The sequence below is a fragment of the Apostichopus japonicus genome, chromosome 15 (assembly GCF_037975245.1).
Source record: "Apostichopus japonicus isolate 1M-3 chromosome 15, ASM3797524v1, whole genome shotgun sequence".
Taxonomy (NCBI): domain Eukaryota; kingdom Metazoa; phylum Echinodermata; class Holothuroidea; order Aspidochirotida; family Stichopodidae; genus Apostichopus; species Apostichopus japonicus.
In genome coordinates this window covers 28,172,738-28,461,095 of record NC_092575.1, presented here as the reverse complement: position 1 = coordinate 28,461,095, position 288,358 = coordinate 28,172,738, and the positions used below count along the sequence as shown (strand labels likewise).

The following is a 288,358-nucleotide window of genomic DNA, read 5'->3' as shown; positions in this document are numbered from 1 at the left end:
AGGTCAAGCACAGTATTCTTAGTTGAGTTCAAAGGTTATATCAGATCAACAGAGGTCAAACATATTATTCTTGGTTGAGTTCAAAGGTTATATCAGATCAACAGAGTTCAAACATATTATTCTTAGTTGAGTTCAAAGGTTATATCAGATCAACAGAGGTCAAGCACATTATTCTTAGTGGAGTTTTAAGGTTATATCAGATCAACAGAAGTCAAACATATTTTCTTATGTTAGGTTTGTTATCAAGAAGTCCAACATTAAGTTAGTGTCATTCAATCTTTCAGTGAATCCAACCCATGAATAGGTAGAAACAGCTGAATTGTAAATTTTGTGTTATCTTTCTTATAATTCCTTTCAATTTTAACATTTTGATGTGTATTTTGAATATTTGTTGTGAATTAGAAACTATGTGCTTTGCTCAGCATTGAGACAACTTTATGTTAATCATTTAATGTTATTTAAATATCTGTCCTTAAATGTTCACCCTGGCCTATAAACTGACTGATTAGATAGTGCAAGTGTTTTTGTCTTTTACAGTAATTTAACTCTCAAAGGGAAACCTTTTGTACTTAAGCTGACCAAGATAATTTTAGTATAGTTGTAAGCTCTGTACACAATTAACACCATACACAGCATTAATTTTATAATAGTTGTAAGCTACACAAACTCAATACACAGCAGTAATATTAGAATAATTTCAAATTTCAAATTGTTTTAGGCATTGTGATTTAAGATCTTAGAATTCTGAACCTTTACCTATTCTACTGCACTTTTGTAAGATGAGAGTTAAAGTGTTCTAAATTAAGAAAGAATTGTTACATTTATATAAATATATTCAAATATCTGACATTGTCTTTATCCACAACTGGTCAGTGGATTTACATACAATGTATTCTCACAGAAAAGCATCTTATTAAAATAATTATTAATTTAATAATAGTGTTCTCTACCCATTAGTAATTTCATTCCTACACCTACTATAATGTTAGAAAATCAGCCTTGTTGGAAGTAGAATTACTTTGTGACTTCGTACAGTAGTATGTATTGAGTCTTTCATGTTGGAGTTTTAGAAATTTATATACATTTGCCATAAGGAAACCTTGAATGAGTGTGCATTAGCTTGATGTATCATATTTCAAATCTGTATTAATCATTGTGGATCATTCAGGTCCATCTGGCTTTAGTTAACTTTTCCATCACTAAACATCGCACCTTGTTGTGTAAGAATGTAAGGGATATTGTGAGGGTTTGTTTAGCTCGAAAGATGCCATTGTGGTGCCCAAATTGATGCCTTTGAAACCTGAATCTATATAGCAAGGATGCTGTTAGGATCTGTGGTGGAGTAATTTGGAAATTGCTTATTAAATGCATTGAAGACTCGCCCTAAACAGCGTGCCGCCATCTTTAAAAAGTTAACTTTCCGTTGCTTGCAAGTGAAGTTTTTTTCTTGTGGCTACAAAATACAGACAGTAATGAAAAGGGATAATGATAACTGGACCAGAGATGTCCATCGCTGTAATTGTCTGTACACTGTGCTTTGGGTATTGACTGCAGCTGTATGTACTGACTGTACACTAGTGTCTAATTACCAACGGCAGCAAGCTGTGTGTGTTTTTTCTGGGATCGATGGTGGTGTACGTCCAACACTTCTGTTACACCTCATTCGAAACTAGGTCAGATTACCGGCAGTAGATGTTTCTTTTTGTGCGAGTCTTCACACCTTTTAAGCTTGAGTTTCTTAGACACGCATCTGGCTATAAGTTATTTGGGTCGCTTAATAGCTCAGTGATTTTTATGCACAGATAAGTTAAAGAGATATTAAGGTTTCAGTTGGACTTGACCTAGTTCCACATTTATTTATGAGTTTACTTGGTTTGCGGGTCCAAACATGCCTATCTCGCAGAGTTGTTAAATTTCACTCAACTCTGATTATCGTAACAGGGTATCCTCCTTGCATTAATCCTCTGTAAGTGTAATAATTTGAGTGACCTCACTGTAGTTTTCGTGCAGCTCTTAATCAAGTTTTTCTTTGAAAGTCTTAAATCATGTTCTGCATATCTCTGCTGTATAATATTTGCAATATAATTTCATCTGCATTTGTACTCGATTGAGAAAAAAATAAATCATATTTTACAATTCAAAGTTTGAAGCTGTTGTCTATACGTGTCATCTTTAAGATATGGTCAATTTTGTGTGAATGAAGACAAAACCCAACATATATATCATGAAAAATATGATTTGAAATGCCGATGGAATGTAGGAAATAGGCATCGGCTTATTAAATTAAGATCGTTAATACTGTAACTGCGGCAAAGTGACAAAACTCTGAAAATAGACGATTTGTCAAGATGCATGAATTCGCCAAAATGAAGAATATCTAGGCTAAATATTGACGATTTGATGACTATAGTTTTTTTTCCAGATTTGGAAGAGTACAAGTCGGTAATTTTCAGGTGTTTGGCATTTTGACGAGTTGAAACCCCACCCCCCCCCCCGAACCTCAAATTTCAGTTTCTTGTCACTTAAGCACTATTACATTAGTTCTAGTAGGTTATAACAATCCTATCTGAACTGGTAGGTGGTGTATAATGGGATAAACTGCTGATAGTTGTTATACTGGGGCTATATTTCTTCAATGTCATTCTTGTTTCTGTATGAGATTCATAGAAACTCATTAGCTATAAACTTTCGTCACGTAATTAATTACATAGGAAACTGAGTCATCCACTTCAGCAAATCGAAAACTAGTGGTGGAAAATATGTTGTTGTTTTTTAGCCCTAACTGCAGTTATTTGGAATTGTTCGGTTTGTAAATCGGTGTGTATCATTTTAACTGTTTAAGGAGGCCAGCTGCAATTTTGGAATCATAAGCCAAGTGTCCACTGGATTTAAACGACAAAGTGTCACTTTGTTTTCATCTCAATTCAAATACATTTAACAACTACGTAACCCATGCTTCAAGGCCGCTTGCGCATTGTTATATGTGTAACATATAATTGTGATACTTTTTCCGTAGGTACTGTCACAGCCTCAAACAGCTATATCCTTTTCTTAGTTGTGGTAATTGAAACTGCTGATTTGGTAGTAAGCCTGCAGTTCAAAAGATGCACAACATGCTTTCGTATGACTATGGTTCAACATTCAAAACATTTGTCGCTTGTCTATACTAATCGTCACATCGTTCTGACTTGACACATGCGAATCTGCAACAATAATTCCGTTAGCATGTTTGCAGCGGCTTGCAAAGTCGGAAATGACCGTAACACGGTTCGCGAAGTCTATAATTACTATTACGGTTAGATTCGTCCAACACGGAAGCATACAGAAAACGTACTCAAAGCCGAAGCCAAAGTGAATTAATCAGGGCACACATCCGGAGTCTATACATGCTTAGTTCTTCAATTCCGCCCTCATTACCTTTCAAGGCAATATTCCATACTGTAGTTTTGATTTACACCTGTAACATATAGCGAAGATACACATAAATGGCTAGGTATATTATTGGTTAGATCGTACGAATGTTGCGAGGTTTTCTACTTACTTTGTGAGGCACGTCTGGACATTATACGACAAAACACATATACAATCGAGTAGAAGAGGTGTTGGAGAATCAAAACTCCCTGGTATAATTTTCTGGATGACACCTCAACCACGTCGTTCGATTTGATGATCTAGTGACCCCCCCCCCCCCCCAGAGGACCAGTTAGAGATTTTTTTTTTTTTTTTAGTATGGTACGTACAACAACAGAGACGTCTTACCGTTTTAGAAGCTTGGGGAGGGGTATAGTTTAGTTTAGTTTAGTAGAAAAAAGGATCAGGAGGGACACTTAAGTCCCCAACAAGGACCCTATAAAGAGAGGGAAAAACTGAAGACACAAACACTCAGACCCGATTACAATGCTTAAAGTGCTTGTCCAAAGCATGCTTAAACCCATTGACACTACTTGCAAGTACAACTTTCTCAGGCAAACCATTCCACTCATTCACAACCCTATTAGAAAAAAAAGTTATGCCGAATATTAATCCTACTATGCGACTTTTGAAGTGTAAGACAATGACCTCTAGTACAACTACTGTTTGCAAACATGAAAAAGTCGGTAAAAGATAAATTGTCGAAACCATACACAATCTTGAAAACCTGGATCAAGTCCCCACGTAACCTCCTAAGCTCCAGTGTGGTGAGATTCAACAGTTGTAACCGCCTATAATAAGGAACCCTCTTTAAGGAACTAATCATCCTAGTAGCCCTCCTCTGGACCTTTTCAAGTACTTCCTTATCCTTAGCAAAATAAGGGTTCCAAGCCTGCACAGCATACTCCAGATGAGGCCTAACCAACTGCTTATAAAGCCTAACTACGATGTCCTCTTTCAGAAAACTGAAGTTCCTCTTGATCATACCTAAACCCTATTACCTCTTTTAGCAGCTTCAAGACAATGTTTGGAAGGTTGCAGAGACGAGTCAATGTAGATACCTAGGTCTCTTTCAACAGAGACCTCCTGTAACTCCACACCATTTAGATTGTATGTAAACTTTTGGTTACTACTACCAATGTGCATTACCTTACATTTATCAATATTAAAAAGCATTTGCCACCCCTGAGACCAGGAAAAAATCATATCTAAATCCGTTTGAAATTTCTCAGAATCGCTTTTGGAAGAGACCTCAGAATACAATTTGGTGTCATCAGCAAACTTCTTAGCTGTACACAAAATATCTCCGTCGATGTCATTTATATAGGCAACAAACAACAGGGGACCTAATACAGACCCTTGTGGAACCCCACTAGTAACGTTCTGCCAAGAAGAAGCACAGCCATTAATTACCACCCTCTGTTCCCTATTACCAAGCCAATTCCCGATCCAAGACAGTAAATTCCCTATGACACCCATGCTCTTCAGCCTAAGTAAAAGACGCTGGTGGGGAACTTTATCAAAGGCCTTCTGGAAATCCAGGAACACAACATCTACAGACCTCTGCCTATTTAGTGAGCTTGTTACATCTTCCATAAACTCAAGGATATTAGTGAGACAAGACCTTTTTTGACAAAAGCCATATTGAGACTCTCTGATCAAAGACTGACTGCTGAAGTGACGGAGACACATGGAGGTGTAATAATCAATGGTGCAGTAGTCGGAAAACATGATTCAGAAAAAAGTAACTAACCAATTTGACCCGAAAACATTAGTTGAGCATATATTCGGCGAACAAATTAACCGGAGATTGGACAACCGTTACTAAGTTCAGTGTGAAATTGCGAATACGGCTAATTGATAATATACGCGTCCATTGAATAACCATTGACTGCATGCAATAAGAATGATCCTTGGAAAGATCGTTATATAAACGATAAAAATACTAAATACTCAAAATACTCAAAACTTAAAATAAAAGTTTTTCATCCGAAGAATGAGTAATAAAAGGGGCGGACTTGTTTGATGATTCTAAAACTAGACTGCTTAATCAACTCCTGCACTTGCGCTACTAATTTCCACAGCGTTAAGCGCTATTTGAAATAACATAAGAGTGTGATAATACAAGTATCCTGGGATGAATATTTAAAGCATCATGGTTGTGTGTTTGTTTGTTGTTATTGCTGTTTGTTACGTTGTTCACGCACGTCATGCACCGGAAGTTTGGAAAGAGTGAAGGTACCTAAAGGACCTTCCGTCGTCTCGGACTACAGGATTCACGAAGGACGCGTTTAAATGCAAATTGAATTTGCGCTGCACTGTTTACTAGAGCGAAGTTTTGGAAAGAGTGACGGTACAACAATGCAAGATTGTAGCTAGCTCTGACCAAGAATCACGAAGGTCGCATTTATGGTGTGTTAGCTGGAGCGAAAGTTTAGGAAACAGTGATGGTAGGTAAATTAGAAACGGACCGATGGTAACCGGACGCGTTTCGAAAGTAAGATAATCTGTTCAGCTTCATGCTAATAGCCTTATATCGTTACGTAATTTGGCTGTGAATGTTACTGTACGTGTACAGAAGCGGGTTGTTACAGTAAATATCAGCCTGTTTATGGTAAAAGGCATGGGCGGCGATCATGGGGGGGGGGGGGGACGGGGGGGACATGTCCCCCCCCAATATTTTAGGTGGGGGGATATAGTATCAAATATCCCCCCCCCCCCCAATATTTGGTGGCATAGTATTTTTTTAGCATATGTTTTGTAATTTTTAATGATATCGCTAGTAATCATTTCACAATAGAAAAGGCTTAGATGTAACTTACAAGTCCTGGGAAGTGCCATTTCCAGCGATCTGGGAGGCATTTTCGGCCAAAATTTTCTTTTGCGCTTCGCGCCAACTTATGGTGGCGCTACGCTTAGAAAGTCTGGGTACAAGCTTTGCCCCTCCCTTGGCAAATTCCTCGCAAGGAGCCTGTCTAACCGTGTCACAATTTGTTACTATATATGACCGAAAGTAGCTTTTACTTTTTTTTTCGAAATGAATAGCTCTAGACGGACCGCATCCGTAATGAAATTTGGTTTGCCTCTTGTACGTGTAAGTACGTACAATCATATGTATGATCCACATCCATATGGGTTCACTGGGTTTCCATTTAGCCTGTTTCCTACAAGATTTCTAACCGCAGGTGCGTAGCCAAGGGAGGGGGGGTGAAGGGTGGAGACCGCCCTCCCCCTCGAGCATTTTTTGGGGGGTATTTTCTATGATATCGAAGTTTTATAGTTGCCGTTATAAGAGGTTTTAATATTTTTACACCAATAATTTAACTGTGTCTGAATTTTCGAAAATTCCTTGACCAACATTCTTCATCATACTTCCCTCTATACTCGTGCAATTTTGACCGGTCTGTTAGGGGTTGAGGTTTTTTTTTCTATATTGGTTGTCCATAGATGAAATTTTGTGCAACATTATGGGTATGTTTTGAAGTGAATTTATTATTCAAATTCTGAACAAATAATGGGCTTAAAACCTTGAAAAGTGGCCTTACGGGTATTGTGGGGCGTTATTACCTACAAAAGCAATGATCCACAGGACATGCAATGAGGTCGAACATGATGTGTGACTGGTGACAATCTTGAAAAAAGGTTATGAATGAAAAAAAAAAACTATTAGGAAAAACTTGGTTCTCATGCAAAAGTGTACATCTGGTTTCAAGCCCGAGAAGTGCCATTTCCGGTGATCTGGGGGCTATCAAAACCAGAAATTTTCTTGTACGCTGCGCTCCAACCAATGGTGGCGCTCCGCTTTGATAGTAATTCGCCTGCATCCAAGCAAATGTCCCCCCCAATATTTGAAACAGATCGCCACCCATGGTAAAAGGAATCCCAACCAAAGCCAAATCTGTCGATTTCTGCATGCCTTAACTAAAAGTAACATTTGCCCTCGAGGATCGGAAAATGTATAGTTCGAAATAATCAGACAAGTTGACATTGGACTTTATTGGTGGGAGGAAAAATTTACCTCAAACTCCATGGACGTGTTGGTAGGTCGAATGATTTGATACACCTAGAAGAATAAAACACAAACTGGCTAGATGTATACTCTAAAGATGAAAACTTGAAAAGTACTTTCCTAGCAATAGTGTCCTCAATCTTTAGAGATGGTGAGTCATATGTGTGTCTTGTTATTGTTTATCCCGTACCATAATAACTCGTACACCCCCCCCCCTTTTAGAGAATGTTATGGACTTGCAGTATGGCGTCATTACAACATACACATCCAGACATGTTGCCAAATTCGACATGTTTCTATAAATATAATGTTCTTTGGTTAATAACGTGACGTCATATTATGGCTATATATTTCGAGCCTGTTAAATTGCCAAATCAGACGTTCGTGTACTAAGTTGGACTTGGGAGTATCTTTACTCAAAAAATGTATGTTTGCTCCGCGCCAACCTCTGGTGGCGCTCCGCTTAGATAGTGTCAAAAGCGACCCTACAGACCATTCTCGCCCTGACCAATACCCCTAGCTCCGCCACTGCATACACACATACATACATACATATAGGCCTACAGCACATATGTGATGCACCCTGTACGAAACTTTCACTGTGCGATGTTATCGATTAATGCCTTCACGGAAAACTTTGATCAAACATCGATAGTAGATCATACAATCATAACAAACTAGTGTGCTAAATATGTCAATTCCAAAGATACGAGAAGCTGCGGGTAATTTTGAACTGGTATATCTTCGTTGCAACGAATGGATGCAGACATTTTGATAACCTCGAAGTGAAGGTTTCTATGGTGATGACGTAACTTTTCCGACCAATCATGAGCTACTATTTTCACACAATTGCACACCTGTTTGGGGAAAAAATTCCCGGCCCGTGCGTCCACCAAAGAGACCTCTACCAACTTTGCTTTACCACCATCTTCATGAAGTACATGCAACTGGACACCCTCTTGATATTCTCAAGAGACTGAAACTTGACAATGGTAGGTCCATTTCTACCCACCACACCCCTCTCTGTATACCAGCTACCCCTCTATCCCCACCCCTCCTCTCTATCCCCACCCCTCCTCTCTTCTATCCACCTCAAAAAGAAAGTATTCCAAGCGGAAGCTAAATACTTCAATCTTAAAGTTAATTCTTTGACTTGAGATGTATGCAAAGTTTTCTATACCAGAGTCAGTTGCACAGAAGAAAAGTTACATTCCAAGCAATTGCCAAACTTACATTATGCAAGCTAGATGGCTTTCTTTACAGGTCATTACTGTCTCAGTAGTTCATATTTATTCCAAGTAAGTTCATTTTTCTACGTTCAGGTTTGGTCCAGTCAACGTTTCGACCAACTTTCAGTGATCTATATAACTAACAGTCTACAGATGTCAAACGCAATTGCCAATATGTCACTCCCCAAATCCTAAACTTTTGGCATTTTAAAACTAGAAGGGTTTTATACTTTATTATCCAAGGCTCTACTCTTACAAGAGATCTAGGCAAACTTCCTCCAACCTAAAGAAGAAATTGTTCACATTTATTCCTGAATGATGGTTGTTAAGAAAAAGAAAAAAAGTAGTTTTCACAGCACAAGTGGCAGTCAAATGAAAAATGCTACTATCTCCTATTTCTCTGAGCTGTTTGAAATTGTCAGTTACTGTATGACATGTTCATAACATTCTTTTTTTTCATTTCTGTGAATCGGCGTAATATTTTATAGCGTTCAAAAACATCTTTCTGGTGTTCGTAAAAGTCGACTGTGGAATTGATAAAATGTTTGCCCTCCAGTCTAAATTGAATGTTTTTTACAAGTTTAGATAAACATATACCCACAGATCAAATCATTTTCGGGGGCTCTACTACCAAGAAAATAATTCCTCATAAAAGTTTAGTGACATTTAAATTTTTTATTTGAGTTTTCCAATTCATAGCAGAAAATGTTGATTCAACAAATGTTAAGTATAGATGTTTGCTTTACATTTAGTGAGATTGTTTTGTATCACAGACGGAGAAAATGGCTAAGGTAAGTTAATCTTTTCCCCCTTCTATAAATAAGTGTTTGGGGAGCTGGGGAGAAGTGTGATGATAAACATGTTGATGTTGAGTGGCTGATATGGTTTAGAATGGTAGTAGGATGATAGTAGGATGATGGTGGGATGATGGTTGTAGGATTGTGAAGTGTTAGCTCAGTGGTTAACGCCGGTGCCTTTCAATCATAAGGTCCCGAGTTCGATTTACTCCAAGATTAATATATGTCGTCCAACTGACAATTCATAATCATGGACGTTAAACATGAATCTAAGAGACTGACTTCGGTCAATTTGCGGCTTTGATAAGCCAATGATGGGAATCCCTCAGGGGTTTCTGTTATAACGTCCCAGCATAAACGGTGTAAAAAAGTGAACCAGGTGTGTATATATATATATATATATATATATATATATATATATATATATATATATATATAGTACGGAAGTTACTCCATGACGACATACTAAAATACTGAATTTGTGTAATCCGAACGGTTTTCAATGAAGTTAATTTCAATCTACCCGCTTAGTTCGGGAATGCTTGGAGATAAATGGAGGGGATCCCCATGGAAACAACAACCTCTATTCACGTGTGCAGAATGTGTGACCTGTTCCATTGGCTGCCTTACATTCCGGTCAGTTCTTCTAGCAGACTGCCCGACTCAGTCACGAGTACCAGTAAGGTCTCATGCTTATCTCGAAGAAGAAATTGGATTGATATTTAATTTCACAGTTTATAAATATTTATATATATATAAAACTTGACTTTGCAACAACAAAACACATCTTTTCCTCTTTTCTCAGATGGGGATATTTAAGATACATGAAAAATGGATCGCTTGTGGTGCTATGTTTGTGCTATACGCCTTTGGATACGGGCCGATGTTTTGTTATAACTTGATGTTCCCATACATTCAAAATGGAATGAATGCTACTGTGGTTGATATAGGTAAGAAGTTGGTGATGGGATGGACTTCGGAAACCCTAGCACTAACCCTAATTAATATCTTAATTTATAACAGCATAAGCAAACGGAAGTCAAGGTTCTGTAGCCTGCTTGTGCGTCATATTTCATGAAAATAATATTCTACTTTTTTAAACACATAAAGCTTTTCAAAGTGTAAGATATATAAATTTCGTGAACTGTTCGGAAGGCAAAGAAAATGATACCTTCATGCCAAATTATTAGCTTAATCTGCAAAATGTTTTGCAAAATAACTTCATATGAGAATGACATATGTTCGACAGCAGGAAACACAATGCAGCCTTGTTTGACATCGTAAATGCCTCAAATTGTGTACTTCCATATGAGTTTTGTGTTGCATCTGGATGGTGTGTTCGTAGTGTTGGTAAATTCTGCCAAATAAAAAAGCTTCAAGTTGTGTACTTCCATATGAGTTTTGTGTTGCATCTGGATGGCGTGTTCATGGTGTTGGTAAATTCTGCCAAATAAAAAAGCCTCAAGTTGTGTACTTCCATATGAGTTTTGTGTTGCATCTGGATGGTGTGTTCATGGTGTTGGTAAATTCTGCCAAATAAAAAAGCCTCAAGTTGTGTACTTCCATATGAGTTTTGTGTTGCATCTGGATGGTGTGTTCATGGTGTTGGTAAATTCTGCCAAATAAAAAAGCCTCAAGTTGTGTACTTCCATATGAGTTTTGTGTTGCATCTGGATGGTGTGTTCATGGTGTTGGTAAATTCTGCCAAATAAAAAAGCCTCAAGTTGTGTACTTCCATATGAGTTTTGTGTTGCATCTGGATGGTGTGCTCGTAGTGTTGGTAAATTCTGCCAAATGTAAATGCCTCAAGTTGTGTACTTCCATATGAGTTTTGTATTGCATATGGATGGTGTTTTCATGGTGTTGGTAAATTCTGCCAAATGTAAATTCCTCAAGTTATGTGCTTCCATATGAGTTTTGTGTTGAATATGGATGGTGCTTTCATGGTGTTGGTAAATTCTGCCAAATGTTAATGCCTCAAGTTATGTGCTTCCATATGAGTTTTGTGTTGCATTTGGATGGTGTGTTCATGGTGTGGTAAATGATGCTAGATTTGTCATGCCTTTGATTGTATTGTACATGTCTTGATGACCATACACGGTACGAACCACGGTACTGTCTCAAACACTACAATGACATGCCTTTATAGTACCTAAACTAATAATATCAGTTGTATATAATTAACATTGCATCCATGTCTCGTCACTGTAAACATGTCTTCGAGAGCTCGGTGTACCTGAAGAGAGTTTGCATAAAGTTATTACTTTACGGAGATGGTAACCAAGTGTCAGTAGCAAAGCTCCTCGTACAATGATACGACATTTTAAAATATATACAAATGGACCTTAGTAGCCCAGTAATATATACATAATTGATTCTTACAAAAGATTATTAGGAGTGTAGCAACTCGGGTGCAGCCTGCGCGCCGTGTAGCGGAACGCCCTGTGATATCATCGACACAGTGACAATTAATACACAGGGATAACTTTACAGTGTCAACAACGCAGTGAATTGATGTAAGATACAACACATCTTAGTCTGACTGCAGTTGTGTATAGGGCTATTTAACGTAGTGTAACTGTGTAAAGTCGTACATAAATAGATATAAATCAAAATAAATTAAACCTGTTAGCAAACTGCTTATCCACTAGAGAGCCTGTGTAATAGAATGTGTAAAAGTAAGTTGGCCTGACGTTTCGATCCTAGCAGGATCTTCTTCAGAGGCTAAATGACAAGTGACACTGTCACACTGTGACAGTTGTTCTAGTTTTGGCTTAGTTTTAGACAGTGAAATACGTGTATGCTGAGTGGACTAGGATAAAACACCGCCCAGGTCGCGGTCCCCCATTTCCTCACCATGTCTCAGTACAATAGGATAAGTCTAGTAAATTGTCTCGATTCACAGCTTTCGTAAAATAATGTTATGAGCACATACGTGCAGTATTAAGAACATGTATAAACAAGGGCGTAGGAACCGGGGGGCGGGGGGCGCCAGCCCCCAGTGAAAAATATGGAGGGGCGGAAGTATCATTCCGCCCCCCCCCCCCGCTTCACAGGTTAGAAAACCCCTTTTTCATTTCCAAATGAGAAAAAAATCTCATTTGGAGTACCAAATTGCATCTAAGGCCAGGTGAAAATGCAAAATTATTTACAAAATGGAGTGGGTGTTGAAGTGTGCTATATTGCACCAAATTGCATCTGAGGCCACCTGGAAATGCAAAAAAAATCCAAAGGGGAGGGGGACACCCCCTCCCCTTAGACCCCTGCCCCAGGCCGGCCATCAGTCTTCAGCCCCCCCCCCCCCACCCAAAAGTACCTTCCAACGCCACTGTGTATAAAGTAAGAGGGTCTTCTACAGGCTGAGGCCGAATAAAACAAACACAAATGAGAACATGTTAAATAGACTGACGAGTCATTCTGGAACATTGAACCTCTAATAGAGTCACATCATAGACAGAAAGATACGACGTGAAATTGAAAGGAGGTAATGGAAGTGAATGTAACACCATCTGTAAGAAACCCTTGTGGACTTGACAAGTTGATCACTCAGCCCAGAACTAGAAAATGTACCAGACTATCACACAATAATAATAAACGTTTTATTAAGATAATAGTATATTGTGATGATGCATATGTGCTTTAAACCATATATAGATAAAAAAATCTGGCCGCATTCTGAAAGTACTGGACTTTTATATTATTCTTCGTCCTTAACTGCAGGTATGGTTGGTTCATTGGCCATGGCATCAGCCAAGCTATCTTGCCCTATTGCCACCATTGTAGCCCTACTATTTGGTTATCAAACAACCATCCTCTCTGGGGTATTAATCACAGCCGCTTGCCTCCTCTTATCCTCCTTTGCGACACACGTCATCCACCTGTATGTGCTGTTTGGTATTCTGTATGGAGTTGGCGTTAACCTTATCTTCTATGCTGGCACTTGTGTGATACTTCTACACTTTCCAGCGCAGGTCAGTTATCGAACTCTAATAGCTGGGAGCGGAACATCATTTGGTAAGTTAGTCTCTCTCTTCAGTCGTTTGAAGGTATGACAGAAGAGACCACCACACACACAGACACACGCACACAACCCCCCCCCCCCCCCACACACACACATACACACACGCACACACATATATATATATATATATACATATATATATATATATATATATATATATATAGCAGATTTACCTAGCGTATATCATGCATATGAGTTAAATTGTTCAATTGGAAGCCACCCAACGTGTGAGTTTGTAACCCATAAGCCCTTGCGGATTTCTCCCACATTTGTGGTCGCTTAAGCGTCGAAAAGTAAACTGCTGGTTATATTTATGATTATTATCATAATATGAATAATACGGGAATTGTTACTGTGATTGTTGTTAACTTGTGAAGCTTCTGCACATATCTGGACGGAATAAATACCTCATGGTGTTAGTATCTAGTGGGAGTGGAAAATAATTACGTCATTTCCGAATGAAAAGAACGCAACTATTTGTTTTATAATTACATGCTGTCTTTCTGTTTCAGGTCAACTATTACTAAGTACGTTCGTCCAGTTTTGTCTAACGACTATTGGCTGGCAGGAAACTTTCCAGGTTTTATCAGGTATTGTTGTGTTTTTTTGTCTACCGGCTGCCTACTTGATAAAACCACCCGAGCATCTATCTACCAATGGAAATGTCGAAAAAGACTGCCTTCTGAGAGCTGACGGCCAGGAAAATCTGAAAAATCCTCAAAGAACGATTTCTGGCGAAGTTGATACAGAATCAAGAAAATACGATTATTGCGAATTGACTAAACATAAATCATCTGAAGACGGACAAACCATTGCACAGAAACTTTCAAGCAGCGGGAAAAAGGTGAAACGAAAGAATGAGGAGGGAACTCCGTTATATGAGCACGAGGGTAGAACGAAGAAATGGTCAGATGTTTGGGTGTTTGTTCTCAAGAATCCCAGGGCGTGGTTTTATTTCTTTGGATGTTGCTTAATCGAAATGGCATGGACAGGATATTACATTAATGTTGTAAGTAACTCAGGGCATAGCTAGACTTTTATTTCTCGGAGCTGAGGGATTCCAACATATGCCTTGGGGTTTCAGGTTACAATGGCGCATAAGGGGCCGCAGAAGCGCGGGCCGCGCTCCCCCAGAAGGCGTGGGGACCAGACGGCGCTTTAGGGTCGGGTGGAGTTCAGGGGCAACGCCTCGCTAGGGAACACAGTTGCCTGTCTTCGTCCTTCTTATTCCCTACCCCCCCCCCCCCTAATCTTCTCTTTTCCCTTTTCAGTTTATCTCCTACATCTATCTAACTCGTTTTACTTTCCATTCATAAGCTTCTTGTTGATTTATCCTGGAATTGCGACACATAATTATGAATAGTTATCGAAGTTATATCTATGAAAAATTTCATAAAAAATGCAAGCTTTTTTTTTATTGAAGTTATTTTTTAAATATTTATAAACAAACTCTTTTTGCAGCTCAAATGCCATGATGACATCAGTCATTCTCTCTGTAAAAAAAATGTGGTTTGGGTTTTAAGGTACAAGAAAGAAAATTTAAGGAATTAACGAATCCAACCAGCAAACTAATCCTTTGAATACACGACCGGTTCATGTAATAGAGATATCATATCCAAAACTTGAGAAATGAACTTCATCAAAGAATAGGGTGTATGGAAGAAGTATGGTCCAACTTTCCACTTAGAAAGACCTTGCCAACCATGCCTTGTCACGCCATCCCCCCCCCCCTCTCCGCACTCTTTCACACACACACTCGTCTTGGTCTCGGGTGTGTCCATTAACGACTCGGTAATGGTTCAATGTTTTACAGTTAGAGACAAGCCCATTTTATGCCAGCATAACGAAATCGTGTTAAATTATGGCATTGTTAATATAAATTAGCTTCATGGAACTTTTTTTTTTATTATCTGATACCACTATCGTCCCGTGTTTTAATACGGGTATAAGTTTGCTACTGTTGTTACAAAATAAGAAATCCGTCAACATACACCTATATATGCATCATTGCTCTTTATCCTGTGTTTCATGGGTGATTGGATTGGTAACGCATAACCTACACGTTCATCTGAGAATGCTATAAAGCACACATGCAAACAAGGCACATATGTACATCACTGTGATTCACACCTTGCCAGTCTCTGAAACTGATTCCGGCGCATGATAATCTCTGAGCTGAGACCTGATGTACAGGTGATGGGTCCAGAGCACACCGATCGATCGTGTCATCACACTGTGATTCTGGACCACAACCCTGGCCTCCTGACCACAACCCTGGCCACCCTGGCCTTCTGACCACAACCCTGGCCTCCTGACCACAGCCCTGGCCTCCTGACCACAACTCTGGCCACCCTGGCCTTCTTCTATATTAGGTCAGCAGCGGGTGGTGATGTCTGACCATCGCATCACTGAACGCTCCTACACTAGCTAGCTCTGTTTATATAGTCGGCACCCCTACATATAGAGGTCGAAGGACTAGTTCTCCGAATTTTGCCCTTCTTTATATAGACATTTACCGTACTAGCCCTATAGGCACCTCTGCTTCCTCCTAATCGAGCAAATGCCCTCCACCCGTGCCATGCGGCAAGGCAGAAAACAGCAGTTCGAATCACACCATATTATATAGTCTTGTTCAAGACCCTACAGTAGTAGCGTAACAAATCTGCATTAGGCTGTTTCGGAATTCGCTTCTGCTGTAAAATATGTTGAGTGCGCCCCCGTACCCTACAACATTTACCAAGGATATTATGGACCGACGATCTCACCAACGTGGTAGGTGCGGTACCGTCCGGAACGTATACCAACGGGAGAGGTTGGGGTGGGGGGGGTGGAGGTTGAACGTCTCCTCGACTGCTGGAAAGAAGATCCCACAACTGCAGCGTAAAAGTTAGTTGGCCCTGTTAGCTTAAGCATGATCGTGGAGAGAATCGAAGGAGCCCAAAATGCCATATTAAGGGTTGTGTGCGTGTGTGTGTGGGGGGGGGGGGGGTGACTTGCTTCCTTCCCCAAGATATAATCGAAGAAACAGGACAGAAAAGACTGCGAGGAAAAGATTGAGGGGAAAATAAAAAGCATATTTAAAACAATTTCAAGTACGGATAGTCACATCAGGGAAACCTTGAAGTCCGGTGGAATTCTTCAGCATTGCTCCGATAAAAGGGATTAAAGGAGCTTAACACCTTAAATAAATATATAACATGATTACGTTTCCATGTCAAGTTATATAATCCCGAACAAATGAACTGTGAAATGGATTAGATTATTCAGGGATCAAGCTTGATTCATTTTCTCAGTGTAATTTGAAGTAGATCATTTCCTGATCTTCCTTTTCGAAACCTGAAATGTGAAGCAACTGGGTTAATGTGTATTCTTTTTTACCTTCCAGGGAAGCTTTTACGAGACGGACAATATCTCTCCTTACCGAGTAGCAATCCTTGTAACTATGATAGCAGTCGGGGACTTAATAATGAAGCTCATACTGGGGTGTTTTGGGGAGAGGCTTCCTTTCCAGAAAGTTCACTTGGTTCTGCTACACAATGCAGTAATGATCGCCATTTCTCTAACGTTTCCTTTCGTGAAGATTTACTCAGAGATTTTCCTGCTGACCTTTGGTAAGTTTAAATCTCATGCAGAATTATTGCCTTAAAAAAATAAAATGAGCAACGAAAAAACTTAAAGATAAAAAAAAATGTCAACAAATTTGAACAGAGCAAAAACAAAATGCTTGGCTAGAATACTGGTTGAACACTTTTTTTTCTGTCTGTTTGATTGCCCCACCCCTCTCTCTTCTTCTTTTTTTCTTCAATTTTTGAATTATTCCTTGTAAGAAAAAAGGCAGCCGTGAGCATTGTTGGGATATTATTTTAAACAGCTGCAGTACGTAGTTTATTGGTTCCATGATTTAGCCAGGTAATGTAATATAGATAACACTTACAAACATGCTGTACTGTTTTCATTTTAGTTCTCGGCTTGATGAGGCCTTTAGGTAACAATATCCCATACTTACTGGGAGAGGAGCTGCTCGGAACACAATTGGTTGACGAGGCGGTAACCATTACTTGCGTAGCGTGTGGACTGGGGTTGGTCCTTGGGGCATTACCAATGGGTAAGTTGGTTTATTTGGAATCATGTCTTCATCTTTTGATCACCATAATATATCATATTTTCAATTCATCTATTTCATTTTTCCCTTTGCTATTCAGTTAATCATTGGTTCATTTCTACAATCCATCTAGCCAACGGCTTTTCTTCTTTCCTTTGCAGGTTTCTTGTTTGAGGTGACAGGAACTTACAAAGCTTCATTCTTCGCATTGGCGATAGAATTCCTGCTTTCGTCCATGCTAATGGCTACTCTACCATGGTTCCCATCACCCTGTCTGACATAGTAGTGGTATATTCATATCGGTGGCGCTGTATGCTAAACATGAGTTGCAGCCTTTTGCATAAACTGGTGTAAAAAAAAACAATAAAAGGTACAAAGTATTTCATAACGTTGCCCTCGGCTCTGTTCATTCCGGCGAACTCAACCTACTGGATTCGAAACTATAGCATATCACCGTGGAGTGGAAGTATATATATATATATGTGTGTGGGGGGGGGGGTACCCCACCAACGGGAGGACGCATGTTGGTGCCCAATTCTACTCAATAAACATGAATGTTTCATAAGACTTTAACAAATAATGTGGAAATAAATATATTAGTGGTGAAAATGTATTACCCCACATTGACGCATTTCCTAGTGAATCTCTCGAACTACGCCAAGTCGAGATGTAGTTCGACCATCAACCTCTTCAAAAAGATATTAGAAGGCTAAAGGAGGAGGAAGAGCAGAGATATCACCTGATAAAGAGGTTTCCATCTCATCACATGAGTTTGAAACCATGACCCCTTGAGGGCTGAAAACAAGGAATTATTACAAACCCCAACTTCCTTTATCTTCAGGGGTAGAGAGGAGGGTTGGTGTGAGGGCGCTTCAGGCACAGAGGAGGAAAAGGTGGACAGGGCAAACTTCAAGGGTAGGGAGGATGAGGTGGAAACTGGAAAGGGGACACTTCAATTGCAGAGGAGGAAAGGGACAGCAGAGGCAGAGGGGGAAAGGGATGACAAGGTGGCACTTTAGGGGCAGAGGAAACTGGAATGGGGACACGTCAGACACACAGGAGGAAAAGCTGTAAAGAGAACACTTCAGGGGGGGGGGAGGAGGAAAGTGGACACTTCAGGCACACAGTAGGAACCGTTGGAAACGGGACACTTCGGAGGCAGAAAGGGTGGAAGGGGAACAATTCAGGCACACAGGAGGAAAGATTGGAAGGGGACACTTCAGGGGTAGAGGAATGGGTGGAAATGGGTTACTTCAGGGGTTGGGGAAAGGGGATACTTCAGGCACAGAGGAGGAAGGGGGAAATTCAGGGGTAGAGGAGGAAGGGGTGGACATGTAATACTCCAGGGGTTGAGGAAAGGCAACACTTCAGGCATTTAGGAGGAAGGGTACACTTCAGGGGTTGAAGTAACTGAGGGGACAATTCAGGAGTTGAGGAAAGGGGAAACTTCATAGGCTGAAGAGGAAGGGGTTATGAGCTCTCATTTGGGGGGGGGGGGAGGGGGACAATTGTACATCAGAAAGAGATAGGAGGCATTTGTTTACTTTGAATTGAAATGTATTCCCATTAAGAACCAGCCACTGCATTGGTTTAGAAACATCAGTTGTATACTATGTTTATTTAACAATGAAAGGGATTATCTCTTTAACTTTATGAAAGATGTAGAAAAGAACTTTACTTTCCGTTTAAACCAAAGAAATTCTGTTTATCTTACCGGTTTAATTTCACCTTGGCTAATATTAACATTTAATGGCAGTGATGTGACAATACTCATTCTTTGCAATATGTTGTGTATTACACATATTACATCTTCCAATAGTTCCATTAAGGGATGGAGGGGTGTAAACAATTAATAAAAATATCAACAATAATAACAAAGCTAACCAATAGAGTAATATATAAACCAAACACACATATTTGTTGATAGAGATAGCCATAGCTTGTAGTCTACTGTTAATAAATTGCATTTTATAGCTTGAAGCATATTACAATATGTATTACCATCTCTTACAGAGATTCATTGACAAGTTTTGCCCGCATGAAATCTGATACTTCTGTCACAAGAAACCTTCGTCACCTTGTCTCTACCTGAATTATAAAGCAAGCAAGTTTTTACCTTCAAGCTTTTACAGAAACTAACCAATTAATTTTCAGCGAGGAGGTACAATGACAGAATACATTGGCACAGGATTTTTTTTAAACCTGTACTGGAGTGTTAGTCTGACATTACTTAGTGGAGGGGTGGGAGGGGGGGGGGACAGAGGTCTCAGGTATCCTCAAGCATCGCAGCTGATCAGGTTGCCAGGGCAACAGTGATATGCCTAACAGTTGTTACAACGATAGCTTTGTGTACAAGACAATTATCGGTACACTGTCATTTGCACTTTACCAGTCAAAATAAATACATAGCAATATAGCTGTGCCAGGAAACTTTTAAGCCCCCGTTAATTTGCAAGCTAAAATATTCATCAAAATTAAGATTTCTGCTCCTTTTTCTTTTAATTTTATTATTGTGGCCAAGATAGAATTTACTTTCTGAGTTCTGCAAAACAACTTATATATATATTTATGATCTTGTCATGTTACTTTCATTTAGCTTGACCCTGTAACCACACCAAACATTTCATCAAGCTAAATTTTCCCTGTATTTTTGCTTAGTTATGCAACCAAAACATGAGATCCCAACTCTCACAGGAGCTAATGACAATTTAATTGATAAATTAACTTGATTCCTTACATTATCCTTTTGTGGGGCCTAAAAACATCACCCTTCCAATTGTCCCTTTTGCCAAGGGCCCATGGTCTTTACCCTTCCATTGCCCTTTATTTGCTTCTGCAGTTACCTTGGGCTTCAGCCTTGAGAGATGCCCTCAAGCCACCCTACTACTGCCCCATAACATCCAACAGTTGCCCAATTTATACTTATATCATACATCGTTTTGAAACTCAAACACATATAATTTCTCCTAGATTGGCAATACAAAAAATAATTTCAGATATAAAATCAAAAACAATGAACAAACATATAACTATATTTTTATATTAAATAACAAAATTTTCCGGATTTTTGTGCAACAGCCGCATAGGTTACCTCAACACGCCTTGTTTTAAGGAACACTTTGTGAGACTAAGCTCATACCTTGATTGTACTATAACCAAGAAGAGGGAACAGTGATTGGTTACAGAACGAAGAAGAAGAAAGAGGCAGAGCATTATCATCTGTAATCTTTGAGGAACCACAAACTATGTTGATCTGAGCAAACCAAATCTTTGAATATAAACCAAAACAAAACAGGATGGAAAGTGTTCATAAACAATATTTTATGTTCAGATAGCCACAGAGTCATCCTTTATTTCGATTTGTTAACTTGCAAATTGCACTTGAATTACATAAACCTTTTTGAAAGGTAGTAAAATTTAAACAACACTTCCTGTTTGATTTAAGATTGACAGGATACTTGAGGAAAGATATTTGAATATGGAAAACAAAACTCTTGCAGTCATGAACGAAGGAATCAGCATTACAAGCATAACTAGTCAACAATCTTTAAACTCACTTTTGTGTAAAGTAAAAATTCATCCATCAATATCATGGCACACTTTAATGCTTGGGATTAGTGATAAGAGTCTAAGATTAGGCTGACAAAGTAACGAGAACTCGGTCAAGGCTTCCTCTGACCTTTTCCTAACAATATGCTAGAATATCTCAATGAAGTCATGTTTTAATTTTTTGTAAATTGTATTCTGCTATTATCAAAATCTTATTCATCTTTACCCAGGCAAGGGGTATGAGCTTCACCCCTGGCCAATGACAGTTACCGCTTTCATAAAGTTTCCGTCCTTATCCAGGGATGTTTGACTAGAACACAATCTGCTAGATTGCGGCTGTTGCTCTTCGAGAGATGAGTGACATTGCGAACAGACCCGCTGCGGATGGAAAAGTTGCTCCCTCGGAATGGCTATGAAAAAATTGCTACAAGTGCCACAGAAGATTCGTCCACAGTTTCTGCAGGAGAACAGAATAATCAAACATATCATTAAGTTACAAAATATGCATGCTTGCCAAAAATTAGAAATGAACTTCTAGTCTAGGGATGAAAACTATAGGACAATTATCATGTCATCCCAGGACATTTCGGCTCGAGTTTGATGTGGGACATGGGGTGATTCTACAAGGTGTATCCAATCTACCTGCAATGGTGTCTTCTGGTTATCAGGTTGAACTTATGACCACACGGACAGTGTGTGACCGCATGGTCAGGTACCCACAGGGTCTGGCTTTGATCTCTATCGTCCAGTTGTTCCCAGGAGGCATCAGAGTGTAAGGAGTTTGGTACAGAGGAAGGCGTCAACTCATCATCTTCTACAGTCAAGTTAGTAGCAACCTGGAATTACAGAGGAGAAAAACTTACATAGCATTTCCAAGTCACCTGTTTTACATACCCATTATTCCATTTTGATATATGCCTAAAATGTTAATTTCAGTTGACTGCTTTGAGTGGGATAATGCAGATGTCAGACATACCTTATTAGTAATATCTTCTATCAGTCCTATCAGACTGGTCAGATGTCCTCTACCAGTCTGACACTAATATCTCCCCACAACTCTATCAGACCAGTCATGTCTCTACCAGTCTGGCAGACATACCACATGTCCTATAGGATGTGTACCAAGCCAGTCAGATGTCTCTACTAGTCTGGCAGACATATCACATTTCCTATGTGGTGTGTTCCAAGCCAGTCAGATGTCTCTACCAGTCTGGCAGACATACTACATGTCCTATAGGATGTGTACCAAGCCAGTCAGATGTCCTTTACCAGTCATGCAACCATTCACAATAATGACCATACCCCTGTTCTCATGATTCTCTATTGATAAAGTTGTTGATCATCTCCTATAATTATTATGCTTACCTCATAGCTTGCAGGCTTGTCTGATAGGCCATGGTAGTCATGCCAACAATCCACCTGACATCGCTTGAGCTGTTCTCTTAGCTCAAAAATCTCCTCTCTCAACGTCTCCTTCTCATTCTCTGAAATGATCATTATTTCTACCAGTCGTCTGTGATTAGCTGATGAAATATTGGTCAAACCATCTTCATCTAGATGTTTCCCTATCCTGAGTGGACAGTTTCTGTCTGATGGGCTTCTGGGACCAGAGAAGCACCTGGACCTAAACAAACTGGTCGGAGAAGTGGACAAACCATTCCTGTCCTTCACCCTTACGTGATTATGTGATTCACTGGATTTAATTCTTAAGTTTCTTAGAGACGATTCAGCATCTCGAGTGACTTCTTTAGGATCTGAGCTCCTATTCCTGAGTCTCCGACTACGACATTCGATATGAGAATTACTAATATCACTAGTGCTAGTACTAATGTTTGAACTCTTCTTGAGTACTAAATGATTCTCAGAATTATTATGATTTCTATCTCCATCTTCAATTCCTGTTAATTCCTCGCTGTGATAACCATTACACATCGCCAGGGTTGGAGGAGGTGGGGCATCCCGGGGGGTCTCCTCGGTTACTGTATCCGTAGAGCTCTGCATGTGTATTTCCTGTATTACTTCCTCTCTTCTCAAAGACTGGAGAAGCGTAGAATCTTCTCGCATCATAATTTTACTGTTATCTTCAGCTCTATCTTGTATTCCTTGTTCATCTGTCTTGTATTCTATCTTCTCATTCTTGTCACTGTGAGCAGTTTCCACTTGATCATTTGACCAATCAGATTCCTGGGTGCCTCCCTTTGATTCCACCTCAGTAGATGATATCATGTACGTCCCTTTAGGAGGAGTGCCAACAAATTCTTCTAACCTCAAATCGCTAAGATTTGGATCGCTGGATGTCCTTGCTAATGAAGTCGTTTCCACAAAACTTGCTCTTCTTTCTCCATCTTCACAAACCGTTTTGTGAATGTCATCAAATGACCGGGTTCTGGGTAATTTTGGGCTACCAATCCCTGACGTTTCACTGTGTGCCCATGTTGAGCCATCCTCAACCTCCGACCGAGAACTTTCTGACATAAACAGCTTCGACCAGAAATGGAGATCACAAATATTCCAGGAGGGGTGCAGTACCTGTCATGAAAACCAAAGGAGAAGGAACCCTCCAGTCAACAAGTTTATAAATTTATTCATAAACTGAGGCACAATTTGTACAACAAACAGCTCCGTATCAGCATTTCGTTGCTATAATATCACACACTCAAGAAATAATGCACAATAACCATGCATACAAAAACTAACAGTGCTTCCCTGTTCTAACAGAGACTGTCCACTTAAAAGTATTAAACACTTGAGTTATAACTTCTTGGAGCAAAGGTTGACTTACGTGATCAGTTTTGGGATCAAACAGAAAGTTCTTATTAGTGAGGGCTTCCACTTGTAAGATGGCCCAGACGGAACAAGTGTTTTCTTGAACCACACAATCCAACCTTTCTTTCTTTGTATTGCAGAGGAATGTTCCAAACAGACAAGAGTAGACATGTTCCGCCAATTTAATCTGAAAAATGGGAGGAAGAATTATCGACGTAACAAACCATGATCCAATCTAAAACATGTAAAATAACACTTACAGGAGGAATCCTTGTTGTCATAGCAACAATGAGAAGTTATCAAAAATTGATTATTTCCCTTGAACAAATGACAAAACTTTCTCATAAAGTATGGTATCATCTTCTCATTTTGAAGGCCAATGTTAAATTGTTCAGGAATAAGACTACCCATACAAGGATTTCCAAGAACATATTTTTGAGGAAAAAAATATTCTACCAAATTCTTGTCCCTGCTTGAGCAAAAAACAAAACAGTGGTTTGATTATTTGCACAAAAACACTGTTAATCTGTTAGATAGAACAGGAACAATTGTAACAAGTGTACCGCTGTCCAGGAGGGACTTACCAGAAATGTTTCGTTGAATTCAAAGGCAGTAGGGAACTGTTTAATGAGTTGATGCAGGCAATCCAGCCACTGGAGGAATACTGGGGATCTGCCATTGAGATCATTGTCATTTGTATCATTACCGCATCTAGTAGCAAACTGGTGACCAAAATCAAGCCATTCTCTCTCGATCAAAACTTGGATACCCTTCAAAAACAAAAATAGAGGAGAAGGTTAGCATAGTTGTACAATCTGTGAACATCCTTCCATTATGCAGCTGCTATTTATGATATAATAATAATAATAATCATAAAATTATAATATTTCATATTTATGATATGTTGGTTTAGTAAGAATGAGGGCTGGTTATGGTTGAAATATATCAGAGTCAACAGGACAACAAGTTAACTTTAGTCAAATAGAATTAACAAGAATGCTTCAAATGTTGCCTTTCTCCACTGTATTCTTATATTGAAAACAATTCTTTGTAAGGTGATTAGACTGCCATTCTACTGAGCTTTTAGAAAGCAGCAAATCTAACAACTCCCCCAAAATGGGTGAACAATAATCAAATGATCATATCTGGATTACACATTTCAAATAAGATTCACAGAAGTGGGATAAATGGTCTCAAAATGGGTGAATATTAATCAAATTATCATATCTGGATTACACATTTCAATTAAGATTCACAAAAGTGGGATAAATGGGCTAACCTCCAGGGTCCTGTAGTAAGGGTCCAACATGATCTCAGCCAGCCCCACCACCTGAGTGGTACGATCCCACCCATCAGTACAATGGATCACGATTGGCCGGCCTTCTTTGTGGACACCGTTAACTACCACATGAGCAGACTTGAGCAGGAGAGCAAGGTGGTTTAGCCATTCCGTGGATTCTAACTTTGACAGCCAGTTACTGTAAACATATCAATAACACAGACTTTAATAAGAGATACACACCAAAGTCAGTCACGATTAGGCATGAATAACAGTTGAAGCTCATTCAAAGTAGTGGTTGCTTAGCAACAGTTTCCAAGAAACCAAGAAATGAACTTTCCTATCTATCCTCATTTTGCAAGTCTTGTTGACAGTGGAACTATTACACACCGAGGTTACTAACAGCATTAGAAGGTTGCACAACAATTTTACACTTAATGTAAATGTCAATGAGATTATCCATCACAGCAAGTTAATGCTTCACATGGCATTATTAACATATTAAAGGGTAAGAATGTTCAGAAGGAAGATGGAGAAAATACTTAGGAACAGATTTTACTAGGACAGCATGAGGGGTTCCCCACAAAGTGCATAATAACATCAGGTGAGGCTAGGTGAGTGGTGCGAACGTAGGGGTGGGGGGTGTAGACTACATCTCTTTGTATTTGTCCATAGAATGTGAAAACTTCACATGAAAGACTTGATTTCCTGTCTTCTTTGATCTTACCTGGAAGATTCTGTAGCTGAGCTACAGAGTGTCCGGAGGCTCTGAAAGCTCTTCCTTATGGAATGTATGTTCACCAAACCCATGAAGAGAGTTTCGCTTGTCTCGTAGTAATCTACAAACATAGTAATAAAACTATCACATAATGAAAGGATTCCATCAAGATCTTTATATGAAATTAAAACATTAAATATAAACTGTATAACTATCCACTCAGGAAAATATATCTGTCATGACTACTCGAGGCATATGTAATTAAATAACTTGTCATGTGTAATAATCTGCATTGAATATGATTATGACAAACAAGGAACAAGCAGCTAGAACACAGCCATCTTAAAGATATGGACTCAACTCCACTGGTCGGGTAGCCAATGAATGGTGAGTTATCTCCACATCTCATTAATGTCAAGACTTCTTGTTATTAATAAACTGAACACATTCAAACAGTCTAGGTCTAGAATGTCCATTTCAAGATTAAGATAATCTAACGATTCCTAATCCTTGGATAGTCTTAGACTATTGATTCTGACTCTTCTCTAATATTTATTTTCTCCAACTGTACCTCTGACATAAACACTATATAAAGAGATAATCCCATCTTACCTTCATATTCATAGCCGCCTCCTTTCAGCTTATTTGCATAAGCAGATGCGTATGACCTCAAATCCAGAATTAAAACTCTCTTTGAAGGAGACAGACTAGCCTTGGATAACTGCAAGTTGCTTTCTGTTTGTCAAACAAGGAAATAAATGATGTATTCAGATTTTGTTTTCACAAAAGGAAAGTTGCTTCATAAATGAAGTCATTTGGCATAAGAATTATAATATAATCACAGGAAATTGGGGCTCATTGTGCTTATAGTTAAACCTAAACTAACACTACAGTAAGAATCTTTCTTTTCTTTCTTAGAGTGCACACCAATCTCCAGGAAACAAAATATCAGTAGAGATGTTCAAATATATCTAGTCCAACTCACTGAGTTCACAATGGAGAATTGGCAAAGTATACAACAGAACATTGCCCTCGGGAGAAAATGTGTTGAGGACGTCCAAAAACAAAATAATATTTATAGTAACATGAATAGCATGTATAATTAATCCAATAATGAACATTCATTAGCACATCTAACCGGCTTTTGTGTCTAAATATCCATAAATGATTTAACTTTGATGAAACATTGCACTAAATATTTGCTAGGCATTTCAGCTTTGCCAAATGTTGAATATTCATAAATCAATGAATATGTATGTCCAAACAATTGTTAGGTGGCGTACCTTTGTCTGATGACACAGCGTGTCCATTCATGATACTGGGTCCACATCTCTGGAATCCGTCCGTACTACAAGCCTGCAGAAAGCTATCAATCAGCCTTTCGTCTTCTTTACACCTCCAGTTAAACACGCTGACCTCTGGCTGCCCACACCGTACAATCACAGCACCATTCCGGGGATGCCTAGTAGAGAGACAGTGGCACCATGGAGAAGTCAACCATCTTGTGTACTTGCTTTAGTTGGTTTTTTCACATACAAATATATTGTAGTAATCTAGTATTAAAATGTAACTGACACTCTCCTGTATGTTCAATTATAACCTTTAACAGTATTGCCTGTCACCCCCCTCCCCTCCCCCCACCTAAAGATGGAGCTGTTACGGGCAGCATACAGATCTACTGAATAAATCACTGACAACAGTACCTGCTGGTTCTCTAGCATTCAGTAAATTACTTACTTCTGATAACTTTAGTAACAGTTTGCTGACTTATACTACTTATATTTGACTATCTAGTTGGCTTTAAACAGCATGAGAGAGATACAAATATTATTCCCTCTTCAAATAATCACCACACTTACCGCCAAACCACAGAGGGAAATCTTCCTTTCGACCTAAACTTGCAAATCTTACGAATGTCTTCGTCCTTAATCTTGGCAGGGACAATGTGTTGTTCCGGGTAGGTGGTGCTATGTCTGTACCAGGAAAGAAGAGAGAGAGGGTTGGAAATGTATGACCTGAAAACAATGAAGCTTACAGGAATCAATGGCAGTATAAAATTAATTTAACTACATCATAAACATTTCCAAGAGAAAGTTCCAAAGTCACACATGTATGTATACAAATAAACATTTCCATGAAAAGGTTCCAAAGTCATAAATCTACGATGTATACAAATAAACATTTTGAAGAAGTGATGACTGCAAGATGAGGTTTGTGTTGAGGACAGCTCTGGTCCCAGAAACGAGGAATTCAAGAAATTCACAGAAGGATCAGACCTCTCTATCAGAGAATATTCATCACTGACAAGGCTTAGACGGTCAACAGAGCTTCCTTGAAATTTCTCTACTTCACTATCCTATTAATGCAGGAGAGATTAGTTCACATTTTGGTACCATATCAAACTTACAGTAATGGACATTCGCAAAAAATGTTAACCACTGCGGAAAAGTGTGACAATAAGTTACGTTTGTATTTTTGCAGTTATCATGGTCTTTTTTAATGCTTGCTATGTGAAGAAAATATTAATGACATAAATGCCAGGATTGTAGATGATTTAAGGCAATTTAGAACTGCATTGGTGAAGTGGTGAGATTCCACAACAAGAGTCAGGGACATAAATTTGTGAAAGCACTTTGTTTATCTTTATCTTCTTCAAAATCTAAATTTCCTTTTAAATCTAGCACCATCGCTCAAAGTATATCAGAAACTATAAAGTTTACAATGGTCACTCCCGCCCCCCCACCCCCCCCCCCCAACTACAGACATTCTACAACAAACCCCTTTGATTTATTACCTATCAATCACACACAATACCAGCAATTGGTCTACAAAGACAGTTATTTCCCCCACTGACTTATATCATAGTATAACTGTACATATCACAACAGGAGAGTAGGACGATTCAAGCACACACACGCTCTACACACAATGTACACACAGATATCTGAGTCTATACCAACCTTGATAATATGACCTTTGTACTTACTTTGTTGTTAATAATTAGCCACTACTCAATCAGACATCATTCATATGAATCACTTGGCTCAATACAGAGTAACTCAAATCACAGCTCTGTTTGTCAGTATCACCAAAAAGAGATTATATCTGCGCTCTAATGACTGCTATGAACAGTGTGAGAGAGGCTTACAGTCTCAGCGAAACAAAACTGATTTAATTAGCTATTTGCCAAGTAGCAGATGAGTACTGATAACAGTATCTAAGAGAAAATGAGGCATGGGAAAGGGTGAGAGGGGGTGCGGGATGGGAACAAGAGGGAGGGGTGAGGTGAGGTGAAGTATGGAAGCATGACTATGATGAGGATCAACAACTTTAAATTAAACTGATTCATTGGTGAAGATGGACAACAAAAATATTACATGAAATATCTGGCCAATTGCTTTGTGTAGATAATCTAATGCAATATTAGAACTATCCCTCGTCCCTAACCTCAACCACACCATCAGAAGAATGAAAGAAAAATAGGAATAAAATAAGATTGCCTTCCTCTAATTACCAGCATAACTTTGTAACAGACAGAGGTAATTCAAGATACTCACTTGAAATCTGTGTTTTTGTAAACTCTCCATCCGTCTCCAATATTGAAACCCAGTCTGTCCCGTTCCTTTGAGAAATCATACTCGAAGGCATTACCTGTTGGCAAGAAAGGTACACTGAAGATATGAAACATATATATGAAATATTACAGTACAATACAACACCAAAGAATGGTACACTGAAGATTTGAAACATATATATATGAAACATCATACAGTAACACAATACAACACCAAAGAGATGCTAAATAATGATGGATATAACTTACATGATCAAGACAGATCAAATCATAATTTGAGAGATCAGAAATCTCAAATATCAATTCATGTGCAAAATAAAACTGCAATATCTCTAACATGTCCAAAAGTATATATCATAGAACCAGTAGTGTTTTATCTCTGGAGAGAGAATGTGCTGTTCATAGTATTTGTTGAAATCTTTCCTTACAATGAGATCGGTGAAAACAGGTTTCCACTTTCAGCATGAAAATATCAAATACACGATCACCGAATCAAGTCTTGGTTTGGGCTGCACCATTCTTTGCTCTTTTTGAGATTATCTCTGTGCAGTTTAATATCCCACCATGAACCAAACAGAAGTAGCAATACCAAGATGTATTCTATGGTCCATACAGTCCATGCAACTACCTCAGTAGAAATAGAATCCTAAACTGATGAATTCCCAAACGACCTGTTGTACAGCAAATCCACAACTATGAAGGAGGGGAGAAATTGACCCTTAAGTTCACGTGGATAAAATCCATTATACTGTACCTAATGGATACTAAATCAAGTTAAGAGTATCAGATATCTAAAGCCATTCTTACAAAAAGGACTAACATATTGATCCACCATGATACTGTGTCATGAAACAGAGATTATACAGCCCCAATCTAATAAATGCAAGGAAAGGGGTATAAAACTTGGGCCAATGTAAATGATACAATAATACTCTGAAGTTAATCTCTATCAAATGGGTCTAACAGCAACAAATATGGTGAGATAATAGTGCAATTAGCACATGAATATGAGACAGGTGGGGCTGATGTAATTGATACAATAATACTCTGAAGCTACTCTGTAAAGAATGGGTCTAACAGCAACAAATTTTAAGCAACAGTTTACATTCTCACATAAGTCCTTCTTTGGCAAGACAAACATTTGACTAAGTATGCTAGAGTACCACATTATATCGGATCAAGTCTCAAGCCTAACTACCAAACTATATCACATAGAATAGAACTGAAAGTAACAATGTAAGAAGATTCACCTGGCTTCAAGAAATCCATCCCTGGGGCCTGCTTGCCATCGCCCTTCTCACTGAAGCACCAGGCATGGAAACAGAAGGCAAAGAAATCTGTCAAGAGTTTGGGAGGATGAGATGAATCCTGCAGGAGACCAGACCACTCCAAGCAGTGAGCATCACTCGAAAACTTGACCCTGTATAGAAAGGAAGGAAAGTCAATGAAAGACATACTCAAACACTCAATATTAACTAGTCCTCTACAACCATTGAAATATATACTCAAACACTCACTGAGATATTAACTAGTCCTCTACAACCGTTGAGATATATACTCAAACACTCACTGAGATATTAACTAGTCCTCTACAACCATTGAAATATATACTCAAACACTCACTGAGATATTAACTAGTCCTCTACAACCATTGAGATATATACTCAAACACTCAATATTAAGTAGTCCTCTACAACCGTTGAGATATATACTCAAACACTCAATATTAAGTAGTCCTCAATAACCATTGTAGAGTAGTTTAAAATCCGCACTGTAGTTTATGTGACTGCATTCTTCATTTAGCAACATTGATTACATTTGTTAGAAAACATTTCACACAAGGTCTTAGAAATACATAAAGTTAAAGTTGAAGGTTTACAGTCTTGTATGAGGCTAATGCCTCCTCACATGACTTTACAACTTAACCCCTGGTCATTGGTAACTTGTCACACCCACACACCAAAGTGTGCACAATTCAATCAGTCTCTCCTGGGGCACCACAGTGCACCACAACCACGTGTCCCCCGGGGGACTTCCAATAGGGTGCAGCCACAAACCGGCGCACGCAACTATATTTACAAGTTACCTCGCAGGTCCCCATTTATACACCTGGGTGAAGAGAGGCAATGGAGATAAAGCGCCTTGCCCAAGGACACAACGTAATGATCTGGCCAGGGCTCGAACCTGTAATCCTTAGATCACAAGTCCACTGCCTTAACCACTTGACCACAACGCCCTCCATAAAAACAACAAACAGAGATAACATAATATCATATATCAATTTATGTTGAATGAATCTAACTATTTGTTTGTCACTATAATTTGCCAACTCTCAAGAAGTAAAAGTGGTTAAACTACATAGCTAGAGTCTCTGAAATAAATAATTTTGTATTTCTGTCGTTTTAGGTAATTAAATTCAAATTATAACATGATATGTCAGCATCTCGTGCCTCACATTTCAGATCAAGATCAGCTCTAGTCTCAGAAACGAGGAATTCAAGTAATCAACAGGAACATTATATGCTCTCTGTGAAAGAATCTTCATCACAGACAAGGCTTAGACCAACTGATCGTCCATAATGTATCTCTTACTGTAGTCTATAGATCTTGTAATAAATACTCTGTTAAAAGCAGTTGGACATGTATCTTTAATCAATACAGCTACAGTATGTTACGCTCCAAACAAACCCAACTTGTTCTGCTATAGAAGGAATTCTTGCAATTGTTTAATGTAGGTAGAGGCTGTTTGTCTTGAGGAAGTACTACAGTATGTACACCATTGGGAAGGATGTTTAGTTAAGTAGAGCATATTATCAATACTGTGCATTTTGCACATGTCTTCATGTGGTAGGTCTTGATGAAGAAGACATAATAAATACAATTTGTGTACAGTACTTGACTGAGTAGTCTTTATATACATTTCTACATTGTGCAAATGTTCCCAAACATAGCCTGATAAGCATTTTAGAATTGTGTCACCTTGCATAATTAGTTCAACTGCCAAAACACAGTTTATATCAAATTTCATAAAATGCTTTCCCTAACCTTTGCTAAATGATGTAAATATACACCTCACAATACACACTTCCTGTGCATTCATCCTTCTGGACGTGTTTCCTTCACACATAACCTACTAAATCTAGCATTCATATGTATCAGACAATCACCGCTAACGTCACATCCATAACTACAAACAAATGACACAATGGTAAACAGTATGTGGGTGTACTTTGCTATTAAACTTCCTCTTTCATATCTATTTTTATCCAACAATAAGTAGAATAGTCGATTATGTATATAACAATTCATTACCTCTGTTAACAACTGTCTGTGACACACTGTACAGGTACAATGATATGAAACTTTACATGAAACCATGAAGTACACTACCCATTCCTGGCTCCAGTAATGGAAACCATCCATGGATATCACACAAATGAACAGAAAACAATTTGGTCAATTTATGAACAAGAGCCTTGTGAGACATCACAACCATGAAATTGAAATGCATTGAAAGTTGTTCTACAAAGTCTTCACCCTGTCTTCACCACATGGTGTTTATAAGCTGTGCTAGGTGGTGCTAACTGTGCATACTATAAACTAAAGAGAAAGTGAGTTTGACTGATATTAGAAAATATGCAACATTATCTCATTTCTGTTTGGATTTGATTCATTATACATTCTCTTTAAGTTTATGAATATTGATCTATCAAATCAAAACAAACTGATCGTTTACCAACGAGGAAATAAAACACGTTTTTCAAAACTGCTGACCAAATGAAAATACTTTTGTCATACTCAACTTCCTTTGACGAAATTATGGCTGGATTTCCACCCACTTAAAAAAAAAATAACAACAATAATAATTAAATGCAAATTTGGCTCAATAACTGATGATGCAGTTGATTATGACTTACTGATATTAATTAGGTTATGTCTGGCTAAATTTAGGCTTTAGGGACTTTAAACACAAGGTAAATATATAACCAGTATCAATAGACTGAAAGAGTTCATAGTTATGTATGTGAATGTCTCTGAGGAAGTTCAGGAAATACAGTTATATTGTTAGCATCATTGGTACACAACCAAATGCTTTTATATAGTTTCCTTCTTTACAGCATTTTCACAGATGGTCAAACCATTTCATGCCATGCATATCTAGGTCATTAAACATATTTTTAAAATATACAGTTTGCTATAGGTCATTTAGCACCCACAGACTGCATAAAGATCAGACACTACACTGAGGGGGGAGGGGGGAGGGGGTTAGCAAGGGGGTTATTTTCTTCAACTAGCTAAATTGTTAGTCACACTCAATTTCAGAACATTGTTAGGTCAAGTTTTATAAGAAGAAACATGTTTGTTTGTATACTGTCCTCGCTCTGTATCTACTACAGGGAGATCATACTACAGGGAGATCATACTACACACGGAGATCATACTACAGGGAGATCATACTACTGGGAGATCATACTACAGAGAGATACTACTACACAGGGAGATCATACTACTGGGAGATCATTCCACACAGGGAGATCATGCTAAGTACTGGGAGATCACACTACAGGGATATCATACTAACCAGGGAGACCATACTAGACAGGGAGATCATACTACAAGGATATCATACTATACAGGGAGATCATACTATACAGGGATATCATACTATACAGGGAGATCATACTATACAGGGAGATCATACTACAGGGATATCATACTATACAGGGATATCATACTATACAGGGAGAACATACTATACAGGGAGATCATACTACTGGGAGATCATACTACAGAGAGATACTACTACACAGGGAGATCATACTACTGGGAGATCATTCCACACAGGGAGATCATGCTAAGTACTGGGAGATCACACTACAGGGATATCATACTAACCAGGGAGACCATACTAGACAGGGAGATCATACTACAAGGATATCATACTATACAGGGAGATCATACTATAAAGGGAGATCATACTATAAAGGGAGATCATACTACAGGGATATCATACTACAAAGGGAGATCATACTACACAGGGATATCATACTTCAGAGGGATAAGGAGATCATACTCCAGATCATACTATTGTGTAGGGAGGGATCACTAATGTAACAAACAACTTTATTAGATGCCTATCTTGTGCTTGTTATTAATAGCTGTAGTTGTTAGTTAATTGCTACAGTACTGTAGGTGAAAGACCTTCAACATTTGAGATAACAACAGTACACACAGTCACATGCGAACTACAAACAAGGGCGACTCTTATCCTTGTTCTTCTCCATTCTGTTTATACATTACTTGATTATGTAGTGCACAAGCTATTACAACAGGCCTCATTGTTCTACTTCCCCTTTGATATGTGTGTTGTGGTACTTTCACAATCAAGTCAAAGCAGTAAATAACTGCATCAGTCTGATCAATCACAATCATATTTTCCCCATTCATGATACGTCTAGTAAAATTGCTGTCTGCTTAGCAATCTTTACTTCTTGTAATTTATTCACAATAAACTCACTTGTAAGTTTTTCCATCTTTGCACTGGATGATCAAGAAATGTTCTCTGACTTCCAGCTGTTCAATCAGTCTGACAGGAATCTGAGAGTAGGAAAGAGGAGAACAGATGGCCGATATGTCAACACATTAACCACTCATGGATGTGGCAATGCTAAATATTGTCAAAGTTGAACCAAACATAAAACTTTGTTTAATAATTCCATCTTACCAGTTCTGCTCTAGCTCTGCTTAGATACCATGTGATTATTCTCAGTAAAACATCTTAACTCAGCCATATCTGATTTATAAGGATTGTTCAGCAGTTGTCTGATTCAATAAAATCCTTGTTGGAATAGTGACTTAAAAATGGAAAATCAGTTTTGGAAGCACTCATTGATAACTTCCCATATGTGTGATAGGCTTGCATGAGTCACTCCACTCCTAATTGTAGATTTTGCAATAATTTTGTCTATTTGTACAGCAGGGAATTTCCATGTGTTGACAAAAAGTAGGCTTTCTCTACTGAAAGCTCTAAACAATAAAATGTCATATAAACAACACTGGTTTATTCTTTTGCTACTGGTGCTGGGGGCATGTATAAGCCTACTTATAAACAATCTTGTTAATGTTAGCGATTGTTAGTTCTACGATATTTCATAAATGGCCAAGAAAATATAGGAATATTTATTATGCATGTAAATTGGGAGCAAGGTATGATGTATTTAAATCCCAACATTTGGCAAGAGCTATTGTGTTTTACAGCAACTAGGCCCAGTGTACTACTGTACATGCCTCGTTGTCATTACTGTTAGATCAACTGATCGTGTGTACAGATAGGTCTACTTTAAAATTCTTTTTATAGCCATCGTGTTGAGGAGTCACAGGGCTACTTCGAGTCGCTGACTCCTATGGTAGTGAGTACTCAACTCCAAAATTATAGGAGCCACCCAATCCAAATGTGTATATTCTTGTTAGAATATAATTCTACAGCTAAGGGATGTTGTTCTTCTTCAAAGCATTCAAGGTTATCCAATGGACAACAGACAGACTACAGTACTAGCAGACTTCCTAAACTTCATCCATGTTGGCTGGCTACTTCTACCTGCACCAAACCCACCTGAATTATTTACCAATGTTCAACTTACATTTGTAAAGGAGTTCTTGTACTTCACAAAGAAACGATACTTGCTGAGGATGAAGATGGCCTCTGTAGTTTTACCGATGCGTAGGACATGCTCCCCACACAGTAACGGATATGGTACTTCCAAGTCAGGGTCCTCCTTGTAGATGGGGGGTTTCTCGTAACTATCCCTGGGGTCCAATTTGGTATGATCCTGTTCTTCTGCATCGTCCTGCAGAAGTAAAATGTCAGAGTAAAGGGATTGAACAAAAACAAAGGGTTCTACAGGACCCATCATCAATGAGTATGTACCTGTGTCAGGTAGCACTGCACAGATTAAAGAGCTTTAATACTGGATGCATTCATAGCTTAGAAGGCAGAAGATCCTGTCGACATCAGTCACAAGTACAGAAGAAATGTCATCAACGCTTCCTTCAGCATACCATGGACGACTCCATCGAGGAGATAACACGAAACATGCCAATATTACAGAAACTCTACTGTACACCGTGTATAGTCAAATATTGCTTCTGAATAATTAGAATATTCCTTCAAGAGTTTCTAGTCTAAGAAACTCTACAGAACGTATTTCTCAGACCATCTCTTGCAACAGCAAACAACAGTACAATTGTCCATACATGTGTTATAATGACTGCTTCCAGACATCAGAGCGGGTGAAAAAAAATAATAAGCTGTTCCTTCCAGTGAAACTTGTCGAAGAATCAAACACATTATACAGAAATCCAATGATCCTGATCCATTGACTGCACTAGCAAGCAGTGACTGTCACTTCAGAATGAATACAAACTATATCAGATGTGTTCAGAGAAAATAACAAACATCACATGTATCAACTATGACATCATGAGCTCCATTATATCTGTACAAAGATACAGTTCTGAAGGAAAAACCGCTGTTTTGATTGTTGCAATACCTGGCACCGTTAAAAACGAAAGTACAGAGTTTACAGACTTTTAGCACTGTGTAAACAGATGTCAAACTTTGAACTGTTCAGGCAGTATGCAACTATAACTCTAAAGCACTGATAATCTATACTATAAGATAAACTCACAGACGATGTGATTGTTTACAGTACTACCATATCTACATGACTGTAAACTGAACTGATATCACCCACGCAGACAAGTCTAAACATTAGACTTAAATCCACTTCCTACTGTAAGTGTTGAATTTTGGCCACATTTAATATCACAGAACTCTACATTGCAATTAGTTGCATGTCTTACCATTTCTTGTGACAAATTAGTGAATGACTGTGTATTGGTACACATATTCAACCAGTCTGACTGCTTCCGAAACTGTTTAAGTTAATGGGAAATCCCCAAAGATGAAGTATAGGTTTATTAATAGCACACACCATATTAGAATCAATGACATAATTTTACTGAGTGCAGTTGATTTCAATACCGGCAATTGCAAATTTAAGGACAAAACTTTCTCATTGGACAAGAATATAAAGTTCTGTAAATTTATGATTCATTGAACATGCCTTTGTCTATCATCTCAAAGTCAACGTACAGTAAACATGTCCTCTTTGTATTGTAAACACACATTAATTCCTTCTCAGCCTGTAGACCTTTTATGTTAAGTAATGTGACCCAAGCACACATCAAAGCTGTTGATGGCCTTTAATCTTAATATGGGATTATCCTCTAGCATGATTGTTGACATGTCCCCTGGTAGCATGACATGGTTGACAGACATGATTAGACTGTACAGTAGGTATGAATTCTTATAGGTAAATGGTTAACATGATTAGACTGTTGGTGTTCCTATCATTACCAGGTAAATGATTAACATGATTTGACTGTAGGTGTTCCTATCATTACCAGGTATATGAATAATATGATTCGACTGTATGTGTTCATACCATCACCAGGTACATGATTAACATGATTTGACTGTAGGTGTTCCTATCATCACTTGGTACATGAATAATATGATTCGACTGTAGGTATTCCTATCATTACCAGGTAAATGGTTAACATGAGTAGACTGTAGGTATTCCTATCATTACCAGGTAAATGGTTAACATGATTAGACTGTAGGTGTTCCTATCATCACTTGGTACATGAATAACATGATTTGACTATAGGTATTCCTATCATTACCAGGTAAATGGTTAACATGATTAGACTGTAGGTGTTCCTATCATCACTTGGTACATGAATAATATGATTAGACTGTAGGTGTTCCTATCATCACTTGGTACATGAATAACATGATTTGACTGTAGGTGTTCCTATCATCACTTGGTACATGAATAATATGATTAGACTGTAGGTGTTCCTATCATCACTTGGTACATGAATAACATGATTTGACTGTAGGTGTTCCTATCATCACTTGGTACATGAATAATATGATTCGACTGTAGGTGTTCCTATCATCACTTGGTACATGAATAACATGATTTGACTGTAGGTGTTCCTATCATCACTTGGTACATGAATAACATGATTTGACTGTAGGTGTTCCTATCATCACTTGGTACATGAATAATATGATTAGACTGTAGGTGTTCCTATCATCACTTGGTACATGAATAATATGATTAGACTGTAGGTGTTCCTATCATCACTTGGTACATGAATAACATAATTTGACTGTAGGTGTTCCTATCATCACTTGGTACATGATTAACATGATTAGACTGTAGGTGTTCCTATCATCACTTGGTACATGAATAATATGATTAGACTGTAGGTGTTCCTATCATCACTTGGTACATGAATAACATGATTTGACTGTAGGTGTTCCTATCATCACTTGGTACATGATTAACATGATTAGACTGTAGGTGTTCCTATCATCACTTGGTACATGATTAACATGATTAGACTGTAGGTGTTCCTATCATCACCAGGTACATGATTACAGTAACATGATTTGACTGTAGGTGTTCATATCATCACTTGGTACATGATTAACATGATTAGACTGTAGGTATTGCTATCATCACTTGGTACATGATTAACATGATTAGACTGTAGGTATTGCTATCATCACTTGGTACATGAATAATATGATTAGACTGTAGGTGTTCCTATCAATGTACAAGTAGGGGTACAATTACATCAAGGTGAATCTAAATACATAGGTAGAGAAGCTGTAAGTATGAGTACAGACTCAGTATAAACTGTCTATTCTTGCCTATTATTAAGTACAGCACCCTGTATTGTATAACCTTTGATATTATTCAGGATTATCAGGCCTAAGGAAGTATTTGTCATTCCAACAAATACTTAACGTAAGATAAAAAAGAATATATACTGCTTGACATTTTGAGCACTGAACATGTCAGTAGTTCAAACTTGTTGATTTTTAACAGTATTATGTGGAAACAGGAATCGGCCTTGTTTGATTTGTAAACATACAAGAAGGAATACAAGCTCATGTGACACAGTTAACTATACTCTTATTTCCTTGTCTATCAATGGTTACATTCCACAGCATATTACAAACACGTCAGGCATACAGTTTGACATCTGAAACTCCATGATCTCACACACAGTAATGTGTGTGAACTAAACATTAAATTCACACTAGGGCATTGATATTCAGGGAGTCCTGTTATATTAGTCTAGTCTGGCAACCAACTGGTAGTAACATGTACTGACTACCAAGTTAGATGTATCAATTACTACTTAATTAAGGTGAGTTTCTTACATTATGTACAACTTAATTGAGGGTCTTTATTTTGACTTGTGCTGTACTGTACAAGACTACAGTATCTGCATAATAGATTCACTATCCTGGCTGGGACCACAGTACAGTACAATAAGAGACATTTCCTGATCTACAACTGTTCCTGTTGTGGGCTAATGATTAACTGTACAGTGTACAATTGGTACCTGTTCAAAGTTCTGTACACACAATATAAAAAGAACAAGTTATTTCACAAACCGAAAGTAAATTGTGACAAGGATTTCAAACAGTACTGCTTCAGTATATTGATGGTTTCAGTCTAGTAAGTGTCACAACTGAATTGTGTAAGTTCTTCATAATCCCTCCCCCCCTCCCCCTCTCCTTCCTTTTCACTCCCTCCCTCCCTCCCAATCCTGTCCGCGGCGCCACAAAACTACTACATTTGTAACACCAGTTTGTACAGTATATGATGCAACAACTTTCTTGTAACAGTAACTGGATTGGAATTTTCTAAATGAGTTGTACTGTAAAGAAAAAATGTGCCTGGACAGGAACAGAGACAACAAAAGCTACATGCATGAGGGCACCCTTGTAGTTATAACTTCTTGGCACTGAATCTTACCATCACACGAAAGATATGAAGCCTTCTTCTTTACTGAAATAATCCAATGTTGTTGTTATTAACTTTGTAAGTTGACCACATGCTTGTACATCACATGACATTGTTGTATGATTAAATTGTTTCCTCATCAAAGATGGAAAAATAGAAACTCAACTCTCTGATTGTTTACTTAAACAGCACCAGAGTATAGTAAGGATACAAACGTTGAGGAGTGCCTGTAAATCTAACACTGAGATTAGCATGATGTGACGCTTACCTACCAGCAGATGTCGCTGTAACAGAATATGTACATGGATATCCACAGACTAATAACAAGGCTTCTCTGTCTATCCAATCCAGGTCTATAGCCACTAATTCTAAGTAGGATGGGCACCAACCATTTAAAGGATAACACCAAGCCTGTTAAACATGCAAACTTTTTTATACACATGATGGCGACACAGAATAGGAGCAAATTAATCTACAGAGGATATCTCCCCCTTCCCCTCCCTCCTCCTCCCACTCCCTCACCTGGCTTTATGCCTGATTCAATCACCGGAACAAAAGGATCTGATATTTCCTTTTACTGTGAAATGAGAATATTTATGGTACAGTTTATAATGCCAATTAATATGTGGCATGATACCGATATTCTCCCCTAGTTTCAATGGCCTTCATAGCCTGATGTTACACCAATATTCTCCCAGTTTGATATACATGCAGCTACGGTCTTTAGTTGGACATAATAGGGTCATCTCTGCTGTCAACTAATAAGCAAACACTGATTCTCATCCTCACCCATGTTACACAGATCTTAGAGTTGAATAGTCCATACTTGTGCTGCCATGTATGTTTTGTGTGCTGCATTGTGCTCCTCAGGTTGTTTCATTTTTGCTCTCCCGAGGCACTTCACAAACATAAATCAAACATTTGCAACGGCACTAGACCTACTACACTGAGGTATATTCAGTTAAGTGCACAGATATTGTGTGGCTTGATGAGAGTATTGCCAAAAGGCAGCCCAACACAATAAACAGAAGTTTCAAAATTCAAGAAATGACCACCGATGTGAATCTTGAACAATCACATCACTTCTATGAGACATTTTAACATGTAATTTAGCATTTTGAAAAGTCTGGGAACAATTTGTAGAATATGAACCTACGTGTACATACAAGATTATCACTTTGGAAAAATGATAAAGCCGTGTTGTAATTAACTCTTTCCAATCTTTACAAAAAAGCCAGTTGACTTAGTGATTCTTTGCAACACTTTGCATAAGAACATTAAGCAGTAAAACTGAAAACAAGATTTTAAAAGTGTTGACGAATACTGACTTCAAGTAACCAGCAAGCTTCTTGCAAAAATGCAAACTTACCTTTCAAGTATGAAGTGCATACAAGCTTTACTTTTTAAGTTATCATGTTTAAAGTGTTTTCAGGCTTCGAACGCATGTTGATCTCAAATGACCTTTGACCTATCACAATTTCAATTAGGTATTGGCATTCATGAAGGGGAATCTGCATACCAAGTATGAACTGCTCTCAAACTTTAATTTGTAAGGTATCATGCTTGAAATTGTTTCAGACTTTAACCCTGTTGATCTCAAATGACCTTTGACCTCTAAAAATTTCAGTAGGGTACTGGTATGCACAAAGGGGAAGCTACATACCAAGTAAGAACTTCTATCAAACTTCACTTTTTAAGACCTTTGACCTCCACCAATTTCAATTGGGTACTTGTACTAACCGAAGGGGGATCAACATACCAACTATGACTATCAACCATGATGCACCTTTTGAGTTACAATCATGTTAACAAGGTTTTCAGGCTGCTTTCTCTGTTGACCCTAAAAGACCTTTGACCTCCACCAATTTCTAAATGGTTCTTGTACTCACCTAGAAGGATCTACATACCAAGCATGAAGCTCAACCAGACTTACTATTTGACTTATCATGTTTACAAGGTGTCACATACACATACAGGCCACCATCCCAAAGATTCCTTTTGCCTCAGGCAAGGAATACAAAATAGCAAGAAAATTCTTTGCTTACCATTTCACTTCAAAGCTCAATATGAAATCTAGGCAGAGAAAAGCTCTTTACAGAACCTGTCAATAAAAGGAAAATAACAATCAAACATATGTAGAAGATGCAAGTGTTACTATCATAAGAAGTGCATACATTTAGAGATGAGAGTAGGGGTAAGGGAGGAGCAAAAAGAAATGAACAAATCACGGGAGAGATAACAGCAAACTTGTCTCAAAGCTCCTTGAATTGTTGCTAATTTTGCGAATTATTACTAATGGCATGCCTCAGAATTAATTTAAGAGGTGTTGGTTTACGAACCAAACATTATGCTACCATTATTAGTGTATGGCACAGGGAAGCCTGTCGGCAGTTCTATGCTCTATCATCGAATACGTTTCACCAAAATGACAGATAATTGTGTATTTGATTTTCTGAATATCAACTCTTAATGTGTCATGTGTCATAAACTTATGAATTTTAATAAAGCAAAACTCAGAACAAACTTGTTAAAATTGTGTTTATTGCAGTAATTTAATGTTCAAATATTTTAACTTCAGAAGGGGGTCGTACTAATTAGCATCAACAGGCTCATTTCATGACAACTCAAGACAACAAGTTTAAAATTCCATCAAATACAATGGTTGTAATCAGAGTGTATCTGGAAACACGTTAAAAACTGACTGAGACCATTGTGCATACATATTTTTCACGGGAAAAAATGTTTTTGTCGTAAAAATTGTCAACTTTCTCCATCCGTAGAATTAGACTACGTGATACTATTGCGCTTGCGCAATGACATTGGACCGCACCATTACACTACAGGTAAGTGCAATTTTTAAGTCGAGAATGGTGCCCACACACTTGTGTCAATGTAAGAAACTCTTCATATTATAGTTTTAATTACATGTATTTTTTTTCTAAAAACATATATGTAAAATACAATGTAAAAACAATAAGAAAAATTCATTTTTTTAAAAACGTTCAATGATTTGATTTGCAGTTCATACTATTCATACCCACCTTACCGACACTGTACACAATGGTAGTTCCCAAACCTTAACACAAACCCATCCATATCATAATGGTGCGGTCCAGAGTCATTGCGCAAGCGCAATAGCATTACGTCGTCCAATTCCATTGTATTTGATGGAATTTTAAACTTGTTGTCTTGAGTTGTATTGAGTTGTCGTGAAATGGGCCTGTTGACGCTAATTAGTATGACCGTCAGAAGGTGTTATACACATTTACTGTCAGTAGTCTACTTGGGCTGATAGTACTCTACTGTGTAGGTGTTTGCCTGCACATACCAAAGCTGCCATGATATCAATGTTCAATAAAGTTTTATAATTGTTGAGAAACTAATATATGAACACAACATTTATGAATGCCTTCCAAACACATTACATACTCGTAATCTCACTCCATTCTCTATAATAATTTGTTATACTGTATACTTTAAATGTTATTGTTGTATGTTTATAAATGCTTTGTGAAGTCTGTGAACAACCACCGAATATTAAAACTCTCATACATGCTTAAACTACAACTTTGTATGATTTTATACGGTCTTGTATACGATTTTCTACATGAGGTAAACACTGACAGTACTTATACTATAGAACTTAAGCACATAGCCTACCGTAGTTAGGCCTAGGCTAGTGCCAGTGTGGCAATTTTCTATCTGGGACTGAAGCTAGTTCCCTAATTCCCTCAGTGTGCAGTACAATTAATTTGTAACAAAAAGTATTACTCTTGTACTACAACTTCGATAGCTAGGCCTAGATAATCTTACTTCAACACTAGTTATGTGCTGAAATAACATAAGCCTACATGTCAATACAGACAATAGTTACTGCAGAAGGCAGGCTATGCATAGCCTAACAGTAACAATAACATTAGGCCAGCAGAGGCAGTAGCATAGGCTCTCCCGTAATGATAATCTCGTAACGTAATTCCTAGCATGATGTTGTTTACCAGCCAGTACCAGAACAACAATTTAACACAGAAAGACAGCCACCAATAATATAGGAAGCGTCTTTGAATGTTTTGCGATACCCTTTGTAGCTCATACCCGAATTGGGTTGGTAAAATCGCGTAATTTCAGCAGCGTTTGGTGTTGCGTTGCGCTTTACTTTCCCACACATTGAAGACGTAGGCTAGGTAGGAAGGGCACTGTTGATTATCGATGACGTCAGTCACGTGACAGAATAGTCGCTGCAGTACCATCCCCAACTTGCCGTATAGCAGTATACCTTTGTATTTGGGATTTAAAGTACCAGTTTCTCAATTTCGTTGAGTTCGAATACAAAACTTTAATCAAAATCTTTGGTTTCAACATTGTCAACTCAATTATATACGGAAAACGTGTTCTGTTATCTTGACGCTATCATCACCTGCTTATGTTTCCTTTCAAAAATGAAAAGATTAGAAAGCCCAAGTTTGACAATAGTCAACTACGCCACTTGACGGGATATTGAAACCACCGGAGATTATGGAGATACTCAACAACCGTCCCCAACAGCTAAGATAAGTCCTCTTCCACTGGGAAGATCAGGTGTCGGTTGCCCCCCCCCCCCTTCCTCGATCCCCTCTTGAATCTCCACACACAAAATTAAAAGTAATTAGTTAATTATTACTAGTTGCAGACCCAATTAATAGCCTCAATATGCAGAATCCACCACTTCACGTTTACTTTGTTTTTTTGTTTTGTTTTTTTACATGGGAGCTGACTCCAACGACCCCAGGGCCACACCCTACTTAAATAGCAGTTTTTAATGTTTCTTCATATGTGAAAAGACTGGCAAGTAATATATATGATATTACTCAAACTACATATGTTAGTGAATTTTTAGAATTAATTGCAATATTTTATTTGTTATTTCTGCAATAGAGATGGATCTTGCAAATGCTGAATATAAAATAAGAAACTTCTTATAACATACGCTAATATTGGCGTTGGATTCAGTATCATCACTGGACATTTACCTTACATGATAAAACGAGGAAGGTGGGTGGGGGTGGGATGGGATGGGAATAAAATGTTTCACTCCTCATTGACAATATGATATCACACATTATAGTGATGGTAGCCCAAGACACTTGGCAATTAGTTCGGTTATCTATGGGGTCCTTTTTTGCATCAGGAGAACAAAAAAAGATCATTTTGTTTGTGATATTCATGTGTGACATCGAAAATTATTGATACTAAAAATCCAAATATAATGAAGAAATTCACAAATTTAGTGTCAACAACGAGCATTCCGTATGAAGTATGAGGTTGAATGATGTAGTTTTGTTTCACACGTCCTGTACTAAGATTTCGTTATAACTATAAATAAAAGATGACTTTCATTAAATAGAATTTTTGACATGTAGGATGTAGGCCTATGGATATGTACGATAGTCAATCAAGAAAAAACTGACTGTCTGCAGGTATAGTGGGTTTGCCTGGGATTCCAATCTTTATTTAATAGATCGATTTCAGTAATAAACACTAAACCTCTGCCAGGGAATGTTCCTATGAGGTTAATCACAAGACCACGTTGTTCATTTTAATTAGTCTCAACAATATGATGATTACTCGATCTAAAGATGTTCTTTAGTTTAAACTCAATAACGACCGAATCAATAGTTCTCGTGCGTGGATGACATCATTTGATTCTTATACTGTCCTTATCGTGATGAATTACGAAAAAACTGAATATTGTAATGCATTTGCATATGTATGTAATTTCTGTTTGCCTGTATTGAGATTTGTGTGGAATTGATCTCATATAGTATGCATGCAAAAAAAAACTAGACTGAAAATATCAGACACTTCGATCTATTGACGAAACCCAACGGTCATTTCTCAAGCAAACAAAAAAGTTGACTGATGGCAAAGGTTTAACCGTCATTTAATTTGTGCCCTCGTCGCTTTCACCCACGCTGCCTGTATGGAATGCCATGTCGATATTTATTCAATAATTAGAGATATCTTCAATTAATTCCAAATTTCTGCAATTTATTTCAGATACCTCATATTAAATTAAATTGAATTCAATTTTGGATATCACTAACTCGAATTCTTGATATCTCGAATTCAATTGTTGATACCTCTATGATTGTAGGCCTATTCTTGTTATCTCTAATTCAAGTTTGGGTATCTCTAAATCGAAGTTTTGGTATCTCGCGTTCAATTTCTGATATCTCAAATAAGTTTTAATTATTGATATCTGGAAATGAATAAGAGATATCTGAAAATTAATTAGAGGTATCCGAAAATTAATTAGAGATATCTGTAATTATTGAATAAATGTTAAAATGGCGTTCCATAGGCCCGGGTTCGATTCCCCGGTATGGGGTTGTAAAAAAGAAACCTTGTTACATATATTCTTTGCTGGAGTTTGCTGATCACATCAGTTTAATTGTATTCAGAAAATGTTCCTCTAAAATAAGAACTGATTTATTGTAGAATGGTTTCAATTAAGTTTTTTCTTGGTCTCAGGAGTAATAAACTCATATAAATTTTGTAAATACGAGGGGATTCATTTTGGTGCGAATTGTATATACTAGCTATATTTTCATAGTCTGGATGAAGAGAAGCTCCGGGATGTTTTAAATTTCTGAAAAAGGATCTATGTATTTATATTGACTGCATATTGCAGCCTTCTAGGCAATGTATACTATGGGGTGGGGAAAAGGGCAATGTGTACAGTAGTTATCGGTATGATATTCAGGCTTGGAATAGTAACTTCTCTAAAGACAATGATGTTTTGAGATTGCTTTTAAACGTACTTCTAGGTTTTTCACTCAATGAAGAGTGTGTTTCTCATATCATGAGAAGCTTCGAATTCTCAATCTCACTTCTCTGCCGGATATTAGAAGGTGGCGAGGTAATATTAAATTCATGGTTTGATCATTTTTAGCAGGAGGCTAAATTGTTTAGTTTTTCCAAGGGTATGAACATATAATTGCCAGAAGATTGTGTAACATTATGTAGAAGATGAAATGCATATCAGATCTTCTAATTCTCAATGGGATGTGAATTAATGGATTGATATGCCTGTCTGTTATCCGTTCTAAAAGAGTCATTTATGGTTTTAAGATTGCTTTCGACGACTTTTTATTATTATTTTTTTCTACATATGGTACCAGGATCCGTATCCCCCAGTAAACTAATTATACCTATTCTTTATTAACAGAGGTGTATTTAGATATACGGTTCTCTTAACTGTATATTGTATATACCTCTCCCGTTATTTCTTACTCTGTATTCTAAACGTGGACAAGCACACAGCCGTACAATAGTATCGAGTCAAAAACACTGGCATGTATAATATCAGGTTATAACTTATTCACTGGGAGGGGAAATAGTAACTTCGGGAGAAACGTTGCTAGGAGTATTACCAATGGTGAAGACTATAGTGAATTTTGCAGGAAGTTTGTAGTTGATCAAATTTCGTCAGAAATGCTTTTCTAAAGCAGTTGACGGTGAACGAATGGAATGATTTGATCGAGCTGTTTTTATTCTATACTTTTCTTAAATTTCACCGGTTAATTGGTGATTATAATTAAGGTCAAGGGTGAATCTCTCTAACAGTCCTCTACTCAGGTTGTCGCCTTCCTTTCTCCTACTACCCTCTCCCTCTACCGGCTCTCGGCTGCTAGTACATGATCATTAAGAAATTATACCATCCTCATTTTTTTATTTTTTTATCTATTGAACAGGGTTTCTTATTAGACTGAGGCTGATGATCACTGGAGAAAGGTCTGGTCATGTGACTGGGAGGGGAGGGGGGGGGCGAGGATTCATATAAACTGTGCATTATATGGGGCACTTCTACATAATGTCCATCATTATTTCTTATTTGCATAGCTTTCGTCGTATTTCAGTCATTTGTTACCAAAAAAGCGGCTTGTTGGGGTTTAATATAGGTATAGTACAACACTTTTTGTACATGAGATCAGACATAACGTCACATATATGCTTGTGAAATATATATATTAAGGATAATCGGTTTTGGAAGGGGCGACCGTCCTCGCGAGAAAGTGTATCGAGCATAATGATGAAAAAGACGAAGACAGCTACGTTCAATCCTATTTACGCTATATGTGTCTCTATACACTCAACAACGATGAACAACCATTCTCATTACAGAGAAGAAAACAGCTTCTGAAAAAAGTGAATAAAATTAAAATGTAAACAATCATGATGATAAAATACACACGCAACTCACATGAAACCTGTTCTAAGCTAACATTATATAGACACACCTGCCCGAGAACAACCATATACAAATAATCTATATCATCCAAACAAATGACTCATAGTTCCCAAGATGCAATGGATCTAACTCCCATGGTGCCATGGAAACACAACTTGGAACCTGAACTACGTTATCTCACCATTACTAAGAAAGAATAGTAGTCTGCTGAATAACCCACAATACTGCAAATTACAATAAAGGACAGGATAAAAGCACATAATGAATGAAATGAAACAACAAAGTTACAATATAATATATGTTCATTAACACTTAAAGCAACGTATCGAACTAATATAGTGAATCATGTAAATTAGGACGAAAAATCAATAATACACTTAAATCTGGTCCAAATACCAACCACTCTCAGAAATAACTTGCATCACTTAAATTATAACAGCAAACGATAACTCCTGTCTGCCCCTGCATTGTTAACATACTGCTTTAATGATATGCAACTCACATACACATATACACACAATGCAACCATGACTTGTATACAGGACACATACTAAATGATGTGTAGAAAACACTTGAAATAATTAATTACGGTAACCTTTAAAGAACACATGAATGATCATGGTTTAAAGAAATAGCTTACTCCTCTCTCAACCAAAAGGGAGATTAAACTTGAAAGAGATACCCTTGATACAATCTACACATATGGACTCACCGCACCGTTCCGTGTAACCTTGCAACTCTGTCCGTAGAACCTCAACAATCGGCACCCCCATACACTGTACACAAAAATATTGAGTAGTATGAGAAACTAAACAACATAAATTAAATATCACCTACCACACGAAACACGAAGTGACTTTATATATGCAAATAAACCCTGTAGCAATTACAAACTAATTAACTCAGAATGTGTTAATTAGTGAAATTAATCCATAACTGAATTACAATGACTAAAATAATCTAAACTCAGCAAGAGGTTGTTCCAGCAGCTTCTCAACAGTATGGGAGCGCCAACTGCTAACTCTCTATGGGAGGCCAAATAGGTTAGTAAATCACTATAGGCGTAGCACACATTAATGTACACGAAAATCCCATTTCAAACACTCGTTTCCCATTATTTGTTCTTGGCAAACCCTTAATTTTGTTTTGGCCAATTAATTAATTAATTTATTTCAACTTCCAAGTGTAAAACTCATATAGCGATACGAGCAAAACATGCTAATCTTACATGAGACCCTCAAACATAATTTACAATTAAAGAAATCAGAAATTAAAACATATAAAAATTTAAATAACAGTAAGTAAAATAAGAATAAAACACAAAATAAAGTCAAAAGGAACAATGAAATAGAAGTACAACGAGTAGATAAACATATCAAGGTCTGTTAAGTACACCTTTACAAAACATTAGAAGTCATTTCTTTAAAACTTCAAAGAGTGTTGGCATGTTTTATCTTAGGATTTAGGTCATTCCATTATTTTGCCGCTAACTATTTCAATCTATTTCTATGGTATTCAGTATGTATATATATATATATATATATTCAACTTATCTATCAATATTTTGTGGTCTACCAATAGCAAGGTATCGTGCATCAATTAGAAAGATGTATAACGGTATATACACAACAAAGTTAAATATATTTTTTTTATATTCCAATATATAGTTACGTGCGTGAGACACGTATAGGCCTACACTTTGTAAACACAATCAAGCAGCTAAAACTAAAGAACACACGCTTGGTGTTGATAATTTCAATTCTCTGCGTTTAAAATTAGGATATAGTACACACACTATATGCATAGGTGCACCGAACCAAACTGTTCTCCTGTCAATAGCTGACGTTAATTTACAGAGTGTCTCGGTCTGGGTCTGAAGAAAATCTGTTTTATAGCTTGCCTGAAATCTATATTGAATATAGTATAAACAAATGGGTTGATCAATGAATTAAACGCAGCTAACCATTCTGCCGTCTTGTAAACACTTGAAGTAACTCTAAGCCAACAGGTCTCACATATCGCAGTTGTCGTATGACAAATATAAAATGGCGACCAACATATAATAAAGACGACTGTAATCAGTCCTAGAACTAACACAGCTTTTCTTTCTCTCGTCTCATTCCTTGTAGAGCGCCGTTCCGAAGCAACTGCAATCTGCCGAGCATGACTGTTGTTAATACTTGCTGAGTTTCCAGGTCGCAAATCCTTCGATTCTCTCCATAGTTCAGTTGGTAATTGTCCTGCTGCAGCTTGGTGTGTCCGCTGGTTGTCAAACTGGATATTATCCATCCTCCTCCATGGTTGACAGATGAGTCTGTTTGAAACGCTAGGAACAGTCAGGTATTGCCCCTTATAACCCGACTTATCGATCTTTAATCGGCCGTCCTGCAGTGATGAATCTTGAACGCTGGCCTTCTGCCTCTCTGAACATCCCAAAGACCCTCCTCTTGGAAACGATGCAGCCCTCATCTCATTTGTTGCTTCAGCATTTTCCAATGTAGAAATTGTTCGACTTGTCTCGCCCGTTCTGTTAGGATTAGGTCTAAGCATATTTTGATTTTGTGGCTCTGTCGTAACCCGTCTCTGCAATCCAAGCACGGATTTACCGGTTAATCCGTTAAGAATTAATGTGATTAGTGTAGGGATTAAGAAAGCAAACAAATCAACAAAAGCAACAAACAAAACGTCAGTGTTAAGGAAGCAGTATCCGCTTGAGTCTCTCTCACTTAACCCACCGAAGAATAAAACGGGAATGATTGTTATAAGAAAAGAGATAATCCACGCCATCAAAGTCAGTTTTAGAGCAAAGTTAAACTTTGGTTGTTTTTTATACCACAAATGATAAGTTATTGATATGTACCTATCAATTGCAACAAAACAAATATGCCAAATTGATACAACACAGGCAAAGCTGCTTAACCCTATCCATATCTTGCATAGCAGATTACCAAATCGAAATTGGTCATCTAACTCTTGATATGCCGCTAATGTTAAGACCAAGCTGCAAACGATTAAGTCGGCCACTGCTAAGGAAACTATCAAGTAATTCGTCGGGGTTTTCAATTTTCGAGAACGTTTGAATGCTATAAGTAACATACAGTTGTAAACGGTACCAATAATGAAGATAAGCATTGTCAGAAAGCAACAAAATAAAATAGTCAAAAATTGAAAAGCCGCGGGTTCCCCTAACTCTCCGTCTTTAGGTAATGGCGGGAAAGATGCCGAAATATTCTTTAAATCCATTAAAGCGACGGTTTAATTGTAGCCTTGGTTTGCGGATAAATCTGTAATGTACAAAAGACAAAAGAAAACAGTGTTTACTATTAATATATGCTACGAGCGATTAGTTTATAGTGTGGATGAATATATTTAAATAAGGAAGTATGCTTTCCAGTTCAAGTTAGTGTGGATGAATATATTTAAATAAGGAAGTATGCTTTCCAGTTCAAGTGACTTTACTTGGATGATTTGTTTTTGGTAAGCGAATATCTCAAAACGAGAAAAAAAAACGAGAACGAGGCCGGCTATATATGGCGCGGTTGGAACATACGACCTGTTTATGTATGGACACCAAAGAACGATTTTTGGTATATTTACTAGGATATATCAAATAAGATCTTAAAGGCATTGAAGACTCGCCCCAAACAGCGTGCCGCCATCTTTATAAAGTTAACTTTCCGTTGCTTGCAAGTGAAGTTTTTCCCTTGTCGCTACAAAATACAGACAGTAATAAAACGTGATACCTTGTTATCTTTAGGTGGACCTGAGATGTCCATCGCTGTATCGTATGTACACTAGCTGTATAGTGCACTGTACAGCTAGTGTACATACGATACAGCGATGGACATCTCAGGTCCAGCTAAAGATAATATTTAAAGGGTGTGAACACTTGCGCAAAAAAGAAACGTCTAATGCCGGTAATCTGACCTAGTTTCGAATGAGGTGTAACAGAAGTGTTAGACACTACCATCGATCCCAGAAAATTCGCACACAGCTTGCTACCTTCGCCGTTAGACACCTTTGTACAGTCAGTACATACAGCTGCGGTCAATACCCATGGGTATTGACCGCAGCTGTATGTACTGACTGTACAAAGGTGTCTAATTACCGCGATTACGATCATCCAAGATGGCTGAAGGAAGAAATGTTGGAAATCCAAATGAAACCGTTCATCTTCAGTTTATGAAAAATCAGTGATAGTTTTGAGCAATACTTATGTCAAATGGCTATGAAAACTTGCTTTAACGACGCCAACTTTTTTATAAGTTTGTTAAGTATGATACATGACCCTTTAAGTTTATGATGAATTCAGTTCTGCAACCAAATTTCTAATTTTAATTATTGATCTATTGTCTTTAAAACGGTAAAAAAAAGCCTCAGTCTGCCCAAAAATATTCATATATATAACGTGATATATAATAAAACAGAGCGCTTTACCATGGCAATGAAGCTCGGACTCTTTCATTCTTGCAAAAAATATGTGAATTCTTGGTAAAAGAAAAACGTTATTTGTGACCAAACAAAAATTGTTGTAGTTATCCACCCGTGAAGTTAATTTGTCTGTGTTATCTTATGAGCATCACATGTCTCAAATAATTAATGAGCTGCAGTTAGAACTCTAATCACTTACAGACAAATCAGCTTTCCATGATTACAGGTCATACAGGTTATTAATAGTCTTAACTTTTTATGCAACGTATAAACTTGGACTAGTCGTAATTACACATATATGACTATGACAATTCCGTATAGTTAGTCACCGAGGCGGCAAAAGTATTAATATAGATGTCTTGAAACCAATAAGTATAGCTACTTAACAGCATGCTGATGAAAACAGGTTCTGCTATTATTGTGTCTACCAGTCTAAGTTAAGCTCATCCTTTTAGCTCTTAAGTATCACATCATGTAAACGAAAGGTATTTGAAAATTGTCATTTTAAGCCTATAGCTTATTTATGATATCGTCCTGGTCAATATAGTGGACCATCAATGTAAGGATGGAGCGCCAAATGTAATTTTAAGCCTATAGCTCAAAAAAGAAAGAATTTAATGAATGGCTCGTGATACAACAAACGTGATATTCTTTGTACTTAAGTATTCATACTGTACGTCTGAAAGCTCACGATAAAAACACGAGTTAAGATGATCACTATAATTAACTATAGTGTATCTTGATGATGTTATTTCTGCAGGCGCATATTTTTATTTGTATAGAACAGTTACTGGCGGCGATCATGGGGGGCGCGGGGGGGGGGGACATGTCCCCCCAGTATTTTAGGAGGGGGATATAGTATCTAATATCCCCCCCCCCCAATATTTGGTGGCATAGTTTGTTTTTCAAACTAGAAAATGCTTAGATGCAACTTACAAGGCCTGGGAAGTGCCATTTCCAGCGATCTGGGAGGCATTGTCGGCCAAAATTGTCTTTTATGCTTCGCGCCAACTGATGGTGGCGCTACGCTTAGATAGTTTGCCTACAAGCTTCGCCCCTCCCTAGGCAAATTTCTCGCCACGCGCCTCTCTAACCGTGTCACAATTTGTTACTAATATCACCAAACACGTCACAGACTTTCACCGAAAGTAGTTTTTACTTTTTTTTCGAAATGAATAATAGCTAGACGGACCGCATCCGTAATGAAATTTGGTTTGCCGATAAAAAGGAAAATAGGGCTGTAGCAACAAGTAACCATATATATATATATATATATATATATATATATATATATATATATATATATATATATATATATATATATATCAATGGCAATAACACGCAAATTCTGAATTGAATGATTTTGGAGATTGAAGATATATATATATACATATACATATATATATATATATATATATATATATATATATTTATATATATATATATATTTAAATATATATATATATATATGTATTTATATATATATATATATAAATATATATATATATATAAATATATATATATATATATATATGTATATGTAAATATATATCTTAAAACATACCTATAACACCTCGATCGCTGGTTTTGAGAAGTATGTACAGAAAGAGGTTTGGGTGCGGGTCCAAGGAACCTGCTTCCTATTGAATCTTAATTGACCACGGGGCTGTATATCACTCTATGACCACGGACTACCCCCCCCCCCCAACACAACAGACTGAAATAAACTTGCCATTCGCAAAACTCACGTCTGAGTCTACATGCTTCTTATGTGCATACATGTACATAATGTGTGTTTTCACAACATTTGCTTTACTCGATGTATGCAAGTGCATCACACATTTCCTTTATCACATCATCAAAACGTGGTTTTGATCTTTGGAAGATACATAGCAGATTTGCTTGACCAATATTGTTCATAGCGTAAGGGTCAGGACGAGTTTTACAGTTGTCATTAATTAATACGAACTATTTAACCCATTACTTTGCTGCAGTATGGTTTCCAACTTGTTAACAAGAATTACCTCATGATCCTGATAACATGTGTTGCATTTCGTCCAGTTCGTGTGGAACGATGCACTTAATTGATGTGATATAATCACATTCAGAAGCATTAAAAGAGATAATAACTTGATAATAAGAATTAAAGATAGGCTACTATTAAAACTGACTTACCAACTGTGAAAGAAATATAGCCAGGACCACACATGCACGTCTTCTCACTTGCAAAACAACTGTGTTGTATAATAACATCCTCTGCGGCGAACACAAATGCATCCGTTATCAATTACGGATTAACGTCAACCGCGAACTGGTTTAACTGAGTCTTTAAATGTATTTTGTAATTTTCGTCCAATATTTTTTGTTGTGCCCACCAACGTCAGAAGGGGGAGGCAGGCAGGCGAGGGGTGGCAAGACAGATATTTGACTGGGGGCTCCTGCCCCTGCCACCCCCCCCCCCCGCCCTCCTCCGCGTATTTCACCACTAGTACGAGCACGACAGCATGAGCTATGAATACGAGATTTCAAACTTGCCCCGAGTACAATACCATCAGGTGGACGACTACTCATTTACAGGTACCATATACTGTGGAATTCGATAACGGACTCCCAAGTCTGATATTTAGCCTTCCAAAGTGATAAAAACAGTCAGAAAAAATGAGTAAGACATGCATATCTTAAATGAACCCTTCGATATATACTGCATGTCATTAGAATCACTGCATACGTGCTCAATATTTCCCCTCAAAGGTTGGGAAACTAAACACATTCGAGGTAATGTAGGCCTATCGCCAAGAAATAGAGAAGAGTTTCTAGCAACTGTTGCGTATTTTTTGTATTGTGACATATCTTTCTAAATGTGACAATGTCCATTGAAACATGCTCAAATGCTCACCCATATACGAATACCGAAAATATCCGATATATACAGGAGTTGAAAGATAAAGGGCACAAATCGAAGAATATATTTGCCTCATTTAACTTTTATAATATTACGTCGTCTGAATATCAATTGTTTTGATTTATTGCCATATTAAGAGAAAGTTAGTCTTAATCCTTGATGATTTCTACCGCTATTTAGCTTTAATAGCTTGCATCTGGCTTCAATGGGCGGAAAGACTATACTCACTAGGGATTATACAAGCAATACTAATTTGTATTTTTAAAAGCCGTCATTTCAGAAGATTAGTGAGAAGAAGGTTACTTAAATCATTTTTGGGAAGGAATGTTAGGAAAGTGGATTTCCAAACACTTTAAAAATGTTTGTAATTGTTGTCATATTTTGTTATCACCACTAACAATTATAAATATGTTTTATTTTTATTCAACAACGAAAACTGCAAAACAAAGAATTTATCACCAATGGTAACCTTTGTCCTTTCGATTACATTCACTAAAATGACTCTGCTCTAAGGTAGGCTATATTTTCCAGGAATTCCAGCCCCAAATATTATAAGGTAGGCCGTGTTAATCTATTGTTACATGAAAGTTGGTAAGGTTACAGACTAAGTCATATAAGAGTGCTACGGTACCAGCGCCGATTAAACCAGAATTTCTCAAACTTAAAGTCAGGTTGCTGTGACAACAGTGAAACGAACTAAATACATATAACTCTATTAAAACTCTTCATTAAATCCAAAATCTCCATATCAATTCCTTAGCGCCATTCCTTGTGCGGCACGCGAACTGAGTTCGACCGCCGCAGTTTTAGGCCTATGACTTTACCATATAGACCATTTTCCTACAGCCATAGCGTGAAAAGTTAATACCGAAAAAACTTAGTTCAAACGGCACTAAACAGAGAAATGTGTTGTCTCTCAAGTTCTGTTATTTTCTTAACAATACAGTTCAAAATTCCACCGGACTTTGGTGATTTACGATGCAAGGTTAATAAATATCGAACTCAAAACCCTCATTGAAAACACACAGTAAATACTGAAGAAAATCACCATTTCATAGCCGTACTTTGTTTGCGTAACCATCCTTTTGAATATTCATTGACAAATTTAGTTCAAACGGTTTTGGAAAGGATTTTTTCTTAACTTTACATTGATGTTAAATTCATTTTCATTGGCCACTATCTTCAATCGGACCAAGTACAATCCAATCGAATGTCTTCTAAGAAAAATACAAGTTTCGCTTTCTTCGGTGGGCACGCCGTTACGTAATATGTGTATCCTGTACTCTGCAATAGGGTACAGCTACGCAATGCACAGTGTTCACCTACATCGCCACAGCCGAGTTTCGCTTTCAAAACGTCATATTTTATTGAACTTAATATTATTTTAAAGAAAATGACCGAGGAATAAAATGTAAAAGCAAGTAAGTACCAATTAATTTATCTAATGCAATCCTATAATTATAGAAACACCGTTTAAGACCCCCCTAATGAATGGAATAGTCCAAACAACTTGTCCGCACAGAGCCACAGGATTTTCGGTCAAGGTGATGAGTCATACGCGTTGGTCAGTAAGAAGGCTATTTTGAAGGATGTTTAGTGTGCATTTTAGAAAGAAAGGAATTGATATGTTTGTCTAGAAGATAACCCGTTTGGCTTATATTTAAAAGTTCGAAATAATATAGGCCTAGAGGAATGGAAATGGAAACAACAGATAATTAACACATTAACGCACATGAGACACAGACGAACAGTTTGTCTAATGTCGTAGAACATCTGAATCGACTAAGGATCAAAAAGAATGTTTCCAAAAGAATGAATGGAGGCAATTTTCACAAACATTAGTTTGAAATTTGAACGCTTAATTCATTATTTCTTTCCGAAGAATCAAACATCATCGGATACCTACGGACAATTACTTTCCGGCACATGACTAGTGACCACCCTCCCCCCCCCCCCACCTACATAATCCTACTTCCCACGTGATTTATGTTTTTGTCTAGTCTTGTTTGTGTACAACTTAGTTTAGCTCAAGTAATTGTTAATTGGAAGAATGACACGCCCATGTGCAAAAGAATGGTGAGTGTTAACATGCAGAAAAGGGGAAATAATAAGTATGTACATAACGTCATGAATCTTGTGCTGAATGTCGTATTGATTGGGGATTTAGCTTCAACTTAGGCTCTATGCATGGTTCGCATTGACATCAATTTGGGTTCGTATTTACATCCGTATTGTAATACTTGAGCACAAATATTCTATGTACATCACACAGACAATCAACGTGGTAACTGGTATATCACCGATCACAACAAACGTAACGTTCGTATTATTCCTACTAACCGAAAAAAATGCCTTCTCGGAGATCTCCTAGATCATTAGCTTCATTCGTACAGGTGTATTCTGGATTCCTCCTTTGCATCATTGGAATCGTGCTCTCTCTTTATGCGTTTCACGTCGAAACCAAAAAGGAGACAGACCAGGAATACACAGCTTTGTGTGACATAAGCGATCGAATCAGCTGTTCGAAAGTTTTTACGTCAAAGTAAGTTGTTTTGATTTACGTCGCGATAACCGGTTGTAATCAACCGAAACAAAATGGGATATCCAATCCTTCCTCATGATTCTCTTTTGAAGGAGAAAATTGTAACCCAGCTGGCTGTGTATATAGTCCTACCCAATAAACTTGGGCTATATTGAGTTGTACACTTCCAAAACATATTGTCACCTTTCGCGGAACTAGGCCTAGTCCCACAGTAGCATACGCAAGTTGTAAATTGAAGGTCTCGCCATCATTATGGTGTGTTATTTGTCATTTTAATCATTACCTCCGTATTGGTTATCAGAACTTGAGCATTACACTTTCCTGAAAGAAGTATGCCAAGCTGGCCTGTTCCCTAGATACTCCCAGGGTATACCACACAGTATTTCAAATATGAACACAATATACTGCTTGGCCAATCGTTAGGCCTACCTTTAGAGCTCCTGGGGTTGATGTAGCATCCTTCGCGCATACTGTATATTCAGCAGTGTGGAAGAACGGAAATATATTTGAAAAGGTCATAAGTGTTGGCTGCAAAATTTAGCATGCTGAACTTATAGTTGGGAAGACTAGAGGTATTTGAGTAGGAATGGTGTGGGTGGGGATGGTGTGTATAATGTTTGGATTTTATACAACGCCTAATTATATTCCGGCCATTTGATTGGTCAATTGCTCGTCAATTGCATGCAAAATCTGCTCGCTATGATGATAGAACCATGCGTTATACTTTTTTGATAGCACTTTTTTCAATGGCAAGAGAGCAGAGAAACCTGTCTGTTCAAAACAAGCTGTTGCATGAGTGCATTTTACATCCAATTATATCCAAATTTTAAGGTGTATAAAAAAAATAATGAATAGTTTCCATTCGTGCAATAGTGCAAATATTTCATGAGTTGAAAGATGTAATTTGTTCCATTCAACATTCCATCTTTCAACTCATGAAATATTTGCACTATTGCACTCATAACCATTCATTATTTGTATACTAATGGATGTTGATTGTTTGACTTTGTAGCCTTGATTGTGGCAATACAGATGATATCCAGGTACAGTGGTAAGGAGTTTGTCCTACAGACTTGACTTCCTGGATCATTCTCTTAGATGTAATTTAAAGCAATATCTTTTTTCTCTCCCTGTGGTTAGATACGGCAGAGGATTTGGACTTGTAACACCAATATTGGGCGAACAGAGCTTTCTAAATGTACCAAATAGTATCTATGGCCTTATCTTTTACAGCTTGCAAATGTACTTATGTAAGTTGAACTACCATCCACATTGTTTTGTTTTCGAATTTCAGAAAAGTTTCTTAACATGCGATGTTATATTTATGTTTATCTCCCCATGAAGTGCTGTCATAAATGGATAACTGATTTCTTTCCCAGCAGCAATAAGCTGAAACATGAGAACAACTTCAGCTTTCTGTGGCTTTATCATAGAGACCCAAATTCAACTTGCCGTTTCCCTACTAAGACTTATTTCTTTTCATAGCTTGAAACAGAAAATGATTATTTCATATTCAATGACTGTTTACAACCAGACTTGGAAGGGGGGGGGGGGGGAGAGGAGTTAGAGTGTAAAACTCATCCTATCCATTTAAAGTAGACTTCCCTATTCAATTTGCACAACAAACTATGATCTTTCAGATAAGCTGTTTGTATGCTCTGCTGTGTCCTTTGATCACACACAAAAAATGTTCCCTCCCATATCCTAATACTGGCTTTAATTTATGAAATAGCAATTTATTTACAAAGCCTTCATTTTGTATTGCAAAGTGCTGAATATCCAGTTGACAGGGTCAAGTTATGTATCTCCATGAACCATATCTCCTATTAAATAACACATATCATCATTAAGTCAGTTTAAGTTCTATGTTATATTTAAGCAAATTGCTCAAACTAACTACATGTATATTGCATGTGATCCATTTATCTCCTTAGCAACTGCCACAATAATGTGTTTCTGTGTCTGAATGACTGAAGCCATCGATGCTAGAAATGATTTTAATGGAATGTTAGTTGTCTTTTATCAATTAGAATTCTTTAAGCAAAGCCATGATTACATGGTCATGCAATAATACCTACAGTTTGTTGCCACAGAGCAGTTGTGATACCAGAGGGCAGTGATACAGTACAGCTGATTCTTAAAGAAACGTCTAATGCCGGTAATTCGACCTAGTTTCGAATTAGGTGTAACAGAAGTGTTAAACACCACCATCGATCCCAGAAAATACACACACAGAGCTTGCAAATACACACTACAGTAGTGTACAGTCACTAAATACAGCTGCGGTCAATACCCACAGCACAGTGTATAAACGATACAGTGATGGACATCTCAGGTCCAGCTAAAGATAACAAGGTATCCTGTTTCATTACTGTACTGTCTGCATTTTGTATCGACACGAACAAAACGTCACTTGTAAGCAACAGAAAGTTAACCTTTTCAGATGGCCGCACGGGCGAGTCTTCAATGCCTTTGATTGTGATCTGTAAAAGAATCAAGTGATTTCTCAACTGTTGCAAACTGTACTAGAAAACTGAAGAAGTTTTTTTTTTTGTATTCAATCTGTTTTTGTACTCTGTCGACAGGTACCGTCCACTCCAAGAATGGTGCTTTGTTCCAGCTGTTGACCAGCGTTATCTCTCTGGGTGGCTGTGCTTATCTTGCTTTCATCCTGTATTTTGTCTTAGAAGATGCCTGCATAGTGTGCATATCAACATACATTGTCAACAGCCTCTTGTTTCTCATAAATGTTTGGAAGTGGAGTCTAGTCAGTGGAGCTAAAAGGAAATCGGATTGAACTGTGATCACATTCCACTATCAAAATCTCAATCGTTGATCATTCCCAGTTACAGCTTTAGCTTAAATTCAAGCAACTCCTTCACTCTTTATTCAATGCAAACAAATTTTCCCTACCCCCTCAAACCCCCTCCCCCTTAACCCCCAACCAACAAGCAGAAACCACATATTGCTGTTGACATTATTGAAAATTAAGTAATTTGTAGTTTGAATTGTGCATAAGTCAAGATTACTCTGTGATGGTAAGGGAGACCTACTGCCTTCAATATGTGACTGGATAGTATCCTGGTACACCCAATAGTTAAACACCTATTCAGACTTAAAATTGTCACGCATTCATGAATATTTTATCATTTATCTTCAATAAAAATGCAATTTAATGACCTTGAACATCAGTTATTTCAATTTTAATATGTACAAAAAACATGGATTATACAACAACCCCCATATTTATGTTTTCATGCTGATATTAAGTAGGAAGATACAAACTTACTACAAAGTGGAAAGTTGATCTGTTATTAAAACATTAGTTATAATGTTTCAAAATATTTTAAATAGACGGTTGTTTGTGAAAGTTTGCAAGCATTGAAATGTAGTATGTGGATGAAGATGTGTTTCTCGGGGATTAACTTAATGGGGGATTTAACTTAATGGGGGATTAACTTAATGGGGGATTAATATAATGGGGGATTAACTTAATAGGGGATTAATATAACGGGGATTAAATTAATAGGGGATTAATGTAATGGGGGATTAACATTATTCATTAGTATGCAAGCACAGAACTTAATCTTAATGTTTATTTTCTTTCGGATGATTCCATATTAAAATATTTTCTGATGTGTGTTGATCTTTTATGTAACCGCTGGTGATGTGGTCGAGAAAGAGAGAGAAAGAGTGATTTATTCGTAAAATCTTATTTTCCTGCATGGATATTTTGTTCTCTTTTTCTTTGTATATTTATGAAACTCGTTCTTGCACTGATTAATGAAAAAAACTTTCACAAATTTTTCTAAATAATTAGGAGTGTTAAATTAGGAGGATTAATGTCTCCATGAATGAAAATGCTGATATAGAGTGGGAACCAAATGCTTGTTGAAGATTGCGCCCAAGTGTACATTATGTGAGTTTGTAGCAGATTCATAGTCAATAATGGTAGCCATTGACCACCCATCTAGCTATTTGTCAGCTACAACAGGGCCCATATCCGTGTTTTGAACTCTTCCTAAGGGTTTCTTAGGGGCCGCCTAGCACGTCCATGGTGGAGCCACCTGTTACGCCCATGATGGGACGCCCCTCCTCTGTTCATGGGGCAGCCATCTCTTATACGCCCACCATGCATCTAGAGCAACGGTTAATCTATTATGTGAAATTCTAATAATTTATACGCGATGTTTTATTCTCTTAAAATTCAGTCACCCGTATTTATAAAGTGAAATGGTTTGTCAAAGCGGATGTTCGCTCGGTATAGATTTACAGTTTCAGATGACGTACCCAGCAGACTGGTAGTAAGTATGTGCTTGTGTTCAATCTTATCCTTACATAATTGTGCGGACTCGTACTCTCCTGCAGCGTGGATTTATTACTCGTACTCGATGTACTGTTTAAGAAGAGTCCCCCCAGAAAGAACCTGGGCACAAAAACCAGAACGACTGATCTGCTCTCAACCCCAATCCCCTTACATTGTGACTGTGTCAGGTGTTACCATCGTCAGGTGTGTATCACGGTTCCCCTACAAGGGGAACATAATGCTGCACATGATTTTGGTATCGAGGTGTTCTACAGTACAATATAGTGCTTAATGATGTTGTACTCGTACTAGATGTCTGGTAAACTGATAATTTGGTTAAAAATTCATCATCGGATCTAAGAAGTATTGAAAATGCACGGATCATTGAATAAGAGAGCACCTTTAACTTCTATTTCTACAGCTATTGTGGTGTTTTTTTTTCGAAGCATAAACCTTGTCTTGTGACACAGACTCGACACGTATATGGTATGTTACCGTGGTGTTCATGTATTCGTGTGTGGTTGAACATAGTATTCAATGACCCATGATATGAAAATGATGCAGATCCGAAGACGTTGCACAAACTCCATGCATCTAATTATACACTATTAACTGATACAAGGCGTTTCCTCTCGATTCAAGCTGGCATGTCCATTCAGTTTTAACGTGCAATATTTCTATAAAGCTGTACTCTTGTAGGTTATTGATTCATTTCAAATTAATTGAGATCAATAACAGCATTATGAATATTAATAAAAGAACAAATATTTACATGTCTCGTTTGTGTTCAGTTAAGGTTACGTGTTATTTCACTAGAAGACCGGCGTGGTTGGTCAGGTGGAAAATGTAGGATTAAAAAGACGATCATGATGTTCTGGCAAACTGACCTTTATAAAGTAGCCCCTCCTCTGCCAATCCGTCATCTTCAGGTGCGTATCCAGGGGGGGGGGCGTTGGGGGCGCGCGCCCCCCGGGTAAGAAAAAGAGAAGAGAATAAAAGAGAGGAAAAAAGGAAAAAGAGGGGAAAAAAGAGGAGAAGGAGAGGAAGGAAGGGAAAAGAAAAAGAAGAAAGAGAGAAAAAGGAGAAAAAGAGGGAGTAAAAGCAAAACGCGAAGACACCGGGAAGAGAAAGAGGAACAGTGACATCATTACAGCGTTGAAGGGTGGCCAGTGACGGATCAATGATTTCGTAAAAGTGTGACTCACCTTACCCCTTACACCGACAACTCCATTTTTTGACGTTTCCATTTTCCTCTCTCACTAATGATCTATATATATACTTTATATGGTCTATCATAATGCGTGTGTAGAATTGTGCTATGAAACCAACTGTGGCTGGTCTCGAACTCGACCGTGTCGTCGGGGAACATGACGCATTTTGGGATGGGGGCGACCGCCCGCCCCCCCCCCATTCAGCATTTTTAAATGATATCGCTAAGTAATTTCAAAATAGAAAGTGCTTAGAGGCAACTTACAAGGCCTGGGAAGTGTCATTTCCAGCGATCTGGGAGACATTTTCGGCCAAAAATTGCTTGTACGCTTCGCGCTAACAAATGGTCCTGAGTAGTGCCATTTCCAGCGATCTGGGAGGCATTTTCGGCCAAAAATTTCTTGTACGCTTCGCGCCAACCTATGGTGGCGCTACGCTTAGATAATTTGCCTACAGGCTTCGCCCCTCCCTTGGCAAATTCCTCGCTACGCGCCTGTTCGAATTTGTAACGCAAACAGCAGATATCACATTATATCAGTGAGCATGAAAATGGCGTTCCAGGATGAAAAGCCTCAAAACTGTCCGACTTGCCTGAAAAAATAACCTAAAATTTTCGCGCGCAAAGCGCGCGTTCAACGTGTTCATGTCAATATCATATAAGCAGGCATCGGTTATTACATCGCATGCCATCATGTACCGTACGGTCCGTTCAAATTGCGCAGTATACCGCGGGATGCTAATGTAAACAACGACATGTCTCATGTAGATGTATAAAAAGCATGGAGGTCCGATTATGTCAAAACTCTCTTTTACATTAGTAATGGCGAATTAGGGGCTGCACCCCCGCCGCGCAGTGGCGGAGCGTCCATATGGTCAGGGGGCGGATGCCCCCCCCCCCCTGACGGACTCAAATGGACTGCTGGCGCCTTTTTCAGCTCTTTACCACTTTTTAATTATTCTAGATTATTGACTTTTTTATTGCGCTCTCATCTACTTATTGACATTTCTCACATTTTCTTGGTGTAATTTGGCGATGACACCTTATTCTTCGTTTATCTGCAAATTAGCCAGGCCCGGAAAGGGTCATTTCCTGCGATCTAGGAGTATCTTTACTCAAAAATTTTCTGTACGCTACGCGCCAACCAGTGGTGGCGCTCCGCTTAGATAGTGTCGAAAGCGCCCCTTCAGACCATTCTCTCCACTCCTGACCAATACCCCTAGCTCCGCCACTGCCGCCGCGCCTCCTACGCCTATGTGTGTAGTGTTCGCTTTCGGAAATATCTGCTATTTTTTCATTTCCTTCAACCAAGTTTTATAATAGCCGTTATAACAGGTTTTAATATTTGTACACCAATATATTAACTGTGTCTGAATTTTCGAAAATTTCTCACCAACATTCTACATCACACTTCCCTCTACTCGTGCAATTTTGACCGGTCTGTTAGGGGTTGAAGGAAGTTTTATCTATATTGGTTGTCCATAGATGAAATTTGGTACAACATTATGGGTATGTTTTGAAGTGAGTTTATTCACGAGAAATGTGAATTTTCAAATTCTGAACAAATATGGGGCTTAAAACCTTGAAAAGTGGGGCTCACGGGTATTGTGGGCTGCGACGTAGAATCACCTACAAAAGCAAAGACCCACAGGAGATGCGATCAGGTCGAACATGATGTGTGCCGGGTTGACAATCTTCAAAAAGGATATGGATGGAAAAAAAAACTATTAGGAAATACTTGGTTCTCAGGCAAAAAGTGTACATCTGGTTGGTCATTTCAAGCCCGAGAAGTGCCGTTTCCGGTGATCTGGGGGGTTTCAAAACAAGAAATTTTCTTGTACGCTGCGCGCCAACTGATGGTGGCGCTCCGCTTAGATAGTAATTCGCGCCCCCCGGGTTTGAAAATCCTGGATACGCGCCTGATCTTACTGTTGTGTTCATTCTGGCTGGTTCTCTCTAATATTTTGCTGTACAATCCAATGAAGGGATGTATAATGGAGGGGTGCTATCCTGGTGTCAAATAATGCATTAGTTAAGGGGCATACTTAGACTAATTAGATCTATATGAGTAGCCCTAAACTCAATGTTTTGCCAATAAATACTTTGTGTGAGGCTAATAATTGGGTGGGGTGGGGGGTACATCCGTCAGTAATAGTCCAATTCGTCCTCGGCTAAATGCAGAATCCCCAACTGAACCATTTCCCCGACTGCCCTCCTTGAGCACGCCACTAAGTCAATCCAACTGGGTTTTGCATGTTTTCATTCAGTTCTTAAAACTCCCAAAAGGAGCCTTTATGACAGGCACAAGTTGCACAACGATCTGTATATTCCAGTGGTAAGGTAAAAATCTCGCTAAGAAAAGAGGAAATTCAAACGAAATGCATGCAGCACTCAAACACATTCTGTTACAGTACAGATAAGAAGTGAACAAAAAAGAGACAACTACCAAATATTATGAACTTTTTTATTTTATTTAAAGCAAAAATACAGAAAACTTTTGTAGACATTCTGTATGCATCATGTGCAGTTGTATATAGTTTTTTCATTTGAGGTGAAGTGAACGACATACGCACATTCAACGTTGTCGGATCAAGTTGTCAGTTTGGTAGTTTACAACATAAACCCCGAATTAAATGATTTAAATGATTAGGCAGGCCTACATCTGATACGGATATATTTTCTTTTATACCTCGCTAAATGGATATATTCTTCATGTATAGCATTATTTCATGGTACTACCTTGAAGTAGTTTTACTACATAGATATATGTTTGAATATAGTTCTACTACTTGGATATTATGCTTGTAGTATAGCTCGACTATATGGATATACCCTTCATGTATACCTCTACTACATGGACATATCCTTCAGATGTAGCTCTTCTATTGGATATATTTTAATCTCAGTCAACAAATTGATACAAGTCTAGATTAAGTTATTCCGAACATGCCCGCATCGAATTTCATTTGGAAACACTATTATTCATAGTATTATATAGAAACTAACGGGGAGTGGTGGATTGTTGTGAAAGAGTACTTGGGAATGGTTGAAGGACACCACGGAAAGAACCGAAACCGTGAAACCGAAACCGCGAAGCCTTTCAAAGAAGTGACCTACATACCCTTATGAGTCATAACACGGCATCACCATCCATTTATATATAATTATATAATGCCTAGTATAGTCTAAGGCGGGGGGGGGGGGCATAGGTCTTACCAGTCTGTGATTCAGTGACTGGGATACTAGCATGGGGCTGAGGTCAATCTACTGGCAAGAGTAACACCTTGTTCCTTTCTTATAATATCTCGAATTTTCTCGATATGGTTACGCTCTTTCTTTGCTGAATCATTCAATGACCGAGCTGTTGAATTGTGTACAAGTATACTTTAATTCCTAATTGCCAGTTTTAAATATAGGCTAAGCCTATATTTTTATTCCTATATGCCAATATTAGGCCTGTACTTGTATTCCTTATTGCCAATGTTACATATAAGCCTATCACTTTATTCATATTTGCCAATATTTTATATAAGCCTATACCTTTATTCATATTTGCCAGTATTATATGTAGGACTATTTCCACATCGTGTTAGTTCTTTAAATTATTCACTTTAACCGCAGACAATAGTTTTTGCCATAGTAAAATTTTAGAAACGAATAATTAATCATGCATAATCTCTGACAGATATATTTAAACAATTCTGTTTGTCAAGTCTGATAGTCGGTGCAACTGTATAACCACGATGACTTTTGCGTATCTTAGTTAACACTTCTATAGTAAACGTTACCATGGAAACTCCGGATGTGAATCCATTCTGTTGGAGAAATTTTAAAAAGTACTTTAATGATAGAATATGCAGAATTCTAATCAACTAGTAGTTAATTTTATTGAGCACTTTCATTATTGAAGAGTAGCTCTGTATTGTTCGTGACTTAGTGAGCAGGAGGTCATTGCGGTTACAGAATCAAGGCTTGTGCCACAGCTTATTTTATGTAAAGATAAGTTTCTCGATTTGGCGGTATATATGATTGATCCATGCAATGAATGTGCCTTACTGCAGTTCAAACTTTGGGCAACGACGTATTGCTTATAATGCCGCGTTCATTGAAGGTAACCATAGTTGAGCAAGCAATCCTTGTATCACCGTTACCAGGCTCACTGCTATATAACTGGATGAGAAGTCCCTCTAAATCTCACTAAATCCAACTTCCCAGCTCTCACTCGACAAAATAGAAATAGGACAGTCTGAATTTGAAAGTTTGATTTGTTAGCTTTCTATCAGTATAAGTTTAGCACTATAAAAATGATAAATAGGATCATAATTTTCCTCCATGCATCAATAACTTTCTACAGTAGATTTACCATAGCTTCAACATCGAAACCAGAAATAGAATATGTCTTCGTGTCATATGTCATATGTCTTTACTCTACCACAGAATGACGAAATTTAAATCGACTAGTAGTGGTACTATTCGTGTGGTATTATCTATAGTTGGTTACCTATGGTTACATTGTCACACCGAAACCAGAAATGGATTAGTATACGTACGACCTTGTAATTAGCTAGGCTATATTCACTTACCCCATTGCAGCGAAATCAGAATAAACTATAGTATATTAGTATGACATGATGTTGATTATATTGGTAGGCATATTTGTCTTCAACACCGAAACAAGAAATGGATTAGTATGCTTACGGCCTTTAGGCCTGACGAGAGGGGTGGGTGAAGGAGTCTATACAGTCCCAACACCCAACGTTAATGTGGGGACTCGGGAAATATGATGGAAGCAGGGCAATGTAGATATATGAAGGGAGCAAACGGTGGTAGCGGTGACGTCTTTGTCCCCTGGATTCCCCCTGGAACCGACATGACTCTTGGCGCATCTCGACCTTGCGATAACTAAATACAGTCACTTACCCCAATACACCAAAATCAGAAATAAACTAGGTTTCTTATGTCATTATGTTGCCATATTTACTTACCCTTCGAATGCAAAACCACCAATCGATCGATGATCCTTGTTAAACCCATGAAGTGCTTTCATATCTTCGTCTTTGAGTTTAAAGTCAAATATCTTTAATAAGATGTATGAGAATGAACAGATGCTAACATAAGGCAAAATATATATCTAACGTATACATCCAGCAAGTCTAATACCGTAAAGTTGAAGTTAAAATAACATGCACAACAAACCCACTAATCACAGAGTGCGATTCCGGTATATTTAGAATAATTAAAATAAATCTCAAGATAGAAATCAATTTAAATATTGATATGATATCATTCCGTGACGTAAATAAGTTCTGAATTCCTTAATAATCTGTACAGAAAGAAGTCTCCAAATGTTCCATTCCATTTCACAAAACATCAAGGTATTGCATGGGAATAAACCCATCTGCAAATTCCATGCCACCCTCCATCCACCTCTGACAGCCTCCTAAACCAATCATCTCTCCAGCACCACTCCCTCAATGTCACCCGACTCCGTCACAACTGTTTCGACGGCCACTTCCTCCATCACCCGTATCGCCAACACTCCTCTCGCCAACACCCCTCTTCAACACCTTCCTTTCCAAACACCTTCCTTTCCAAACACCCCTCTCTCCAACACCCCCTCTCTAAGACCTCCCTCTCCAACACCTCCCTCTCCAACACCTCCCTCTCCAACACCCCTCTCTCCAACACCTCCCTCTCCAACACCTCCCTCTCCAACACCCTCTCTCGAACACTCCCCTCTCCAACACCCCTCTCTCCAACACCATCTCTCTGCATCACCCTCTTCCCTTATCTACCCTCTCGAACACCCTCTCTCAAACACTCCTCTCTCCAACACCTCCCTCTCGAACACCCTCTCTCCAACACTCATCTCTCCAACACCTCCCTCTCCAACACCTCCCTCTCCAACACCTCCCTCTCCAACACCTCCCTCTCCAACACCTCCCTCTCCAACACCTTCCTCTCCAACACCTCCCTCTCCAACACCCCTCTCTCCAACACCTCCCTCTCCAACACCTCCCTCTCCAACACCCTCTCTCCAACACTCCCCTCTCCAACACCCCTCTCTCCAACACCATCTCTCTGCATCACCCTCTTCCCTTATCTACCCGGCCGTGTGGCGACTGGCGATCGTATACTGGAAGTATTGGAAATAGTCGCGCGATATATTGTTTGTCTTACGTCTATATTGGCCTTGATTCTCGATGGTGTAAAACTCTTTGGTACTATGGCAATCCCTCTCTGTGCTTGAAAGCGAAGCATCACCTGTGCAGGGGATTTCCCGTACTTCTTGCCGATAGCAATAATTGTCTCGTTGTCAAGAAGAGGTGGGGGATCCCCCTCCTTTTGCCTGAGAAGGAATAAGAGTTTTATTTAAAGTTAAATCGAAAAAATGCACATACCCATGACAACCTCCAAAATGTTACCAATATCTTGCAGTATTTTCTAAACGATGTATTGATTCCGCAATAATTGAGGGGACGGTAAGAACCCCCCCCCCTACGTCCCTACCCTCTACACTACAACGATTAAGACAACTTCAACATACCAGATACGTCGTGGTGCATAGAGCGGAGAGTAAGCCGTCATGGTGATATTGTTTTTGGTACAATACTGCAGCATTTCGACTTGAGAGAGATAGAGCTGTACTTCCACCTGTTGAAAAAATGAAAAATGAAACACCACATAATGGCGTATCAAGCATAGGTATCTATACTGATTGGAACCAACCCCAGGTCCATTCCTCCCACAACATGTCGAATTATTGGAACCATTCAGTCTTACATTTGCTAAGGCTTGTCGTCGTCTAGAAAATCGCCTTACATCGAAATGCAACCCCCCCCCCCATCCCCTCCCTTCCGTATTAGTTGGATCCGATAGAGGGAAGAAAGTGAGATGTTTTATTTGAGATTGGATGTATAACATTTAATTCTTGGTTATTCGAGATGGATATGTAACATTCAATACCTGGTATTTGAGATTGAATTTGTAACATGAAATAACTAGTTTTTGAGATTGGATGTGTATAACAATAAATACCTGGTTTTTCGAGATTGAATTTGTAACATAGAATACCTGGTTATTCGAGATTGGGTGTGTAACATTAAATACCTGGTTTTTCGAGAATGTGCATGTAACATTAAATACCTGGTTATTCGAGATTGGATGTGTAACATTAAATATACCTGGTTATTCGAGATTGGATGTTTTGCAATGGCTCTGATTCTCTCCATTTGATTGATGTTAAAGTTTGACAATCCGATAGCCTTACACAGACCAGCGTCAACCAGAGTCTCCATCGCCTGTGTAAGGTAATTAAAATATTTGTTAGCTGATTTACAGCTCACCCTGTTCATTAAATGGTACGGTAGGTATAACGAAGAAAGTCATGAAAACTGAAGAGGTGGTGGGTGATCAGAGACGCATCATACTTCAATAGAAAGACCTTTAATCACCCTTCCTTAGACACAAAACACAAACACTGTTTCACTAGTGACTTCACCCTGCAAACGATCTGGCTGGCGACATCAGCGTGATGACGTCATTAGTTACAATGCACGATGTTATCAACTTATCCTAAGAATGTGTACCGATCTTCAGACGTTTTTTTTTCAAACCAAGCTCAACCATAGATCAAACAAGATATTACTCAGACTTTTGAAACAATAAACGTAAAACATTGCGACAAGAAATGATATGTCACGTGATAAACATCTTAATAACATTGGCTTCCTTATCAAAACCTACACGAAACTAACTATATTTGTCTGTTAATAATAACGATGTCTACCTTCCACGTATCCACAATGGGAACGTTCTCCATGATTTTCTTTCCTTCATCATCAAGCTTGAAGAATTGGTTTGGATCATCCGGTTTCTGCGTTGATGATAAACAAGCAAATTCATAATATCGGATATAACGTAAAAATAACCCATGCGTGGCAATAATTCATATCGAAAAGCTAGTGTATCATCGGTTAAATTCAGTGACCATGAACGTGGTATAATGGTTCTGTCATAGGCATAAATGTTCTCTGAAACAAAATTTTAAAGTTGAAGCTAAAATGAAATATTTTAAAGTTCTCTTTGGCTAGCAATATGTGTCACATCTCCAGGTAGATTCCTTTGATACAATATATTAAAATCAATTTCAGTGTAGACTACATAACAAATAATGTCTGACCTACCGCCAAAGCGAAAGGCCAGTGTATAATATACAAATCAAAGTAATCGAGGCCCATAGTCTTCAACGACCTTTCACATGCTGGTCTAACGTCTTCAGGACGGTGCATAGTATTCCATAGCTATAAAGAAATACAACGAAGAAGGAAAAAAAGTGGAAGAGGAGTCCGTTTATTATTTGAGAAACACTTATTATTACCTTATTATTACACTATTATTACCATAAATGGTTATTCAAATCAACCAGCATCGCGATGTTCCCATCCTAGTGATCATAATTTAAAGTATTCATACAAAGATATTCAAAGATTTCTGTCCATTTAAATTTATCTGTTTTCACCTTATTGGTTATGAATAGATCCACTCTTTTAATGGTTCCATCTTTGATACAGTCCTTCACGGCTCTCCCTATTTCTTCCTCGTTTCCATATGCGTATGCACAGTCTAAGAGTTTGTAGCCTGACTTCAAGGCAGCTACGCAGGCATTGTACACCTGGTCCGCATGATCACCCTAAGGAGAAAGAAAAACGTGTTGTAAGTGGTCGACGTACCATTCGATTATAGCATTCATACCGCGGTGTTGTACCGTACAACACGATGTTTGAAGTTGCGACTTCGTGCGTAGTATAAACGGTTACATCTCTATCTTCCGAAGTCTCTATGTTCCGACGTCTCTATATGTTCCGACAAAAAGGAATAATTCGGGACAATTTTTTTTCCAAAAAATCGTTTGTACCAAGAAAACAAGTTTTCAGGCCCCAATATTTTTGTGACCAAATTTTGTTTGGACATTTTTTTCGGACCAAATTATTTGGGACCAAAATCCCGCCCCCCCCCCAAAAAAAAAAAAATTGTGACCCAAATTTCGTTGTGACGCAAACAGTGTTTGTGACCAAAAATTGGGATCACAAAAATAATGGTCTTGGTACAAACAAAGTTTTGGATAAAAAACTTGCTCCGAATTTTTTCTTTTTTGTCGAAACATAGAGACGTCGAAATATAGAGACGTCGGAACATAGAGACGTCGGAGCATAGTGATGTCACCGTATAAACATCTACCGTGTGTAGCTATACTAATATTTTGGCACTGTGTAACGGTCTGCATGAGCCAGGTATAGGCCTTTGTACATAAGTAGCTTAGGTGCTGCAGGGATGATCCCCGTTCGGTCGTTTACCCAGTTACAGTCTCACTCGCTTTTAAGATTAATCTCAAAGTTGAATTCATTTGGCAATTAGACGAGGAGGTGGAGGGGAGGGGGTAGATAACTACCCGATTATACAAGATGTTATCCGCAAACATAATCTGGTAGTCCTATAAATCCCTTTTGTAACCCCTCCCCCATCACGACAACACAAAACACGCTAGACTTTCTATTTAATGTCTTACATGATACATGCGTAGTTCACTACAAATACGTGGATGAGTCTTACAGCGATGCATATCAAATGGACGAGTCTGTTTATTAAAGCTACTGCATGTATGGCTTTACAGCGATACATTGCTGTTTATAATAGCTATACTGTTGTGTTTAGCTTTACAGCGATACATTGCTGTTTATAAAAGCCAATGCTATGTATATCCTTATACAGCGACACATTGCTGTTTATAAAAGCTACTGGTATATATAGCCTTACAGCTACTGGTATGTAAAGCTTTACAGATATACATTGTTGTTTATAAAAGCCAATGCTATGTAGGCCTATTCCCTTACAGCGATACATTGCTGTCTATAAAAGCTATACTGCTGTGTAAAGCTTTACAGCAATACGTTGTTGTTTATAAAAGCCAATGCTATGTATAGACTTACCGCGATACATTGCTGTTTATAAAAGCTACTGGTACGTATGGCCGTACAGCTACTGGTATGTATAGCCTTACAGCGATACATTACCGTGTATAAAGGCTACGCTGTGTATAGACTTACAGCGATACATTGTTGTTTATAAAAGCTACTGGTTTGTATAGCCTTACAGCTACTGATATGTATAGCCTTACAGCGATACATTACCGTGTATAAAGGCTACGCTGTGTACAGACTTACAGCGATACATTGTTGTTTATAAAAGCTACTGGTTTGTATAGCCATTACAGCTACTGGTATGAATAGCCTTACAGCTACCGATATGTATAGCCTTACAGCGATACATTGCTGTTTATGAAAGCTACTGGTATGTAAAGCCTTACAGCCATACAGTGCTGTATAATAGCTACTGGTGTGTAAAGTCTTAAATTGAAACATTGCTGTTTATAAAAGCTATCGGTATGTATAGCCTTACATCGATATATTGTTGTTTATAAAAGCTACTGGTATGTATAGCCTTACAGCTACTGGTATGTATAGCCTTATAGCGAGAAATATCAAATGGGCGAATCTGTTTAGCTACTGGTATGTATCGCCAGCGATACATTGCTCTTTATAAAAGCTACTGGTATAGGCAACGTATAGCCTTTCAGAGGTACATTCAAGCGATAAGAAAACTAATGGAAACAATTACCTTCTCTCAATTAATAATTTATTGTTAACAATAAATTAATGTTTGACACATCCCACCATATATCATAATCGAACGTAAGCATTTAAGCATGGAAAACGTATTTGGAAGTAAATGAATAACACGATGAAAGTAACATCCCTGCAGCGGGTGTAACCCACTGCAGGGAATAGCACATCACCCTGTGATCACGTATCCTTCACATGAGACAAGTACGATTGGTTACACAAAGTTCTTATATAGGCGATATTATATATATACGAAATAGGTCTACTACGCATGCGTTAATTCTGCGGGTGTTAACCAACCTACAGACCGAATACATCTTTTATCGAGTCAGTTTCAGTAAAAGGGCAAAGTTCACCACGAGGTTCTGGAATGATTCAGCAAAAATTTCAAACAATGGATCACGACATAAAAGTATGTGAAGATTACTTTACAAGATTTGATAACACCCTAGATGGTATCTGCAAATATAATTTTTCGAAAAAATTTCAAGTTGGCATTTTTAAGTTTCTCCTCATAGAAAAGACATTAAGGGTCAATTAGCCCGTTCGGAATTTACTGCCTAACCCTTTGAGATGAATCTTCCTGAGCCCCTCCAACACCCACTCCTCCCCGCAGCCATCCCTCCTACACAATCCCTTCTCAGCATGCGTCGCCAAAGGGACTTCCCTCTCCCCTTGGTGCATCACTGGAGCCTCATTACCATGAAAAATGCCATGCCCCCCCCCCCACCCAAAAAAACCTTCGCTTGTATCACTCGCATTGTACTCCCAACTTTGCTCTCATTTGGCAGTGACACCTCCCCATATATACAAAATTAATGTCGGGCATCGCCATTTCTCTTCCCCAACTTGCCCAAAACGTGTCACTGTTTTATTGGCCGTCCCTGGTTCTTACCTTTCATACCACATTCTGGCAAAGCATGCGTATATATAGGCTAGTTCTTTAGATTGGTCAGTTCTATATATAATATGAAGCTTTTAAATTAGAGCGGTCAATTCGATTCGTCAAATCGGTTTGAGATTAACCTATCACAGCACTGGACGAAACTATCCTCATGCAACATAATTCATTCGTGCTACCTTCCTCTTCAGAGCGTATTTATAGAAACATTAACATTTCCGAACTAACAGTTATAATACATAGCAAGGTTATTAGAGCATACATACAGTGTACGTTCCTAAGCCAAGAACGGGCATGAGCTTCCCGGTAGGCAACCGAACATTCCTGCCGTCGTCTGAGAGTAGGTTCGGCATGATCTATGGAATGAGAATATGAGTTGACTCTGCACGGATGAAGGGAAGAGGTCTTTAGCGATCCGTGACATCTATGTGTACAGGCAGTTGAATGGCTCAGGATTATGCATTATAAATATTATGTGCACGCAAACAGTTTCAGTTCCAAAGGTTTTCGTCCAAGTACGGAAGCCCATAGATGCCATAATAGTTTCAAACTACGTACCACTACAAATGTTGTTTTTGCTGATCAGGTCTGACCCAACACCCTCCCATCCGTATTAACACTACCTATATGTGAAGCTGGCCTCTGTTGTCTACCCGTGGCCACATGGGGGAGGGCCGGGGGGGGGGTAATGACAAGCCGTTTTAACATTTATCTCGCAATTCCATTTAAGTGAAATATATTCACACAAGTGGAATGCATTTCACTTAAGTGGAATTCAATTCACTTAAGTGGAATAAATTTCACTTAAGTGAAGGAATACCTATTGCTTGAGCGAAATGCACTTCACGCTGGTCAATATATTTCATTTAAGCTCAATTCTAAATTTACTTAAAACTTCTAAATTCTTAACTTCTAAATTCATTTAACTAATTCAAAACTTCTATACAAATTTCAAGAATTCTTAAATTCACTAGAGTGAAATTCGATTTCACTTAAAATTGCACTTGCAAATAGTGTAAATGGGTTTAATTATGCTTTGGACAAGTATTTTATGGTAATCGGGTCTGATATTTTGTGTTTTCTGTATTTTTGGTTTCGATGATAATCGTAACCTATGCATTCATGCAGGCGGAGAGTGTGTGTGTATGCGCGCGCGTGTGTGTGTGACGCCTCGCTTGTAAACACGATATCTCAAGTAGGGAAGCTTGGACCAATCTAATATTTGGTGTATATTAGTACCACATTAAGTAGATGTGCCCTATTGTTTTTGGTGCATGTGAAGGTCACCAAAGGTCAGTTAGAGGCCAAAAAACCAAAATATTAAAACAAACAATAACTCCCATTGACAGGGTCCGACATGATTGATATTTTGGGAGTAGTTTTGAATGGGGTAAGGGATCGTTTCCAAACATAACGGTCATGTGATCCAAGGTCAACAAAGGTCAATCAGGGGTCAAAAACTAGTATTTTTTGCAATAACTTGAGAACAAAATGTCCATCAAGGTTGGGAGTTACGCTATTGTGATCCAATAATCGACCGCATCTAGGTGACATTTGACCTCAGGTTGACCTCCCGTGACCTTTATTGGTTTCTTTGGTTATTTGAATTTTCGTGGTCATAATCGGATCTCAAAGGTACCTTCCGATCAAAATGGTCCATGGTTGACCCCTGTGCGACCTTCGTGTGCGAAGTTATCAGAGGTCATTTTTTTTTGTTTTTTTAATAAGCACATGCAGTTAGGATGGTCGCACAGCCTTGTCATGTTGCTTTTTTGAATCAGCGTGTCAAACTACATCTGAACGCGAGGTCAAAAGGTCAAAGGTCAAATCTTGAAAAATATGCTCATTTTAGGAGATCGGGCAAAACAGAGAAAGTTTGTAAATATTTTGATATATGATAAAGCTCTTTGTGCTATATATAGGAAACCAACTCCCGCTTCAATCGGACACCCAGTTCTCAAGTTGTGATCGCGATCGCCCCTCGAGGGGCCAAAAGTTGGTTTTGACACTTTTCTAGCAATAACATTTTGTGTGTACATTGTAGGCAAAACAAGTTTAGGACAGAGTGCACATCATCAAGAGAAACATTTTTGATAAAAACCATCAGGTCATTCAAGGTTGATTATGTGCAAAAAACTGCCAACAGTATGCCAATTTTTGTAACAATCACGAAGTCTGACATGGCTGGTATATTAGGACAAGTTGGGAATGAGGTAGGGGCGCATTTTCCAAAATAACCGTGATGTGATCCAAGGTCACCAAAGGTCATTTCTTTTTCTCAATAACTTGTGAAACTACCACTGGCAGGGTCCGACATGGTTGATATTTTTGGGACTTGTGTGTGGGGTAAGGGATCGTTTCCAGACATAACGGTATGATTCAAAGTCAACAAGGTCAATTAGGGGTCAAAAACTAGTATTTTTGCAATAACTTGAGAATCAAATGTCTATCAAGGTTGGGATTGTGTAAATCATCAAGAGAAACATTTTTGATAAAAACCATTAGGTCATCCAAGGTCATTCAAGGTTGCTTAAGTGCAAAAATAAGCCAAATTATGCTACGTTTTGCAACAACTTCTAGTCACAAAGTCTGTCATGGCTGATATATTGGGACAAGTTGTGAATTAAGAAGGAGCACGTTTTCATAATGTGACCGTGATGTGATCCAAGGTCCAAGGTATGTGTGGATTCATAACATTGAGTACAAGACCCCTCAGTATTGTTTTTGATGGAGGTGTGTATAGCCACGTACAGTAGACTGACCTGTGTTATCATGCCATAGTGTTATTGTAACTGTAACTAATATAGAGTGGGTTTTGAAGTGTGCTATATTGCACCAAATTGCATCTGAGGTCACCTGGAAATGCAACAAATTTCCAAAGGGGAGGGGGACACCCCTCCCCTTAAACCCCTCCCCAGGCCGGCCATCAGTCTTCAGCCCCCCCCCCCCTCCGCTCAAAAGTACCTTCCTACGTCACTGGTGTCATAGATTTGGCGTTCCGTTTGTACCATATTTATGTTACCGCGCAGGTTTAGGTTACCGTCTCGGAAACTTAGATTGGCGTCGCGGAAACTTAGGTTGGCGTCGCGGAAACTTAGGTTGGCGTCGCGGAAACTTAGGTTGGCGTCGCGGAAACTTAGGTTGGCGTCGCGGAAACTTAGGTTGGCGTCGCGGAAACTTAGGTTGGCGTCGCGGAAACTTAGGTTGGCGTCGCTGAAACTTAGGTTGGCGTCGCGGAAACTTCCGTTGTCCAATTATATTCCATCGTCTAATTTCATTCTATTTCCGCGAGAAATTCCGTTGCATTATGCGAGAAGAGACTTTTGAAGGTGTGCGCTCTCTCACTTCAACCGGTGACATTTCAACATTGGCTGTACCTGGCATGTATAGCGAGAATTACAAGCCCACGCCAGCCTACCACATTAATTTATGTGACGCCTACCCCGTATCATGATACCGTACCGAATTGTTGCGCATCATGTACGGTATAGAACGTACACATAATATGCCACCTTGCTATAGTATGTTACACTACTAATTTAGTCTGTGTTTTTATCGAACTGAGAAGATCATCGTATTGTTGCTGCCCAAATCGACACCAGAAAAACTTGTCCACCTAGATTGGACGGGGGGTAAATTGGGTTACGGAATTAGTTGCGAAGGCAACATATTAGTTACGAGGGCAATTTAAGTTTTCGCAACGGCAACCTCAGGTTCTGCGACGGCAACCTCAGTTTCAGCGACGACGGCAACCTCAGTTTCCGCGACGGCAACACAACTTCTCGAGACAGCAACATAACCGTGACGAAGTTACCAACGGCGCGTCTTACACGGGTACCATAATACCGCGGGCGCTGTCCCCGATAACAATTACATTCGTTACACCAAAATATCCTGTGTCCTTTCTTCCCGAAGGTGAATAGTCTTTGGTGAAAATACTCGGAACAGCTGATCTGATCAAAAGTGCGAAACGGCAATAAACAGTATTACAGACAGTTTTGTAGTCTGATAGTGATACAAGGCTTCGACTACGAGAACGAGGTAAGAGAAAAAAGACACGGTTTGCTTAATTTGCGCTCAACTTCTAAGGCTTTAATTTTTGACAACTAGAAAATAGTAATATTGTGATACATCCATTTTAGTTGTCAGCTTGTCACATAGAATGTTCTGTCAGAATCACAAAGCCTATTGTAGACATCTTGGAATTGGATTGTAGTACTGACAGACGTGGTATCAATGTATGTGTTGTGTTATCTTATTCTTTAGGTCGTGTCTATTGGCACGTGCACGTGCCAATAACAACCGTTATTGTTACGTTGACGTACCAATAAACATCGATATTCGCACGAACATGCTCGTGCTTATAGACAGTGACTTTACACACGAAAGCGTGCCAATAAGGATTGCTATTCGCACGAACGTGTATGTGGGTATAAGTAGGCATGTTAGAATGTAGTGATTAGAAAAGCACTTAGTCGGCGGGGAAGGTAAACCATGGCCCCAACCACAGTGTTGGGTGTGCACGGTCGATTTGCCCCCCCCCCCCCACTAGCCCCCCTGAAGATTTTGGTCGATGAAAATTTGCTGATTCTCAAAAAAAAGGTTATCTTTTTCAAAATCAATAGCCAAATCTGTAAAATATGAGAGAAATCAAAGATGTGATCAATTCTGGGAAAATTCAGAGAAATAATTAAAGATTTTGTTGGAATATTTCAGAAAAGATTTGTTGCAAAACTTTCTTAAAATGCATAAGGAATATGATGAACTTAATTCATCTAGTAGCTTGTTTGCTGCTTCGACGGTTTTGGAATCCTTTATTACAAAAATAGAAAAAGTATCCATATCCTTTGAACATAACCCTGAAAATCCCCATAGTTATCAAATTCCTGTTCCATTGTCATGCACTGCTGTGTTATTGTCCATCGATGTCCTGTTCATCCCTCCCGGCCAGCACATATCAGGACAGTTCATTGGTTACATCAACCACGAGCGCCCATTGGTCAAGTTACATGCGTGCTAATAGTCAATGTTATTCGCACGATTACGTTCGTGCGAATAGCCACAACGTATTCTTTAAGTTTTAAATGTCCAGTCAAAACATATGCACTGTGCCTAGCTTTGTGCGTACTTAATGGATTGATAATCCAGAACCGGACCAGAGGTGAAAGAATTGTTTTAAGGATCGTGGACCAAGTTTCTGTGACAGTTGCCCCATGTTCACTTGGTATTGTGTAGAACCTTGGGCCACTTGAGTGTGTATAACTAGGTCATTCCCTGATATATTATTTAAGTTTATTTTATTTGGAGGGGAATTGTGACTTGTGAGCTTTAACATTGTACATGAAAGTGGTGTTACATGGGGGTGGGGGTAGGAGGGGGAGGGAGGGAGAGGATAGAGCTATATTGCCCCAAGTGTCCCCAGTACATCTTCTGTCTCTCCACTTACCTTTCTCTGTATTCCTCTTCCCCTTTACTACTGTATATTAACCTTTCAAAACCATGGTTATTTCACTACAGGTGGGCAAAGTGTAGCATTGGCTGTGTGGAAATTGCCCATGGCCTGCAAGGTTTTGAAAACCCTATTAATAATGCAGCTTGCAGGTATATATCTTACAAGACATGAAATATGTATACTTTGGAGGGAATTTAGTTTCCATGTTCAATTTTTGATATGTTTCTTAATTATGTTATATTTCCCATGTAAAGTAGTAACATGTTTACATACAGTACAATTTAAAAAAAAAAGTGGTACTGAGCTTTGTGTACGAAGCACCCAGACGAAACTTTGTAGACAACTAGTTGCAGACTAAAAGCCAATCAATATCCTAGTTAGTTTTGGTTGGTTAGTTTTGAGTAACTGATTATTTTCACCCTTGACTCTATGAGCATTCATTCCTAAATGCTACTTCTCTATGCTTAAAATCTTACTAGCCCTGTTGGTGAGTCATTCCTTGTATAAACATGCTACAGAGTTTATGCTGAAGTGAAGTTATTATTACTGCAAAGCAGGAAGTAGCTGGTTATTGGAGTCAATTTGGATGGTTGGAACTAATTGCCAAATAAGTTTAGCCTTGAACAAAGATTACAAGTGATATCAGTGATGGTACTGCATTGGAGGGCAACATATTTGCATCACTTTTACTAATGAAATATTGAAAGACCAATTTCCTGTAATCCTGGGAGAGTAAAAGGTCTGTTAACTTATCGGCCTATTTTTCTTGATCTCAGGGTCAGTAACTCATCAGACGGGGTACGTCACACAGTCCTAACAATGGAAGACAACTGCACTGCCAGTACAACCATCAAGAGTGTGTACAATTTTCGTTGTGTCGTAAAGAGTGGAAGGCTGTTTCGCTCAGCGAGACAAGATAACATCACTGAAGAAGATTGTGCGATTTTAGAGGAGCTCAATTTGAAAACTGTGTTAGATTTAAGATCTGTCCAAGAATACCAAAAAGCACGGGGTGACAAGCTACTGGACCAAGACAGGGAAGTTCATCGTGTAATATTCAGCAACAAAGAATTAGGTGATACAAAATCACAGTGGCCATTGGAAACGGAACTAATTCATAAACCCAAGTGTGGTGACACTCCAAGAAGGAGATATATAATTAATTATATTGGCTATCATTTAATAATACCAATGTTGAAGAGATTATCAATCTTACAAGGGTTTAAACTATTTCTGTTTCTAGCAGTGGATGCCATCTTCGGTAGTAAATACGCGACGCAATACTTTTCAAAGACTTTGATCAACCCTGGTGGACTCGCTTCTTCCTACAAAGATATGTTAGATCTGAGCGGAAAGCAGATATCCACCAGTAAGTTCATTGACATCCATTACTTCCAGCAAATAAAGTATGCAAATATGATTAAAATTGAAAACATTTCCTGAGAGTTGTTATGCCTGTAGTTAATGGATGTTTCTTCAGGGGGCATTACTGCAATTTAATGTTAGTGATGTCGGTTAATTATAGCCCTGCTGTAGACAGAGCCTCCCTAATAACAAAGTACTATACCTTCACATTAACTGATATAGTCATGTAAATGGGCAGGGAACCTTACAATAAACTACATTGTGGAATTGCAGTAATTGGAGTATGAAGTACTGTACCAACCCAGACAAGTTTTCTCTCAACAGGTCTTCGACTACTGACTCAGCCAGAGGTTTTACCAGCCTTAGTCAACTGTGCGATTGGAAAGGACAGGACTGGGATACTGATAGCTTTGGTTCAATCGGTGTTAGGTCATTCTGATGATTACATTGCGGATGATTATGCCTTGTCTGAGGTCAGTAGATCAATTTCAAAAAATTACAGTATGCTTACTTTCAAGATGAAGGACATCAGAGACCTGCTACATCTACTTTTAACCACTCCCCTTAACATGTTCTCTACATGGCTACCCCTCTTATTCCCCTTTATTCCACTCAACCCCTCCCTTCCCCTAGACCTCTTCACAGCAATACAAACAAAGTTTATTTTCCGATTATACAAATGGGCAGGACTACAATAAATTGCTCTAGAATTTTTTTTTCCATCATTGCACGATCTTTACATGTATATGTACATGCCTGGCAAGCTGTAACAACTTTTAAACTAATTAGCTTTGCTGGTAGGAAAATCTATCCCAGTGTTGCTTACATTGATTTGTGAGTTTGTGAAGTACATTTCAAGTGTATTAATTGTTCAAATTGCTGGTGTCTGCAGAAATATAGACTTTGTACATGTACTGCGCTACTTGCAGAAAGATGGTACAGAATTAGGCTTAGCTCAAGAGAGTTTCACTTTTAACAGAGTCTGGCTGTTTGATGAATTGAATTTACCATTGTTTTTCATTAGTCCTAATTCCATCCCCTCCCTCCCTCACCCCCCCCCCCCAAACTAGTTCACTGTATGTCCTGCTACTAGTAATTTATCTTCATGTGTGTATTGTTATGGGAATAGGAACAGTGAATGATTTTTTAAGAAGTAGTTTGACATTGTTTTCTAATAATCATCTCTGATTAATTTTTTTTAAACCCTTCACTTCCTCTTTTAATTGTTAATCTCTAATCGGTTAATCTTGACAAAGTTAATACAGATGTATATATGCCTATATCATATGTGCCATTTTACTCTCCTTGTTAACAGGCAGGTCTAAAGGAGGTTAAAGGGAAGGTAATGCAGAATATTTCAGCTGGATATAATTGGTCGATGGATGAATCTTTTGCTGAGGCCAAAAAAGAAACCATGATAGAAATCTTAAGCTACTTGAGGACTAAGTAAGTTGTTTGAAAGACATGTAGGAATTACGAACAAATTCAGATATGGAACTGATCTGTATTAGAGGATAAAATTGGGAAAATAGTGCTTGTAAACTGAAAGATTGTAACCTAGATGAGTTGCTTGTATTCCTTATTTTAATATTGGTATCAAGCTCATGGAAACAACAAATACATTTTTGGTGGTGGAGAGGGGAGAAGAGGGACCAGGAAGAGAGGGGGAATCCAAAATTAAACTGACATTGAAAAACTGTCTGTCGTTGAAACGTTTTTATTCTTTCTTTTGCTATGGAATCCCAGAAAATGTCCTTACTAAAGTGCTTCAATTGTTGTTGAGATAGTCAATATCATGTCTGTAACATTTCACACAGGATAAATTTAATCCACATATCTTCAACTGATGTAAGTTTTAGTTGCTCCGGTGTTCACACTAAAAATAAAATTGAACTTTGTATCACCCCCCTAATTTGGCTGTACATTTATCGATGCCAGCCAGGGCCGTCTTAAGAGATCACTGGGCCCGGCAATGGAGCGGGGCCCCTCAATCAAGTGAGTTTGAAAAAATTTGCTATATCGTTTAAAAAAAATGTAAAAAATACACACCAGCGTAGAAAACCATAAGGAATCGAATGATATATATAATTAGATATGGTATCTGGGGGGGAGAGTCTTGAAATTTTTTGTTCAAAGTCTTGGACCAAAAATGACACAAATTTTTGGGAAAACAGGGTTTCTGTGATGTATTTTAGCAATTACTCCCTAATCCGAAACTTAATGCAGCTGTAGGTCTCTGTACAGAATCAGTACATATTGGGAGGTCTTAGAAAGCAAATATTTTTTTTGTGTTTTTTTTTGTGGGAGTTAGATTTTTTTTGACCTGGGGTCAAAATCGGGGTCAAATGAAATGTAAACAAAGTTTCGAGAAAAATAATGAACAATTTCTCCCCCAAACCCCTCCCCCCCATAAAAACTAATTTAAATTGAAAGCCATGACTGTTCTCTTTCAAATAAGCCATGCTTCCCTTCAGAGGGGTGTTGGGTTATGGAATTAAAAACAAATTGAACAATTTTTCTCCAATGTATGACACACTCATACATTGGGACGTAAAGGGTTATCTAGACATCGGACATAGCATAGGAGCAGTTCACTTCTTCTACTAGGACATCATGGACATGCCTATAAAGAGCTCACAAAGTAATTACAGTAGATAAGATTTAGGATCAATTCCACCTGATCATTGATGTGCCGAAAGGCTCTTTTATTTATGACCTTATACAGTATGACGGTAATCGATTTTAAGTGATGGAAAATGAATATCAACTTACCGGATATATTCTCCTGGGTGAGAATTGCACTGAAAAAATGACCGGTGCTTGGACCGCGGACCCGAGTTGTCTGGTGTTGTAAGCCCTCGGCGCATTGTATATTCCAGGGTTGCCAACTCAGATTCGAATATTTAATGTCAAACTCTCATACGTGTGTTTCACCAACTCTCGTCACAAGTTGTCAAGTATCGAATTCAATCAGGCATAATGACCTATTAAATAAGTTTTCCTCCCAGATTAAGACATGGGGTTACTACGATTGCGGGGCCCCTGACATCGCGGGGCCCTGGGCCAGGGCCCAATGGGCCCATGCGTTAAGACGGCCCTGATGCCAGCACTGCCAATATTAGTTCTTTGAGATCATGTTAGGATGAATATACTTTTTAAATGGATCTGTGTGACCACGAGGTCATAATTATCTTGTTTTGACATCTTTTATCTCGGCTATTTATACTGATAACAGAGGCTGGTCCTTGATGCTGGATCAAGGATTAATAGTTCTCTCCTCTATCACCTACACATGTACACAACACAGCTCAGGCTATCGATATTGATAAAAACTGCATACTGTGTATTGTGTACTGCATACATGTGCTATGTAAAATAGAAACCCTGTTGATGTCAACACTGTAAAACAATGTCCTTGTAAAACAATGTCCCTATGTACAGATCCCTATCAACTGTCTCTGTTTACATGTAGGTCTTATAATTGTTTGCTCTTCACCAGTTGATGTAAGGCTTGGGTATACCGGAGGTTGGGGCTAAAGGCTAGAGGGTAGGTGGGGGGGGGGGGGTTAGGTGCAACACACCTGACCTTACATTTTACTAGATTCTCAGTGATCTGAGTTGCCATAGAAACATTGGCATCTGGCCAATAAGCCATAGACGCATATAAGAGTTGAGAAAATGGTGCAAAGATGTTGTACAGTATGGAGTGAGTGTTGCCAATCGGTTGTGTTCTTTAGCCCTGATTTATTTGTTTAGGACTAGTGTGTCATTGTTTCTTACTGTGTGAAGAAAGCATTAATGTTTATTTTTAACAGATATTAACATGTGTGTACATTGTGTATGATAGGATTGACATCGAACAATAGAGAGGATTGTTAATGTAAATAATGACCTTGATAATAAAAGTAGCTACCATTGGTGTCAACCAATGGTCGCCAAGCAACAATTCATCTCGACAGATTCTTTCCAAGGGAGGTCAGGAGGGTGAATATTAATTAATGGTTAAAATGACCAGGTTAATGAGTACAGCACATATCATCATGATTTGTTGTGTATAGTACTTCTTTGGTCTAAGAGAAATTGGGAGTTTGGGGGGGGGGGCATGAGAAATGTCATCATCAAATATTTAGTCCTGCCACTTAACACAAGTTGGAAATATCTGACCAAATACACAGAATTTTGCCTTTTTGGTTATGGTAATATGGTAGAAATTTCCAGTTTTTGTAATTAACTGCAGCTATACATTAAACAATAGACTTCAGAATACCCAGATCTATAAATTGAAATTTAAGTAGTTTAATTAGTGTCCCTCAAGTTATATTGATTTATCTCTTCTCTTTCATTGATAATGGGTTAATAATTATCTGGTATATATATCACAAACTTGACACAAATTTAGGGCTCTTAAAATGCAACCTGGATTTCGTTGCTAGGCATGGCCGTATCCTAGCAACTAAAAAGTTTTCAAAAGTCTTTTTGCCCAATTTCATCCTTTGAGACATGTGGCAAGACACCATATCAATTTCAGGCGATTCTGAGGGGGTCGAGGTGGAATCAATACAAAAATCTGTTGATTTGGCATGGATTGACCCATATCACATTGCAATCTGCAATTGGTAAATACTTCTATAGAACTGCAAAAATGCATATATAGCAGTTTTTGGACGCAGGAATCATTGCAAAGTATTTTATAACAGGAAGTCGAGTGACCTTCAAAACTACTGTGCAAAATTTGAACTGTAAATTATTCCCTGTAACGTCTGAGTATGTGCAGGCTTATCTCTGATCATCACCTAGCAACTGAAAGAAGACTATAATTAACTAATGGACAAACTGAACTTGTCATGATGTTTATTCATGATCAAAGTCAATTGATTAATGCATTGTGTATGTAGCTATGTGTATGTGTATACATAACAGTGCTGATACCACCCAGACAGCATCTCTATTAATCATTTCTGTGATTACCATCTTTGTTAATATTAAACATTGTTACAAAGAGGCTTACACAATGCAATATATGAATTTGCCATAATCAATTAAATACAAATACTGGCCTTAGCAAAAATAAATTCATACCATTGTCTCTGTGATACCTAATCATAAACACATATTTCTGTCGGAAGGTTTGCTTGCTTTGCATCTTCTAGCAGATATTTGTGTTTAAGAAGAATTATCACCAAAATAATATGACTTGCATTTTGCTTATATACTTGTATGAAGCCACATTAAAGGCATTGAAGACTCGCCCCAAACCGCATGCGGCCATATGAAAAAGTTAACTTTCCGTTGCTTGCGAGTGACGTTTTGTTCGTGTTGCTACAAAATGCAGACAGTACAGTAATAAAACATGATACCTTGATATCTTTAGCTGGACCTGAGATGTCCATCGCTGTATTGATTGTACACTGTGCTGTGGGTATTGGCCACAGCTGTATGTACTGACTGTACACGAGTGTCTATAATTACAGATGGTAGCAAACTGTGTGTGTATATTTTCTAGGATCAATGGTGGTGTCTAACACTTCTGTTACACCTCAGTCGAAACTAGGTCAGATTACCGGCATTAGACGATTCTTTTTGCGCGAGTCTTCACACCCTTTAAAACACAATATCAAGTTATCGACCAGATGATGATATGGCTTTTTTCTGTTTATGCTTCTTCATTTTTTCGTTTGGTTTTCAGGTACGGATCTATCCCCAACTACTTAGAGAGCATTGGATTTGGCTCCAGTGATCAGGAACAATTAAAGAAAAATTTAACAGAAGTGTGAAAGCAACTGTAGCATGGAACCTACAGGATAGATTTTAAATTAATCATAAAATAATTATCTGCCAATTTTTTTATGCAAGACTAGTGCTGGTATTGAGAGTCATAATATGCTTATTTTTGTTTCGATTTTTTATTCCCCTTTTAAATTTGGTTTACATTTAGGAAAAACACAACAGACTAATGAAGAATTAGTGCTTGGTCACTCTTCACTCTTACAAGCAGGGTTTTTATCAGAATTCTTAAATTCAAGCAGTGGCTTGAAAAGTTAAAGGATAACATCATAGATTGAGTTATGGTTTGACCTTTGACCTGACACTTCCATTGTTTGTTCACAACATGACTGTAATTGGTTACATTAAGAAAGCTTTGAAGTATCTTTGTTTTAAAGGAATGCCACTTAGGGGTGTAATTGTTGAATACATGACCCTCCAAGCCCTCATAACATCGTTATCAATGACATTTATGAATTCACTTGATCACTGTAGGCACAAGGTTAGTCTTACAGAAGTCCAAAAAACTAAAAAAAATATTTGAGTGCTCGGATAATGTTTATACAGATATTGTGGTTTTCAAGATATTAAGATATGCTATATTGTATCTCTGGAGTGCTCTTTTAAGACTACATTGATGATGAGGTTGCCTCCTCAGTTTAGCATATCATGTTAATGTTATTCTATTGTTTCATAAATTCTATAAACTCCACCAAAAATTGGTCTCTTAGCATCAAATGTAAGGGTACATTGAACATCATTGGTCCTTGACAAGTTGCTACTACATTATAAACATGTCATATCAGGCCATAATTAAATAGTTTCCCATTGAGGTTTGTTAAAACTGTCCATGACAGTATCAAGTTACAGGGTACATATTAGTAAAACTGTTCCATGACAGTATCAATTTACAGGGTACATATTAGTAAAATCACTCCATGACAGTATCAAGTTACAGGATATATATTAGTAAAACCACTCCATGACAGTATCAAGTTACAGGGTATATAAATAGTAAAAACACTCCATGACAGTATCAAGTTACAGGGTATATAAATAGTAAAAACACTCCATGACAGTATCAAGTTACAGGGTATATAAATAGTAAAACCACTCCATGACAGTATCAAGTTACAGGGTACATATTAGTAAAACCAATCCATGACAGTATCAAGTTACAGGGTATATAAATAGTAAAAACACTCCATGACAGTATCAAGTTACAGGGTACATATCAGTAAAACTAATTTTGCTCCATTCATTGCGTGTTTGTCTAATTTAATTGTCTGTCCATCTTTGTCTTTTAATTTGTTCTTAGTTTGTTTTTATTTCAATCGCCTTCATCAGGCCTTCTAATATTTACACACAGAACTAGATGTTTGCTTTAGTAATTTGACCAGATCAAACAAAGGTTTGGTTCCAAAGGTTGCTAATTTAGATTACAAATTTCAAGATGGTTATTTTTGTACTATCTTGTATTGAAATCATCAAATTTCTAAACTTTAAACTCATTCAATTTGGGTAACATATTCATGAACTGAGATGTTTGAGGTATGAACAACTCAGTTACTACTGATTTAGTGGTGGGCTGCTTCTGGAAATCAAGAGAAATGTTTGTTAAAATATATCAAAAATATCCTGAAAATTATTACTTTAGTACAGCAAGTTTGATAAGATGTAAAGTCATAGGTTCGAGGTGCTTTCAATGTACATCCCCACCTACCTGTCTCCTACTTATGCACTTTCACAATCCAGCTTCTCTACAGATTTGTTCATATTTAGTATGCGCATAATTAAGAAGACTAGAACCAGGTAAGAATCATCACTTATGAATTCCCCAAATCATTAAATATTTGCTATTAAATTTGGATTTTACTTTCTTAAAATGTACATGTTGATACAGAGAATTTAGTTTTATAGACAGTATTGACAAATATTTTATCTACACGGTGATCAGGAGAACTATATAGTAAACTGATGTTTATAAACTCTAGTATGTAGTAACTGTAGAGTATTGTAAAACAGCTCTCAAACTGTTCTCCATGTCGTGAGGCACTTTTCACCGGAATACAGGAACCTCAATGTTCATTTACATGTGAGAGACAGTTTAGGCCTCTCTCATTTTACCGTTATAGATTGCAGGTCTGTGAATGGCATAACCAGCTAGCCCAACCACATACCCCACCCCCCCCCCCACTGTCATGCATCCCAATCCCCCTCTCTTTGCTTGAGGGGTACATGAATGTTTGCTTAAAATGAATGTTTCACATAATTCAGTAAGACAGACTGACAAGCCAAAGGACATTTTCACTTTTGAAAGATTGCCACTCATCAGGGTCACCATGAAATTTGTTTTTTATTTATTATAGCAACACGAAGATCTATGTTATGTAGCATGATCAAATTGCTACACAGATCCAATGGTAACAGCTTTGATTCACGAAATGCTAGCAACTCGCACCTTTCTTTGCAAATTAAGAATATTAAATTATGTTAAATAGGCCGCTTGGTATGAAAACAAAAATTACTAGAAAAGTGGTATTAATTCTAATTAAAAAGGAAATTATGTGTAAAATAAGTAGGCCTTCTCCTACACAAGCTCTCTAGTGGATAAGCAGTTTGCTAACAGTTTTATTTTATATTAAAAAGAAATTAACATGGAACTCTTAAATTAAGTTTTTTATAATGGGATAATTTATGATTACAAATAATTACTTCTGAAAATTTGTCAAAATGGTAATAATGTTTGGCAAAGAATTTTTGAATTAAAGACATGTTTGAAAGTAAATCAAGAGATCAAATTTTGAAATTCTGAAATTTTTGTAAGTTGTTGATATAGAATTAATATATATTTATATTTTTTAGAGAATTCTATTTAAAATTTCTTTGTTTTAGGAGTTACTAATGAAGCAAATTTTGTGTTGTCGTATTTCTATAGTGTCGATTAAAAGTAAAGAACAGAAATGAAAGATTTAACTGATCCTTACCATTGTGCATTTAGGCATTATTGACAGTTCTCACACTTCCTTACTGGAATAGCTTTCCAACACAATAACAATGATAAATATAACTTTTATATGACACCTATTTTGTAGAAAATGTTAACCAGGATCGGCAGATATTTTACTATTCCAGATAGAACAAAACGTCCATTATTTTGTGATACTGTTTATTTTCAGTAAATTGGTGCAATGATTCTTTGTTTTTAATGTTAGCAATAACTTCACATTATTCAAATGTTCTTCCTTTTCGTTTGATTTCTTTCTATTTCATGAAGATTTGAAACTTGTTTCGTACATGACATTGTAAACCAAGAATATGGACTATGCCAGGAAATTTAAGAATTCATGGAAATTAAAGAATTAAATTAACTTTGTAAAAACATGATATTCTGTCACCTTCAGAGGACCAAAGATAGACATCAATGGCCTTTGTTATGTCTATAAATTTCCATCCATGTTTTATTTGCATGATGTATTCAACATAGTTAATAGCGAAAAAGTATTTGCCCCCAAATGAAAATGCTGAAAAGACCGCAAATATGTAAATTTATCAAATGTTGGATTTTCCTAGATATGTCTTTATAAATATAGAAATTGTTAGTTCTAAGGAAGTTGTAATAAGTACAGCGGATAAACACTCTCCACTCAGCGCTGAGCTGGCCATCCAAATACTCTCAACTTGAGCACAGATAGGGAACTTTTTAATAGTAACAGCTCTTGAACCGTTCTGGATGTACATGTGCTTGTATGCTTTAAAACTCACCATGAAATTGCGAGCAACGCTTGAGATCCCTCCCCCAGGCCGTAACAAGTTGTTCTACCTTCAGATAAACTATGGTAACCAAACACATGACTAATGCAACATATAGGAGTAACAGAAACTATTCTGCTTTCATTGCCAAGATATTTATCTGGTGACTCTTCTCAAGTAGTTGTTGGTATTTTAGCAATGCATAAATTTGGGGGCAATACAAATGATCGTTAGCCTTTTTTTATTACGATAATGAAAGCCACTTTCTTATCAGATCTGTATGAAACTTTTCTTGAATCTTAATATTTCAAGTGTTAGGTTGAAAGACATTGTTTGCTAACATATGTGCAATTGATTTAAGTATATCTACAATAATTTTAATATGTTTATGGCTTGAATTTCTTCTTTCCTAAATAAGGTGCAACTTGATATTTGTGTTCAATAATTACTTTTATGCAAGTCTTTTAATTAGGATTATATTATGTTAACATTATATTAATTCATATTTTAATAACAATATATTATACAATTATGTTAACATGAAACTTGCAATTTTAAAATGTCTTCTTTTTTTGTTTTGTTAATGTGGCCTCCAACATGGCAATAGGGTTGTTTAATGGTTGCCTTCACATGACCTTAAACCTCACAAAAAACTGTCTTCCACTATGCCCTTTTTTTGAGGTGTTGCCTTACTACATCTAAGAGTTTAATAAATACTCCATCTCACCCACATGGTTGCATTTAACCTTGGTCCTTGGACAAGGAATGAAAAACGAGTAAAAGTATGTGATCACGAGAGCATGTTGGCCTACAAGGTATATGACGAAGAGAGGAAGAAGGCAGAGAGGAATAATTCAGTGCTTATTAATAAATTTATTTTGATGGCAATGTACAAATAAAGTAACAATGACAATTTCCTGTTATCTCTTCCACAATCAAGAACCTCACAGACATACAGGAAAAAATAAAATAGCATTGAAGAATAACTTTTCATTTGTACTTCATATTATTAACCTTTACAGAATTATATCACAAAATGTAAACCGAGCCATGCATTCTTATGAAATGTGCAATGGCATGAGCAAAAGGGATATGATCATAACAGACTATGTGAGTTATCCTGGACTTATCTTTGTAAATATTAAATATATACTTTGTCTTGCCTGTTTAGTGTCATGAGCATAAGGTATATGATCATAACAGACTCTGTGAGTTATCCTGGACTTCACTTTGTAAATATATACTTTGCCTTGCCTGTTTAGTTGGGGGAGGGGGGGGGGTGGGGATTAGGACTACCCTTTCTCTACTGGTTTACTTTAATCCAAGCATGACATGCAAGTTAACCATTATTTGACCATTCTCTCTAATTTATCTTTCACAATTTACATTTTGCTACAATATTCCATTACTGCAACTAGTTACATAAATACTGTACAATGAGTAAACTGCATGCTTCACACATTAATGGAGTGATATTACCCTGTTGTGTCTCTGCACCGTGTCACAATCAACTTACGAATAATAGTAACCTGAGTTACCAAGGATACCAGTACCACTGAGGGCCAGCTGTCTCAAAATATTGGTGAAGAATGAAAATTATGAATATTGCTATGCAACACATAGCAAAGTCCATTAATAATTAACCCAATGAAAATGCTGCATTTGTCTGTCTGAATGTCATGACAGTAGACAGGTCATGAACCATACACTGATTCATGTCTAATTAATGGTGATAACTAATCATGCTGATATTACTCATAACATACCTCCAAATCAAAATTCTCAGAAATAGGAAGATCACAGAACACTTGGCAATAGCTTCCAAAGATTTAAAAAAAAAATCTTTTTATCTCTTTTAAAGGACTTTAGACCGAATTTCAGTCTTGAATGCAATAATCCAAGAAAAATGAATTCTTGAGTGCCAGTGATATTTTTATAAATAACCCTGTTTTTAAGATATTCACCTTAAAATATGCTAAAATCTCTTTTGAGACTTTATTGATGATGTCGGCTCCACAGTGTTGGCATTTTGTTAGTAACATCATTTTAAAAGTTCTACTATTTCAACCAAAACATGTTCATTTAAACATTCATTTAAACAACAGGCTGAACAGAGCAACCTTGAGTATGTACATGAGATTAAACATAATTTGTCCTTTACAAGTTTATAAAACATTGCAAACATGTCATTTTAGGCCCACAAAATTCTTATCTTTTCCCCCCAAGTTTTATGTTGCATCTGAGGAACTGATCTAATACATCAAAATCTGTAGTCTATGTTTTAGACAATATAGTTTGGGACTTTCATTTTTTAAACTTTAAAGTGGCATCTCTCAAAACTTGAAGTTGATACAAAAATGCAATCTGCACTGATACTGTAGCATTGGTTTTCAATGTCAGTCTAAAACCTATCAAACTTATTTTCGTGCCCAATATTGTCCTTTAATACTAGATTGGGATTAGGCACACAAGTCTATTGTGCAGAACCACTTAAGTTCAGGGTCAGCCCTATAAACCATTCCTTCTTTGTGTGCTATCAGAAATTCAGAAGTACTGTTGATGCTAATTGCTCCATTTTAAGACTTATGTTTGAATTAAGAGAACTATGGCTTTATGCCATATATGTCAATGAAAGCTACACAGTCCAAATGCAAATCTTGAAGCTACTGCGGCCTATTCATCAGCTGGTAGCACAATTGAAGGTTTACTACATGTAATGGTTACAACCCACCTTAGCTTCTCGTTCTATGTAACAGCTATGTGGTTAGTATCTGTGTGGAATTGCTGTGGAACTGTTGAACCCTGTAGACTGTCAAAATCAACAAGATGACGACAGTACACTCGCTAATGTTAACCACAGCAACAACCTCTTTCATGAACATGCATAAAGCAACTTTTACTATATCTAAATAAACTATTTCTTAACTTTTATATAAAATTATTTCTGTTTGCCAAAATCTTGCTCTTATAAAATATTCTTAAATGTTTCCTATAAACAGAAAACCAACGTCCATACTTGGGCTTCTTCCCTGCCAACTCTCTGCTCATCAGATGAGCCATCAACGGGCCATGATTATCAACCGCTAGTGAGTCTCTGCAGTATATCCCAGCTCTACTCCTCCTTCTTTCCTGGCTGGCTTCTCATGGTTTCACTTTAGCACCATGGTCATCTTCGTCATCGCTGTACAAACAACCTCTGTCCCTCACACGAGCAAAGTCAAAATCAAAGTCGTCGCTTTCACTTTCCACTTCTTCATAGAGCAAGACATTCAATGTCTCTTCCAGTATCCTTGCCTCTGGAAACTCAACCTACAGAGAGACAAACAGATAGGTCTTAATATAAAGTACTAAAGGTTCCACTTCTTCATAGAGCAAGACATTCAATGTCTCTTCCAGTATCCTTGCCTCTGGAAACTCAACCTACAGAGAGACAAACAGATAGGTCTTAATATAAAGTACTAAAGGTTCCACTTCTTCATAGAGCAAGACATTCAATGTCTCTTCCAGTATCCTTGCCTCTGGAAACTCAACCTACAGAGAGACAAACAGATAGGTCTTAATATAAAGTACTAAAGGTTCCACTTCTTCATAGAGCAAGACATTCAATGTCTCTTCCAGTATCCTTGCCTCTGGAAACTCAACCTACAGAGAGATAAACAGATAGGTCTCAATATAAAGTACTAAACCTCAGTGAGTGTGAACATTTCATCAAGTGGGTCGCAATTCTGATCCAAGTGGGTGTCAACATTTTGTACTGTGTACTCAATGCTAAAACAATGAAGTGATTAAGATGGCACAACAGAATAAGGAAAGTAGTAGTACCAAAGCTTGGACTTAAAGATTCATCATATCTACATCTACTCAGTTGTACTACACTTAAAACAGCCATAAAAACAGTGCAACAGTGTAAAAATATACTGTTTACCCTTGACTTCTCAGGTGCTGAGAGCTCTACAACAACAAACAAAATCAAAACTCACTTTGGTCTGTTTTTTCTCACTGGTATAGACAATGGATGTACAGCTGATCTCTGCTACCTGCACACCTCTTCCATAATACGTCCAGCAGCATATCTCATCGTTACCACTGCTGACATCTTTCACAAAGTTGACCCTTCCATGAAATCTTAACGAGAGCTTGTCAAACATCTCAATGTTTTTCAAAATGTTGTCATCTGAGGCACTGAAGCATGAAAGAGCAGGTACAAACTGATCGATGTCTTGGATGTTAGCAACAACCATTGATAGAGACCAAAGAACACATGAAGTAGAACTCAATTGGTAGAGCTCAATATAGTTTACACCTACTGTACTGTAGAGCACATGCAATGTCTGCAACTCAAACAACATACAAATTCAGAGCAGTTTGACTTGATTTGGATAAAACCTCCTCATTCAAAGTATGTTGAAGACATTTATTGAATTTCATCTAACTTTGGTAAACTCTCGATTTGCAATCGCAATAGACAATTCTACAGGCAAAGGCTTTCTTACAGTATTCCATTCTGCTCTGACAACAGCCAAATATTCAAATTTTTGCAAATTAATTCTTAAAAGCTGACTACTGTACTACTTGATCAGGTCTAAAAGGTAATGTAACCAGATAGATAAAGGAACTTTCTCAACTCTCGCTCAATACTTTGCTGTGATAAATTGAATCTTTTTGCTGAGCAGACTGAGGCTTAGGTTCACAATTTTAAGTCTTTGGTTCAGCGACCCTCCATCACTCCTCCAGCACCATTCCTGCATAAAGATGAACACTGGTCATTTAGTTTCACCATAGACAGCATACAGTATAATCTTCATTAAAATTCTTCCATTATGCTTACCTTGTGTATGAATACTTGTTGTTTGCCCTGTTGAACAAGAGTCTCACCAAAGGCTGTAGAAAATAAAACAAATTGAGGAAGTTGACCATGTGTCTTACACTGCACATTATTCAAGTTCATCACAAGGTACAGTACACCCACAATCACCGAATGCCACAGACTAGAGTTTCCTTAACTAAAGATTTTGCATAACTGAAGAGCAGTCAATGCGTTCACTCTTGACTTTCAACTATTTGTTACCAAAACTGTTTATTTTATAATTATATCTGCCACATCGAGGTGAAAAGAAAGACTTGTAATGATTTATATTACAACCATTTCTTGTTTATTTCTTAAAACTATGCAATTTGAACCAATAAGATAAAGATGCATTGTTATTAACTTTTGGCAACTCCTAAGTCCAAAGTCTAAATGCCATTTATTCCATATATTGAGTATTAATTATTGTAGCACATCATGCCTACTACGTACAAATATAAAGCTATTAATCACAGAGGATTGCCTATCACTTTCACTGCCATATAATTAATGACCCCTACCTTTCTCGTTTTGGCAACTAAAAGCTTTGCTTCTCTGGGTGATGTAATGACTGGAATTCGACAAACAGGGAAAAATTCATCTTTCTTCAGTTTGAGAGCTTTTTGACATTTTTCAAGCAGCTCTGAGACCAGGTAATACTTTGCTTCTGCTTGCAGCTCTTCCAGATCTTGGCGGGAACGAGGTAAAATCGACTTGCCATCTCTCAGGAAATTTAAAATTGTTCCAAAGTGTTTTCCATTCCGGTCAATTAGGATCCAACCTACAAAAGATTATGAGATTGAATGAAAAACCATGCTGGCAATCAACCAAACATACTCAAGACAGAACTTCATTACAATTAAAATGCAAATTTTTAGACTTTCATGAAGCTAGAGATTGTCGATTAAAGTAGTTTCCAAAAAGAAGAGGCAGGGCTAATTGAACTCACGAGAAATGAAACAATTGCCATCTGTTAGTAGACCTAAGATGCCGTCGCTAAATTGGGGCCGTAATTAACTGTCAGCATAAGGTTCATCTCTGGTACTGTATTGTAGTTCGCACAAAGAGTATTCATTAATGTCTCCTCATTCTTTACAATTCTTACAAGAGAAAACAGTTAAGAAATCCCCCTAACACCAACTCCATGGGAATGTCAATTAATGCCTCATGAGGGTGAAAATTAATATACTGTGAAAAATAGAAAACGACACAATTTCATCAAATTGAAAGTACAGTACAGTATTCGTGTAAAAGTTACTAGTGTTTACTGTGTTCAACTTGTGAAGCTATGCTTCAATTCAGTCTAACAAATGACTTATTTCTGCTCAAACAATAATATCCTGTTGTAGAGTTCGGTGTTTACATACAGTTAATTTGTATTAATGTACCCAGATGACCATAACATTTGGTCTTACTATAGTGTATCAGAAGGATACTATGGGTACACTTATATAAAAAATAAATGGTTTATAGATTTACTCCGTCACTTTCTTTTATTTTGAGATATCTTTTGCTTTCATTATCAGGTTATGATGGTGAACAGAAACTTCTTCAATGAGAAATATGAGCAATGATAGGCTTGGTACTAAGCAGAAGAAATGATAAACACAAATTTGAATAAAACTGAAGAGCTTTGGGGTCAATTGTCAACAGGACGAATTTACATAGTGCATTGTTGAGTTCCCAAAGCCAAAGTTCTATTTAACAATAGCAGGATGGCGAGAACATTTTGATTGATGGTCAATGGATAGTTACTGAACTGATCGAACCATGTTGATTTACAGTACTGTAGGTACTCTCTATGATACAATTGCAGTTTCCACAGTTACTTTACACAAGAAATTGTCTGATTTGCATTACTATCAGTTTAGACTAAATCTGAGATTTTCACATACTGTATATGCAAACAATGTAAATGTTTCCATGTTACTGTACATATTTCTATTGAAGGATTATACGGACATCATATTTTGTAACTGATCATGTTGGAATATGAACAATTGTTTGGAGGACTTACTTTACCTTCCGAGTACATGTACAGTATATATGTTGGAATATGCACAATTGTTTTGAGGACACACTTTACCTTCAGAGAACATGTTGGAATATGAACAATTGTTTTGAGGACAAACTTTACCTTCAGAATACATGTTGATGTTGGAATATGAACAATTGTTTTGAGGGCACACTTTACCTTCAGAGTCTGTCAGAACCTCCATCCTTCCACTGAACATTGCTCTCAACATATTGTCCAGTTTGGTCAAAGTTCCAATAGTAGTGTAGAACAAGGTTCCTCCAACATTGAGTTTGACATATTTACTAGGGGCACCTTTTATCTTCACAGAAGCTGCTTGACCTGTATTTGTTGATGTGGGTGGAGTACGGAGACTCATAGCATTTTCTCTCCCGGCTTCTGCTGACATATTTGCTTCCTCCAGTTGATGAATCTGTTTAACATGCCAAACAGAAAATCACATATCAGGATGTGACTTCTCTCAGATGATTTATGGCCGTGGCTATTCTTACGACGAGTCGTAACAATTATTTATAAACTATTCTTACGACAAAGGCAAATTCAAGTGCAGTAAAGTAAATAAAGCAACTGCACATGTAGTAGGGGTAACCCTAACCCTAAACATAACCCTAAACCTCAATCCTAACCCTTACCCTAACCGCAAATTATTGTTACTCCTCGTCGTAAAAATAGTACTCCTGGTCATGAAAATAGCAACTGCACATGCGTAGTCGGAAATTATTCTTACAACTAGTCGTAAGAATAGCCACTTTGATGATTTATATATCATGTTTAACACCAAATATATTTTGCAATAAGTTGCACAAATTACCAGTACCACATTGTTGGGAGTTGTTATACAGTACGATTCACTCAGACATAGGCTGCATGGGAATCAATTCCATTTCCAGTAGATAAAAAAAACAAGGTTAAGTGCACACCACCTCAATGAAGGTATAGAAAATGAAGCATCTATATATTCAAATTTACAATACAGTAAGCTACTGTGTATTTGTATAATGCACAATCAACCTGATCTTAATGTGAACAATAACCTAGGCCTTACCTACTGTACACTGCACAGTACGTACTTTACTGTGAGTGTGACAGGTATCCGGCGTAGCCTAACGTTAGAGAATAATGCTGCCTCGCGTTTTCCTTCTTTTGGCAAGTTAATGCACTGAATCTCTATGAAGTATGTGACTGTCTTCCAGTGTAATGCAAAATGGATTGATGCCCGTAAGGGGAGCTTATATTACTGTACTCTTTTTGGTAAGTGATTTGGGTGTGACTTTACGAGTTGTACCAAATAGACCGGTTTGTTAAATTTAGCAATGATTCATAGGAATTGTCATCAAAACAAAACAAACCTTTGCGTCACCGTCAATTCGGTACACACTGCCGTATGTCCGTTACCGGCGTAAGATTTGCAAGCTAATGAAGTTTTTAATTTAGCATGTTATCCTTTGTATACGAAGTTTTTATCCTACTCAAACTACTGTAGAACGCAGAAAGTGACGTTTTCTTTCTCTCTGGTCTGTTTCTTGATCGTGAACTACAATTTGTTTCTTTATCGGCTTGAAGTTAGCAGTTATAATCGCTGACAAAAACAGCAGCCAATCGTATACCTATGCGTTGCGCACGGCTGGCCACTGTGGTTAGTACGATCCCTAGCATATAATAGGCCATCAGCTGAAGGTCGAAATTCGCTTGTTTCGTTCCAGCAACTGCGGGTCTAAAATTTCTCTACAGCATTGAATACATAAATTAACTAAGATTAATGATCCAAAAGTTCTCCATGTACTTTCCTGCAGTTTTTTTGCAATTCCGCTCGAAAGATCGAACTATATTTTTTATTGCGTATGTTAAGAAACCTGCCGTTTTACGTTCAAAAGTTGTCCGCCAGTGAGATATCTGTACCATGTGATATGAATTGTCCAATGAGCCATGAGGTCTGTGTGCAATCTTTGTAGAAAACAACAAACATGGCGGCTCCCACGGGCGCTAGTCAGTCTCCGACACACGGAAATCTACAGTGCTCAGTGCACATTGAATCTGTAAAATTTGAGCAGTCAAGGCACTGACGAATAAACGATGGACTAAAGTTACTTCCTGCGCTAAAGATTGGCTTAATCTCAGCGGCGGAGACTGTGATATCGCCGTACTACTGATTACTCCATGGCCTACTACGATCAAGCGTGTGTTCAACAGCATAGTATGATGGAGTTCCACGATAAGTGTTACAGGCGGTTCATTGATAGCAAGCACATTGCTGCAAGAAAACGGACAATTCCAGAGGAGACCCCATATGATTTTAAACGAAGAATTGACGGGAAAGATCGAGGAAACCAAGCAGAAGCTCTGGTGTATTGCCTGTTCAATTTATTATATGTGGGAAAAGAAACAATACATTACTCGGCGTTGCAAACGGGTGCAGGACAAGCTGCAGCAGGCAGAGACTTTCGATGGAGGTAAGCCTAAGCATACTACACGACTCTACTTGTACTTCTGTGGCATAGTTGAAGTGTTAAGAGAAGTTGCATAATGCAAGATCAGTAGCTCTTGAGGGATAGAATCCAAGTCAAAGGGCACAGTGTTGGACCTGAACATAATATAATTAGTGGCATGGTCATCTGATTTGTTTTGTTATAAGGTGGTAGGAATGGAAATTTGTTTCAAATTCTCCATCTGGGGCACTAGCCTAAGTGTTAAATACAGGCTTCATAGTTTTCTTACTGTGGCCCTTTATTTGAATGATAGAGATATTATATTAGTTAGAAAAATAAGTGTAACAAAGGTGCAATAAGGTTAGGTTTGCAAGGTCTTATGGTCAGCCTGTCTAGCTTTACCAAAATGAACAAGTATCTGCCTCCTTTATTATTAGTAACAGATATAATCTACCATTGTATAATTTAAACCATAACATTAAGAGATAATGTACTGTACTGTCAAAAAAAGCCTGTTTTAATTCTTTTTTGCATGACACTGGTTTGCAAAATTTGAATGTGTCTTTGTTTGTCCATAGAAGATGAGCAGATCACATGGTAAATAAATAAAATTGTCTTAGTTCTTATTTGTTCAAACTTATATTTTGATCAACAGAAAATGCAAAACAATTTGCTTTTTTTATTTCATTTTATTAAAGTATTGCTTCGACAAGCAGCAGAGCGGAAAAAAGATGAGCCCAGATTTTATGAATATTTAGAGGAAAAGACCGTGTTGCCATTGAAGTGAGGTACCACTCTCTATGTTGAAGAAACTAGATACAATTCTTGACAAGGAAGACATACAGATCTTGAAAGGTAAAGTACTCTCTTCAATGTGTGGTTCATTGAGTGTTCAGGGGTGGATCTAGGACTTTTGGAATATGGGTGTCCTCCCCCAAGGAAAATTAAAAAATTCTCTAAACGCTTTGAGATGCAATATCAGGTTAATCTTTCCATTGAAATTATTAAAGTAATTTGCAACATATTTCTAGCTGAATTGTAATTATATTGGTACCCCATCATAAAATGTGAGACTCAAAAATATCCAATTTCATGGTACAAGGTGTTCTGTTCATCTCCTCCTCAGAGCAGAGTTTACCACCAACAAAAGATGCTCTGATCCAGCATGTTAAGCTCTGCACCAACCAGGCTGCTATTCACAGTAGGGCATTGCAGCAAAGGATTGATGCACTCTCACCAGAGGGATATGGATGGAACTTGAAAATGATGACCTTATAATCACTTGGATGACGAAGCCACCTGACCCAGATGTTTTGCTTCAGTGTGTCAGCAGTAGCTGTAGAGTCGGCAAATGTCTTAAAGGAAGATGTTCCTGAATGAATGCACAACTACCGTGTACAGACCTATGTAAATATAGAAATTGCAGCAACTTCCAAGAAGATGTTGAGATTGTTGATGCAGGGGAAGATGATTTGGAGGATGAACTGTGATGGTGTTAAATCTTGATATCTTAGTCTGAAATTTTAATCAAGTTTGAAGTTTGTGAACAGGGTTAACTTTTTCAAAGTCATGTTGTCATTATTTTGTTCCCCAGAGTTTAAAGGAACCAGAAAACATGATCTTATTCATATATTCATTTTAGCTATAAGTAGTTTTACGTAGATTACCCTACCTACCAGACACCTTATGATAAATATCCACATTTTCTTCAAATCACACTTTTTTTGCTGAGAGGGGAGGGGGGAGGAGGGTGTTATGGGCATGCTTTACCTCTTGCATATTATTACTGATGACGATGACGCAAATAACGCATCCTGAAACCAGTCAGAGGTTTATATACTGTTGTTGGGGAACCATCGCCCCTGACCCTGTTCCAATATCACGGTTCTTTATTGTTTTGCCGTAACATATCGTTACCTGTTTTATTCATATTGTTAACACGTTTTGTGCATCTGTTCAAGTTTTGACTGAAGGATATTCAAGTCTTTAGTGACTTTTATTTCATCTAATTATCTTCACCTCTACTACGGAATGGACTTTCCATTTTCCATACCATATCTGACTTCCATTCAGTGAATTGAAGTGGATCCTGTTATAACTAGTACAACTGTCCTTGGATGAACTTTTAATCACTTATTAATTCCTCGCCGCGCCTTTTGATGAAGAACCTGTATCTTGAATCATCGCAAAGGCCCAGCTCTACTACACCATTGAGTGTATCGACCCAGTCTTAATAGATACATTATTTCTTTCTATCTGGGGCTTAAGTTAACTGTCTTCGTTATTCACTTATTTGTACCATTCACCTTTATTATTCATATTATTTGTAGAATATAGAACTATTATTATTCAAAATACCATTCGAAACCTTGTCGATCTTTTCTTTTATACGTTAACTCCCTTGGAAACACTTTTTGCAGGAATACGAATTATAAACATGTCGTTTCCGTAACATGGAGAAAGTACCTAGTTTTGCAGAAGACTGTAGAAAGAGTACTAAGGTAACGGATATATACCGACTAACTTTATTTCACATCTACGATATGCCATGATGTCTTAGTGTGCCAACTTATATATTGATTTATACAAAAGAAATAACTCACTGGTCTTGGGGCATTGGTACATCTCACTGTAACTAGGGATTTAGCTACATGTAAAGTAGAGGGGGAGGGAGTCACATTTGTAAGACAGTTCGGATGGGGAGTGTAACAATTATGGAGAGGAACTTTTCATTATATGTGTATATTTACGCATACATGCACAGACGAAATGCATTCATAACATAGGGGGAAAATCTAAAAATATTTGATTTATTACAAAGCATTATATCTGAGTTTATTAAAAGTGATACATTTTTATAATTAAAACCCTTAAGTTATAATGTGCAAAAATTGTATTTCATATTTCAAAGTTGAAAATGTGATTTTTTACCATTTTGGCGAAAATGGAGGGGGGGGGGGGGAAGGGCACAACTTGTAATGCCTGAAAACAACCCTCACTGACCCTTAGACCAGAATCCCCTTCCACCATTCTTGTAACCCTGACCCAACTATTATACAAAAAAATATATCAGTCGTAATTAAACATATAAGAAAAGAGTGGTATGTATGCACCACTGTACCAAATCTAACGTTAGCACGTGTTCCTAATACATAGCATCGTAGCACGTAATGTCTACATAACATACCCAATTTCAAGGGTGCGTTACAAAAATACTGCAGGAAATTTTTTGGAGAACTTTTGATATAATGTTTGTGATGCATTAAACTACCCAAAAATGCATTAAAAGTCTAGACCCGGTGTTGCTGGAACGAAACTGATTTTACAGCCACATTTTGAGCTTCAGCTGATGGCCTATAAGTATTTCTTTCGTTCATGATTTGAGTTATGGATGAGTTATAGCCCAATATAGTACCAGAGTGTAGCTTATACTTTTGTATAGTCTAGATTTAGCATTGGTATTTTAGACCAAAAGTAATTTCCAACTAATTGACCGATAAATTTACATTCTGTTCAGAGCATAACAATACTGAAAATATGATACCTTTATAGAAAAGGTAGCAACTCGAGTTGTTGAGCTTTATGGGAAAAGGAAATAACTCGAGTTGTGGAGCGATTTGAGAGCCCATCATAAAGTTGAAAATGTCTCTTTCCTGTAGTAGGCCGCCTATTTTATCAGTGTTAAAGCTCGACTTAGCGAGAAATGTGACCGTAAACAACGTCACCCCATCTAATTACCGTTGATAAATCGCAAGTTAAATCTGTGAATTCGATATAACTACCAACAATTAAGAAAGGGGGTTCGAATGATGTCATAGGTTTACATATTACAAGTTAAGGTGTGATTTGAGACTCAAAAGTACCACAGTTAAAATATAACATTTATTATGCTAAAACTTATTCATATCTTGAAAAGCAATAACTATAGACCTACTTTGTCTCCGCTTATCAGCCAACCCTCCCCAGAGGAAATCTGAAAGTCCCAGTCGGTTTAAAGGGTACGTGTGAAGACTCGCGCAAAAAGAAACGTCTAGTTCCGGTAATCTGACCTAGTTTCGAATGTCAGGGGCATATCCAGAATTTTCTAAACCGGGGGGTGCGAATTACTATCTAAGCTTAGCGCCACCATCGGTTGGCGAGCAGCGTACAAGAAAATTTCTGGTTTTGATACCCCCAGATCACCGGAAATGGCACTTCTCGGGCTTGAAGCTGACCAACCAGATGTACACTTTTGCCTGAGAACCAAGTATTTCCAAATAGTTTTTTTCCATCTATAACCTTTTTGAAGATTGTCATCAGTCACACATTATGTTCGACCTCATCACATCTCCTGTGGATCATTGCTTTTGTAGGTGGTTCTACGTCGCGGCCCACTATACTCGTCAGCCCCACTTTTCAAAGTTTTAAGCCCATTATTTGTTCAGAATTTGAAAATTCACATTTCTCGTGAATAAGTACACTTCACATAGTACATACCCATAATGCAATGTTGCACAAAATTTCATATATAGACAATCAATGTAGAAAAACCACCTTCAACCCCTAACAAACCGGTCAATGATTTGCACGAGTAGAGGGAAGTATGATGAAGAATGTTGGTCAAGGAATTTTCGAAAATTCCGACACAGTTAATTTATTTGTGTACAAATAATAAAACCTCTTTAAGGAAATAGATATTTCCGAAACGTACAACCGAACACTACACGCATCGACAGTTTTGAACACGGGCGCAGATCAGTCTTGGATAATGGTGGGAACGCGTGTCTGTTCTCTGACACTATCTAAGCGGAGCGCGACCATGGGTTCGCGCGTAGCGTACGATTTTTTGGGCAATATAACCTCCCAGATCGCCGGAAATATATATATATATATATCTATATATATACATATATATATATATATACATATATACATATATATACATACAGGAAATATGGAAACGTCAAAATGGAGTTGTCGGTGTAAGGGGTAGGGTGAGGCGCACGCCCTGCCGAAATCATCGATCCATCACTGGCTACCCTGTGTATATAATAGGGATCTGCCCTCTTCCCGGTTTCTTGCCATATTTTCTACTCCTTCCTTTTCTCCTTTTTCTCCCTTTTTCTTTTCCCTTCCTTCCTCCCCTTCTTTCCCCTCTTTTTTCCCTATTTTCCTTCTCTCTTTTTTTCTCTCCTCTTTTCCTTACCCGGGGGGCGCGCGCCCCCAACACCACCCCCATGGATACGCACCTGAATGTGGTGTAACAGAAGTGTTAGACACCACCATCGATCCCAGAAAATACACACACAGCTTGCTACCGTCAGTAATTAGACACTAGTGTACAGTCAGTACATACAGCTGAGGTCAATACCCACAGCACAGTGTATAAACGATACAGCGATGGACATCTCAGGTCCAGCTAAAGATAACAAGGTATCACGTTTCATTACTGTTTGCATTTTGTAGCGACATGAACAAAACGTCACATGCAAGCAACAGAATGCCGCACGCGGTTTGGGGCGAGTCTTCAATGAGTTCTGAAGGATTTAAGACGCCGACATAGTACAAGAGAAGAGTTGGAACCTTCCTGTTTAAAATAGCATATGTTCACTATCGATAACAAAACTTAAATCTTGACAAAAGCCGACCCAAAGTGAAAACAATTTCACTAGAGTGAAATGCAATTTCACTTTTAAATTAAGGGATAAAAGTTAAAACGACTACCATATTGGCGTGCTATATATATTGTCCTTTTCGTTATAGTCTGTTACTATTGGCTGCTAGCTTCCGACAGGATGTTTTATCGGATAGGTTTGACTGTACAATGAGCTGACCAGAACTCAATGCAACATTTGCTACTCGCAGTATAGTTACTCTACACGAAGGTTTAATGTTTTTGCTGTACTACTACGAACTACTGCAGTACTAGTGCAAAACCAAACCTGGTTTTAGTCATTACAAAGACACCACAATGGCGACCACCTTGAAAATTTCTCCCTTCGTCATTGAGAATATTGACCGTGTTTTAAAATCCAAAGAAGCTCCAGAAGGCTTGAAGAGAGAGCTAAGATCTCATAGGAACGATGCTGTGTCCAAGAAATGTGTCAGTCTTCCATATCATGTTGTCAAAGAAGTTTATGACTTCACTCAGTCGTCTGCAGATTCTACCAAAGGTGAGATCTTCGCGAAACTAGCAGGTTTATTGGCACTGACTGTACAACTACACATGAGTATGACTCATAACTTGAATATCAGTTGTTACAGTTAACTCGATTAATTCTCTGTGCTTGCTTTGATATTGGAGCAATTGTAGTCTACCCCGCCTCGCGAAAAAAACCAACTAAAATCGAGTGCCAACGTGGAGTTTTCCAAAATGTTTTGAAAATAGTGATCTTAAAAGCATGTAGCTTTGATATTAAATGTGTTTTGTAATGTCGAACACACTCAGTCTAGTACAGGGTTGTCCAACCTTTCGCAGAGGAGGGCCACATGGAATAATTATGATGAAAGAGGGGCCGCATGAACCCTGTGCTCGATTTTTCGATTTTTTTGCCCGAAGCCCAAGGCAACAAAATGTGAGCACTGCGCGCGGAGCGCACTGATTTATTTTCCTTCCTGATAAAACAGATGAATAAAGTCCAGCCGCCCACCACCGCCCCCCCCCCCCGCTGAGAGTGTCACACAAACTGACATGTATGCAGTTTTTTTGGACCCAGAAGGTTCGAATGATTGATTATCTAGCTTCAAATTGTTATCAATAAATCTGCTCACTAAAATTTCGCACCGTATAGAAGCATCTCTGGCGGGCCGGACGCAACCATGCGGCGGGCCGGACTGTGGCCCGCGGGCCGTAGGTTGGACAACCCTGGTCTAGTAGTACTAGTTGCAGGCCTGCTAGGCATATGTAGTATATATATATAACATTTGTTGTTTTTTCAACGAGTTCATCACAGATAAAAAGGAAAAAAACAAATGGTACTGCTTATATGTTTGTTCTTGGATGATGGTTGATGTAACAAAAGGAGTGGATAATTGTCAGAAAAGAATGTAAGAAGTTTTGCCACCAGATGACAAAAAGGATAATTTGGTCAATCATTTGAAAGCACTTTATATAGCCTAGTCCAGATCTCGTTTGATACTCCAGGTCTAGCCAAAAGAACTAAAGAGATTAGGTAATCCAAAGATTAAGGAATGAGATGCACTGCCCAAAACTATCAATTCTCAAACACTTTCAATTTAAAGCATTGCTGTGGTAACAGAAACAATCGTAACTTTGTATTAACTGATGATAGGTTTAACTTTTCTCCTCAGAAGAAAAGCTGTACTTTCATGAATTTTTAGAAGGATGTGAAATTTATTTTCCACCTCAGAAGGAGCCAGAGAGAGTGAGTGCAGATATACAGTACTGATGTATCCATCTTTTCATGAAACTTCATCTGGTTGCATTTCATCTCTAAATTTCATATTTCATTTTCAACCAGACCCCCACACCCCCCCCCCCCCCTCCCCAAGTGTAAAGTATATGATCCCTTCAAGTCTAGTGATGTACTTCTTCGTTTCACAAAATAATGTCACAATCATCTGTTAGTAACCTTAAAAATAAATAATGAGATCTGTAAAAATACTTGTATCATCATTATAACAGACTATTAGTGCTGCTTGTTGTTCAAAAAAACATCGGACTAACATGAAATTTGACATAGCTGTTGTTTGGTTAATTTTGGTATAATATGCTAGCAATTTATTTTGTGGTCAAGATTGCTTGCAACTTTGCCTTGCCAACCCAATGTGGCTAACTTATTGCTTAACATCAGAGTTAGTTGATGGGCAACTTTATCAATCCATGAAAACCTGTTTGTTGTTGTGCAAACTTGTTTGGAATACTTCCACCTAATTCAGAAATGAAGATCAAATTTCATAATCTTTTTGACTTGGCTTGAATTTTATTTGAAACCAAAAACAAAGGGGGCAAAAGGTGATTAAATTTTGTAAATTAATATCCCTTCTCCAAAAGACACTTAACTTGGTTAGATATGACATGTACTTTAATATCATTTATAACCATGATATGTATTTTACAAGATTTAAACTGTTGCAAATTTTTAATATTGAAGGTAGAGCTCTGCAGAAGTGGAATTAAATGGAATTGTGCAATTCAAGTTTGAGGTGCCATTTTATTACCTCACAATAATTTACATATTGATAAATGCATTACTTGCACCCTTTTAATACAACATGGTGACTTGCATATATGTATATATGTATTTTAGATCCTCCCGCAAGCAGGAAATCGGGAAGAAGCATCATGGCTTATCAAAGCCGTAAGCTGACCGAAGTCAGTCTCTTAGATTCATATTTTAACGTCCATGATTATGAATTGTCAATGATCAACAACTCTGTAACTGGACGACATACATTAATCTTGGAGTGACTTGAACTGGGGACCTTATGATTGGAAGGCACTGGCATTAACCGCTGAGCTAACACTCCTTGATAAATGATATGATAAATGCTATTTGAAGTTAATATTGTATAATTATTAATCAAATTTGTCATTGTCAGTTGCCATCAAGTTTTGTCATTTCTGACCCATTTCTTTAGAATCCTGAGCTGTTAGCCAGACTTGAAAGGTTGAAGAGAGAGCAAGATAATAAGCAGTACAATGAAATGACTAATAATGTCCAACAAGAGGTATGTGTAAGCTTGCACGGTTTCGTGAAAACTTAAAACCGGTTTTTCTCTAGCAAAAAACCGAATCTGGCTCAAAAACCGGTTTTTTTTCCCCTCCCGAATTGTATTGAAAACGTCCAAATCTCGATCGCTAAGATGCGTATTTTTGAAGCTTTACCAACAGCGGGTTCAAGTCTGTTCGTTCGCAGTGAAGGGTTAAAAATAAGGAGAATACATTCAAGAAATGTTACTGCCTTCATGACTCTCATTTTATAACCCACGTTAACTAAACATTAAAGTAAATATGTTGAAAAGAAATGTTAGTGATTTTTTTTCTTAAAGTTTAAACATCACGTACACGTATCGTTTGTCTTGTGTTTACTGTACTTCACGAAGTTCAAATTCGTGTTCAGAAAAAAATATCACGGTCATGTTATATTATATTATATGTTATATTTTCGGAGATGAGGGCCGAGCGTAAACCCCATTATGACCAATTGGAGATCGTAAAAACAAACTTTACAATGTGATTGGTCCAATATATTCATTCAGTAGTGGCTGACAAAGTGTTCGAAGGTACCAAATTGCACGAGGCTCTAGCCATGTTCGCGGGTGGTATCTTGGCGGTAAAATAAATTTCTCTTCAAGGAGTGAAGAGAATTTACCGTCTACACTTTCAAGTACAAGTTGAAAAATATCGCTGGCAAAAGCGGGATTAGGTCGGTAAAGAAAATAAATTGTTAACGTTTAAGTTGGAAACATGTGTTCATCAACGTAAACGAAAAACCAACTGAGAGACGCCTTGTCTGAAAACTGATAAGAAGAAATGTTTAAAGGAAACTTACAAAGAAAATAAAATCTATTAGCGTACAAGAAGAATTGTCCCAACAGCAACATCTGTAATTTCCAGCCATGTATGCAACATTTTTACTCCTTTAATTTTCCTTGCTCAAGCCTGACGCCAGGTGTCTCTTGTGAACAATGGACTGTGATTGTTCTGATGTTACTTGTTGCATCTTAGTTGTTAAACTCAGAGCCCCCCCCCCCCCGTGATTGTTCTAATGTTATTTGTTGCGTCTTAGTTGTTAAACTCAGAGCCCCCCCCCGTGATTGATCTAATGTTACTTGTTGCATCTTAGTTGTTAAACTCAGAGCCCCCCCCCCCTGCGACTGTACATGTCGTATGGTATTGTGGATTGCGCAATGTACCTTTCAAGTTTTAACGTTCATTTTTTGAACACGAACTGTGATCATTGTGTTTGAAAAGATTTTCTCCATAACCTCTACTGTTAAATTGAGGTTAAATAATAAGAATAACACAAAGAGGACAAACACGTTGGATATAACAATTTATTTTGAACTGCATCTCGTCGTTTGAGTGTGTACTTCTCACAACTACTAACGTTGGCAACCAAGGTCAGTTCAATACTACAAGGTCACCTAACTGATGCACGCATATTAGGGCTGCATAGCCTAATGTTAGGCCTAGCTATCCACCCTCAAGCACTGGTTATGGCGTGTGCCTATCGTAGCTGACAATGTCGTCTATCAGAAAAGCTTTCTCTTGTTGCAATTTACTTTCATGTTGCAAAAAGAACAGTAAATAAGAGAAACCAAAGGCAACAAACTTTGATTTTTTTCCAGTATTTGCAATTCACATTTCGGTTTTTCCGGTTTTTTCGGTTTTTCGGTTTTCTTAAAATAAAAAATAGTACCGAAATTCGGTCGGAAAAAACCGGTTTCGGTACTAAAACCGGTTTACCGTGCAAGGTGTGACCAGATATCCACTGTTAAAGGTCATCTGTATGGCTGACAAATCTGCTAGATAATGGTCAGACTTGCAGACTTTGTTGATTGCCGTATTTGAGAGGATTTTAAACTCATAAGTGGTTCTTTATCATCAACATGATTGTGGGACTAATTTGGAGGTTTGAGACATCTTCAAATGATTTCTTTGAATTCTGTTAGTATGCTACAGTAGTACTGTGTGATTTGAGGGCAATATTGTTGGCATTCAAGTGGACTTTGGTGATCTCAAATTTACTAACTATGCTCAAAATGCCATCACATTTCCAACAGTTATACAGTATACTAGTTATACACACTTGACTATGTTTGAATCACAGTGTCCATATTTTCAAGGGACCTACTGTATGTGATCACTGTGTCAAAGTTACACAATCATGAGTAATGCAATATTTATACAATTGAGAGTTCCTTTCTGTTGCACTTCAGACATATATAATACATATAGTTCTCCCCACCCTGCTCCCTCCCCATCCTCTCCCCATCCCCTCCCATCCCCTCCCAATCCCCATCACCTCCCCATTTCCTCCCCATTCCGTCCCATCCCCTCTTCCCCAGGATGACCAGTGTGTTATTTACAGTCTCCCACAGCAAGTATCAAGGTGAAACAAAACAATTGATCCCTTTAGATCCTTTGCCCTGAGGCAAGGATCATCTATAAACCATGTGCTTAAAACTTTGCAGGACATTCAAAGTGGTAAATTGGGAAAATCAATGTTTAAGATTTTGTTTTTTTTCTGGTAACAAGTTGGGGGGGGGACCTTCAAACCATCTTTGAAATAAGATTTACCATTTGAATACCTAGTGGTGCTAAATAATGGTACAATAAGAAGGTGAATTGTTAGAATTGTATAGTTTCAATATCCTTTACCTCTATGCTAGTATTCTAGGAGTAAATTTATTATAAGTTCTGTAATTCTCTAAGTTCTTTAATTACCATGAAATGTATATTGTTCAAGATTAATCTCTTATCCAAACATTTTTCTTTTGTGCTTTTAGGTTGCTGGAAAACATGCCTTTGAAGGATTTGGAAGAGAAGGTGAGGTGGTACTTTTCAAATGTGACACATTAAATCATAAGTTCTAAGTCATAAGTCAGTGTTCACTCACATCTTTAAATCATTTCAAAAAGCCAAGAGCTATATAATATATTAAAGAAAGAATGAAAGTGGTGGAAGAAATATTCACCAATTGAACTTAAAAATGTCATATTTCACTAGCTCTACTATGTACAGTATGAGTTAATTCACACTTTGTGGTTCGTCGGACAGGAAATCATATTTTGTTATGAGTTGAGACCCTGTAGCTTCACCTTGATACATCACATGACAACAAACCTCGATTCATCTTGGCATTGTGGTCATAAGAAATTAATTTCTATTATTCTTTCTGTTCCTTTAGTGAGGTCTGTGAAGAAACAGCTAATGGGAATGCTCAACTTTATTCTTACTTTGGTTGGTTCTTTCACTTTTGGATACATGGCCGCATACTATGCTGGGCAGTCCATTCCCACAGTAAGTCAACTGTTGCTCACTCCTTGTGTCACAAAAAGAAATCAGTGACAACTTACCAAACAATGTTAAATCTAAAATATTTGTCATAATATTTTTCCCCTCCTACTCTGTTATCATGTTAGAAATTAATTTCTAAAGGTAGGAAGAGCATGGCACAATCATGACTTTTACTCAGTTTTAAGGGAATTTGAATGATCAATTATTTAAGCTTTTACTAAATAATATCCGAATTAGGAATAGTACACACTACTGCACATACATGTAAAGCAGAAAGCTGTGTTTGTGAGGTATTACCACCCATCACACTAATTATTATAGGCACAAATTTTTATTTAAGTTTTGTTGCATAGGTGCTCCAACAGATGTGTCCCAGCGGATGTGTTATATTTCTAGAGAGTATAACTGTCCCAAGAGATGTGTTATATCTCTAGAGAGTCTGTATTAGTGTCCCAACAGATGTGTTATATATCTAAAGAGTCTGTATTAGTGTCCCAGCAGATGTGTTATATCTCTAGATAGTCTATATTAGTGTCCCAACAGATGTGTTCTATCTCTAAAAGTCTAGAGAGTGTATTACTGTCCCAAGAGATGTGTTATATCTCTAGAGAGTCTGTATTAGTGTCCCAACAGATGTGTTATATCTCTAGATAGTCTATATTAGTGTCCCAACAGATGTGTTCTATCTCTAAAAGTCTAGAGAGTGTATTACTGTCCCAAGAGATGTGTTATATCTCTAGAGAGTCTGTATTAGTGTCCCAACAGATGTGTTATATATCTAAAGAGTCTGTATTAGTGTCCCAACAGATGTGTTATATCTCTAGATAGTCTATATTAGTGTCCCAACAGATGTGTTCTATCTCTAAAAGTCTAGAGAGTGTATTACTGTCCCAAGAGATGTGTTATATCTCTAGAGAGTCTGTATTAGTGTCCCAACAGATGTGTTATATCTCTAGATAGTCTATATTAGTGTCCCAACAGATGTGTTCTATCTCTAAAAGTCTAGAGAGTGTATTACTGTCCCAAGAGATGTGTTATATCTCTAGAGAGTCTGTATTAGTGTCCCAACAGATGTGTTATATATCTAAAGAGTCTGTATTAGTGTCCCAACAGATGTGTTATATCTCTAGATAGTCTATATTAGTGTCCCAACAGATGTGTTCTATCTCTAAAAGTCTAGAGAGTGTGTTACTGTCCCAAGAGATGTGTTATATCTCTAGAGAGTCTGTATTAGTGTCCCAACAGATGTGTTATATATCTAAAGAGTCTGTATTAGTGTCCCAACAGATGTGTTATATCTCTAGATAGTCTATATTAGTGTCCCAACAGATGTGTTCTATCTCTAAAAGTCTAGAGAGTGTATTACTGTCCCAAGAGATGTGTTATATCTCTAGAGAGTCTGTATTAGTGTCCCAACAGATGTGTTATATATCTAAAGAGTCTGTATTAGTGTCCCAACAGATGTGTTATAGCTCTAGATAGTCTATATTAGTGTCCCAACAGATGTGTTCTATCTCTAAAAGTCTAGAGAGTGTATTACTGTCCCAAGAGATGTGTTATATCTCTAGAGAGTCTGTATTAGTGTCCCAACAGATGTGTTATATATCTAAAGAGTCTGTATTAGTGTCCCAACAGATGTGTTATATCTCTAGATAGTCTATATTAGTGTCCCAACAGATGTGTTCTATCTTTAAAAGTCTAGAGAGTGTATTACTGTCCCAAGAGATGTGTTATATCTCTAGAGAGTCTGTATTAGTGTCCCAACAGATGTGGTATATATCTAGAGAGTCTGTATTAGTGTCCCAACAGATGTGTTATATCTCTAGATAGTCTATATTAGTGTCCCAACAGATGTGTTCTATCTCTAAAAGTCTAGAGAGTGTATTACTGTCCCAAGAGATGTGTCTATCTCTAGATAGTCTGCATTTGTGTCCCAACAGATGTGTTATATAGCTAGTGAGTGTATCAGTGTCCCAACAGATGTGTTATATCTCTAGATAGTCTATATTAGTGTCCCAACAGATGTGTTCTATCTCTAAAAGTCTAGAGAGTGTATTACTGTCCCAAGAGATGTGTCTATCTCTAGATAGTCTGCATGAGTGTCTCCACAGATGTGTTGTATCTCTTGAGACTTTGAGAGTCTGTATTAGTGTCCCATGCCATGTCATGCATAAAGTAAAGTTACACTGTGTGTCTATTTTCCAACACAAAATGGTTATAGTACTGATGATGAACTACAAATTCTCCACTTAAATTAATTTTCAATTTTCTATCTATTTTTATTTAGAGAGTAATGATTGGACTGTTTCTAACATTAATAACGGCTGCAGCTGACCTTTACTTTATTGTGAAGACAGAAGTATGATACTCCTACCAATCAAATGGTAGACATGTTAAAACTGAAACCAGACTGATCGTCAAGTGTGGAGTGAAGCCAAAGGAATCTAATCTCAGGCCTGGTACTGTAATGTGGAAGCCCAGGGAAGAGTTTCAAGAGAAGATACTGAATTACTCACTGGGCTGACAATTGAAGATGGAAAAGTAATGGCCGAAACAGCCCAAATGGATGAGTGGTAGACCTGAAGATGATGGTATGAGACAGGGCTGTAAGTGAAAGAGAGCTGTATCCATGGATATATACTGTACCTATGCTATGGTGTGAATGAGGGCTATATCCATGGGCATCCATACTATGATGTGAGAGAGGGCTATATCCATGGGTATCTATTCTAAGGTGTGAGTGAGGGTTATTTCCATGTGTAGCTATGCTATGATGTGAGTGAGGGCTATATCCATGGGCATATATACTATTATGTGAGTGAGGGCTATATCCATGGGTATTGATACTATTATGTGAGTGTAGGGCTATATCCATGGGTATCTATGCTATGATGTGAGTGAGGGCTATATCCATGGGCATCTATAGTATAATGTGAGAGAGGGCTATATCCATGGGTATCTATTCTACGGTGTGAGTGAGGGCTATATCCATGGGTATCTATTCTACGGTGTGAGTGAGGACTATATCCATGGGTATCTATTCTACGGTGTGAGAGAGGGCTACTGTATATCTATGGGCATCTATAGTATAATGTGAGAAAGGGCTATATCCATGGGTATCTATAGTATGATGTGAGTGAGGGCTATATCCATGGGTATCTATTCTAAGGTGTGAGTGAGGGCTATATCCATGGGTATCGATACTATTATGTGAGTGAGGGCTATATCCATGGGTATCTATATGATGTGAGTGAGGGCTATATCCATGGGTATCTATTCTACGGTGTGAGTGAGAGCTATGTCCATGTGTAGCTATGCTATGATGTTAGTGAGGGCTATTATATCCATGGGTATCCATACAACGGTGTGAGTGAGGGCTATATCCATGTGAAGCTATGCTATGGTATGAATGAGAAACTTCAAGAATTTTGTACTTTTCCTGTTTATAGAACTAACAAAGGTAGAACTATACCAACTCAACAATGTTTCATTGAGCAAGTTATTTTCATCACTTTTGTGTTGTTTTTTTTTGCAATTTGTGGAGCTTTAACTTATCAACTTTCATCATGCTAGGTAATTTGTCAATAATATCATCAGCAAATGTTTGGTTAAGTTATGCATATTAAATAATAAGTCTATATATACTAAATAATACAAAATGAATTGTAAGGTAATATATTATTCTACCATTTACTGTGAGTTTTAAATTAAATTAAATCAAAGTTATTGTGAAGGGAGATAATGATAACCCCTGAGAGATGCTTTGGATGGGAGGTTGAGGATCCAGATGTGAAAGGATTGATGGTAGCTAATTGTTGTTTTTATGATAATTTGGGACCAATGATTCCACTTCAAGATGCTGTCCATCATTCAGCCATTTTTTGCTTTTTTTGCGTTAGGATTATGGAAGCGATACTTGAAGTGAATTTAAGAATGATGTTTTATTCTTGCCTCAGTGGGTATTACTATAATTTTCATTATGTTGTTTTTAATTGTTAGGTCATCTCTGAACATTCAATGTTATAAATACACAAAAGAAATGTCAATTTTGTCTATATTTTCTTTTCTTGAATCACTCTGCTATTGTACAATATGTTGAACTAGAAAGTAGGATACACAGACAGAAGAAATTGAACATTCTGTCCTCAATATTTCACAGCATGCTTTAATTTGTAAAAGAGTGCAGTACTTTATCAGTTATGACAATGTGTTCTTGTGGTGGGGGGGGGGGCTGTAATAACACAACCTACAGGGGTGGTTATCTATAGACCGAGTTGTGCAGGCTACCAATGGAATGAAACGGGATTAATATGGTGCAGATTTGACGAATGGACCTGTAAGCAAATGAAACTTTCCATCCTCTCTGGTTTCACCCTATATCAGAATCCTCGAAACTTGTATTTCTCTCTCTCATTGTTCTCATTTGTCATTACTGAAATTTGTCAGATTCTATAGATTATTTCTCCATGATCACATAGATAGGGTTTCAATCATGTGAGCTTCTGTTGGCTTCCTTAATCTTAGGAATTACTTGGGTAAACTAAACTAATTGTCCCTCGCACACAAAGTTGGACTTGAACTAGTCTAAATATATCAACCTGCCACATGGGCTTCAGTTTGCTATGGTTTTATTTATAACAATGTTTATTTCTATAGGGACTGAATTTTGAAAATGCTGAATAATACACTTTGATTTTATAGTCAACACTGGTAACATTCTATCTTGATAATGTAAAACGAAAAAAAGAGATGGTTAAATGGTTTTGATCATAGTGGCACTAGGACATCACATTCTTATAAATTGTCAGCCTACAGACAAACCTTTTCATCAGTTTTGAGATTGCATTGTCACTGAAATAATCCCAATCATATAAGCCAATTATGGTTCTTGAGTTTGTGTCTCCTTCAATGAAATCTCCAAACTTACGTCTATGAAATTGAATTTTGCCGACTAACCTTCGTGCATTTCACTCCTGGTTCCCTTCACAAATTTACAGTAGCAATTGGCGTTCGATGTAAGTTTTGTGGCAAGGTGCAAACTCGGTGGAGAATACTTTCTGAGCTGGCTGTTAACTTCAAAACACCAAGTAAGCAAAATGGCGGTAGCAGTAGCAAGACTTGTCCTGAAGAATCAGAAGAGTTTCCTACTAGCTTCTAGTTGCTGTGGTAGTCAGAAGAGACTGTTAGCCACAAAGTAAATGAGCTTGTTTTTATTTCATTTGCTTTACATATGGTAATACCAAAGAGATGTTTTCTTATGTAAAATGTCAATGTTTACATGTGAACGATGGGGCCTAATGTTACAACAGTAGCCTATTGTTAATCCAGCGAGAGTAACACGAAACGTCCATTTGTTTTTCTTATTCGTCATAATCTCAATGAATTAGGAAGAGATATACTCTCCTTACCAACAAACAAAAATGAGTGAAAGATACCTGTTTTATAGTCTGAAATTTCGATCCAATTCCTTCCAAATGAAAGCAAACATTGCTCGAATAAATTCGGATTTCTGGTAAACTATCTTGGCTATTCTAGGCCTACTGTACTTAGGCTAGGCCTAGGCTAGTACAGTATTATTAGTATTACGTCCAGGTTGACAACACGCAACGATCATGATGTTTGCGACGGTTTCACATTTTGACATCATAAAAAGCGTCGGGTAGTACCCTATAATCCCTGACGAAACTGACCCAAATTAGGCTATACTGATTTTAGTTCTCCAAAAAGAGTCAGTAATACTGACGTGTCATACAGTACAGTAAGTCTATAGGGGCTAGGGGAAATAAACCTGTGGTCAATGGTAAACCTTTAATAATTTACACGACACAAGAACTATGCTTGAATTAAGGCATACTACATACAGTGAGAAGAAGATACTGGTATCACCTTGATAGAGCTCGGTGCTTTGTTGCATGGCTATCATAATTAGTCTGGTCAAAGCAGATATTACGGATGATTTTTTTAAATTAACTTTGGTAAATAATCAAAGTCATTGAAGGGAATGACAGGTTAAGTTCCCCTCTATTTTAAGAATGTCTTATTAAATAGTGTTAGAAGAATATACTACTACAATATTATTCCACTGTAGATACTTTGTGTCTTGATTATATCATTATTCCATGTGTAAGAAAATATTTGAAAACTATGATTAAAGGTTTTCCATGAAAAAAGAAATCACAGAGACGCTTACTATAGAACCAGACACATCACCACAGCAACACAAGTTGTATTGAAAACAAATGAAAATGTATCCCATTATTATATAGCGGTGATGGGGATATTTTCATTCATACAGTGATGTATACATGCTATCACTTGCCACCATCCCGTCCATAACATAACCTTCCTTTTCATCCTCCCATTGCGAAAATAACTGAAAAAAAATTCTTTCAAGAAATGTATCACCTTGAATATGTTCGTTAATGAATTTGTGACTGTTGTATTGTACTGTCTGATGTCAACAACATCATAAAGTGTGCATTCATAGTCTTTTTGCTGTAAAATAAAAATGTTAGACTACCAGGTTAAATCAGTTGGTATCAAATAATCTGACCTGGCAGAATCTAAACACATTAACATTTTTGACTAACCGTGGCAATCACCTACAGTATATATATACACTATTTAATATTATAATATATTCTGAAGTTTTCAATCAAACTCTATGCAAAGGTAGGATCCCCCATCTTGTTCATGGGCCAATGTATGTTACGTTTTGTATTTAATTTCTTTATTTCACAGGAAACTACAAACTGTTGGGAAACTTGAAACACCCAAGCTCCATGGAAAGTATGTAACTAGTCAGGTAAGCCATCAAGTCTTACAGAATAGACCTCTTATTAATGTGTCTCTAACTTCTGCTACCTTGGATTGTTTATGATATGCTTCTCATGTAGTGTAATGTACTCGGGTTTCTCTTTTTAACTATTAGACTTTAATAAATTACCATTCTTAATCTGGGACATTCCCTGTGCTTCATTTTCTTGTTGCTGTTGTTGTTGAAACTTTTCATGATTTCAATTGATATTATTTCACTAGTAAAGAATGTTACTTTGTATTTTGTTGTTTGCAGCTCTTCTTACACAGAGTCTTTGGATACAGAGGTATCTTACTGTTTCCCTGGTTGGCAAGACTGTATGATAGAGACATAGCCGGTAACAAACAAGAAAGGTATTTATGCATTTCAGTCTCTTGTTAGTTGTTATCATTTCGCTATACAACATATGATATTTATGTAGCAAGGATGCCACAATACTTGAAAGTGCTTTACTGGCAGGATTTTCAGCTGTGTCTTGGTGCAGCCTCCCAGTATGGGTCTCCACCAACATCTAATGTCTCAGTCTGTAGGTTTGCCTTTGTACTAACCTTCAGCTTTACTGGCAGGATTTTCAGCTTTACCTGGGGGGGGGGGAGCCTCCCAGTATGGGTCTCCACCAACGTCTAATGTCTCAGTCTGTAGGTTTGCCTTTGTACTAACCTTTGGCCTTACTGGCAGGATTTTCAGCTTTACCTGGGGTGGGAGCCTTCCAGTATGGGTCTCCACCAACGTCGAATGTCTCAGTCTCTAGGATTGCCTTTTGTACTTACCTTCTGCTTTACTGGCAGTATTTTCAGCTTTACCTGGGGGCAGCCTCCCAGTATGGGTCTCCACCAACGTCTAATGTCTCAGCCTGTACAGTAGGTTTGCCTTTGTACTAACCTTCGGCTTTACTGGCAGGATTTTCAGCTTTACCTGGGGGGAGCCTACCAGTATGGGTCTCCACCAACGTCGAATGTCTCAGTCTGTAGGTTTGCCTTTGTACTAACCTTCAGCTTTACTGGCAGGATTTTCAGCTTTACCTGGGGGGAGCCTCCCAGTATGGGTCTCCACCAACGTCTAATGTCTCAGTCTCTAGGATTGCCTTTGTACTAACCTTCAGCTTTACTGGCAGGATTTTCAGCTTTACCTGGGGCAGCCTCCCAGTATGGGTCTCCACCAATGTCTAATGTCTCAGCCTGTAGGTTTGCCTTTGTACTAACCTTCAGCTTTACTGGCAGGATTTTCAGCTTTACCTGGGGGGAGCCTCCCAGTATGGGTCTCCACCAACGTCTAATGTCTCAGTCTCTAGGATTGCCTTTGTACTAACCTTCAGCTTTACTGGCAGGATTTTCAGCTTTACCTGGGGCAGCCTCCCAGTATGGGTCTCCACCAACTTCTAATGTCTCAGTCTCTAGGATTGCCTTTCGTACTAACCTTCAGCTTTACTGGCAGGATTTTCAGCTTTACCTGGGGCAGCCTCCCAGTATGGGTCTCCACCAACTTCTAATGTCTCAGTCTCTAGGATTGCCTTTCGTACATACCTTGGTTTTGTGTTGCAGTCGTTGAAATGTAGCTTGTCCTTGTCTCTCATCCTTTCTCTCACAAACCTTTGATTTCACCTTGTCCTAATTTTGCTTCCCTGATATGTTAATCCTAATCTAATTGTTTATGTTTTATTTTGCAGACCCCCAGAGACAGAGAGCGAGCACATCCATGCTAGCAACAAAGAAGTTAAAGGCAAAACACATGTATACTATCAAGTACTAATAGACTCCAGGGATTGTCCATTTATTGTGAGTGTCTTCTCTAGTTTTGATGGAATTAGAAAATCATTTTTATGTTAACAGCTGCAAAGCAAGTGCGACGGTCTGTTTGCATTTTTTACGTAAAACGTTTTAAATGTTATCTCTCTGGTATAATGGGTAGAATATTAGATTCTAAAGAGGAATTCAACATATTTTATTTGATAACATGGATGGCTGTATGGTAAATAGTACTGTAACTTCAGCCAAACAAACTAGAAATAAGCTATTTGTCTGCATACAGTAGATTAACAGCTGCGTACTTAAATTCTCAACAGTCACCAGCTTTGATACTTATATGCCAGTTGCAATGGATGTGGGTTTAATAATATAATGTTAGTTTTCCTTCATTTATTTTCTTACTTTTTTTCAGAGAGCACAAACAGAATCCGTCACCTTTTTAGGAAACCAAGAGAACAATAGATCCCTCTATGCAATACCAGGTCAGCAAACTGCTTTATAGAATCATTTATGTGAATATTTATTTATTGCCAGGTGAAAAATAAACAATAGATCCCTCTATGCAATACCAGGTCAGCAAACTGCTTTATAGAATCATTTATGTGAATATTTATTTATTGCCAGGTGAAAATTAAACAATAGATCCCTCTATGCAATACCAGGTCAGCAAACTGCCATATAGAATCATATATGCGAATATTTATTTATTGCCAGGTGAAAATTAAACAATAGATCCCTCTATGCAATACCAGGTCAGCAAACTGCCTTATAGAATCATTTATGCGAATATTTATCTATTGCCAGGTGAAAATTAAACAATAGATCCCTCTATGCAATACCAGGTCAGCAAACTGCCTTATAGAATCATTTATGCGAATATTTATCTATTGCCAGGTGAAAATTAAACAATAGATCCCTCTATGCAATACCAGGTCAGCAAACTGCCATATAGAATCATTTATGCGAATATTTATCTATTGCCAGGTGAAAATTAAACAATAGATCCCTCTATGCAATACCAGGTCAGCAAACTGCCTTATAGAATCATTTATGCGAATATTTATCTATTGCCAGGTGAAAATTAAACTCTTGTTAAGATAGGTCATACTGAGGAAGACAGATGTTAAGATAGGTAGTCTCAAGTTATCTCAAAAGGTTGATGTAAAGTTTAAAAGGGACAAGGAGCCAAGCGTACCACTTATGTGTAGGATGGAACGCTACCATGTTTGCTCGTTCCTTCTAGAAGTGTGTGAGTGATATATGTGTGTGTTGGGAAGATATCAATCTTTCAGTGTATGCTTGTAAAGAGATCTCTAGCACTGGGTCTGCAGTTACATTATGAAGTAAATTAATGCAGGGAAAGATTTGCCAATTCAAGCAGTTAATATGCAACACTGCTGGTTGTTTAATCCAAAATTTGAATTTACAGTGAATTGTTCCTTTTTGTGAAGTATGGATACAGGGTGACCATATTTGTAGTCAGTTTGTTAACACTTAGCTTTGTTATCCTGATCTCTTCACAGGTTTGGACTATGTGGCACATGAAGACGTCCTACCCTACACTACCACAGAAAAACAACCTCTACAACATGAATTGTTTGACAAATTCTTAGAGCATAATCCCGGACAAGGTAATAAGATATATCCCATTTCAGAGAAAGGTAATGTGCATGTTATCCATTAATTAATTAAGATGGTCTCCTCCTAAGGAAAGGTAATAATCATGTAATCAATTAATTAATTAAGATGGTCTCCTCCAAGTGAAAGGTAATTAGCATGTTATTCATTAATTAATTAAGATGGTTTCCTCCTAATGAAAGGTATTGAGCATGTAATCAATTAATTAATTAAGATGGTCTCCTCCTCATGAAAGGTAATGAGCATGTAATCAATAAATTGAGATGGTCTCCTCCCAATTAAAGGTAATGAGCATCTAATCAATTAATTAGTTAAGATGGTCTCCTCCTAATGAAAGGTGATGAGTACATAATCAATTAATTAATTAAGATGGTCTCCTCATCATGAAAGGTAATGAGCATGTAATCAATTAATTGAGATGGTCTCCTCCCAATGAAAGGTAATGAGCATGTAATCAATTAATTAATTAAGGTGGTCCCCTCCTCATGAAAGGTAATGAGCATGTAATCAATTAATTGAGATGGTCTCCTCCCAATGAAAGGTAATGAGCATGTAATCAATTAATTAATTAAGATGGTCTCCTCCTAATGAAAGATAATGAGTACATAATCAATTAATTAATTAAGATGGTCCTATCCTAATGAAAGGTAATGAGCATGTAATTAATTAGTTAATTAAGATTGTCCCCTCCTCATGAAAGGTAATGACTAATGAGCATGTTACCAATTAATTAATGAAGATGGTCTCCTCTTAATGAAAGGTATTGAGCCTGTAATCAATTAATACAATTGGTTTCTAGCAGTTTCTTGCTTGTTCACATCAGTTAGTTTAATTATTAATATAATATATATATTTATATAAACATATGTTAAGTTAAAAACAGTAAAATTTTAGTTGATAATTCCCAGTTGTTCAACTCCACTCTGTTATTTGAAATGACTCTTGTTAAGTTTAATCTCTGTAACTATATTGTTATGTGACTGTGTTTATGGAATAGCATGTAAACTTTTAATCAGAGTCAACTGCTGTTGTAGGTAACTTGTTAGTTCATCTCTTGATATTGTTATGTGACCGTGTTTATGGAATAGCATGTAAACTTTTAATTAGAGTCAACTGCTGTTGTAGGTAACTTGTTAGTTCATCTCTTGATATTGTTATGTGACTATTTCTATGGAATAGCATGTCAACTTTTAATTAGAGTCAACTGCTGTTGTAGGTAACTTGTTAGTTCATCTCTTGATATTGTTATGTGACTGTGTTTATGGAATAGCATGTAAACTTTTAATCAGAGTCAACTGCTGTTGTAGGTAACTTGTTAGTTCATCTCTTGATATTGTTATGTGACTGTGTTTATGGAATAGCATGTAAACTTTTAATCAGAGTCAACTGCTGTTGTAGGTAACTTGTTAGTTCATCTCTTGATATTGTTATGTGACTGTTTATATGGAATAGCATGTAAACTTTTAATCAGAGTCAACTGCTGTTGTAGGTAATGGCTCTGCAACATTTGTTTTGCTGGGATTTGTTACTTCCTTTTGTTAGGAACTTCTTTGACAAATATTCTCCAACAGAAATAGGATTGTAGTTATTCTAGAATTGAATATGTTGTGGAATTCACATGCTAATATACAGATTTCCATTTTGTGCCTCAACATGGAAGGAACAAGATACTGATTATTCATATGATTGTACGACTGTGTGAGAAGAGGTTTGCTTGGTGTTTTGTGAAAACTTAAATTTATAATTAAAAGTAGTTTTGTTAATGTGTAAGTTAAAAGGATAATTGAAACTGTTAGAAGAATGCTTTTGTCTTTGAAGTTTTGATCTTGTTGACTTCACAGATCCGCCTTTCACCCCCCGAGACACCCTCCGTGCCTGGCAAGAGAAAAACCATCCATGGCTGGAGCTCTCAGATGTTCATAAAGAAACCACTGAAGATATAAGAGTCACTGTGATTCCATTTTACATGGGTGCCCGGGTAAGAATGCCTTTAGGTGATTTCAATTTAAGTAAGCCATTGATGAAAATATGATTAATAGATATGCATTGCCTTAATCCAAGAAGCTCAGCTCCAAGAAGCTCAGTTCCAAGATTCTCAGCTCCAAGAAGCTCAGTTCCAAGAATCTCAGCTCCAAGAAGCTCAGCCCATAAGTATGTTGAACTGTCAGTTTAGAATACACATTGCAGACTATTGGTATGATGAATTACTTGATCTATTTCTGTTTGAATTACTACAGAAAGTATTATGAAATAATTGTTTCATTGGCTTATGCTCATATAGAGTTTTGGCTTGTCTGAAATTAGATGAATGAACCATTGTTTATCTTGATGTTTGTGCAATGTTTCTTTTTTTCTGATTTCTGCACATTTATTTAGGTTTCTCAAGAGTCCAGCGTCTATTGGGTGAGTTCATTTTTCTAAAGAAAGCTGTAATATGTTTCTTTGCCTTCCCTTTTGTCTTAATAGCCTAAAATATGTAAGGATAGGCAAAAGACTTATGTACTAGAGCCAATTTTTTATGGCAGGCAAGTTAGAAATAGAAAAATGCATAATTTACTGGCTCAGTGGGATTCAGCACAGCTCATCCATAGACAAATTCTATGAATTATAATAAATTATTATTTAAATAATTACATTTCAGACCTGCTTTGCTCCATTATAAAAGCCAAACCCACACTGCCCGACCGATCACAACTCAAATCAACTTGACCGACTTTGACCAAGTTTTTGATTGTCTTGAAAACTGATCACGCACACTTAACGACTAACTGTAATAGCACATACGACCACTGCTTGCTATTAATGACTGGAGCTCGTTTAGGTAGCATGCAAGTTGATGACCCTGTGATTGGTTACATTTGTTAAACTGGGCCATTTTAGTTGTGAACTGCTCTCTGCCAGGGGAAAAATACACTACATGTCCAGTTTTCCCTGACTGAAGCCAATGTGACTTAGAACTTGCAAACTCTTGATGAATCATAGTCTGAGGCAATAGCCTGACTATCGACAATTCTCAGATTAAAGGTCAAGTAGTCAGGGGTGTGCGGTGGACTTTAGGTAGTCAGGGGGTGTGCGGCGGACTTTAGTGAAACCACTTCCACACTCTCATTTACATGACAAAACATAAAGTGAACCTTATGAATGTTTTTGTGTTGACAGTGGCGGTATTGCATCAGGTTGGAAAATCTTGGAGATGAGACGGTGCAATTAAGAGAAAGACACTGGAGGATATTCAGTCTCTCAGGGACACTAGAGACAGTGAGAGGAAGAGGTGTAGTAGGACAGGTGAGATGTCTTAATGGGATGGTGTAATTAATGATTATACTGATGACAAGTAATTCAGTCTCTCAGAGACTCTAGAGACAGTGAGAGGAAGAGGTGTAGTAGGACAGGTGAGAGGTCTTAATGGGATGATAGATTTAATGATTATACTGATGACAAGTAATTCAGTCTCTCAGAGACCCTAGAGACAGTGAGAGGAAGAGGGTGTAGTAGGACAGGTGAGATGTCTTAATGGGATGGTGTAATTAATGATTATACTGATGACAAGTAATTCAGTCTCTCAGGGACACTAGAGACAGTGAGAGGAAGAGGTGTAGTAGGACAGGTGAGATGTCTTAATGGGATGGTGTAATTAATGATTATACTGATGACAAGTAATTCAGTCTCTCAGGGAAATTAGAGACAGTGATAGGAAGAGGGTGTAGTAGGACAGGTGAGATGTCTTAATAGGATGGTGTAATTAATGATGATACTGATGGCAAGTAATTCAGTCTCTCAGGGACATAAGAGACAGTGAGAGGAAGAGGTGTAGTAGGACAGGTGAGATGTCTTAATGGGATGTTGTAATTAATGATGATACTGATGACAAGTAATGCAGTCTCTCAGGGACACTAGAGACAGTGAGAGGAAGAGGTGTAGTAGGACAGGTGAGATGTCTTAATGGATGGTGTAATTAATGATTATACTGATGACAAGTAATTCAGTCTCTCAGGGACACTAGAGACAGTGAGAGGAAGAGGTGTAGTAGGACAGGTGAGATGTCTTAATGGGATGGTGTAATTAATGATTATACTGATGACAAGTAATTCAGTCTCTCAGGGAAATTAGAGACAGTGAGAGGAAGAGGGTGTAGTAGGACAGGTGAGATGTCTTAATAGGATGGTGTAATTCATGATGATACTGATGGCAAGTAATTCAGTCTCTCAGGGACATAAGAGACAGTGAGAGGAAGAGGTGTAGTAGGACAGGTGAGATGTCTTAATGGGATGTTGTAATTAATGATGATACTGATGACAAGTAATGCAGTCTCTCAGGGACACTAGAGACAGTGAGAGGAAGAGGTGTAGTAGGACAGGTGAGATGTCTTAATGGATGGTGTAATTAATGATTATACTGATGACAAGTAATTCAGTCTCTCAGAGACATTAGAGACAGTGAGAGGAAGAGGTGTAGTAGGACAGGTGAGATGTCTTAATGGGGTGATAGATTTAATGATTATAGTGATGACAAGTAATTCAGTCTCTCAGGGACTCTAGAGATGGTGAGAACCTTTTGCTCTAGCATTTGCATAACATGTTGCAATGTAATTCTGGATAAACTATGATGATACCATTTTCTGTTGTTTCTCTCAGGAGCCGATACTATCCAAAGACCAGCCTGCGTTTCAGTACAGCAGTCATGTCTCTTTGCAAGCACCCAGCGGTCACATGTGGTAAGATAGATAGACAAGACACATCACTATGGTGTCTGTTACTTTCAGATTTGTATTTGAGGTGTGATTGATGATGCTGTTAACTATTGTGTCTGTTACTTTCAGATTTGTATTTGAGCTGTGATTGATGATGCTGTTAACTATTGTGTCTGTTACTTTCAGATTTGTATTTGAGGTGTGATTGATGATGCTGTTAACTATTGTGTCTGTTACTTTCAGATTTGTATTTGAGCTGTGATTGATGATGCTGTTAACTATTGTGTCTGTTACTTTCAGATTTGTATTTGAGGTGTGATTGATGATGCTGTTAACTATTGTGTCTGTTACTTTCAGACTTGTATTTGAGGTGTGATTGATGATGCTGTTAACTATTGTGTCTGTTACTTTCAGACTTGTATTTGAGGTGTGATTGATGATGCTGTTAACTATTGTGTCTGTTACTTTCAGATTTGTATTTGAGGTGTGATTGATGATGCTGTTAACTATTGTGTCTGTTACTTTCAGATTTGTATTTGAGGTGTGATTGATGATGCTGTTAACTATTGTGTCTGTTACTTTCAGATTTGTATTTGAGGTGTGATTGATGATGCTGTTAACTATTGTGTCTGTTACTTTCAGATTTGTATTTGAGGTGTGATTGATGATGCTGTTAACTATTGTGTCTGTTACTTTCAGATTTGTATTTGAGGTGTGATTGATGATGCTGTTAACTATTGTGTCTGTTACTTTCAGATTTGTATTTGAGGTGTGATTGATGATGCTGTTAACTATTGTGTCTGTTACTTTCAGATTTGTATTTGAGGTGTGATTGATGATGCTGTTAACTATTGTGTCTGTTACTTTCAGATTTGTATTTGAGGTGTGATTGATGATGCTGTTAACTATTGTGTCTGTTACTTTCAGATTTGTATTTGAGGTGTTCATTGATGATGCTGTTAACTATTGTGTCTGTAACTTTCAGATTTGTGTTTGAGGTGTGATTGATGATGCTGTTAACTATTGTGTCTGTTACTTTCAGATTTGTATTTGAGGTGTTCATTGATGTTGCTGTTAACTGTTGTGTCTGTTACTTTCAGATTTGTATTTGAGGTGTGATTGATGCTGCTTCTAATAATTGTGTCTATTTCTTTCAGGGGTACATTTCGTATGGAGAGGTCAGATGGCTTCACCTTTGATTGCAGAATTCCTCCGTTCACACTGGAGAGTAAGACTGATGACTCATCCACACCACATGGTTTCTTCGGATGAAGTTCCAGTCTGCACTTCAGAGCGGGGTTGCGAATCATCCAGGTCTGGCCACATTCAGTAATCAGGTTTTAAAATTTGCCGAGAATTTCAGTGGATCCAGCTTGCTCGTATTAATAGTTAAAGAAAGGCGATAAAGTTTATGATAACATACATGCCAGCAAAGTCAATAACACTCTTATTGAAGTTGGAAATTGAGTTTTTTATCTCTTACAAGGTTTAAAGAGTGATTGCTTGAAGACAAAAAGAGAAGCGTGCATGTTACAGACCTTCATTGAGTAAGTTATTAAACAATTTAAGAGTAACATATTTAACATCAAAAGTACATTCTAAATTACACTTATCCATAAAAAAAAACGATCCTTGTACTTTTCTTGGTCATTTCACAAAGAGAGGAATACCTAAGATCACAGACTTTAAAGCACAAACTATGGATAGATAGGGCACCTCAGTGGATTGATAAGTTACTCAGTAAAATGCTTTTATAAATTCGTGTAGATATGCCAAGCTTCCTGTTATAACTCCTCTTGTACAAAGTCTGTCCTATATTCAGTGCCTTAGTGCTAGCATTAATCTACTTGATAGACTAAAGCTATGGGTTCGGCATCACAGGATGTAAAGTCATTTCAGTTGTTTATTTTCCCATTAAATGTTTCTTTGAGTGGAATCAGAGATTTATGTTGGTGAGTCATCCAAGGTTTTTTTTATCATTTTTCTTGCAGTTGTGAAAGTCTGTATTTATACGAACCAATATATGGCTGGCAACGCAAAAATGAGCTTATCAATTGGCAGCACGCCAGGAATCCCAAGCATGAAGTCAACATTGAGGCCTATGATTTTTGTTGTCCAAGAATAAAGTTAGGCTAGGCAATGCTTGCTGTATAAGGCCATGGCCTTACATCAGTTATACATTCTGTACAGTACTAGCACCGGCAGTGAGGGAGGGTGTTACCCACAGAATAAGTATAAGCTACTTCAACTACATAATGTACAGTTATGTCTAATGTCATAGTAGTGGTGAATATCATCATCACTGCACTGCCACTAAATGTTTCGTGACATCATGCATGGGATTCCGGGCTTACATTATGCATGGTTACATCATGCATGGGATTCCGGGCTTACATTATGCATGGTTTACCATCAATTAGTGTGATTGTTAACCTGGCTAATATCCTCTGTGTTTGATTCCAGATCAGGATGTGATTTACACAAGAGTTGTAGATATCATGAAGGTAATGAAGGATTCTTGTAGAAAGTAGTTCTTGCACTGGACTTACCTCAATGTTCTGATAAAGTTGTGCCACCATTGTAACAGACAAATAATTATGTAACACATTTATACAAGCAGGGTTTGCTAACATAGCCAGATGGATGACTGGATCTAGAGTTCCTTGGACTATTGTTTTATGAACCAAAAGGCAAAGGTGATTAAAGTAAGACAAAACACAGGTGTAATGTTGGTTGGATTGTATTTCACTGAGTTCTTAAAACCTGTTCATCATAAGATAATTTGTAAATACATTGTTTTGTTATTTTCATCTTGGATGTGATAGCATAATTCATAAAGCATTACAAAAATATATCCCAGACTTTAGTTAGTATATAAAGTAAGTTGTAAGTACATTATCACAGTGTAAATAATGATTACTGTGTGTCATACCATACTGATACACTACACTCTGAATCCAAACAGTGGAAAAATTCTGCTGTCTTGAAAGATCAACATATCCTGTCCAAAGTTTAGATGCTAAAACTTGCTAGAAGAATACTGTTTTTTGTTTCCAGACATTGGAGTGTTCAAGCAGACCAATCCTGTTAAAGATGTCATAAAGTCTTTGTGAGTTGAGGTATTTGCAGACATCCGTGGTTACATTTACAAGTTATCCTGATCAATTAATTGCAATGTCAGCCTGGAATCTGATATGTAAATTAGCTATTGGCCCTCACACACCAGCTGTGAATAGCATTGAAGGTCCTGTCTGAGCCCTCATATTCATTATGATCAAGATTGCTACAATTGAAGTGAAAAAGTTCAAAGCTTTTTGCTACATGATATTTTGTTTTTGCATTTAGCTATTTCAATCAAAATTTATGTTTAACACATGAAGATTTTCCTGTGATTTTGTTGAGCAGGTTCTTCTTCTTTTCCATCACGTGTTGTAAACCCAAATCCTCCTTGTTACAAGTCAAATAAGATTTTGTTTACATTTCCACCCTTAAATGACATTAATGTTACATTGTATGTCCACTAACTTGTGATACAGTGACCACAAAATTCACCATTTAAGTCCTATACTGGACACCGTTGGACTAGGTCTGGGAGAAAATGGCAGAGGTTAAGATTAAGTTCAAATGGGCTTACAGGGTTTCATGAGAACTAACAGGTTGTTAAGTGTTTTGTCTTCTTCAAGTAGTTCACATAGTAAATTACTTCTGAATGTAAAATAAATATTTAAGTTTATAATAAAGTAACAAAACCAAAGTTTCACTTTGGTGACTAACTCTTGGTGAATAACTATTGTATTCTTCAAGTTCCCACTTTTACCTATATATTAAGCTTAAACAGGGACACTGATGGTGCTGTGATATTATAAATATACTGTACATGTGCTGTGTAGTATTACAGATCAATTGAACAGTATTCTGGTACACTGAAACAGGCAGGTCATTTCATAATGCATGTCCACTTATCGCAGTAAAGTAAGTTTCAAATTGAGATAGGTGATAATGTGTTTAATGTCTATAATTTACATTTTGATAAAGGTTCATTAACTTTTGTGATCATTTATATTTAAAAGAAAAAAGTGATTTATTTTTTGTGATAATTTAGAAATTTATCAGATGTAATAATAAATAAATTGTTCACTTTTATCATGAACTGTCTTCTACCATATCTATGTAACCTTTGTCCCCTTCTTTGTAATCAGTAAAACAAATCTCCTCATTCTTCAATGAATTATCTCTCTCAGATCAGAGACCCAACAGAACACAAACTTTTGTAGTTGTGCACCATTGAAAGCTGTTCCTCTGGTAGATAGTCACGTTACCTCATTTATGAGTTGTCAAGTCAAGTTCCACAGCAATTGATCTAACGGATGTATCGTCAGTACTGCCAAATTGATGTTTAAAGGGAAAACAACAAAACAACCACTATGATTGGGGAACAGATATCCTGTGCAACAACTGTTAATTTAAAGGGGTTAAACATCCACCATAAACACGAGAATGCTTTTCAATGTTGTGACTGGTATCCAAGCACCATATGTTGTTACCATCGGGTTATTTTAGGATGCCCATCCCCTTTGGTTGTCTCTGGGAGAAGATGGTACCAGATATCGGGATGAATATCCAGACACCACCTGTAATTACCTTGTACGATGATTGTGCTCTTCCATTGGTTACCACTGAGGATGGTGCTAGCTATCTTCAAAGGTGTCCAAGCACCACTTGTGAATACTATGAGCATGCAATACTATGCTCATGCATTATTATGAGCATGCATTACTATGATCATGCATAAATATGATCATGCTTTTCTTATGAACATGCATTACTATGATCATGTATTATTATGATCATGCATTACTATGATCATGCATGACTATGACCATGCATTGCTATGATCATGCATTACTATGGTCATGCATTACTATGGTCATGCATTACTATGGTCATGCATTACTATGGTCATGCATTATGATCATGCATTGATATGAACATGCATTACTATGATCATGCATTATTATGAACATGCATTACTAGCATGCATTACGATCATGCATTATGATCATGCATTATGATCATGCATTAATATGAACATGCATTACTATGATCATGCATTATTATGATCATGCATTACTATGATCATGCATGACTATGACCATGCATTGCTATGATCATGCTTTCTTATGAACATGCATTACTATGATCATGCATTATCATGATTATGCATGACTATGACCATGCATTGCTATGATCATGCCTTTCTATGGTCATGCACTACTATGATCATGCATTACTATGTTCATGCATTATTAGGTCATGCATTATGATCATGCATTAATATGAACATGCATTACTATGATCATGCATTATTACGAACATGCATTACTAGCATGCATTACGATCATGCATTATGATCATGCATGACTATGACCATGCATTGCTATGATCATGCATTATTATGATCATGCATTACTATGATCATGCATGACTATGACCATGCATTGCTATGATCATGCTTTCTTATGAACATGCATTACTATGATCATGCATTATCATGATCATGCATGACTATGACCATGCATTGCTATGATCATGCCTTTCTATGGTCATGCACTACTATGATCATGCATTACTATGGTCATGCATTATTAGGTCATGCATTACTATGATTATGCATTATTAGGATGTGAATGTCCATTTGGTATCACTGTTGGGAGATCAATGTCATTACTGACACCATAAGAACACCTACAGAGGCAGGAGTAGATGATCCCGACCAGCAGAATGAAGACCACAAGTGTTACAGAGATGAAGATGACCCCAATCCACCAGTTTTGTACAAATATAAGCTCCAGGGTGCCAACTTCATTGCCCACTGGAAACCAAGGTGAAAGAGAACATTGTTTAGATGAACAAAAATACTATTAAAGGCGTCAAATTAACAATAACAGAGTATATGTACATTAATACCAAATAGTCCTACACAATACATCAGTTGGACATCCTTACAACGTCCCAAAGTCCATGTTAGTCAGGGACAGACCCATGGGGGGAGTTGCCTCCATGAAAAGAAATGGGCATTGTAGCTGCAGATAAAATGAGCCTATACTAGGTTTATATGAAAGGTTTATTATTATAATAACTACTCATTTTTGTGGGGAAGGAAAGGGTACTTTCCCCATAACTTGACTCGTGCCATCGTCAGTTGAATCGTTACTGGGCTCTTTTGGAAAATTCCCAGTTCTACTACAAGCTTAACTAATAAAATGCTAAGTTTGTTTCTTAAATTTAGATAAATATGTGAAAATACCAACTTTACCAAGTGATTTAACCATCATGTGTCGGCCCCCCTGCTTGACAGAGCAACTCATGTTGGTTTATACTACTTACTCTCATTTTGTCCGATGCAGGACTCTTTATTGATTCCGGTCTTACAAACACAGATCACTCGATCTGTAAGACTGTAGCAGTCTGCTGAATCTTGGTCACAAGGATTGTCTTCCAGACAAAGATTAGCAAATGCTGTAAAGATAGGGAAGAGTCAGGTAATATGTAATTCATAATTCTGTTTTAAAACAGTATATTTCCTACAACTCTCAAAGTCAACAGACCAGACTGAGTGTACATAGGGGAATGTAAGGTGGCTTAAAAGGGACATAGAAAGAACAATTTTGAGATAGAAAGTCAAATGTTTGAGATAAAAGTCACAATATTGAGATAAAAAGTCAAAAATTTGAGATTTGGGGACACTTATTTTTATCCCCCTATTAAGCATCGTATGAATTTGCTCGTCAAATAGTAAACTTACATCCATCATTTCTGGTCAGTTGTGTTATTTCTGGTATGATGACATCAGTACTGGGCCTAGAAGTTGATATCACATCTTCTTCCGTAGTTGAGATGGGACTGACACTCTGTACCACTAAACAGTAAAATTAATTGTCAACATTGGTGGAGAAACAATGGACTAATTACACAGCTTAACAGAATTGACAAAGGAAATTGTCAAACTCTACATGTTGTGTGAAGAAAACTCAAACTTTGATTTCTCGAATTTGAAGAAAGTACTGTTTTATTTTATATAGGATAAAAATGTCAATGCTATAGGAAACGAGAATATTTTGTAAAACATCATGTGTTATAATAACTCTTCAGAATGTCTAGGTAACTGACCTCTGTGTGACATATATAACCTAACACACACACATTTAAATGTTTATAACATGTATTGCTTAAAGTAGGTGACAAAGTTAGAGCAAGAGTGGAAAGAAGAGCAGAAGGAAAAGAATGAATAAGTCAGTGACCAGAATAAGAGTTGCTGAAGAGTCCAGCAGAAAGTCCACTCTACTTGGAAAGTTTACATCTGGTCTAATTCCATCTGTAAAAACACAATTAAAGAAAAGAAAAGAAAATTATTTAATTATAATTTCAATATCATGAAAGGCCTCATTTGGAAGAATAGTAGCCTATACCTTAGCAAACACGATACTATGACAATGAACGACAAATTATTGAGGTTTCAAGATGTTTGAAATCATTCATTGTAATTAAATGTTGAAAATAAATAAGTTTGATTCACAGACCACTCAGTGATACAGGAAGTTATGCATACAGACTTGGAATTAGATGGTTTCCATGACAACCAATTCTGATATTTCATGTCCCAGTTCATGCATGTAAAGTGTTAGACATGAGATATGTATATTATATATTACATAGTTGGATGATTGGATTATCATCACAGCTATTTCAAGTGATTTCAAGCTATTTCAAGTGATCTGGCACTGATATGGAAATAACTGATTGGTACACGTGTGAGTGGCAATGAAGGTTACATGCTTGACACAGTCCTGAGGGGTGGGGAAGGGTGGTGGGGGAAGGGTGGAGTAGCAGTTACAGGGGAGGGATATCATGAAAGTCATGCTTTTAAAGTTCTAAGGAGAGAACTTGCTTTTACAAAGGATGGGCATTATGAAAGTCTCATGTTTGGCACAGGCTGAGTCCAAGGTGAGGGGACCTGAAGAAATTTTATATTGATTGATAATGAAACAGATGTATCATTCTGACCTTCTAATTCCTGGACCGGAAGAAATCCAATATTGATTGATCATGAAACAGATGTATCATTCTGACATTCTAATTCCTGGACCTGAAGAAATGTAGTATTGATTGAAAATATGTAAAACAGATGTATCATTCTGACCTTCTAATTCCTGGACTTGAAGAAATCCAATATTGATTGATCATGAAACAGATGTATCATTCTGACCTTCTAATTCCTGGACCTGAAGAAATCTTATATTGATTGATAATGAATGAAACAGATGTATCATTCTGACATTCTAATTCCTGAACTTGAAGAAATCCAATATTGATTGATCATGAAACAGATGTATCATTCTGACATTCTAATTCCTGGACCTGAAGAAATGTAGCATTGATTGAAAATAAATAAAACAGATGTATCATTCTGACCTTCTAATTCCTGGACCGGAAGAAATCCAATATTGATTGATCATGAAACAGATGTATCATTCTGACATTCTAATTCCTGGACCTGAAGAAATGTAGTATTGATTGAAAATATGTAAAACAGATGTATCATTCTGACCTTCTAATTCCTGGATCTGAAGAAATGTAATATTGATTGATTATGAAACAGATGTTTCATTCTGACTTTCTAATTCCTGGACCAGAAGAAATCTAATACTAATTGATAATGAAACAGATGTATCATTCTGACCTTCTAATTCCTGGACCTGAAGAAATGTAATATTGATTGATAAAGAAACATATGTATCTTTCTGACCTTCTAATTCCTGGACCTGAAAAATCTAATATTAATTGATAAAGAAACATATGTACCATTATGCCCTTATATTAATTGTAAATGAAACGGTTTTATCATTGTCAGCGTCTACTCAGAGCATCACCTTTGTCAACAATAGAATACTTCTTCAAATTTGCCTTTGACCATTATTTGACTTTCTTGCATATTTGGGGATATAGTGACTGTAGTATAGTATAGTGCATTGCAGTATAGTATATAGCACTGTAGTATAATATAGTGCATTGTAGTCGATGGACTCCTGAGTGCTCCTGATGGATACATATTTATCACAGTCCAGTAGCCATGGGTGGAGGAGGGGTGGGTAGTTTGTTTAATATAGCTGAAAAAGAGAGAACTCAAAGAGAAACACACTGAAGGATTGTCATCAACTAATTTTACATTTTACTAATCAGCTTACCAAAGGCCTTAACATTAACATACTTTTATAACGTTCACCCTTCACCGATTTTGCAAAATAATGGATTGAATGTGACAAAAAAGCAATGCTAAGCTATAAATCATAATCTTTTTATATTAAAATAAACTTTGCATTAATGTTGATAATTATAATGAACATCCTGTTTTAGTCATTAGTATCCATCTGCTGGAAATTGCTATTTCGTTTAATATATGAATATCCTGCTACGCTGGCATTAAAATGGCTTAAATTTCAACTTCATTTCTCCAGTTTTCTAACATCATGGAAATGTAGGACTACTTTAAACTATATTCCCATGAATTGCATTTACATATTTTGTTAAAAAAAAGATTAATTTGAAAAGTAATAAATTTCGTTCCTCTTTTAAAAGTAATTAATAATTTACCAGTTACATTATTTATTAGTTAATTTCTATAATTATACCAGAAAAGGAAACCAGAATTTAAAAATGCGATGTGGTTTTGATGATGTAACGATCTGGTTCGTCATGAATCTGATAAATGTATAGTGAGGGTGTACAACATACTTGATCTTAGTAATGCAGTGAAAGGCAGTGTGATTTGATAAACAATAAATTCACAATGACACAGGCTGTCCTGAAATGACCATTGACCTCAACAATAAGCTTCTTGTACTAAATGTGAAACATCAACATACTAAATATGGCATCTGTCCTTAAGAATGTTTTCAATAAGACAGGTAAGACTAGAGAGAAAAACATAAATTTGAAAACAGCAAATATAAAATACCTCATTTCCCTAGTACTGATGGGACAGTGCTGAAAAACAACGGTATATGCATTAAAGCAGTGCATTGAAATGTATAAAAATCAAGTAAGAGAATAACAACATGTCTGCTACTCATAAAATGTAACAATACAAAAAAATAAGAAAACCCTTCAATAAAACAATTAATGCCTTGGACACAAAAAAAAAAACATGTTGAAGATTTATAGTGCAAGTCATCACTGAATGGAGCAACACAGCAGTTGACATATCATATACAGTAAATAAACTGAAGGGCCAATACTCTGTTAGTGGTGCCAATAATTCTACGGTGTTTCATTAAAGGCGTGAAGGACAAAAGAGAAATTTTGAGTTGCATTGAAGGAATGCATCGCTTTATAGAGGGTATGTATAACTTTCCCTGTTGACGCATCTCAAGGTTAAGTAAGTTTTATGAAAGTTTTAACAAGACTACAAAATCTTTTATTTGAGAATTACTTCCTGGGTGGGGCTAACAACTCTCCAAACTTGGATTCCGTGTTTTACTGCACGACAAGTACTTCAATTAAAATGTTTTATCGTTGATACTTGCGCCAAAGCCACATGAACCATTCTCACTGTTTGCAGACATATTGCAAGGGTATTGCAATACAACTCTGAGCTTCTTATAACAGGGATATGCATCTTCAAACATGTTTAAAACACTAGAATAAACAATACAAAAATAATAACAACCAAAAAATGAAGAAGACAATATAATAACAACAACAGAGAACAATGGAAGCAAAGTGATATTCTCGGCATAGTATTGAGAGAAGATAAACTGCAGTTTAAAAGATAAAAATCTAAAGGCTATTTCAATATTAATTGCATATTGGAGAGAAAGACATTAATTCACATGCTCTTAGAAACAATAGTAACTTTTTGACCAACAATTCCAGACAAAAGGACTGTGCTCGTTAATATTTTCAGACCCTCATTCTAAGGATAGTGTTACCCAGGTCTCTGACAACTACTGTTTTCTTTCAGTATGAGTAAGATAAAAAGGTATTAACACATACTGTGAATAAAGTAATGAGCTGGGTATGGTAATTGCTTTAATTGAATCATTATACAACAGTGCTCATGAATAATGTACCTTGTCTCTAATTTGCAGATACTTAAATTGTTTGGTTAATTTAGGCTAGTACCCTAACACACGATGTATTGCTAGAGGAGAGTCTACACTGGTAAGTTAATATGAAGGATCTCGTCTAAGTGGCATGAGATAATTAACCCTAGCATTATTACAAATGATCTGCTAGCTAGGATCATGATACGGCCAGCTCAAGCAATCACACTCATTTTTTGGTCATCCATGGCTTTGTTACCAGAACACCAGCTAAAGGCCAGGAAACCGAGAGTAACAACCAAGATCAGAACGATGACCACGATGATGGCGATCCACCAAGGATTCATTTTAGCAAAATCCACCACTGGGGCAGCTTCATTGGCATTTTGATCACCTCCTGTTAAGAAAAGATAGGAAACTGAAACTTTCTAGACATCACTGTATCAAGTGCATACATGTAACTACTAGGTTGAATGCACACAAACTATATACATATTATTGTAGGTATATGCAGGGATCCAGTTACAAGGAAAATATCTTCATGCAAACCACTGACATTGAATAGACATACATGATCAAAGACAGATAACATCAAACAGCTGCCAAAATAGAGGTTAACTTTTTTAGTCTAGCATATTGTATGTTAAAAACAAACATTCCATATTACCAGTGAACAACACTGATTTTCTATTGGTAAATTTCCGTCTATAAATTAAAACCAGCCAAATTAAATCTTGTTACCCATTAGTTAACATTGACTGTTCTGAATTTATTACAACTTGATAATCACTCCCATCAAGCTGATGTGAACCCTGTACCAAGGCAGAGAGGGTTTGCCCCAAATGCCCCTCCCTCCCCCTCCCAAATCCCCCAGTTGGTAATTAAATACAGATTACCCCAGCCATTGTCACAGTCCTTTATGTGCACCCATGCACAACCTACTCCATGACCTTCAAGGCCAATTCGTCTCATCAATAACCACATCCTTCAGACCTAATTAAGATCGACCAGCTCTCTCACTCCATTTTGGTAAATGGATCAAAGGCCAATTTTAGTTCAGTCACACACACACACACACACAGCCTACTTGGTTTGCCATGTCATGGTCTACATTGCTGGGTATGTATGAAATGCTTCAAACTTGACACATACCTATGGCCAAAATGGACAGCGATTCCGGACCACATCTTTATCTTGAGACAATATAATTGCAGAACTATAACATCATTACGAAACCAATGATTTCACTCTTCCTTTCTTCATGAATCTCTTAAGACATTTTAAACTGACCATGCACCTACAGTTTTTCATACTTACCATTCTCACAGCTTTTCCCTGTGTATCCATCATCACAAACACAGATAGCCTTGGTTTCAAGCTCTAAACACATTCCTCTACCATTGCACGGATTGTCTGAGCAAACTGTTAGAGAAACAACAAGGCAAAATGAAACAATATAAAATAAAATACAAAGAAATAAACATAAAAAACCACAGCATACGGTACGGTCGACATGGAAGACAATTAACGTTTTAATATTAATAATGACCTGCTGTTATGATAAGTTAACTGAGAAGCAATCATCTTATAGGTAAAGGGGAGGATTAATGTCGGATTCATAATATTTTGCTATGGCAATATATGCGAGCCAACGCCAGTGTATCCTGAGCTGCCACACTTCACCAGTAACTGCAGCAAGAAATCAAAGACCAACAAGTACGCAAGAGAGGGAGGGTCGCGATTGCAAGGAAGACAAAACGTTGAGAACAGTTGGTTAATATAATTAAGAAGAGATAAACCATGGTGCGAAACAAAGCTTTGGTTCACAAGCTAAAGGAATTTTGAACATGCTCCAATCTCAGTCTTCTTACAGTGAAAGAAATTAGCCAAATTGACACAAAGGTTTGCCAGTTTTCACTCTACGTCTCAACATTACCAAAAATTTCTCCAGTGAAAAAGTGTAAAATCCCCAGTAAACAGGATAACACAGGAGTTTGTGACATTTAAACCGTGGCAAAAAAATCCAAGGTGTGAAAACTTTGGTGTTAGCTGGTTTCAGAAAACGCTGGGTTTCGTGTAACACATTATTTAATAAGTGAATATTTACTGCATTGAACCAAACTTTCACAGACCAGCAGCAAAGGTAAACAATTTTCTCTGGGGGTTGCGAGGGAAAGAAAGAATCATATTGTTTTATAACTTTGTTACATGCTTTCAAACCCACATGTGTCCACAAATCTGCACATGTTTTAGACACACACCAATATTACCAGTGTCATTATATCTATTATGCATGTATTTATTTAGTTTAGATAAGGCAGCTCTTCCACTGTGATACAGAAATCAACTGACACTCTTAAGCATGTGTTCTATACATAAGTACTGACAGACAAAGGGCTTTTGGGGACAAATCAGGCTTGTGGACAGAAATAACTTGGACAGTTAATTCAGTCGAGTGTCAAGAATATTGATTACTTGCAGCAAGTTTATCGCATACAATGATTAACTAACCTGTCTCGGATTAATGTAAGAAACCCTCAATGGATAGAATTATACTCACATCTTTCACAACGTGTTCCAAATGTTCCAGTTGGACACAAGCATGTCCCTGCCAGTATCATACAAGTACCTCCATTTGTACAGTTGCAGGGATCTGTGGTTGGGAAAAAGACCAAGTTTAATGCAGTTAAAACAACCAATTACATTTTGAAACATATTATTACTACAGGAGAAATCTTGATTAGTTTGTAAAAAACAAGAACTCTTCTATTAAAACACTAAGCCGTTGTCACTTTCATAGCAGACTGACGTTCCCTGAAGGACTATATCCAAATATTTGCTAACAAAGTCTGATGCTGTTAATTAACAAGGGTAGGCATAAATGATCATTGAGTGCTTACAATTTGCATATATGTTGGGAGTTAACAGGTCTGCTTAAAGAATTTGCATTTTATCATGAAACATTGACTTTGTACACAAATTTAACTGACCAGTTTAAATTTTTCTTCATGTATACAAACTGAATTAATATGCCTGCAAGAGCTTGACCTTTATTCTTGTAGAGATTGCTAAAGAAGATGGATTAAGCTACAACTTGTAATTCTGCGCAAACACCAAACCATGTAGTGATGTTTTACAAATGTCTACGCATAGTTCCAAAAGGGAATATGTGCAAGTGACTGAAAGCACACTACCGTATACCAAATCATTGAACATTTACATTTAAATTTCTACTGTTCATGTACTTTATATGTGTAATTTTACACAGCAATCAATTTTGATTCTTGCAACAAGTTCACTATATGAATCAATTGTGCATTACTGCCAGAGAAACAGATTTTTCAAAACTTTTTAAAAATAATAAAATTATTAAACAAATGAGTACATTGACCTTCATTCTCTGTTTATATAATGACAAGTTGTAGCTATATACTTTAATAATAAGGATGAGCAGAAGTGACCATAATACTAGCTTATGAATAAGTCGGCATCCGATGAACACCAACCAACGAAGAAAAACTTGCCAGATTTAGAAAGGATCATGAAAGTTAATCCTAATTTATTGGAATAAGTGGTCAGTGATGGATATTACAATCCATACGGAACTGAGCTGAGTGTCAGCAATAACTTAATAATTGTTAATATTCATTTATTTCTCGTCTAAGCTGTTGGTACTGCACTGGATGCACATGACAGTATGTAGCAAACACAGATGACAGCTACTTTCATTCCATACAACCCATAGAGAGCTGGCCAACCGGTTTGTAAGTGTTATTAATTACCATGATTATATCTCCTTAATATCTCAATCTGGAATGACTTGTCTACTGTCTGTCTATAAAACATTGCTAACCTATTACTCTTTAACTAGCTGGTAAAAATATTTAATTGTCAGGATCATGCCAGCTTCACCAATACCAACATTAGCATCACTAAATTTAACTATAGTCCTACGGTCCACCGTAATGTTTGCAGTCAGAAGGGTTAGGAATGTTGATTAAGTAAGGGAACATCACCTTACTATTTTGTATTTAATTTATATTCTGGCCAGATGGGAACATTTATTTTATATCATACTGTACGGAGACAGAACCCCGGGTCAGCACCAACGGGAAGGAATCAGATGACCAAGAAACATTCCCAGCTGTAATAATATACACAGAAGTACCTTTCATTAATACCTATTCTAGCTTTTTGAAGAAAAAAAATATTCAAGATTTTGTGACATAAATGGAATCATATGTAAATGAGCCTGTTTATCAAAGAAAACACCTCCTTCCATATCATATAATGTCATTCCAAAAAGCAGTTCCAAAATGTATCTCTCAATCTTTGCCTTTTTGCTTGCATGGTTATTAAACAATGGCTGCATAGTTAAACAAAGAATATCAAAGTTTAAGCCCAAATGGTCACATAACTCTAGAGAGGGCTCATATGTCACATAACCCCACAAAACCTCATCAGCCTGGATATTGCTTATCCCAAGACAAAGTGAACGTGAGTCATTTTCTGATAATTGTATGCTTTGTCCTGGACTGATCTCATTGCAAGAATCAAAGTTTTATTGTGAATCCAGAGAAGCAACATTGGTCAAATAATGTTGTCATGAGCTCAATCAGAAGTGTTACTAACTTTAATAAGGTTGGAAATATTCTAACCCCCTCTTATTCAAAGTTTGGTGATCTAGTCTATTGTGTCACTACCAAAGACTTGGCCCTCTGCGGCACTCATCAGATTGAAGCTGTTTCAGAGTTTATGCGAGGGCAAGATGCACGAAGAAACAAGAGACTAATGGAAACTTACCGGAAGATTGACATGTTCCGCCAATAAACCCAGGAGCACATTGACAGACGAATCCATGAGTTACCCCAGAATCAACATTACAGGTTCCTCCTGATAAACATGGGCTACTAGTACATGGATCTGTTGAACAGTGGAAATAATTCAGCCGTAGATTAAGACTATAAATTACAAGTTTCTCATTTGTATATTAAGATATATAAATATTAATGAGATAAGATATTACGGTTTGTAGTGAAAATAAGGATGACATGTACTGTACCCATTCACTAGGAACAGAACTGGCCAAGTAGCAAAGTCTTGCTTGAACCATTGCACTTCAAGTTCTTCCATGCTTCCATGCCTTTTGACCTCAAACTGACCAACAACAAACAAAAATTGACATTCCTTAAAAGCAAACTATAACGAGATCCTTTATCTTATAAAGTCAGGTAGGTCAGAGTAAATGAAAAGGTCATTGGCATTATTTCAAGATACTAGCAAATGTATCTAATACTGACAGACATAGTTTTGGTACTGGTATTAGTCCGTCAGCATTTCACTAAGGAGTGCAAATCAAGCTAATAACGTCAGGTAAATAGCAATGGCTTAATTCAATACTAGATTTTCTAGACATGTTTTTTAATTTGATTCTATAAGTCTGTTACTGGTTATTGGTCCATTATTGGATATTTTGAATTATATTGTGATGTATACAAGTGATCACTAACAATTGACAGTTGGTCATACTTGGCACTGAACAAAAAGTTCACATGCCAAGACTTACGGAATTCAGTTTATGAAAAGTACATCTGGAAAGAATCAGACATATATGTAAACATTACTGCTTGTGAAAATGTAATTCTAAACTGCAGGTATTACACTGTGACTTTCAGTAAACTTCCTGTGAAACTGTTCAGTAACTTTTGCTAGTTCCTTATAGTCACTTTATATTTCCTTCCCCATCCCACCACTCCCCTCCCCCTACTCTATTTCTGAACCAGGTTACTAGGTACACCAACAATAATACATTGGCTCACCTGTAGAATTAACAGTAGTTGGAGCCACAGTAGAAGAACTCTGCATTTCAGTTGAAGATACACTGCCTGGTGACTGGCTTATCTCTGTCACATTATCGTTTACTGAAGGGCTAGTCGGTGTACCAGCTAGAGTTGGAGTCGTAACAGTTTCCATGGTGGTGCTTCGACTTGATGTCACCACACCAGGAGAAGGTGTTGTGCTAACTTCTGGTGGTTGTTGTGAGGTGCTAGGATCTGGAAGTACTAAAATATTCAGAAATGGCTTCATGAGAACACTGAACTGATCCCTGCATACATGATTTTAATATTTCCCCTGAATTTGCTGAATTCACATAATCGGTGAGGATTTTGCACTCATGTGGACCTGTTTACATTGCTTAATTTCGTCCTTTAAATTCTCCTGCCCTCCAGGGGCGTATCCAGGATTTTCTAACCCTGGGGGGGGGGGCGCGAATTACTATCCAAGCGGAGCGCAACGTACAAGAAAATTTCTGGTTTTGATACCACCCAGATCACCGGAAATGGCACTTCTCGGGCTTGTATATGACCAACCAGATGTACACTTTTTGCCTGAGAACCAAGTATTTGCCAATAGTTTTTTCCATCCATAACCTTTTTGAAGATTGTCACCAGTCACACATCATGCTCGACCTCATCGCATGTCCTGTGGATCATTGCTTTTGTATGCGATTCTACGTCGCGGCCCACAATATCCGTCAGCTCCACTTTTCAAGGTTTTAAGCCCATTATTTGTTCAGAATTTGAAAATTCACATTCTCGTGAATAAGCTCACTTGAAGACATACCCATGATGTTGCAAAACATTTCATTTTCGAAAATTCAGACACAGTTAATTTATTGGTGTACAAATATTAAAACTTCTTATAACGGCTATTATAAAACTCCGTTGAAGGAAATGAAAAATAGCAGATATTTCCGAAACCGAACACTACACACATAGGCGTCGGAGGCGGGGGGGGGGGGGGAAGGGGGGCTGAAGCCCCTAATTCGCCATTACTAATGTAAAAGAGAGTTTTGACATAATTGGACCTCCATGCTTTTTCTCTATCTACATAAGACATTTCGTTGTTTACATTAGCATCCCGCGGTGTACTGCTCAACTTTCACGGACCGTACACTATACGATGGTATGCGATGTAATAACCGATGCATGTATATATGATATTGACATTAGTATGCTGAACGCGCGCGCGGAGCGCGCGAAAACTTTTGGTTGTTTTTTTCTCGGCAAGTCGGACAGTTTTGAGGCTTTTCATCCTGGAACGCCATTTTCAAACTCACTGATATGATGTGAAATCTGCTGTTTGCTTTACAAATTCGAACAGGCGCGTAGCGAGGATGCCTCCCAGATCGCTGGAAATGGCTATACTACCCAGGACAATTTGTTTGCGCGAAGCGTACAAGCAAAATTCGGCCAAGAATGTCTCCCAGATTGCTGGAAATGACACTTCCCAGGTCTTGTAAGTTGCATCTACGCACTTTCTACATTTGAAATTACTAGCAATATCATGAAAAAGAATATGTTGAAGGGGGGGGGGGGCGGTCGCCCCTTCCTGAAATGTGTCATGTTCCCGTTCGACACGCTCGATTTCGAGACCAGCAACAGTTGGTTTCATAGCACAATTCTACAATTGTTTAAGGCGTTTATACACACACACACACACGTTATGGTATAGACCATATATAGTATATATATATAGATCATGAGTGAGAGAGGAAAATGGAAACGTCAAAAATGGAGTTGTCGGTGTAAGGGTGAGGCACACGAACTTCCGAAATCCTTGATCCGCCACTGGCTACCCTGTGTATATAATAGGGATCAGCGCTGTAATGATGTCCCTGTTCCTCTTTCTCTTCCCGGTGTCTTGGCGTTTTTCTTTTACTCCCACCTTTTCTCCTTTTACTCTCTTTCTTCTTTTTCTTTCCCTTCTTTCCTCTCCTCCTCTTTTCCCCCCTCTTTTCCCCCCTCTTTTTTCTTCTCTTTTTTGTCTCCTCTTTTTCTTACCCGGGGGGCGCGCGCCCCCAACGCCCCCCTGGATACGCGCCTGCCCTCAAACGTGCTTTGACCTTCATTTATCATTTGTCACTATATATAGGGGGAGATGGGGCACAGTGAATCACTTCAAATAACTTAAAAGTTAAAAGAATACAAATTATTTGTAGTGCTATCTAGTTTACATTCACATCAAAGCCAATAACTCACAGAAAAATCACCAGAGTAGCTGCAGTACCAGAAAACTTGGGAAATATTATTGTTTTTCAGTGTCCAACCCTGTTATAGCACAAGTTGAAATGAGAGGGGGGGGGGCAGTTTGTTATACCATCATTTAATGGAGTAGTTTGGTAGCAAACATGAAACCATATGTTAGGCTAAGGGTTAGCCTATTTTAACAGTTTGATGGTAATAATGTTCAAAACCATGGTGGGGCACAGTGGATCACCGTGACCAGTGATTCCCTTTTTCCCTGTTGATCTTTCGATTTATGCAAATTAGTTAAAGTAGATATCGAAATAAAATGTAAGCATTGAAAGTAGGCTATGGTCTCAATGTTTTGATGTTAGGCCTATGTTAGTATTCAATGTTGTGTTTTAGTGTGCTTACTACATTCAATTTTCTTGCTGCGTTTAAGATCGAATTGATCTCTCTTATTTTCCTTGATGATCTTTTAACATATACAAATCAGTTGAGGAACATTTTGAGAAAAAAATTGTATCTTTTAATGTAGAATATGGTTTAAATGTTTGGATTTTAGGTCTATATTCATAATTGAATTTTAGTTTGCCTATTACTCTTGCTACCATTTAAATCACCTTTAGCTCTCCTATTTCCTTTCCAATCTTTTGATATATGCAAATTAGTTGAGGAAGATATCAAAAACATGTCATATTTAAAAAAATGTAGGCTATGGTTTCATTGGTTTTGATGTTAGGCCATATATATAATTGACTTTTAGTATTTATTTTAGTATTTATTACTATTTTCTTGTTGCCTATTAAATAACCATGAGCCCCGTACAATTTTTAGTGTATTTGCTAAAAAAAGTTAGCTAAGCTGTTCTTTTCTAATGATTCACTGTACCGAATAGGGGTGATTCACTCTGCCCCGGGTTTGGGAACAGTGGATCAATTTTTGAAATGTCTTAATTGTTCAATAATTAATTTTTACATGGATAAAATGGCAATTGTCTATTACTATCATAGAATACCACATAAATTTAATACTTAAAATGCATTAATGCATTTTAATTATTAAAGTTTTGTGGTATTCTATGATAGTAATAGACAATTACCATTTTATCCATGTAAACATGTAATTGAGGAGAGAAGAATAACTGGCACCTAAAGAACTCTGATCCACTGTGCCCCCCCCTACCCCTCCCCTATCCACCATACACATTTTGGGAAGCTGTTGTAGAAGTAACTTTTGTATCAATGACCTGTATATGGTACTATTTTTTATCTTATTTTTATCCACTATATGGATATTTTTCCTCTGGTGGTAGGGAAAGGGGTGTTTCAGTAAACCATGGTAATGATAACTTAAAATGATCGCTTTACATGCAGTTCTTATTTCTCTTTAGTAAGATCTATTCAGCAGTTTTATCCATTGTGGATCTATATTGGAATAAATACGAAATAGGTTATTTGACGTCAGCATTTAACGGTAAGCATTTCTTATCTTATTGAGCTTCAAAATCCATTTTTCAAAACAGTCTGTTTTCATGAAGGTTTAAAAAAAACCTGCATATAGTTAGGGTAGGAAATTAGTTACTTAACCACATTATCGAAAGGTGTTCTATTATCCAAACAAATTACATGTTTCTTGTACTGAGATCTGAAAAAAATAAGCAAAAATGGGCGGCCATATTTTCTTCTTTCATTGCGCTAGTAGTTTGGAATATGTGGCAACCTTTACAAAGTAAGTTTTAATGATAGTTTAGAATCCTTGTTAACCTGAATATAGACTCGGAAATCAGGTGCAGTCAATTATGGTTTTGCTTTTGATTAAAAGGGGAAAGGAGGCGCCTGGCACGGATGAGAAACATGTTTTGTTTTGTTTTTTAGCCGGCCATGCTTCAAAGCTGTTGGATAGAAGTTTCATTCTTTTGGAAACAACGATAAATTAAATATAAAATTAACAAAAGAAACGCTCAGAAAAACTTTATTATTTCTTCAAAATCTTCTCAACCATTCGAAGTATACTAATCCTCCGTGAACCATAACCTTTACAACTAAAACAAGTCGGGAAAAGAAAAAGTGAATAGAAACCAAATTAACGAAAAATATTTAAGCTCTATACCGGCAAACACTTTACCCGCGTCTCCAACACAAACATTAGCTTGCCAGGAAGAAAGTTAAAGATACATTTTATGGCTGATTGAGTAGTAAATGTGTTTACAAGCCCAGATGTGCCTACACACCCATCAGCATTAATTGCATAGATTCTACCACTTGGTCTTAAAAACAATTACACAAATTGAAAGTAAATGTTATTTCATAGAAAAAAACACCATAATTACCTTGTGAACAAGTGTCTCCTGTAAAGCCATCTGGGCAAATGCATATAGCTTCAGTAATCCCTGACTCACAAATTGCACCATTTTGACATTGTTTGAACAAACATAAGAAATCAGCAACTGTGAAAAATAGCGACACAAATTATGGAATAATCAGAGGAAAGTATTGCCAGCAGCCAGATAACGATGTTGCATTACCAAATAATGCTAATTAATGCCATTTTACTATTAAAAAACACAGTCTAATATTGACAGATTCTACCGTATAGTCCTCAAATAACCAGGACAAGCCATCTGCGGCAAATGTTGATTTTTGAATGATCATTCTACATGTTGTATTGCCCTCGTAGTCTCGAGTACTTCAAGGATCAGTCCAGTCCTCCGGCAAGGACAGCAAAATATTATATGAGATATACATGATCTTCTTCTTCTTCTCCTTTGTTATTCATTATTTGATTAATTTAATTAATTCCTTGTAGTTGCTTTAATTGGAAAAATATTTTCTGTTTTTGAAATAGTTCCTTTAATGATACGTTATCAAAATTCCAATGGCTTTCTATTACGTATAAATAAACTAAAGCACAGTGGCAACACTGGAATGCTGAAATGACATCACCTTCTAAATAGGCACTGCCAATATGTCTCTATTTGTTGATTCAGCTCTGCTGGGTGAAGAGGAAAGGTTTTTTGTTGGGGGTGGGGTGGTGTGAGGGTTTTACAGCTGGGTTTAAAGCAAAGTGGTAAAAATGGATTGCCGATGAAATGACTTCATCTTCACAACAGGGACTGCCAAGATGTCTCTATTATTTAAAACAAGTTGATTCAGCTCTGCTGGGTGAAGGGGAGAGGTTGGGGGTGGGGTGAGGTGGGGTGGTGTGAGGGTTATACAGCTGCTGCAGCTTTTCTTTTGACATGGTACCCAAACTGTGTTGATCTTATTGGATGTGGCCTGACCTGCCTGAGCTTGATAATAGCAGCACTTACCTTCACAATTGTCTCCAGAAAAGAATGGCGGGCATTCACAACTGTATCCAGGCGCAGAAGCAGTCAGGGAACAGTTACCGGGGATACAAGGGCTTGGGTTACATGCACTCGCTTGATAAAACAAAACAAACAAATAGGAATGTTTATACTTATGTTTCCTGACTAACATCTTTCACTTTCTATAAAGACCTTTAAAGTGTCCATTAAAAGTCGTCCAGTTAAAATGTTTTTATTCTTCTCGTAACTCTCTCCCTCCTAAAATCAATGAAAATGTAACAAACACACAGTTTGACACAATTTATATTATTTGCTTGCTGTGATAAGGAGATGTTAAAGGCACTAAATCATATTAGTTTGTACTTGTGTTTTCTTCTTTTCACTTGGTTTGATTTTTGACTTTCAACCGGGGACAACTTGCCCAAACTCTGCACATCTCAGAAATCCACTGCATTTTGTTCAGAAAAGTTTGGGAGTTTACCAATTTATAAGCTAATTTTTTGGTTGTTAGACTTAATTCTTCCTTCAATATAATCCTGTTTGGCTTAAATTTGAAAGAAAGTAGAAATATACTTCAATCTTGAAATCGACACAATAGTTTTGTTTTTGTTTTTTTTGGTTCAATGAAATCTAGTATTATTACGACTTGCTGTCACAAGTCAGTGTGAATCTAAACCAGTAGTCACTAGGATAAAAGAAAAGCATTCACATTTTTGTTAAATTCACATAGTTGATCCGAGCTAGCTGTCATGTATTCTGAGTATCAATTCTGAGGGCCAGGTGGGGGTCCAGTTGATCATAACTCAGTCCTCATGGAAGATCCTGAGTCATGGGCCTAAAGACTTGCTGACCAAATAAGTGTCTTGAGACTGGCAGAGAGGTTTGGAATAATGTCACATGTAAGATAGGATTTGAATTCATTGGGATGCAGTCTAGACGTTCACAACTGTCATTTTTCTGAAACTTTGCATTACCCAGTTGTGTTAACACTTGTTTAAATGTGCAAAGCAAGGTCCATCCGCCAGTGATACTTAGATTAGAGCTGGTACCTCTTCCAGCATTGCTTTAAAATCATCAGAAGTTTTCTATGGTGATATAGACAACCATTGGTAGCTATGCTAGAAACAGACAATTTGAACGTTAGTTTTCCAGCTTTAAGATGGTTCAACTGTTCGAAAATGTCAATCTATAGCAGAACGTTTGTCGTCATGATAACATAATTCTGATGATGACAGGAATGCTGGTGACAAACATTGGACAATTGCCTGGGATGGCTGTGAAATTGTTAACTATAAACAACACAATTAGTTGTACTTGCCTTCCTCAGCGCAAGTGTCCCCAGCAAATCCTTCAGCGCACATGCAAGAATAGACGGTAAGGCCTGGTACTGTTAATGTCTCACACGTAGCACCGTTGAAACACTGAATGTCACCACACAGATCCCCAGTAACTGTACAAAAAGAAGATTAAAGTGTCAATCCTACACAAATCATGGCAGACTATATCAAAACGTGTCCATATTGTCGAAATAATACTTCTACATTCGATCATTTGAACAAAGATTCTTCTTTCACTAGGTTTAATACAAAATTAATCAATTGTCACTTTCACTGATTAGTTCTTATCACTTCCTTATTTCAAAGTAGTAGCAAAATGTTAATGTACATCAAACTGAGACTTCATCAGTTCATCAGGTTTTGACATCACGGACAATCACTTTATCCATTAACTTCAACAATGTACAGTCTGATAAAATAAATGCCTTTGGTCAAACAATTTCGGAAGCGAATGAATAGTTCTCATTATGGTAGGCTATATGACCATTTGTTTATTTGTTAGACTGAAAGGCAATCCAAATATGTTGTAATGTTAAATAGCTTGGTCAAAGCGATAACAATTAAGTTAAATTCCAACAATAACTACAACTCAATAACAATCGTCTTATTAATCTGCTCTGATAGTATGCAGAGTGACAGTCCACAAACTATGAGATCTGTCCCAAATAATGGAAGACTTGGAAATATATGTACAGTTTTGGAAACTTCCTCAAGCCCATACAGTACAACATATAGCATACATGCATTCTGAGCAACAATATTGTTACCATAGCAACAAGAATGCAGTTCATTAAGTCGTAGAGGTGTTTAAATTCCTTCATGTCAGTGAAATGTCAGTACGTTTAAGGTTGCTTTAACATTTCTGGAGTGTCTGCATGCTAAAAATTTGAAACCTATCTACCTGCATGCATGTATGCACATAGATGAATTTAAGATTTAATCGCATAAGATATACCTCAGAAGAGTACAAACGACGGCCATAACAGTAAAAGTACTTGAAAACCTTAAGTGACACCCACCCTCCACTGAACAATCTGGTCCAACGAATCCTTCTGTGCAGGAACACTGTTGTACCTCTGGAAAACCAGGGAATATGAGTGGTAATGTAACACAAGTAGCACCATTCATGCACTGCACACCTCCACATAGCTCCACAACAACTATGTAAATGAAAAGAAATACACAAATACAAAATAGATATAGATTTTATGGCATATAAGTTAATTTGAGCTTATGATATTTCATGCTTTACTGGTTTCCACATTTCGAAACTTGTTGCAGAGATAATATTTGACCTCATTAAAAGTCACTAGGGGTCATATACTCAGCATGTGGCATCCACATATCAATTGCTATGTACATCAGCATGTTGCACTCACATATCGAGTAGTATATGTGCACCAACATTTGGCATTCACATATCAAGTAGTATGAAGTAGTATGTACATCAAAATGTGGCATTCACATATCAAGTAGTATGTACATCAACATGTGGCATTCACATATCAAGTAGTATGTACACCAACATGTGGCATTCACATATCAAGTAGTATGTTCACCAACATGTGGCATTCACATATTAGGTAGTATGTACACCAACACGTGGCATTCACATATCAAGTAGTATGTGCACCAACATGTGGCATTCACATATCAAGTAGTATGTTCACCAACACGTGGCATTCACATATCAAGTAGTATGTACATCAACATGTGGCATATACATATCAAGTAGTATGTACACCAACATGTGGCATTCACATCTAAGTAGTATGTACACCAACATGTGGCATTCACATATCAAATAGTAAGCATCAACCTAAATGGAGCAGATGTCTATCCTCCACCATAATGTACTTCATAACATGGGCACCATCAGATTAATAAATTAATACAAGTTTTCATTCTTGAGATATAGGACCAACAAGGTTATATATTTTGATTTTGACCTCTGTTAACCTTAAATGACCTTTTTACTGCGCTAAAACCAATAACTAATTTCCATTTCTGTGATCATATTTACAAGTCGGTCCCTCGCACATGCACACATGACTATGCAGGTATGTGCTTGTTATTGAAATCAAGGAAAAGGTGAACATTTTTACAAGGATTTTACAGAGTAGATAAAAACGCTCTGTAGTATTAGGAATTTCCAATCTAATTAAGTATGAAAAACAAACCTCCAATTAAATTTAAATAAATTTCACATGCAGCATAAAGCAACTTAATAAATGAATTTGAACATATTATTACTGAGCATATTATTATTACTACATATTAACATCCTCCTTACTCAGACTACTACTGCATGCTGGGCCAGGCTAGCACCAACACATTAATCTGTTCGTTCTCAAAATTATTTCATGTTACAAATTAACATGTAATTGCTTAAGAATTAAAGTCTTGTTGCTGGCCAAAAAGGCAATGTAACAACCAACTAGAGCTGGTATTCCAGAAAGATCTTTACTATACATTATACACTAACAGAAGCAAGTATTTCTTTGCTACATTTAGCAGTTTTACTTGTCCAATTATCTTGAAGTTCGTCTTTTATCACTTAATTAACACTATATCGCACTAATTCCCATCAAACTCTCACCACATAAGAATCAATTCTTCTTCAATTTTACTCTTGCTGTCTGCAAGGGCATTTCCAATGATGAAACATTCCACCCAGATGATTATATTAAAGTTGGATTAATACCATGAGCAGAGATTGTCTAATGTTGCTTCTTGCTGTCTGCAAGGGCATTTCCAATGATGAACCCTTCTACTCAGATCTTTACATTGAAGGGAGAAGTAACGACATTAGCAGAGCTTATCTATTGTTTGGTTCTTAATGACAACTACACTGAATGGTGCAGGGATTTCAATGGGGTTTATTTAACAGCTTTATTCCTCTTATATCAATTTAGTTATTTATAAATTTTTATACTGTTAAACACAAACTTCATCACATAATTAACTCGCCAAGCAATCATAAAAAAGTTTTGAAATCATAGCTTCCAGTGGATCAGATGGACTCGACTAGTAAATTAAAACCAGTATCAAAACTAAAATTGAGGGAAGAAACTTCATGAACACCCATGTATTTTGCCACAGCCTATGGTTATATTATAGCTTTCAAGGTTATCTTTATGATATTAATGCAACAAGTCAACAATGTCATTGTTGTCAAGTCTGTAAAAATGGCAAGAAACATTATGTTACTGGACATTAAATGCATCATTCTCTGCTAAATATATTTCTTCCTATACCAATAAACTGAAAAGAACATGACATTTTGAAATTTTCAACAATGAAAACCTGCATGTGTTGTACGTATCACACTGTTAAAACAAACAATTGTGTATTGTTAAAACAAGATATGAATGTTATACCTTCACAGTTCAGCCCAGACGTTCCTTCTAGACAAGTGCATTCGTAATTTACACCATCCGTAGATGAACACATTCCATTGTTCTGGCAGGGAGAATTATCGCAAGGACCTCCCGTCTCTGGATGAGAAGGAAAAAGCAAATTAACTTTTCATGATCATTACAGGATTACCCACAGAATTATGCTTTTGGAGGTCCAATCGGAGAACTATATTAAAGCCTAATTTTGCATACTCCAGAATGGTGATGCAATGTCGGCTCCTCAGTGGATTCCTTCATGTGAATATTGATCCCTTGTATACAATTCGAAAATCCGGCCTTTAGTAAGACTGCCGTTCATTTTTGCCACTGCCACCTTTTTCACCCGTCTGGAACGTTAGCCTGTGTATAACATAATCAATTCACCAAGGCTAGTGAATGTAACGAGTCTGGAAACGTCACTTGCACAGCTAACATTTCCCGAGATCTACCGCAAGAGCCTATTAAAATGCACGAGCAAGTAAACTGTTATGGGAGTGGTATTAAAATGCATAGCTGGTGGATTTTTGACATCCTCTAATCCATACAAATTTATGGTACATTGAATATTGACACTTGTACCTTTCCATTGATTTCACATATGGCACATTGCATTATTTTCTTTTGATGAAATTCTTCTAACACTTTTGGACAAGGAATTTGCTCTTTTCACAAAAAATCCTAAGCGCTCATATGACTGCAGGCCACCCTGTGACATACATGTGTGGAGTTGGTTAAGGAATAATTTCGATCAAGCTATTCACTTCAGAACTAACACAACGCCGATACGACACTCTGTCATACTGTTAAAATCAAAATGCCAGTGAATTGTGTAGTAGGAGGTTGCAAAAACACGTCTGAAAACCGAACTTTAAGTTTCTTTTCGTTTCCAAGTCATCAAATCGAGCAGGCTTTAAATTACTTTTGTAAGTGGGCCCACAAAAACTGTGTCGCTCCCGGGGCTTCCCCCGTTTGCAGGCGGACATATGTTCAGCGCACTTGGCGACACAAAATCGTCATACAGGCAGTATTGTTTATGCAGAGACCCTCTAAAGGTAGTCTCCCTAATTTTGATATATGCCTATACTCAATAGCCACAATTGCCCTGTTATTTTAATGCACACACTCAATTGTTTTTCATCTGCCGTGATTTACCCCATAGGTTCAGGAACAAACAATCATATTACAAAAGAGTACACTGTAAAATAGGCCCTGTGCGACACTTCGCACAGAGCTAACATTGTGATGCACACTAACACGTACCGAAGATATATATATATATATATATATGTATTGAATTCATGTATATATTGTACTGTAATGGTAACATCATTTCGCGTTTATTAACTTTTGAAACTCTTATATAGGATATGGAGTCTATCAGGGACTTTTCTTTTTGGGTGTTTCCTTCGCTTGTGTATCTGCTTTTGTGGAGCTATGACTTTCTGAAAGCCTTACTTTATGGCAGCGAGACTGAGACATACCAAAAGATTTATATTTTGTGGATTCGAATAATTTTGCATCTTCCGACTGGAAACTAACTGCAAACACGATAAACAAATGAAGAAATACCCGAGATGTTGACATATTTCACAAGGTAGACATTTCAATTGTGGCAAGACCTCGATATCGTACGGCACAGTAGGTTAAGTGGCCTATAATAGCAGTGAATCTTACGAAATACGACCAGACGTTGAGTTTTTTAACAATGATTTTCTTTTAATTGAAGAATTGGTACCTAACATGAGTTAACAAATGTGTGAACAATTGTAACAACCATTTCTTTCTCATGTAGCTGCATGTTTATTGGTAGAGTGAAGTTAATAGAAGGTTCACTTTCTTAGGAGAATAATGTGGAAAGTCCATTGTTATTGTCTCGCACACTGACGTCACGTGGTGACCTGTTTGTTCATGAGGTGTTACGCATCACCTTTCTGGTCAGTGAGAATCTGCTTACTTTCACATCAAATTTCTCTAAGGTACTGTCTCTTTTGAATAAACGGGAACCTCAGTATTGTTTTTGTACTAAAGTACTCTAGTATTAGCCATAAAAGGATTTTATTTTTCGCCTCCAACGATGCATTTCAAAGGGGGCATTTTCAAATGAGAAATTCTATTATTAAACTCAATCAATCATATTATTTTAACTTAATATACATGACAACTGATGACATTCAACACCAATTGTCCTCTTAAAAATTGTAAGATTCATTATTTTATGATAAATGATATGTTCATTATTATATATATGTTCAGTTATATACATGTTACATGTAATGATGTGTTCATTATTATATGTTATATGTAATGTTATGTTCATTATTATGTTATATTTAATATGTTTAGTACTATATATGTTACATGTAATAATGTGTTCAATATTATATGTTATAAGTAATGATATTTTCATCATTATGTTATATATGTAATGATATGCTCATTATTATGTTATATGTAATATGTTCATTATTATATGTTATATGTAATATGTTTAGTACTTTATATGTTACATGTAATGATATGTTCAGTATTATGTTATATGTAATGAGTTGTTCATTATTATATGTTGTTTGTAATATGTTCAATACTATATGTTATTTGTAATGATATGTTCATTATGTTATATGTAATGAGAAGTTCATCATTATATCTTATATGTAATATGTTCATTACTATAAATGTTACATGTAATGATATGTTCATTATGGCTTCCACCTCTCAAAATGTATTTTAGTACCGTGATCTTTGGTTTCACTTACCTATTTGGCACAAGTCACCTGTAAATCCAGTCACACATCTACAGACAAAGCGATCTTCAGACAATGAGCATTCCCCACCATTGAGACAAGGGGATGGGTCACAAGGGTCAGTGGTTGCTACCATATCTACAGTAAGTATTATAGGACAGTAGAAGTAGCGGTACTTAAGATATTATCTTCATATATTGTCTTCAAAACATGAATTATCGATGAAACATTTCATGTGCCTACAACTGTATCGAAAAGATACATAAATACATATTGTATGTGGTCGATTTTCATTTAGATAAGTAGACTGCTTCCAAAACTCAATTTACATGACTCGACAATTATTTTGCTTATAATTCCATCAGTTTCTCTGTCTATCCACTGATAAAACGACTTTGTGCATTGTTGCTGCAGTCTCTGGGAAAGACAACTTGGTCTATTAACCCAATACTACAGTTGTAATGGGTTTTGTGAGTTTTGTGAGATTGATAGTTTAAGGCAAATTTACTTATCTAGAATCCAACTGAATAACAACTTACAAACACTCAATACTGGAAATTGTATGAAATTAAGGATAACCAAATTAGGGTATAACTGAGCTATACATTTGTATCAATTATTAGTGATTCTCACCTTGACAAAGAAAACCTGTGTATCCTGTTATACAAGTACAGGTAAAGCTAAAGCCAGCTACAACACAAGTTCCGCCATTTTGACACATATTGGTATCACAAGGGCCAACTGTGGATCAAGAAAAGAAATGTTACTTATAGTCCAAACTCATGACTTATTCATTCATCCAAGTTGCTGAGCAAGATTTTTCACAAGCTGCTGCAGCGTTTGTTTTTGACAAGTTTATTTTCTTTAATCCACTCAATGAAATGGTACGAAGAATGATGAAACAGTCAAGTTTTGCAAGAAAAGAAGGATGTTACATCATGTCAAATCCCTTTGCTCTTTCCCATGAAAGCGGAATAAAGCGAGGCAAGCATCTGAACAGCTTCCTATATCATAGCGACCCAACAAGTCAACTTGCAGTTTCATTACTACTAATATCTTTGTCGTTTGTTTTAGCTTGAAGAAGAAAATGATTTGCTAAATAGATATCTTTCCAACAATCCACCTTTTCTCACATTCAAGAATTTATACAACTGGACTTGTGAGATGAAAAGACATGATCATCTTATGCATTTAAGTATTTAATTTGCACAATGAACAATGCTTTAATACGGTAACCAATTTTAGAGTCAAGTTACATCAGCATTGTTCTTCCCTTTCCATAGTGATTATATCGATTTCCTTAACACCGATTTGGAGAGATCTGGAGCAGTTATTCTTCAGAAAATGCTAAGACCCTAATTGGTTGAGACTTTCGACCGGACAAAGACGTTGGCAAATCAGGAATTCTTTTGGATTTGCTTAATGTAAGTGACTCTGAATCCCATCAGTGTAGCGCAGATTTATAACACTACAACAAAGCAGTGTGTTTAGTCGTCCGAATCCACACGTCTTACATACAGCAGCTACGAGTCTCAGATCAAAGTGATATTAGTCTGCACGTTTTCCATGATTTAAGTGTACGAATTTGTGAAACAAGGAATTAATAATTGTACGATAATTATACGAGTAACCAGTGATATATACATAACCACGGAGATGACCTAGTTAAATCGAGAGATATCCAGATATATGTCTGAATATTTAAGTCATGTGACCACTGCAGTGATGTAAATTTACAATCCATCTAATAAAATAGTATTTACTGACAACTGTTACCAACCAACCAACCCAAGCATTACTCAAAAATAATATTTACAGTTGTTCAAGCAAATGTGAAAAGTAAACATTGAAACTGCAAAGAAAGCAGCCTTCAGGGGCAGGAAGCAGACAGTAACCAGATGTCACGATAAGAACTCTCTTTTTTTAACCAATCAAGAGCTGGCAAGTGTCAATTTAAGAAGATCACAGAAACAAAAAGATACGACCATAGCAACTGACCCAAATTGAACATCCAAATTTGAGTTGTAAAATTTATATTCAACTGATATACAGATTGTTATTTTTTCTATCAATTGAAGTCTGCATTTAAGGAAAAGCAGCCACAGATCTATGGTACAGTTAAGATAGGTTTATGTTGGAGACATTGGTTAAATCAACCTATTTGGCTGCCTCTCAGTCTCCTCCATGCAGGAGTTTTGTTAGTAAGAATTATTTGTAAAGATCTGCTTCTGATTTTAATTTAGTAGGTGGATGGTGAAGAGAAGAGGGAAAATAAGGCAAAAATTACCGATTGGGACAGATGTTTGACATGTATCACCAGTAAACTCAGGAGGACATTGACAGCTGAATCCAAGAGGTACCCCAGAAACAGGGGTACAAGTTCCTCCCGATTGGCACGGGTCACCAAAACAAGGATCTGTTTTAAAGTATAAACATTCAAGTATAGAGACTGCAGTTCTTGATTCTTCTGATAGACCATGTACTGTTGGGAATGTGTACCCATAACTACTATGTGATTTTAATATGCAGTTATGAATAAAAATAAACATGCTCTGAATAACAGATCTTATTTAGGAAAACTGTTAACCACAAGGGGGGGGGGGGGAGGAGGAGGAGGTATACCATGCACCCCTCAGTTTCATAACAAAGAAGTGAAAAGGAGCCAAATTAAGAAGGTAAGGAAAGGAAAGGAAAGAACTCAATTGAAATTACAATACAAATCTATGCAGGTTCTCCACCTTACATGAAACATAAACACTAAAGCTCTCCATTATGGAACGCTAAAACGGATATTATTCAGTAACTGTTTATGCAGCTTTTACTCCTTCTACTGTAGTAAACTCTGTGTTACATGATGAGAACAACAATTGCAAGTCATTATTTGAGGTTCTTTTTACGAAGCATCATGACCAAGGCTTGAATTTTATTGGGCAGTTGGTCAGCCGACTTTTACTGCTGACAATGACTTCACGAAAATCATAGTCATTATACGGCAATGTTGACAGTCACATAATGACCAGGAAAGAAAAAACTAATTATGCGTCAACATTATTGACAGTTTCTGAAGTAAAACTATCATATAGTATAAATGAATATACTCTTAAGTATGTTAGGAACGAACGTAAGATCAGTTACGAATAAAAAAGGAATTAAAGAGTTCTAGGTGATGTAGAATGCAATACCACCACAGTAACTGACCCAAATTTTCATATTGAAATTGTCAGAACTGTTCAACTGAGGTACAGATCTTTAAATTTTCCCATCAAGTGAAGTCTGCATCTAAGGAAAAGCAGCCACAGATCTATGGTGCAGTTAAGGTTTGGTTTATGTTGGGGACATGGGTTAAGTCAACCAATCAGTCAATCAATCAATAAATCAATCAATCACTCAAAATCGACAAGAATAATGCACATAAAGGACAATCATAGGTAGCCGATAAATTTGTAATTTGTAATTTTAATTAAAATACCTTTGAGAAACAGTATTTTCTACCTAGTCTGTCTCCAAATCCCTAATTCTAGTCCAACATCGTAAAATAGATAATAGAGCAATTCAGGACCCATAACGTAACTATGGTAACATTCACAAATTGACTTATCATAGAAGTCTGGATTACAGTCACAGTTAACTTAGAAGCCAGAGAAATATTAGCTTTAAATGTCTCAGTATCTGCAGATTGATCAAAGTCAAATAATCATCATCATTTTTAACCCTCCAGTAGAATTCTCCTTAACTTATAAAAATTTTGGTTAAATAGTGAAAGAATGTAGATGAAGAAAGGGTAGCGAACGTGATGGTAGGGGTGCTGGAGGTGATGAATTGAATTCCAATGTTATAGGAATGATTATCATATCCCACTCTGTGGATTACATCCATTTGACAGTGTGCTCTGCACAAAGTAATGTAGACTCAAATTCTCCGGAGTGATTTAAATTGTTATAATGGTGATAAATTGGTCATTATGGTGATATATTCATTCAAACGTAGAAGGTGTGACTAGTGAAACATGTCGCACATATAGTCTGTGAACAGTACATGTGCAGAGACACGGCATGCATCTATACATAGAAACTTGATGTTGTATGGAAGTGCTGGATTGCATAAGACTAATATGAATATTATATCAGCTAATTAATGAATATGCATAGCATAGCAGTACAGAGACACTGCATGCATCTATACATAGATATTGGATTGAAAAGACAACATGTTTAAAGCAACAGACATTCAATGAGATCAAATCATATTCATCTGGTATATTAAGAGAAAATCCATGTTTTCACCATCAATGTACCTTCATAATGATCAAAAGCTGTAGCAAAAACTACCACTTTCACTGACATGAATCATATTGTAACCATAGCAACATTTCCAGTGAAAGAAGAGGAAGGAAAACAGAAGCACCATATTCAAAAGAGTTAATATTTATGTCCAAAAGCATAGGTAAAGAGATGAAGCACGTACAGAATCACTGGTTTGACAAGAGGTCAAATGTCACCTACCAGGAAGGATTATCCCACATGTGGGACCAATGTATCCTGTGGCACAAGTACATTCAAATCCTGTACTCGTGGAAGTGCAAGTGCCTCCAAAAAAGCATGGTCTGCTAGCACAATTATCTTTCCAAATTGAAATAAGAAGTAAAGGAGGGGAAATATGAAATTAGTTAATATATTTGAAAGTTTCATAAAAGATTGTATCTAGGCAGAAGATTTTAGCTACAACTGCAGCATCAACGTAGACCAAAGATGACAAAACTTACCCGTTGCTCAATCAGCCAGACTTAAATTTTCTTAATTTATGAAAGAAATTGTTTGTTAATTTGGGTCTTTCTTGTTTAAAAGCTGCAGGTAAATATAATAAGTGAGCAACACAAACTTAGTAGCATCAAGGGATAAATTTTGTTTTCAGTGAACTGGGTAGCTGCATGTGATGACTACAAGCCTTATAGATGCTATGGAAATTTATTTGTCCATCAGCTACATACCAAGGCCAGATATCACTTCTTTACACATGAACATGTTTCCACCTTTCTTACCTATGAGAGTAGCGCACGTTTGCCCTTGGTAATTTTCGGCACATATACACACGAATGACGAGCCACTGGATAAACAGGTAGCTCCATTTAAACATGGAGAACTTTGACAAGAATCACCTGCAAAATGGATAAGGAATTTATTGCAAGAACCACTAAAAGAAATGCATATAGGCAATAAGAACAGCATCAACAAGAACCGTATAAACAAAGAATTTACATCATTAACAAGAACAATGTATCAACAAGAACAATATACAGACCAGAACAATATATGATCAACAATAACAATATATCAACGGAACATCATACCAACCAGAACTATATATATGATCAACAATAATAATATATCAACAAGAACAATATATCAACAAGAATAATATATCAACAAGAACAATATATCAGAACAATAATCAACAAGAACAATATACCAACCAGAACAATATATCAACAAGAACAAAGAAATGTATATGGCAAATTGTGCATTGTTGTAAACAAAATAATAGTTAAGAATTCTTCAAAACATTGATATTAATTTCATCCGGTTCACTGTCAATTGTTACAAAGTAATCAAAACAGTATAATTTGAAAGTAATTAAATCAGTATGAAATCCCACTTCATTTATCTTATTTCGGGATTGAAATAAATAGCTACAGTGAACATACCAATCTGAGTCTGACAAAAATTCCCTCCAAATCCAGCTGGACATTGACAAGTAAAACCAGTAGCTGATGTTGAGTCTATGTTACAGGTGCCCCCAGACTGGCAAGGATTGGGATTAACGCAAGGGTCTGGTAGAAACAAGATCAACTTAAAATAAACAATACAGAATAATTCATGACGAGTTATTTAATATAACAGAGTCAGGAACATCAAGACCTGAGTATATTCGCCTCTTCTGAAATTAATAATCTGGACATTTCCAACCATCTGTCAACATAGAAAGACTCCTTTCAATGCAAATGGTCTGTAATTGCATCCAGCCGAGTTGCAAAACATTCATGATAATTTTGATTCACAATTATCAACTTTTCTTTTCTTTGGAAAATGGCTAATAAGGTGTCCGCAAGAAACCAGAAGGAAAAAGACAAATAGAACTTATAATCCAAATCATGAAAACAAAGTATTCTTGTGTTCAACCTACCAGAAAAACAGCTGAAGTATGAATTGTTCCAAACCATCAAAATGGAATTTATATATATATATATCATTTAAAAGGATGCAATTACTTGATAACAATGCAACAGTTAAAAGAATAGTCCAGCTCAAATTGTCTTTTTCATATGTTAAAGAGGAACATAATGTAATCATTCTGGTGAAATTTGCATTCAACTACTTTGTACCGTTTTGAGATATTAAAGTTGAAGTTGCCACCTTTCGTACCAAAAGTAAACTTAGAGCAAACAGGTGTGACATCATTGTTGCACACTGTTAAATGATGTTTTTTTTTTCCTTTAAAATTTATGTCTAATTTTATACTACACAATTGGATGCATCCATAATATGAATGTACCACATGTATTGGTATTATATAAACTTCACATCCACTTTAAAACAAATGGTAACCTTATCCAATCCAAGGTCAAATCAATAAACTGAAAAATAAAGAAGAAACAAAACATTATTTGTCAGTGTGCAACTATGACATCACAAATGTTTGTTTCAAGTACACTTTTGGTAGAATATTAGATAACTTCAACTTTTAATATCTCAATAACGGTACATAGCAACTGCATGGAAATTTCACTAGAATGCTGAGATTATGATCTTCTGCAACATACTAAAAAGAAATTTTTACCTGAACTATTCTTTCAATGTATCAACTCATAATCCTAAGGTAAACTAGTGCAAAATGATGTATTGTCATAGTGATACTCACTCCTAAATGTTCCACATGTCGGTCCAGTCACGAAGGTAGGGCAATTACAGGTGAAACTGGTGCCGCTAGAGGTACAGGTCCCTCCTGCTAAACAGGGGGAACTGTCACAAGGATTACCAGCTGTGAAGAAATTAATGCAAGGAAAGTTTACCTTGAAAACAATATAATATGGATGCAAATGATACTGAATTATGGGAAGAGTAGTATATGTCGATTTAAATTGGTATATGTCGATTTAAATCGATGATATGTCGAATTAAACTGGTATATGTCGATTTAAATCGGTAGAAGTCAATTTAAGCTGCTGGAAACTGGTAAACGTCGAATGAAATTGGTATATGTCGATTTAAATCGGTACAGGTCGATTCCCCACGATTTGAGATTGATTGCCCGCCATATGAATTGTGTATGATTTGGGAGTCTCGCTTCACAGTAGGGAAGCGTACCAACCATGGACGGTCATGTGATGTGCTCCTAGGTGCTACTAACATATTATTTATCCGTTTGTCAGTTCAAAATGATAAGAGTTTTGTAGAAAAAGGAATGCAATGATAGCAGGACTTTACAGTAAATTGATAATAACAGCTTAGGATAGGATGATGACAATGCTGAAATGTACATTATGTGTCAGAAATGCATGGACCCTGGCTACTATTCGAACATGTACTGTCTGAGTCTTATGGAGTGTATTCGGCGGGTCACTACCATCATGTTATGTGCCAAAGCGGCAATGAGACATATGTTGCTAAGAAACAGTGAATCATGTCGTCTGCTATTTGTGTCTATATAAGAACAAGAATAATATATCAACAAGAACAATATATTAATATGAATAATATATAAACAAGAATGGAATCGACATGAACAGAGTCGACAAGAAGAGAATCGACTCTCAATGACAGAAACTTTTACACTATCTTTCACTACAGCATTACTGCTTTGGCAAATTAACAAATTTCAAAAAATACAAATTTCTAGAGAAGTGTCAAGACACCAAACAAAATTATTTTGAGTTCTGTCAACTTAAACAAAAAAATGTCGAAGACCAAAACAATAAAGCAATAATTTTGCTAACCAAGCAGATGTCCGGGAGCCAATCAGCTTCAAGTTATTTAATTAACTTCCACCTTCTAAATGACAGATAGACACACTTAGTTAAAGTTAGGTGATAACATTCATCAATTACCCAATCAGCAAATCCTAACCTCTTCACCTAAATAACTAATGTTCACTAGGTTTTGAACGCATATTTAGCAACAATGTAGTCCACTAGCTGACATGAGTCAGATATAATTAAACATAGTGTTATTCGTATGATTAGCGGTGCCCTACCCAAAATTTGTTTGTTTTGGCGTTCAATAGCGTGTATGGTGGGCTGAGCCTCAGCGATTGAATAACATGTGCCTTAACGTTACAACAACTTAAACGAAACTGGTTTTCCTCTCTAGGTCTCACAGGTAAGATGATGCTAAAATCCCTTTCATGTGAATATGAAAGTATTACTAGGTTGTTGATTAAATATTTGTCGTTATTAAAAGTGTTTCATTATGACGGATGGTCTAGATTTGCCATCGATACATGAGAGTTAATATTCGTTAAAAACGAGACCGTCAGGTTTGTATGTAGGATATGTCTGTGTTATCATGGGCCTACGTATATTCGCATAACAATTGTTTGTCGTTAAAGTTCGATTAGTGGTACAAAATCATAATTTACACGAGTCATATCAGTACAAACGTGGTTTAATTCTTGATGTTGTTAATAATAGTATATCATATGTATCAGGATGCCGTAGATGTGACATTTTAGGTAATTTCTCTGTACGCAATGTTGCTCAGTGACATAGCGTTATGAATAGGCTACAGCGTGTACATTTGGTCGTTAGAACTGTCATGAGGGGTGACGTCATTGCGTAGTAACAAGAGTAGGGGATTCCCCGAAATGATCCAGATAGAAATAAGTATTTACGGTCCGCCAGATTGATTGTATTGTTATGTATTGAATTATTAGAAAGATTGAGCAGGTTTCAGTTTATTATTTTAAGAACTAGAAGTAGCCTTTGTTTATGCCAGAAGGAAAATCCATTCAGATGCCTTATCCAAATATGCAGTTAAGTTTAAATGTGAGACTGCACAGTTATTGTTTTGTTATATCAGTGATTGAATAACATGTGCCTTAACGTTACAACAACTTAAACGAAACTGGTTTCCTCTCTCCGTCTCACAGTTTTACATGTGACGTGGTGGATTGGTGCTTGGGTCCCTGCTGCCAGTGGATCGAGAGATCCGGGTCTTAACAATAGTCAAGCTTGACTATGTACAGACTGGAGGTTTTCTGTCTGTATTTATTTTTTAAGTAAACAAATATTCAAAAACTGACTGGGAAAAGTTAAACAATGGAATAGAACGAAGAAATGTATGGCTAAATATGTTATGTTGTAAAAAATAATGAGTCAAAACAGTATAATTTGAAAGTAATTAAATCAGCATGAAATCCCACTTCATTTATCTTATTTCGGGATTGAAATAAATAGCTACAATGAACATACCAATCTGAGTCTGACAAAAATTCCCTCCAAATCCAGCTGGACATTGACAAGTAAAACCAGTAGCTGATGTTGCGTCCACCTCACAGATGCCACCAGACTGGCAAGGATTGGGATTAACGCAAGGGTCTGGTAGAAACAAGATCAACTTAAAATAAACAATACAGAAGAATTTATGAAGAGTTATTTAATATAACAGAGTCAAGAACATCAAGACCTGTGTATATTCGCCTCTTCTGAAATAGATAATCTGGACATTTCCAACCATCTGTCAACATAGAAAGACTCCTTTTAATGCAAATGGTCTGTAATGACATCCAGTAGAGTTCCAAAAAAATTCAAGATAATTTTGATTCACAATTTTCAACTTTTCTTTTCTTTGGAAAATGGCTCAAAAGGTGTCCGCAAGAAACCAGAAGGAAAAAGACAAATAGAACTCAAAATCCAAATCATCACAATGAAATATATATCAGTTTAAATGATGCAATTACTGATTACAATACAACAGTTAATGTATCAACTCATAATCCTAAGGTTAACTAGTGCAAAATAATATATTGTCATAGTGAACACTCACTCGTAAAAGTTTCACATGTCGGTCCAGAAAAGAAGTTAGGGCAATTACAGGTGAAACTGGTGCCGCTAGAGGTACAGGTCCCTCCTGCTAAACATGGGGAACTGTCACAAGGATTACCAGCTGTGAAGAAAGTTTACCTTGAAAACTGTAAGAAATATTTAAACTTGGGATTCAAAAAGAAGTTGTCATGATATTAGTGGAATCATGGCAAGAAAATCATGGTAAAGGAATCATCGCGTGGAATCTTTAAACACAACATAATATGGATGCAAAATGACGTTGTGATAAGATGAGTGGAATCATGGGAAGACTAGGGTAACTTAATGGGTTGGGAGATAACTAATGTTCACTAGGTTTCGAACGTATATTTAGCAACAATGTAGTCCACCAGCTGACATGAGTCAGATATAATTAAACAGAGTCAAGCTTGATTAAGAAAAGACCTGGTGTTTTCTGTCTGTCATTATTCTTAAAAGTAAAAAGTTTAGGAAAACCTGTTCCAACCATCACAATGGAATATATATATCATTTAAAATGATGCAATTACTTGCTTACCATACAACTGTTCATGTATCAACTCATAATCCTAAGGTTAACTAGTGCAAAATGATGTATTGTCATAGTGAACACTCACGCGTAAAAGTTTCACATGTCGGTCCAGTAAAGAAGTTAGGGCAATTACAGGTGAAACTGGTGCCGCTAGAGGTACAGGTCCCTCCTACTAAACAGGGGGAACTGTCACAAGGATTACCAGCTGTGAAGAAATTAATGCATGGAAAGTTTACATTGAAAACTGTAAGAAATATTTAAACTTCTGATTCAAAAAGAAGTTGTGATGATCTTAGTGGAATCATGGCAAGAAAATCATGGTAAATGAATTATTGTATGGAAACCTTTAACACAAAATAATATGGATGCAAAAAGACATTGTGATAAGATGAGTGGAATTATGGGAAGAGTAGGGTAACTTAATGGGCTGGGAGATCAAGTTGGTGCTGTGAAATTACTGAATGATTTGGTAGGGTGAGGTGACAGAGCTGATAGAGAGGGTATTAAAGGCAATGGGCTTGTGAGCTATGGCCGGTCTGAACACTATGTTGTGTCGTCGGGCAAGACACTTAATCTCAATTGCCTCTTTTCAACCAGGTGTACAAAATGGCGGAACCAGCAAGATAACTCGTAGATATAGTTGTGGCTGCAACCTATAGGAAGCATTATAATGTGTATGATCTGGTCTCGCTTCACAGTAGGGAAGCGTACCAACCATGGATAGTCATGTGATGTGCTCCTAGGTGCTACTAACATATTATTTATCCGTTTGTCAGTTCAAAGTGATGAGTTTTGTAGCAAAGAATGCAATTATAACAGGACTTTATAGTAAATTGATAAGAACCGAAATAGGTTAGGATGATGACAATGCTGAGATGTACCTTCTGTGTCAGAAATGCATGGACCCTGGCTACTATTCGAACATGTACTGTCAGAGTCTTATTTTGATTTCTGTCAACTTAAACATAAACAAAATAATGTCAAAGAACAAAACGTAGTGAGTCCGTGCACCATGTTTGTAATGGTTTAGCATGTCCCAACCTATGTTTTTAACAGTTTAGAATGTCCCAACACATGTGTTTAACGTTTAAGAAAGTCCCAACACATGTTTCTAATGGTTTAGCATGTTCAACCCATGTTTTACCAGTTTACTAGGTCCCAATCCTTGTTTGTAATGGTTAAGCATGTCCCAACCCATGTTTTTAACGGTTTAGTATGTGCCAACCAATGTTTGTAACGGTTAAGCATGTCCCAACACATGTTTTTAAAGATTAAGCATGTCCCAATCGATGTTTTCAACGGTTTAGCAAGTTTTAACCCATGATGGTTTAGCACGTCCCAACCCATGTTTTTAACTGTTTAGCATGTCCCAACCCATGCTTTTAACGGTTTAACATGTTTCAACCCATGTTTTTAACGGTTTAGCATGTCCCAAATCATATTTGTAACAGTTTAGCATGTCTCAACCCATGTTTAAAACAGTTTAGCATGTCCCGTACCATGTTTGTGTAAACTGACATGTAAAAATTTCACAGCAGCTGCCAAAGAAAGTAGGTGCTTATTCACAAAGAAACGTGTACATTCCCTCGATTCCAATACATGTGCCCTGGTTCTGACAAGGGTTACTGCTACAAGGATCGACTGCTGGCAGCCCTGGCCCCAGCTATGAAATGTTGATCTACATTTTGAATAATTTGCATAATTTTAAATACAAATATTCATGAGATTATACTTTCAGAATATGCAACTCAGTGAATGCTGGCAGGAGGTTCAGTTCTTAAACATACTTCAGCTAAATAGCTAATGTTCAACAGGTTTGGAACTTAAATATAGCAACAATGTAGTCCACCAGCTGACATGAGTCAGATATAATTAAACATAGTCAAGTTTGATTAAGTACAGACCTGGAGGTTTTCTGTCTGTAATTATTTTTATAAGTAAACAAATATTCGAAAACTGACTGGGAAAAGTTAAACAATGGAAAAGATCAAAGAATTGTATGGCTTAATTTGTAATGTTGTAAAAAATAATTGGTAAAGAATTCTTCAAAACATTAATCTTAATTTCATCAGGTTTACTGTCAATTGTTACAAAGTAATCATAACAGTATAATTTGAAAGTAATTAAATCAGCATGTAATCCCACTTCATTTATCTTATTTCAGGATTGAATTATAAATAGCTACAGTGAGCATACCAATCTGAGTTTGACAAAGATTCCCTCCAAATCCAGCTGGACATTGACAAGTAAAACCAGTAGCTGATGTTGCGTCTATGTCACAGGTGCCACCAGATTGGCAAGGATTGGGATTAATGCAAGGGTCTGGTAGAAAAGAGATAAACTTAAAATGAACAATGCACAAGAATTTATGAAGAGTTATTTAATATAACAGAGTCAAGAACATCAAGACCTGAGTATATATGCCTCTTCTGAGAAAGATAATCTGGACATTTCCAAACATCTGTCAACATAGAAAGACTCCTTTCAATGCAAATGGTCTGTAATGACATCCAGTAGAGTTGCAAAACATTCAAGATCATTTCGATTCACAATTTTTTACTTTTATTTTCTTTGGAAAATGGCTCAAAAGGTGTCCGCAAGAAACCAGAAGGAAAAAGACAAATAGAACTCAAAATCCAAATCATCACAATGGAATATATATCAGTTTAAATGATGCAATTACTTGATTACAATCCAACAGTTAATGTATCAACTCATAATCCTAAAGTAAACTAGTGCAAAATAATATATTGTCATAGTGAACACACACTCGTAAAATATTCACATGTCGGTCCAGAAAAGAAGTTAGGGCAATTACAGGTGAAACTGGTGCCGCTAGAGGTACAGGTCCCTCCTGCTAAACAGGGGGAACTGTCACAAGGATTACCAGCTGTGAAGAAAGTTTACCTTGAAAACTGTAAGAAATATTTAAACTTGGGATTCAAAAAGAAGTTGTCATGATATTAGTGGAATCATGGCAAGAAAATCATGGTAAAGGAATCATCGCGTGGAATCTTTAAACACAACATAATATGGATGCAAAATGACGTTGTGATAAGATGAGTGGAATCATGGGAAGACTAGGGTAACTTAATGGGTTGGGAGATAACTAATGTTCACTAGGTTTCGAACGTATATTTAGCAACAATGTAGTCCACCAGCTGACATGAGTCAGATATAATTAAACAGAGTCAAGCTTGATTAAGAAAAGACCTGGTGTTTTCTGTCTGTCATTATTCTTAAAAGTAAAAAGTTTAGGAAAACCTGTTCCAACCATCACAATGGAATATATATATCATTTAAAATGATGCAATTACTTGCTTACCATACAACTGTTCATGTATCAACTCATAATCCTAAGGTTAACTAGTGCAAAATGATGTATTGTCATAGTGAACACTCACGCGTAAAAGTTTCACATGTCGGTCCATTAAAGAAGTTAGGGCAATTACAGGTGAAACTGGTGCCGCTAGAGGTACAGGTCCCTCCTACTAAACAGGGGGAACTGTCACAAGGATTACCAGCTGTGAAGAAATTAATGCATGGAAAGTTTACATTGAAAACTGTAAGAAATATTTAAACTTCTGATTCAAAAAGAAGTTGTGATGATCTTAGTGGAATCATGGCAAGAAAATCATGGTAAATGAATTATTGTATGGAAACCTTTAACACAAAATAATATGGATGCAAAAAGACATTGTGATAAGATGAGTGGAATTATGGGAAGAGTAGGGTAACTTAATGGGCTGGGAGATCAAGTTGGTGCTGTGAAATTACTGAATGATTTGGTAGGGTGAGGTGACAGAGCTGATAGAGAGGGTATTAAAGGCAATGGGCTTGTGAGCTATGGCCGGTCTGAACACTATGTTGTGTCGTCGGGCAAGACACTTAATCTCAATTGCCTCTTTTCAACCAGGTGTACAAAATGGCGGAACCAGCAAGATAACTCGTAGATATAGTTGTGGCTGCAACCTATAGGAAGCATTATAATGTGTATGATCTGGTCTCGCTTCATAGTAGGGAAGCGTACCAACCATGGATAGTCATGTGATGTGCTCCTAGGTGCTACTAACATATTATTTATCCGTTTGTCAGTTCAAAGTGATGAGTTTTGTAGCAAAGAATGCAATTATAACAGGACTTTATAGTAAATTGATCATAACCGAAATAGGTTAGGATGATGACAATGCTGAGATGTACATTTTGTGTCAGAAATGCATGGACCCTGGCTACTATTCGAACATGTACTGTCAGAGTCTTATTTTGATTTCTGTCGACTGAAACATAAACAAAATAATGTCAAAGAACAAAACGTAGTGAGTCCGTGCACCATGTTTGTAATGGTTTAGCGTGTCCCAACTTATGTTTTTAACGGTTTAGAATTTCCCAACACATGTGTTTAACGTTTAGGAAAGTCCCAACACATGTTTCTAATGGTTTAGCATGTTCAACCCATGTTTTACCAGTTTACTAGGTCCCAATCCTTGTTTGTAATGGTTAAGCATGTCCCAACCCATGTTTTTAACGGTTTAGTATGTGCCAACCAATGTTTGTAACGGTTAAGCATGTCCCAACACATGTTTTTAAAGATTAAGCATGTCCCAATCGATGTTTTCAACGGTTTAGCAAGTTTTAACCCATGATGGTTTAGCACGTTCCAACCCATGTTTTTAACTGTTTAGCATGTCCCAACCCATGCTTTTAACGGTTTAACATGTTTCAACCCATGTTTTTAACGGTTTAGCATGTCCCAAATCATATTTGTAACAGTTTAGCATGTCTCAACCCATGTTTAAAACAGTTTAGCATGTCCCGTACCATGTTTGTGTAAACTGACATGTAAAAATTTCACAGCAGCTGCCAAAGAAAGTAGGTGCTTATTCACAAAGAAACGTGTACATTCCCTCGATTCCAATACATGTGCCCTGGTTCTGACGAGGGTTACTGCTACAAGGATCGACTGCTGGCAGCCCTGGCCCCAGCTATGAAATGTTGATCTACATTTTGAATAATTTGCATAATTTTAAATACAAATATTCATGAGATTATACTTTCAGAATATGCAACTCAGTGAATGCTGGCAGGAGGTTCAGTTCTTAAACATACTTCAGCTAAATAGCTAATGTTCAACAGGTTTGGAACTTAAATATAGCAACAATGTAGTCCACCAGCTGACATGCGTCAGATATAATTAAACATAGTCAAGTTTGATTAAGTACAGACCTGGAGGTTTTCTGTCTGTAATTATGTTTATAAGTAAACAAATATTCGAAAACTGACTGGGAAAAGTTAAACAATGGAAAAGATCAAATAATTGTATGGCTTAATTTGTAATGTTGTAAAAAATAATTGGTAAAGAATTCTTCAAAACATTAATCTTAATTTCATCAGGTTTACTGTCAATTGTTACAAAGTAATCATAACAGTATAATTTGAAAGTAATTAGATCAGCATGTAATCCCACTTCATTTATGTTATTTCAGGATTGAATTATAAATAGCTACAGTGAGCATACCAATCTGAGTTTGACAAAGATTCCCTTCAAATCCAGCTGGACATTGACAAGTAAAACCAGTAGCTGATGTTGCATCTATGTCACAGGTGCCACCAGATTGGCAAGGATTGGGATTAATGCAAGGGTCTGGTAGAAAAGAGATAAACTTAAAATGAACAATGCACAAGAATTTATGAAGAGTTATTTAATATAACAGAGTCAAGAACATCAAGACCTGAGTATATATGCCTCTTCTGAGAAAGATAATCTGGACATTTCCAAACATCTGTCAACATAGAAAGACTCCTTTCAATGCAAATGGTCTGTAATGACATCCAGTAGAGTTGCAAAACATTCAAGATCATTTCGATTCACAATGTTTAACTTTTATTTTCTTTGGAAAATGGCTCAAAAGGTGTCCTCAAGAAACCAGAAGGAAAAAGACAAATAGAACTCAAAATCCAAATCATCACAATGGAATATATATCAGTTTAAATGATGCAATTACTTGATTACAATCCAACAGTTAATGTATCAACTCATTATCCTAAGGTAAACTAGTGAAAATTATATATTGTCATAGTGAACACACACTCGTAAAAGTTTCACATGTCGGTCCAGTAAAGAAGTTAGGGCAATTACAGGTGAAACTGGTGCCGCTAGAAGTACAGGTCCCTCCTGCTAAACAGGGGGAACTGTCACAAGGATTACCAGCTGTGAAGAAATTAATGCATGGAAAGTTACCTTGAAAACTGTAAGAAATATTTAAACTTGGGATTCAAAAAGAAGTTGTGATGATATTAGTGGAATCATGGCAAGAAAATCATGGTAAAGGAATAATCGCATGGAATCTTTAAACACAATATAATATGGATGTAAAATGACGTTGTGATAAGATGAGTGGAATCATGGGAAGAGTAGGGTAACTTAATGGGTTGGGAGATAACTAATGCTCACTAGGTTTCGAACGTATATTTAGCAACAATGTAGTCCACCAGCTGACATGAGTCAGATATAATTAAACATAGTCAAGCTTGATTAAGAAAAGACCTGGTGTTTTCTGTCTGTCATTATTTTTAAAAGTAAACAAATTTAGGAACACTTGTTCCAAACCATCACAATGGAATATATATATCATTTAAAATGATGCAATTACTTGCTTACCATACAACTGTTCATATATCAACTCATAATCCTAAGGTTAACTAGTGCAAAATGATGTATTGTCATAGTGAACACTCACGCGTAAAAGTTTCACATGTCGGTCCAGTAAAGAAGTTAGGGCAATTACAGGTGAAACTGGTGCCGCTAGAGGTACAGGTCCCTCCTACTAAACAGGGGGAACTGTCACAAGGATTACCAGCTGTGAAGAAATTAATGCATGGAAAGTTTACATTGAAAACTGTAAGAAATATTTAAACTTCTGATTCAAAAAGAAGTTGTGATGATCTTAGTGGAATCATGGCAAGAAAATCATGGTAAATGAATTATTGCATGGAAACCTTTAACACAAAATAATATGGATGCAAAAAGACATTGTGATAAGATGAGTGGAATTATGGGAAGAGTAGGGTAACTTAATGGGCTGGGAGATCAAGTTGGTGCTGTGAAATTACTGAATGATTTGGTAGGGTGAGGTGACAGAGCTGATAGAGAGGGTATTAAAGGCAATGGGCTTGTGAGCTATGGCCGGTCTGAACACTATGTTGTGTCGTCGGGCAAGACACTTAATCTCAATTGCCTCTTTTCAACCAGGTGTACAAAATGGCGGAACCAGCAAGATAACTCGTAGATATAGTTGTGGCTGCAACCTATAGGAAGCATTATAATGTGTATGATCTGGTCTCGCTTCACAGTAGGGAAGCGTACCAACCATGGATAGTCATGTGATGTGCTCCTAGGTGCTACTAACATATTATTTATCCGTTTGTCAGTTCAAAGTGATGAGTTTTGTAGCAAAGAATGCAATTATAACAGGACTTTATAGTAAATTGATAAGAACCGAAATAGGTTAGGATGATGACAATGCTGAGATGTACCTTCTGTGTCAGAAATGCATGGACCCTGGCTACTATTCGAACATGTACTGTCAGAGTCTTATTTTGATTTCTGTCAACTTAAACATAAACAAAATAATGTCAAAGAACAAAACGTAGTGAGTCCGTGCACCATGTTTGTAATGGTTTAGCATGTCCCAACCTATGTTTTTAACAGTTTAGAATGTCCCAACACATGTGTTTAACGTTTAAGAAAGTCCCAACACATGTTTCTAATGGTTTAGCATGTTCAACCCATGTTTTACCAGTTTACTAGGTCCCAATCCTTGTTTGTAATGGTTAAGCATGTCCCAACCCATGTTTTTAACGGTTTAGTATGTGCCAACCAATGTTTGTAACGGTTAAGCATGTCCCAACACATGTTTTTAAAGATTAAGCATGTCCCAATCGATGTTTTCAACGGTTTAGCAAGTTTTAACCCATGATGGTTTAGCACGTCCCAACCCATGTTTTTAACTGTTTAGCATGTCCCAACCCATGCTTTTAACGGTTTAACATGTTTCAACCCATGTTTTTAACGGTTTAGCATGTCCCAAATCATATTTGTAACAGTTTAGCATGTCTCAACCCATGTTTAAAACAGTTTAGCATGTCCCGTACCATGTTTGTGTAAACTGACATGTAAAAATTTCACAGCAGCTGCCAAAGAAAGTAGGTGCTTATTCACAAAGAAACGTGTACATTCCCTCGATTCCAATACATGTGCCCTGGTTCTGACAAGGGTTACTGCTACAAGGATCGACTGCTGGCAGCCCTGGCCCCAGCTATGAAATGTTGATCTACATTTTGAATAATTTGCATAATTTTAAATACAAATATTCATGAGATTATACTTTCAGAATATGCAACTCAGTGAATGCTGGCAGGAGGTTCAGTTCTTAAACATACTTCAGCTAAATAGCTAATGTTCAACAGGTTTGGAACTTAAATATAGCAACAATGTAGTCCACCAGCTGACATGAGTCAGATATAATTAAACATAGTCAAGTTTGATTAAGTACAGACCTGGAGGTTTTCTGTCTGTAATTATTTTTATAAGTAAACAAATATTCGAAAACTGACTGGGAAAAGTTAAACAATGGAAAAGATCAAAGAATTGTATGGCTTAATTTGTAATGTTGTAAAAAATAATTGGTAAAGAATTCTTCAAAACATTAATCTTAATTTCATCAGGTTTACTGTCAATTGTTACAAAGTAATCATAACAGTATAATTTGAAAGTAATTAAATCAGCATGTAATCCCACTTCATTTATCTTATTTCAGGATTGAATTATAAATAGCTACAGTGAGCATACCAATCTGAGTTTGACAAAGATTCCCTCCAAATCCAGCTGGACATTGACAAGTAAAACCAGTAGCTGATGTTGCGTCTATGTCACAGGTGCCACCAGATTGGCAAGGATTGGGATTAATGCAAGGGTCTGGTAGAAAAGAGATAAACTTAAAATGAACAATGCACAAGAATTTATGAAGAGTTATTTAATATAACAGAGTCAAGAACATCAAGACCTGAGTATATATGCCTCTTCTGAGAAAGATAATCTGGACATTTCCAAACATCTGTCAACATAGAAAGACTCCTTTCAATGCAAATGGTCTGTAATGACATCCAGTAGAGTTGCAAAACATTCAAGATCATTTCGATTCACAATTTTTTACTTTTATTTTCTTTGGAAAATGGCTCAAAAGGTGTCCGCAAGAAACCAGAAGGAAAAAGACAAATAGAACTCAAAATCCAAATCATCACAATGGAATATATATCAGTTTAAATGATGCAATTACTTGATTACAATCCAACAGTTAATGTATCAACTCATAATCCTAAAGTAAACTAGTGCAAAATAATATATTGTCATAGTGAACACACACTCGTAAAATATTCACATGTCGGTCCAGAAAAGAAGTTAGGGCAATTACAGGTGAAACTGGTGCCGCTAGAGGTACAGGTCCCTCCTGCTAAACAGGGGGAACTGTCACAAGGATTACCAGCTGTGAAGAAAGTTTACCTTGAAAACTGTAAGAAATATTTAAACTTGGGATTCAAAAAGAAGTTGTCATGATATTAGTGGAATCATGGCAAGAAAATCATGGTAAAGGAATCATCGCGTGGAATCTTTAAACACAACATAATATGGATGCAAAATGACGTTGTGATAAGATGAGTGGAATCATGGGAAGACTAGGGTAACTTAATGGGTTGGGAGATAACTAATGTTCACTAGGTTTCGAACGTATATTTAGCAACAATGTAGTCCACCAGCTGACATGAGTCAGATATAATTAAACAGAGTCAAGCTTGATTAAGAAAAGACCTGGTGTTTTCTGTCTGTCATTATTCTTAAAAGTAAAAAGTTTAGGAAAACCTGTTCCAACCATCACAATGGAATATATATATCATTTAAAATGATGCAATTACTTGCTTACCATACAACTGTTCATGTATCAACTCATAATCCTAAGGTTAACTAGTGCAAAATGATGTATTGTCATAGTGAACACTCACGCGTAAAAGTTTCACATGTCGGTCCATTAAAGAAGTTAGGGCAATTACAGGTGAAACTGGTGCCGCTAGAGGTACAGGTCCCTCCTACTAAACAGGGGGAACTGTCACAAGGATTACCAGCTGTGAAGAAATTAATGCATGGAAAGTTTACATTGAAAACTGTAAGAAATATTTAAACTTCTGATTCAAAAAGAAGTTGTGATGATCTTAGTGGAATCATGGCAAGAAAATCATGGTAAATGAATTATTGTATGGAAACCTTTAACACAAAATAATATGGATGCAAAAAGACATTGTGATAAGATGAGTGGAATTATGGGAAGAGTAGGGTAACTTAATGGGCTGGGAGATCAAGTTGGTGCTGTGAAATTACTGAATGATTTGGTAGGGTGAGGTGACAGAGCTGATAGAGAGGGTATTAAAGGCAATGGGCTTGTGAGCTATGGCCGGTCTGAACACTATGTTGTGTCGTCGGGCAAGACACTTAATCTCAATTGCCTCTTTTCAACCAGGTGTACAAAATGGCGGAACCAGCAAGATAACTCGTAGATATAGTTGTGGCTGCAACCTATAGGAAGCATTATAATGTGTATGATCTGGTCTCGCTTCATAGTAGGGAAGCGTACCAACCATGGATAGTCATGTGATGTGCTCCTAGGTGCTACTAACATATTATTTATCCGTTTGTCAGTTCAAAGTGATGAGTTTTGTAGCAAAGAATGCAATTATAACAGGACTTTATAGTAAATTGATCATAACCGAAATAGGTTAGGATGATGACAATGCTGAGATGTACATTTTGTGTCAGAAATGCATGGACCCTGGCTACTATTCGAACATGTACTGTCAGAGTCTTATTTTGATTTCTGTCGACTGAAACATAAACAAAATAATGTCAAAGAACAAAACGTAGTGAGTCCGTGCACCATGTTTGTAATGGTTTAGCGTGTCCCAACTTATGTTTTTAACGGTTTAGAATTTCCCAACACATGTGTTTAACGTTTAGGAAAGTCCCAACACATGTTTCTAATGGTTTAGCATGTTCAACCCATGTTTTACCAGTTTACTAGGTCCCAATCCTTGTTTGTAATGGTTAAGCATGTCCCAACCCATGTTTTTAACGGTTTAGTATGTGCCAACCAATGTTTGTAACGGTTAAGCATGTCCCAACACATGTTTTTAAAGATTAAGCATGTCCCAATCGATGTTTTCAACGGTTTAGCAAGTTTTAACCCATGATGGTTTAGCACGTTCCAACCCATGTTTTTAACTGTTTAGCATGTCCCAACCCATGCTTTTAACGGTTTAACATGTTTCAACCCATGTTTTTAACGGTTTAGCATGTCCCAAATCATATTTGTAACAGTTTAGCATGTCTCAACCCATGTTTAAAACAGTTTAGCATGTCCCGTACCATGTTTGTGTAAACTGACATGTAAAAATTTCACAGCAGCTGCCAAAGAAAGTAGGTGCTTATTCACAAAGAAACGTGTACATTCCCTCGATTCCAATACATGTGCCCTGGTTCTGACGAGGGTTACTGCTACAAGGATCGACTGCTGGCAGCCCTGGCCCCAGCTATGAAATGTTGATCTACATTTTGAATAATTTGCATAATTTTAAATACAAATATTCATGAGATTATACTTTCAGAATATGCAACTCAGTGAATGCTGGCAGGAGGTTCAGTTCTTAAACATACTTCAGCTAAATAGCTAATGTTCAACAGGTTTGGAACTTAAATATAGCAACAATGTAGTCCACCAGCTGACATGCGTCAGATATAATTAAACATAGTCAAGTTTGATTAAGTACAGACCTGGAGGTTTTCTGTCTGTAATTATGTTTATAAGTAAACAAATATTCGAAAACTGACTGGGAAAAGTTAAACAATGGAAAAGATCAAATAATTGTATGGCTTAATTTGTAATGTTGTAAAAAATAATTGGTAAAGAATTCTTCAAAACATTAATCTTAATTTCATCAGGTTTACTGTCAATTGTTACAAAGTAATCATAACAGTATAATTTGAAAGTAATTAGATCAGCATGTAATCCCACTTCATTTATGTTATTTCAGGATTGAATTATAAATAGCTACAGTGAGCATACCAATCTGAGTTTGACAAAGATTCCCTTCAAATCCAGCTGGACATTGACAAGTAAAACCAGTAGCTGATGTTGCATCTATGTCACAGGTGCCACCAGATTGGCAAGGATTGGGATTAATGCAAGGGTCTGGTAGAAAAGAGATAAACTTAAAATGAACAATGCACAAGAATTTATGAAGAGTTATTTAATATAACAGAGTCAAGAACATCAAGACCTGAGTATATATGCCTCTTCTGAGAAAGATAATCTGGACATTTCCAAACATCTGTCAACATAGAAAGACTCCTTTCAATGCAAATGGTCTGTAATGACATCCAGTAGAGTTGCAAAACATTCAAGATCATTTCGATTCACAATGTTTAACTTTTATTTTCTTTGGAAAATGGCTCAAAAGGTGTCCTCAAGAAACCAGAAGGAAAAAGACAAATAGAACTCAAAATCCAAATCATCACAATGGAATATATATCAGTTTAAATGATGCAATTACTTGATTACAATCCAACAGTTAATGTATCAACTCATTATCCTAAGGTAAACTAGTGAAAATTATATATTGTCATAGTGAACACACACTCGTAAAAGTTTCACATGTCGGTCCAGTAAAGAAGTTAGGGCAATTACAGGTGAAACTGGTGCCGCTAGAAGTACAGGTCCCTCCTGCTAAACAGGGGGAACTGTCACAAGGATTACCAGCTGTGAAGAAATTAATGCATGGAAAGTTACCTTGAAAACTGTAAGAAATATTTAAACTTGGGATTCAAAAAGAAGTTGTGATGATATTAGTGGAATCATGGCAAGAAAATCATGGTAAAGGAATAATCGCATGGAATCTTTAAACACAATATAATATGGATGTAAAATGACGTTGTGATAAGATGAGTGGAATCATGGGAAGAGTAGGGTAACTTAATGGGTTGGGAGATAACTAATGCTCACTAGGTTTCGAACGTATATTTAGCAACAATGTAGTCCACCAGCTGACATGAGTCAGATATAATTAAACATAGTCAAGCTTGATTAAGAAAAGACCTGGTGTTTTCTGTCTGTCATTATTTTTAAAAGTAAACAAATTTAGGAACACTTGTTCCAAACCATCACAATGGAATATATATATCATTTAAAATGATGCAATTACTTGCTTACCATACAACTGTTCATATATCAACTCATAATCCTAAGGTTAACTAGTGCAAAATGATGTATTGTCATAGTGAACACTCACGCGTAAAAGTTTCACATGTCGGTCCAGTAAAGAAGTTAGGGCAATTACAGGTGAAACTGGTGCCGCTAGAGGTACAGGTCCCTCCTACTAAACAGGGGGAACTGTCACAAGGATTACCAGCTGTGAAGAAATTAATGCATGGAAAGTTTACATTGAAAACTGTAAGAAATATTTAAACTTCTGATTCAAAAAGAAGTTGTGATGATCTTAGTGGAATCATGGCAAGAAAATCATGGTAAATGAATTATTGCATGGAAACCTTTAACACAAAATAATATGGATGCAAAAAGACATTGTGATAAGATGAGTGGAATTATGGGAAGAGTAGGGTAACTTAATGGGCTGGGAGATCAAGTTGGTGCTGTGAAATTACTGAATGATTTGGTAGGGTGAGGTGACAGAGCTGATAGAGAGGGTATTAAAGGCAATGGGCTTGTGAGCTATGGCCGGTCTGAACACTATGTTGTGTCGTCGGGCAAGACACTTAATCTCAATTGCCTCTTTTCAACCAGGTGTACAAAATGGCGGAACCAGCAAGATAACTCGTAGATATAGTTGTGGCTGCAACCTATAGGAAGCATTATAATGTGTATGATCTGGTCTCGCTTCACAGTAGGGAAGCGTACCAACCATGGATAGTCATGTGATGTGCTCCTAGGTGCTACTAACATATTATTTATCCGTTTGTCAGTTCAAAGTGATGAGTTTTGTAGCAAAGAATGCAATTATAACAGGACTTTATAGTAAATTGATAAGAACCGAAATAGGTTAGGATGATGACAATGCTGAGATGTACCTTCTGTGTCAGAAATGCATGGACCCTGGCTACTATTCGAACATGTACTGTCAGAGTCTTATTTTGATTTCTGTCAACTTAAACATAAACAAAATAATGTCAAAGAACAAAACGTAGTGAGTCCGTGCACCATGTTTGTAATGGTTTAGCATGTCCCAACCTATGTTTTTAACAGTTTAGAATGTCCCAACACATGTGTTTAACGTTTAAGAAAGTCCCAACACATGTTTCTAATGGTTTAGCATGTTCAACCCATGTTTTACCAGTTTACTAGGTCCCAATCCTTGTTTGTAATGGTTAAGCATGTCCCAACCCATGTTTTTAACGGTTTAGTATGTGCCAACCAATGTTTGTAACGGTTAAGCATGTCCCAACACATGTTTTTAAAGATTAAGCATGTCCCAATCGATGTTTTCAACGGTTTAGCAAGTTTTAACCCATGATGGTTTAGCACGTCCCAACCCATGTTTTTAACTGTTTAGCATGTCCCAACCCATGCTTTTAACGGTTTAACATGTTTCAACCCATGTTTTTAACGGTTTAGCATGTCCCAAATCATATTTGTAACAGTTTAGCATGTCTCAACCCATGTTTAAAACAGTTTAGCATGTCCCGTACCATGTTTGTGTAAACTGACATGTAAAAATTTCACAGCAGCTGCCAAAGAAAGTAGGTGCTTATTCACAAAGAAACGTGTACATTCCCTCGATTCCAATACATGTGCCCTGGTTCTGACAAGGGTTACTGCTACAAGGATCGACTGCTGGCAGCCCTGGCCCCAGCTATGAAATGTTGATCTACATTTTGAATAATTTGCATAATTTTAAATACAAATATTCATGAGATTATACTTTCAGAATATGCAACTCAGTGAATGCTGGCAGGAGGTTCAGTTCTTAAACATACTTCAGCTAAATAGCTAATGTTCAACAGGTTTGGAACTTAAATATAGCAACAATGTAGTCCACCAGCTGACATGAGTCAGATATAATTAAACATAGTCAAGTTTGATTAAGTACAGACCTGGAGGTTTTCTGTCTGTAATTATTTTTATAAGTAAACAAATATTCGAAAACTGACTGGGAAAAGTTAAACAATGGAAAAGATCAAAGAATTGTATGGCTTAATTTGTAATGTTGTAAAAAATAATTGGTAAAGAATTCTTCAAAACATTAATCTTAATTTCATCAGGTTTACTGTCAATTGTTACAAAGTAATCATAACAGTATAATTTGAAAGTAATTAAATCAGCATGTAATCCCACTTCATTTATCTTATTTCAGGATTGAATTATAAATAGCTACAGTGAGCATACCAATCTGAGTTTGACAAAGATTCCCTCCAAATCCAGCTGGACATTGACAAGTAAAACCAGTAGCTGATGTTGCGTCTATGTCACAGGTGCCACCAGATTGGCAAGGATTGGGATTAATGCAAGGGTCTGGTAGAAAAGAGATAAACTTAAAATGAACAATGCACAAGAATTTATGAAGAGTTATTTAATATAACAGAGTCAAGAACATCAAGACCTGAGTATATATGCCTCTTCTGAGAAAGATAATCTGGACATTTCCAAACATCTGTCAACATAGAAAGACTCCTTTCAATGCAAATGGTCTGTAATGACATCCAGTAGAGTTGCAAAACATTCAAGATCATTTCGATTCACAATTTTTTACTTTTATTTTCTTTGGAAAATGGCTCAAAAGGTGTCCGCAAGAAACCAGAAGGAAAAAGACAAATAGAACTCAAAATCCAAATCATCACAATGGAATATATATCAGTTTAAATGATGCAATTACTTGATTACAATCCAACAGTTAATGTATCAACTCATAATCCTAAAGTAAACTAGTGCAAAATAATATATTGTCATAGTGAACACACACTCGTAAAATATTCACATGTCGGTCCAGAAAAGAAGTTAGGGCAATTACAGGTGAAACTGGTGCCGCTAGAGGTACAGGTCCCTCCTGCTAAACAGGGGGAACTGTCACAAGGATTACCAGCTGTGAAGAAAGTTTACCTTGAAAACTGTAAGAAATATTTAAACTTGGGATTCAAAAAGAAGTTGTCATGATATTAGTGGAATCATGGCAAGAAAATCATGGTAAAGGAATCATCGCGTGGAATCTTTAAACACAACATAATATGGATGCAAAATGACGTTGTGATAAGATGAGTGGAATCATGGGAAGACTAGGGTAACTTAATGGGTTGGGAGATAACTAATGTTCACTAGGTTTCGAACGTATATTTAGCAACAATGTAGTCCACCAGCTGACATGAGTCAGATATAATTAAACAGAGTCAAGCTTGATTAAGAAAAGACCTGGTGTTTTCTGTCTGTCATTATTCTTAAAAGTAAAAAGTTTAGGAAAACCTGTTCCAACCATCACAATGGAATATATATATCATTTAAAATGATGCAATTACTTGCTTACCATACAACTGTTCATGTATCAACTCATAATCCTAAGGTTAACTAGTGCAAAATGATGTATTGTCATAGTGAACACTCACGCGTAAAAGTTTCACATGTCGGTCCAGTAAAGAAGTTAGGGCAATTACAGGTGAAACTGGTGCCGCTAGAGGTACAGGTCCCTCCTACTAAACAGGGGGAACTGTCACAAGGATTACCAGCTGTGAAGAAATTAATGCATGGAAAGTTTACATTGAAAACTGTAAGAAATATTTAAACTTCTGATTCAAAAAGAAGTTGTGATGATCTTAGTGGAATCATGGCAAGAAAATCATGGTAAATGAATTATTGTATGGAAACCTTTAACACAAAATAATATGGATGCAAAAAGACATTGTGATAAGATGAGTGGAATTATGGGAAGAGTAGGGTAACTTAATGGGCTGGGAGATCAAGTTGGTGCTGTGAAATTACTGAATGATTTGGTAGGGTGAGGTGACAGAGCTGATAGAGAGGGTATTAAAGGCAATGGGCTTGTGAGCTATGGCCGGTCTGAACACTATGTTGTGTCGTCGGGCAAGACACTTAATCTCAATTGCCTCTTTTCAACCAGGTGTACAAAATGGCGGAACCAGCAAGATAACTCGTAGATATAGTTGTGGCTGCAACCTATAGGAAGCATTATAATGTGTATGATCTGGTCTCGCTTCACAGTAGGGAAGCGTACCAACCATGGATAGTCATGTGATGTGCTCCTAGGTGCTACTAACATATTATTTATCCGTTTGTCAGTTCAAAGTGATGAGTTTTGTAGCAAAGAATGCAATTATAACAGGACTTTATAGTAAATTGATCATAACCGAAATAGGTTAGGATGATGACAATGCTGAGATGTACATTTTGTGTCAGAAATGCATGGACCCTGGCTACTATTCGAACATGTACTGTCAGAGTCTTATTTTGATTTCTGTCGACTGAAACATAAACAAAATAATGTCAAAGAACAAAACGTAGTGAGTCCGTGCACCATGTTTGTAATGGTTTAGCGTGTCCCAACTTATGTTTTTAACGGTTTAGAATGTCCCAACACATGTGTTTAACGTTTAGGAAAGTCCCAACACATGTTTCTAATGGTTTAGCATGTTCAACCCATGTTTTACCAGTTTACTAGGTCCCAATCCTTGTTTGTAATGGTTAAGCATGTCCCAACCCATGTTTTTAACGGTTTAGTATGTGCCAACCAATGTTTGTAACGGTTAAGCATGTCCCAACACATGTTTTTAAAGATTAAGCATGTCCCAATCGATGTTTTCAACGGTTTAGCAAGTTTTAACCCATGATGGTTTAGCACGTTCCAACCCATGTTTTTAACTGTTTAGCATGTCCCAACCCATGCTTTTAACGGTTTAACATGTTTCAACCCATGTTTTTAACGGTTTAGCATGTCCCAAATCATATTTGTAACAGTTTAGCATGTCTCAACCCATGTTTAAAACAGTTTAGCATGTCCCGTACCATGTTTGTGTAAACTGACATGTAAAAATTTCACAGCAGCTGCCAAAGAAAGTAGGTGCTTATTCACAAAGAAACGTGTACATTCCCTCGATTCCAATACATGTGCCCTGGTTCTGACGAGGGTTACTGCTACAAGGATCGACTGCTGGCAGCCCTGGCCCCAGCTATGAAATGTTGATCTACATTTTGAATAATTTGCATAATTTTAAATACAAATATTCATGAGATTATACTTTCAGAATATGCAACTCAGTGAATGCTGGCAGGAGGTTCAGTTCTTAAACATACTTCAGCTAAATAGCTAATGTTCAACAGGTTTGGAACTTAAATATAGCAACAATGTAGTCCACCAGCTGACATGCGTCAGATATAATTAAACATAGTCAAGTTTGATTAAGTACAGACCTGGAGGTTTTCTGTCTGTAATTATGTTTATAAGTAAACAAATATTCGAAAACTGACTGGGAAAAGTTAAACAATGGAAAAGATCAAATAATTGTATGGCTTAATTTGTAATGTTGTAAAAAATAATTGGTAAAGAATTCTTCAAAACATTAATCTTAATTTCATCAGGTTTACTGTCAATTGTTACAAAGTAATCATAACAGTATAATTTGAAAGTAATTAGATCAGCATGTAATCCCACTTCATTTATGTTATTTCAGGATTGAATTATAAATAGCTACAGTGAGCATACCAATCTGAGTTTGACAAAGATTCCCTTCAAATCCAGCTGGACATTGACAAGTAAAACCAGTAGCTGATGTTGCATCTATGTCACAGGTGCCACCAGATTGGCAAGGATTGGGATTAATGCAAGGGTCTGGTAGAAAAGAGATAAACTTAAAATGAACAATGCACAAGAATTTATGAAGAGTTATTTAATATAACAGAGTCAAGAACATCAAGACCTGAGTATATATGCCTCTTCTGAGAAAGATAATCTGGACATTTCCAAACATCTGTCAACATAGAAAGACTCCTTTCAATGCAAATGGTCTGTAATGACATCCAGTAGAGTTGCAAAACATTCAAGATCATTTCGATTCACAATGTTTAACTTTTATTTTCTCTGGAAAATGGCTCAAAAGGTGTCCTCAAGAAACCAGAAGGAAAAAGACAAATAGAACTCAAAATCCAAATCATCACAATGGAATATATATCAGTTTAAATGATGCAATTACTTGATTACAATCCAACAGTTAATGTATCAACTCATAATCCTAAGGTAAACTAGTGCAAAAAGATGTATTGTCATAGTGAAAACTCACTCGTAAAAGTTCCACATGTCGGCCCAGAAAAGAAGGTAGGGCAATTACAGGTGAAACTGGTGCCGCTAGAGGTACAGGTCCCTCCTGCTAAACAAGGGGAACTGTCACAAGGATTAGTAGCTGTGAAGAAATTAATGCATGGGAAGTTTTACCCCGTTTCATATTTCTGGTTTCGGCATTGCTATGATGTTCAATATGTTAACCTTGGAGCTGTTATGATGACCTTTACATTTTTTCTCTGATCCAGCTGAGAGTTGTGTGCTTCTCCCACCTTTAAACATGTTCTCCATCATTTGTTGCTGAATAAAAAGTACTACCCCATCATTGCAGATTCGAAATTTTCAAAACCTACATGTTAATCTGAATTTTCATTTGGCAAATGTTTACTAGGACGAAAATACCAAAAACAACATAAATGAGAACTGTTAGCACATTGATAACAGTTTGGAAGGTCCCAACCCATGTTTTAACAGTTTAGCATGTCACAACCATTGTTTTCGACTGTTAAGCATAACCCAACCAATGTTTTAAACGGATTAGAATTTTCCAACTAATATTTGCAATGTTTTAGCATTTCCCAACCAACGTTTGAACTGTTAAGCATGTCCCAACACATGTTTCTAATGGTTAAGCAAGTCCCAAAACATGTTTGTAACAGTTTTGAATGTCCCAATCCCTGTTTGAAATGGCTTAGCATGTCCTACCTTGTTTCTAAAGGTTTAGCATGATTCTACCCATGTTTTTAATCGTGTAGCATGTCCCAACCCATGTTTGTAACAATTTAGCATGTTTCAACCCATGTTTTAACAGTCTAGCATGTCCCAATCCATGTTTTGAACGGCTTAGCATGTGCCAACCGATGTTTGTAATGGTTGAGCATGTCCAACCCATGTTTTTAACAGTTAAGCATGTACCAACCCTGTTTTGTCCCAACCCTCGTCTTTTAACCATTTAGCATGTCCCAACCCATGTTTTCAACGGTTTAGCATGTCCAAACCCATGTTTTTAATGGTTTAGAAAGTCCCAACACATGTTTTTAACGGTTTAACATGTCCCAACACATGTTTTTACCAGTTAAACTTGTCCCATCTGATGTTTTTAACCATTTAGCATGTCCCAACCCATGTTTTTAGTAGTTTAGAATGTCCCAACACATGTTTTGAACGGTTAAGAATGTCCCAACACATGATTTTAACGGTTAAGCATGTCCAAACCTATGTTTGTAACGGTTTAGCATGTCCCAACCCATGTTTTAGACGGTTAAGCATGTCCCAACCCATGTTTGTAACACTTAACATGTCACCCATTTTTTTTTAACGGTTAAGCATGTCCCAACAATATTTGTAAGAGTTTTGCATGTCCCAACACATGTTTTAGCGGTTTAGCATGTCCCAACACATGTTTGTAATGGTTTAGCATGTTTCAACCCTTGTTTTTAATTGTTTACCATATCCAAACCCTTGTTAGTAATGGTTAAGCATGTCCCAACCCATGTTTTAACGGTTTAGCATGTCCCAACCCATGTTTTTAACGGCTTAGAATGTCCCAAATCATGTTTGTAACAGCTAAGCATGTGCCAACCAATGTTTGTAATGGTTGAGCATGTCCCAACCCATGTTTTTAACAGTTAAGCATGTCCCAACCCTGTTTTGTTCCAACCCATGTCTTTAACAATTGAGCATGTCCCAAACCATGTTTTCAACGGCTTAGCATGTCCAAACCCATGTGTTTAACGGTTTAGAATGTTCCAACACATGATTTTAACAGTTTAGAATGTCATAGCTCATGTTTTTAACTGTTAAAAATGTGCCAAACCATGTTTGTACCGGTTAAGAATGTCCCAACACATGATTTGAACGGTTTAGAATGTCCCAAACTATGTTTGTAACAGTTACACATGTGCCAAACCATGTTTGTAACGGCTAAGAATGTCTCAACACATGATTTTAACGGTTTAGCATGTCCCAATCCATGTTTCTAACGGTTAAGCATGTGCCAACCAATGTTTGTAATGGTTGAGCATGTTCCAACCAATGTTTGTAACAGTTAAGCATGTCCCGACCCTGTTTTGTCCCAAACCCTGTCTTTAACAATTAAGCATTTCCCAACCCATGTTTTTAACGGTTTAGAAAGTGACAAAACATATTTGTAACGATTAAGAATGTCCCAACACATGATTTGAATGGTTTAGAATGTCTCAATACATGTTTTAACCAGTTAAACATGTCCCATATAATGTTTGTAACCATTTACCATGTCCCAACCCATGTCTTTAGTAGTTTAGAATGTCCCAACATGTTTTAACGGTTTAACATGTGCCAAACTATTTTTGTAACGATTAAGAATGTCTCGACACATGATTTGAACGGTTTAGAATGTCCCATTACATGTTTTTACCAGTAAAACATGTCCCGACCCATGTTTTCAACGGTTTAGCATGTCCCAATCCATGTTTTTAACAGTTAAGAATGTCCCAGCACATGTTTTTAACTGTTTAACATGTGCCAAACCATGTTTGTGACGGTAAGGAATGTCCCAACACATGATTTGAACGGTTTAGAATGTCCCAACCTATGTTTTTAACAGTAACACATGTGCCAAACTATTTTTGTAACGATTAAGAATGTCTCGACACATGATTTGAACGGTTTAGAATGTCCCATTACATGTTTTTACCAGTAAAACATGTCCCGACCCATGTTTTCAACGGTTTAGCATGTCCCAATCCATGTCTTTAACAGTTAAGAATGTCCCAGCACATGTTTTTAACTGTTTAACATGTGCCAAACCATGTTTGTGACGGTAAGGAATGTCCCAACACATGTTTTTAATGGTTTAGCATGTCCCAACTTATGTTTGTAACGGATTAGCATGTTCCAACCAGTGATTGTAAGGGTTGAGCATGTCCCACCTCATGTTTTAACGGTTAAGCCTGTCCCAACACATGGTTCTAATGGTTTAGCATGTCCAAACCAATGTTTGTAACAGTTTTGGATGTCCAAAACCCTGTTTGAAATAGCTAAGCATGTCCCAACCCATGTTTTTAACGATTTAGCATGTTTCAACCCATGTTTGTTTAATTGGTTGAGCATGTCCCAACCCATGCTTTTAAGGGTTAAGCATGTCCCAACCCATGTTTTTAGCAGTTTAGTATGACCCAACCCATGTTTTATGGTATAGCACGTCCCAAAACTTGTTTTTAACGGTTGAGCATGTCCCAACCTATGTTTGTAACGGTTAACCATGTCCCAACCCATATTTTTAATGGTTTAGTATGACCCAACCCATGTTTTTAACGGTTTAGTATGACTCAACCCATGTTTTTTTTATGGTATAGCATGTCCCACACATGTTTGTAACAGTTTAGCATGTCCCAACACATGTTTGTAACATTTTAGCATGTCCCCCATATTTTTAACGGTTAAGCATATCCCATCCAAAGTTTTTAATGGTTTAGCATGATCCAAACAATGTTTGTAACATTTTAGAATGTCCCAACACATGTTTTAGACGGTTTAGCATGTCCCAACCAACTAATGTTTGTAACATTTTACCATGTCCCAACCCTTGTTTGAAACAGTTTAGCTGTTAAGCATATCCCAACCAATGTATTTATTGGTTTAGCATGTCCCAACCAATGTTTGTTATAGTTAAGCATGTCCCAACCAATGTTTCTAACAGTTTAGCATGTCCCAACCAATGTTTCTAACAGTTTAGCATGTCCCAACCCATATTTTTAAGGGGTTAAGCATGTCCCAAACAATGTCTGTAACTGTCTAGTATATCCCAACACATGATTTTAACGGTTAAGCATGTCCCAACCCATGTTTGTAACTGTTTAGCATGTCCCAACCCATGTTTTTAACGGTTTAGCATGTCCCAACACATGTTTGTAACAGTTTAGCATGTCTTAACCAATGTTTATATAGTTTAGCATGTCCTAACCCATATTTGTAGCCGTTAAGCATGTTCCAACACATGTTTTTTAAGGGTTAATGCATGTCCCAACCAATGTTTTTAACAGTTTTGGATGTCCCAACCCCAGTTTGAAATGGCCTAGCATGTCCCAACCCATGTTTTAAAAGGTTTAGCATGTTCCAACCCACGTTTTTAATGGCTTGCCATTTCCAAACCAATGTTTTTAACGGTTAAGAATGTCCCAAAACATGTTTCTAATGGTTAAGCATGTCCTAACCCATGTTTGTAACAATTTAGCATGTCCCAACTGATGTTTTTAAGGGGTAAAGAATGTCCCAAACCATGTTTGTAACTGTTTGGCATGTCCCAACCCATGTTTTAGACGGTTAAGTATATCCCAACCCATGTTGGTAACACTTTAGCATGTTCCCTATGATTTTAACGGTTAAGCATGTCCCAACCCATGTTTGTAACAGTTTAGCATGTCCCAACACATGTTTCTAATAGTTAAGCATGTCCCAACCAATGTTTGTAACAGTTTTGTATGTCCCAACCCCTGTTTGAAATGGCTTAGCATATCCCAACACATGTGTTTAACGGTTTAGCATGTTTCAACCCATGTTTCTAATGGTTTTGCATGCCCCAACCCATGTTTTTAATGGTTAAGCATGCCCCAACCCATGTTTTAAGTGATTAAGCATGTCCCGAACCATGTTTGTTTAAACTGACCTGTAAAAATTTCACAGAAGTCGCCAGAGAAATTCACTGCGCATCCACAAACAAACGTGTCCATTCCCTCGATTCCCATACATGTGCCCTGGTTCTGACAGGGGTTACTGCTACAAGGATCGACTGCGGGTAAGTTTGCAAGAATAGACAAAACTTTAGGCAGTAAAGCATAGAGTAATATGTTTCAACTTTACAATGTGCTACATGTACAGTACCATTGATTTTAAGTAACTGTGTAGTTACTTGAGCAATTTGCAAAAAATCTATAAAATATATTTCAATACATCGTAAGTACACTGCTTGTCAGTTTGATAGTCTGAACAGTTAAAAACTATAAAGTCTTCAACCTTGGATCTAAAGTTGAAAACCTAACTAAAATGCTTCAAGGTTTGCTTCAAAGTCATTTCAAAAAAGGTTACTTGACTTGCAGGTTAAAGTCCCCTTGATGCTAATAGACAGCGGTTGCCATTTATGAAATGTTGATCTATATTTTGAATAGTTTGCATAATTGCTAATACAAATATTCATGTGATTTTCAGAATATGCAACTCAGTGAATGCTGGCAGGAGGTTCAGTTCTTAAACATACTTATGATTTAGAAAGAATGGTTACAGCTACAAGAAACTTTTTTACTGTACAGCACATGCATGGTTCTAGTGCAGGATTTAACTACTCTCCATAACCTGTTCTGGAGGCTATAATGGTTGCTAAGTGATATTATTTTTGGTTCTAGGACAGGATTAAGCAACTCTCCACTCCCTGTTCTTGAGGCAATACTGGTTGTCTAGTTATATTCTTTCCTATTCTCTTTGTAAGTTCATTGCAGAAATTAACATATATTTCCCTTCCGTTCATCAATGCGCATGTTGTAAAACTTCTGTCAGCTTGCTAAAATAATTTTATTTGCATCTTTATATCACTTCAAAAACATATCAATGTTCCTAAAAGAAATGTATGTGCATTAGCTGCAAGTTTGTCAGTAGCATGGAGTAATTCTGTCTTCTATAGTCTTTCCATTCGTTACACTGAAACAGTGTTACTGATCTTTAAATGTGCTGGAAACAATTAACACAATCATATACTGCATATTCCAGGTGTGTTGGATGTTCGTTTGCACTCAGTTTTGCTCCCTTAAAACTTGATACTGCATAGGCACTGATTATGCACATTATGCAGAGCACTTTGTTATTAATAAAAGAAAAACAGTTCCTTTCGTTTGCTATCAACGTCCTTGAGGGTAAGTCCAAGTCAAGTCTCAATGAAATCACAAAATGATGCGACTCAAGTTTAATATCAACACATGCAGCACTGAAACATTCAATTTGTCCCATGAGAGTGCAAGAATTCTGAACATACATTCTGACCATGTTCGATAATTACCAACGAGCAATACACTCCATTATTTAAAAGTTCATTAATAGGGGTATGTAAATTGGAAAGGCTTTAGTGTCAGTGACCCCTGACTGATTAATTGCCTTGAAGATTATGAGACCTTACACATTCCACATGTTTGTCCAGTGTATCCAGGCAGACACAAACATATGAATAATTCGTCGTTTGCACTATTCAGACAAGTTGCTTGGTTCATGCAAGGTTGGCTGTCACAGGGCCTCACAGAGTCTGAGAAGACAAAGAAACACAAATTTGCAATATACTAAATGGGTTTAAAGAGATATTGAGTACACATTACGACCCCCCCCCCTGCCTATAGCAAATACCACCTGAGTCCCCTGTTTAAGGCCAAAAACAAGGGGAGATTGGATATCTACTCAAGTTGGTATTGCTAGCCATACAAAACACTCCTCTGCGCAAATTCATGACAAAACACATCAAATGTATCAAGTAGTACTCCAGTGCTCTGCATACTGCATACTGCATATAATGCTTCCAAGAGGCTCGAGTCATGGCCCACCAGGCCTCCTCCGACACCCCCCCCCCTCCTTCGTTAAGAATACATGAGATATAATGACTGGAATCACAGCCTTGACCCACAGGAACCTTTTTAGGTGACTCACTTTTAGGAGGTGTACACCTATCTTGTCACTGTTAAAGTAGTGATTCATGGACCAAGAATATAATAAAATTAAGCAATAATCTTCGAAAGGTTAGTTGTCAAACACTATTCTGGCTGCAAATTAGTATTAACTTTACTTTCTATTTGGTAGAAGTTGTAACCAACCAATATCAACGTTTTCACTTCATGAATCCACATATTTACAGTATTTTTCACATAAACTTCTGACTGAAAACCTATAGCCTTTTAAAGTTAGAATTCAAACCACAACAACAAAGCAGAAGAGATATATGAGCCTCCCCACCCCCCCCCCCCTCCCAATAAAACAAACTCTTAAGATTCATTTACTGCTTTGCTGTAAAAAATTGATTTTTGCACAGCCTCGTATGTGGATATTCGTGGCAATTGCTTATGTGCCTCAAGATGCATGCCAACGAAGCTTCCAGATTATTCAAGCAAGTAACCTTTCGCAAACACCTGCAGTGTTCTACAATAGACCAGTGATGTACAAAACACTATTCATTACACAAATTATGGCATCTGTCTGATGTGTTATTTAAGACATACACAATGCTTTCTGCTATAATGGCAATTACCTGAACATATGCCACCTCGGAAGCCTGGCGCACAGCTGCAAGTAAAACCCAGCAACGGATCTACTTCACAGCTCCCACCATTGAAACAAGGATTAGGAATACAGAGGTCACCTGTAAAGATACATTTATAGGATCATATATATATAATAAATACTAAGTTACATTCTCAGAAATCTATCATAAAACACAGTATGAGGTAAGAGCTGCCAAAAAAAGTTGTAAATAAATTGTATAAAATTTTAATATTTCTTCGATCATTTTGTTCTTTATAAATTTGAATTTTAAAGTTCTTTTCTCCGAACACATTACAGCTGTTTTATGCTAGGGTAGTATCTTAAGAACAAAACGGAAGTAGAAATAAGGATTATGTGGATTAGCAAACAGGATTAAAGTGTGGCGATATAGAGTTGGAAGCAAGGAGAATTGACATGAAATCTTACAATTGAATGTGTAATGAGATTCATGAAAAAGGGTGCAGAAGTCATGCATAATTAATGAAAAGTACAACACATTACAGCTGCTTTATGCTAGGGTAGTATCTTACGAAAGAAATGAAAATAGACATAAGGATTATGTGGATTAGCAAAGAGGATTAACGTGTAGCGATATAGAGTTGGAAGCAAGGAGAATTAACATGAAATCATACAAGTGAATGTGTAATGAGATTCATGAACAAGGGTGTGGAAGTCATGCACAATGAATGAGAAGTGAAATAGCAGAAGAACAAGAAATGAAGAAACAAAGGAAATGGGAGGAAATTACTAAACACTGAAAAGGAAAATAAACAATACCTTGTGAGAACAATTGAAAATAATATTTACATCAAAACTGAAAAAAAAAATCATAATAAAACACACAGACACATTTGAGGGCAGGGGTCATATGTAAATTTACACACTTGATTGCTACATTAAAAAGTTCTTCAAGGTGGGAAACGTAACTAAGCAAATCCTCACAAAGTGTATGGAAAATATTTGGGTGTAGTCATTTCCAGCTGTAAATTAATGTATTGAAGCTCTTTAGGCTCAAAATTCGATCTTTATGAAAGATGGAAAATTTATCACCTTTCTTGCAAGAGCAACCAGTTAGGACATGAATGCTACTACCACTATATACTGTACCCTTATATCATACTTTAAATTCAATCACAAGTATTGGCATGGTCAGTTTGTAAGCCTGTTCTCATGTAGCAACAGGATATTCATACTGCTCATACTGGTAGTATGAACAGTTTGTAAGCCTTATCTCATAGAAACAGGATATTCATACTGATCATACTGACAGTTTGAATAGATTCTGTATCTAATAGAAACAGGGTATTCATACTGACAATATTGTCAGCACAAAATTATGCTTTAAAGCATGCCAACAGAGAACAGTTGCCACTAAATTGGGGCTAATTTTAGCTAATGAATATTGATTAGAAAGTATGGCTACTGATTACATGCAGCAAGTAAACTTGCAGCTAAAGCTATTCAGCACATACAATCATACCCTAACATTCACTTACTTTACACAAATGAAGGTTTTTCAAAGAAATTTAAATTTAGAAATTCCTGATTATTTGAATAGTAAGTAGCTCAGGTGAGTAAGTCCGATCAAAAATAAATATTGGACAAACATAAACATTCAATTTATGTTACCATGGTAATGATGTACAGTAAGAAAGCTAGATCAAGTACTGAGAAGGAAAGTCCAGTTCAATGAAATTCTGGACAAACAGGAAGCCATGGTAACAACGTTAGGTGTACCTAGCTGGTTGCAACGTTGAAGTCCAGTTGGTGTCTCACAGATACAGGTGTGGCTCATACCATCAGATGAAACCATACAAGTTCCTTCTTGACATGGTGAACTTGCACAGGCTTGATTTACATCTGGACAATGTGCATGAAACAGAAGCCAGAAACATGCATGTCAACTTCCACTCATAAAGTATTAATATCAAAGGAGCATTAACGACTTAAGGAGCTATGCCGATTACATATAAAAATAGAATGCAAACTTTAAATAGCATATGGTAAAGCTGGAATTGATCACAAACATTGTGTGTTTACTTGAAGGATTTGTCACGTGCAAACCGGCAAGCTCTAGCTTATGCAGAGAATCTTAAGAAATGTCAATAATTGAGGTATCTGTACTTATAAATTCTACTGTTGCGTACAGATGTGATTTTGGTACAAGTGCACATAGGATAGGCTATGCACACCATAATACACATCTAAGGTGCAGGTATGATGTAAGTATAAGTTTAGATCGGACCCCATATAGCCTAAAAGAATACCTCAGAAAAAAAGTAGACTATATAGACAGTGCTAAACTGACAGGTTTCAACTGTGTATATATTGTCATGTATACAAGCATACCACAGTAGGGGTTAGGGCCCTAACCCGTACAACTCAGCATAATTGATGTAAACATCATGTTTGTTTCACATTCCATAGAACTGAATGCAGGTGTAATGCAGGCTCCAATATAGAACACACCATATATAACAAACTAAGACAGGAAAACACCATAAAACAAAAAACTAAACAGCTTAAAGATGATCAAGCTATGGAAATCATGAAATTACCAGGTCCAAGTTTAAGAGACACAAAATAAGAACAAGTAAACAGGTCAATGAGCTGACAACAAAATTGTTAAAAAAAAAATAACAAGTTTAAGTTTTAATGAGTGCATTTGCCATGAAGGATCAAATGCAGCTAGGACATGATAAGAGTTTAAGAGAGTAAACTTAAGTAGATACTGCATTCCAATAACGTAGAGAATATATATTAATATTGAATGATACTTCCAGAATAGTTGAGATCTGCAGGTTACATGCAAGCACAACTGCAGGAAATTATATTGACCTATGTCTCAGAACAATGTATATTAATGTAAAGAATATGTCAACTAAACAACATGAATTATTCATAATAAGTGTTACTACCAGTGGGAGCACATGGCTGAATGACTGTAGGTGTGATGCAGGCACAACTGTAGAATATTCTATTGACTTATGTCTCAGAACAATGTATATTAATGTAAAGAATATGTCAACTAAACAACATGAATTATTCATAAGAAGTGTTACTACCAGTGGGAGAACATGGTTGAATGCTGGTAGGTGTCATGCAGGCACAACTGTATAGGATATTCTATTGCCCTATATGTCTCAGAACAATGAAGGAGAATATGTCAACTAAACAACATGAATTTTTCATAATAAGTGTTACTACCAGTGGGAGCACATGGTTGAATGCTGGTAGGTGTCATGCAGGCACAACTGTAGAATATTCTATTGACTTATGTCTCAGAACAATGTATATTAATGTAAAGAATATGTCAACTAAACAACATGAATTTTTCATAATAAGTGTAACTACCAGTGGGAGCACATGGCTGAATGCCTGTAGGTGTCATGCAGGCACAGATGTAGGAGAGACCATCAGCTCCATTCATGCATGTGGCTCCATTCATACAAGGGTTACTCATGCAAGGATTTCCTGAGGAAAAAAATGAAAGTAAGAATATAGCTACTGGGATTCAGTATTACAAGTGAAATGTGTGCACATCAGGACCGTCACTATATACTGGTCCCTAGCTAATTAATACACAATACGATGGTTTCAACTAATGAAACGGTATATTGGGCCCTAACCTGATGATGTATGGTGGTCCATAGCTAAAGAAATCATGTATGATGGTCCTAGACTGATGATACAATACTCTGGTTACTACACTTAGGCAATAAGCTGGTCACTTGTCTAATGACACTATGCTGATTGCTAGTCTAATGACACTATGCTGATTCCTAGTCTTGACATAGTATGTGGTCCCTTTACTCTAATGACACTATGCTAGTTCCATTTCTAACGATACTATGCTGATTCCTAGTCTAATGACACTATGCTGGTCACTCATCTAATGACACTATGCTGGTCACTTGTCTAATGACACTATGCTGGTCCCTATACTATAATGACACTATGCTGGTCCCCTTACTAATGAAATATACGGATTCCTAGTCTTGTCCATGTGGTCCCTTTACTCTAATGACAATATGCTAGTTCTACTTCTAATGACACTATGCTGGTTCCTAGTCTAATGACACAATGCTGGTTCCTAGTCTAATGACATAATGCATGGTTCCTAGTCTAATGACACTATGGTTGTTCCTAGTATTGACAATGTATGTGTTCCCTATATTCTAATGACACTATGCTTGTCCATATAGTCTAATGACACAATATGGTGGTTCATATTCTAATGACACTATGCTAGTTCCTAGTCCTGACACAGTATGTGGTCCCTATATTTTCATGAAACAGATGCTATTTTATAGCTCTTAGCTGGTCAATAACCTTAGAATACCTGATTATTTCCTGAGCAAATGACATGAAATTCACCACAAACTTGATGACAATACAACCGGACCCTTACCCTATAGATATATAGCAAAGGAATTACCTATTACGTCACAGGATAGCATCCCAATAGAAGTCATACACAAACATATATATGAGAGTCCATCTGCTGTAATCATACAAGTCTGGCCACCTTGACATGGATTACTGGCACAAGGCTCTGTAAAAATGACATAAAGTCACCAAATTTAGTAGACAAATGGCAACAGTACATCTTAAATGAAAATACTAAGCCATAGTTCTCTAATTATTTATAACATACCATATGAGTACTTTATTTTACACTAAGCAGTAGTTCTCTTCTTATTTATAACATATCATAGTAGTACTTTATTTTACACTTACAATAGTTCTCGTACCATTTATAAAATATCAAGGGGAAACTTTATTTGACACATAGCAAGTTCTCTTATTATTTATAATATATCATAGGAGTACTTTATTTTACACTTACAATAGTTCTCGTACCATTTATAAAATATCAAAGGAAAACTTTATTTGACACTTAGCAATAGTTCTCTTATTATAAATAACATATCATAGGAGTACTTTATTTTACACTAAGCAATTGTTCTCTTATCATTTATAACATATCAAAGGAGAACTTTATTTTGCACTTAACAATAGTTCTCTTATTACAAATAACATATCATAGGAGTACTTTATATTACACTAAGCAATATTTCTTTAATTATTTATAACATATCATAGGAGTACTTTATTTTACACTAAGCAAGTACTTATTATTTATAACATTCCATTGGATTCTTTATTTTACACTAAGCAATAGTTATCTTATCATAAATAACATATCATAGGAGGGTAGTTTTTACACTAAACAATAGTTCTCTTATTATATTTGACATATCATAGGAGTACTTTACTTTAAACTAAGAAATAGTTGTCTTAATATTTATAAATATCATAGGAGTACGTTATTTTAAGTAAGATATTGATATCATCATGGAAAGCCTTTAAGTAATCATAAGGATTATTTTATATTTGTTACAAGAGTATTTTTGATTCAGATTATTTAAAACCACCTTGATATTTTACTATATAACAATGAATTCATGCTCTTAGCTCTGCTATCGCCATTTAAAACACAACTTTAAAAAGAAACACAAGTCAAAGATTTACATTGCAGAAAGTAGTGGTAGCATAACATCAATTGATACCTTCTTTTGATGCCTTTATATACTACATTCTAGATCACTTCATGATTAGTCAGTCATTTTCCTTATTAGCAAGATCATTTGCACGTACCTACTATAATTGCACACAAGCAACAACATCTTTATTGCTAAATATCTGCTGCATATTTCTCATAATTTAAAGCCTATTCTCAAAGTGAAACAATTGGGATTCTAAATCGGAGAGGAATTCAAAGCACCAGCTTACCACGTAGGAGGAAATCATCAAGTACAGAGCATCCTCCATTTTGGAATGGTAGTCATGGGGATAAGCAAAGGACGATCAGCAGGTCGTGTGGCACCTGGCAGTATTCCTCTATCTATCCACTATACCCATAGGCAAGCAAATATACCAGTTACATAAGTAGGAAGTATCATGTACTAGAAGCTAGGTTGTTTTTACTTACAGGATATGTATAGGCACACCTCCATTGACAGGCAAGCATTTAGTATTATGAATGCTTTAATAACAAGTCACATCTACTGGAAGCTATAGTCTAGGCTGGGTTTACTAACAGGTTATGTCTTCTGTGCTCATCTGGGATAGTTGATCACAAATGCCGTGTTTCATCTGTACACCTTGCTCCATGTGGAAGAGTCTAATAACACATCACATCTACTGGAAGCTAGGCTGGGTTTTGAATTAAGCAGGATAGGTGAGTGGTTCTGCTTTCATCGGAGGTAGTCACCAGCTGATGGTATTGTCATCTCCATAGCAACAAGGTCATTATTCATACACGTGGATACCTCCTTTTTGTTTGGAAAGGACAGAATCTACACAATGATCTCAGGCATCATCTATAGCTTCTTTGAAAAATTTCAGTGAAGGTATTAGAATCAAGAAAGGTGAAGTAAAGTAAGGTAAGCAAAGCAAAGCAAAGGGAAGGATAGGAAAGAAAACAAAGGGTAGGTGCGCGGTGATGTTTGATCAATGAGAGCAATCAACCACTGGAATGAGAAGAGCTTCAACATGGTTATACCTTTCATATTACAAACAACACAGTTGTTCAACAGTGCTGCAACTAATAAATACTTAACAAATGTTATTTTAGCCAATATATTTACAACTTTAAATTGTCTGTCTGCTTTATTAGAAAAACAGTCTTCCAAAACTGTTCAGATAGTATAAGCCTTGGCATTGAGTTCACTTTATAAAGAAAACCTTATCATATGTATCAATGATGGTTATACTTTGTACATGTTATTAACAAGAGAGTCAATCCAACATGCATTATAAGTATCAATGATGTTAATACTTTGTACATGTTATTAGCATCATAGCCAATCAAACATACATTATATGTATCAATGATGTTTAAAATTTGTACATGTTAGTAGCATGACAGACAATCAAACATGCAAAGAATATAATCCCAAAGATGACTATAAGCAAAACAAGTACAAAACAAAAAAACTAAAAATTTGAAACAGGGAAGCAGAAAAAGAGAGATTATTGGATATGAATTTAGTCCAGCACAATAAATGGATACCAATGATGGATTGTTAGCAAGTTCTAAAGAAAGGAAATTTCAAAATTGATTCAGAAATTTACAGTTATAAGAAAGTGTCATTCACATAATTAATGATTGGTTTAAGGATGCCATTCTGATCGTTGAATTTGAGTTGCATGAAATGCAGACCTTATCTAGAACAATCTTGACAATAGATTACTTAAAGACCACATACCCATCTGGATCCCACAATCAGCACCGGTGAAGCCAGTCTGGCAAAAGCAGAATGCAAATCCAATAGCCTCAGTACATAGACCTCCGTTTAAACAGGTTATTTGATCACAAAAACCACCGCCATCTCCAAAAGTAGATTCAGAGAGATTATATTGGCAGTCAAATAAATAATCATGATACCATTAGTACATTGATTTTTATAACTTACAGAGAAATCATGAAGAAGATGTGAGGCAATGATCAATGGATTGATTAAATAATATTGCAGGTTGTATACACCTATACACAGACAACGCCACATGCTTCATGCTGCAATAAAATATGAGCAAAATCCCTATCCAATAATGGAGCAACCTTAGCCTGGAATGTAAACAAAGACATATGCTGCATGCAAACAAGAATATGAGAAGCAACCCGTGTTTAATTATGAAGCAACCTTTGTTTGTCACCCACACAGACAATGCCATACACTGCATGCAATTAACAATAGGAGAAGCAACACATATGAAATTATGGAGCAATCTTCACAAATGCTCTATTTACTTTATTTGAGGATCATTCTTGACATGAGGTAATTGTGACATTCTCAGTGACTGGATTGTTTCATTGATTTTCTCATATTATCTCATTAGAAACATTAGACACTTAAGCCATGAGTACCTAGCACAGCTTTTAACCAAAGGGATATCTATTTTTCTTATTTTAGGACAATGGGATTATTAATGACTGTATCAATTATATTATCTCTCTATAGTATTACTGTGTATTCATCACCTTTGAGTATACAGGAAAGTATCACAAAGGGGTACATAAATAGAAGGCTAGTATCGTCCACTTACTTTGTACTTCGCAAAGTGTCCCTGTGAAACCTGGCAGGCAGTTACAAAAAGCTGTCTGATCCATGGAAGTACAAGAACCTCCATTAATGCAAAGAAGATTATCACATGGGTTGCTGTCTGTTTAAAGCAAATAATACACAAACAGATATAAACAATATTCAAATATGGTGCTGGCCTACATAATGTTGGGGTTAATTTAAAGTTTCAAAGATTTCTGATAAACACAAGACATATTATGTTGACTTCATATGAAAAGCAGAATCCTGGGATGACGTACAGCATCATTCTTCCTTCACAAATTTGAAATAATTGTAAACATGTCATTTGAGTTAGCTATAACGTCTTTAAGGTTTTCCTACTGAAGTTTGTTTTTCTTCTGAGGAATTGACGTAACATGGTGGTATACAATGTGTTGAATTGACTGGTCCAGCCGCTTTAACTAATGAGCCTCGAATGAATAAAAGACCACTTCAGACAAATTAAATTGGGCAGTGGTTTTAACAGTGTACAACCTGTATGATAACTCAAAAGTAAACTCTTTAAGTAATCTGTAGAACTGCTGTCAAAGAGTTGCCAGCCTAGCACTATATGCTGTAAACATTTAAATGTTCCACCATGAGGAGATGTCAGCTATCATTCTTTCAGTTAAACACCGAAATGTAACATTAATGCAACAGAATATCTAAGATGAACCTTGCATTGTAATAACACCTTGGCTATTCCAACTGTCTCAATATGGAACAAGTCCAGATAATGAAAGGGGCCCCTTTCTATCTTATCTTTTCTATTAACATCATACTAAATACATCCGAGTTATAGCACTTCATTTCAAGGTCAAAGTTGAGTCACAGCTAGCAGTGATATTCCTCACTCGGCAGGTCATGTCACTGATTAATTGAACCATTCTGTTCTCTATAGTTTAAAAATTGAGAAACTGGTTAGTCACTAATTCACTTTTGAAATTTGGTGCTGCACGATTAATGACGTTAGATTAATGTTACTAAAGCACATGCTACCACACACAGCCTAACTTTACTTATAATGTGAAATACTGGACAGGTGGCTTACAGTCTGTGGAGCAAAAAGGAAGAAAGGTTGACTTGTAGTTTGTGATGCCAAAGTATTATTATTCCATTAATCAATGGAGTTCGAAGTATACCATTGTATAATTGTTACACAATTATAAATGGTTCATTTCAGATCTGTATATTATCCAGCATCTGGATATAAGAGAACAGGATGAAACTTTCTTCTGATGATATTTTACTAAAATCTTTGCGTGGCAAGAATCGTACATAAACCAAGCATACACACATCAAAACTCTGCTTAAAGATTGACAGGAAGTTTTAATCTAGTTTTCCTCTGCCAGGTCATGATAAGATTTGAAATGTCAGCAGCCAATCAGTTGCTCTGAGACTCAAAATCAAAATCAATACATACAGAGTATGTTTGAATAAGAGCAGGGTGCAATAATTTATGACAAATTAAATTAATTTCATGACAGTTACCTATCATGCCGCAATCATCTCCAAAAAAGGTGCCCGGACACATGCACATTGCCACACCACCCGCCACAACACAAGTGCCACCGTTTAGACAGGAGATCTGATCACACGGGTCTATAGAGAAATTGAATAAAGATCAAAACATTTATATCCATTTTGCAAGTTTTAATTGTACTAATTAAAAGTACAGCAGAACAATAATGAAAGAAAAAGGGTGTTGAAATTTTCATAACTATCATACATTTTTAATAAATCTAATATTTCATTTATGTGTGTCATGGTAAATATCAATTTCAATTATAGACAATCATAGATGATGGTAATATCTTCGATGCATCCAGACCATCTGCATGCCTGGCGAATCAAGAGCCTGCTTTTCTAATGTACAGTAATCACTGGGTCTTTATCCATACACCCACCCACCCCCCCCCCTTCCCGCCCTCCTCCCCTTTGCTCCAAACAGGCCGGAACTTGTGACCCTATTTCAAACCATCCTTTGAATTGACTAGATGTCTGAATAACCATTATTACTTCATCAGGTTTGATAACATAATAATTCTGTAATTAACATTTTTAACATCAATTTTTAAACAACAATTTTTTAACAAAAATTAAAAACACTGTTTTTAACATTAATTTTAACATTCTATAATTTTGAAAAATAAACACACCATGATCAAACCTGAAACAAAATTTGACAAACTTTGAGATTTTTTCAAGTTTATTTTCTTACATGGGAAATAACCACATAACTATCAGTTTTGACCAAAACATCGTCGTTTTAAATCTACCCTTTATTAATAAACTAAATTGCTTGACGCATTCTTGACAAACATCCTATTATTTTTTAAAGGATTTTGTCTTCCTATCGTTTTGGGTTTTAGACTTCACTTTGCTTTGCATATTATTTGTTAATAACTATTTTATATATGATTTTATGTATATATTTTATATTACTATTTTGTATATTTTTACTTTTAATGATGTATCTACAAATGGTGAGCATGTATTTTACCCATTTAGGGATATAGTGAAATTGAAATCATTCATTCAATCAATCAACAAATACAAAAATTAAGCCAAATCAGAGATCCATTATCTCAGTAACATTATTTTTATTGTACCATGTCAAAGGTCACACTAGAGTCCACACAACTGGCACTATCTACCACTGCAGACCAAGCATTGCTAACCCCCGCCTCATCATGTTATCAGACCTCTTCCAACCTGCCCAGACGTGATAAACCATTTGATTGATCAAGTGACACATTACTCAGATATTAAACGTTTATAGTGTTGAGAAGATTTTGTTCAACTTTTAACATCATGTTGAAAAAGAAGAACAACCCACGAGAAGACTGTTCAATTTTAAGCCATGTCCACCTGTTGGCAGATACCATCTAAAAGCAAAGCTTGGCCACAGTGACATGAGAAAGCTGGAAGGCTTGGAATTTCATGTGATTGTGCAAGTGAATTATACACACAAAATGGCAATGATAATATGACCATTCTTTAACTTGTAATAAATATCATTATATATCAATGAATTAAACCAACCACCAACTGATGTAGCAGGAATTTATAAAACAAATAAAAAATAGTCCATTTTCCATAGATTACAGTAAGAGACGAATATACATATATATGTACATATGAAGACATACTGTTCTCGCACTGAATCCCGGAGAAGCCTTGCACGCATTGGCAGAAGCCAAATCCAATAAACACACAGGTGCCACCATTGAAGCATTCCACCGAATCACAAAAAGGATTTGCATTATCTATTAAAGAAAAAGCTTAAAATTGTTTATATATCGATTATACATCGTAGCATATATGAAGCATTAATTGAGCAGCATACAAATTATGCAAATTATGCAAATCATGCAAATAATGCAATTATGACAGGGTTTGAGCTTATACCTTGTAATTTTGAAATATTTATACCAATTATCACCTGATTTCATTCAATGATATTCAGGACTGTCACCGCCTGAATTTGTAGACAATTTTTATCGGATTGCAAGTTTTACAGTCTTTCACAGCCTTCATCTTTCTCTCAATCATATTCTAGGCATTGTTAGTGCTAGGATGTTGTAAAAGGATAAGGGGGGGGGGGGGTTCCCTGATCATATTTATTTGGAGGGGGGGTGATTTTCAAATTTTGGGAGGGTTTAAAACAAAATAATTGTTGTAAGGGGGGAGGGGTTGGGATTTCTTGATGTTCGTAGGTAGAGATTTAGCGCACATATATATATATATATAGTACAGACAGTGTATAGTACACATAATCGACCATTGGAACCAATAAACACTGTGTGCAGTGCCGCACTATTGACGCCAATGTTTACTTTTTGGAAAGATTTGATCAATCACATTTTTCCTTTTGAAAATCACCAAAACTTAACTATATCCAGCTTGTTATTGTCAAGATTTGTAACTTCATTAATGGTGCATATTGCGGAATGTATCAGGAATTGTTGCGTAAAATTCCCTTCCAAGAGAAAATATTTTTGTGGACCTTCCAGATCAATTTTGGGAATAATGCAAATAATTGGTTCCTTTTGCAAACCAATAGAGGGAATAATAAAATAAGGTTAATATTGCAAACCTTTTAACAATTTCTGTTTTTAGTTTTGGTGAGTTATATGAGTGCCTTGCAGAAAAACAACTTGAGAAAAATAAGAAACACAGCAGAACTCGTCTCGATTTACCGGTTTAAAACTGACCACAGTGAAATCAGCAATTTATATCATAACATGTTTCAGTTATTCCAAGAACATTTGTCTTTAATTGCCATGACCTGCTAAAAATTAGATGCCATCATTTTGCATTTGAAAATGAAAGCACTCTTAGCCAAAGAATATTTGTGCCACCCACCAACACCCTCTAACAATACACGTGTAACCTTAGGTTATAACAAAAATGAACTGACTGAACAAATAAACTGAAAATTCTTGTCTGAAGCAATGAGTCATTACATACAAGTTATAGTGTATTAAAGAAACTATACACTCAGAGAACTTTGTTAAGTGTGAATCTGTACAATATATATTGCCTCAAACATACAGCAGAAAGGCTGGTGTAATTGGATTTCAAATAGGTTTAGTGAACAAACTTTTTAAAAGAAAGAATAGAGCAGTGAGTTGTTTGCATGAGTGGTACCCACCTTAAGTAAGCCATAGCAATTGTTATAAGTTTACAATAGGCTAGTTTTTAAAGCACACAATAAAAAAAATAATGGTTGCTTTTAGAAAAACCTGATTCCAGTCAGTTCAAGTAAACCAACCAAATTCAACTATTACGCAGCAGTTAGTTTTAGCTCACATACCAACATTCTCGCATTGAAGTCCAGAGAAACCAGGAGGGCACTGACAGGTGCCGTATCCCATGAAAACACAGAGACCTCCATTGAAGCACTGAATAACATCACAAGGATGTTCATCTAACAGTCAAGAAAAGAATTTAGCTCAGAAAGCAAGTATGAAAGCAATTTCAAAAACGCTAAAGGAAGAGGATGAATTTGGAGAATCAACTTTGCATGAAGAGGTTTCTGAGAAGAGGTGAATTAAGACAATTGGCCCTCCCTTTCTCATAAACCCATTTCCCTTCTAATCAGCTCATTGCCATCCCCAATGGGCCCACTCTCCCCTCATTTGCTAGTCTTTCGCATCGCCAAACCATTTACATCTTGCAAGTTTATTTACTGCATCGTCAAGTCTCCCCTTGTCAAAAATCATGGTTGTTAGGAAACCCTTCGACTGCATGTAATTGTTTAGATCAAGAAGATTCTTTGACATCACATTATAATTGGTGTCAATCCCCCACCCGTATCCTCTCCCCCTCCCCCTCCCCCCCAGGTAAATCCCTGGCAATTAGTGAATGGATGATGTACTATAATGACTCTAACGGCATACTACACTACTCGATGCTTAAAGAAAAAAGCACCAAAAAGATAGGCAGATAGATATGGATACAGAAAAAGACTGCCACAAATCTAAACATTTTAAACTACAATTAAAATTGCAAATAAAAACTGAGACAATTATAGAGCAAGAATAAATTTAAGAGAAGTTAAAGTTTCAAAGGCGAGAATGAATAGTACTGTAGATCACACTTGAGTTTTAATTAAGATATTTTGTATTTTTGTATATTTTGTAGTTTGTTGATATTTTGTATATTTTATATTTTGTTTATATTTTGATTTTTTGATATTTTAAGATATTTAGAAGTGAAATATAAGGTATTGCATTATCAATCTTGGATCCCTTTGTCAACAAAGCTTGACAAGTTTCTAGTATTAATTACATAGAAAACATGGCCGAATGTACAGTGAGATGAAATTTTCATTACAATTTCTCCTTACTTTTCTTTGTCTTCTTCTTTTTTGTTAAGATAGAATTATGAGGGAGAGCAACATTTTTTATTGCTGCATCTCTGAGCCCAAATGTCTGACATTTTTTTTTAAATAACACTTCAGAGTTATTCACAGACAAAATCCATACACAAGAAAATATACCAATAGTTCCTTTTACTACTTGAGGTATATGCAATTACAATTAGTATAAATGTACACATGAAAGCCATTACCCTGCTGTGATTAGTAAATAAATATAAATATAAATGAACATTAATATTGCTATACACAGGAAAGCAATTACCCTGCTGTATTTCACAGTTTCGTCCTGTAAATAATGGTGGACATGAACATATGAACCCAACACCAGGAGGAGGGAGGCTTAAGCAGGTTCCTCCGTTGCATAGGTTACATGCAGCATCTAATTAGCAAATGGAAAGATATTTGAAGATCATTTCATTATGAACTAAAAGCAAAGCTGGAATATAAACAGGCATTATTTAACATGATATTAAGGGTTAGTAGCAACTTTAAAACCGTCCGCACATTTGTAGGCAATTGAAAATTATATTCCTTTCATAAAAGATCCAGCCGTACCTAAATAATTCAAGGGAAAATATAAATTAACCCTCCCTCTCCCCTATTTTTGAAATCCTGTGCACGCCGCTGAGCTATGCCATTGTTGTAAGAAGTTAGGACAAGTCTATAGGCTTTAAATACATTCTTACTCTAAAAGTTTATACGTATGTAGGCACCATATAAATGCCTGTTCACTTTGTTCACAGCAGTCTGAATACGCTAATTAGGGTGCACCAACCCTCTGTGAGAACATAAACATTACTATTGCTCTTATACGCTACGTAGGGAAGAGCTTGTACTGTGTATACAGGACACAAACAGTAGCCCCAGTATACTACTATATTATTAGCCTATAGGCCTAGTATAGTATTTCAGTGCGTCATAACCTTGCCTACACTGCACATGAAGTCCAGTAATAGGTAGGCCTAAGTATAGGCGCAACCTTTGAATGTTAGGCAAGCGTTTGAAGCTACATAGCTCGAACTATTTTTGGTTATGCCAGTTTGAGGTAAAGACTGCAAAACAGGCCGCATCTGCTTGCAATTTTCACCACAGAACTTTCTTGTTATACATCTGGTGAACATAGCAGTGGACATAGAAGTGTTATTTTTGGTAAAACAGGCGCGGATTCAGGTGTGTTGGGGTTTACATCCCCATTCAACCCCCTCCCCAAGTTAATAACGAAGAATTATATCTATTTATATAACAATTGATTGATAAGGCTTCGTGAAAAGAATGTTGTTAAGAAATTATTTTTATGCGGCGCTTTGATACTGCAGAAATCAGGAGTCGTTTGTTTTTTAGGACATTCTCCAATAACGTGCCAATAATCCTCCCACCCATGATACAGTACTTGATTAGGATGCTTTGAAAAGATGCGGGCAGAAATGAAAACCAGCACGACCTGGATTTTGAAATGTTCCCTCTTTGTCTCAACATGTTGTTAAATTTCCTTCAACTTTCGACTTTTTCTCTCAAACTTTCAACGTTTATAACGATATGTACACTTTCTATGAAAAATAAATTATTTGATTGCGCACACATGGTCCATTATAGCCTGTTTTTTGCTAATGTACGTATCCAACGGAAGGCATCAATGCCGCTGATTGTATCCTTGGGTAGAACATTGAGGCAAAGTGAGTGGGAGCATTCCCCTGCCCCCCCCCCCCCCATCGTTACTACGCCTATGACGTGTACCCAGTTATCTTGGAATTATCCTGGTCAGTTAATGTTCACAGTACACAGTGCACAGTGCTGCAGAAATGCAGAAAAGGTAAACCCTGCTTACCTTGCGGAACTAAAACTTGGTCAAATATTATATTTTCCCAGAACGTCGCAAAATTCTGCACAACTGTCAACCTAAAATATAACAAAAAAAATAATTAAATAGTTTACATCATTCGATTTGGTTAGACTTGCTTTGCTCAAGAAGTTGGTGACATATTTTACAATTAACATTCAATTTTGAAACATTTTCTATCAATGGTCAACAGTATTGACCACAAATGTGTTTATAAAAAATCAAAATAATGGTCATTAAAATGATGATGATATTTCAATAGTCGTTAGGTGTTGCCGAGACTCTTAAACATTCTTCTTCAACAAGGCATTTAATAGGCCTGTTGGTTAATTATAATATCAGAATCTACAGGAAGTAAATAATTTGAAAAGTTTCATTAATTATTGTAACTAGCCTTCTTAAGTTTTAAACACCATCCAAGGATTCCGACACCGCGTACACGAAAAACTCATTCCGTATACCGATACACATGCCGCGAACACGAAACACTCATTCCGTATACCAATACACATGCCGCGGATCTCAGTGTATGCTGTTAGCCACATGGTCTCGCTTCTTTTTTTTATAACATAACAGGGATTTTTCCGCGGGAGCAGTTGCGCATACACAAAGCACAGCTGTAACATTAAGAATCATACTTTCACAACTGTACCTGAATTCCAAATTGCCAGAATTTGTGGACGGAACTGAGAAATCGAACATTAATGGAAGCGTAAAGGGATTTGCATTTCCATCATGTATCACCGTGGACACAGAATTGCCGCATCCATTGTATATTAGTTGTCCCGGTAAAGGCACCCAAGAACCATCCATTGCAGCACCAGATACCGTCTGTGCCTGTAGTACAAACCCTTTTACCGCAATGATAGATCCCGGAACTGCACTCGATAACGTCACTGTATAAGTAAATGCATATATCCATTGATTATTTATTACTTATAAATAATTATATAAGTATGTATATGTATGTATATATATATATATATGTATGTATATATATATATATATTTATATATATATATATATATATATATATATATATATATATATATATATAACTACCTATATAACTACTAGTGTTCCACTAGTCTCATCTAGTATCAACATATATTACGCTCTGTCCAATGGACATAGAGCACTCTGCGCCAAGATAGACGCCAACCTACTCTATATATATATATATATATATATATATATATATATATATATATATATATATATATATATATATATATATATATATATAATATAAAAGATAAACAAGCGAATATTTTTAACAACGACATACTGCTATATTTCGGGGTGGTCACCACTCCATCGTCAGGCAATTGATATATGCATTAGTACAATTGCCTGACGATGGAGTGGTGACCACTCCTTAATATAGCAGTATGTCGTTGTTAAAAATATTCGCTTGTTTATCTTTTATATTATCAGTATGGACCACTACTATTTATATATATATATATATATATATATATATATATATATATATATATATATATATATATATATATAACTATGGATCCTACCTTAGGTCGACAGTTACATTGACTTACACACTAAATTTACCATAAACTGTCGACCTAAGGTACATATCATGAGTATATATATATATATATATGTGTGTGTGTGTGTGTGTATGTATGTGTGTGTGTGTGTGTGTGTGTGTGTGTGTGTGTGTGTGTGTCCGCATATAAAGCCGGAGTCCCGGTTCCGCACCCCGGTGGAGGCTGGAAGTTTTTTCACTGTTCTTGATTTTCCAACTTATTACGATTCCAACTATATATATATATATTCATTTGCCTTTGTCGTTTACCTTCATTTCATTAACATAAAGTCTGTTCAAAGTATTTCTTTCGAGATCCGGCTTTAGGAATCACAAATGATTTCGAGTTGGTTAGCATCCTGTTTGATTTCTAGAGAAAGGCAAAATATGTCACTAAAAACAGAACTAGTATTGTTCGATACAGGTAACAAACAGTGGAATTACGACCTTCCTTACCGGTTTCGAACCTCTGGACATACAATCAGCGTCCATAGCCCAGTGGTTAGGGTGTCCGCATATAAAGCGGGAGGCCCGGGTTCGAACCCCGGTGGAGGCTGGAAGTTTTAACAACTGTTCTTGATTTTCCAACTCATTACGATTTCAACTATGTATATAAATAGTCCAGAGGTATATATATATATATATATATATATATATATATATATATATATATACATATATACCACTGGACAGAGTGACTATCAGTGTCCAAGGCCTAGTTGGTTAGTGTGCCAGCATATAAAGCGGTAGGCAGGACAGCGCAGTACATGCAGTACAGTACAGTGGTTCCAATCAGGGAGTTGTTCCATAACAACTCCCTGGTTCCAATTATCCTGTTCCTGTCCACGATAGATCCTTTGTTTATAGAGCTATCTAGGACATACGAATTAGTAATGAGTTGGAAAATCAAGAACAGTGAAAAAACTTCCAACCTCCACCGGGGTTGACATGTCCACTGTAGGCGTTCGTCACCTGTATCGAACAATACTAGTTCTGTTTTGGTGACATATTTTGCCTTACTCTAGTACGGCGGTCATAAGGTGACATCCGAGATGTAGAGTTGACATGTTAGCATAACACGGCATCTCGACAAAATAATGAATTTTGTCGAGATACCGACTTTCGCTAACTTGACATCTCGGTAAAATTTGTCTAAATGCCGAGTTACCATGTTACACCTAACTCGGCATCTCGACAAAATTTTGATTTTTGTCGAGATACCGACTTACGCTAACTTGACATCTCGGTATAATTTGTCTAATTGTCGAGTTGACATGTTACACCTAACTCGGCATCTCGACAAAATTTTGATTTTTGTCGAGATACCGACTTTCGCTAACTTGACATCTCGGTATAATTTGTCTAATTGTCGAATTGACATGTTACACCTAACTCGGCATTTAGACAAAATTTTGATTTTTGTCGAGATACCGACTTTCGCTAACTTGACATCTCGGTAAAATTTCTCTAATTGTCGAGTTGACATGTTACACCTAACTCGGCATCTCGACAAAATTTTGATTTTTGTCGAGATACCGACTTTCGCTAACTTGACATCTCGGTAAAATTTGTCTAATTGTCGAGTTGACATGTTACACCTAACTCGGCATCTCGACAAAATTTTGATTTTTGTCGAGATACCGACTTTCGCTAACTTGACATCTCGGTAAAATTTGTCTAAATGTCGAGTTACCATGTTACACCTAACTTGGCATCTCGACAAAATTTTGATTTTTGTCGATATACCGAGTTAGGTGAAACATGTCAACTCGACATTTGGAACAAATTTTACCGAGATGTCAAGTTAGCGTAAGTCGGTATCTCGACAAAAATCAAAATTTTGTCGAGATGCCGTGTTATGCTAACATGGTAACTCTACATCTCGGATGTCACCTTATGACCGCCGTACTCTAGAGATCAATCATGATACTATCCAACTCGAAATCGCTTGCGGTGATTCCTAAAGCCGGATCTCGAATGTTGGAGGCTTGAAGTTTTTTCACTGTTCTGTATTTTCCAACTCCTGCAACCTTAATTATATATAAATATGTGTGGGTGCGTCTGCGTGTGTGGGTGGGCATGTCTATGCTTCACACTGGTGACATGGGACAAAAGAAATACCACTTAATCAGTTGTTCGAACAATAAAGAACAATAGTCATCGGTTGTCCAGACAAAGGGTTAGAATAAAGGGAAAGGTCATCGCTTGTAGCTAATATAATAGAAAACAAGGTTGCGTGCGTGCGTGTGTGTGTGTGTCTGGGCGTACATATAGGTGTGTGTGTGGGGGGGGGGGCGACATGAAACTTCTATTGGAATTACTCCCTAATATTGTAATGTGCTTATACATACAGGTTTGTTTCTCAAAATATGTATACATGCTTACGCGGTCTCTTTTCAAGCTCAATGGAAAGTTTTTGTATGATTTTGGATTATACAGAAAAATTGTTTTCATCGAAAATCTTTGTAATTTGTCAAAATTTATTATCTCATAACCGCAATAGATTTGGTTGTATATACAAACCATTGCAAATTGCTTAACGAATATCCAATATCCGTGTTCTTCCCTTTCCTGTTCGGTGAAACGCCTATGGCCTTGGTAACGTAGTCCTATAACTGTTAACTTGTTGGTCGTATATCTGATATAACAAACCTACGGTGAAATACCTTAAAGAGGCCATGACACGAAAAATCCAACTTATCGAGAGTAACTACCCCTGAATCTATGAGAAAATCTATGTTCAAAACTATCCTCATCACCTTGAAAACCTCAAGGACTAATTAGAAATTAAAGAGGCCATGACACGAAAAATCCAACTTATCGAGAGTAACTACCCCTGAATCTATGAGAAAATCTATGTTCAAAACTATCCTCATCACCTTGAAAACCTCAAGGACTAATTAGAAATTAAAGAGGCCATGACACGAAAAATCCAACTTATCGAGAGTAACTACCCCTGAATCTATGAGAAAATCTATGTTCAAAACTATCCTCATCACCTTGAAAACCTCAAGGACTAATTAGAAATTAAAGAGGCCATGACACGAAAAATCCAACTTATCGAGAGTAACTACCCCTGAATCTATGAGAAAATCTATGTTCAAAACTATCCTCATCACCTTGAAAACCTCAAGGACTAATTAGAAATTAAAGAGGCCATGACACGAAAAATCCAACTTATCGAGAGTAACTACCCCTGAATCTATGAGAAAATCTATGTTCAAAACTATCCTCATCACCTTGAAAACCTCAAGGACTAATTAGAAATTAAAGAGGCCATGACACGAAAAATCCAACTTATCGAGAGTAACTACCCCTGAATCTAAGGACAACTACATCGACATAAAGATTTTGCAGGTTCTTTACTTGAGATGAAAATAAATGTGGTCACCATGGTGACCGGCGAAACAAATTCGATATATTGATTACTTCTATCATATTCAAGTTGGGTTTCATTGGCTTTGACTGTGTACAGCCAGTTATAATACAATTCACACCTTCTTGCTTTGCCTTTTCTAAAAGCCGTATAATGTTTGAATAAAATAATAATAATAATAATAATGAATCAAATGCAACGCAGCTCATGATTGAGCTTCATGTACTGTTTGCTTACTAAATAATATTCCTATGGCAACCATGAGTCTTCTTTATAGAGTTCTTTACAAATGTTTACCTGTGTACGTGTGTTTATCTTTTTCAGGGAGTGAGGGGGCGGGAGGCTTTTATCCCTCTACTTTGTGTAAAAAAAGTCAAACGTGTCCCTTTTAATCAATAAGATCGGTAGCCCTTTCTACATTACAAAAATAACCATTTTCATTATCGTAATATACCAATGCCATTTCATATTTAAAATTGAGCCCTTTTGCTGTAGCATGTTAAAGTATTGTAGGTTAAAGTAATAGGTTAGAGTAATGTAAGTTATAGTAGTGTAGGTTAAAGTAATATAGTTTGTAGTAATAGCCTATATGTTATATAGTAGTGTAGGTTAAAGTAATATAGGTTAGAGTAGTGTATGTTATAGTTGTGTAGGTTAATGTAATTTAGGTTAGAGTAATGTATGTTATAGAAGTGTAGGTTAATGTAATTTAGGTTAGAGTAATGTATGTTATAGTAGTGTAGGTTAAATTAACATTGGTTATAGTAATGTATGTTATAGTAGTGTAGGTTTAAATTATGTAGGTTAAAGTGTCTCCTTGCTGAGAAAAATAGAAAAGCAATGTCTTATACAGACATTGTGTTTACGGAATGCATTTGTCGTAAAGCGTAATTGTATAACTTTAAGGTTGGCACCCTCAATAAATATCACGCATCTGAAAGCCATTTAAGCCGTACATTGAATTTATTCCCCACATGAAAAGGAGAGGTACCGTAGAGGAGACATACCACTCATGTAGCAATTCAAAAATTACAATTATCAATATGAAAGGGTCATAAGAGGCGTGGGCAAAGGGTTCACGTGCTGTATGGGAATATATACTTCGAAGGGCAGTGGGACATGTGATTTTGAGGAAGTCAACAGCAAATTCAATTCAATACATTCCAGGAAATGTATGTTCTGTGACTGGTGTACCACAAATTCTAGTATTAAAAAGCCTTTCAAAGTAACAACACTTTGTAGTTATTATTTTGTTTTTAGTTTTTTTTCAACAAAAAAGGCACTTTCTCAACGCAATTCATTTTAAATCTCAACAACAATAAAAAAAAATTTCATGTTTTAAATAACAAAAGGGCACTTTTCCATTACAGAAATAGGGGATACATTGCATTAACTAATTGACACACTTCTAATTAATTTTGATCGTATTTTGGCATTGCTGCAAGTCAGTGTCAAATAATGAATATATTTGCCGAGATCACTGTATATACCTTAAGCTATTATGAATATATCACGTGACGCTTCTTGGAGAATGAATGGAAGCGAAATTGAATTTATACTTGTTGAACTCGGGGTACTTGATTAATGAACTCTGGAAATGTAATATAAACATGTGAATTTTATTTGTCATAGTTTTCACTCCAAACTGAATAAATATACTACGTCGACTCTTTCAAAATAGTAACCATCTTACTGGTACGGAGTTAAGTATCAGGTTCGGAAACGAAAAATCGGAAATGAATGTTGTGCTTCTGTGTTGTACGTAACAAAAGCGATATTATTGTCTGATAAATCGAAGTAAATACAAATCAATATGTTTTGTTTTGCTGTATTAGACAACCATGAAAAATTTACTAATACAAAAGGCCACTCGTTTCACTACAAAAACGTTGAATGTTACGATAACGCTGCAAACTGGTCCGATTTCTCGACCATTGTTTATAACATGAATGTTGAATGATACGTAAACGCTGCAAACTGGTCCGATTACTCGGCCATTGTTTATATAACATGAATGTTGAAATGGGGTTATAATTTATACGTCACAGTGCTAGTTAGTCTTGATGTTTAAAATGCTGACGGTGAATCTATCATAAACTATGTGAATCATATCTTAACACTTGGAAATGTTAAATTCTATTTTCAAATAATTTAGACGTGATTTCGACTTACCTCTAACCACGTTATTGCTTCCTGCTTGATAAGAGCTCGTCGACAGCTGGAGGGTGACTGGGGAGTCCAGGGAGGCTTGCAAATTCCCGTGTCTAACCTGGTGTGAACATATCGATGAGAGATCAACTGCAGGGAAATCACTAAGCAATTGGTAGGAGCTAGTCATGTGGGCGAACACGGATGCTCGCTTTGGTAGACCCATATCCTGACTCTCTCTCTCTCCTGGCTTACAAATATCGTCACTAGCAGCCCTTGGTAACCAATACCAAACAATAGATATGTTGTCAATAAAAATAATAAATTGCTTCTTTACTGTTGGTGCGATGATGTTCTCATCCCTGTTGGAAAATACGATATTCCTAAGAAAGAATCCTTCCCGTCCTTAATGCGTGTTATAAACCTATTGCGACAAATAGTGTTCTTGTCTTGAAGCAACCCATATACTTAATATACATATAATACGCATAATATCGAAGCCTACATTACTGCTTACTGTTACTATTTTACTGTTAGGCTATATAAAGGATGTGGAGAATATCGATTCAAGGCTAATGTTCAGGTTCAGTAGTTTTGCGATTGTTCGACGTTAATAAAGAATATTATTGAATCGTTAGTCACAGGGATTCTATTGTTTGCATTTCACGTTAGTTCCCAGTAGAGTTCATACGTCGCATTTTGGTATGTTATATACATAACTAAAAAACACGTCACTGAGCCGATATATTTACTAGCGTGGCAATAGGCTGTGCGCTTGGTTGTTTTCTTAACAAACTTCTGCTAACTTGTCAACCGAGGGCAATTTATAAACATTGGAACCTCCAGCAATTGATAAAGTTTAAGCTACCGAATGTAATCTCTATTTTTCACATTCGAGAATGCAATGAAACGTCTGAGTGAAGTGTAACATTTTTTAAGTTTCGATCAATTAATGTTAGCTCATCTATGTTTTAAAGCTTGAAGCTGACTGTAGGAGCAAGAAACTATAAAAATGTTTGTTCTCATGCACAAGGGCGGCGGAACCGGGGGGCACAGGGGCACGTGTCCCCCCCCCCCCACACTTTTCCTCAGGTTAAAAATGTGCCTTTTTTCTACATAAAAATTGTACTCTTGATCACCTTAATAGGTCAGCGATATTTCAGTAAGAGATATAATCCTAATTTAGAACTATTAATGAATTTCTGTGAGTCAAGCTCAAAGCTATTTCAAATGGAAAAAAATTGTTAAGCTCTTAACAAGAAATAAACAATAAACTCTCAGCAATTCGGCAGATTCCTACTTTAACAATTAGCATTTTGTATAAGTACCTAAATGGTTACGCCAATCAAACATCAACTTGTATAGTGAACTCAGTAGAAGCTATCGGACATTAAGCGCAGACAATAGTAGCGGACAATAAGAGCACACAATGGCAGAAACCAAAAGCAGAAAATTACTACGGTGAAGTGAAAAGGCCATATTTTACCATTATCCTGTCACTGGGTTCTTTGAAGCCAGTCGAGAATAAACGTCTTCACACTTCCACGTGGGGCTCGACGCTGCTTGCTGCGACCATTTTTTCAGTCACAGGTAGCGCAATATTGTTGGGAATCTCGTCAGGAGGGAGGTCGATTACGGATGCTTTTGGGGTGGGGATGTACCAGACATTCCCTGGTTCCCGTCCGCTGCCCGGGGGGGGGCACTTTTTTGTAGCGGGCGTTAGAGGGCCCAGAAAGTAGGTCCAGCAGGGAAACTAAATGCTAATTTGACAGGCCTTTTTGGCAAATTAATCGTCGTTGTTACGGCATACCATGTGGGGTTTTCGAGTAAAGGGTAACACCCTATAACACCACTTTTCCGCTATCCCGGAGGACGCTTTTTCGCAGCGGACGTCAGAGGACCCAGAAAGTAAGCCTAGCGGGGAAACTGTAAATGCGACTTTGATAGGCCTTTTTGGCAAAAAAATCGTCGTTATAACGGCATTGTAACGGACACCCTCTCCCACCCTTCTTCCGCTATCCAGGGGGCACTTTTTTTGTAGCGGGCGTCAGAGGACCAAGAAAGTGAGCCCAGCGGGAAAGTAAATTGGAATTTGACAGTCCTTTTTGGCAAACAAATCGTCGTTGTAACGGCACACTAGTATGCATTTTTTCCTTAAGGGGGGGGGGGGGGCGTTGATGAAGTGATGTGTATACTCAAATAAGATAATATAATAAGAGTTATAAAGGGTAGAAAAAATATCAGGCAATCGAATTTCTGCAAAGTGCCCTTCGACGTCGGTGCCCTTCCAAATTAAAAGTGCTTCCGCCGCCCTTGTTCATGCATATCATATTTGTAAGTGATGTTTGACTGCACATATAGCCGCTTTAAGGCTGAAGCGATGTACGCATCGTTGTAAAAGACTGCAGTGTTTGACTTAGTAAACATGACGATTAAGCAAGTAACGTGATCCCTCTAGAATTAATTACATAGCAAAGAGACACTCTGAAAGTCGCAAGGCCGAACCAATAGTCTGTTTAGAGAAGAACCGTTACTCTGTTCAGATGATCATTATTGTATCACAAGACATCATCGTCATAGTACGGTAATTTATGTATTAACTATATGTTCCGATTATGTCTTGCTTGTAACAAACTGTTGACTTTCTCCAACCACATATATCGCACATGTAGGCTGATGTAGAGTTTTCATTATATCCGCGGATATTTTTTATGCTAAAGCACAACTCTGCAACCTCAGGTGAAGCCGTTGTCATGTGACAGTGGAAATCTAGGCGCTATGGATATCATAGACGGTTTTGTTTTCCTTCTAGTATTTTCTAGAACATTTCAACTTTGTACAGCAACCGGTAAGTATGATTTTGTTTCTGACTGAGAATGGGTTATAGTAATAACATACATATATATATATATATATATATATATATATATATATATATATATATATATATATATATATATATATATATATATATATATATATATATATTTATTTATATACTTTTTGTTAATGAAATGGAGGTAAACGACAAAGGCAAATGAATATATATAATTGAGAACGTAATGAGTTGGAAAATCCAGAACAGTGAAAAAACTGCCAGCCTCCACCGGGACCCGAACCCGGGCCTTCCGCTTTATACGCAGACACCCTAACAAACTAGGCCATGGACGCTGATTGTATTTCTAGAGGTTCGAAACCGGTAAGGAAAGTTGGTATTTCCACTGTAGTCGTTTATCACCTGTACCGAACAATACTAGTTCTGCTTTGGTGACATATATTGCCTTACTCTAGAGATCAAACATCATGCTAACCAACTATATATATATATATATATATATATATATATATATATATATATATATATATATATATATATATATATATATATATATATATATATATATATATATATATATATATATATATATATATATATATATATATATATATATATATATATATATATATATATATATATATATATATATATATATATATATATATATATATATATATATATATATATATATATATATATATATATATATATATATATATATATATATATATATATATATATATATATATATATATATATATATATATATATATATATATATATATATATATATATATATATATATATATATATATATATATATATATATATATATATATATATATATATATATATATATATATATATATATATATATATATATATATATATATATATATATATATATATATATATATATATATATATATATATATATATAATATATATATATATATATATATATATATATATATATATATATAAATATATATATATATAAATGGCAATATATATATATTTATATATAATGAATGTAATATCAACATGAGCCAACGTAACGTTAACAGGTTGGGGGGAGGGGCGAAGGAGGATAGTAGTCTTATAGGGGTTACCTCTCTTTAACCATGAGTTATGATAATAATGAATAAAGAAAGCTATTACAGAAGTAATTACCTGTCATTTAACTTGCCAAAGTCTTCACTTTATTATACTTACAACCGTATAATCTAATTAACTGAAAGACTACTTTCTTGGTACGTAGTAGTAGTATACCTTTTTGTTTTTGTTTAGGGAAGCTGTCAGCGCATGAGAGAAATACGATTATTACTACAGTTATAACTTAATATCAATACATATTGTTTTAATGAACAGACTGGGCGGAAAACGTCATCGCTAGAGTATCAGTCGGTCTCTTCACCTGTTGTGTGGTTGGGTTCATTTTTTCCGTCATCACTGGTTTTTCTCTACAATTGATTCGATTTTTAACGAAAGAGAAAGATCCATGTGACAGGTAAGTAAGACTTACTACTATGCGTTGCGTCATCGCTTGTTTAGTCGTTACAATCCTTGGAGCCTATACCGCTAACTACAGTTTTACACATTCAAACATTCATGGACATATGCTGCATCCAGCTTGTGTTGAATGCGATAAGCGTCGAAATCGAAAACTGAATTATGTATGTATATATAGTACGTATAGGCCTCCATACAGTGCAGTATGTGTTTGTGACCGTTTGTGTTGCGTGCGACCGTCTTGGTAGGCTATATTCAGAGTTATTTATTATTTTAGAGGAGATTTGGGCCGAATAAATAGGCGGTTTAAACGTCTAAAATTTAAAATTACTACCCTTTTTCAAGTTGATTGATTAAAGTACAATTTAAGCCTCTGAAATTAAGTGACAAGCAATTGAGTTTTTTACCAGTTACTGTTTCGATATGGAGTAGAATTATTGAATTATAAAAATTAAACATAAACTCTTTATTATTTGTCATATAAGTTTGGCGCATGCGCCCTTAATCGAGATCTTATAAGGGTACTATTTGGACATGTAAGGTTATGGACAAAACTGCCGATGGAAAGGAGAGGGGGTTATTAATGAATTACAAATGAAAGCGAAGTTATGTTCCTATGTTGCTCATGCTAAAATCATGTAACTGGATATCTCTTCTCAATTTAGCAGACCCTTTGCTCTTGGCTACCCCCTGCTCTCATCCCACTGGGCTGCTCTCACCCACCGTGCTGCTCTCACCCATTGGGCTGCTCCCACCCACTGGGCTGCTCTCACCCCACTGGACTGCTCTCACCAAGTGGGCTGCTCTCACCCACTGGGCTGCTCTCCCCTTACTGGGCTGCTCTCACCCAATGGGCTGCTCTCACCTTACTGGGCTGCTCTCACCCACTGGGCTGCTCTCACCCCACTGGGCTGCTCTCACCCCACTGGACTGCTCTCACCAAGTGGGCTGCTTTCACCCCATCGGGCTGCTCTCACCTTACTGGGCTGCTTTCACCCACTGGGCTGCTCTCACCTTACTGGGCTGCTCTCACCCACTGGGATGCTCTCACCCACTGGGATGCTCTCACCCACTGGGATGCTCTCACCCACTGGGATGCTCTCGTCTTACTGGGCTGCTCTCTCCCCCACTAGGTTGCTCTCACCTACTGGTGTGCTCTCATCCCACTGGACTGCTCTCACCAACTGGGCTGATCTCACCCACTGGGCTGCTCTCACCCACTGGGCTACTCTCACCAACTATATGGACATATAGTATTTGAATGAACCTTATTAACTGGTATTTCACGATATCGAAATATTTCGCTAATGAAATCTAGACCTACAAGATGTTGCTGAATTTGACTGCAATAAATTGGATTGTTATGAGCTTAATCGTGATACTATGACAGTTTTTTAATTTTTATTTTAATTTTTATTTCTTCAGCCCTAGTTACAGAAACTCCGCCCCTTCCATTTCTATGGCCCTTCACACTGACGGTAAACATTCCAGGTTGGTCCGACTAGATCAGCTTCAACGAACAGAAGCGCTTAGAGAGAAATCACGTGACATGAACGAAGAAGGGGAAGGAGGGCGTGATTTTAGAGAATCTCTCTACGCAAGCATTGACGTCACAAAGAAGACCAGGACATCTATGTTTTATAATGAAAAGTACCCTCCTGTGGACTATTAATACATCACGTGACTTAAAGAACATAAACCGCCCACGTGAAGACATCTTGAACAGTGTCTTCCGTTCAAAGGCAATCATCTTCAGAAGAGGGGCTAAAGTGGCCGGTTAACGGGGGCAACAGGATGTCAGAGATCGTATGCCATTACCCATATAATAGTCCCTCAAAAATTTGTGACTCGTTACCTTTAAACAAAAACATTTCGTGCAAGTTTGGAGTAAACAAAGTTTAACTACCATTTACGGGGATTTCCTTCCTGTCGACCATCTTTGATCTAAAGCAAGGAAAACCGTGAGAGTCAAACTGTATACAAACTATTACATAAACAAACACTAATCATCTTTTCCTTGTCTAAGGTGGTCAATTAGGAGGTTGTCTTTTCTTTTTTAAATAATAAACACTTTCCTGACATAAATTCAAATTTGACTTCTTTGGTAAACATTAAGAGGGATATAATATATATGATATAAATCAATTATCATGTAAAAGGAAATTATTAGAAGTAGAACGAAATATCTATATAAACGTCAAGGCGTTTAGCTTCTGCAGCTCTGAGCATTATAAATACAAAGGTCCCTTCTGGAGCAAAGCCTTGATTTAAAAATGTTGCCAAGTAAAACTATTCCTCATTGAAGGTGACTAAATCAACATTCATGAACTTCTCCCAAACCCCAACCCCGACCCACCACATATATTCCATTTAACCAATCAATTCCCTGCCTACCCCCACCCCCCCCCTATGCTGATATCCCCGCAGGATGAAGGTAAGAGGTAGCATACCACCTCCCCCCCCCCCCCCCGCCAGCCACCTCTCCACTTTCCTAATTCTGAAACAGATGTAGCATAGCATCGATATTAATCCCCCAATTGTAATCTCTCATCAGAAGTGTCAAACAGAGACACCGGGATCGAAGCACCTGTTATATGTTACCAAACGTGACTGAATAATGCCTAAAGTGAACCGAGTAAAGGAAAATTAAAGTCTCGGTGTGTGGAGTGGTTCTTATTCAGCTATAAACTCCTAAGCTCTCCTAACGTCAACAAACTATACACACGATCATAATGCAGAATCGGATCTCAGAATTTAATGAATGAAAGCTAGCTTGTGATATGGACTTGATGTTATAAAACTGACTGAATCGATTTCTCTCGGAAATCTACGAAAACTGTAGATAAATTTTCCTACGTCTGGGTGAATAAAACGCGACCCACTGAAAATATTTCGCAACCTTCTTTTGATCCGTTATATTGGATACTGGTTGTGTGTGACTATCTCTTAACCTGAATTTGCATGAAACCTTAAAACACGTATAGGCAAAGGATAACGTGTTCTATATACTTAGTGTGATTCATGAAGCCCTTATCATATAGGCTATGGCGCATTCAGTTTCCTGCCAAACATGGAAATTTCATAGATAAATCCTTATTTTGGTTATACCAAATAACTTATACACGCTATATGGCGCCTTCTATGGCAAGCGATTTAACCCATTTTAACCCATTTCAAGTACAGTGGAATGAAATAAACAAGCTAGATAGAGAAACTAATAAACTCTTATAATGACAGCATATAGTACTGCACATCATAATACAAGGCGTCACTGTAAATTTATCTCCTGGGTACGGTCCTATCCACTGTAAATCCTATGACACATATACTGTATTCTTACAAATGCGTTAACAATGCACTGCCTCGTGTCTTTTGAAATATTGTACACCCAAGATTTGAGTCAGATGTCCCAAACGTCACGAGAACAAATGTAGCCTACTATTCTCTGTCACTATAGACACCGCTCTAAACATGGGAAGTTTCTGCTAAACAATTACTGTTATAAAATATGGAATAATCTCCAAACTGGTATTAGACATTCGAAATCATGTGCTTCATTTAGGTATCAACTAAAGAGTTATCTAACTTCCAAGTACCGTGATTGATATTATTGTCTATTTTGTTTTGTTCATTTTGTTTTTCTTTCTTACTTTGTTCTGTTATTTTCTTTCTTTTTCTTTAGGGTTACTAGCTTTGATAAACATTTTATGTTTTTTGTAGTATCCTGTATATACTATTACTGCACTGTTTTTGTATGTCTATGTATATGCGAAATATATTAACTGAACTGAACTTGACTAACATTCGTACGTCACATATAATATGTTTCATAGACATCAGCTCTCAAAGAGTACTAAGAGTACTCAAAGATTACTAAACTGAAAGTCACTTTTTTTCTTTTCTTTTTTGCTCTCATTTTCGTAAATTTAAGAAAAAAAGGGAATACCCTGCCCAATATTATTAATCGTTTGCCTATTCTCTTGTGTCAGTGTGGCTCTGCTATTAATGCCTCAGTTAAGTCACGTGACATAGCATCGTCAGTAACACGTGACGGTAGGCCTGATCAGTGGCGTCGACAGGAGGTCGATCCCCATAGAAACTATGTAACAGGGCCTTTCCTGAAATATTCAATTTCCCTTTTAAAGTATATTATAAAACTGTGAAAATGAACATAAACTATGATGTAGACGGTATCCCATAATTCCTCGGGCTTCCTAATTGACCCTGGACCCCGGGAACCCCCCCCCCTTACCCGCCCCTCTTGCCTTACCTGGTTCTGATCTAAGGGCAGAGATTGAGGCTGTGCTTTGGGACTGCATTTTGACAATGGATAGCATAGCGATTGAGTTTCTTATTCCAATAATGCTACAGTATGTGATTTCTCTTCAGTAGTGGATTATATACCTTCCCATTGCTTCTATACTGTACTAGTATAGGCGATATCACGTTTCCCCCTACATGGACCTCTCTGCATTGGATTATGCATATACCGTTACACTGTTTACTATTAAGCCTATAAATAAATAGACTTTGCCCAATGAACGTTTGAAGGAGAAAGTCTTTTCTTCGAGATATCAGATGCAAAACAGACTCCTCCATGCCGGAGCTAAAACACACATCCAACCCTATTGTTAAAACTCCTTGGCTTATTCAAAGTCCTCATTTTCTATAAGTCGCGCCAATATTTGTCCGCTATTTAAGCTATTTGAGATGTCAATACTTGTCTAATGTGACGTATTCAGAAGCTGCACCCTTCTTATCCTCTTCTCCTGGAGTTTTTAAGTTCATCTCCGTCACACGGGTCTCCAGCTCTCTGATATCAATTTATTACAGTTTATCAATTTGGACCGGGACTCGAACTTATTTTGAGAGGATATATGGTCAAACTGTCGGACAGACTAATTTTTTAAGGAGTGAGAGGAAGAGCAAATAAGTTTTTGTGAAGTTAAATCATTCCCTTTCCATTCTGGTAGTGTCTATCTCCCTCTCTTCGACACAGTTATAACAGTATCTGCCTTTCTTCGTGAATGCTTAACTGTGGCATATCGTAAACCTCGGTGATTCGTAAAGTGAAAACATAACAGTTGACAACTTTTCATTGAAGGTATCTTGATGAATTTAGATCAATCAAATCCAGGATTATGAGCTGAAATTACGATGAAATTACGGAATCTGCGTTGGACATGTTCTTGCTCGCTGTGGAGTTTTCTTTATTTAACGTGTATCATAACAACATGCGAAGCCCAAGATGGCGGTAAGTTATATCAGTTGAAGTAGATACATAAGCAGATTGGCGGATAGGGAATGTGGGGCTGGGGACAAGGGGGTGTGAGGGCATAGACGATGAAACCTGCAGGGGCAGCACCACGAATTATAATAAAGTACAGTCAAATCATGGTTGGGTGTTATTTATAGATAGGTAAAGCAGATTATAATGTCTGACATTGTACAGGATTTATAACATTCATGCTGAGCTGACTAAAGAGTGATGTGGCTGCTCCCTCGCCATTTCGCCATCAATGGTCGATTTTTAAATATACTCCTAACAGAGTAGTTTACTTTGAATTAAATTATCCAAGGTCCGTTCCTATAGTACCAAATGCAATCCCCTCCCCTTCTTCTCTCTCTATCGTACTCAGTTTAGACTACTTCTCCCTCGTTTAGACAGTATTCTTACAGCTCAAATGATTATCACATCTCATTCTTCTTTATGTTTATTTTTGTTTGGTTTTGGTAGTTCAAGTTGAAGGTGACGTAGTGGCTAAGATTCTTATCGGTATTTTCGGAGCTATTGCATCAGGACTTGTGGCCGCCATTTTGGTCTCACTTGCTTTGGTAATATTTCGTTTAAACTATGGACCAGTTGGCGTATCCAAAAAGAAGCCGTAAGTATTCGAAATGTTTGTGTACTAAAAATAACGATTTGTTATAGTGGCAGTATTATACTATAGAGAAAGACGAGATGTCCCTATAAAGCGGTTATATGGCCTACTATATATGAACAGGAGGAGACCGGAAGGTGGAATGTATTTAGTATATTGGCGTAACCAAACGAGGATAAGGCAACCAAGTTAACAAACTGAGCGCCAATGAATAAAGGGGATTATCTATCTATGAGAACAATTGACAACTCGTCCATAACGTGGTCAATGGTAGATTACTGTAAAATGATGGCGCAATTGCGAATTTAATCTCCTTCAAAGCATCATCCGGTGGTTGGGGGATCTATCATATGCATCTTGCAGTGATATATATTTTCCCTCAAGGAAAGTACAAGATCAAAGAAGCTCCATGCAAAATGTCATAGTAGTTTACTATATTTGATTATAGCGTATGAAAGACTCAATCATATCAACGCCTGTATATGTGATATAAATATCATATATTATATCAGGGAGTTGTAATGTATAAAAATCCCTGATTATATTATATGTCAACTTTGTATTCACCTGCCAATTATATTCCTAACCTTGAGGTCCATGCATGGCTAGATTTAATGTAACATTTTCTATCTTGTGTGGTTGAGTCTTAATTTGATTTTGTTGTTGATCCATTGTTTTTTTTAATTTCTCGTTGGTGGGTAGGGGAGAAACGGAAGTAGGGGAGGGGGGGGGGAGGTACTAGTCTTGGTGGATGGGCGGAGTCAAGTGGTATAGAATATTTAATGAACTGCAATGCTTCGCATTCATTGAGAACAAGTTTTCAGTCCCTTAGCCCTTCTGTCACCTCACTCCCCTTCAATATTCTTTGATACACAAACTAACTATAAATCGTTCTTCATTCCTTGTATTCCAGACTTCGACAAGAGGTTCGGTCTTCTGCTTCTAAAGCGATCCATATGGATGGTAAAGAGACAAGATTCGTGAGTGTCTATTCAAACCCATCTTCGGGTACTGCCTCGGTCATCGGCACTCCGTCAGAGACCAGTTCTAATCTTCTTCTAAGTGGCGGAAGATATCCCTCTAGTTCACCAGTGCACCCACCCAATCGACCTCCACCCACGGTACCAGTCCCTCAAACAAGACACCAGTCAGACGCCATTCGTGCAGGTATCCGAGTGGAGACGAGAGCGAGACCAACTGCCCCACTTTATCCTTCCCTAGGCCAGCAGATACCGATACAAAGCTACGGTCTACAACCTGGTGTGCACCACCCTCACAGACCGAGGTACTTGGCTAGTCGAGACCGTCCTCGACCTATGACCCTACCCGGACGACCGGTCGCATACTTGAATCGCATTGATGAAGAGCGAAGCCCAACCTTCAGTCATGCTACTGGGCCGGCATTCCCACCACCGCCTTCAGTGAGACCGCACCATCCCCAATTCCAGCATTCAAGACTGTATCCAACTCTAAGTAACTGGTACTAGTTTATAGGGTTCGGCATTGTGGGGAAGTGGTGACTTTAATGATAACAATTTTAGTCTGCACACATCACCAATAGGAGCGTAGTATATTGTAGGGATCAGCTGATGGTTATTGCACAAGAGCGTCGCGAACCAGGTCAGACCCGGTTCAGTGGTGTTGCCAGGTAACTTTTCTTCAGCCTTTATTTTTCCTTAATTATATTTGAAATACAGTATTCTATGTCAAACATTTTTCGTGCAGCCCCCTATTGAACCCTAGGACTGGTCTGCGATTCTACCCTACTCTCGTTAAAACACTTGTATTTTAATATTGTCACAAATTTTGTTTGTGTGATAATAAATTCATCTTCTTTTTCGTTTGATATTTACAATAAGCAGTCAAATTTGTTTGTTTTTACAAATTTGACATTTTTTCCTGGATAGCTGTCACATTTGGCCTTTTCTTATTTTACGGATAGTTTTAATTTCATTATCGTGAGCAAATCGTGCTGAAAGTTTATTGCAAAGTTGAAAACATCTGTTATATTTTCTTGTTTAAATATTACATAACGAAGAGGCTCTTCCAAAATTGTTGTGTGGTAGTAAAACGCGGTGTTAATACCATTACCGTGTATTGTAGTATTTTAGTAGTACAGTGTATGGTATAGTCTCATCATGTATGGCAATATATTACACGGTGTTGTGTCTTATATCACGGTGTATGGATTATACGGTGCATAGCAGTTTTAAAGGGTACTGTTGTCTTACAATATATGGTAGTATTATACGATGAATGGTAGGCTATGCATACGATAGGCCATACAATGCGAAAATGAGTCGAAGTTACATAGAATTATATGATATTCCGAATTCTTCTTTTCATCTATGTCATTGTGGATTGTTTGGGTTTGGAAGAGTTGTGACAGAAACTTAAGTAGGCATATCTGCAGTTTCCAACTTCTGCTTCACTTCAATGTTTTGTCAAGAATATTTAGTGGAAATAAAACATGCACTTTCCTATATTCTAAATAAAAATCCTAAACGTGTTTAATCATATTCAGTCTTGTAAATTATTTGTTCGTAGTTAAATCCGGACATTTCTTAACTCTAAAGAAACATCATTCTTAATATAGGACCCCCTCCTCTCTATAGCCGACAAGAACAGTTACACAGTATGTACTTGTTATTTATCTCACTTTAAACAATGTTAAGCAGTCGATTAATTAAATTGCAGCTCACATCCAAATTTTAGTTGTATGACATTTGACCGTTCACTCACTCACTTACTGAGGAACGAATACGACCCATTCCTAGGTATATGCTTGCCGATTTTGAACTCATTGACCTCCTTTGATGTTACACGATAAGATACTTTACTATATGAACTCTGACCTTTGATCCTATGACGTAATAAGTAACGGAGACACTACAGCACAGGCATAGACCTAGCAAGTTTGATGTGCATTGGTCTTAGACAAGTACTTTACACTCACTGACTTTAGTATAGGTAATATTCATGGATAATTGGACACCCTGCAGGGTATAAGCCACCCCACCCCACCCACCCCAAGGACGCCCTACTGACACTGCTGTCTACCTAATTGATTCCAATCCAGCGAACCGATTCCTGTGAATACAACTATTTACGACACTTAGGCCATGTAATCAATTACCAAACCATTAATACGGTGCACTTATTTCTCTCCTAAAATGAAAGTAAAGTTTGTTTTTGGTAATCATGTTCAAAACAAACATTTGTTGTTGCATGACACAACATTTGAATTTTAGTCAATGCGGTACAAACCCAAGAGGTTTTAAATGTAAAGTTCGCCCTCTATTTGATGCTTACCCGTAATTTCTACAGTGACCAGGCCGAATAATGTCGCGATGCAAATAGTTCACTTCTCCGTATGTTCAGTTATAGGATAATGTGTTTGTCTCCAGAAGAACTCCACTGGGTAGCGGTCGATATTGCCCAATGCATAAACCCCCGAACTATTCTATATCCATTGCAATCATGTACAAAGGGCATAGAAAACTCTATAGGATATGTTTATACATGTAACTCAAAGCCGCCAAAAGGTATATATTCTAAGGATTAACTTAAAGAGCGCAGTTAGTAAAATCAGAAAACTAGTTCAGCGTCTGAAGGACCGCAGGGTTTGACGATGAGATTATAGTTCAGAGTTTGAAGGATCTTAGGGGTTTGAATATGAGACTGGTTCAGAGTTTGAAGGACCACTTAAACGTAGTTAAGGGGGATCTATCAAGTTGAAAATTATGTATAACACCTGTGGATAAACACCTCCTCTAGTGATGCCTAGTGTTCAGCTTTTATCTACCAGTTCTTCCCTGCCGATGTTACCACTACCTACCCCATCCCACCCCATCCCATTATATAACACCCCGTTTTATAAAATGTAGCGATAAGAAATCTTAGCATCTCTCAGTTAGTTTGACTTCAAAATACACAGTCAATAGAGTGTAAAAAAAAAAACAGAAAACAGTTACTCACGAGCTATCGTGTTGTATTCAAATTAACATCTCATAGTTTTTCATGTCTGAAATACTATGGATATAACGTCAAAGTAATACATTTACTATTAACCATCTATATGTATTGATTTATAATCTAACTTCATCTTTACCAGATTTTGATCTAAAAATCTGTAAGCAACCTTGATAATTTACCCCGATCTTAACATGACAATATCATCGGCAAGATAACAAATATAATCAAAAAAATATACAAGATATATTAATTAATTAATAAAGTATAAGAGGTAGCATAACTTGCAGGCTATACAACTCAAATATCTCTCTTTTAAATTGAAAGATCAAAAGCCTAAATTGAATAAATCAATTAAAGGTCAATATATATATATATATATATATATATATATATATATATATATATATATATAGGCAATAAAATATCAATCAATACGTTCACAATATCTTGCACATTAACCATCTAATCATCACCTCTTAATATATTAATTATACATGAATGTGTCTACACTTTGATTAGAGCATTAAATGTGACGTTAATTGAAGGTCATCAACATTGCCCCCAACTACGCTAGAATGTTACGTAACGATCATTGATACACATACTTCAACAAGCTATACAACTATACAGTCACTATATCAAAATTGCACTTCAATATATCTCACAATCATCTGATCAATCTCTGTGAATGATTTAAAAACATTGAGCAACTTGTGGCATGCTAACATATCGGGAGAAATACCAACGCCACATGAATATTCAATGATTCAGACCGGTGCATGGGAGAAATCGTTCAGTTCGGGGATTTTCAAATCAAAAGTATATTTACTAGCACAACCTTGCGTTTAGATTTATTTATAGACCTAAGTTATAGTCTTAATATACAGAATGCACAATTTGACGTCTGAACTTTCGGGGGGGGGGGGTATTTTAAAACTTTGCCGGAAATTGGATCCGCCTTTAGCCCGTGCATTAAGGTTCATGCCCCTAAATAAATCAGTCGGGGAAATTTGAGATGCGCCCCCCCCCCCTCCACTTGGAAATCGTTTGGACGCCACTGACTTCGAACTCATGCACCCGTCTCACCATATTTTCCTATTCTTTATTGTCACTATATAGGCAACTTGTAACTAAAGGCAACTTGTAACTAAAGGCAACTTGTAACTATAGGCAACTTCTTTTTGTTTTTATGATGCGTCCTAAAATTTTCAGTGATACTTGTCTTCATCTTCTAATTATATTTTCTTCTTCAAATACCTTCAAATACCTTAATTTTACTTTGCTCAATATTTTACCGTCTTAATATTACTTCATTATGGTGAATAATTATATATTTGTTAGTTTAGTTCTTGCTGTTGTAGCAAACGTACTTTGTGTCGCACCTATATACCTTTTACAAAGTGGTTATATATATATATCCCTTTTTTAGCATAAAGTCACATCTAACTTTGGCGACATGCTGGTTAGCCCATAAAAATGAGTCTTCTATTATTATTATTATTCGTCACGCATGGATTATGGAGTTGCTAAGTACAGACGAAGAGACATTCGTGGCCTAGACATGTACACAATACGTGTTTGATAATACACCAGAAACGTTATCAAGCATCTATAATTATTATTATTACCTAATTTCTCGTGATACGAACACTAACGAACGTCGCAATTGTTATGACTCTACCGATAATGCTTTTGACTTTCTTTTATTTAATTGTTTACGACCAGTTTTGGTGGTCATTTTCCTGACATTGTTTTTACTAAAGTCCATTGCTAACTGGACTTGATGTAACCAGGGTTTGTCTTTAAAAGCAGAAGCGACTGTTAAGGAGTCTATAGCTCTTTCCCACGTGGTTTGGCCGCTGAGTTTCTCATATGCATGTATCGTTCTACGTGGAACATTGTCAGCTACTGTATTGGCATAGAAAAACGGTCTGCTTGGAGAATTATCAATACTGCTGGCTGGTAAAGATATTGCGCTCTCCATGCTAGCTACTCGGTTCCTTCGAAATCGGTCTTTTTCAGCTTTCATGACAGATTCTGCCGATTTAGTGATTGGCATCGCGGTTTTCTTTCCGATATATTGGACATCGCTATCGCGAAACATATTCCGTCCTGTTCCAGCAGTTTGAATGTAGGAGGTTTTATGAGTTTTGATATTAGAAACCGATTCACCGCAATCGGAAAATAAATTGTTCATATCGCGATTGGCGATATTTTGATTGGAAACCGCTAACGTTGTCCGACGAGTTGATATTTGCGGTAAGGCACTACTTTGGAAAAGACTTCTACTACGTGGTCTAATTTCAGGAATACCAACTTCCAATTCTGAGCACTTCTCGTCTTCGTCTTCAAACTGTGCGTAATAGCGGTCTCGATATTTAATAACAAGTGCCGGTGTTCTAGCGCCAGTTATTCGCGGCAACCTAAAGTCAGGGGAACTAAAACTCCGACAACGGTGATCAACTAAACGCGATTTAGGGTTAGAGTTCATCATGCTATCGGTATAACCGTCCACGTGAACAGTTTGGCCAGCTCTTGCCCCATTTTTGCGTGTCACTTTTTTCTCTTTTATAGTCGATCTTGAGGGTCCATAAATCAACAAGACTTTCTCTTTCGCCTTGTCGCACCACTTACGGATTTGTGAGTAAATAGTCAATGGCAAACTGAGGGCGCTAAACTGGACGTTTGACCACTGTTTGGTCAAGAGATAGAGTGCCACTTCCCTCTGCTGTTTTCTTAATGCGACATTGAGACCGGTTAAACCGTTACCATCTTTACACGTGACACAACAAATATTATTGAATACGAATATTCTCAAAATGCTAAGCTGGCCGTGTTCAGCTCCTTCGTGTACGGGAGTCCTGTAAGCATCAACGTGTGAACTTTGACACCATTCTCTAATGGGATGGTCACCCACCGCTTCGTCTGATCTCACCCCTAACCTTAATATAGAGCTAGCCAAGTCCATGTGACCGTGATGAGCCGCTATGAATAGAGCAACTCTCGCTTGAAATTTGTTAATGCTATCCTCTTGACTCATATGGTACATAACCTGAGCCGTTTGACCAATCATGGCGGCCTTTAAAAATTCATTCCAACCGTCCCACGTTTCTACGCGGACAGTATCTTGCAATTCGATATCATATTTGTCAAGAAGGTTATCGTCAAACATTTCCCTTTTGTCTTTCGTAATCACACGAAATGTTGTAACAGGTAGTCCAGTTCGCCTGGTAATCATTGTGCGTAAATTGGCAACAGTATGCTTGCTCAAGTCGATTTCCTCTAATATCTCCACAGTTTCGTCGTTGTAGGCGCAGTAAGCGTATAACTTAGGCGTTACTTCCTCACGGAATCCACATCTAAGTGTTATCCCTGCTTGAATACCAATGTCCCCGAGGATCCATTCATCATCTAGATCAGCTCCTTGGTAAGATAGGACCACGTACTTTCGGTCCCCTCCTCCATTCCTGGTATCAATTTGGAACGCGTCCAGAACTCTCTCCTTCACGGAGCCGATGGAATCTGAAGACTCTACCTCGAAGTTCTCACGTGTCTTGTTATGAGACACAGCAATGCGCATCTTGCTTTCTTGAGATAACTTAACTCAAGTAATAGTCTTTGCTAAATTATGAAGTTTAATTGCATCCTTATAAAAACGTTTGCGTGCGGAAACTTATGTTATATTTAATGTACCTTGTATTTAGGCAGAAAGTAATATCCTTCAAGAAAAGTCTCAAACTGTTCCACGAGAAAGAATTTTCATGATGATTTGCAGAGTTCCATAACATACGTTGTAAATTCAGGCAGACTACAGCAAACTCGAACACTGATTGGTCGATGGCTCTTTAAGGCCTCCTTGGCGGTGGTCGTAGATTAAACACAGAGTTAACCTCTCAACAATCTGTTAAATGATAAGTGTTGGTACATAAGATCAACAGCATAAACACAGAGATTTTCAACTATTGTTGGAAATCCTTCTTAACAATTAACAAATACGTGTAGCAAACAAGCCGTAAAAATAGACCGCATTAAAATCCCATCAGTAAATCCACTTTGAAGCGCCGGTTGGTCTGCTATCTTAAATCCAACGTACTATTTCTCTAAAGAATGCCAATCTGTATTTCCCTATAGCAGAATTAAATTCAACCTGTACGCAGTAAAATTCTGATAACTAACTATTTTCGACCAGTTTACAAAATTCAGACAATATGATAGGCAGTGGATTAAAGTTGTGAAATCTTTCAAAGAGATTCGCCGTAATATATGGTGTTGATATGAAGGGCATTGTCTGGTTGAAATGCTAGATGTATGACGATTAACAAAGTAACAACCTAAAAGCGCAAAAGCTAAACAACTGTAGACCTTAAGACAACCAGAATTCCAACTCCCAACAATTTCCAAATGCTTTTTTATTTATAGAAAAACATATTGCGTTCACCCCTTGAGATGTTTTTTCTTCGGTGGGCGCGATTGTTTTTGGTATGTAAGCTATAAGCCAGAATCACGACCTCACTGCATGTGGTTGTTTCAATCTACCCCGCAGTACCTTTATTTATCTGAATTAGTACATTGACCACACAATATGGAGTAAAAGTTGCTATGGTAACTATTCATATATATCATAATTATGATAACTCTCCTCTTGCGCTACCAAGGTTAAATGACATTCCAATGTGCTCTTTATTTTCAGATAAAGTGATGACAAAACTCGCATAAAATATCACATAGGCCTATATAACATATTTGTGATGTCTTACCTCTGTGATGTCCAAGCCGTTACTGCGATACAACAAAAAACAGTTAACTGAAAACGTGAAAACCGCCGTCCAAAATGAATATAACAAGTCACGGCGACACAATGAAAACTTGTATAATTTAACGATGATTTTCCAATTTGTTGACATCCATGGAATTTTTTGAACTTTATATGTGTCTTTCTTACAATAAGGACATTTCCGAAAGTCCAAATTCCACTTTTAACTCGTATTATCCCGTAAAGCGATTAAATAGTGAACTAGTGTTTGGTTAACGGGGATCGAATGGTGTGATAAGTCCTCCTTGAATCAACTTTACAATTTGTCTTAGTAAGCAACAACTTACTTTAGTATGCTACCCACTAATTGGACAGCTTAGGCTACGCATGTGTATACTCAAATAAACACAGTAGGGTATCCCGTTGCTAGGGACCTATGTCATCGATATTGCGAATCGACCCAGCTAAATAACTCAATTCGTAACAAAGAGAGAGAAGAAATTCGGAATTCAAAGTATTGTTGCAACTTGCAATGCAATTGAATTTTTTTGTCGATTTGTATTGTGAAAGGGTTTCTAAAGGAACTGAGAGCCTTTGTGAGAATAAAACACAATCTTGGCCTAAATCCAATTAGATTGTTACTATAGTTGTTCGTCCAGCTATAATTGGAGAGAATAAAAGAGTGATCCAAAGAACAATTTGGCTTATATTCAAGTAAGTTTCAGCCGTATTGTTTGTTGTGACATATCGTGATTTCTTAGTTTTGGACGTTCATAATAACAATGCATCTGTACAGAAGACTGAAACAACTTGACAAAACACAAGCAAAATGTGACTCAGATGGAAGCAGGGCCCTTGGAAATAAATAAAACAAAATTTAATGGGGAGGGGAAAGGTCGGTGGAAAAGACAAACCACACAGTGATATATCCAAGATGATCGGGAGGACGTCATGCACATTTGGGTACATACCAATGTAATGGGAGGGGAAAGTTCGGTGGATGAGGGGGGGGGGGGCGGTCACTTATTTGGGGGTGAAGGGAGGGGTCATGTACTAATCTCTGTGCTCTAGTTCCGATTATTTCTCAAGCCTAAACTCTTTGGAACTGCTAAGTGCTCTGGTGATTCCCTGCTGGTTGAAATGTGATTTTGAAGCAACCGTGGCGTATTCACGTGTTTCTCCATCTGTAGTTAAAAAAAAATCCGTCAAATCAGTGTCTTTCCCACATATACGTACATTTATGACTATATAAGTAAGACTAGGAGGAAATGTGATGTTGTAGGCTACTTGTATAACTTAGATAGAACGAACGATACGGCGGGATTTAACTTGAGATAATTTCAAGACTAAAGAGATTGTAAACTGTAACAACCTGATAAAATATTGAAACTAATTACAAACAGAAGCACAATGGGAAGGACGAAAGATCAGGAGGGTTGATAGCCTTAAGACTAACATAGCCAATCATTTTGATCTATTGTTGATTGGGGAGGTGGGCTGTTTGTGTGGAATACCATGTTTATGGCGGTTCCATTGTAGGCCTACATAATGTATGCAACACGAACCAATATACTCATTTCATTAATGCTGTGTTGGGGGCGGAAGCGCGTTTAGAGACAGAAGAAGATTGAAGCGTTCGGTTAGTTTTGGCACGGTGAAAATCGAGATAACGATGGACCATTTCCAGTTGAAAGATAATCTCACTCAGTACTTTACTGTCTAATGAGGATTGACTGCATGACCTCTCTCATTAATGTCAGCTTTATACTCTTGTCATAGCTTGGACAGCTACAGGATACTACAGGTGTCGTTGCTTCTATATATGTACCACGTACGGTCAGACACGGTGGGGGGGGGGGGTCATGTGTCATATACATCTGTCTTCCTATCAACTTTTGAAGAAAAAATACAGATCAAGCTCAAGACAACTGGGCCTGAGAGAGAGGGGGGTTGGAAGGGGGAGGGGTGGTGAGGGGGATTAACATTGATGTATGAGGGTACCTGGCATATCGTGGAAGTTGTTAGATGATAAGAACAATAATTAATACATTAGGTCATTAAATCACTATTCAGTATTTCAATATTAGCTTCATTTGACTTTTTGCGAGAAGGAATGAGGAGAGGAGGGGAGCGGACTAGTTAAAGAACTTCGCTCCTTCGGCAACCCTTTACCATATATAGCTCTCGTTGCTTTGCAACGTGACTAAAAGCAGTAGAACTATTCACGTGCACACCCATCTGTTTTGCCGTGTGTTCCTCATCTTCAGATGTAATTCACTTATAATAATGTTTACGGTTACACGTATAATTACATTCCACAAACAGTGGTTGGGAGGGATAACACAATTTTAAGCGAATTAGCCAATTAAGCAGATATACCAGAATCAGCTAAACAAATCACAAATAGTATAGCAACCAGATTAATCTCGTTACTAGTAAAAGATATCTACTAACAAAGAAAGACGAAGAAGGAATGAGGTCAAGGAGTTAATTAACTTAAGATGTGTTTATAACGCCGTTCATCACGCATAACATATTTCTATTATTTACTATTTACTATTAGTAGTAGTGTCATTCTTTATACTAGTAGCTTATTGGCCTATCGCGACTATGCCTCTTCATATATTATTTGAACCTAACATTAGTATACGTGGTCTTCAAGTTATTCTAGTTCTGTTAATTTACCAAGGATTAGCCATACGTTCCCAGACCTGCTGGAACTTGGACGTTTAGGTATCAACTCACTACTCAGGCTAGCGACCAATACATACATTGAGAAGTAAAGCAAGATTTAGTCTTCATACCCAGCTATCGGCCAATTCATTATGGAGGGTAAAAATGGGTGGGGGATAAGGTGTTGTAGGGTAGCGTAGAGGGGGAATTCAACAATCGAGACATCGCTATGGTCTTTCGTTGCAACTTATTTTGAAACGTTCAGTAAGCATTTATCAATGCCCAACAAACTGACTATACGCAGAACATATTTTGATGCAGTTTCTATTAGAACATTATGTACACTTAATGTGAACGTTCGAAAGTGGAATGGGGTGGGGGAAGGGGGGGTTAAGAAAACCGAGGGAGTGATATGTGCAGTAAATAATCAAATGTATGAATGTTTCTAGGTGGGTTAGAGAGGGTCCATGTAATCAGAGAAGATGGGTTGAGGTTTGTGGAGGGAAGGACAGGAGGGTGAGGGGCAGGTGTAGCGAACAGTATTGAGTTGGAAAGACACCAATAAAAGCAATTCATTATGTGTATTAATCACTTGTTGACGATTTGTTTTCAATCCATTACATTTGCACATACTTCTATATGCACAATGTGACTCAGACATCAAGTACATATAAAGGTTTCCATTGGAATCAATCATAGTGCATACATAAGGAGCAAGATTTAATTAAAGTCTTATCAAATACTTACATAAACCTGCATTAAGGAATTAAGTATAATTAAAGACATCACCAATAATGTAATATCAATCAGCCACAGGGTGGGTCAATATTATAAGTGGGTAAGAGTTAAGGGGGTAAAATAAAACTTGTAAATTTGTTTATCTAGAAACAAACCCCACGTTTAACTTGTAAGAGATTAACATATAAACATATATATTAATAGTCACTAGTCTTGTTGCAGATAGAGAGAGAATGAATGGGAGCATTTGAGAGGTAGTTTTTGTTTGGGAAGGGGGCGGGGGGGGAGAGGTGAGGGTGAAATACATCAACTTACGTAAAGAGGTTCAGAGATCAACTGAAAAAAATCAAATTTCCAGAACCCTGCACTATGGATATATATATATATATATATATATATATATATATATTTATACATAACAAAAAATATTTGAAAGTCTCAACAAACTATGGATATTGACTACAATCATACCAGGTGGGCTCTAGGAATGGGTGTTGAGAATTTTTTTACAAATTTGACTATTGACATTGACATCTTGGTTTAGTAACTTCATACAGTAAAATATAATGTGTTGTTTCCATTAGTATTTTATTATCATTAGTATTTATTTATATAAATCAGACAATCTATCAGGCATTAACAGCTAACTCGCCTGTATTAAACCTAAGTCTCAATACCCTAACAGAGATTGTGTATTGGGAAAGCTAACTAACTTACCAAAACAAATAGTGCAAACTTAGGTAGAAGTGTTGTTCTTGTAACCAAAGCTACAATATTTTACTAAGAGGAAGATTGTAATTTCAAATTGAGACATTATTTTGGAGTTTCACAAAATGTAAACTGGAAAGTTAATTAGGAAGTTATCAACAATCGTTTATTTCGTTATACATATTTCATCGCCAAGATGCTCAACATATTAGAATAAATCACACACAAAAGTAAAGTGTTAATATGATCAAACCTTCTCTTCATTATTTTGAAATGAAACGTTGCGATGTAGACAAATGAATCGCAGAGTAGGTAGGAATTTTGTATTATATAACATCATAGGTTAAACAAAGTAACACAACAAGCTGCTTTGAGAATAAGTTGCTGGTCTTTTTGCACCGATAATAAATTCTTAATATTTCAAGTCTCAAATGTCTTGTATTTCCGTTCATCATCTTCCTCTAATATACAGATTATCATAACTTTTTCTCCAGTCAACTATGAACAATGCATTGTGGGATACATAGCTAGGCGATACTTTGCTGGAAACTCAATTATAGTCTTGTTAAACCTCCATTAGGTATAGAAACAGGTTTGATGGTAGAAAAAATCCTGTCACATCTTCACATTTCTAAACCAAAAAAATTAAATTAAAATGAAATTACTGAAAAATACCTGAATCTCAGATTAAATGAAGTCTCCTTACAATCATATTTTTATAACTTGTAAGGATTTACTCAATTGTATTTTGACATTTTTGTCCCTGAATTTTAAAGTACTAATAGCAAGAGTGGATGATAACAGCATGCCATTACAAGTGACAGAGAATTCGTCATTGATATCAGTACTAGACCACTGGTTCATCAAACTTGCTGTCATTCCCAACTTTGCCTAAAATTGATAAAGGGCTAAGCTAGAGGTACTCAACTGATATTTGAAGAGTTCTTTAGGGACAGGACCTTTCTACTCTTCTTTTGTTAAGAGAGACAAAATAACTTCATTGTTTCAACTCTGATTTAATTAATAATAATAATCATAATAGTGAATTATTACGTGTGCATAATACACAGCTTGAATCTACACCATAGTTTAAATCTACACCATAAATGCACACCGTTCACATGGCAGGTTCACATTGTCTCACACTGCCTTATATAAAACTGTCTGGTCATCTGTTACCATGACAACCAAATGTTTAATGTTTTTAGATGATACAGAAGTCTTGGTAAACAAGTTACACATGAATAGTAACAAGAATTAATAGATAATTGCAAATAATCGACTCAATATTTACACTTCTTTTGTTGAGAGTAAGACAGCTTAGGCCAGTTTGTATAATACTATATTGTTTTGGGAGGAATACTGCAATACTAGTATTAATAGTACTAGTAGCACTGTTATTATTAACAGCACTGTTAATACTACTGGTATTAATAGTACTAGTAACACTGTTGTTATCAACAGCACTGTTATTACTACTGGTATTAATAGTAATAGTAGCACTGTTGTTATCAACAGCACTGTTATTACTAGTGGTACTAGTATTTGCGAAGAGCACTAGTATCCCTACTAGCTTTATTATTACTACTAGTATTAATAGTACAAGTCGCACTGTTATCATTAACAGCACTGTTATTACTACTGGTATTAATAGTACTAGTAACACTGTTATCATTAACAGCACTGTTATTACTACTGGTATTAATAGTAATAGTAGCACGGTTGTTATCAACAGCACTGTTATTACTAGTGGTACTAGTATTTGCAAAGAGCACTAGTATCCCTACTAGCTTTATTATTACTACTAGTATTAATAGTACTAGTAGCACTGTTATTATTAACAGCACTGTTAATACTACTGGTATTAATAGTAATAGTAGCACGGTTGTTATCAACAGCACTGTTATTACTAGTGGTACTAGTATTTGCAAAGAGCACTAGTATCCCTACTAGCTTTATTATTACTACTAGTATTAATAGTACTAGTAACACTGTTGTTATCAACAGCATTGGTCTCTCTCTCTCTGCTAAGATGAAAGAAAAAACACGTTTACCTATTTTTGACTTCAGACCTTATAAATTAGCTATTTCTGGATTCAAAAGTTAATCATAATGGTTAAAGTTATAACAAGCTGGCCTAAGTTGTTTCATCCTTATATATTATTTATTATAGAAGATAGTTATATGTATCTATAGAATCTTCACCGACAATTGACACCTAAACAAGAATTAGTCAGAGTAGAATATTTACATAATTTAGCTTATTGCTAAGTGCTTTTCATAAATATTTAAGAAAAAATTGCATACTGATTTGAAAGGAGAAAAATATTGGGAGAATAATGGTATACATATGTAGACATTAATTAATAACACAAATATTGTGAATAATAATACACTGTAGCACCTTATGATATAAATTCCAACTCTACTCAAACTATCTGACTGCAGTTACAACTCAACAGGCTATTAACCATGTGTATTAGTCTAACAAGTATTACAACAAAAGTCAATAAAACTGGGTACTTAAAATTCCTGATTAGTCAATAAATGTGGACACCAGATTTGTTTCAGGAATTTCATCATGAGATTAGGTTAATACCATTTTAAATGTAATCATAGAATAATCAACTAATTCATAGAATTGCAAAATATAATGAAAGCTTTCTCAAGTTTTGTGTAACTCAGATCATTTTTCTTATCCCTTCCATCTCAATCACACGATCAAACTCAATACAGTATCAACCAATGTTTGCAGATCCAGGTAACTCATAAGAGAAGGCCCAGGCTAGACATGTATTGATAAATACCCCAATGTTTGCAGAACTAGGTAACTTAGAACAGGAGGCCCAGGGTACACATGTATCGATAAATTCCCAAATTTCCACCGATATAGCAGTACAACAGAAAATATTGGTACTAGTTATAAGCATGCCCGTAGAAGGGTGCTTAATTTTTTCATATTTTCCCCCCTTTTTCATTTGTATACTTAGTTTGCAAAAGTGTGTAGCTAATATTTAACACCAAAACATTAAAAAGAAAGCCTGTTGCCCAACCACCCGTATCCCCTCCCCTGAATATGGCCCCTCCCTGGAGTCTTCCCTGTCAACCACAAAGGGTTAATTAAGTGATTTTATATTCCCTTTAGATTCTGAAGGTCCCTTATGACTTGATTCTCTAAGTTAAGTTTTACTTTTACTTTATTATCACTTGTCCATATTAAGATATAAGAAGAAATAAACTATCAACTAAATGTTCGATATAAAGAATATCAATTAGTCACCATGGTTATTTCTATGTTGTCAAAAAATGAAAGAAGAAAAAACCTGCAAAGAAGTGTACATTTTCTATCATTCCAACAAAATGAGGTGGTATGGTAGCTTCAAGGTGCCATAGATGAGCCTCAGTGCACCACCATAATTAAATCTGGTTGTTCCTTACAAAATACTAGAAAGAAACTAAAATTAAACATTATTTTAAATTGGAATGCACAAGGTGGGAAAAGTTATCACTGGAATCATATCCGAATATAATAAATAGTAGAGCCATTTCAGCATGTTCATCATCTGATGACAGTACAACTTTAGCCCAGAATTGTGTATGCAAATTAGGCTTGGCAAATTGTTGCAGCATTGGCTAAACATAATTGATATAAATTGTAACTGTTTATAATCTATTATGAATTTGAAAACCTTGATGTACCAGAAAAACTGAAATGACTATAAAGACAATCAGGAAACACCAAACCAAGGTTAGTAACTTTGGCTTGGCGTTTGTTCTAGTCAGTCTCTCAGTAATGAAAGATTGAGACAAACTTCTTAAGTCACTTCTAAATTAATTAATCACCCAAATTTGTTAGACTTTCTAAAACAACCACGATTTCAACTGTCAGCAAGTTTATGCATTGCCTTGTCAATTTGATAGTGTTCATTGCATGGTTTCCATATCTCTGTCAAAAAGACGCAGTTTGCAAAGTCACCAGCATGTCACCGACCTGGTTAAAGCAAAGTTGATTTTCTATTAATATCAGTCTCACCAAGCTTGGAATCTTTCCCATCAAGATAAACCATCCTTAACAAACTGCTTTCCCAAGAGTACCATGATAGATTACTGGCAATAAATCTGTTTTATTTCCATTTTTGGCATTTACATCTCCTGCTGCTGTTTCTGTGTTTTTAAGTACCTCCTTCATAACTGATGTTTGATGATTAGATAGGTTAGCAGATGTCAAACAACTAGTGTTAACTTCTACACCAGCAAATTTTTTTAAATTTTTAAATTTATTTCAAAGTGTCACCACTTTGAATTCAATAAAGTAAGTAGTGCCTATTTTCATACAAATGCTGAAAACCATGTCTTCTCATCAAAAAATGGTGGCAATCTGCTTCACAGCCTTCAGTTAGTGACAATCACAACTTCTGCATTCATGCAATAAAGGCTAGGCTAGAAACATCTACATTTACACTGCTGCAAGCCTAGGATTAAATTTTGAGATCTGTTCTGAAAAATAACAGATATTTGCAGAGTTTTAAACATCCATTTTTATGCACGAAATGAACAACTGTGTGTGTTTCAGTCTATCTGCTTGCCACGAGATATTACCATGGAAACACAACCAACTGCTTTTAAATTTGCTGTCTCTTATATAAACTTTGAAAGACAAAAGTAAACATCTTATCATAGCTTAGCCTATTATCATCACCATGGCAACGCTCATGGTTTAGACAAAATTTGGTAATCATGTACAGTTAGGAAATGAAAAACATAAAAGAAAATTACAAAATGACTAATTTTTAAAAACATAAATGGCAAAATAACCTGATTGAATGGCAGGGTAGTTCTATCTGGCAATCTAAGGAACCATAAAAATTTACATAAATAGGAATATCTGCTAGCTTTCTCATCGATAAAATTATCTTTCTGGCAATGCTCTGTTCATCTTCGTAGTTATCTTGCTGCAGGTAACCTGTTCTTCCAGTAAGTTGAAAATACTTGAATCTATAGAAATAAAAATAAAGATAAAGATGTGTTAAACAGAAGTCAATGCCCTTCAACTCTCTCTTTTTGTTTTCTTTTTTTTTGGCATAAATTTATTTAATTTTTCAAACCCTGACCAGGAACTAGAATTTCTCTTGACATTTTCATACCTGTTTCGGTGCTGTTGAGGGCGGAAGTCTTCTGTGGATTTGGTATTTCTGGTTTGCAAATTGATAACTAAGGTTTGGTCCTGTTCTTTCAAATGGTTCTGAAACATCCATGTTCACCAAAGCTGAGCTGCAGAAATGATGAAGGGGGTGCCTTCGCCTAGCTTGGTGTTTGAGGAAGAGAGACTCCTGGGGATGTTACATGAAATCCAGGGACTGTCTACTGATTAAAAGTATCCTGGAAATGTCCCTGGATTTTATATAAGCCTACTGCCCTGGGAATTTCCTCACAATTTGAAATAGGCCCTGACTATCTTTAGTTTCCTGTTTGTAGACAGAGCTGTGATTGGTTAATACCACAAAATTAAGTTCATTCACGGCTCACAAATTAAGCAACCCAGATTTCATGGCCTTAAATTCACATGGAAAGCACTAATGATGAAGAATGAGACTTCCAGTTACCTACATGTCTTTTGGAATTGGAGTTTTATCTCAAACAAACGAAAATACTTGTGCCTGGATGAGGTGTTTCAAATTTGGGTGTATCCTAGAAACATAGAACCAACAAAACACTTGGTGATCCTCAAAATGCCACCCCTCCCGCTAAATGTTATGTCAACAGAAGGGGGGCGGTGGGGTAGCAACATCACCATATCATGTCCCCAGATAAAACATGACCACCTCACAATAGGACCCTTGTCCCAATCTTACACAGAGAAGGAATGACAGAAGTCACAATCCTAAACCATAGTAATGAGAAGGTTAAACAATTCACTGTAGCAGTTAAAAAGTAAAATCTTAAGCCAGGAAGGTTTGAATGAAAGAAGGATGAGGGCAGCACTGCGGTAAGAAAAATGTTGTTGATAAACTTAAACCAAAACAGAGCATCTTACAAAAAATAGATGAGAGTGTAGTGGTCTTGACTACGATGTCCTCAAGATACAAACTGAGTGGCGTTAAATTCAATTTATACATTATTACACCTACTTTGTCTTTAAGTGATTGGCAGAGCTGAAGGGCAAAGGTCAAGCAAGTGATGACCTCTCTGACCCACGGAATGTGAGACTCAACCGTTGCTGTTGTTGCGACTTCATATTTCGAAGATCCAATTTCTCTGTGAAGACAATAAGATCCAACAGCTCATGTCAGTTACATTATTTACAGACCTGACTGACAGATCTGAACTACATAAGATCCTCTCTAACAAGCTGACTTGCACAGTATCTGGAAAACAATTGATTTTCTCGTCAAACTAACAAGAACGTTATTTCAATATTTCCTTCACATTGCCACTGTTTCCAACATCAGCAGATTTATTTTCACCAACCCCCGGAGGAGGGAGGGGGGTGGGGGAATATCCCAAAAAACAAAATCAACTGTAAGATTTAGTTCCATACTAAGAACTATAAATCTGAGATCACAAAAGTGCATTACTTTTCCCTTGTTGTGTGTATTGCTTCTTGGAAGCTTCCACGACCATCTTTGTTCCTGACCTTGTTCCTGACCTTGTTCCTGACAAAGGATGTCCAAAGGTCATTTCTATTTTTAAACCCGATAATGAAATGCAAATGAAAGTGTTACCAATGTGGCATATTTAATGATTTGCCCAGGGTATCATTTCAGTTAACAGATGGAGATATAATTCCTGTTAATGATTCTATTAAAATATACTTACATTATGTTCCTATTTCGAGGTCCTGCAGTGATAATACTAGGTTTCTGTTTCATGAGAAAAAAAAACACAATATCAAACTTAACACAATCTTATCTTAATGCTCAATAAAATCAAATAGTTACATTACAGAAATAAATATTACATAACTCAAGTTTTTTTTTAAAGTAGCGAGGACATTGTCAAGTCAAGAAACCAGTACCAACCCGAAGTGTTATTTACTGCTTGGTAACTTTTCTTTTGTGCAAGAATTGGAGACGTGTTCATGAAGAACCGAACTCTGAAGGTAAATGCCGATATTTAGACACATATAAGTAAACAAAGAACATGGAAATCTACCTAGGAAATAGCAAACAAGTTCTTAACAAGTGAAAACCTATTTTGAGCTGGAATTGAGCAGAACTCATTTCATGGAGTTAATGCAGTACTTGTACAATAATACAGTTGCCATAGTAACCAACCAGCCTGTCTGTACAGAGTGTGTTGACATTATTGTACGACTGTCAAGCAAGAAATCAACCAGGGAAGAATGATCATGTGACACCCGAGTGATCACCGGGTGATTCTTAGGAACTGGTAATTCCCAAGCCCCTTCCCTTAATCCTCTCTTTGTCCCTCCACTGTTTATCTCCTACCTCTCCTCTTCCCCTGTTGGTTTCTTTCTTTCTTCTCTCCATCCCTTGTCTACTAATCCCCTTACATCCATCTCTTAGTGTTCGTCATGCTCATTAACCTGTCTGTTTTCTGTGCGTGTTTTTGTCCCTTCTGTTACTGTTACTTGTCATTTAGCCTTTGAAGAAGATCCTTTGAAGAGGATCAAAACGTCAGGCCAACTTACACATTACTTTACACAACTTCACAACTTTACACATTCTCCTACACAGGCTCTCTAGTGGAAAAGCAGTTTGCTAACAGTTTTATTTTATTTTAATTTTTATTTTGAACTGGTAATGGGTAAGTACATTTAATCTGTCTGGATAACATTGAATGAAAGAAAGAAGCAGAGGAAGAAGAGGAACTTACTTGGAGCTTTGGCACCGGAGAAGCGTGTAAATGATAAACTTGAAGAACCAATTTTGCCCCTTGTAAGTAAAAATCTAGGAGCATGTCCTGGGGTAGAGGTGGATAAAGGCTTTTCTGGAGGATAATGGAGAAGAGAAGAAAAGCTAATACCATGGTTTGAAGATAACATCGGAGGGAATCCAAAAAGTTACTAATCCTCAAGAGAGAAAAGAATGCATCCTTCATGTAACGGTTCTGTTTAAATTTCACAACCATAAAAAATATGACGATATCATCATCATGGTCTTCTTGTATATCCAGACTAGATATTAACATTGTTCAAAATAAATTTTTAAATTGATGTATTAGAACATTTGAAGAGTGGACTCATCTTAAATGCCAGTCTTAACCATTAACTTGAAATCTCTGTCTTATTCTTCCACAAACTCGTAAAACATGAGCAGCATACTACATTACCACAGTTCATTGACTTGAGATAATTGTTCTAAGTTACCACAGACTCATTGACTTGAGATCATCATTCTAAGTTCACAGCAAATTCACAGATTTGGGACTAAAAATTTCAAATGAACTCCGGAATACATCCTATAGTAACAGGGGTAACAGGTTAAAAACTAACTAACAATGAATTTATATTACAAAACAGAACTTGAAGAGGTATTATTCTTTCCAAGATTATATTACTGATAAACTTATTACAGAATACATAATGTAATATGGTAGCTTTTATGAGCTTCAAGGGTAACTTACAATGAACTTATTACAGAATACATAGTGTAATATGGTAGCTTTTCTAAGCTTCAATGGTAACTTACAATGAACTTATTACAGAATACATAGTGTAATATGGTAGCTTTTCTGAGCTTCAATGGTAACTTACAATGAACTTATTACAGAATGAATAGTGTAATATGGTAGCTTTTCTGAGCTTCAATGGTAACTTACAATGAACTTATTACAGAATGAATAGTGTAATATGGTAGCTTTTCTGAGCTTCAATGGTAACTTACAATGAACTTATAACAGAATGAATAGTGTAATATAGTAGCTTTTCTGAGCTTCAATGGTAACTTACAATGAACTTATTACAGAATGAATAGTGTAATATGGTAGCTTTTCTGAGCTTCAATGGTAACTTACAATGAACTTATTACAGAATGAATAGTGTAATATGGTAGCTTTTCTGAGCTTCAATGGTAACTTACAATGAACTTATTACAGAATGAATAGTGTAATATGGTAGCTTTTCTGAGCTTCAATGGTAACTTACAATGAACTTATTACAGAATGAATAGTGTAATATGGTAGCTTTTCTGAGCTTCAATGGTAACTTACAATGAACTTATTACAGAATGAATAGTGTAATATGGTAGCTTTTCTGAGCTTCAATGGTAACTTACAATGAACTTATTACAGAATGAATAGTGTAATATGGTAGCTTTTCTGAGCTTCAATGGTAACTTACAATGAACTTATTACAGAATGAATAGTGTAATATGGTAGCTTTTCTGAGCTTCAATGGTAACTTACAATGAACTTATTACAGAATGAATAGTGTAATATGGTAGCTTTTCTGAGCTTCAAGGGTAACTTACAATGAACTTATTACAGAATACATAGTGTAATATGGTAGCTTTTCTAAGCTTCAAGGGTAACTTACAATGAACTTATTACAGAATACATAGTGTAATATGGTAGCTTTTCTAAGCTTCAATGGTAACTTACAATGAACTTATTACAGAATACATAGTGTAATATGGTAGCTTTTCTGAACTTCAATGGTAACTTACAATGAACTTATTACAGAATACATCATGTAATATGGTAGCTTTTCTGAGCTTCAAGGGTAACTTACAATGAACTTAAACAGAATACATAGTGTAATATGGTAGCTTTTCTGAGCTTCAATGGTAACTTACAATGAACTTATTACAGAATACATAGTGTAATATGGTAGCTTTTCTGAGCTTCAATGGTAACTTACAATGAACTTATTACAGAATACATAGTGTAATATGGTAGCTTTTCTAAGCTTCAATGGTAACTTACAATGAACTTATTACAGAATACATAGTGTAATATGGTAGCTTTTCTGAGCTTCAATGGTAACTTACAATGAACTTATTACAGAATACATCATGTAATATGGTAGCTTTTCTGAGCTTCAAGGGTAACTTACAATGAACTTATTACAGAATACATAGTGTAATATGGTAGCTTTTCTGAGCTTCAATGGTAACTTACAATGAACTTATTACAGAATGAATAGTGTAATATGGTAGCTTTTCTGAGCTTCAATGGTAACTTACAATGAACTTATTACAGAATACATCATGTAATATGGTAGCTTTTCTGAGCTTCAATGGTAACTTACAATGAACTTATTACAGAATACATAGTGTAATATGGTAGCTTTTCTGAGCTTCAAGGGTAACTTACAATGAACTTACTACAGAATACATAGTGTAATATGGTAGCTTTTCTAAGCTTCAATGGTAACTTACAATGAACTTATTACAGAATACATAGTGTAATATGGTAGCTTTTCTGAGCTTCAATGGTAACTTACAATGAACTTATTACAGAATACATAGTGTAATATGGTAGCTTTTCTGAGCTTCAATGGTAACTTACAATGAACTTATTACAGAATACATAGTGTAATATGGTAGATTTTTTGAGCTTCAAGGGTAACTTACAATGAACTTATTACAGAATACATAGTGTAATATGGTAGCTTTTCTAAGCTTCAATGGTAACTTACAATGAACTTATTACAGAATACATAGTGTAATATGGTAGCTTTTCTGAGCTTCAATGGTAACTTACAATGAACTTATTACAGAATGAATAGTGTAATATAGTAGCTTTTCTGAGCTTCAATGGTAACTTACAATGAACTTATTACAGAATACATCATGTAATATGGTAGCTTTTCTGAGCTTCAAGGGTAACTTACAATGAACTTATTACAGCATACATAGTGTAATATGGTAACTTTTCTGAGCTTCAATGGTAACTTACAATGAACTTATTACAGAATACATCTTCTAACGTTGGTTTGGCAGGATTTAAGAGTCTTTGCTGGCCTTTCTGGATGTGAGACATAATGCTGTCCATCAGCTAATTCAAACAAAAAAGAATAAAGCAGAATAAATGTAATACAATGCATCATTGACAATCAACTTTATGACCATATTTCTCATATTTAAATTTCTGAACAAATTATATTTCATCAAGTAACCCTGCAGTGTTCTCAACAAAGGTGTCTCATGAAACAAGATGTGAGTAATTAGGCTTGTCAGTTAATTGCTTAGAACAATGCCTGCCCTGTTTATTATATTCAGATACATTTGTAAAGGTTAAACATCTGCTCTGATCATCTTGAAATAAGAAATTAATAATTAATCATATTTTTGATAGGTAAGATATGTTTACATTAGTAAAACAACAAGCAGTTTTTAGCAACATGATACCACTTTCTCTACTCTGCTCTGTAACATTATGTCCATTCCTAATAGTACTAGACCTGACATAGTGCAATTATATCAATTTTATATTAGCCAACAAATTTTCATGAAGCTATGATGCTATATATGTACTGTATATAAAGTATCCTTTGTTTACCATGTACAACTACAGTCTGATTTCAGAAAGCACTTGAAACACAGCTGTGCAAATCCCTGATGCAAGTTATCAGTGTAAATATTTTGTAATTAAATCCATTTTACCATTAATAACTGTTATTACAATGTGTGTACACATAATGATACACTTCAAAGAAGTATGATGGCTTACTCAGGATGAATAAGCCAAAAAATTGTCAGTAAACCTTTGCCATCAATTGGTGAAAATCACGCCCATTAAACGTTTTTAACTACGAAGGTATGGATGTTTTAGCTTTGGTAAATATACCTGACCACATCAAGGTGAATGACATCGCCATGACGATAAAGCCGCAAAGAAGTCTTTATTTCTTTATCATTTCTATATCGTCTTCAAATCAGGTATTCAAAGAGGAAAAGATGCCATTTCTCTTACAAACATCTGCTGAAGGATACTATTCAGTTTCCTGGAGTAACAAAACCTTATCTCACACTTAATCTTATAAGCGACCTTCAGATAACCATATCTAGATTTTATTCAAAATATCTCGGAAGGCTCTTCAACTATCAGTCTGGCATACTGATTTTTTCTCTGAATATTTCCTGGAGATGATCCAGCAATCTACATGGTTCCCACCCTTTTAAACAGATGAAATTACACTCTTTATTAAGAATGTATTGCCAAACATGTCTTACGGATATACTATGAAGCCTACACACTAATGACAACCTAATGTTAGGCTACGGATAGTAAGTCTAATAACATAGCTAATCCCTTTTGTTACTGTTTGATGAGGGAGACATACAAAAACAAACAAACAGGACTTTCCAGACCATGTGAATCCAATCTTGGGGTAACAGGAATTCATTGAGCAGAGTTAGTTAGCTATATCCATAGGCTACAGTAAGGAATAAGATAAAGGGATGACAGTTTTCAACCAGCATTGAGGAGCATTTGTTGTCTGCTCTATTTTTTCACAACATTTATTTGGAAACATTCCTTTAAAACCATTTCATTATCTGCTGGTACCAAGAGTCTGAAAATCACTTTGTCAACAGACAAATCAATCTCACAGCAGCTTGGTGTTAAAAACCTACAAGTTTGCAAATCTGACAAAGTTCAACTAAAATTGCAAATATGTCTAGCTTGAAAAATAATACGGGAAAATTACACAGAGAGTCTGAAATTCCTGGAAAAAAACTCTCAAAACATTACACCTTTGAGTCCAAAGACTGTTTACAAGATTCATCAAAGAATGACGTGAACATCAATTTCACTTGGAGGAAATTTAAGAGCAAGGACTTGACTTTATCGTATACAACGATGCCTACAAGTGTAGGGGTACTTTCATTCAAATTAAAGTCTTAACTAAAGGTGAAGTCTTATCATGTATGAAGTGGCACCCATCCAGAATGGTCGTAGATTAATTTGTTTATATTTTGGTGTACGATGATGTCTGTAGTTTAGATATAGATCAATGTTAAAGGGTTCACACTAGTCCTAAATTAATATTACTCCAAAACTGACAGTTGGTAATATCCCATTTTTGATAAAATACATTTTAGTGATGAATCAATCCCAGCCCAAACGTACCACAGAATCCCAAATTATCAATTAATGTCGTCTTAATACCTAATTAAACATGTTTTATTTTGTGCTTCCTTCTTTGTCGTTTGGCAAACTATTTACATTTGATCACTTAATCATAGTCTACATAAATGTATGAACTAATATACTGTAGCTAAGAATATCAAAATTAGTGCACAAGGGAAGGGGGGAGGGTGTTTGCATCATTAACTACAGTTTTAAAGAATGTGGATAACATTAAAAAATAGAGAGAAATAATTACATTTTATTCTCAAATTTAAGAAAATAAATCACAGTTTTTTAAAGGTTAAAACCTTTTAAACTGGTACAATGTTTATAGACAAGGGACTTTCCCTTCAGTCATCACTGAATTGTTTGTCTTCTCTTTAAGGTAAAATGTACTTCTAATTATTGATTTAATTAAAGCAGGCAATCCCTTTAAGCTATCCTACTCATTACCATGACGACTTCTTCTCCTGTCTCAAATTCACAGTCAGAGTCAGTGTTGGATATGATGTTCAGAGCAGCTTTTAAGTGGTTCCCTGCATCTTGAATCTGCAAAAGCAAAAAAAGATAGATTTTCTTTGAACAAATGCATGTAATCAGTGAATGTTTACAAACTCAAGGTTGTGCCTAGAATCCTATATGACAAAAGCAGGTTGGTAAATGTTCAGACAGAAACTCATTGTAATGAATGTAAAGGTCTAGGACTTAAACTGTGGCCTATTTGGATGTCTTTGTTGAACGCAAACAAATATCTAGAACAGATTTACCGCATCACAGGCTAAAATACATAAACGTTACTGCAAAAATTGGCATCTATACACCACTTGGCTGCATTATCAACGCAGGCCTGATCCAAACAATACAGCTGTTAAGTTCCAAACTGCAGAAGATTGGAACTAATAGAATTTGGTAGACTTGTTAATGGGTGTTTATTTTTTTATGGGTACCAATGCTGTTTAATGCACCACTTTCCTTGTGTACTAATCCTTTCTCACTATTAAGTTGCAATGAATTATTCATGTGGTAAATATTTATGTGCATTAATATGTCTTTGTTATGGTACCAACACTAAAAAATAAATGTGTTGACAACCATGTTTTTTTTGTAGATTTGTTAATGGTGTCCCATCATTTTTTGCTGTTTATCTGTGACATTTCAACAGTTGTTATTAAATATGCTGTATTTTATCATAACAGGGTAAATTCGTCGATTATTTGTTCGAAGTAAATAATAACATAGGTCTCCTTCACGTTATTCGAAATTTCGCTTTATATTGGTTCGTGTTCGTTATGCAGTGAAGTGATCACTTTGCAACTTACGACGTAAGTTTTCGTGTCCTTAACACTTACGTAGGGAACATCAGTTTTCCACCATGTATATTTGAAAATAAAAGGCATGTACTACATTGTTTTATCTGCTTAAGAGTTAATGATGACAAACAATACTATAAATGAAAACAATGTTACGGTATTGCTAAAAGTGTCTCGAAAATAAACAGGTGAAACTTTTAGTCTTTCATTTCGTGTCCTAAAAATATTTTACGTTGTTATAAACTTCAGTGATCAGTATTTACTAACACATTGCGTAAAGCTTACTATCGTCTGCTAATTCAATGTCCCGGATGTAGATGAGGGAATTCCCGCTTTTACGTAAACACAAATGGTAGCAGACGAAAACAAAAGCTGAAGTTTTATTTCGTGTCCTAACTTTTACGATGTAGCTAATTTTACGTTGTGACAACTTTCTGTGGCAGAAAAACAGGTGAGAATTATTTTTTTGAAGCTTAAACTATGCAAAACATTTAGATCGAGGTTAATACTGAAGTCAAAGTCCCTCACCGTAATCGTTTATCTCGGAGGTATCCTAAGGTTACTTTCACAATGTAGTGTTGCTGTCAAATGTGACACTATGGTGTTCGTGTCCTGAACTTACGATGTAAACAAAACTGTTAATTACTGCAAGCGTATATTAAAATGCAACGTTCGAAGCGCGGCTGAGTAGGATAATGTGTAGGATGTTTTCCGCGAAGTAGCTTCAAACACATTTTAAGCTGATTAAAACGCTTTGTCGTTTATTATAATTGAATTGATGGAATAATACTGGTAACAACGTAACGTTCGTTGCAGGACACCAAAATGTTGTGTAGGCTAGGCCTAGGTCCGAGCCTATATGACGTTGTTACGATGAGAAACTCTCGTTGATTTTAGGCATCTTTTGTGAAGCGAAAAGTATGGAATTCGGTCTGTTTGGTTTTATAGCTCAGTATTCTTTGCCTAAATCTTTTTAATACCTTTATTTTCACTTCATAGACGTATAAGCCTAGCCTAACGTTACTAAGCCCAGTGTTAACATAGACATAGCTATAAGTATAACATTAGGCTATGATTAGGATAGCATAGTTAAGTGCCCTGGCAGAAATGAGCAGGTTGAGAAAGGATGAGCTCAACAAACAGGCATCGAGGATCTAACCAGAGAACTGTCTATGACATAGGCTATCATAGGTTCCTCCCCACCCCCCCCCCCCTTCTCACCTTGAAAAATAATAAAAGTCCTAATAAAAATAGTACAACTGTCAAGTGTTGATTATTTGAAGCTGATCTTTTTCAAGTCTATACAGTATTGCTCTACCCCCCTCATTTAATTTTTTTTATCCCCCTTCCCAGGAAGCTTTTTTTTTCCCAGGACGAACGTGGGTTTCAGGTTTTTCAGGAATTTACAAATTCCTTTGAAATCAGAGTTAGGATTTAGAAAGTGGGTTAAGGATGCAGTTTCTATGAAATTGCAGGATTGTCGTTCATAATCTGGGGTCAAAACTAGGAAAAAAGATTCAGAACATGTTTTTGGAAAAAGCGTCACATGTTTGGAATCCAGGGATTTGATTGGCCGATGCCCACGTTCGTCCTGGAAAAAAAAAATACACGCCCAGGAAGCAATCTTCTCAGTTTTTTGTGATCTTTTTTTATTTTTTTCTATGATGTAATAAGGACTTTATTTCATCTGCTACATTTTTTAGCATAGTTAAGTGCCCTGGCAGAAATGAGCAGGTTGAGAAAGGATGAGCTAGCTCAACAAACAGGCATCGAGGATCTAACCAGAGAACTGTCTATGACATAGGCTATCATAGGTTCCTCCCCACCCCCCCCCCTTCTCACCTTGAAAAATAATAAAAGGCCTTATAAAAATAGTACAACTCTCAAGTGTTGATTATTTGAAGCTGATCTTTTTCAAGTCTCTAGTATTGCTCTCCCCCCCCCCTCATTTAATTTTTTTATCCCCCTGCCCAGGAAGCAATCCTCTCAGTTTTTTGTGATCTTTTTTGATTTTTTTTATGATGTAATAAGGACTTTATTTCATCTGCTACATTTTTTATTGCATTGCAGGTATAGTTTGTGGTGAAATATGCCACTGCCATTTAATCTCCGGGTTCGCCTCGTAAAGACGGCAGACTGTGGTCATGATGCCTCCAGGAGTATGGAATCTTCCAGGGGCGCTGAGGAGACATTACAGCTAGAGAAGAAAAAGTCAAAGACCCAGAACTGGAGGGACAAACTAAAAATCAAGAATCCTAAGAAATATGAGAGTGAAAAAGAAAAAGCAAAAGCTTACAGTAAGCAATACAGGCTCGAGATGGCAGTTGCAGAGACAGAATTGCAACGCAAGAGAAACCTCTCTCCAGCAGAACAGGAAAATGCTCTTGTATGGTACAATAGGAAAGTGGCTTACAATGATGGATGCCGTAAAAGAATGAAGAAATACCAAGCTCGACGACGAGTTCAGAAAGAAGCAGAGAAAAAAAGGAAACCAATGACAAGAACAGCACATGAAAAACAAAAATCCAAAGACAGATTGCGGAAACAGCAGCAGCGTGCAAATTTGTCGATGATGGAAAGAGAGAAAGTTAAAGCGAGAAGAAGAGAAAAGTATCACCAATCAAAGAAAGATACGATGAGCAAATTTTTTAAAGAAGAGCAGAAAAAGCTGCAAGCAGAAACACAACGTGTAAAAGAGCTTGAACAACAGCTACGTGCAAAGGAGGAAGAACTAAGGCTAATGACAGAAGAGTTAAAGTCCAAACAGAAGGAAGGGGAGGAGAGTATTGACATCCGATCAGATGCTGCAAAGCGAAAAGCCTTAGAAAGAGCAAGGAAAAGCATGCCAAAGAAAACAGCTGCATTTGTTGCAACTACCATTGATTTGATTAGCACTGCTTCTCCTACTAAAACATCTGCTTTTAGCAGTGCTGGTGTTAGAGTTAGTAAGAAACAGCAATTAGAAGATGTGATTATGGATGCTGTGAGTATAGGTCTCAAAGAACCAAAGACCTCCTTGAAAAGAAGATCCTTAGCCTCAATCCTTTCAGTGGTTAAGAAATGCAAGTTTCAACGACAAGCTAGCAGACGTTTTGGTGTCAGTAGAAAGGTTCTTGGCAAGGCAATCCGATATTCTGCAGGAAGGAAAAGAGTGTCCCTCTCAACAATTGAAGACATTCAACATTACTATGAAATTAGTTCAAATGAATTGCCAGACAAGAAATTCGTCGGTAAGAAGTCTGGAAAACCCAGGTACATCATGGACCGAAGTTTGAAGGAATCACACCAGCTCTACAACAAATGTTACCCAGATGGACAGGTCTCCTTCTCAACTTTCTCAAAACTACGTCCCAGTCATGTTAAAACCAAACAACAAGCAAAGTACAGTGGGTGTCTGTGTGAGTATTGTGAAAACATACAGTTGAAAATAAATTCAGCCAATGCTCAGTTGTCTGCCATTGATGCTCATTCTCAACATGTGAAAGATCCTTATGCATTAACTAGTTTTACCCTCTGTGAGAAGTCCACAGGAGAAGAATTTCATAAACTGATATGTATTATGAGGGAATGTGATACTTGTGGAGTGGACAAAATAGATACGCACCTGGCACCTTTGCTGACACAGGAAGAGAAACAAATTCAGTGGAAGAGATGGGAACTTGTATCGACAATGTACCATTCCAACAAAGCAACCAAGGCTGTTAAGAAACGCTCACTTATAATCAAAACCGGAACAGTGAAAGATATGATTGAAGAACTGAAAGTGGAAACAGTACCATTTGCACAACATCTATTCAATAAGGACTGGCAACGCAAGCAAGAATTACAATTAAAACAGAATCTCCCCTCTGGCTCCGTACTCAGCATTTTGGACTTTGCTGAAAACTACAAATGTGCATATCAAAGAGAAGTCCAGAGCGCATACTACTCGCAAGATTCTGTAACAGTCCATCCCATTGTCAATTATTATAGGTGCCCTCAGTGTGATCAGCTAGTCACTGAATCCTGTATTATGATTAGCAATGACCTAACCCATGACTATCATCTTGTTAATGCATTCCAGCAGGTTGTTTGCCAACACCTTACTTTGGCTCGGAAGCTACCAGTCACCAGGCTGTACCGCTATTCAGATGGATGCAGTAGTCAGTACAAGTCGAAAGGCCCCATATCGGACATAAGCTACTCTATTGAAGATTATGGGTTCCCCATCCAACATAATTTTTCAGGCACCCGTCATGGAAAGGGTGCCAGCGACGGTGAGAGTGCTGTGGTCAAGTTTCATGCATCAACTGCTGTCAAGACTGGGAGCGTCATCATCAAAGATGCAAGGGGCTTGTATGACTATTGTCAGGAGAAGCTGACAAGGGGTATAGAGTCTGGCAACTGTTGTGACAAGTTTCTACGCACAATCTTTTATGTACATCAGGAGGAAGTTGACAGGGAAAGATACCACAGATCAGTTAAGACTGTGCCAGGTACTAGAAATATCCATTGTGTGAAAAGCATCAAAGGTGGTGTCGTTTCTGTCCGAAATCTGTCCTGTTTCTGCACAGCTTGTGTGAAGGAAGATGACACAGACTGTGAAAACCATCTCTATGTGAATGATTGGAAGAATTTTAAACTGTCTGCACAAGGTATAGTACCTAATGAAGGACAACCAAATATTTTTTTTCTCTCTTTGTTTTAAATATGCATTGACTGCTACAAGTTCATGCTATAATACCATGAATATAATATATAATTTATTTGCTGTAGTTTCTGATGTAGGTAATAAACTCTATTCAGCAAAATGTACTACTGATATTCTACAATTTAGAACTGGGGTTCCTCTTTCAGCTTTAAAATTTGTTGTGGGAATTTCAAATAGCAATAGGTCTCTGAATTTCACTATTACAATATAATATAGCTACCATCCAAAACCTGAGAGCACTCAACCTTTCCCTAATACCTTGAATTTCTCTCTTTTCAACCAATTTTCTTTCAGCTTTAACATTAATGTACAATGTATGTACAGTATTGTTTGTTTAAAGGAAGACATTACATCCTTTTTTGCAGGTGACAATGGTGACACTGATGATGTTACTCCCAGCAACTCCAAGACTTATGATGCTCCTCCTAATACTTCTGCAGAAGTCATTGCTGACCCTCAAATGACTAGATATAAGATTGGACCACATCAACGGGGCATCAACATGGAAAAAGAAAAATACTATGCAGTATTTTATGACAACGAGTACTATGTTGGAAAATTAGTTGATTTAGATGGGGATTTCTTTATCTTTAAATTCCTGCACAGGGTGCGAAACGCAAAGAGCATGATATATGATTGGCCAAAAAGGCCTGACAGTGAGAAAATTCATGGAAAGTATGTTATTCATGGGCCACTTCACATGATTGGAAATGGGCCTTTTGCAATTGCTGGTCAAGCAAAGGTTGATGCTCTGTATAATGAAATGAAAATGAAAGTTCAGCATGAAGTCTAGTAATCAATTTCCCACTTTTTATTCCATGCCAAAGTCCACATGAATCTATGCAATGGTGATGATGTGTGTATGTATGTGTGTGATGCATTGCGATTGCATTCAAAAGTAACTTTTATTGAGTTTTGTAATTCTTCATCTTGATGAATCTAAAAATGATTAAGCAGTTAAATGTAGCAAATAATTTAGGTGGGTGGAGGCATAAAGTTATTAATTGGTAGCCATAGGTCAGAAAGTTATTTTGTATGGATTTCTTGTTGGAAAATGCATTAAAAGAAGACTTATTAGTGGCAAGTGTTTTCTTTGCACGATTCCATATTTTAAAATTAATAAAGTTACTGTTTGAGTTATTTACAAGAAAAAAGTAGATCTGTTTGTTGAAACTGCCTCAACATGAATTTAAATTTGAAAGGACATACTTTGTTAGTTAATTGAAAGTGAGTGTATTATCATATGACAAAACTGCACTTTTAATTGGCAAGTTTCAAAGTGAAAGTTCATAATTGCATTTTAATATTCTAAAAAAAAATTAAATGTTGGAGTTTAAATGTTATTGAAGAAAGAAAACCGTCCACTCTCAAGTCTTGTTTGATGTCTGTTGAAACTGCAGGAACATGAATTTAAATTTGAAAATAAAGGACATACTTTGTTATTTTAATGAAAGTGAGTGTTTTATCATATGACAAAACTGTGCACTTTAATTGGCAAGTTTAATAGTTAAAGTTCATACAATTACATTTTAATATTCTAAATTTTTTTTAAATGTTGAAGTTTAAATGTTTGTTTGTAAGAAGAAAGTAAACCATCCACTCTCAAGCCTTGTTTGATGTCTGTGGAAACTGCATGAAAATGAATTTAAATTTGAAAATAAAGGACAAACTTTGTTAGTTAATTGATAGCGAGTATATTATCGTATGAAAAACTTTGCACTTTAATTGGCAAGTTTAATAGTGAAAGTTCATATAATTACATTTTAATATTCTCAATTGTTTTTTAAATGTTGGAGTTTAATTGTTTGTTTGTAAGAAGAAAGAAAACCGTCCACTCTCAAGCCTTGTTTGCGTACAATTTTTTTGTTAGTGTACTGTACACCTTACTGTACAGTAAATAGGAAGTTATGTAACAGTGTATGCAGGTTGATAACAATTATTCCTGTTGACCCCCTTCCCCTCCTCCTCATACCCACCTCTCTATTAACCAGTGTACTTAGCTAAGGAAACACTGCAATGGTTTTGATTTCTGTGGGATGGTTCTTCTAGTAAGGAATTAATACAATATACCAAACTTACCTGACTTATGGTCAGCATGACTTCCTTTTCGGATTTCAGTGCAGTATACAGTTTGTTCCAGTTATATTAATTCTGGATATCAAGTTCAGACTTGTATCTAGTTACCATGTAGACACTGCTAATGAATTGTTTCTTGTTACTGCTAGTGATATTTAATATCGTGTTGGATGTTATGCAAATATAAACTTGATCGATGGTAGTTGTTCCATATGTAAGCAGGACACCAAATATTTTGTGTCCCACTTACACGGGGAATCTTGATAGTTGGTCTTATCTGCTGAAAGATTCTTTTGGATGGTTCTATGAAATGGATATATGTAGTGAAAGAACTTCTTTGCAATGTTCAAAAGTGTTTTTCATTCAACTGAAGGCTATTGTTTACTCAAAATGAAATAAATATTTATAATGTATGGGGAAAACCACATTATTGCCAATTTCAATTTCGTTATCATCACTAATTTGTTTTTCATATTCAAGCAAGAACTGTCAAGTGCTGATTTATTCAAGCGGTATTCATTACAAAGTTCATTAGTGATAAAAGTTTCAGAACTGCAACCTGCTTGTAACTACTAATAGGAATTTCAAGTCACTTTGGTGTCCCACTTACACGTGGAACCATATCCGAAACGTCAAATTTAAAGTTGTGACTGTGCACATAAGGTTGACCTGAACTCAAAAATTGCTTGTAAATTATCAATTGCATATACTGAACTCTAGAATGAGTCACTATTTTATGGAATCAACTTATTTTGAAATTTTGGTATCAATGTCACAAGTTGGTACCCATAAAAAAAAAAACACCCTAATCCAACATTAACAAATTTATTGAAGATACTATCATTTTCTAGATTTGAAATGTCCTAAAGTCCAGTAATATTATTTCTAACACAGGAACGGGAGACCAACACACCTCCCAAATAGTGTGTATATGTTGTGAATGTGTGTGTATATATGTGTGTATATGTTGGATTCAATTTAAGGCCATTAACAAGCGTATTGAGATGTAGCAGCAGAAACATCAGTAGTATTAAACATTATCAGATCTACTGCATGTACTTATTACCAGATTTTAACCAAGAAATTCATTCATATCTTTGAAACAGAATATACCAACAGTAAATGGAGTTTGCCAATCAGTGTCTGTAGGCAACAGTGTGTATGTGGGAAGGGGGTAATCACAGGGTAGGTGGGAATGGGGTAAATCATAGGGTATGTGGGAAGGGGTAATTTTAGTGTATGTGGGAAGGGGGTATTCATAGGGTATGTGGGAAGCGGGTAAGCATAGGGTATGTGGGAAGGAGATAAGCATAGGGATGGGAAAGGGGTAATGATAAGGTATGTGGGAAGGGGGTAATCATAGGGACAATGAAGCCTGGAGTACAATCTATTCTCTTGCAGTCTTCATTGTGATTGTGGTTCTTGCCAGTTTTGTTTGTTTAAGAGGGTGGGGGGGCAGGGAAAGCCATAAGATCAGACATTTTCAGAGAGGCTCTTGTAACATTGCTGAGAATTAAATTACAACTGCTGTTTCACATGTGTGTATATTTGTTAAAGGTAGTAGTGAAGGCGTGGGGGTGGAAGGGGGATGAGAGGGGCAGGGAATGGGAGGGGCAGGCTTGGATTATGTACCTGTTGTACTCTCCAAAGTACACTTGAGTCCTCTCTTAGACATGTTTTCAGGATCTGGTTATTTCCCTTCACTGAGTACCTCATTGAAATATCCTGAAAAACAAGAGAACAATATAATCATCATCTAATTGGTTTGAGAGCATTCAGTAAGTATTGCGTTAAATAAATCTGACAGAACTTATACAGTAAGTAACTTTAACTTTAATTAAGGATTAATATTAATAAAACTGTCTTTCTGGATTTCTCAAACATGATCTTAATTGTGTACTTCAAGTTATCACATAGCCCTTTCATAATGAGAAACTGCCTTTACAGACTGACTAACAGGGCTTTTAAAAGTAAGCCTTATTCAAAGAGTGAAGAGGGTCCTCAGATATGATTGTGAAAACTAAAAGTGGAATTACTAAGATTCTGGGTTGTCTCCTTAAGCTCTGTATTGCTATTATCTATATTGTCTGGGCAGATATAATTGTTGTAACATAATCCTACTACTAATAATTCAACCCACAACTTTCATGTGCTGCATATTAAACCACCAAAAATAGCACTAGGAATTATGATGTTCAGGCATAAACTTCAAACATTTGTAAGAATGAATCAAAGATCAATCTTACATCATGAGTTATGTTGAAAAGGAATTGGGAGCAATAAATTTAATCTGCAAATTCATCTCAGGTAAATTGATTGATTGATTAATTATATATTTTGCTAACACAAACCTCCCACTACCTTTTTTTTGTCACCCAATGAATAGAAATATTATGTAACAATGACAATCATATTTTGGGGTGGAGAGGGGGGGGCCCTCTGTTAAATGTGTTACTTTATGTTTCCAATGAAAGGAGGCAAAATTCAAACCATTTTCCAAATTCAAAAACCTGTAACCATTTTTCTGAGTACTCACTGCTTTGCTAATGACATCTCCTGTCAGGGTGACCACTCCCTTAACACCGTTTCCACTACGAAAAATAAAATGGAAGCAAAAATATAGGATGAACAGTGAAAATCATAAACATATTTACAAATGCAAAAGGATAAAAAATGTCATTGCTCATTAACAAATTTGAGAAGAAAGGACTTAAAGTTGTGGTATTGAAGAATCTTTTGTATATAGTGTGTATTGTAACATCCTCCCAAAATAATACACAAATAAGGCTGAGCCAAAATATATTTACTTGGATAGTTGTCACATGGTTTTCATGACAAAGTACAAATTCACCAAACTTCTGAGCATAGAGTGTAATAACAAACATTTGAACTAGTTCCTAGAGTACTGTATATCTTACAGTATTATGACATAAATCTAGCCATTTAGATCAATTTAAGTTTTCAATATTCAACATCAAAGTATTCAACGCTAACATATTAAACTCTTTTGTTACAGGAGTCCTCACTTAGATGTCTTCTCACCATATATGCACTCTTGCTGTACCATGTGCAAAGCATTCTCATTTATTATTGCATTCTATGCTCAGAAGTTTGGTGGATTTGTACTTTTCCATGAAAACCACAATTTAATAATTAAATAATGTTTACCAAACTTGAAACTTACTTTGCACTGGATAAAACAAAAGTCTCTGATTTGATGGAAGTATATTTTGTGGCTGAAAAAAAAGAACAAAGTAATTGATAAGAACTATATAATGTTTTGTATTTTATACTTGTCAAGTACAAACTGTATGGTTAACACTTTTATCTATTTACAGGAACCTTCATTTAATAAGTGAGACTGGAAGCAAATACAGATGCTGTGAGAGAAAGGATTAGTTCCTAGCGTAAAATGTAAAGTATGACTTTCTATTTTTCTTGAAGTTATTGAATCAAACAAGATGGTTCCTGGCATCCTTTGGGAATTGATATTCTCTGAGAGTTTCAACCTTTGCAGATGGAATATTTGTTCTCTTCCAATTTGATAAACTGTTTCAATACTCGCTTTGGCTACATTCTAAGAAATGAGAAACTTTCTAATGATAGAGGGAGCTCTGCAACAATGAATCTTCCTCATGTTGACAAGAGAAATGATATGAAGTAGTTGATTTCAAGATGAGAAAGTGTGTGACATATGAATTCTGAGATCGTAATACAACAAAACTGACATATTTGCATGCCAGTGAAGCTCCCAGCGTTGAGATTAGCAACTATTAAACACTTTCAAATATCATCTGGTCGTAAGATATTCTTTTGTTATTTTAACAGTTCTACATATCCTTTATTTCAATTTAAAGGTTAAAGGTATTGCCCTGAAATCTGAAAGAGTGAGGATTACTTTAAAAATTATAGTCATCGTCCAACCATGTTCAGCCATTGCTGAATGTAAACGAAGACAACATAAATTAATGGTTACATGAGTCAAAGTATGTTGGTGATTAAATTACACACATTCAAGCAGAAACTACTGTATGATGACTATATAGTCTTTAATAAGGAAGAAAGGTAAATTACATAGGAGGCAGATGCATATGAGTAGTGTACTTTTGACATTGTTTTTTCACCTCAGTTGCAATTTTAATTTCAACAAATGACATCAAACGCAGAAATTTCCTCAAAACAAAAATTATGATCTTGTTTCTAGAAAATCATGTACTTCTTATGAAGAAATTTCAATAACTTAAAATTAAATATATATAAATAAATATAAATAAATAATTCAGATATATGTATACAAATTTCAACAGAAATAACAATAAAACCTAACTGCAATGTGCACAGTTAAATGCAGATGGATATAAGCATCAGCCAATGATTATTCATAAATACAGTACATTGCAGTGCAATTTACATTTTATCGATATTTGTTAGGCCAGCTGCGCACAATTGTTCAATTCTGGGGTTGGCAATTTTGTCAAAGCAAATAAATTGACTTACATTGATTTTATATCAGATTTTTAATTTATTTACATTAAGTTGTATCAGACGGTATGTTTGCCACCAATTACAGAATTCATGAATACTAGTTAACTTTACATGTATACAAAATCATTCCAATGCTTCTTGTGGCAAAAACTGTGGTATGGTAGGTCAACTGTAGCTACAGGTTTTTAGAGTTTGACCTCTGATGACCTCACCGATTTGAGAAAAACCTTTACACTACTGTACATAAGGTTATCCTACCATGCATATATCAGCTCCTTTGTTGTTCAGGTTCTGAAGATTTTTTAAGATTTTCACATTTTGCCCTCTGCTGACACCATTTGACCTTTGGCTTGCAGCCAAAACAATAGGGTTCTTGTACTAATTATGGGAAAGCAACATGCCAAATCAGAGAACTGCAGAGGTTACCCATGTTGAGATACTGTATGATGCATACAAGCTAGGGTGTCACATATATCACACACACACACATACACACACACACACACACTGCGTAGGTTACTTGCCTGCCTACTGTATGGCAAAGTAACCACAATTACAACAAAGTTTCATTCTTGAAAATTTGTATGAAAAGAGCAACAAAATATGGATCATGGAGACACCTTGACATCACTGAATGAAAAATACAATATGACACTACCAGCAAATCATAAGATACAGGGATAGATTGGATTATAAGGCAGGCCAGGTTATATTTAGTCATGACTGAGCAGCTAAAGGATGTGAACTGATATATTAATAGCTTACAATATCAGTGCAGCATTTCTTTGAATATATGTGTATAATAAATGACCATAATTGAACTTTGATTTCTGGTTTACTGTATGTTGGGTACACAATAAATATATTATAACTGGAGATGAATTGACTCTGAAACCACATAGCAACTCCAGTACTAGTAAACATGCTGTATGTTACAGAGCCCACAGCACACTCCAAGAGATGTATGTTGCTAGAAATTATATAAAACCAACATATTGGTCTACACAAAGAAAGTCACTTTACTCTCACTGTATATTGGTACTATATTATACTTGGTAACTAGCTGTAGTTCATTGCACTGTACAGTAGAGCATTGCAGTATGAATAGGTAACAACTAAGGGTGGACTTAGAAAGGGTAAGGGTGTGGCCCAGGGGTCGCTGCCACATGTTGTAAGGGGTCAGACAAAATACGTTTTCACAGGTCTCCATTTTTGGCATACAGTATCAACCATTATTGTTCTATGTATTTTCAATTTCCGGTTAACACGAAAAATAATGATATAATCATAATAATAATGAACATTTTAATGCACCTGTGTCAGGCCTGAAGATGCTCATGGCCCATTGCAACAACAGTCAGCAAGGGCGCAGCAAGTATCAAACAGACAACAAGCTAACAAAAGTTAAAAGTGAATTAGAAGTTGTCGAGTTCTAGAACCAGATGAGTTTTTAGAATATTTATATTTGAAAGATGCAAGAGAATGAGCAAGCTTGTTGAATTCAAGTTATTTATTCCAAAGATGAGGGCAGCAGAAGCAAAACAGCAGTTTCTGCAGAATCCGTTAGTAGGCTTTATATCAAATTGAGGACGATGTAAATTCCGAGGACATAAAATGTTCATGTCGAGGTGCACTATAACAGAACAGCTCTCTGACATATCAGCGAGTCTGTGAACCAATCTGTGTTTATATAAACTGGATGAAGGATACTATACATAAAAGATGTAACAGCTCTCTGACATGAATACTGTATCAGTGAGTCTGTGAACCAACCTGTGTTTATTAACTGGATGAGGGATACTATACATAAAGGATGTAACAGGTTTAATAATGGTTATCAGCGATGTTCTTAGGGATACTAGATACATAAAGGATGTAACAACAGGTTTAATAATGGTTATCAGCAATGTTCCCAATTATGCTACAAAATCAGATACAGTAATTGTCACCACAGCTCAAATTCCAACAAGCATTTCATTGCCACTTACATATGGAACATCGTTCAAAAATTTTAGTACAAAGAAAAATTTATCAAAAGCAACTAAAAATTCTGCTTCAATTGATGAGTACTGATACTAATTATATGAGAAAGTTTTCTGGTATTAAAATATGCAAATGATATGAAAATACTGTAGTTATAAGCAATTGAGTATATGCAAATTGCTATACAAATGCAATAATGCTATGAGAGTTTTCTCTAATGCTGGTAATTCGTATATTTTATAATATTAGACAAACTTCATAGCAAAATTGAAACATCACTTAATCCCTATAAAGTACTGTACTACCGATATATCTGATAGTTCAACTTTTCTGAACTTCAATAAGAAATACCAGCGACTAATATTTATGCTGTCGTTAGGCAAATAAAGAAAGGCAGTTTTTATGGCTTCATTGAGGGAAGTGAAGTTTTTACGTTCCACCACATCCTGTACTGATTCCTACAGTCACATTTCTAAGTAATGTTATAATGTTCTATTGTAATACACTTAACTTATAACACACATATACTGTATAAAATTGCAGTAACATCCCATGTCAATCATGTTATGTTAACATATATATTGTGCATCATGTACATTCACAATAAGAGTTTTGTTTCAGACTGTGTTTCATTTACAACTGCACTGCTGAGTAATTTGCTTGGGGTAACGATGTGCTGTTTGTTAGTAAAACATAATTTCCTTGAGTAAAATCTTGGGATAAAAGAATTAAGGGTGTTTCTAAACTTCAACTCAATCTTTTTTTTTTGGTATTACATTTATATAAGAAACAAATTACTGATTAGTTTACAAACTCAGAACTTACTTTTTGAAGAGGATACGGAAAAGAGCAAGACGAGGCCTTCCCTACTGTTGTCATATACCATGCATGGTACTGTACAGCAAACTTCACAAACTCATATTTTGATTACTAATTACGTTTATTCAATGCAAAAATAGTATACATGTTTTTTAATAAAAAGTGTTGTATATAACAGAAAAACACAAAAAGAAGATAGCAGTGTACTTTTTATAGTACTAGTACTTTACATGGTACAGAGCATTTTTTAAAGAAATGGAATTGTAGAGCATGCTAAGTGTATAGAATTTTCATAGAATTTTTTTTTCTTCAAGTTATACTGTAATCGACATGGTTGATGTTTAATGAAACATTCATTACAAATTTGTACATGTTCATGACATGATGACCGATGTTTTTCATACACTTTAAGAGACATAATGGTTCTTATTCATCATGAAATGTTGACTGAGTTCTTGTATGCAGCTCTGAATCAACCGCGAATTTTGCATAAAGTTTACACATATTTTATGCAGATCTACGAAAGCCTCAAATTGCACAAGAAAATGAGATTCCTTTAGTGTAGAGCGAGGCAAAAGTAGAAAATATATTTATACACGTATGTAAAGATGATCCAAGCATGACTTGTTTCTGGCTTTTAAGATAAATTTGTAGAATCAATGAGGCGTTAATAACTACAGAACTGTATCTACATAGGTGTGATTCATTATAATGCAGAGTTTATCCTTGCTGAGAATATCAATGAAAAAGTCAACTATTACATCCAGACGACCAAACAAATTTATTGCAAAGTTGATCGCTTATAGCGGTAGGATAGTTTCATCTTCTTTTATGGAGTGAGTTATACAAAAATGCTGAGAGAGAGAGCATTTATCTGCCATAACCACGGTAGACTATACAGTATGCTACATTAGCCAGGACCATGAAGCAGGAGATTGTTGCTAACATGTTGCAGCCATTTAAATTATGCTAGTGAAACAAGAAGGTCACATATTAAAAGCAGGGCTATAAAATCTTTGTTTAAGAATTCCTTACATCCCTTCTTAAGTAGGTGACAATTGAGTTTAACCTAGCTTTCCTAATTTGAGTGAAATGGTGGATGTGAGGGGAGGGATGGAGGGGGATGAGATTGGCTGGGGATGGGATTGGATGGGGGTGGGAGGTTAGGTGATTATAGCATAACACTCACCTTCTACCAAAGTAGATAAAAACTTTTAGATTATTAAAGGAAAAGGCAGTAGAGCTCAAAAGATAAAATGTGTATGAGAGAATAGCTCATCAGGCAGCTTTTAATATTTTCAACCTGCACAGTTAATACCCACTTGCTGTGTACATGTTTGTGTCGCATGAATGTTTGTGTGGCAAGAATGGAAACAATTAGCCAATTTATGACTTAAATAATGCCAGTACACTTAAATATGATAGTGGTTACACTCTTACATGGAGCATTAATCTTATATGAGTTGCCTAGTAAACAGCGAGCAATGGGTTAATTATGAACATTGTGTCACGAATGTAACTTACAAAGTGGAAGTAAATTTCCATCAGCATCTGAAGGAGGGAGGGTTTTAGATACAGTGTTTAATTTTATATGCACACAAACACATTCATGTAACATGTCTAAAGTTATAGCACTGAGGAAGCAGAGAGTATGGATATAAACCATAATTAATGCAGTTCAACAACTTTCAAAACAACAGAAATCACCACCTGCAGGAAAGAGAAAATCTGAAATTCCAATTTTATACAATGGATTTATATAGCAAAGTTGATGATTTACAAAAATTGAGAAGACATTGAGAAAGGATTAAAGCAATCTTTGCCCTAAAGCAGGGATATGAATCAACATTGAGGGAACCAGTGGCCTAATGAAGTGTTCTGTTTCATCAGAGCTATTGAGCATATATAGTTAGAAGACCCTAACTGATCCCTAAAGTGGTCATCACCACTGAAGAATTACCTTCTGTAATTTCTACATAAAACTGAGGGAAAAAAAATCCTTTTAGCCTAAACAATCTGTCTGGCCAAAACCTTATCATGTGTGGTTCTTCAGAGTGGTACCAATTCCATTTTTAAGCCAATTGCACATTATCTAAACCCTGAAACTGTAAATAATAATAATAATACACAGAACAGGTATGATGTTAATGTCAGTTCTGGTAGTTAAGGTACGAAACTTAATTGTCTAAGCACTCAATCTCAAAATACAGGAGCATAATATCCACCATTGCTTGCAAATTTTTTCATTGAAACTGTAAAATTTGCAGTTAAAGGGAATAATTTATCCAGTATCGCATTGCAAAGTACTACACAAAGTGGTAAAGGTGCAATATACAAACTGTGCAAAGATTTACAGTACAGCAGTTTGATACACAGGAACTAGTGCACAGTGGTATACATTAGTACAATGAGGCAAGAAATTCAGAACCTTTGAAAATGCTACACAAAATTTGAATGCTTAACTTATATTAATTAACAAAATCACTTTTCAATATGAATGTACTGTATGTATGAAAGAATAAGGAATGAACAACAGTAAGTAAACTTTTTTTGGTTGGTGTCAATTGAAACCAAAGATTGCTCAAGTTCCTGTTTGCCAGTTTCCTTCTTCTGCAGCATATAATGTAATCAATACTGTATTAATTTAGTCAATCTGTATGTCTTTAATTTGAACTTTGACCTTACCGTGGCACAGATTTAATCTGCAAGGATTCATTTGACACTTTACCATGTGTAGTACTTATCCAAACACCTAATATTTACTGTATCTCCTATTCAGTGGTAGGCATAGAGCAACGATACAGTGCACTGTGTAAATAAAAATCATAAATTGCATTTCAAGACGACACTGTCTTCAGGGGATTCTAACAGTGTTAGCTTTTGTGCTCTCGTCTTCCCTTTACATGTATGGCATAAACTCATTCATTAAGGAGTGTCTGCTGACAAAAATAAACATGTATGTACATATATACTGTACTTACTATGGATACTTAATACAATAAATACAATTAAAAAATTAATGTAGTTGGTGGTTTTGTGAGTGTCTGTTTTCAGATTCATCCAAGTTTGTGATATGTAGTACTGTGTACTTTATAGATCTATAAACTAAGTTATATTTATAGTATGCTTTATCTTGAAAGGTACATGTACTCAAATTAGATAACCTGTAGATTAATATACTGACATGTACAGTATATCTCTAGAATCTAGGGTATGTACTCAATAAAGTACAAAGGTATGTACCTGATCTGCTAAAGTAGGTACTTGATACAGATCAAAGATATTCCTGATCTAGTGCTGTTCTAGGGTTAGTACTAGATACAGACCAAAGGTAGTAGTATATATATACCCCTGATCTGATAGGATATGTACTTGATACAGATTAAAGATCTAGGGTAAGTACTAGATACAGACCAAAGGTTCATTGAAGTAGTAGTATATGCCTGATTTGATAGGGTATGTACTTGATACAGATCAAAGGTATTCCTGATCTAGTAGTCTTGTAGGATAAGTACTAGATACTAATCAAAGGTAGATGTTCTAGGATATATACAAAGTACTTGATACAGAACAAGGATAGATTATCACGCCTTAGGTACTACAGTACAGTATGTACTTAATAAAGATTCAAGGGAATGGACTTGATACAGATCAAAGGTATATACATTGGTTAGTACGTTTGATATTTTAGAGTAACGCACTACTAAAGTCCTCAAGGCTGAGAGAGAAGTTTATTATCTCTACTACTCTCACTCCTAACATACAGTTTCTTCTCCGGGCTCCATCCTCAGTCCCTGGCACCGCTCGATCCAAGGCGTAGCTCATCAATATTTCATCCGAGAGCAGTAGTAACACCAATTAATGTGGCATCTCATGCAAATGATATAATGTACGTAGAGTCTAGCTCGGAGGGGTTCATTATATATTCCAGTTAGCTCTTCAAGGAGAATACAGCTCATCACATATTGATTTCTCTCCGCTCGTACATGAGAGGCAGGAAATTGATCTTGTTTGAGCTAGGAACAACAGGACGCATTAAGGGATACTTTAGAGACTAAGACAATCCATTCGATCATCTCAAAATGTGCCATTAAATGACAAGCTTTGATGAATACTATTTTATAGAAACCATGAACATCTTAAAAGGAAGAAAATATGTAAATTTGTATTTTGTCAATATCTCCAGCTCTCTCTTATCTAATATCCATTCAACTTTCTCTCGTGGTTTGATGGGCTTAATAGATCTTGTAGATTGTAATTATTTCACAAACGAAAAATACAACATTTACAAAAGAAGGGAATTGTTATGCATTTAAGCTGACTGTTACGCCTTCTAATGTAAAAAAAAATAGTTTACTGTCCATTAGCTAGCGTTGTCAAAATGATCAAACTTAAAGATTTGTAATTTATAGTTCATTGTAGAATGACACTAGCTCATGTATGCAGTGCTGACATGTATGGGATATACAGACAAGTTTGTAGTCTGAGCTGCCTAAAATCACTTAAGTCTGACATGCAAAGCCTCTCTTCAAATGAGGGTTTCTGAGACCGTTTAATTCAGTTATTTATAGAAACTGTACTCAATCATGTAACATTAATCCTTTTGTTGTATCAGCTATCCTGTTTGAACAGACAACCTTTTACAAGAAGTCCATTAAATGAACAAGAATTGAAGTTATGTTACTACTACTCTAACTACTGCACCAAGGAATCCTCTAAAGTGCTTGCATTGAGAAATATTCCGATAGTGACAATTAACAGTTGTGTATGAAGACTGTTTTGTGTCATTCAATATTTTTCTTAACAGAGACTTTGTATAAAAGTCAAAGCATGCACATGATTCATTTTGTAATAGTTTAGCATGAAAATGTTCCCCTGGATACACAATTATGTACAGTATTTAAAGTACATATTTTATTTGCCAGATATTCAACCATTAACCTGTGTCCAGGTATATATGCAAAGACCTATATCATACCAAACAACAGCTCAGACTTTTGGGACAAAACTTATTCCAAATACAGTAATGACATCAAACTAAAAGAAAGCATGTTCTGTTTTTCTCTCCTTTTCTTTCTCAAAAGAAATTTGAAGAAGAATATGTGTTCTTGTTGTTTCTACTTTATCTGAGGGTATTAGCACTGTATCGCTTTAACATTGAATTATATATAATTAGGGAAAATAGATTCCAGAACATCTGTAGCCGTTTAACATTAAAGTATGATATACTGTAACGATACATTCCTGTATCCCTTTAACATTTAAATATGGGTAAAACTCCATATCTCAGTAAGATAAACAGTGGTAATGATGTAACAATATCCCTGTAGTATTCATACATATGTAAATATATACATGTATAAATGTTTCTAGCATATCCACATCCCAGTATATACAGGGGTAATGATTATCCTTGTATCATTGTATCCCTTTAATATTTATCTCTACTGCTATTGTTGTTGTTTCTAGCACATATCCCAGTGTGTGTGACATACAGGACTAAGTAATGATGTGTCACTGTATCCTTGAATATGTGCATATTTATGTATACATTAAGTGTACTTTCATGATCCAGACATTCCTTTTACAGTGGAACATGAATGTGAAGGTGAGAGCAAACCCTACTGGATGAACAACAATAAATACTTAATGTACATGTAAGTACTTAATAGTACAAGGGCAATCATTTATATGTAACATGAAAAACAAGGGAAAGCAGTTAAATACAACCAAACTGCTTTGGTTACGTATACAAGCATTACACATGTATGGAGCCAGGAAACACTAGTTTTATGTTGCAAATTGTGTACAATGTGTAACTAGAAATAGTCTGCATTTGGGCGATTCCGTGAAAACAGGGACATGACCCCAAATTTTCAAAATCATTTCTGCAGCCATTTTTGGCTTCTAGTATACTATAAACACATTTAGGGTCTGGGTTATGTACTTTTTTTTCCAACTATATCACGTTCTTCTACCAAAAAATGTGAATACCTGACTAATGTTGATTTTTGAGGGAATATTTGAGGAAATAGTGTGGATATTTCAAAGTCTCAGATTTCCATATTTGAAAGCACCCTAAATAAATTTGTTATATATGTATTGGTAGTGCCATTAGTGATATATTAAAATATTAATCACAATTCCTCCAAACATTTTTGGTTTGTAGGCATATATGGCTGTAACGACACAGAGCTGATTTGAGAGCGTAATGCGAGTTACCGAAAGACCAAGTTTTTAACTTTTTTTTTTCACTGGAGCAGATAATTTCCTGCCATTTCATATTATGCTTCTAGTCAAAGTAAAGAGTATAAAAATAGTTGAAAGAATTAGAAATGTACCTAGTATATAGATATAAATAGCCATTGAAAACTGTAATGCGAGTTACCAGTAATGTGAGTTACCGCTGTAATGCGAGTTACCATATATAATTCCAATCTCACTTGCAGTACTACTGATCAACAAAACAATACAGCGCACTAAATACTTATATAAGGTGTGCACAGTAGTTACTTCCTGTACCCAGAATGCACTGCAACCTCCATTACATCACATGTGACCCTTAAGACAGTTTCAACAGACATTGATGATTTTATCACCTGACCTTTGTGGAATCACGGACCTTCCAAGTTGCATTCAACTGTGACATCATCAAATGAGTAAAGTTAGCCTATTCTTTCTCCAATTTAACGATAGCATTTTCATGGGATATTAATTGCTTAGTACAATATTTAGGACAAATTGTGAGAGCTTAGGCTATATTAGTCTGTAGCCTATCACATAATATATATGTTCAAGGATGGGCAAATATTGTAAATCATGCATGACCATTATAATGTGCCTAACATCTTGATGGAAATTAGTCTTGATGTGAAAGCTGATGCTGCCAAGGGTGTGGGCACCTCAGAATTAGTGGGGTGGGCAGAGGGGATGGGACGGACAGGGAGTTTGCATAGGAGATGATTGGGGCTGCTGGGGGGGATGGGGCAGGATTGCGGAGGCTTGGTCAGTTGGAATAGATTGGTGTGGTTTACCAATTCAAATGTGTGTTCCCCAAATATGATGTGCAAACCCTTTCCCCAATATGAGTGTCTTATCACTACAATGTGAAAATCAACCTTTACTCCAAAGCATTTCAAATCCCCAAATTACACAAAATAAGGCAGGCCACCGGATTTCACGGGAATTGATAACTGGAAATGGCCGAACCCCAGGGATGACAAAACTTTCTATCGACGAAGCCAGATGATAAAGAAGTTGGGAACACCTTTGATTGCTAATAGTTGTGGCCAATTCAAGTTTGCATCAAAATTCTAATTTGATACAAAACACCATCCATTCAAGGTTATCTAGAATGGCCATATATATAGCTACCACCATGCCCTCATACCGCATGATAAAACATCTATTGTGTTATTGTTGATAATGTTATTATACTGATAGAATTAGGAACAAGGATTGTTTTATTAGTTTCATGCTTTTCCTAAGAACCCTAAATTCAAATTTCCAAAGGACCAATCACTTATTAACATGCCAAAGAAGCTTTTCTTGTAATTCACTATATAAGCTGTGAACCTGTTTAACTTTCGGTAGATGTTTTGAGACATTAAAATGGAAGAGGAGAGCTACCAGCTTGCTTGGATTAGCTTCATTGGAAATTTGGATTGATAATTCAAATGTGTACATTGCAATCTTGTAAGTCAACAATTTTGGATTAGCTTGATTGGAAATATGGATTGATAATTCAATTTAGTGTACATTGCAATCTTGTCAGTCAACAATTCTTCAGTTGATTTTCTGGTTCAATCAACTTCAATTATTATTGATATAATTGTCAGGATGTTTTGCAAATTGTTGTTAAAATGTTGTTAAAAGTTTTGGAAAGAGTTTACAGTTTCTAAGAGTTTCTTAGAGTTTCAAAAATGGCTTTGGAGCATATCTCTTTCAAAGAATTTGATGAATAAAAAGCAAATCGATGACTGGAAAAAGTGTAATGCGAGTTACCGTAATGCGAGTTACCAGACTTTTCCCCCCTGCATACCACATCTGAAGTTGTTTCATATTTTCTACTGCTGATATATAAACATCAGTAGGGTAGATATCTTGTACATGTATGCAATTGAAGAAATCATTCTTTGTTTGAGCACAGTGCCATTTTGTACCGGTGTCAATTTTTCAGGTGTCCTTTTTCCGTAATGCGAGTTACCAATATTTGGAAGCGCACCATACATTAAGGCGATGACAATTATAATTCTTGATAATTTCATAATGTAGCTATGAATGTTGGGTATAACACCACAGAAAATTGAGGAGTTACACTAACCCATATTCGAGCCACAGCACTTGGATTATAAAAAAACAGCAAAAAGTGTAATGCGAGTTACCATGGAATCGCCCATTTATTATATTAATTAAACCAGCCCTAATAATGAATGGGCCCACTTTTAGCCATGTATACAGTACATCCTCCTCCAAATACAATATAGCAAACTAACACAGCTTAGTCTCAATCTGCCACATGTTTGAAGATTTGTTATCCTTAATCTTCTGTATTTTGACCCCTGTTGACCTTTCACCACAAACATAAAAGGCTTCATGTACTCAATACGGACATTTGCTTCATGTGCTATCCTTACAAATTACATTCCTGATATATCACAAGCATTCTCAACCTATGCAACAACATACATGCATAACTTTACATACTATACATGAATGCACACTATACAAACCGTGCTATTATGGCTGGAACAATTGATATTGTCATCGAAACCAAAAGCTTCCACACAGAGCTAATGATTGAAGTTACTTTCATGATAGGTAAGCCTAAAGCAAATAGTGTTCAATTTATAAGGAAATGTAACCCAATAAAATAGGGTTCAGCTATAATTGGCATGCATCAGACTTTTACAGTACTATTTGTAATGCAAGATACAACATAAAAAGTTATTGGGTTGTCACATATGACACAAATGCATGCACACAGAGTACAGACACACAGGTTGTACACACAGAATTGTCATTTTCATGAATCTTTATGGTCACTCTTTAGTCTTCTGCTAAAGTTATTTTCTGATCATTGCACCAACCTGCCTGGTTAAATTTTATCCAATATGCACTTGAAATTGAAAGAAGCAATTTACCTGTATGTAGGGGTAGGAATCTGTGACTGCAATCCTGTAAATATAGAAAGAAAAAGTCAAGGGTATAACTTGATTTATACAATGAGGTCAAGGCTTGAACTATATTTATCCTTTCGCCTCATCATACTGTTTTCAAGAGACAATCAAATTATATCTAAGAGGATTATGCTTAATAACAAATCTATAACAGTCCTGCATGGTGGGGTCAAATGTGGCACACTTAAATAACTAGTAACTTTTTGGCATTGAATAAAGACCCTAAAATGAGATCTACAGTACCTTCAATGATTCAAACCTTACGAAATATTCTTAGAAACAATTCAACTGCAACTTCGTACCACGATCGTTTTTTTGTCGAAATGTGTTGCCACCAATGCCTAACGTTATGATATTTGAGTGCACACATACTGTATGACAGCCATATATACTGTACAGTACTACTGTAGCTCTAACAAACTTTGCTATCTCTTATCGAATTTAAGAGTAACGCGGTCACTCCACAGTATGAAAATATAAGTATGTAATATATGTAATATAATGTAATATTGGCAAGTCTCTGCGATATTGATATAGTCTATATATACTTCTATATTTAATTATATCGATATGGTCAGAAATTGATATCGTGGATATGACTACAATTAAAATACCAAATTTTATCGATGATATCGATATACGGAAGGACCTTGACTTTGGTAAAATTATAAACTTTCCCAAAGTGCACCATGTATGGTGTCATGAGGGGCTAAGGCTCTACATGTTCTATACGCTATTGGACATGTATGGAAAACTCACAACATTACTAAGTGGCTTCGAATACATGTACATTGACATTGTCTCAAGCCGATTCATTCTTATTCGTGATACAAAGTTCTTTGTACATTTACAGGCAAAGTTAGTTAGTCTCCACAGAAGTAACATTGATAAAAAAAAGGGGGGTTGGTTGAAGATCTGAACAAGAATCAGTGAAGGTACAGAACTAAATACTACCAACTTTAATTAAGGTTTAGGTAGATAGACGGAACAGTGAAGTAAAATAGTTAAATAAAATCAGGTTCAAAGTAAGAAAAGATTTTGTCTCTTACCTTTAGTAAATCTTGAATTTGTCCCAAAATGGAATGTACCTCTTTATCTAGTAACCAGTGAAATTCATCTTCCTGAAAGACAAAAACCCCCAAAACCAAAATAATTACACAAATACACATGTATGTAAAAAGTAACAAATTGCTACAGAGGAGATCAAATGCACACAAGTTAAATACTGTAACCTATTATAATTGAAAAGGGTGTGGAAGAAGTGATGTGAATAATCCTTAAATTACTGAATAGTGTAACAGTGTTTAATAGAATGAAAGACAAATTTTGTGAGTTTTGACAACAGAACTTGATTGTTCTGTAAGGCACATGATCGCATAGCATTATAGGGGAAATCCACTTCATTTGATCTCCAACCGCAATGGTTCAGTAGCAATTTACACCAAAATAAATTCATAGCCACTGTGTGTAACATTGCATAGTCAGTAATTCAGTATAGATACAGTACATACTAACATTTGGAACTTTCACTGCACTTTACAGTGTATCAGGCATAATGAAATTTGTTCAAGAAAACATTCTTATTACCAAATGATTTGCAGCCAATAGATTTATTTGCCAATGCCAATTATGTGAGCCTACTTGATTTCTTGGTATGGGTGTCTTGATGTCTGACTTTGTACCAGCACATGTCTCATATGAAACTTATTTGATCATTGATAGGAGGGCGTGACATCAGAAGATCAGGTTACATAGTTTACAAACCTTTATTAAAGATGGTTTATATTGCTAATGTTCAGTCAATCTTGTTTTGACTATGTTATAAGGATTGCAGGATTTTTTTAACTGAACTGAAACCTCCAGACATCTTATTTGTTCCCCTCAAAGTATAGGCAGCTAATATTGCCCACAATGTTAAAAGTACATTATTATACAGTAGGTCGCTTTGGTGTTCGAAATTCTATCCCGATGTTAAGAAATGTCAAAGATACTGTCATAAGGAGGAAATAAACTTCAATAATTATTCTATCAACAGTGAAAACAAGCAGACTGTTGATGATAAAACTTGAAATTACTGTAACAAAGATATGAGCACAATATAGAAGGAACTTGCCTTTATATCTAATACATTAAAATACATATATTCATGACACTGTTGTACAACCTGTCAAACTGAAACTTGTGCAATGGGTGTGCTAGAGATGGTTCAGGCAGCTACAGTACATATAGATTTGCTACTATGATCAGGGTAAGGACATAGTACTAGTACAACAAAGCTATGTAAGGTGCTTTATATGGGATTATGAACTAAAAGGGTCATCTATAATTATTATCTCTGCTCTACTTAACTGCTTACTCAGCAACTTCTTGCACGCTCAATTAAATATCTTTATAGGATAGCAAATATCAGCTTTCTACTACTGTACTCTCTTATCAAATACACTTACCACAGTAGCCTAAAGATAGTATACAATACTTGTACCAGTTATAATCTGACCTCTTGAACAATTTTAAGATGTTTCATATGCCAATTATTAAGGTATAATAATGTATTCATGTCAGAGAAGTAGATTATTACTTCCATGTATATCAAATATTATACCCTCAAAATTGTGTTCATTCAATTACAGCTGAAGGTTCCATGTAATTGATTGGATGTCATACTGTATGAGACCCCTGACACTTGAAGTGGCATTTTATATTCAAGTATTCTGATTCACTTAGCCCTTATAGTAACACTTTCAATGCACACTGTGTATTCATGTACTAACTGTGCAGTTAATGAGTGAGACTTCATGTCTGTAACTTATCATTCATACATTGTTTAGTTGAGGGAAGGAGAGGAGTAACTTATATGACAAACATTAAAAATAAAAATTGTTTTAATGTGCAAGAGTCATCTTATGTTTCAGTTGATCAAATTCAACTTGTTTAGACTCAACACAATATGACATGGTGTGGACGCCTTTTTATGCAAAACAAGAAAACCCAAAAATGTGAATCACAATCAATTATTTAAGCAAAGAGGGAAAATCTGACACAAAGATCCGTATCATCTGATGGTTTCTGTGACCTTAATTTTACAGAGGGTGTCTGAATGACCAAAAAGACAACCTGTAGGTGACAGGAGGATTAGCATAGCTTAAGAAGTACCCTACATAGATAGGCCTATTCCGTTATCCTCCCCTTTGTCACTGTTTATCCGATTGTGGTATAGAATGTATACAGATGTATGTGCACTCTAGGGTACAATAACAAAGTTCTGTATGTATGTCTGTTGTACTGTATGATGCACTGGAATATGAATGAAGTGAGAGAAGCACAAGCAGACACTGAGTAAAGTTTGAAGTCATTCTTCCATACAGTACAAGCCTAGGGTTATAGTGATTCCTACTAGATTTTATACTTTGCATACAAGATTTCCAAGTTTTGACCATTGATGACAACAAGGTTCTTACACTAATCAGTGCTGTGATTTTGTGTGTCTTGGGGGGCGGGGGGAGGGGATGATGTTTGCTTGAGAAGTCATCTATGACAAGTTCAAAATGCCTATCACAAAAAAATTAATGATAGTAAAAAACTGACTGTAACTTTGGTAATGCGATATTATGGAATAATTAAATGTCAAATAACACAGGTCTATATTTTATAATCATATGACAAGGCTGACATAATTTACTATATAAGACATATTAGATTCCCATAATAAGCCACTTCTGTACTATGTTTTTAAACTAAACTTAAATATTAAGGAATGTCCTTTCACCTTTACAGTATATATTGGTATATTACAGCAATTCCCAATATGTGGTAGCAGCACTAAGTGTTATGATGATAACTTTACCCCTACTACACTTGAAATTGCCTGTACTACCGTCAGAGATCTCGTTATTTACTGTACAAACAGCTTACCTCACTTTAATATTGTTAAGCCTCCAACCTCACTTGCAAAATGGAATGCAGATTACATTGATTTAGGAGACCATGTAAGAGCATCATTTTTCAAATCCCTTGTAAATCGGTGATAGGAAACTCCAGTATTTTCATGTTAAATTTCTTCATAGATTTGTTGCAACTAAAGACTTCTACCATCATATTAAGATCAAGCTGGACTCTTAATGTACCTTTCATGGGGAGCAGGGAGAGCCAATGAATCATCTTTCTGGGAATGTGCAGTTACTTGCAACTTTCTCTTGGATGTCAAAACACAGGCAATCATTGGGAGCCAATTGAACTTTTCACAGCAAGAGTTTTTCTTTTGTTACAAATTACTCTTAAAGAGCATCCATACAATGTACTTATGTTTCATCTTAAGTATTTTATTTATATACTAAGAAACTTGGTTCTTAAATTCTGATGCTACTAGAGTTTATAGGATCAAATTCATTTTTCAAGTAGCAAAGGATTTATTTGTTAAAAGTAAGAAAACACATGTATACCCCTTTTGACCAGTTCCATTGGTTTTATTAGAAGTGGATTATATTTCAGTTATTTAAAGATATGAATGGAAAGTAACAAATTTGTGTTAATGTTTACTCATGACAAATCAAGATAATAAAGATGGTGCAAAAACTAAAAAATATATAAAAGACATCACTAAAATATATTTCAAAAATAATGATGTCACAAACAATAAAACTTCTCTTTACAATACATGCTATCATTTAAGTTTTTATCCTTTGTATGACTGACAAACAGTTAAAGTTAGTAACCACTTGTAACTCTCAATGCGGATTATGCTGTTTAAATAAACATAAGATGCACCGTGCAGTACATGGGTCCGTGAGTGTTTCGCGCAATGAACCGTATGCATTTACTTATTCAATAACACTAGGCCTAACCTCCACCAATCGCTGAACCTGACTTATTTAGTTTGATAATAAGTTGTTGACGATAAATGACATTTTCCCTGCTTTACAAAATGGAGGAGGAAACAATTTTCAAAGCTTGTTGAAAATTTGCGATGTGCTTATTTGAAGGGCATAGATCAGCACTTAAATATTAATGGGCCTACTACAATTGGTTACATTAATGGGCTACACTGTAGCCTCAATCTTGCACATGCCTTTACTGCTTCCTATCATTGAGTCAGCTAGTGATTGGAAAATTTAGCCAGGTGAATGACATTTTTTTTTCTCATTTTGTTTTAGAGAGTTATGAGCACTAAAATGCTGAATGCTTTCGGCCCCTTCACCTGACCAAGGGCTTCCGCTTGAATCTCACTCGGGGTAACCTCCCAGAACCCATGACGACTTCATGAAGATTGCCACTGGGGTGAACACTGGGGAGGGGGTCATACAATTTGTAGGAATACTCTTGAAATGAGGGTTTCTTCAGAAATGGTGGTTTGTCTCTTGGATTTTCAGTGATTATGACTCATAATGCATTTCATGTTTTGCATACTATTTACTACCTCTGTTGGTCCCTTGTGCTTCTGGCCAGTGATCACCAATCTAAACAATTCACAACATTTACGTCACATATAATCCAAGAAACCAGCAATGAACTCCTTGTTGTGATGGTCAATTGATGTACGTTCTTTGACGGAGCATTCCACTGCAGCCAATGATCAACTGAAAATAACTAACGATTGGTTAAATTGCTATACTGCTGAGCACTAGGTCTACCGTATATTTAGTTACAGCTCATCTACAATAACAAGTATCAGACTAACTTAGCACAGAGGATTATCAGCTGCCTAGGCCTTGCCTATGATGACTGTAACAGAATTTGCATGGGCTAAATCAGTATTCCTAACGGAGTACTAGCATGGAATGAATCATGTTCAATTCGTGACTATGGCTAGGCCTAGAGTAGACTGGTAGGCCTAACCTGAAGCCTTTAATGAACAAAAATAATCGTGTTACCCAACTTATGAACTAAGAGTAAGACAGTGAACAAAATTGCCTTTTCGATAAGCAAATCAACTTGAAAATAAAGTTAGAAAATCTTACAAGATTCATTTTCTCCTCCTCTTCGCTATCATCAGCCATCTCATCCAAAGGCAAACTGTTCACGTAGCCCTCACTCTCGATGTTTGAGGTAACACGCATAAAACTATCAGTAGCTTAGGAATACAGTATTGTAACTAATAGTTCTGTAAGAAGATTTTACCAGGCACATACTGCATAACTTACATGGAAACTTTGCATTGGATTGGATTGCATTGGAAAATTTGCAATAGGGGTGGACAGAATTTGAACTATCAATATGCTAGGGTATCAAAACAATAAAAAGCCTTCCTTTCCCTTTGACAAATAGTTACATTTTCTTAGATTTCCCTGAGAAGTGGGTATGAACATCGAACGTTAGGAATAATTTCCTACATTATTTGTTGTTGTTAGAGAACCATTACTATCCTCTAGATTGTCCATTTCGTCGAACGTTTCGAGCTAAATTGGTCAGTGAAATGATGACGTCAATGGGAGGATGAACAGTACACAACAAATACGCCACCTATTCAACCTGTTGGTGGCAAATACATAACTTGTGTGGCATGCTGCATGCTGACCAACCCATGAAAATATTCATGCATAGGGCCTACTCCAATTATATAAGTAAATCATTTAGTCTAATACAGAAGATTTTGGTTCGCGCATCTTGTTTGTAATAATATAAAAGTTCCCCATGTAATGACGAAGGTTTGTTAGCATTATATGATGGTTTTCAGGTGGATCCTTTATTGAGCAAACGTCTTTCCAGATCGTGGGACAGTAATTAAAAGTAAAAATAAATACGGATCCTTGCATACATGTTGACAATAATAATAGTTGATAGTATACCAGGGAGTTGTTATGGAACTCCCTGATAATACATTGCTTGTAGTTACTAGCGGTTGTGTGGATGATTGAGCAATATGGGAGCATTGGGAATACCATCGTTGTTGGTTATTCAGTGATAGCGTACTTTCTTTTGGCTGATATTAGACTTTATTTATGTTTTGAGTAGTCTAAGTCCTGGAAACATTATAGCAGCTTCGTGGGGATCACATTGCCATGGTAACGTCTTCACGGTCTTCCCGGGCTGAATGTTCATCACCCTGATGTAGGCCAGTGGCGGAGCTAGGGGTATTGGTCAGGAGGGACGAGAATGGTCTGTAGGGGCGCTTTCGACACTATCTAAGCGGAGCGCCACCACAGGTTGGCGCGTAGCGTACAGACATTTTTGAGTAAAGATACTTCCTAGATCGCCGGAAATGACCATTTCCGGGCCTGGCTAATTTGCAGATAAACGAAGAATATATAAGTGTCATCGCCAAAATATACCAACAAATTGTGACAAATGTCAATATGTAGATGGGAGCGCAATAAAAAATTCAATAATCGCGAATAAGTAAAAAGTGGTAAAGAGCTGAAAAGGGCGCCAGCAGTCCATTTGAGTCCCCCCCTGACTGTATGAACGCTCCGCCACTGATGTAGGCCCCTATGCATAACTGGGTAATGCGATAATGATCGAAGGACAAACTAAAACGAATGACAGCGAATGACCGAATGACAATTGACTTTGTACAGGGTTAATAATCATTCGCGAATGACATCGAATGACACCGAATGACAACGAATAACAACGAAGGACGGTGGTGAGAAGAGATAGAATGATTAACGGAGTGGAGTAAATGCGGTTATTGGTTTTCTGCGCAAAAATGATTCGAGGAAAATCGCATGTTACGTGGTTCCACGGGGAAGGAGGGGGGGGGGAAATAAAAACAATGACAATAATTATTTTACAGTAACAAATTTTTTCAATTCCCCCAAGTTCACGGGGTAAAATCCCACAGGGCAAGTCAAACATCTTGCTGAAGAATTTCCAAAAACACCGGTCACAGTCGCAAAATGTCAACTTGGATTTTTGCGATTTTAACCACGATTTGGGGGGGAATTTCCGCCAGGGGGGCGCCCCCTTGCCCCCCCCCCTTCTCTACGCCACTGTTACAGAGTTGCTCCATAACTGGCGCAAATTTTCTCCTTTTCCAGTCCCTTTTGCACCCCCCCCCCCATAATAAAGTCCATAGAAATGTCCAATATAAGGACTCTCCCTGAAATTTTTAGCGGTTTCAAGATTATAGTATTGTTAGTTTCTAACAATTAATATCGGAAAAATGACGTTAAATTTACTTTTTAAAATCAGACTTACAATTTCGCTTACTATAAGGTGCGTTTGTATCTTGTCCGTACTTTACTAGATCTGTAAAGCACGCACTTCGCGTCCACTCGGCTTGCGTGGCTTTAATATACCCACGAAGTCTGAACTGTGATATCCGGTTGAAGCAAATGTCTGTGCTGTCATTCACTGTCATTCGCTTTAGTCAACGCAATTTAGTGTGTACAACATATTGTCATTCGTTATGTGTAACGCATTTGTCATTCGTTTTAGTAACACCCCTGATCGAATGCGTCCACGCCCCAGGAGGTAAATCCTAAAAAAAAATCCCCCTTTTTATTTCATTTAATTTACTGTGTCTACACATGATATCTTCGTATTTAAAAATCAAACTTTATTATTGTTGTTGTTTTGTTCTGGAATACATGACAAAATTCCTCAAATGTCCTAATGTTATGAAATAGTGATACCATCTCTTTGATGTTACCGAAACACTCCATCGAGACACCTTACGGGGCCTCTTATGTATTTATCTAGGTCATGGATTCAGTTTTCCCACGAGAAGTTTTTAACTATCTTATTGAATCTTGGTACAGGGCCTTTTCCCAAAATAGATTCCATTATGTCTGTGGAACATTCGAGAAGGTTCTCTCACGTGTTATGGAAGTTTCCATGGAAAGGGGAGGGACTTCCAAACTCCCAACCAATCAGGGCAGATCAGTGCCAGCGCACTTATTTTTATATCGTTAAGTTAATACAGGATGGTCAGGTTATTGGCTGCCTATACTGATTGTGCGCAGAGGTATTTTATGGAAGTAAGGTTTAAAAGGGCATGGGGCCGAAAGTTTTATCACTTGGTCAGCAAATTTATCACTCCGCCGAAAGTTCATCACTCCTCCTAATTGTTTAATTGACGGAGTCAAGTCAAGTCAAATCATTGTAATTTAGTTTTATTTGTAAAGAGAATCGACAGAGAAGAAATTATACCGAATCATTAATCAAATCCTATCTTGTCAAATTGTTTTTTGTGTGAAGTCATTGTTTTCTCCCGTTCGAGACATCTCCTGAAGAAGCATAAATACGGCATCAAGATATCCCAGTACCTTTCTATCGCGAGTCCCGATATAGTTTTACTATCGGAGGAGCCGGGCTCGTCACAATATTACACTAAACTGCTGTTCTGCAATATATCAATTATTCGCCTACACTTTGCGGGGGGGGGGGGGGGGGGGTCGGTAGTCTATAGTGTTATTGCCAAAAGTATACCTTCCTAGAATGCCGCAATGAAATGAAATAGGGTTACACAATTCTTTGTATAGAGGCCATGCATGAATAGGGAATTGTATGAATCCAACACTAAAGGTATAGGACAACCACTCTTTCTGTGAGAAAGCACGCCATGGGGAACTCCCAGTGAATATATCGACACAACAAAAAGAAGCCAAAAATGAAATAGAAACCCG

General features: G+C 36.7%; 17 protein-coding genes, 2 long non-coding RNA genes and 1 other non-coding gene across 34 annotated transcripts in view; 11 read left to right on the top strand and 9 right to left on the bottom strand.

Moving 5' to 3' along the window:
* LOC139980991 (uncharacterized) overlaps positions 1-1,816 on the top strand; it is a 15,259-nt gene extending 13,443 nt beyond the window's left edge. For all 3 annotated transcript variants that reach the window (XM_071993075.1, XM_071993074.1, XM_071993073.1), the window contains one exon: positions 1-1,816. This exon is cut by the window's left edge and continues 2,793 nt beyond it. The gene's annotated coding sequence lies outside the window, so the exon portion shown is untranslated.
* Positions 1,817-9,349: 7,533 nt separating this feature from the next.
* On the top strand, positions 9,350-17,957 carry LOC139980604 (monocarboxylate transporter 5-like). The gene is made up of 7 exons (XM_071992360.1): positions 9,350-9,440; positions 10,252-10,396; positions 13,167-13,460; positions 13,980-14,476; positions 16,853-17,078; positions 17,429-17,572; positions 17,731-17,957. Exons 1-7 carry the CDS (start codon positions 9,432-9,434, stop codon positions 17,850-17,852), a joined length of 1,437 nt encoding a protein of 478 aa, XP_071848461.1. The 5' UTR covers positions 9,350-9,431; the 3' UTR covers positions 17,853-17,957.
* Positions 17,958-20,320: 2,363 nt separating this feature from the next.
* Positions 20,321-44,555, bottom strand: LOC139980602 (phosphatidylinositol-3,5-bisphosphate 3-phosphatase MTMR3-like). 5 transcript variants are annotated; one of them, XM_071992355.1, is made up of 16 exons: positions 44,443-44,555; positions 42,396-42,451; positions 36,097-36,303; positions 34,974-35,053; positions 30,706-30,875; positions 29,439-29,532; positions 27,741-27,854; positions 27,165-27,343; positions 26,494-26,616; positions 25,891-26,002; positions 25,164-25,362; positions 24,469-24,654; positions 23,901-24,071; positions 22,484-23,647; positions 21,761-21,954; positions 20,321-21,575 (listed from the first exon to the last, which is right to left on the bottom strand). In XM_071992355.1, the coding sequence occupies exons 2-16, from the start codon at positions 42,396-42,398 to the stop codon at positions 21,365-21,367; spliced, it is 3,207 nt and encodes a 1,068-aa protein (XP_071848456.1). In that variant the 5' UTR covers positions 42,399-42,451; positions 44,443-44,555; the 3' UTR covers positions 20,321-21,364. The 5 variants fall into 5 exon arrangements, with proteins under 5 accessions (XP_071848456.1, XP_071848457.1, XP_071848458.1 ...); XM_071992356.1 differs by having other exon boundaries at positions 44,427-44,549; XM_071992357.1 differs by having other exon boundaries at positions 44,356-44,457.
* A 5,597-nt stretch (positions 44,556-50,152) lies between these two features.
* LOC139981146 (5-hydroxytryptamine receptor 1B-like) lies at positions 50,153-55,368 on the bottom strand. The gene is made up of 2 exons (XM_071993338.1): positions 55,184-55,368; positions 50,153-51,861 (listed from the first exon to the last, which is right to left on the bottom strand). Exon 2 carries the CDS (start codon positions 51,707-51,709, stop codon positions 50,423-50,425), a length of 1,287 nt encoding a protein of 428 aa, XP_071849439.1. The 5' UTR covers positions 51,710-51,861; positions 55,184-55,368; the 3' UTR covers positions 50,153-50,422.
* Positions 55,369-58,107: 2,739 nt separating this feature from the next.
* On the top strand, positions 58,108-62,167 carry LOC139981145 (vitamin K epoxide reductase complex subunit 1-like protein 1). The gene is made up of 3 exons (XM_071993337.1): positions 58,108-58,452; positions 59,593-59,702; positions 61,038-62,167. The coding sequence occupies exons 1-3, from the start codon at positions 58,259-58,261 to the stop codon at positions 61,247-61,249; spliced, it is 516 nt and encodes a 171-aa protein (XP_071849438.1). The 5' UTR covers positions 58,108-58,258; the 3' UTR covers positions 61,250-62,167.
* A 4,248-nt stretch (positions 62,168-66,415) lies between these two features.
* On the bottom strand, positions 66,416-76,052 carry LOC139981135 (aldo-keto reductase family 1 member A1-A-like). The gene is made up of 9 exons (XM_071993322.1): positions 75,815-76,052; positions 72,487-72,657; positions 72,152-72,268; positions 71,755-71,841; positions 71,150-71,266; positions 70,513-70,619; positions 70,146-70,314; positions 68,951-69,042; positions 66,416-67,780 (listed from the first exon to the last, which is right to left on the bottom strand). The coding sequence occupies exons 1-9, from the start codon at positions 75,899-75,901 to the stop codon at positions 67,750-67,752; spliced, it is 978 nt and encodes a 325-aa protein (XP_071849423.1). The 5' UTR covers positions 75,902-76,052; the 3' UTR covers positions 66,416-67,749.
* Positions 76,053-79,432: 3,380 nt separating this feature from the next.
* LOC139980745 (triple specificity protein phosphatase PtpB-like) lies at positions 79,433-89,267 on the top strand. Of its 3 annotated transcripts, XM_071992637.1 has the most exons (6): positions 79,443-79,589; positions 81,066-81,149; positions 81,777-82,369; positions 82,690-82,838; positions 83,681-83,811; positions 88,052-89,267. In XM_071992637.1, exons 3-6 carry the CDS (start codon positions 81,820-81,822, stop codon positions 88,137-88,139), a joined length of 918 nt encoding a protein of 305 aa, XP_071848738.1. In that variant the 5' UTR covers positions 79,443-79,589; positions 81,066-81,149; positions 81,777-81,819; the 3' UTR covers positions 88,140-89,267. The 3 variants fall into 3 exon arrangements, with proteins under 3 accessions (XP_071848739.1, XP_071848740.1, XP_071848738.1); XM_071992638.1 differs by lacking the exon at positions 81,066-81,149 and having other exon boundaries at positions 79,433-79,589; XM_071992639.1 differs by lacking the exon at positions 83,681-83,811 and having other exon boundaries at positions 79,439-79,589.
* Positions 89,268-92,736: 3,469 nt separating this feature from the next.
* LOC139980746 (BTB/POZ domain-containing adapter for CUL3-mediated RhoA degradation protein 3-like) lies at positions 92,737-100,339 on the bottom strand. 3 transcript variants are annotated; one of them, XM_071992640.1, is made up of 6 exons: positions 100,112-100,337; positions 98,922-99,174; positions 97,249-97,508; positions 96,710-96,762; positions 95,862-96,063; positions 92,737-95,190 (listed from the first exon to the last, which is right to left on the bottom strand). In XM_071992640.1, the coding sequence occupies exons 2-6, from the start codon at positions 99,148-99,150 to the stop codon at positions 95,023-95,025; spliced, it is 912 nt and encodes a 303-aa protein (XP_071848741.1). In that variant the 5' UTR covers positions 99,151-99,174; positions 100,112-100,337; the 3' UTR covers positions 92,737-95,022. The 3 variants fall into 3 exon arrangements, with proteins under 3 accessions (XP_071848741.1, XP_071848742.1, XP_071848743.1); XM_071992641.1 differs by lacking the exon at positions 100,112-100,337 and adding an exon at positions 99,808-100,085; XM_071992642.1 differs by lacking the exon at positions 92,737-95,190 and adding an exon at positions 95,257-95,523 and having other exon boundaries at positions 100,112-100,339.
* A 431-nt stretch (positions 100,340-100,770) lies between these two features.
* LOC139981520 (uncharacterized) lies at positions 100,771-102,949 on the top strand. Of its 2 annotated transcripts, none has more exons than XR_011797883.1 (3): positions 100,771-101,212; positions 101,887-102,043; positions 102,320-102,949. It is a non-coding gene; the product is annotated as an uncharacterized lncRNA (long non-coding RNA). The 2 variants fall into 2 exon arrangements; XR_011797882.1 differs by having other exon boundaries at positions 102,315-102,949.
* Positions 102,950-107,067: 4,118 nt separating this feature from the next.
* On the top strand, positions 107,068-117,199 carry LOC139981084 (transmembrane protein 199-like). The gene is made up of 6 exons (XM_071993252.1): positions 107,068-107,340; positions 108,479-108,552; positions 109,769-109,858; positions 112,643-112,682; positions 113,044-113,156; positions 115,441-117,199. Exons 1-6 carry the CDS (start codon positions 107,139-107,141, stop codon positions 115,516-115,518), a joined length of 597 nt encoding a protein of 198 aa, XP_071849353.1. The 5' UTR covers positions 107,068-107,138; the 3' UTR covers positions 115,519-117,199.
* Positions 117,200-118,198: 999 nt separating this feature from the next.
* Positions 118,199-132,186, top strand: LOC139980536 (polymerase delta-interacting protein 2-like). Its single transcript, XM_071992247.1, has 11 exons — positions 118,199-118,347; positions 119,895-119,958; positions 120,226-120,323; positions 121,637-121,745; positions 122,128-122,197; positions 123,239-123,346; positions 125,195-125,331; positions 125,730-125,756; positions 126,513-126,638; positions 127,988-128,067; positions 129,201-132,186. Exons 1-11 carry the CDS (start codon positions 118,250-118,252, stop codon positions 129,313-129,315), a joined length of 1,032 nt encoding a protein of 343 aa, XP_071848348.1. The 5' UTR covers positions 118,199-118,249; the 3' UTR covers positions 129,316-132,186.
* Positions 131,384-136,335, bottom strand: LOC139980538 (uncharacterized). Of its 3 annotated transcripts, none has more exons than XR_011797575.1 (4): positions 136,310-136,335; positions 134,849-135,418; positions 134,431-134,562; positions 131,384-133,915 (listed from the first exon to the last, which is right to left on the bottom strand). It is a non-coding gene; the product is annotated as an uncharacterized lncRNA (long non-coding RNA). The 3 variants fall into 3 exon arrangements; XR_011797574.1 differs by lacking the exon at positions 136,310-136,335 and adding an exon at positions 136,108-136,303; XR_011797573.1 differs by lacking the exon at positions 136,310-136,335 and adding an exon at positions 136,174-136,263 and having other exon boundaries at positions 134,849-136,107.
* A 920-nt stretch (positions 136,336-137,255) lies between these two features.
* LOC139980537 (protein lin-12-like) lies at positions 137,256-150,804 on the bottom strand. Its single transcript, XM_071992248.1, has 7 exons — positions 150,486-150,804; positions 149,505-149,621; positions 144,965-145,207; positions 143,949-144,068; positions 141,706-141,798; positions 140,463-140,567; positions 137,256-139,542 (listed from the first exon to the last, which is right to left on the bottom strand). The coding sequence occupies exons 1-7, from the start codon at positions 150,652-150,654 to the stop codon at positions 139,361-139,363; spliced, it is 1,029 nt and encodes a 342-aa protein (XP_071848349.1). The 5' UTR covers positions 150,655-150,804; the 3' UTR covers positions 137,256-139,360.
* Positions 150,805-151,198: 394 nt separating this feature from the next.
* Positions 151,199-218,364, bottom strand: LOC139981428 (uncharacterized). The gene is made up of 45 exons (XM_071993801.1): positions 218,163-218,364; positions 211,718-211,961; positions 211,054-211,124; positions 209,491-209,607; positions 208,161-208,274; positions 206,494-206,610; positions 204,833-204,943; positions 203,324-203,440; positions 202,486-202,608; positions 199,650-199,766; positions 198,566-198,685; positions 196,949-197,071; positions 195,198-195,308; positions 194,085-194,207; positions 192,588-192,710; positions 187,941-188,060; positions 187,367-187,492; positions 185,256-185,375; positions 184,622-184,741; positions 184,048-184,173; positions 181,937-182,056; positions 181,288-181,407; positions 180,715-180,840; positions 178,604-178,723; positions 177,970-178,089; positions 177,396-177,521; positions 175,285-175,404; positions 174,636-174,755; positions 174,063-174,188; positions 171,952-172,071; positions 171,318-171,437; positions 170,744-170,869; positions 168,633-168,752; positions 167,999-168,118; positions 167,425-167,550; positions 164,877-164,996; positions 163,663-163,788; positions 163,000-163,116; positions 162,464-162,580; positions 160,249-160,377; positions 158,595-158,702; positions 157,974-158,099; positions 155,200-155,316; positions 152,839-152,979; positions 151,199-151,932 (listed from the first exon to the last, which is right to left on the bottom strand). Exons 1-45 carry the CDS (start codon positions 218,362-218,364, stop codon positions 151,787-151,789), a joined length of 5,622 nt encoding a protein of 1,873 aa, XP_071849902.1. The 3' UTR covers positions 151,199-151,786.
* On the top strand, positions 213,099-213,170 carry Trnay-aua (transfer RNA tyrosine (anticodon AUA)). Its single transcript has one exon. It is a non-coding gene; the product is annotated as a tRNA-Tyr (tRNA).
* Positions 218,365-220,624: 2,260 nt separating the features above from the next.
* On the top strand, positions 220,625-224,871 carry LOC139981316 (uncharacterized). Its single transcript, XM_071993642.1, has 3 exons — positions 220,625-220,986; positions 222,349-222,487; positions 223,915-224,871. Exons 1-3 carry the CDS (start codon positions 220,917-220,919, stop codon positions 224,159-224,161), a joined length of 456 nt encoding a protein of 151 aa, XP_071849743.1. The 5' UTR covers positions 220,625-220,916; the 3' UTR covers positions 224,162-224,871.
* Positions 224,872-227,256: 2,385 nt separating this feature from the next.
* Positions 227,257-230,899, top strand: LOC139981232 (uncharacterized). The gene is made up of 3 exons (XM_071993456.1): positions 227,257-227,743; positions 228,227-228,374; positions 229,285-230,899. The coding sequence occupies exons 1-3, from the start codon at positions 227,647-227,649 to the stop codon at positions 229,856-229,858; spliced, it is 819 nt and encodes a 272-aa protein (XP_071849557.1). The 5' UTR covers positions 227,257-227,646; the 3' UTR covers positions 229,859-230,899.
* A 2,704-nt stretch (positions 230,900-233,603) lies between these two features.
* LOC139981485 (protein ANKUB1-like) lies at positions 233,604-237,513 on the bottom strand. Its single transcript, XM_071993899.1, has 2 exons — positions 237,104-237,513; positions 233,604-236,247 (listed from the first exon to the last, which is right to left on the bottom strand). The coding sequence occupies exon 2, from the start codon at positions 235,924-235,926 to the stop codon at positions 234,016-234,018; it is 1,911 nt and encodes a 636-aa protein (XP_071850000.1). The 5' UTR covers positions 235,927-236,247; positions 237,104-237,513; the 3' UTR covers positions 233,604-234,015.
* Positions 237,514-240,347: 2,834 nt separating this feature from the next.
* Positions 240,348-284,939, bottom strand: LOC139980856 (protein rogdi homolog). 2 transcript variants are annotated; one of them, XM_071992837.1, is made up of 13 exons: positions 284,750-284,939; positions 279,845-279,916; positions 278,760-278,793; positions 271,141-271,167; positions 265,514-265,565; positions 264,866-264,920; positions 263,962-264,054; positions 254,707-254,802; positions 252,079-252,177; positions 249,055-249,168; positions 248,035-248,078; positions 247,347-247,473; positions 240,348-246,213 (listed from the first exon to the last, which is right to left on the bottom strand). In XM_071992837.1, exons 1-13 carry the CDS (start codon positions 284,846-284,848, stop codon positions 246,163-246,165), a joined length of 963 nt encoding a protein of 320 aa, XP_071848938.1. In that variant the 5' UTR covers positions 284,849-284,939; the 3' UTR covers positions 240,348-246,162. The 2 variants fall into 2 exon arrangements, with proteins under 2 accessions (XP_071848938.1, XP_071848939.1); XM_071992838.1 differs by lacking the exon at positions 271,141-271,167 and having other exon boundaries at positions 284,750-284,932.
* Positions 255,175-261,795, top strand: LOC139981168 (uncharacterized). Its single transcript, XM_071993362.1, has 2 exons — positions 255,175-260,197; positions 260,619-261,795. Exons 1-2 carry the CDS (start codon positions 257,653-257,655, stop codon positions 261,044-261,046), a joined length of 2,973 nt encoding a protein of 990 aa, XP_071849463.1. The 5' UTR covers positions 255,175-257,652; the 3' UTR covers positions 261,047-261,795.
* Positions 284,940-288,358: the final 3,419 nt, after the last annotated feature.

Bases quoted from the DNA above. Each gene is read 5' to 3' on its own strand.
- LOC139980604 (XM_071992360.1), top strand. The intron at 13,461-13,979 runs GTAAGTTAGTCT...TTTCTGTTTCAG, and splicing joins TGGGAGCGGAACATCATTTG to GTCAACTATTACTAAGTACG. The intron at 17,079-17,428 runs GTAAGTTTAAAT...TTTTCATTTTAG, and splicing joins GATTTTCCTGCTGACCTTTG to TTCTCGGCTTGATGAGGCCT.
- LOC139980602 (XM_071992355.1), bottom strand. The intron at 30,876-34,973 runs GTGAGTTTATTG...CTTTCTATACAG, and splicing joins AAAGATGGAAAAACTTACAA to GGTCAAGTTTTCGAGTGATG. The intron at 26,003-26,493 runs GTAAGATGGGAT...CTATGTTTGTAG, and splicing joins AGGCGGCTATGAATATGAAG to ATTACTACGAGACAAGCGAA.
- LOC139981146 (XM_071993338.1), bottom strand. From the start codon at position 51,709: ATGCTTATCTTCATTATTGGTACCGTTTACAACTGTATGTTACTTATA.
- LOC139981145 (XM_071993337.1), top strand. From the start codon at position 58,259: ATGCCTTCTCGGAGATCTCCTAGATCATTAGCTTCATTCGTACAGGTG. The intron at 58,453-59,592 runs GTAAGTTGTTTT...CCCTGTGGTTAG, and splicing joins TCGAAAGTTTTTACGTCAAA to ATACGGCAGAGGATTTGGAC. The intron at 59,703-61,037 runs GTAAGTTGAACT...CTCTGTCGACAG, and splicing joins CAGCTTGCAAATGTACTTAT to GTACCGTCCACTCCAAGAAT.
- LOC139981135 (XM_071993322.1), bottom strand. From the start codon at position 75,901: ATGCCGAACCTACTCTCAGACGACGGCAGGAATGTTCGGTTGCCTACC. The intron at 71,842-72,151 runs GTAGGTCAGACA...TCATCAACGCAG, and splicing joins ACTGGCCTTTCGCTTTGGCG to AAACCGGATGATCCAAACCA. The intron at 67,781-68,950 runs GTAAGTAAATAT...TTTCTCCAACAG, and splicing joins GGTGGTTTTGCATTCGAAGG to AATGGATTCACATCCGGAGT.
- LOC139980745 (XM_071992638.1), top strand. From the start codon at position 81,820: ATGGAAGACAACTGCACTGCCAGTACAACCATCAAGAGTGTGTACAAT. The intron at 82,370-82,689 runs GTAAGTTCATTG...TTCTCTCAACAG, and splicing joins CGGAAAGCAGATATCCACCA to GTCTTCGACTACTGACTCAG. The intron at 82,839-83,680 runs GTCAGTAGATCA...CCTTGTTAACAG, and splicing joins ATGATTATGCCTTGTCTGAG to GCAGGTCTAAAGGAGGTTAA.
- LOC139980746 (XM_071992640.1), bottom strand. From the start codon at position 99,150: ATGTCAGCAGAAGCCGGGAGAGAAAATGCTATGAGTCTCCGTACTCCA. The intron at 96,763-97,248 runs GTAGGGGTCATT...TATTTTCTACAG, and splicing joins TAGTTGCCAAAACGAGAAAG to CCTTTGGTGAGACTCTTGTT. The intron at 95,191-95,861 runs GTGAGTTTTGAT...GTCTCTCTGTAG, and splicing joins GTGAGAAAAAACAGACCAAA to GTTGAGTTTCCAGAGGCAAG.
- LOC139981084 (XM_071993252.1), top strand. From the start codon at position 107,139: ATGGCGACCACCTTGAAAATTTCTCCCTTCGTCATTGAGAATATTGAC. The intron at 108,553-109,768 runs GTGAGTGCAGAT...CCATTTCTTTAG, and splicing joins CTCAGAAGGAGCCAGAGAGA to AATCCTGAGCTGTTAGCCAG. The intron at 109,859-112,642 runs GTATGTGTAAGC...TTGTGCTTTTAG, and splicing joins CTAATAATGTCCAACAAGAG to GTTGCTGGAAAACATGCCTT.
- LOC139980536 (XM_071992247.1), top strand. From the start codon at position 118,250: ATGGCGGTAGCAGTAGCAAGACTTGTCCTGAAGAATCAGAAGAGTTTC. The intron at 120,324-121,636 runs GTATTTATGCAT...TTTATTTTGCAG, and splicing joins GCCGGTAACAAACAAGAAAG to ACCCCCAGAGACAGAGAGCG. The intron at 128,068-129,200 runs GTAAGATAGATA...TATTTCTTTCAG, and splicing joins GCACCCAGCGGTCACATGTG to GGGTACATTTCGTATGGAGA.
- LOC139980537 (XM_071992248.1), bottom strand. From the start codon at position 150,654: ATGTTAGTCAGGAAACATAAGTATAAACATTCCTATTTGTTTGTTTTG. The intron at 144,069-144,964 runs GTGAGCCAATGT...ACTGTTCAACAG, and splicing joins AACTACTGTTAATTCTACAG to ATCCATGTACTAGTAGCCCA. The intron at 141,799-143,948 runs GTAAGTTTCCAT...TCCCAACCACAG, and splicing joins CGGAACATGTCAATCTTCCG to ATCCCTGCAACTGTACAAAT.
- LOC139981428 (XM_071993801.1), bottom strand. From the start codon at position 218,364: ATGGGTCTACCAAAGCGAGCATCCGTGTTCGCCCACATGACTAGCTCC. The intron at 209,608-211,053 runs GTAAGCAGGGTT...TTTGCTAATTAG, and splicing joins CCAAGTTTTAGTTCCGCAAG to ATGCTGCATGTAACCTATGC. The intron at 175,405-177,395 runs GTATGCTCACTG...ATTTCTTCACAG, and splicing joins TCTTTGTCAAACTCAGATTG to CTGGTAATCCTTGTGACAGT.
- LOC139981316 (XM_071993642.1), top strand. From the start codon at position 220,917: ATGGATATCATAGACGGTTTTGTTTTCCTTCTAGTATTTTCTAGAACA. The intron at 220,987-222,348 runs GTAAGTATGATT...TTTAATGAACAG, and splicing joins TCAACTTTGTACAGCAACCG to ACTGGGCGGAAAACGTCATC. The intron at 222,488-223,914 runs GTAAGTAAGACT...TTATTTCTTCAG, and splicing joins GAGAAAGATCCATGTGACAG to CCCTAGTTACAGAAACTCCG.
- LOC139981232 (XM_071993456.1), top strand. From the start codon at position 227,647: ATGAAATTACGGAATCTGCGTTGGACATGTTCTTGCTCGCTGTGGAGT. The intron at 227,744-228,226 runs GTAAGTTATATC...TGGTTTTGGTAG, and splicing joins ATGCGAAGCCCAAGATGGCG to TTCAAGTTGAAGGTGACGTA. The intron at 228,375-229,284 runs GTAAGTATTCGA...CTTGTATTCCAG, and splicing joins GGCGTATCCAAAAAGAAGCC to ACTTCGACAAGAGGTTCGGT.
- LOC139981485 (XM_071993899.1), bottom strand. From the start codon at position 235,926: ATGCGCATTGCTGTGTCTCATAACAAGACACGTGAGAACTTCGAGGTA.
- LOC139981168 (XM_071993362.1), top strand. From the start codon at position 257,653: ATGCCACTGCCATTTAATCTCCGGGTTCGCCTCGTAAAGACGGCAGAC. The intron at 260,198-260,618 runs GTATAGTACCTA...CCTTTTTTGCAG, and splicing joins TTTTAAACTGTCTGCACAAG to GTGACAATGGTGACACTGAT.
- LOC139980856 (XM_071992837.1), bottom strand. From the start codon at position 284,848: ATGCGTGTTACCTCAAACATCGAGAGTGAGGGCTACGTGAACAGTTTG. The intron at 278,794-279,844 runs GTAAGAGACAAA...CTATATTTACAG, and splicing joins AAATTCAAGATTTACTAAAG to GATTGCAGTCACAGATTCCT. The intron at 265,566-271,140 runs GTAAGTTACATT...CTTTTTTTTCAG, and splicing joins TGGAAATTTACTTCCACTTT to CCACAAAATATACTTCCATC.